Source organism: Schistocerca piceifrons, chromosome X, assembly GCF_021461385.2.
Source record: "Schistocerca piceifrons isolate TAMUIC-IGC-003096 chromosome X, iqSchPice1.1, whole genome shotgun sequence".
Lineage (NCBI taxonomy): Eukaryota > Metazoa > Arthropoda > Insecta > Orthoptera > Acrididae > Schistocerca > Schistocerca piceifrons.
The window spans coordinates 915,338,006-915,626,363 of NC_060149.1; positions in this window are offsets into that span (position 1 = coordinate 915,338,006).

Below are 288,358 nucleotides of genomic sequence, written 5' to 3' on the forward strand. Positions count from 1 at the left end.
GCGGTGGCAGTGTTGACATTAATTGATTCAGAATTCATCACTTTTAATTAAAAAGGGGTGCACATTGATGTTATATTCAGCTATTGAACACCAGATGCAAATGTTGAACATAAAGTTAATTAAGAAAGTGACTTGGGATTTCAACTACTTGATTGAAAACAGATGCAGTCGATTAGCACAAATTTATTTTAACTCCCGACCTTCCATCATCACATTACAAGACTCCCCTATCAGGCAATGGTAATAAATTGCGTTTACGTGGAGTAAAGCGCGATAAATCAAAATTAATTCCTATCGACTGACCCAGGCGTAATGCGAAGTGCGAGGAGAATTCTACAATACACGGCCCATGAGACCCTCATGGCAACTTTGCCGACGTGATCCAACAAATTAATCAGTGGCCGGAGCGGGCGCAATATCACCGAATACGGCATGGCGGAGCGGCGTCGTTGTGCGGACGTCGGCCGACCTCGTGGTGCTGCAAGGCTGCGCTCGTCTATTCACTCCTAGCTATCCTGCTCAGCACATAGCCGAACCAAAACTTCCTATCTCCAAGCTCAATCGTTCCATTTGCTAAGTCCTAAATTGCAGAGATGCTCACTCTTTCTCAGGCAAGCTGAGTAAAGAACGCCACGTCTGCACTCTAGGCAAGCTGGGAACGGAAGACCTCTACAGGGACTTCTCCCAGTCCACTCTTCGCCTCGGTTTCCCCTCAAGCAAAATCACTTACGCCAATTGCAGCGCAATTCGCATTAATTATGCGCCGACCAATGCCTGCTATGGGAAGTGACCAAATTCCCACAAAATTTCCCTTCCTCTCAACTTCTGCTATTTAGCTCCTCCCAGGCCACACATCAAGGTTAGCGCCTGCACAAAACACCAATTTTTCCGGGATTCTGACTCCCAGCAGAGTACTTCAGATTCCTTGGTCCTACGTTTCCATCAGAGGGTGGCGTATTTCATTCTGTCGCCCTTCACCTGATTTACTTCAGACGATGCGGACCGTGTATTCAGCGTGAAGTTGCTATAGTCACGAACACGCATATTTTGGCCTCTGTTGACCGCTCCACCGTAGCTTTGCGCGGCTTTCTCGCATGTTTCACTGAAAACGGGACGACGGACATTTATCAACAGGCGTACAGGTTCTCCGTCTGCTTCCCGGTACACCAGGATGGGGTCAACCACCCACTCACTGTCACTCATCTTAAGGCAGCTGGAGGCCGCGCCCTGTTACCGCTTTCTCAGAGCTTGAGCCGCCCTAAGCTGCCTATTGTCGCTTCCCTTCACTGCTTCCCAGCCATCCACGGTCAACTCGAATACTTCCCTGGGCTAAACTAGCCTCCAGTAAATTGACGCGTTTCCACAAAGATTTCATGTTGTGTGAATTACTTTAAAACCATCACCCGACATTAATTATTCCAATATGTCCATACTATACCCTCTACAAGATGCATTGTGCCTTGTCAGTCATTTTTGTTCAGCCCTACTGTTCGCTCAACGTGAGTTAGGTGATCTTTAATGACTTCATGCAAGGGGCATAGTTCTTGCCATCTTACAATTAAGACCGAGCGGTGAGAAGTCTGGAATGCGCGCTTTCACCTCTCCTCGTCAGAGCTGGTGTGCGAACATCCACAAATAAAAAAGAGCCATCACTGATCGCACGCCCATCATTTGAGGTTTAGATGCAATGTCGTACACTCTGACTTTAAAAGAGCGAGGATCAGTATTATGTGCAAATTACCTTCCGCCGATTGATTTAAGTGCAGGGGACTGGAGTATTGTGCTGATTGGTCTGGAGATGTATGACAGCATTCTAAATATCACAAAGAGCAAGAATAAACTGCATCTGGAAATTGACAGTCAGAAAGAGATTCTACAAATTCAATCTGGTGCCTACGATATTGATGATATAAACGAAGTCTTAAAACAGTCACGAAGAGGTATTGAACTACGCGCAAACATTAATACCCTTAAATCTGAAATACGGTAAACAGAGAGATTCAATAGGTCCAATGCTAGGTTTTGCAAAGGATCATGTTTTGGTGAAGGACGTCAGCAAATTTTACGCATCGGATCAAGCTGTAGATATACTACCAGTCAGCACAATCCACGTTGAGTGCAATATTGCCACAAACTCATACCTCAACGATAAGTTGATTCACTCAATTTACAGATTCTTCGTTACAGTCGGTACTGGGTACAAAATAGTTCAAGCCCCTACAAACGCTATATATCTCCCGGTGACAGTTCAGACATTGGATTACCTAGAACTGCGTATTGTTGACCGGAATAATCAGCTCTTTAACTTTCGAGGAGAAGAGATCATTGTACGCTTGCATCTAAGCCGAGATGGGAATAAGGTATAAAGCTAGCACACCGAGCTCACAACCCATCAGTGCATCGCGGAAGGGCAAGGTGATAAAATGCCTTAATTACGAATTCCTCATTTCAGCAGGTTTAAAACCGCAGAATGACGTCGCTCAGCGTAACTCAGTCAGTAGAGTATGATGATCGAATTATACGTCATGAATACCACTCACACAAACCCTACGCTTCAAGCACATTTAACAAAACACGAATTTAGGATTGTTATCCAGCATCAGGAAGCCATAACATTGCCTTGCAAGAGCATCCTGTATCTGGACTGTACATTTAAGAAAGCTGACGGCACTGTGGCAACGCTATCGAAGCTCACGCGAAATGCTCTTAGCATTCCTGTTTCAAGAGATACGTTATGAACTTAGCGATATTGAAATAGATCGTTCACAATGATCTCTTCTCCTCGAAAGTTAACGAGCTGATTATTCTGGTCAACAACACGCAGTTCTAGGTAATCCAATGTCTGAACTGTCACCGGGAGATATATATGACCTTGTGGATGACATCGGAAGTTCAATGGGGCTTTTTGCAGATGATGCTGTGGTGTATCGAGAGGTTGTAACAATGGAAAATTGTACTGAAATGCAGGAGGATCTGCAGCGAATTGACGCATGGTGCAGGGAATGGCAATTGAATCTCAATGTAGACAAGTGTAATGTGCAGCGAATACATAGAAAGATACACTCCTGGAAATTGAAATAAGAACACCGTGAATTCATTGTCCCAGGAAGGGGAAACTTTATTGACACATTCCTGGGGTCAGATACATCACATGATCACACTGACAGAACCACAGGCACATAGACACAGGCAACAGAGCATGCACAATGTCGGCACTAGTACAGTGTATATCCACCTTTCGCAGCAATGCAGGCTGCTATTCTCCCATGGAGACGATCGTAGAGATGCTGGTGTAGTCCTGTGGAACGGCTTGCCATGCCATTTGCACCTGGAGCCTCAGTTGGACCAGCGTTCGTGCTGGACGTGCAGACCGCGTGAGACGACGCTTCATCCAGTCCCAAACATGCTCAATGGGGGACAGATCCGGAGATCTTGCTGGCCAGGGTAGTTGACTTACACCTTCTAGAGCACGTTGGGTGGCACGGGATACATGCGGACGTGCATTGTCCTGTTGGAACTGCAAGTTCCCTTGCCGGTCTAGGAATGGTAGAACGATGGGTTCGATGACGGTTTGGATGTACCGTGCACTATTCAGTGTTCCCTCGACGATCACCAGTGGTGTACGGCCAGTGTAGGAGATCGCTCCCCACACCATGATGCCGGGTGTTGGCCCTGTGTGCCTCGGTCGTATGCAGTCCTGATTGTGGCGCTCACCTGCACGGCGCCAAACACGCATACGACCATCATTGGCACCAAGGCAGAAGCGACTCTCATCGCTGAAGACGACACGTCTCCATTCGTCCCTCCATTCACGCCTGTCGCGACACCACTGGAGGTGGGCTGCACGATGTTGGGGCGTGAGCGGAAGACGGCCTAACGGTGTGCGGGACCGTAGCCCAGCTTCATGGAGACGGTTGCGAATGGTCCTCGCCGATACCCCAGGAGCAACAGTGTCCCTAATTTGCTGGGAAGTGGCGGTGCGGTCCCCTACGGCACTGCGTAGGATCCTACGGTCTTGGCGTGCATCCGTGCGTCGCTGCGGTCCGGTCCCAGGTCGACGGGCACGTGCACCTTCCGCCGACCACTGGCGACAACATCGATGTACTGTGGAGACCTCACGCCCCACGTGTTGAGCAATTCGGCGGTACGTCCACCCGGCCTCCCGCATGCCCACTATACGCCCTCGCTCAAAGTCCGTCAACTGCACATACGGTTCACGTCCACGCTGTCGCGGCATGCTACCAGTGTTAAATACTGCGATGGAGCTCCGTATGCCACGGCAAACTGGCTGACACTGACGGCGGCGGTGCACAAATGCTGCGCAGCTAGCGCCATTCGACGGCCAACAGCGCGGTTCCTGGTGTGTCCGCTGTGCCGTGCGTGTGATCATTGCTTGTACAGCCCTCTCGCAGTGTCCGGAGCAAGTATGGTGGGTCTGTCACACCGGTGTCAATGTGTTCTTTTTTCCATTTCCAGGAGTGTAGATCCCTTATCGTTTAGCTACAAAATAGCAGGTCAGCAAATGGAAGCAGTTAATTCCATAAATTATCTGGGAGTACGCATTAGGAGTGATTTAAAATGGAATGCGAAAGCGTTACGCAGATGATAGATGAACTCCAGTGGAAGACTCTGCAGGAGGGACGCTCAGTAGCTCGGTACGGGCTTTTGTTAAAGTTTCGAGAACATACCTTCACCAAAGAGTCAAACAGTATATTCCTCCCTCCTACGTATGTCTCGCGAAGAGACCATGAGGATAAAATCAGAGAGATTAGAGCCCAAACAGAAGCATACCGACAATCCTTCTTTCCACGAACAATACGAGACTGGAATAGAAGGGAGAACCGATAGAGGTACTCAAGGTACCCTTCGCCACACACCGTCAGGTGGCTTGTGGAGTATGGATGTAGATGTAGATGTAGTGTCGGCATAACGTCAACCCTTAAGACATATGTTTCAACCTCAGCCTCTGATTCAAACAGCTTGGAAAATGCAGGATGGTTCATAGATGCACCTAATTGTGAGGGGTATACAGCTGATTTACCGCATGCGTGCCACTAAAACTGCTTATGGGTTATTTTGAGGACATGCTTCGAATTATTATGAACGCTAAACAGGAGCAGAGTGCAAGTGACGCGAATTCATTCGTTCAAACAGCTGCAGAGAATGTTCAGATAAAGATTAATACACTCCTGGAAATGGAAAAAGGAACACATTGACACCAGTGTGTCAGACCCACCATACTTGCTCCGGACACAGCGAGAGGGCTGTACAAGCAATGATCACACGCACGGCACAGCGGACACACCAGGAACCGCGGTGTTGGCCGTCGAATGGCGCTAGCTGCGCAGCATCTGTGCACCGCCGCCGTCAGTGTCAGCCAGTTTGCCGTGGCATACGGAGCTCCATCGCAGTCTTTAACACTGGTAGCATGCCGCGACAGCGTGGACGTGAACCGTATGTGCAGTTGACGGACTTCGAGCGAGGGCGTATAGTGGGCATGCGGGAGGCCGGGTGGACGTACCGCCGAATTGCTCAACACGTGGGGCGTGAGGTCTCCACAGTACATCGATGTTGTCGCCAGTGGTCGGCGGAAGGTGCACGTGCCCGTCGACCTGGAACCGGACCGCAGTGACGCACGGATGCACGCCAAGACCGTAGGGGACCGCACCGCCACTTCCCAGCAAATTAGGGACACTGTTGCTCCTGGGGTATCGGCGAGGACCATTCGCAACCGTCTCCATGAAGCTGGGCTACGGTCCCGCACACCGTTAGGCCGTCTTCCGCTCACGCCCCAACATCGTGCAGCCCACCTCCAGTGGTGTCGCGACAGGCGTGAATGGAGGGACGAATGGAGACGTGTCGTCTTCAGCGATGAGAGTCGCTTCTGCCTTGGTGCCAATGATGGTCGTATGCGTGTTTGGCGCCGTGCAGGTGAGCGCCACAATCAGGACTGCATACGACCGAGGCACACGGGGCCAACACCCGGCATCATGGTGTGGGGAGCGATCTCCTACACTGGCCGTACACCACTAGTGATCGTCGAGGGGACACTGAATAGTGCACGGTACATCCAAACCGTCATCGAACCCATCGTTCTACCATTCCTAGACCGGCAAGGGAACTTGCTGTTCCAACAGGACAATGCACGTCCGCATGTATCCCGTGCCACCCAACGTGCTCTAGAAGGTGTAAGTCAACTACCCTGGCCAGCAAGATCTCCGGATCTGTCCCCCATTGAGCATGTTTGGGACTGGATGAAGCGTCGTCTCACGCGGTCTGCACGTGCAGCACGTACGCTGGTCCAACTGAGGCGCCAGGTGGAAATGGCATGGCAAGCCGTTCCACAGGACTACATCCAGCATCTCTACGATCGTCTCCATGGGAGAATAGCAGCCTGCATTGCTGCGAAAGGTGGATATACACTGTACTAGTGCCGACATTGTGCATGCTCTGTTGCCTGTGTCTATGTGCCTGTGGTTCTGTCAGTGTGATCATGTGATGTATCTGACCCCAGGAATGTGTCAATAAAGTTTCCCCTTCCTGGGACAATGAATTCACGGTGTTCTTATTTCAATTTCCAGGAGTGTAGTATAGTATGGAAAATGCCTCACATCACTGTTGCTGACAAGGAACGCCTGAAGCTCTTAAAAGTTCTGAATGCCAGCACCTATCTACCACTAACATTCCGATCATGGGAGCTTTTTGAATACCCAATCCTACCTACAGTATCTACACATACTTGGGCTATTAAAACATCAGTGCAGTTGGAAGCACCTCGATTCATCATAATCGCATTTCAAACTCAAAGGCGTGGGAATGTATCAAAGGACTCGACTGAATTTGACCGCTGCAAGTTAACGAACGCTAGAGTCTACCTGAATTCCGAATACTACCCTTACGAGAATCTACATCTACAGTGGGACAGCAATGTATACAGTCTTGCATTTGACATGTATGCGAGATTCTGAGCATATTATTACGAAGGCGTTGAAAATGAAGGATACCTACTGAGTCCACAGAGTTGCAATAATCGTGATTGACTGTTCAAAACAGAATGAGATAATTAAAACTGGGCCTGTAGATGTAAGCATTGAATCTGAATCTTCAACAAACTTCCCAGATCATACTGCAGCGTATGCTCTAGTTCTGCATGATCGTGTTGTTAACTACTGCCCGCTCACTGGTGTTGTGCAACGAGTTGTATAAATTAATACGTGCTCGGCTAGCTCTAAGGCAGATCACAATGTTACCCCAAGGTGTGAGGATTGTAGCTGACGTACAAGGATTTTACTATGACGAAAGCAGGCGATTCATAATTAAAGACTATGCATTAATAGCATTCACACAAAGTGATGGAATAATAGGAACATTTACATCAAGAGTTGCATCGCCGAAAACATTCAAGGGAGTGAAGTGCATTAAAATATGTAGAAGTGCAATGTGGTTAAGACAATTTTATCATGGAATTCACTGGGATGACCCTGGCATCTCTTCGTATAGATTTGGTGCGAGTGATCCGAGTGTTTGATCACAAGGAGACAGTCATCTACGTTAAAGGTGCAAAGATTACCTGGCTGCGTCGAATATTTAAATTTGCTTCTATTCAAGACCTGGAATTGTACGGATGTCCATCTACCCATCGCCTCAAGAACATTTGCGAAAAAAGTGCTTTTGTATCTGCATATGAGAATGTAAAATTACTTTTAGCTTGGATTACAAATAAATAATGATTTATAAAATTTGTTCTTTTTCTTTCTTTCTATTTCACCCAACGTCTGTAGAATGTAAATTTATTGGCGGATTTGCATATGAAGCGAATTCCAATTGACGCGCTGAGTAACGTTACCTGAGTCAATAACAGACCAGCTTGGCAATGCGTCAGATACCAGCCGCGCGGCTGCTGGCGTCAGGGGCTGAAAGAAAGTGCTGAAGCGCGCTGTGTGTTTGTGACCGGTGGACTAAGTTCAGAATTCATTTGTGTCTTTAAGGCAGTAAAACCTTATAGGTCTCTCTGCAGTGCAATGTGGCTGTATCCACGTTTTGTATACAAAAAGTACATTTCTCATATATTTTTTTAATAAAAAGGAATGATCATATTTGAGGGTGAAATAATAACAAAATTCGACATTCATACAATAAAATAAGTGAATTTATTACTGAATTCAGAATTTTTTAACAGTGTTTGACAAATATCAATTTACAATAACATGATTCAGTTTTTCACATTGATATAATTATGAGTTTACAGATACATGATTTGTTTTTGACGAAAAATATCGACGTAATATATATATATATATATATATATATATATATATATATATATATATATATAAGTTTACAAATAAAGCAGAGGTACTAGAACCTAATTACACACTATCTTACAAGGTAAATACTATCGCTAGTGAAGTTCCATCGGAAACACTTTTAACTAAAGGCAAACAGTTTCCACTACCACGACCATTTGAAAATATATTTCATTCAAGCAAGTGGGTCCAAACACGTGAACGTATATATATTCCTTTCAAGTAAGTTGTTATAAACATTTTTTCCACTACAATGACCAAGTGAACACACACACACATGTAATTGGTGGAACTCATATTTAAAAGTACTTCTGACTGGATGGCTAGTGGCAGGTGGAACTTACAATCTAAAATCTAATCTCTATTAACAACAACTCAGATCGAAGCAGATATGGACTGCGAATTTTTTTTTCTTATTCATTATAAAACGTACAAGTGAACTGGCAAAATTTATCTTTTTTTGCTCATATACGTTAAAGACTTTTTAAATAATTTATTAGAGTTTTTTATTTTTTTTATCATTTTCTTTCGGAGAATAATTAATATATTTTTACACACACGCACACTTAACACAGGCTCGCACACATTTGCACACTCAGACATACACGGAAGCACGCAAACTGATACACACTACAAAACACACTTATCCAAAATTTACACTATGATAAAAGGGTCATACTACTACTCTGCAGACACTCTCTCTCTCTCTCTCTTTCTCCCTCTCCCTCAATCAGAGTCCCCCCTCCCCCTTCTCTCGCTACAGGTGAGTAGTGTGAGTACAGACGAGTTTCAATCCTGTCATCACAGATGACCCTTTTATCGTCATGAGGCGACAGACCGATTTTAAACTGTAGCACAGTATACACCTCATGTGCTATTGATCGAATACTGGTTTGCTTTACCATATGCGGTGGCTGCGGTGCAGCACCGCGAACACCCCCGTGTAGACATTGCAAATAGTCTTCGATAAATAGAGCTCTTCATGCCATGTGACACACACCTTTATTCCGCCTCTGGGTTGCACCTTCCAATGTGCGATATGCATACATTTTTGGCCAAAGACCTATAAACTCCACAATCGACAATCCATTCGACTTGTCCTTCATGAGACCGATAACCTTCTTGATCTGCGGAACAATTCCATAAGGATTATCGGTCGCATAAGAAGACGTGTCGAATTCATTACTGTGGTATCTAATTACTTGAAATGGATCCCAGTTCTTCACCCAATAGGTGAAGCTTTCTGTACCCATATAAAGTAATTTAGCATCTGCGAAATGAGTTTTTGCGAACTCATAATGAAAGTGGTACATGTGGAGTTTGGACAGGTCTAGTATGCACATCCCCTCACAGATAGGTTTAGTAAACTCTACTGCAGTTTTCGCCATCTCCACAGCAACAAAGTTCTTATTGAATATGGTGAACCGCTTAAAATTTGGTCTGGCAATGCATTTTCTTATGCCATAACGCACATACCATTCGGTTCTAATAAAAATTTCACGTCGCCCCCTCAAATTCTCCATAGTTTTACCGAAAATTGAATTATTTTTTAGTTTATAAAAATCTTTCTCAAAGTCACACATCGCGCAAGCTCTGTGTCTTGTATTCCAATCAATATACTGCAGGGGGGACTGCTTGAAGGAGATGGCCCGTGTGATTTTAACCAGCTCCATAACCAAACTGAGACATTGCTGGAGGTTACGATTGTGAATTATATACCTCTGCTTATCTCCCAGCGTTGTCATCAGTTTCGGTGTGGAATCTCCTTGCGGAACTAGATGCTCTGGACACAGCGGCCTATCGGTATGTGCATCATGCAAACTAATAGGGTGTGTGAGTTCTGTCTCCACCACATACTCCACATGAGAATCAGCTGCCATATTCGCCATGATTTTTCCACTTAATCCACCTTCGAACAGCCACTGAAACTCAGAAATCGGCAGTGATTGCCCTATGGCATGTCCGTATAAGTTATTCACGTCGAGGTATATTATATAACTTGAATCAAGGGATGTGTTGAACCTGTCACCCATCCGTGGGCTATTTGCTTTTGCATGTCTATGGACACACTGGCAAAGTCCCCCACGGATCCCTCGCTCAAAGAAAAGAAACATGTCAGGATCTGTCAATAATTCGATGCTGCGCTTCTTTTTCTTGAGCATCGCGTCCCAAGACGACCCAGGTGCCGTGTAATATGTGGTCATACATAGACTCCGGAACTTCTCGAAACGTCCGCAAACAAGCACACGTCTGTGTCCATGTAAAGCCGTGCATACTCTCCTAAAGTGGAAATATTGAATTCCCGCCAGACATTCACGGCATTCTCATACTCTGCATTCGTTATGGCGTCGCCTGTGAGGTTGCTGGAGAAAGCAGTTATGCCGGGTGGCCTGGTTTCATAGAGTTTGGCCATACTAACCACATACTCATATGGGAAAACCCCCTTCCTAGTCGCAAGTTGAAACTTTTCCTCGTCGGGAAATGCAGCTCGAGTGATATGCATATCCCCCAGAGGTAGAGTCTCAACAAGTCTCTGTAGTGGTGCTTGCATAAAACGTAGAGTATCAAGGAAGCGGAGCGTAATTCTTGGCGTAATTCATTTGGAGAATGAAATATACTTCTCGACTCTCTCAGATAGGACACTGACCTGATCTTTCTCCAAACCGAAATCGGCCAAGTGCTCAGCTAGAAAGTTTGCGTCATACCTACTTAAATTGTGGAAGAAAACGGGTATGTGTCTAGGTAACTGGTACTTCAAATTGCATGCGTTGTGAATTGCACCACGGAATTTCCCCGTAAGATGACAGTGGCCCCTACGAGGAGTTTCCGCTTTTCTGCCTAAAGGCAACCCATAAATATGACAATCAGTGGCATTATTATACAAATCATCATTCTCCTTCGATTCTGTCATGGGAACGTTGCCACTGTAAAGCGTGTCAACTTGCTGTGAAAATTGTTCAAGCTCAGAGAGCAACCAAACCGCAGGACTATCCCCGACGTAAGATATGTATCGGTTGGAGTCGTATGATGATACAATTTGGTACCTTGCCGCATATGGTACATGTTTCTCTGTAAAGGTGGTGTGTGTGATTGTAGGGTCGCCTTCACAGCGGGTCACACGAGCGAGGAGGCACTCAAAGTCGGCGTACACAACAAACGGACACCGCTCCTGGTGGTGAGCATTCCTAAACTTTATGAATTTGTTTTCCTCGGTGGGCATGATAACAAGTACCGGATCCTTGGAGGTACAGTCTACTAGATGTGTAGCTAATGACTCTTCAGAGGAGAAATAATTGAGGCACCTTTAACAAATATGCTTTTTACAACGTTTGTCACATAACTGGGAATAAAGAAGTCGGGAAATGTCTTTGATCCAAACGTAATGATAATTATCACCTTCACAAAAGAGAAGCATGTATACGTGCAACTCTCGCTCACCGGCAAATTTTGAGAAATGGAGGGGGCCGACTACGATATGCTTGTCTTACTCATCTGACTTGCTTTTGTTCTCTACCAATAAGCCGGTATTCTGGGCCTCAAACTTAGGTATGTGCTGGCTCCTGACGGGGAACGCTATACCATCAAAGTTCTAACACAAATGAATATTATCACCTACATTGTATGTACTGGGACGCTCGGGATGAGCTCCGTAATTGTACTTTCTTTCCCTAGCCAGGATGGACCATGCAAAACAAGCCTGATCATTTGTATTTTCGACGTTAATGAATGCCTGCTTATTAGCTATATCTTTGTGGAGCTTCATATAGCTAGACCCTCCATTTACCGGATCACAGACATGTATATGGATCTCCAGGTGTAGAATTCTGCCGGGTGCTTTCGCTGAGCCATTGACTTCCATCTCGGAAAACCGACGCAGTATAGCACTCAAAGAGGATTTACGAAACCACTCGGTGATTGATGTGCTCCGCGTTATCATGCCATTATCCCCCCAAAGATAGTGGATACTAGTCTCTCCATCACCAGACGCAACTTTGGGGGGAGGGGGAGCGGTAATTCAATGCATAGCACTGCGCTGCATTTAATGGCGGGACACCGAGGATCATTGACTAAGGCACGCGTTTAGAAATCCAACAGGATCGGGGTAGCCCCCTGCCAGGTTTTCGATCCTAGTGGACGAGATTCGCTCCTCAAAGGCGTCGGCAATCACCGAATACTGCAACTGCGGTACGGTGTCACCGACCTGATCTACTTAACTAAAATGGCGGGTGAGAGAACTGCCACTAGCCACAGGACCATCACCGCTAATACTACAGTTATAACTAGGCGAGGTGTGCTGTGGAGATGACACACGCGGTGGCTGCTGTGAGCGGCCAGCGGTCGAGCATCCGGGGGCTGGCTCGGTGACCTTGGCGGAGGTGGTGGCACCAGCTTCCAGCTGGCCCACGTGGCGGCCGGAGGGGGTCCCAGGCACGGGCTCCGTCACCTCGGCAGCAGCAGTGACCAACAGCGTCTTCACCGGGGAGGCATGTCGCCACGGGCGCTGCTGACCGGACGGTGTAGCCGCCGCCACGGGCACACGCACCACAGCATGCTGAGAGTCGACCGCTGTAGAGATCAAGTAAATCCGTACATTGCCTACCGCAGTGAATTCTAACGATCACAGACACGGTTATAAGGAGAGTGAGTAATTACTTTTTTGGCTCTGACTCCACGCCATGAAAAATTCAGCCGGGTAGTCTATGGCACCCTCAAAAAAATCGTCCAATCCATCGTCCGATAAGTGGTTATAATCACCTAGAACAAACAAGATATTTATAAATGGAATTGTTGGAGAAAAAGAAATGAGTATATTAATATTATTAGAGATGTGTAATTTTTTTAAACTTACAAGTAGGCTGATGTATCTGTTGTTGAATGGCCTCGATCTCTCTATCGACAGCCATGAGGTCCTCAATAGCGTTTCCCGTAACAGAATGAAATGTAATTTTAGTTATTTTGAAAGGTTAGCTAGAGTGAAAGACGATTTATTTTTCGGTATACTCGCGCGAGTGGCGGTGTTCTGGGACATATGGAGCTGGGGGCTGAATGTAATTATGTAGGGGACTACGTGGAACAGCTCCCAGCTCTGCTCCCAACTCGAGCTGGAATTGCCTTAAGTGATCTAGAAACAAAGAAAATAATAATAAGAGAGATGAAATAAGAAAAGAAATTTTTAAATGTTTAATATAAATGAGGGACAGATTAGATAGTAAAATTATACTCACAAGGCAATTCTGGCTGTGTCTCGAGCACAGTAGCCTGTTGGACCCCAGTCCACTCCTTGCAATCGAGGATCAAGTCCGCGAGGTCCACTATAAGAATCAGATATATATAATTAATAAGCGGAATATATAAGGTATACAGGAAAATGGATAATGAAAAATAGAAATTATTCACTTACTGGATAATGGCGTATCCTGGACTCTACGCCAATTGGGTGGTGAGGGCCTGCTGCTGTTTCTGCTGGTGTTAACTCTCTTCATCTTTGCAGAGAACAACGAAAAAGCAACGATAAACAAACAAACGATGCGGTGGACAATGGACGAGTGAGAAAGATGACAGGGGTTGACTCTTTATATAAGTGTGATGACGTAGTATCACGTGATCTTAGGGTGAAAGAATGGGTGTTGAGAATTTTGTGGGGGTGGTAATTGAGTCCAACAGCACCCCTAGTAGCCGAAAGCTGAACCAGTCAGATGCTTCCAGGACGTGGTAGAGAGCTGAGCATTTTATAATTTATAATATTATACACAAATAATTGATATTATTTAGAATAGAGACTTGATGATAGTGAATTCAGGATTCGAGATGATAATGTGTGTATGTGTGTGTGTGTGTATGTGTGTGTGCGTGTGTGTGTGTGTGTTCGTGTATTAGGAGCTATTGTGTTAGGATGAAGGATTTATTAAAAGTATGTGCAGGGAATGTTATATAAAGATGTAATTAGAGGTTGATGGTATTAAGAATAGAGTTAGTAAGCGCTGAAGGAAATGATTTTTAGAAAGTCTGGAGATGAATATTGTTAGCTATTTTTCTTGTTAAAGAGTTTATGGTAGGGGACGAATTTTTGTATGAATAAAGAGAAGGTTAACTATTTGTGGGGCAATATAGAATTTAAGTGAGTTCTTATTTTTTGTAGATAGGGATTTCAGTTGCGGGCTTTGTGTTAGGTTGACTTGCAGAGGTAGGTAGCTTGGCGCGAGCGATGGCTGGCGCATACACGCGTGTGTTTTTGCGACAATCTTAGATTAGGTACTTGGGCCATATGGGTTGAATAATGAGTCTTGCACGATCAGTTAACTTGGCGAGAGGGTTCTTTGTCGAACAAACCACGTGGTGGACCGGCGGTTGTGTGACGTCAGGGCAGATTCCTCTGTCCAGCAAACGACTTTGGTGCCAACCGACCTAAGGCTGTGACATGAGCGGTCGGACGGTCTATAAAGGCACATTTGCATGCCGCGCATGGGTTTCCTCGGAAACGCGAAATCTTAATTAAATAATTAATCTCTGACAAATAAATAAAGTCTATGGCACAGAACGGCAGCGCTATGTTGCTGATAAAACAAAATACAATTACGACACTCTTTTGTTTCATTAAGAAGAAGTAGGTCTTGTACAATAGCTGGTGCGGGAAGTACGTATATTTTATTAACTGGCACACCGCCATATTTGACGTTATATAAGAACGCTGCGAGTTGCAATCTCACTAGGCACTCGACTCTGTAAAGATTCTATATTTATGAAAGTAAGTTGAATTATTTAACTGTAGGCTTATTCGTTGAATATATCTGATTTAACTAACTGCGTAAACTTTTTTATCTTTAGTAGACAGTCACCTCTGTACGACGTATTGACATGGCTGTCAAATTATTCTAATATTGAGATTTTGAGTCCGCACCTACCGCAGCAATCTTTGGAAACGATTTAAATACGAAGTCCGATTATTTGAGTTACATTTCACGGTCAACTACGAATAACATTGCATTTACGAAAAAGCCATTGTCAAGCGTCTGATACCAAATAATTAAACGACCACGTTCAAGATAAGCAAATATTAATTACAACCAATCACTATCATACATATACAATAATTAATATTTTATTTTATTTTTTTATTTATTTATTTTATACTGGCGACTGCGTGTCGGACTTGCTATTTTGTCATTTGTTACATTGTTCTCTTCGTTTCATCTGAAAGATCAACTTTCTGGATCTGGACGTGAATAAATGAGAAATAACAAAAATCTGAAGATATTTTCCAATTCTAAAATTTTGCGAGAAGATGCAACGAAGCTTCCAGCAAAATAAGGTAAGATGCAGCATCTTTGCATTGGCAGGCTTGACCAGACGCATAATTCAGTGCATTAGCTTTTCAGTAGATTCTGTAGTATTTCTTTCGCGCGTAGCAGTTTTCAGTGATAAATTTCATTCTCAGTACTTTTCCTTAAACAATAACTTCTGCAACAATACCAATACAATAGTGTACAATATGGCTGACTTCTGTACGATACGTTGTAACAGGGACAGCAGCCATTAAGAATAATCCGACATTCAGTTTACATTTTAAAATTAACAAACAGCCATTGTTGCTACCAGCGATTCATGTTCAACTGCACTTTATTTTAAAACCAGTGTCAAACTTTATTTTTTTGAAACATATCTTACGCGTGACATGGTCATAACTAGACAACAATACGCAAAAATGGAACAGTAAAGACATACTATTCAGACGCAATCCGACTCGGACGCGAGACAAATGTTAGAAAATGACTTTACGACAGCAACCGGTAGTGACGATTCATCAAATATTGACGCGAGTGTTAACGGAAATTTTGACAATAGGCCGTCCACCACAAAAATTTTGAAGTCTCAGTCAGAGGCCATGTTAATACATGACGTCACGTCTAATGACGCGGCGGGGGCAGAGACCTTGCAAACAGTAAACATTGCCAACATGTTACAAATGTTAATGAAACAAAACGCAGAAAATATGGCAACCTTGAAGATGCAGAACGCGGAAAACCTGACAACCTTAAAGACACAAAATGAACAGTTATAAACACCAAATGACGAAATTAAATCTGATCTCATAGCAATCAAGACATGTAATGACACTTTATGTAAACGTGTGGAACTTAATAGACGCCACACGGACCAAACAGATGACTGAACTCAGTACGAAATTTTCCAAGCTTAACACGATACAAGAAAAGACTACAAATGACGTAGCACTTTTACAGACACAAGTAAAAAACCTTAATGTCACGTGTGAATCTCTTACTGAACAAATTCAAACATATCCTTCAGTACATGACAACCTTGAAAAACGAATTACTGACGTGCAGAATAAATTTGACGATGTTGAACAACACCTGACTGACAGATTACAATCTGATGCCACAGCTCATTTTCAAAATATTAATAAAGAATTTCATGATCGGGTAGAGAACAAAACCGAACATTTTGACAGATGCATACGTGAATATTTACCAACAATTGTGCACGACTCCGTAGCGGAATACATAACTGATTAGTGACGCAGTACAGTCTGTCACTGCACCAATGAAACAATTCACGGATCAACCACAGTCTGAATGTAACGAAAATATCAGTCAAAATGTACAGTTCAGAAACCAATACACATACGAGTATGACGCACACATACCGCACACGACAAACACACAAGAACAAAACACACCACGACAACAACACATACCACGTCGTGCAAACACAAACACAAGCTATTATCATGGTAAACCACAGCAACATTATCGTAATTACTCGCCATCTGAACATTACAGTAATTACAGTGGAACAAATCCATATTATAATGTAAAGGAAGAAGAAATCTTAATAAAACACAGACAGTTTCAGACTTTTATCCCAGAAAAACGAACCATTCATTCAGTGATTTTTCTTAAATCTTTTAGCAACGCATTTCCACGTACTTGGAGTGACCGGAAAAAGATTTCATATATCGTCGGTTACATCCAAGGCGATGCAGCTGTCTGGGCATACAGTCAAGTTGACGTGTGTACCACGTACAGTGAGTCTGAGCGTGCTTTTCTGAACAAATTCTGGTCACAATCCGTTCAGGAGCGATTCAGAAGACAAATTTTAGAACCTAAAACTTTTAATAGTAGGCTAAAAATGGTAACTTACGCAGATATTTTGAAAAATACTTGAACATGGGACATTTTTTGGACGAACCAGTCGCAACACGTGATATACTCCGTGCGTTGAAGGCCAAACTGCCTTTCAACATTAAAGAAAAACTGTTACATATTCCGGATGACGATTCAGAATATTTTTTAACAGCTTTAGATTCGGTTGACATGTTACTAGAAGATCAGCGCTTCGCGCGGCAAAACAGCAGCCACAATGTTTTTATCAGTGGTATGCAAAACATGCAGGCTTGCCAACTCAATTCTGGCGCGCCGACAGTTGGATACGCGGTACAGCAAAAACAGCCAACTCACATGCCGTCTCAATACGGAAATCAAAATCAACACTCGTATTCCAATACAAACAACAGTTACAACAGTAATAACACTTCATGCGGCAATCCATACAAAAGGCACCGCGGTAATAACTACAACAACAACGGTAACAACGGATACAAATACAACAACAAAAACACAAACAGAAACAGAAACAATAATAACTACGAGCCAAAACAGCATCAAGACTGGACTCGTAGCGATCAATACTTTCATTCAAACACCGCTATACCACAGCAGCCACCAGGACAAAATTGGAGCATACCTTACGACTAACAGGTAAGTCATAATGCGCAACAGCAACAACAACCGCAAAAGTTTGGAGATCACAACAGGCAATATTCAAATGTTAATATAATAGAAGTGACACCTGATACACAACTTCAGTCTGTGTCAGTACCTAATACAAATGCGAATCCAACAAACTAGAAACAGTCACTCCTATGCCCCGGGTCGTGGCTGAAGAATTCTTGGGGGGCGACTTCAATGTTAATCAGTTATTTGACACCACCATTGAACAACAAAATATTGATATGCCTAATAATTGTAAACAAAAACTACCCGTTTTATTTATAAGATGCAACCACAATTAGAATATATCAGATGAACTTTTGCAAGACAGTACACAATGTCGTTCAAACACAAATGAAATTGTTTTAGCCTCTACTACTGGTGTAGTAGGTGGGATTCCAACTACTATTATCTTAGATACAGGTGCAGCTGTGAGCGTTTTGGCTTTTAATTTCTATAAAAAGATGTGTGAATTGGAGCCTGTGACTGAGTTTCCTGCCCAAAACTGTAAAATAACTACTGCTCTAGGTAACAAGTCATGTAGGGTTAAGAAGCAAGTTTTTGTAAACATTAAAATAGGTAATAGACCGTACAATGGCCAATCCTGGTTGTACAAAACCTTGTGACAAATTGCCTATTAGGATTAGATATTATGAGCGAGAAGGACTGCATTATAGACTTCTCCAAAGGTAAATGTATTTTAAATGATAAAGGCAGTGTAATTATTATTGATTTGGACAGGAGAACTCTAAAGCATGACAAACACTGTACAGGGTACAAGGTTCAGTTAGTACTTGACAATGACATTCAAGACATGCACACACACTCATTTGACACAGAGCTCTTGGACTTGAAAACATTGATTGATCATAAGATAAATGAAGCTACAGCTCTCAGTGTACATGAACGTATGAAACAACAGGAAGTGTTATCCAAATGTTTACAAGTTTTTACCAAACGATTAGGTGTTATCAACACATATGTCTACAAGATTGAAGTTAAGCCTCACAAGATCTTCTACCACAAGTCATATAACGTACCGTTATCTCAATGATCTGCTGTGTGGCAAGAACTAAAACAAATGTTAGACAGGAAAATCATTGAACCATCCACCTCACCTTACTGTAGTCCTCTACTTGTTGTCAAAAAACCAAATGGTAGCATTAGACTAGTGTTAGACACACGAGCAATTAATGAAATAATTTTACCGGTTCACACAAAAACCGAAAATTTAGAAGAGCAATTACAGAAATTTCTAGATGCAAAATATTTTTCCACAATAGATCTCGCTAACTCATTTTGGCAAGTAGGTATCACTCATGATTCTCGGAAATATACTTCATTTATATTCAGGGGGCGAACCTATCAGTTTTGTGTTCTACATTTCGGATTGAATGTCAGTTCTGGAGTATTCATTACAGCCCTGGATACTATGCTTGGTGATGATTTAGTTAAGACAGTCACACACTATGTAGATGATATACTGATAGCTACACAGTCTTGGAATGAACACATTGACACACTTCAAAGAATTTTAGAAAAATTTGCACAAGCTGGAGTCACAGCCAATCTTAGAAAATCAAAACATGGTTGCAGTGAGATAAAATATTTAGGACATATCATTAATTCACAGGGCATACGTCCTGACCCCAGTAAATTAGATGCTATCAGAAACTTTCCTAGCCCTCAAACAAAAAAGCAGTTAAAATCACTCCTTTGGCTATGTTCATTTTTCAGACTTTTTTACCACAACCACTTTTGAATAGTAAACATCTGTTAAATCTACTCAGAAAGAATCAAGTTTGGATCTGGTCGGAACGGTGCCAGAATGACTTTAATACAGTTAAACATGTTTTAGTGAATGCAAACATATTGAGCCATCCAGATTTCAATTTAGATTTTTGTATGACTTGTGACGCTTCATGTTCTGGCTTGGGCTGTCGCCTATTTCAAGTTGTAAAGAATAAAGAAATGGAACAGATAAGAATTATTGGATTTACAAGTCGTACTCTAAGTGAATGTGAGCGTACACACTCCACTACTCAGTTAGAAACACTTTCCATAGTCTGGACATTCAAGAAATTCAATTATTATTTATTTGGCAAACATACAGTAATTTATACCGATCACCAGGCCCTCACATTTCTGTTAACTTGTAAACTTGTACATCCTAGACTATCACGATGGGTAGTCACTCTTCAGAACTACTCCTTTGAAATTAAGTACGTAAAAGGTAGGGACAACACCATTGCCGACGCTTTGTCTAAATTTCCACAAGGTATGAATGAAACCAACAGTGACTTAGAAAACATAAATGACTACAAAATTCTCTTAATGCAAGACAAGCAGTATCACCAATATTATATTGATATGTGCAGAAACACGGCTAAATTACAAAAATCTGATCCTCACTGGTATAAGATAATAACATTACTTGTAGAAAAACACAATCATCCTTTGACTAAGTATTACAAGTTACACAATGATGTATTATTTTATCGCCGACATCCAAATGCTACTAACTGGTGTGTATGCATTCCTAAAGAATCTGAACATAATTTGATTTGGCACACACACTTGGTTTGGGGTCATTATGGGACGAAAAAGTGTTTGGCAAAGCTCAGCATATACTGTTACTTTAGCAATATGAGAAGAAAAATTTACAGGGAACTGAAAACATGCGTCGTATGTCTAAACTCAAGACCTCAGAATTTATCCACAAAAACAGATTTACATTCTATTTTACCGAGTAAACCCCTAGAAATTCTGTGTACTGACATAAGCGGACCGCATCCAGCAAGCTCTGGAGGCGTCAAATATATCTTAGCTTTTTACGATGTATTTTCTAAACATGTAAAACTTTATGCTTTAAAATCCGCCACTGCAAATTCTATAATACGCCGATTCTCAAATGATTACCTGAGGCACGTGGGAAAACCTAAAGCAATTCTGTCAGATAATGCAGCATACTACTCTGGGGACAAATGGACAAATTTCTTGAAGGACAATAACATTAAAAGTATATTTATTTCAAAATTTAGTCCGCAATGTAACGCGACTGAGAGACTTTTCTGGGAACTAAACCGATTCATGAGGACATATATTTCATCAAAACATACTAATTGGGTGTCCTACCCAAATCTTTTCGAAGACGTACACAATAACTTAAATATTTACAATAAAAATTACACACCTAACGAGATCATCTTCAATTGCAAACAGAACGATCAATGGACAGGACCATTACCTAAGTTGTCAGGCAAGGATATCACACCTGAACAGAAAATAAGAGACTGACTACACTGACACATCACGCACAGATACGATACAAACATCACACAAACATAATGAAAAGAAAACAAAAATTCAAGGCAGGAATGCTTGTACTCCTTCGTACTCATCATAAATCTGTAGCACTCAAGCGACGCAATGCTAAGTGGCGTCTGCTATATGAAGGACCTTATATTATTGTTAACATACCGCATCCTGGTGCGTATCTGTTACAACATCCTAGAACGAACAAAATTATTGGGATATACGCACACCGAGATCTTAGAGTATTTCATGCTAAATAATGTCAAAGTCATATCCATGAAAACATTGCTAAGCAGCTCGCAAAACTCTATTTGCCACAACACAGATAATAAGTAGTATAGAAATTTTCATTTTAGCTGTACCAGTGACGCAGTTGAAGACAGAAGAACTCTTCTTTCAACGCCACGGCACTACCAAGAAGATCGAATATTAAGGTAAAATTTATGATTACGTAGCAGTGACTGATATATTAATTTTTCACGGAACATATGTGACTGTAGGTACCACTGACTTGGTATGACACCTGACGAACCGACAGACGTCATCTGTGAAGTGATCTTTTACTTCGAGAAATAGATTAGACGCACATCTCTCAGCAAGAAAAGCATCTACCAGTAGCCAAGGCCACACAGACACTATACACACACGCAAAAAACGCGAGGAATCTAACAGTTTTCCTTCTCTTATTACTTTGAATATTTATTGGGTAGTGAAAACGCCTGGTCTTGCCTATTGATGTAATGAAATTGTGTCTAACCTATTTTAATTTCAGATGACATCACAAAAAACATCAATAAAAACCCAGTAAAACCGCGAAAGAGAATGTTAGTATCTGCAATTCATGTAATCAAATGTGACATAATGTAATAATTTATAGCTATGTAATGATGATGTAAACATGTTTATGTGTAACTGTATTATGTTTATGCTAAGAAAATATGTTACGTGTATATGTATGATTACTTATGGTTTTTGAAAATTGATGTATAATGCAACCGTTACTATGTGAAAATTTGAACGATAACGAGTGCCAAAATGTGAAAAACTTAAAAAAAATTGCATAGTGAACCACTGTTCACAGACATTAACGTACATTACTAAGTCGGCAAATACACAGAAACCTATGTGAAAGAAACTGTTAATGATATTCGTCATGCATCGTACCTTTGTAAACGCGATGAACGATTTCTTTGATAAGTAACTACAAACATTTAGGTGAGCTATATTTAACAAAAAACTGAAAATGTGAAGTGCATAATTGGTGCATCGTCTAGTGACATTACTACAGTATCTAACTTCAAGATGTTAACTGGATTAAATGGTCACAACGTGCCTGTCCAGAAAACAACACGACGAGTGGAAGAATTTTGGTTGGAACTTCAGGGAATGGAATGTTCTCGAAATGTGACGGACACACTTACCTGGACTATCCAAGGATCGATGCCAGCTATGTGTCGTCCGAAGTTCTGCAACCACGCTTCCACGGAATATTGAAAACGAACTGCATATGGACCAATTACTCGACGGGTCACATCCGATCTGTAATAAACAATGCTTTTTGTCACAACGAACTGCATCACAACGACTATAACGGAAATAGGAAATGGTCATACTTATGTATCAATTACGTTGTTATACAGCGATGTTACTGTGATCAAAAAACTTTACCACGACGACACTAACCTGTGAAACGTTACTGTGCAGCAGATGAATATAAACTGTAATAACGACACGATGTGTATAGGTCAACGCACCTGAAACAAAAAGACATTTTTCTTTGAAGCATTTCAATGCAATAATATGTAACCAAGAACATTCAACAATCTAAAGTTGTATTGCATTATAACAAATATTATAATTTTAAAATTAAGTTACCTGTCATAGAATGTACTCTTCATATGTAATCTTGGTGGAATATTTTCTTTGTGCAACGACTAAGAAACACGCGCGCACAAGAACAATATGAACTGCAATACTGTACCGCGTGATCTAAATTTACGATTAACGGCAGTGCCGGAGTCACATAGACGCTTCTGCGCATGCGAGCACTCTATTTTGCCAACATAAGAACTTTCACAGCGCACGCGCGTCATTCAAATTTTGTATATAATATACTGTATAATGTAGGTCATGTAAATAGCTGTAGATAACTTAGATTTTCTTGTGCCTTTAGGTGAATCGCTCGCCTGCAGGTGTGTCCTTTCGCCTCGCAATTCAGCGGGCAATATAAAGGCACATTTGCATACCGCGCGTGGGTTTCCTCGGAAACGCGAAATCTTAATTAAACAATTAATCTCTGACAAATAAATAAAGCCTATGGCACAGAACGGCAGCGCTATGTTGCTGATAAAACAAAATACAATTACGACACTCTTATGTTTCATTAAGAAGAAGTAGGTCTTGTACAATAGCTGGTGCGGGAAGTACGTATATTTTATTAACTGGCACACCGCCATATTTGACGTTATATAAGAACACTGCGAGTTGCAATCTCACTAGGCACTCGACTCTGTAAAGATTCTATATTTATGAAAGTAAGTTGAATTATTTAACTGTAGGCTTATTCGTTGAATATATCTGATCTAACTAACTGTGTAAACTTTTTTATCTTTAGTAGACAGTCACCTCTGTACGACGTATTGACATGGCTGTCAAATTATTCTAATATTGAGATTTTGAGTCCGCACCTACCGCAGCAGTCTTTGGAAACAATTTAAATACGAAGTCCGATTATTTGAGTTACATTTCACGGTCAACTACGTTTAACATTGCATTTACGAAACAGCCATTGTCAAGCGTCTGATACCAAACAATTAAACGTCCACGTTCAAGATAAGCAAATATTAATTACAACCAGCCATTATCATACATATGCAATAATTAATATTTTATTTTATTTTTTTATTTATTTATTTTATAGGTCGCGGGCTGGTGAGGCAGCGTGAGAGAAAGTGGACATCGCGGTGGCGTCCTCTGGTGCAGGCGGTATGAAGTAGACTCTGGACCTTGTGGTGGTGGACACAGTGGGTGCAGCCATCTTGAATAACGGTACATGTGTCATGTTCTGACGTAAGGGTGGTACCCTCTGCTGATGAGAGTATGAACTAAGCCAGTTGGAGTCCGGACCTCATGGTGAATACACTGGGTGTCGCTATCTTGGATTACGTCACAGACGAGAGCGCCCTCTGGTGGTGGCGATGCGTAGTAAGTCAGTTGGAGTACTGACCTTGTGGTGAACACACCTGGATGGAATTGTTTAAATAAAGTCTTATGTCCAAGTCCTTTTCCCACGAATCCTTAGGAGGTGGTGGCAGTCTGGTGACTGAGGTTAGTACAAGTGTCTATTCTTTAGAGCTATTTTGTTAGCTTAATAGAGATATGGGAATTGAATTTTGTTTAAGGAGAGTAATAAAGGGATTAGTGATGATAATAAAAAGCCTAAAGATGAACTCTCACTTAAGATTGACAACCTGTCTGTGCACATAAGAAAAGTTATGCATGACGATCGTGATCCTGAGACGAGTAATATAAAAACCAGGGTTGAAAATATAGACAGAAATAGAGAAGCATAGCGTGAACAGAAAAACAGAAGAAGCTTTAGCAGGGATTAAGGATACACAGAAAAAAAGGAAGAAGTGATAACAAACATGCATAGCGTGTTACTAGTTGTTTAAAAAACAGGGGAGTCAACATGATTCGCTTACCTATGAACTGGGGCATCAATTAGATTCTCTTAAAATGCAATACGAAGCTCAATCACTTACGACTAAGGAACCATATAGCTCAATTATGTAATTGGTAGAATAAATAGTCACAATTTTACACCATCTGCCACTAATTCTGATGCCATTCAGTTGGTTCATCGTGCTGATACGGAAGAATTTCAGTCGCTGCAGCAGTTCAAAGGAGGACAACAAGATTTGAATGAATTATATGTGCATGTTTCTCAAATTAGAGAAGGGAGACAGTGCTAGCGGACTTCGTGATTGTCAATTGTCAGAATCATGACGAACAAGCGTGCTCATGGAATGTAGATGAGCATACTCATGATTATCACTTGTTTAAGGGACAAAATTGACGTCATTCAACTTGTGGTGCGAAAGAGAATTCGTGTAAAAAAGGGAATTATAGTTTCGACTTCAGGCATTTTCTTACTGGTCGGAAGCTTAAACTATTGGGAGGGAGTGGCTGGAACACTGCCACCAACGTGGCCACTTCGGCCATAAATTAGAATTAATACAAACCAATCGACGTTAAACCATGCCACTGCCTATGTTCGACATCAACATGCAATATGCAGTAACCACTCACAGACGGACGTGACTGCACAGTCAATGGAGAGTGTATATAAAGTGTGTCAGGGGGACGTGCTAAACAGTACAGTTGTTGACTTGATGGTGGAAGCGGAGCGATTTATGTGACGTGCAGAAGGACACGATCATTGGTTTTCGGGCCAAGGGTGGAAGCATTTCCAAAGTCGCTAAGTCAGTAAGATACTCGCATACCGCCGTGGTTATACCGTGCAACAAGAAATGGCGCTCGAAAACCTGCGCCGAAGCAACTGTGGTGTACCACGGGCCATAGATAACAGGGGTGAAAAACGGCTATAGAGGTCTGCGAATAGACGCTCAACGGTTGAGCATCTGACTACCCAGATGAACCAAGGAGCTAGCAACAATATCTCCTCAATGACCGTTCAACCCAAGTTGCTGTGTATGGGCCTCCGCAGCAGGCGCTGAATCGTGCCCCTGCGGCGACGAAGGCAGCTACTGACACTCCAGTACCGTAATTGGATGTCCACTGAGTGGCCACAGGTAGCCTTTTCAGATGAATCACGTTTTATGCCTCATCAGACAGATGGCCTTTGGTGGGTACGGCGTGAAACATCTGAAAGCGAACACCCTGCAACCAGGAGGGGGCGTTATAGTCTGGGGAATATTTTCGCGGTATTCATGGGTCATCTCGCCGTTCTGGAAGACACAATGAATCAACACCAGCATGGATCTATCCTTAGGGACCATGTTTGTGTTTCCTCGGCACGATGACATCTACCAGCAGGACAATGCAACGTGTCACGTAGCTCACAGTGCATGTGCGTGGTTCGCAAAGCATCAGGATGAATTTACCCTTCTCGCCTGACCACCAGATTCCCCAAATTGAAACCCCATCGAGAATTTGTGGACCACCTGGTCGTGCTGTTCGCGACATGGATCCTCAGCCGCTGGCCAGAACACTGGCTCCAAATCGCTGTCGATATCGGAAGACCGTAAGTCACAGAGATTCTGCATCATCGTGTGTTGGCTCTTATGCGACAGCAGTGTGGTACCATTTTGATCAGGACAATGCTCGCGCACACACGGCACGTGTCTCTATGAACTTTCTACTCCCGTGGTCAGCAGGATTCCCAGATGTGTCTCCGACAGACCAACTCTGATGTCAACTTCGTACCAGTGCCAGGTTGCCTCAGGAGGTTCCTTTCCAACAGTATCAGTGCATGCATTCAGGCCAAAGGTGTTGCATCATCGTACTGATAAGTGGGTTGTCACCGAAACAAGCGGTTTTCGGTTATATCTGTTTTTTGCACCCCAGTTTAACCTGACGATTAAAACCGTTCAAAATAACCGGATTCTGAAATAACCAATTTTCAATTTTTTTGTTCTTGTTATTTCCTGTAATAAACGCAGAAATCCAACAAAGATTGAAAAATTTTGACTCCGTTTCAAGACGCATAGAGTGAAAATATTAAATTAAATAGGCAAAAATGAAAATTTTCTTCGTCCACCGTTCGCCGCGTTTCTCGAAAAGTGATAGATAGTTGAATACTACAAAAAATCAGTACAGGTGGCAGGTGGTCACATTAATGTGACTGAACAGTGTACATGCGACATAACCTATTTCATACTGCAAACTAAATTTTCATTAGCCCAGTGTGTGCATTTCCTCTGACAGACAATTTGTATCAGCATACATTAGCAGAAATTTTCAAATGACCATCTCTTCATCGTAGGAAATAAAACAATCATAAATTAAATAAAAGGCAATTCTACGGTCCAGAGAAAAAGTAGATCTCTGACAATGCGTCAATTTAGATCGCCGGTTTGAAACTTGTTGAAAACCCAGGCTCTCCAATTTCACGACGAAAACTTACAACTAACATAAATTGGTGGTCCGAAAGGTAATTTAGAACTATATGTTGTAGCCGAACGAACGTGAACCTGTCTTACATGTGACATACTTTACCAATATAATAAAACCATTTATATTATGTTGTACCTTAACGATTGTGAGGCAGTCTTGCGTATGCACGCTTCGTCAATAAGTTTATTTACTTTAGCGCACAAATATGGCGCCACAGCGTAGAGAACAAGATGAATGTCTACTTACCTGTAGTGAACAATATTGTTAAACAATAACTACTCTTTGATGCTGTGTAACAGTGATTATTTATTTATGGACCGGTTTTCAACCTCTTGGTCATCGTAACGTGATGACTGGCTGTTGCAACCTCGGCTAAAATAGCTATAGAACAGACAGAATAATACAGAAAATGTGAAATTCATCAAAATAAAGTTGATCTTTGGCAGAAACAGGCTGGAGCGAGGTCTGGGTGTCTCGTCTCAGTAACCTTGGGAGTGGTCTTTTCCACGATTACTTATTGGTCGTCGGTGTCGGCGTAAGCGTCGTTGTCGTCGATGGTGTTCTCTCTGAACTGAGACCTACATTTCACGAGAGCTACATTTCACGAGAGCTACATTTCCTTTGTGCCTCTTTTATAGCGGTATCACAACGACACAGTTCCCTGCTTTCTCCGTATCCGACGTAACATATTTCCCTGTGTGGGTATGAAATCGCGATTTCTGCATAGAACAGCAATCTGCTTCATGTACGAAACAAATGAATACTAAGTTTGTAATTGCTCAGAAACTAGAAATCGGTATTTGAAGAGTAAACCGTTGCTAAATTGATCTTTTCTAGAACCACGATACTTGCACCGTAAATTACTGCAATTCCTTTCGAAAAATAAATTTGAAACCGATATCACTGCAATTAATAGAGATATGTGAAGACTATATGTTTCCTTAGTGAACACTGTTTCATAGTTCGTTGTGTTGAAAAGATAATTACGATGTCTCAAATGGTTCCGGAAATATTTGAAGTAAACAGCTTAGCTGAATCACAGAGTGAAAACGATGAGTGACTTCACCGCATATCGTGCTGCATTGAAACGCACCACACTGAAGAATGAGCGAATAATAATAAAAGTGCACCAAATTTGGTGGCTGGAAATAATTAATGGAACGTGAGATAGGCTTGCAAGGGGGTTGGGGGTGGGGGGGCTTGAGAAGGATATAATTTTCAATTATGATTTATTATTTATTTTACATTACAGGTTACTATAATGATCAGTATCATGATGGTTCACATGCCCGATCTGTGCGTGTAATGAGAGTGATGTGAAAATAGCTTCTATAAAGGCTTTATTCTGCCAGCGTTGATCTATGGGACGAGCCTGAGGACCAGAATTAGGTGAGTACACGTGGCAAGACGCTCGTGGTCGGTTCGACTTGGGGGTGGCACCTGGTCACTACAGACGAATCAGCCTTCCAGGCTGTCAGAGGTGTTTATTTTATTTATTTATTTATTTATTTCATTAACAGTACCGCCTTTAAATGTAAGGTTGGTCGGATGCTTCTGAATCCAATAGAAAACACTTCTCCTTATTACAATGTTATTGGTATACAGTTGTTAATGCTTTTTGTATAATATAAAGGACATAGTATATAAAAATTTCTCTAAAGTTATAGCGAATTGAGTGCTAACAGTTATTAAAATGGTTCTGTATCATTTGTTTCTGTCTAGTTGACGAGAATATAGTTTATACAATTCAAATGTCAAAGAAAAAGAAAAGTGTAATACAATGAGTGTAGTGAAAATAATTTGCAATATGTAGAGGGAAGTGATATACTGTATCTGGATGTGTAATATAACCTATGTAGCATGTTGGTTGGTAGTGGCCTATTTCTACCTATTTCAGATGAGAAGGTCTCGATAGAACCTCGAGCTATTCTCATCTGAAATGATTTGTGCTTATGTATGTTTACTATGTCTGTGTGTATTGGTACATTACTGGGCAAGTCAGGACACTACATGTAATCAGCAGCTGTTTGTCCTGTTGTTGGTAGTTGCGGTATATTCTATGTGACACTTTAGATACATACACTTGGTATTATACAGAATAAATACTAATTGAGCATTTGATACAAGGAATACATGAATTTTAGCTTTACATGAGAAATACACTTATGTTTGTAACTTATGTTTGTAGATTCGTTAGTAGAAATAGAGTGTAGTTCATTGCTTAAAATGGCTCTCGGCGCTATGGGACTTAACTTCTGAGGTCATCAGTCCCCTAGAACTTAGAACTACTTAAACTAACTAACGTAAGGACATCACACACATCCATGCCCGAGGTAGGATTCGAACCTGCGACCGTAGCGGTCGCGCGGTTCCAGACTGTAGCTCCTAGTACCGTTTGGCCACCCCGGCCGGCGTAGTTCATTGCTGCCTGAATGCATTGTTCCTTAAATAACTCAATATTTTACATTTTTTAGTTTTATAGTTTTATAAATACTTTATACAGAAAATACATTTGATGTACAAAATTAATTCATTGTAGCTTTAAACAGAGAAGAGAATATATTTCTATCTACACATAATAAGATGAACAATACATGACTGATTGTGTGCAGTGTACTTCAAACACTATGCAATATGTCGATGGGGAGTAGGAGCCTCGGAATAAAACTTCTTCGAGCCTTCTACTCCCAAGCGACGTTACGTTATTACTAGAATCTTACAAGGGAACCTCCCCACCGCACCCCCCTCAGATTCAGTTATAAGTTGCCACTGTGTATAGACCTTGAAAAACTGAACACAGATCAATCGAGATAACCGGAAGAAGTTGTGTGGAACTATGAAAAAATAAGCAAAATATACAAACTGAGTAGTCCATGTGCAAGATAGGCAACATAAAGGACCGAGAGAACACAGGAGCGCCGTGGTCTCGTGGTTAGTGTGAGCAGCTGCGGAGCTAGAGGTCTTTGGTTCAAGTATTCCTTCGAGCAAAAAGTTTTTATTTTTTATTTTCAGACAATTATGAAAGTTCAGGCACTCACACATAATCAACTTCGCTCTCCAAAATTCCAGGACATGTTCAGATTTGCATGGACATATGCAGGATTTGACGGTCTACACACGGAAAAATTTGAAAACGTAAAAAACATATGTTTTGACAGAGCACAGGGAAAAGTGTGCGAGTGTGAGACTTTTGGATTCATTTGTTGCAGTTTATGTGACAAACTCTTATGTTTTCATCATTTTTTTGGGAGTAATTATCACATCCACAAGAAAACCTAAATCGGGCAACGAAGAAGAATTTTTTTACCCATTCACCAAGTGTACAAGTTAGGTGGGTCGACAACATATTCCTGTCATATGACGCACATGCCATCACCAGTGTCGTATAGAATATATCAGACGTGTTTTCCTGTGGAGGATTCGGTTGACCTATGACCTTGCGATCAAAAGTTTTCGGTTCCCATTGGAGAGGCACGTCCTTTCGTCTACTAATCGCACGGTCTTGCGGTGCGGCCGCAAAACACACACACTAAACTTATTACAGTGAACAGAGACGTCAATGAACGAATGGATATGTTTGCTAAAATAAAGAAATATTTTTCGCTTGAGGGGAGACTTGAATCAAGGACCTCTCGTTCCGCAGCTGCTCAAGCTAACCACGGGACCACGGCGCTCCTTATCTCGGAATGTCCATGATGTTGCCTATCTTGCACATGGACTACTCAGTTTGTATATTTTGCTTATTTTCTTATAGTTCCACACAACTTCTTCCTGTTTTCTCGATTGATCTGTGTTCGGTTTTTCAAGGCCTATCCACTGTGCCAACTTACAACTAAATCTGAGGGGGGTGCGATGGGGAGGTTCCCTTGTTAGTATTGGTGTCGGTGTTTGTTTATTTAATGATTGTTACTGACTGTTATGTTGTTTGTGACTGTGTTGTGGCATGCAGTGTCAGAGGTGTCTACGAACTGCTTTCTGCGTCATCTGGCGACTCTTACAAGACAAGTTGCATTTACGAACTTCCGGATAAATACGGGTGCATGCCGAGAAGTAATACCTCCGGATTTTTATGTGAAAACTCTTAAAGCTTTTTAAATAAAACAGTCGTTATTAACTTTCTACATCTATTTCCTCCATGTCTACATATTTTTTTCCTCAACATAAATAGTCAGCTTGGCGACGAACACATTTCCCCCAACAAGAGACCAGTTTGTTAATATCGTCACTGTAGCACGTTTGACTTTGTTGTCTGAGCCACAACCTCACCTCTGCTTGAAGTGCTTCATCACTATCAAAGTGAAGTCGTCGAAAGTGTTGAAGTTTTGGAAAAAAATGAAAATCGGAGGGGGCCAGGTCGGGACTGTACGGAGGGTGATCGATGACAGTGAACCCAAGCCGTCGGATTGACGCAGATGTCGTAGCGCTCGTATGTAGTCTGGCATTGTCGTGCTCGATGGAGAGGGTGTATCATGTGTGCACGAAATATTTGAATTTGAAACTCGATTACAACATGTTGTTTCTCGCACCCTCATAGTTACGTTACACACCGACATGTTACACCCTACAGTTCGGAGCCCTCTAGCGGCAGAAGACTGCAGATATGTAGACACGAACGGTAATAACGTTTGTTTTGTTTAAAAAGCTTTGAGGGTTTTCAAATTCAAAATTCGAAGCCATTACTTTTCAGCTCTCGTTCTTACAATCCCACTAACAAAACTAGGAGTTCAAAACGTCGATACATTCATCAAAATTCTGGCTATACGTGCCTAATTTGTACATTACATGATGAAATAGTTTCTGAGATGAAATACTCGTATGACCTATACCAAAGCTTATTGTGGGTTCCTAGGGGCCATACTTGATATTACACATTGATTGTGCCAAAAGTCGAGAAGCATATGTATATTTTAGATATATCTTTTCTGTATATTATCTTTGGAATAAAGACGTTTTTCGTTGCTGCGAATTTTTTTCACAAAATTTCAGTAACCAGCTTTCTCTTCCGAAGCCAAAAATATTTTGTTCGCTCCATACATAGGGAGACACGGTCATCGTTATAAAATAAGAGAAAACAGAGCTGGCACGGAAATATTGAAATGTTTGTTTTTCCTGTGCGCTTTTTGAGAGTGGAACGGTAAAGAAATAGTCTGAAGGTGAGTGGAGGAACCCTCGGCAAAGCACTCAGGTTTGAACTGCAGCGTAGTCATGTAGATTTAGATCTTCTGGCTCCCAGTCTGAATTTTACTGGCGGAGAATTCAACATTTCTATTCCAATTCAAAAATTGATTACAAATCTGTACGTTCCATCTGCACTGTCCATAGTTGTTGACGTTCTGTCACTCTACCGTATCCGCTTTTCATTGATGATATTTGTCACCAGAATATAAAGCATATTCCACTAGACATAGTAATCCGGTCGTTGGCTAGTGTTCACAGACAAAATGTCTGATATTAGGAGTCGCCAATCTGTTGGGGTCTAGCTCGTGTTGCGGGCAAGCTATTTTCTGTGTGTACCATTGTAGTGTTCTCTTTCGACTAACCCCACATAGTCATCTAGGCGTAGTACGTGTGTCGCTCTCAGAGGGCACGTGTTGCGTACCTCAGTTGCTTTCCTATCGTATTTGGCTGTTGCCAAATTATCACATTTCTGCGCTGTGCCGGGAGTTAACTGGTTTCAGCAGGATTGCTGCGAATGATTTTTCTATTTTACGCAGCCTTACAAGGCTCCGACGACGCTCTTCTAAGCGTGGGTGATTTAACTTTTCAGACGAAAAATCTACACGCACACTCATGCCCGAGGGAGTACTCGAAACTCCGACAGGGGCAGCCGCGTGGACCGTGACAAGAAGCCTCAGACGCTCGACTACCCCGCGCAGCTGACGTGGCTAATTGTCATCCATAAAAACTCCATCGTTGTTCGGCAACATAAAGTCCACGAATGGCTGCAAATAGTCTCGAAGTAGTTCAGCTGGACCTGAGGACCCATTCCATTTCACGTACCACAGCCACACCATTATGGAGCCACCACCAGCTTGCACAGTGCCTTGTTGACAGCTCGGTTCCACGGCTGCATGGGATCCCAGCCGCACTCGAACCCTACCACCAGCGCTTACCAACTGAAATCTGGACTCCTCTGACCAGCTCACGGTTTTCCAGTCGTCTAGCGTCCAATCGATATGGTCACGAGCCCAGGAGAGGTGCTACAGGTGATGACGTGCTGTTAGCAAAGGCACACGCGTCGATCGTCTATTGCCATAGCTCACTAACGCTAAATTTCGCCGCACTGTCCTAACGGATACATTCGCTGTAGGTCCCACATTGAGTTGTGTGGTTTTTTCACGCAGCGTTGCTTGTCTATTAGTAAGGACAAACGCCACTGCTCTCGGCGTCAAGTGGAGGTGGTCGTCCGCGGTGAGAAGTAATGCCTATTCTCGGCACACTCTTCACCCTGTACATATACCAATATTGAATTCCCTAACGATTTCACAAATGGAATGTTCCATGCATCTAGTTCCAACTACCATTCCTTCTTCAAACTCTATTAATTTCCTTCGTGCGGCCACAGTCACGTCGGAAATGGTTCAAATGGCTCTGAGTACTATGGGACTTAACTTCGAAGGTCATCAGTCCCCTAGAACTTAGAACTACTTAAACCTAACTAACCTAAGGACATCACACACGTCCATGCCCGAGGCAGGATTCGAACCTGCGACCGTAGGGGTCACGCGGTTCCAGACTGTAGCGCCTAGAACCACACGGCCACCCCGGCCGGCACGTCGGAAATCTTTTCACGTGATCACCAATGTTCGGGGCTTTTATGTCTTGTGTACGCGACACTATTGCCATCTGTACTGTGCATATCGCTATCCCATGACTTGTCACTTCAGTGTACGCAGATGTTATGGCTCAAGAGCGGTAGGTGCACGGTTCACTATTCGCTTGTGGCTAGGAATGCCCTCACTTTGCTCTTTCCTGGTCTTTGGAAAAAACGTGAAAACGTTATTGGGTGGCCTGCACGTTGACCTGTTTTGACGCTGTTGCTTTTATTTGTGGAGTAAACTCAAAGCTGAAGTCTGTGCACAAGTTCCGACGACCCATGAGGATTTAAAACATCGCGTTGTTACAGTATGTGCAATGATTTCGAAGGACTCTGTACAGTCTGTCCAAAAGTTTTTGCAGCTGCGACTTCTAAGGTGTATTTGCAGTACACTGTGGGTATATCGAACACTTGATGACGCAAATTTAATTTTAAGGAATTATTATGACTTTATTATTTCCTGTTTGTTGCCATGATATAATTATGCAAGGTCTGCCTTGGTTCAAATGGCTCTGAGTACTATGGGACTTAACATCTGAGGTCATCAGTCCCCAAGAACTTAGAACTACTTAAACCTAACTAACCTAAGGACATCACACACATCCATACCCGAGGCAGGATTCGAACCTGCGACCGTAGCGGTCGCGCGGTTCCAGACTGAAGCGCCTAGAAGCGCTCGGCCACACTGCCCGGCTGTCTGCCTTGACTTTAAACTCATGACACGAAGTTATTATTTAATAATATTTTTATACCTCAATTCCCTGTTTTAGAAATCCATTCAATTTTTGACGTACACCTTTCTTTCAGAGATCTGGCGAAAACAAGAGCAGTAAACTGCTGAATCATCCTCAGATCCAGCGTCATTTACTTTGCAGTTGGTGTATGCGTGCATGCGCATGTAACCTAATGCGATTAGTATCAGTTCTCGATTAAACTTTTCTCCACTATTTCACTTCTGTAAGTAGCTTAAAAGGGTGTAAAGTGTAAAGCGGGCTTAATGCATCCTGTTAAAATTAACCTCTGTGTAAAGGTATTTTTCTCCACGCAAGGGGTTCCAAGTGTAAATTATCGCACGAGGGCTACAAAAGCACCGTAGTCAACCACTTCACTCGCACATACACGCACAGAGTACTCATGAGGGAACATCAAGCACAATTCCCAAAAGACACAAATTGTTACCCTCAAATACTACGCAGTGGATTCCTGAATATACCACCATCCACCAAGAAGATGTACCAGAATCAACAAACATGGTGGATTTTAGTAAATAATGTCCGCGTTCATTATCCCTAGCATAACAGGTGGCAACTTGCTTACCTCTCACGTAACTGTCGTCCCAGTTGGTTTCTTCTCTGCTGGCCGCAGGCTCTGACGTACGTGCGGGAAACAGTGCTTAGCGAAGCGTCAAACGAGAAAAATTCATTGCTATTAAAATTGAAATTACGAAGTACTGGGATGTCACTGGATTTTATTTCTATTTAAAAATGTCCAGAATGAGGTTCTGAGGGCCACCCTATCGTTAATATTCCTAACAAGATTCCCGGTCATTAATCATTACTTTCCTAGCACCGGAAAGTCTCAACAATACTTCACACGATCTTAGAGTCAACGTGAGAGCGCACAAATATGTTTTTCGAAGCATGTTTAACAATTATTCCGTCTTTACGCAGAGTTGCAATTCACTAGCTGGTTCGCGTGCTACCACATCGAAAACCGATCTTAGACTGCCTCGGATTAACACAATTTCGCACACATACATCATCCGAGGCAAATTTCTAACTATGTGTTTCATATTAACAGAATCATCCGTCGGTTCTTGGTAGAACAACATTATAATAATAAATGAAAAGCATCAGTTTGCTTTTGTTCTACAACTGTCACTTCTTTTTTAATTGGTTGTGTATCACTCTCCATGTTTCATACCTCTTGATGCAGCCTTGCCTAGCACTAATTTTACCTTATTTCAATAGTTTTGTTTATCAATAGAAATTGTTATGTAGGCATGCTATTCTTATTTTGTGCTAAAGGTTTTCCTGTCAAATCCATTGTTATTTATGTACTGTATGTTTCTACTTCACTCTAGATGTGTTACGTCTCTTCCAATGTGGTCTGCTAACATTTAACTTCTTTGGTGATAATACTCAGTAAATGCCTGAAGATGGCCTTGTAAGCCGAAAACCGGTTATCAATAAAAATAATATTGTAGAACAAAAGCAAACTGGTGCTTTTCATTTATTATTATGTGTTCCATCTTTACATGAGAGCAGATTTTATACATAGCATCATGTGCCACTTCCTCGGGAACCGATTGTAGACTAGTAGTGAGCTATCTTTGCAGTTTGGCACCTGCTCTCTCAGGGTGCACTTGTGATCGATCAATTCTTTCCATCAATAAACACCGACAGTAAGTAAAATTTGTACTTATCATTTCCTGATGAATTGAGTGGTATTGTAATTATTATTAACAAGTTTTCAGTCCAAGTAACGGGTGGAGCAGTATATTAATATTTAAAGAATAATTATAATTGATGTTGTCCAGTGTGGTTAGTGAATCCCCACTGTCTCTCTCTACTCCAGTACGGTACGGCTCTTGCTCTCACGGCAGTTCTCACGCTGTGAGGCCACCTGGCGCGTCGTTCGGTAAGTCTGTCTTGTCATCCTACCTATTCGCTAGCCTCTCGTGACAAAATCTTCCTACACTGTGCATTGAAACATAGCAACAAAATGTAACAAACGGCCGGCCGCGGTGGTCTAGTGGTTCTAGGCGCGCAGTCCGGAACCGCGGGACTGCTACGGTCGCAGGTTCGAATCCTGCCTCGGGCATGGATGTGTGTGATGTCCTTAGGTTAGTTAGGTTTAAGTAGTTCTAAGTTCTAGGGGACTGATGACCACAGAAGTTAAGTCCCATAGTGCTCAGAGCCATTTGAACCATTTTTTGTAACAAACGTGTGCAGTGATGTGCCACAGGGGCGCCGCCCTACTCGTCGTCACCGCTTTCATTCAAATTTCTGGTATGTTAAGGGTTTGGCCAGAATGAGAGTGACAGAAGTGGTAGCTGCAGATGGACAGGCGTTTAAAAAAAATAGCAGTGTTGGGGGCGCATCGGACAAATCATGAGCCTTTTGAGGTAGCGTAGTTACTACGTAGTGCTTGTCGCAGCGGAAAGAGTAGAGTATTCTAATACGACGGTCGTGGGGTCGAGTTCCTCTGGCGGAACTTTTCTTTTTTTCAGTTTTTACATCATTTACACTGCAAATAAACCGAAATAATGCCAATATATTGTATTTATTAGTGTTTTCATAAAAAGCAAAAGAAGGAAAGGCAAAGGTAAATCTGGGACTGCTAATAAATTTCCAGAAAGGGATCGTAAGGCGCACACGGTGAAATGGAATACTTATTTATGTACACTCCTGGAAATTGAAACAAGAACACCGTGAATTCATTGTCCCAGGAAGGGGAAACTTTATTGACACATTCCTGGGGTCAGATACATCACATGATCACACTGACAGAACCACAGGCACATAGACACAGGCAACAGAGCATGCACAATGTCGGCACTAGTACAGTGTATATCCACCTTTCGCAGCAATGCAGGCTGCTATTCTCCCATGGAGACGATCGTAGAGATGCTGGATGTAGTCCTGTGGAACGGCTTGCCATGCCATTTCCACCTGGCGCCTCAGTTGGACCAGCGTTCGTGCTGGACGTGTAGACCGCGTGAGACGACGCTTCATCCAGTCCCAAACATGCTCAATGGGGGACAGATCCGGAGATCTTGCTGACCAGGGTAGTTGACTTACACCTTTTAGAGCACGTTGGGTGGCACGGGATACATGCGGACGTGCATTGTCCTGTTGGAACAGCAAGTTCCCTTGCCGGTCTAGGAATGGTAGAACGATGGGTTCGATGACGGTTTGGATGTACCGTGCACTATTCAGTGTCCCCTCGACGATCACCAGTGGTGTACGGCCAGTGTAGGAGATCGCTCCCTACACCATGCTGCCGGGTGTTGGCCCTGTGTGCCTCGGTCGTATGCAGTCCTGATTGTGGCGCTCACCTGCACGGCGCCAAACACGCATACGACCATCATTGGCACCAAGGCAGAAGCGATTCTCATCGCTGAAGACGACACGTCTCCATTCGTCCCTCCATTCACGCCTGTCGCGACACCACTGGAGGCGGGCTGCACGATGTTGGGGCGTGAGCGGAAGACGGCCTAACGGTGTGCGGGACCGTAGCCCAGCTTCATCGGGACGGTTGCGAATGGTCCTCGCCGATACCCCAGGAGCAACAGTGTCCCTAATTTGCTGGGAAGTGGCGGTGCGGTCCCCTACGGCACTGCGTAGGATCCTACGGTCTTGGCGTGCATTCGTGCGTCGCTGCGGTCCGGTCCCAGGTCGACGGGCACGTGCACCTTCCGCCGACCACTGGCGACAACATCGATGTACTGTGGAGACCTCACGCCCCACGTGTTGAGCAATTCGGCGGTACGTCCACCCGGCCTCCCGCATGCCCACTATACGCCCTCGCTCAAAGTCCGTCAACTGCACATACGGTTCACGTCCACGCTGTCGCGGCATGCTACCTGTGTTAAAGACTGCGATGGAGCTCCGTATGCCACGGCAAACTGGCTGACACTGAGAGCGGCGGTGCACAAATGCTGCGCAGCTAGCGCCATTCGACGGCCAACACCGCGGTTCCTGGTGTGTCCGCTGTGCCGTGCGTGTGATCATTGCTTGTACAGCCCTCTCGCAGTGTCCGGAGCAAGTATGGTGGGTCTGACACACCGGTGTCAATGTGTTCTTTTTTCCATTTCCAGGAGTGTATGTCTTAGCAACCTAGATGGCAGTTCAATGGTTTTATTTCTGGAGGAAGTCGAGCGGTTGCATACATACAAAAAAATATTAATTCAGTTTAGGAAAACTCTTCAATACAGGATACTTAAACTGGATGCAATCCATGTCCACATGAAGACAATATGTATTTTGTATTGCTGAACACAAAGATAACTGTTCATTACTTGAACGGCACTGAATGACTGTCAAATATCACATTCATTAAACTTAACTTTGGTACACCGGTCGTTCTAACTAACGAGACTAGCTCGCTGCTTGAATCTGCGGGCACAGTGGCTTCGATACCGGTGGATTCCGCCAACGACGGAGACGCCGATCTTTTCAGATCAGTACGCCACTATGTGCGCGGTCACATTATAGCCGAGCGTGCCTCCCGAACGTACAGACTTCGGACGACAACCGGTGAAATTCACATCTGTTTTTTTTTCTTCGGTCAAATCGACCGACGTTCTCGCACACGAAATATGGGGCTTGAGAAACTGTTTAGTCCAAGAAAGAGTGAGTTTGTGGCATCTTGAGGATGAAAATATCATAATCGCGTTATAATTCGGAATATATGGACTGAAATGGCAGGTTTACTCGAAACCTTAAATAGGTAAAATTTTTACTGTAAATTTTGGGCGTGGATTACAACCTCAAAAAATAATTTGTTTCAAGTGAAAAGGGTAGCGTATCTTATATGCTTATAGCTAATGTATTGGATATTTCTTGTGGTAGGTTGTTATTAGTCGCCTACAGATTCTTATTACTGCTTACAGTCGTTTTCTACCAGTAAGTAGTAATTCTGGTAATATGAAGTGGTTTGCAAATGTGGTGTGCGGTATGTATTTCCACTTTTAAGTGTTCTAGGTTTTCATAGTATCTTACGCTACACTTTATGCTTGTCTTTCACTCGTGTGCTAAATGAAAGTCATTGAAGGTTAATTGACGTACGTCTCCACAACTTTAAATAAACACAGCGAAACAGAATGATTATAGCTTGCTTGCTTGCTCTTCAAGGTCACCACGAATTATCTCGAGTGTGTAACCGAACGTTTCTCCTGTCATCTTATATATTCGTAAAACTTGTCTGGTTATTCCGATAGCTGAGGACGGAGTGTATAGTAATTCACATTCATTCGGCTTCTCTTTAATAGGAGAAGCCGCTATGCAGCGCTCGTATCCAAGCACAGAAGCGTCGTGGTATCCATCGCTCTCCGAGAAGTTAAAATCTAACCTACTTCATACACAGAATAGATTCTGACCTAACCTAACCTTCTTGAGCCTGCCGAAAACTGAGGAACGAGATGGGACGCACTATGACAACGCTGTCGGCCGATGCTACCGGGCGACCTCTGGCGACGGTGTCTGACAACCGTTGCCGGTACCACTGTGAGCTCGCGCGCTTGTTGAGTGCGCGATGCCGAAGAGTGCGGACAACGGAACGCGCGCGTCCGAGCCAGCCGGCTGGGTCGCGCCGGGGCCGGCCGCTGGCCGGTCGGTGGGGCCTGCCCCGCTCCCCACAGGACGGATACAACGGCGACGACCCCTGCAATGACAACGGATTCTGACAGGCAAGGTAATGAGGACATGACCACGACGAGCGATATGCGAATGCAGAGCGGAGGACACCGTACGTCAAACCCCTGTGACGAGAGAACTCAGCTAACACAGAACGATCGGCAACAACGGGAACTAAGACGTGAAATACAGCACATGATTCTGCAAAGTCAGGAAGTATACGACAACCGGACTAGTACAGTTCCTCCTTCACAGCCTGAAGAACAAGTAGGCGACGTGGAACAATTTTCTCCACCGGAAGACGACGACGAAATGGAGGGAGTCTCCTCTGAAGAAGTTTGGACCATGCAGCCCACCGACGGAGAGGACGATTTTACACTAGTTCGCCAAAGAAAACGACTCAACGCTTCTCCTAAGCAGAACAACTCTCGGAAGCGACAAAGTCCAGAAGAACTGAAAACTTCCAACCGTTATGCGGCTATCGCGACGGAAGATACTACGGATGCTCCAGAACGTATGGACCAGACGAGTGACGTCAATCTCGAAGCAGATAAAGAGGGGTCAGATGGCTCTGGCCGTAACTTACTACGCAAAGTCCCGCCAGTTACTATTTACCATACCAAGAACTACATGGAACTCAACAAGGCGCTGAAAGCGAATATTGACGGCAGTCTTAAGGCCATCTACCAACGAGACAGGATCAAATATCATTTTGACTCCTATGAAGATCAACGGCGGGCCATAAATTTCTTTGTGTCGAATGACATCCACTTTTTTACACATCAGGCCGCAGAGGACAAGGACCTCAAAGTGGTTGTCAAACGTCTACCTGCCGAAGTTACGGAGGAAGAACTGAAAGACGCACTGATAGAGAAGGGTTTTCCTGTCATCAACGTCCACCAGTTTAAAAATCGAGACGACAACACGAAGGAATTACGACCTCAAGATGCTTACTGTGTCACGTTGCCAGCACAAAAGGAAACCTACAAGATTTACGACATCAAATACCTTCTATATACTAAAGTCGTTATTGAAACCTACAACAGACAGGAAGGACCTGTTCATTGTCGCCACTGCCAGCGATTCGAACATACGGCTAATTATTGCAGCTTGCCTGCTCGCTGCGTTCGCTGTGGAGGGCAACACCGATCTTCAGCCTGTACTCATCCCCGAGGGGCTCCGCCAAAATGTGCTAACTGTGATAAGGACCATCCTGCCACATGGCGTGGCTGCCAGAAGTACCAGGAACTTCTCAGGAAATACAGACAACGGTCTTCCCCGCAGCCCTCTCAACGGAGGACTCGTGTAATACGGAACTCCAACCTGACGCCACACCCTCCGCCCCATCGTCAGCAACCGCCACAAGAACAGCCGGAAGCGACACGGCAGCCAGTAACACAGCCTCCTCCTGACGCACTTCCACCTCGACAGCACCGCCAGCATTACTCATACGCCCACGCAGCATCACCACGCCGACCGGAACCGGAAACCTACGTCTCACCAGCTCATTTGATGGAATCTATAGCTCCAGCGCTCTCTGATGTCGCGAAACTTCTCACCGCCGTGCAGCAACAACTAGTGGGGATACTTTCTTTAATCGAAAGTGTATTGACGGCCTTTGGAACACCTTAAGATGGATCGCCCTGGGACCACGAGAAACCTGAAAATCTGTATATGGAACGCCAACGGAATGAAACACAAGAAAACAGAATTCACTGAATTTTTACAACGTCACAAAATCGACATCGCACTTGTATCGGAGACGCACCTTCGTCCAACAACTGAGCTCAGATTTCGTAACATGTACGTCTATAGAACGGACAGACAAGGCCAACGAGGTGGAGGGACCGCAGTTCTGCTTAAAAGGGAACTGCGGCACCATCATGAAACACTACCACACCTCCAACATCTGGAGGCAACAGCAGTAACGGTTCGATCGGCGACAGGCAACATCACTTTCATTGCGGCGTACAACAGCCCCGGTAAAAACCTGGTACCAGACGACCTAAGGAGTATCTTCACCAATTTTGACAAAATATTCCTCGGGGGTGACCTCAACAGCAAGCACGTCGCGTGGAATTCCCGGCGTACGAACCCTCGTGGACGAACTTTGATTGCCATGGAAGAAGAACTGGGCATCACAGTCCATGGCCCACGAGAGCCGACACGGATTCCTTACGTCTATCGGCAAGAAGCAGACGTCCTAGATATTGCTATCATCAAAAATATTGAGACGAACCTCCAGCTCCGCACCGTCGACGATCTTTCGTCTGACCACCGACCTGTTATCAGCATAGTGGAACACGCAACGGCCACCCTTCCGCCCCCAACCTCACAAACTCTGAACTGGGGTCAATTTCGGACTTATCTTGACAACAATATCTGCGCGACGCAGGACGTTTCATCACCGGAAGCCATCGACATCGCGGTACAAACTTTGACGCAGAAGATAAAGGCAGCCAAAGGGAGGGCAACTACTCACACGGTCTACCCTGTAGTAGCTTTCGATGAGTTCCCGCCTCTACTCCAAGAACTGAAGACACAGAGAAACAGGAGTAGGCGACGTTGGCTCCGCTATAGAAACCCGATCGATCGACGAGAAACACACGTCTTAACACGAGAACTGCACAGGAGAGTGGCCGAGTGGCGACAGCAGGTCTGGGGAGATAAGATGGATGAGTTCTTACTTCGAACCAAGAACGAATGGCAGGTAGTCAAGAACATACGACACCAGCGGCCACCTAAACGAGCCATCAGAGGACCAGATGGCCTCCTCTATGACGAACTCGCCCAGGCGGAGCTGTATGCTACGACTTACCAAGAACAGATGTCTACACCAGCGACCCCCGTGAACGACGTCCGCCTGCAAGAACTGGAAGCCGTCGTTACAGCAGAATGGACTGCTTTTCGTGCTGCGCCTGTGCAGAGCCGCCCACAACTCACCACACCAGCAGAGATCCGTAAAATTATCCGGAAGACTCGGAATAATGCGCCGGGCAACGACTCCATAAGCAACACCGATTTGAAACAGTTGCCCAGGAAGCCAACTGTGCTCCTTACCCGAATTCTCAACAGCTGTCTTCTGCAGGGATATTTTCCTACGGCATGGAAGTCGGCTCGAGTAGTACCAGGTAAAGACACAGCAGAACCCAACAGTTACCGGCCAATTAGCCTCTTGCCGACCCTTGGCAAGGTGCTCGAGAGAGTGCTGTTGAAGAGGCTCCATGACACGCGTACAGCGCATGATGTTATACGACCCGAACAATTCGGTTTCAAGGACAAGTTATCTGCCGAACTTCAACTTTTACGGATCACCGAACGGATACAAGAAGGATACAACAAGCAGCACTTCACGATTGGTGTCTTGCTTGACATCGAAAAAGCTTACGATAAGGTGTGGCGGCCCAACCTTATCGTCAAACTGCATCGTACTACCCCTATTGCGGATTGTTACATTAGACTCATAGACAGCTTTCTGCAGGACAGGAAACTGTATGTCCGAGTCGACGACAAAAACTCCGAAATGAAACTGATCTCCGCAGGAATTCCGCAGGGCTCTGTCATTTCGCCTCTGCTTTTCAACTTATATATAAATGACATCCCGACAGTCCCCCTTGTTACGGCGAGTTTTTATGCGGACGATACGGCTTTTCTGACAACTGGACGACACTTGGACCAGCTAATCGCTAGGATGCAACGGCAACTTGCTGTAATGGAACGCTGGGCGCTGCAAAATCAGATAGTTCTGGCGCTGCAGTCCGGAACCGCGGGACTACTACGGTCGCAGGTTCGAATCCTGCCTCGGGCATGGGTGTGTGTGATGTCCTTAGGTTAGTTAGGTTTAAGTAGTTCTAAGTTCTAGGGGACTTATGACCTCAGATGTTGAGTCCCATAGTGCTCAGAGCCATTGAACCATTGCAAAATAAGATAACGATCAACCCGACGAAGACGGCAGCCGTTCTGTTCACACGGAGGAAACCAGTTCTGAACGACAGACTCCAGATAGCTGACCAATTTATCCCATGGTCGCCGGGAGTGAAGTATCTCGGTGTCTACCTTGACAAAAAATTACTCTTTACGCAGCATATTGACGACAAGAAGATGGCAGCCCAGAAGATGGCCAGGTCATTGATTCCGTTCCTGGAGAGTAAGGATCTCAACCCTAAGACTAAACTCCAATTGTATAAGGCAACAGTGGAACCCACAATGTTGTATGGCTCCACCTCGTGGGGAACTACGTGCGTCTCCAACTACAACAAACTCCAAGCGCTGCAAAACATTTGCTATCGATGGATCACAGGAGCTCCATGGTGGACAAGAAACGTCGACATCCGCACCGCACTCCACGAGACCACTATACAAGAGAAGGTCCATGACAAGGCTCTACGAGTTTTTGACAAGATCGATGCCCTTAGGGACGAAGTTCGACAATTAGAATCGGTAGGAACGGTAAACCCTGCAAGATGGCACAAGTATCGAGTACCGAAGTCAATAACGTTTCACCCCCCATAGGCAATCTGTCATAACACGAGGAAGCAGTCACACATAACAGCCTTGACACATTTCACCCTCCACAGGAGATAGACATCACCAAAGACAGCAGGCTAAAGGACCCATTGCGTGCCCAAGCCTAACTGAATGTGTAATAAATAAAGTGTTTTCCTTTTATCCTTACATCCCATCCTAGAAGAATAAGTCATCAAGGATGATCTCTTCAATCCACACCACACACTATTTAAAAAAAAAAAAAAAAAAAAAAAAAAGAGCTCGCGCTTAGCTTCTGATTCCGTCGTGAGGTGCAAACTTTACTGTGGTACCTCACTCTTCGGACGACACCACACCTTTATTATTTTACAGTTGATGATTTACACGTCGTGGTTTGACATTCGTCGTAAAGAAAAGGGAAGTTGTAATTTTCTCGGCCTCTTTAACACGTCGTGAACGAAGCATTTTTACAGTTACTTGGTTGTTTTAAAGGTTCCATAGAAAAATAAACTTGGTTTTAAGTCATAATAGATTCTCTCTCAGCACACATTTTGGCAACAAATCATGTGTAACGGAACATGTCGCTAGATATTAGCGAGGATAGTTGGTAGTGTACAATGGAATGTAGTTTGATGCAGTCTCCTCGGGATGTGATTTATTTTTCTCTATCGATGAGATGAGAGCAGTTTTGAAGTTTCTCGATCAAATTATTTACCTGATCATAAAAACATACCTCGCAGAGTTGCACCAGCGGAATGCATTTGGGGGGAATCACCTAATTGCTGAACGATGGCGATCCTACATCTTGAAAAACCTCGTTGTGCAACTGCGGATTTGTTTGTCCTCCCAACGAGCAAATTAACAGCAGAAATTTATTCTCCCGCACATAGGGCTTCATCACAACAATCAAAAATTTTGCTTTAAAGCTGTTGAAAGTTGCTCAGATTTTGACGAAGTAATGACGACAGTCTTATATCTTGCCGCGTACATGTACACCGTTTTTTTGAAACCTCGGTCCAAAAGAGCCAGTACTTTGTTGTAGGCATATGTAGACTGCTGGCAATAATTTTCCAGCAAGGATTATCGCATATCTGTCTGACCGTCAGATTAAATTACAATCCCTTCTTGTAACGTGATCTACATAGTCCTCGTGAACGCTCAAAGTGCAATCCACTTTTGGAAATTTATTTGCTATTCTAAATTTTCCTTTCCCTTTCCTTTTCATGTCTTTTATGGGAAGTCTTAAATACAATACAATGACTAATATATCTGTTTATATGCTGTGTAAGTAAATAAAAACTGAAAATAAAAGGTTCCCTCAGAAGGTCTCGACTCCACGATTATTGCACTAATATTCTGCACTCTTTACGCAGCGCCAACCACTGCATCGAAAATACGGAACCCAAATGGCTCATGCCTCGGCCGCCAAAAACGCTGTTTCTTTTTCTTAAGAAAAAAGACGCTTGGCAGTCTATACCTTTCAATCCTATCATTTTCATTTCTAGCGTAGCCTTGCATATAATATAAGTTTGGACCAAATATGTGCTGAAGAGTAGGCGCGGTCCCCGTGTTAACTGCACTGCAGCAGAGCGGCGCGGCACGACGCGACCAAATATTGTTTCATGAGTATGGGACAGAACGCACTAAGCGGCAGCGGAACTTCGCGGTGCACCACTGAACAACTGTGACAAGCTGTGCGTCGTCGCGCAATTCTGTTATCGCTAGTGTGGTGTAGCGAATGTCGCGTCATTGCCCGTCATTCGAATCGTACCCTTTGGACGTGCGAAACGATAGTTTCTCCACCAAAATGGCGTTAGATGAGAAAAAGTTAATTGAGTGTGTAAGTGGATATCCAGAATTATATGACCTTCAGAATGAGCATTATATGAATAACACCAGGAGAAGTAACATATTTAAGGAAACTGCCAAGGAAATAGAGTAAACATAATGTTCGAATACCTAGAAATAACATTTTTATTTGGTGTGACGGACGATTAAGTCTTTACTTTTTATGACTAGAGGCTTATTATTACATTTTTTTACTGCTTATTGTCTCTACTACGACATTCCTCGTTTACCACGTCGTTTTGCCAGACGAGCTACTTTGCGGCAATCGAAACGACCTTCGAATCTATTCCGTATCTGGATAACGTTGTCGTGTACGTAGTTCCGCGTAGTCAGCGCGTACACAACTTTCCCACTAGAGCGCGCCCCGCTAAGCACAACAGCGCAGGCGCAGCGCTCGTCCGTCTCCGCACTACGAGATGGCGCTGTCTTAGAGACGCACCAAATTCTGCTTCCGCCGATCCGCGTATTAATATGTAACGCAGCCAATGAGATTGCTGTTAACGTAGAACCTTTTCTCCTCGCAGATCACACTCGCGCAGTGATACCTGAATGCGCGAGGTATTATAACGAGTGTACAGACCTCCGATTAGTCGGTCTGCATTAGTCTGTACGAGTCTGCATTTGTCTGCATTAGTCTGTACCAGTCTGTAGTCAAGTTTCAGTCTGCACCTAATAAGATTACCATATTCCTGTACATAGACATGAAGATAAATGAATAGACACTTTGTCAAGTATCAGAGATATGTGAGAATAAGATTAACGTACCAAGACCAAAGGAACTTCAGATTGTCAATTGTAAACAGCATCCAGAATCAAGTTACGTAAGGTTTATGCTTGTTATTATTTTAATAAATGTGTGTGAAAATTAATCAAGTTCTGTTTAAAGTTCGTCACCATCAATCTGCTACTCTAAGCGTGCAAGTGGCATTACTATCGTTTGACCTAACGGCAGAAGACAAACACGCCACGATAAGACCACGAGACATATTGCTGACACTCGCCTACTTCGTTAGAGTGACAAGTCAAATAATCTGATGGTGTGTGTACCGAAGGTCTTACAGTACGCACACCACAAACGTTATTTACGAAATTGCGTCGTATATGAGGCATATACAAGGTGTTTCTGGAAGAGTGTGCAAAAATGGAACAGGACATCGAGAATGCTCCACTGAACAATTTGAGGTAGAGAAACTGGGGTCCTGGGGTCGACAAGCCAACTTAAGGAGATATGGAAGTAAACTAGTTTACCACTTTATCTAGCATTACTGTTTTCCAGCTTATTTTCCCCCCCGACCCCGGCCGCACCCCAGAAGGTTCACCAGTCTTTGCTGAGTTAGTGCTTGGCTACCACGGGGCCCCATCCTTTATAGCATTTTTTCCCTCCAGTGCTGCACGTCTATCCTCTTGCTGTTCTTTTCCCCTGCCTTGGTGACACAGTCTGGGATATTCTTTGGAATGTCTTCTGCATTTTCAGCAGCCTGACATCAAAACAGTCCCTCATTCTTTGTTTATTTCTTCGTTCCCCTTCTCCTATCCTTCCTCAGCTTCGGCGTATCACGTTCCTCTTTCTCTTCTTTCAGGGTTTTTCTCGCGATGTGCCAAACACCTTCTTCTCAGTCTACGTCTACTAGCCGCAAACAGAATAAAGCTAACAATTCAAAGACTCTCCCAGGTACACCTCATTTCCTCGTGATTTCACATACTGAAAACAGTCAGTCCTTTGCTACAGTTAATCCGTTTATTATTCAGAAAGGTGTTGATGCAGTTGCCAGCCCTGTGAAATCTTGCTCTCGTTTACGCAATGGCACTTTTCTTTTAGGATACTATTTGTAATTCTCAAGCACAACAACTGTTTGCAGCCTCGCTCCTCCACAGCTATCCTGCTCGTGTCGAGGCCCATCGAGTACTGAATTCTTTGCGTGGTGTTATTTGCACTAGGCTGTGCGATGGTCTGGCTGGGGCACAAATCCAAACTTACCTCTCCGATCAGGGTGTCATTACAGTTCATCGATTGATGAAAGAGGTAAATGCGTCCTCAGTTATCACACAAATCTGTCTCTCACATTTGATAGAGTAGTGCTTCTATCAAAGATCAATGCAGGCTATGACTTTATCACAGTCTGACCGTACAATTTGAACACGATGTGCTGCTACCAGTGTCATCGTTACAACCACACTAGAATGTCTTGTCGACACCCAGCCAAATGTGTAACCTGTGATAGAGATTCTCACGAGTATGATTGCCCGCCTCCTTCTCCCAACTGTGTCAATTGCATTGGTGACTGTGCAGCCTCCTCCCGAGACTTTCTCATGATCTCGATAAGCAGGCCATCTAGGAGATATAGGTCAAGGAAAACTTGCCTACCCTGCCGCTCACTAGTTGTTGGCTAGTGGAAATCCTGCGTTTTACCACGTGGCACTTACAGCACCATTCTTGCTACATCTCGCTCCAAGGACATGGCCACGCAGACATGTGACTTCAGATTGAGCGTCGCGGTTGTAAAATCGCCCAATGTCACGGTAGCTTCTTCATCTCCTTCTCCTCACGCTGTGCAACAAGACACCAAATTTTCGTCTCACGCAACGGAATGACCTGCTACACAACCAGCCAGGGTGCCGAAAGGATAGAAGGAATACTCCTGCGAAGTGTTTTTGTGTCCCTCCAGCCTACGAACATCTGAATTGTCCTTTTCCAACCCCAAAGGCTCCAAGAAATCCAACAAAGGCAAACGGTCTGCTCCTTCGCCATCTTGGAGATCTTCTTCAATTGTATCACCACGTGATACTTTCACCCGGTTGACCCTCGTGTCGCCGGTGTGCAACGCCAACCATTTTTCTGCCCTGGACTCTGCAGACTGACGAAGAGAGATTGCCGACGCCTCTGTAGATCTCATGGAGCAGGATCCTCCATCCTCTGCTCCCTGTAGCAGAGAGTCTTCAAAGGCCGGCGCTGGGCAGCAGCCAAGGAGATACCCCTTCACCTTTTCCCTTTGTACCGTTTACATCCCTCCATCATTCGGTGCCACTACGGCAGACTTCGTCCAGCTTATTGAGCAGCTCCCTCGTCCCTTTTTGCTGCTCGGTAACTTTGCACTCCCTGGTCCTGTCAGAGAGGTGCCCTCTTGGCTGATCTTCTCAATCATCTCAACCTCGTCTGCCTTAACACTGGAGCACCCACATTCCCTTCAGACTCCATGTACACGTATTCCCATTTAGACCTCTTGTTGTGCACTGCCCAACTTGCCCATCGACTCGAGTGGTCCATTCTCTCTGTCATGTACTAGAGCGATCATTTCCCATGTGCTATCCTTTTGCTGACTCCTACCCCACTTATGTGCAGACCCAAATGGCAGCATTCTAAGGCCGACTGGAAGCTTTCCTCCTCCCTGGCGACCTTCGACGAAGAACTTTTCCCCAGTTGTGCTGAGCAGGTGAAATACCTTACAAACTTTGTCCTTACCGTCGTAGAACGTTCCATTCCTCGCACTTCTTTACCACGTAGTGTCCCAGTCCCTTGGTGGACTGAGGCACGCTGCAATGCAATTCGCGTGCGGACACGTGCTCTCCACGTTTTTAATCGTCATCCTGCTATAGCGAATTGTATGCGTTATATAAAGTTGCTTGCGCAGTGTCGTAGCGTTTTTCGGGATAGAAATAAAGCTAGCTGTATTTCGTTTACTAGTTCTTTTAATAGTTCCACTCGCTCTTCCCTCATGTGTGTCAGCTTCCGACAGCTCTCTAGGACCAAGGTCCATTCCAAAATTTCGGCCTGAAGGTAGCAGATGATGTCATAGTGGACCCTATTATTATCTCCAACATCTTTAGCCGCTATTTTTGGGAGATTTCTAACGCCAGCCACTATCACCCTGCCTTCCTATATTAAAACCGAGTGGAGGGGCTGAGGCGATACCCTTTTCTTCTCAGAATCGTGAGCACTACAATGCTGCTGTTACTATGAGGGAGCTAGATCATGTTCTCACTTCATCCCGATCCTCCACCCCAGGACCGGACGATGTTCACATTCAGATGTTACAGTACCTCTCTCTTGCGAGCAAGCATTTTCTTCTTCATACATGCAATCGCATCTGGGCAGCGGGCACGTTTCCAAGATGCTGGCGTGAAGCCACTATCATACCCATACCTAAAACCGGTAAGGTCAAACACCTTCCTTCTAGCTTCCGGCCCGTTTCTCTCACCAGCTGCGTTTTCAGTGTGATGGAACGTACGATTCATGCAGCTAGTATGGTGGCTCGAATCTCACAATTTAATAACCACTGCACTATATGGATTTCGAGAGCGGCATTTTGCAGTTGGCCATCTCGGTCACTTTTTCATCCCATGTCATAAATGTTTTCTGCGGAAATCCCAGACTGTGGCCGTGCTTTTTGATTTGGAGAAACCTACAACACACACTGGAGGACGGGTACCCTCCGTACTCTCTGCACATGGGGGTTTCAGAGGCCGCCTGCCCAGTTTCCTTCATGAATTTTTAAAATACAGAATTTTCAAGGTATGTGTGGGTTCTGTGTGGGCTGTAGTCCTCGTACCGCGGCCCGCGAGCTGTTCCATTCCCTCCGATAGTCTCCGTGTTGCCGTCTGTCAGCAAGTGGTGTCCGTTTGGCATCACCACTGGTCTTCCCTTCATGGGAAAAAGCTCGGGAGAATAAATCTCCCCCAGCGCCTTGGCCGATCTCTTCTTGGCCCTCTCCCCGCGAGATCACGTTAGCTAGGCTGCTTATCGGGCACTGTCGTTTTAGCCATCGCTATTTTTTAAGTAGTGATTCCCCACCACTTTGTGCTCATTGTCATCAGCCTTTGACGGTTCGCCATTTCCTGGCGGGATGCCCTTGTTTTACCACTTACGTTCTAATTTATGTTTGCCATCTGAGTTTTCGGCCGTTTTAGCGAACGACGCTTGGGCTGTCGACCGCGTTTTACTTTTTATCCATCGTAACAATATGGCGAAGGAGATTTAATCTTTAGTTCAGGATCTCCGTTGTCTGTACGACATATCTTATGGACCTTTCTCCAAGAGAAAGTCCCTGTTTTTTAGCTCTTTCCTTCCGTCGACTGGGCTTAACATGTGGTCGCTTTTATCTCCTTTTTCGTTTTCGTGTTCTACGGTTTTGACCTGTGCGCTTATGACCTTAGTTGTCTATGCGTCCTGAAAAAAAAAAGATAGATTATTTAAACTAACATGAGTACAGGTTTACAGGTACTGTATGTTTATTTAGATGCACACTCTCCATTTCCTGGAAGGAAACAAGGAGGACGAGGCTGAAGTCATGATTCCGGTTTCGTTTACTTCACTTGTCCGTAAAGTGGCTCTGTTATATCGTGTTTACCTTGTCCGTCGACAGAACGTGCTACGAATGAACGACATACGCATTCAATACCAGTGCTGTTCAGAGACGTTCAGTACAATACGATGGAGCAGTAATGGTATAGTTTCGCAGAACTCACTGACATGCACCTTATGTATGGGAAAGTACGTTTTAATGCTTTCGCTGCTGAAAGGCTGTACAGGGAACGATTTCCTAACAGGCATCATCCGTCACGACGAGTGTTTATTTTTCTTAATCGACGAATGTGGGAGACTGGTTCATTGGACAGAAGAACGAGGGACGTGGCAACATGAGGACCGCCGGCCGCGGTGGTCTCGCGGTTCTAGGCGCGCAGTCCGGAACCGTGCGACTGCTACGGTCGCAGGTTCGAATCCTGCCTCGGGCATGGATGTGTGTAATGTTCTTAGGTTAGTTAGGTTTAAGTAGTTCTAAGTTCTAGGGGACTGATGACCACAGCAGTTGAGTCCCATAGTACTCAGAGCCATTTGAACATGAGGACCACTCGCACACCCGATTTTGAAGAGGAGGTGCTGGAACTTGTTGCAGCGGACCCCACTTCAAGTAATCGTCGTATTGCACGTAAAATGGGCGCTGCACATGCTAGGGCGTGGCGAGTACTCCACGAACAACAATTACACCCATGTCACCCACAACGAGTCCATTCAATGCTTGTGACTGATTTTGCACCAAAGATGGCATTGTGTCAGTGGTTGCTACAATAATGGATTGACGGACCAGATTTCCACCAAATCGTGTTCTTTGATGACGAGGCATCATTTGGTCGTGATGGTATTTCGAACAGCGGGAATAGCCATGTGTGGGATGAGGAAAACCGTCAGGCTGTAGTAGAGTCACACCTTCATGTACGTTTTCCTGTGAATATCTGGGCCGGCATTATAGGCGACAATCTCATTGGGCCATATCTCCTACCTGAACAGCCACCTGTACTTGAGGTTCGTAGAAAGAGTTCTACCTGAGTTGTTGGAGAACGTACCCCTGGCTGTTCGTGAGAGGATGTGGATACAACATGACGGTGCACCGCCTCACTTCAGTGTTGATGTCCACAACCATCTCAATGCTGTATTCCCTGGTCACTAGATTTGAAGGGAAGGTCCTATTCCATGGCCTGCGACGTCACCTGATCTGAATCCTTTTGATTACAATGTGCAACAATGAAAATGTAAATCGAATGAAAATAGACAATTCCTATCAATTCTAATGTGCTGCTCGCCAATGTCACAAATACAGTTAAAAATTAGCTCTAGTTTTCATTTTACGCTCTTTTATTACGGTGAGAATTATATACGGATTTTTATGTTAAGTTTAAAATCAAATATTATAATGGTTTGTCAAAGTCATAATAACTAGTAACAATGGATTATATTACTGTCCCTGGTCTCACTTGTGTGCAATATTTTGGATATAAACATTTTGATACCAATTTTAGTTATCTTTTTGTCTCCCTCCTCTTCAACTTCAGTGACTTTATTAATGCATGTAATAATTTTTGCACATTTGTTTCCGGATTAACTACCAGTTGTTCAAGTTGACTGCTATTGAAGTGAACAAAAATGCCATGAGTATGTGTTAACAGTGCTGACACATTTTGCTATGTGTGTGGAAAGATGACATTTGCGTCACAAAAACAGCAAATAACTCCATTGATTTAAAAGCTTACAGTTGTTATTTTGGGTGCAAAATAGGTGATCAGGATAAACTCTGGGCTCCACATGTGATCTGCAACACTTGTGCCAGATACCTCAGCCGGCCGGGGTGGCCGAGCGGTTCTAGGCTCTACAGTCTGGAAGAGCGCGACCGCTACGGTCGCAGGTTCGAATCCTGCCTCGGGCATGGATGTGTGTGATATCCTTAGGTTAGTTAGGTTTAAGTAGTTCTAAGTTCTAAGGGACTGATGACCACAGATGTTAAGTCCCATAGTGCTCAGAGCCATTTGAACCATTTTTGAACCAGAAACCTCAGGAATTGAATGCATGGGAAAGGACGTTCAATGTCCTTTGCAGTGCCCATGATCTGGCGTGACTGTTATTTTTGTGTGGTTTCTGCAATCAAGAAGGGAATATCTAAGAAGAAGAAGCGGACAGTGATCTATCCTAACATTACATCTGCTATACGTCCAGTTCTACATGGGGAAAGATTGCCAGTACCTGAACCACCGACAGAGTACGATATTACTTCTGATGGGAATTCTGAATCTCCTGAACCATGTACATCACAAGATCCAGAGTGTCTTCCAAATATACCATCAACTGGTGATCCACAAAAATTGTCCCAAAATGAGTTAAGTGATCTCATTAGAGATTTGGAGCTCTCTAAAGCTAAGGCTCAGACTTTAGCATCAAGATTGCACCAGCACAATTTTCTACCTCAGAAGAGAGCAACAATTCACTCCTTTTTTTAACATGCAAGATAGTCTTCTGGCATGTGTAGACATAAATGGTCTAATGAAGGCCCTCAGAATTAATTAGAACCCTGATTATTAGAGACTCTTTATTGATTCGTCGAAGTTGAACTTAAAAGTAGTGTTTTTACACATTGGTAATGAGCTTCCACCTATTCCAGTTGAGCATAGTGTGCATATGAAAGAGAAGTACCAAACCATGAAAATTTTACTAGAAGCCATCAAGTATAATGACTTTCAATGGCAGATTTTTGGTGACTTGAAAGTGGTTGCACTGCTGTTAGGTATGCAGTTAGGGTATACTAAATATTGCTGTTATCTCTGTGAATGGGATAGCAGATCTCGTGCATCTCATTACAGTAAACATGGATGGCCCACCAGAAAATCTCTTCAACCAGGTATAAAGAACATTAAGAGTCAACCTCTAGTAGCTCCTAAGAAGAGTCTGCTCCAGCCCTTGCATATCAAGTTGGGTCCCATGAAATACTTTGTTAAGGGAATGAACAAAGATGGTGACGCGTTTAAGTGCTTAATGCAAAAATTCCCTTACTTAAGTGATGCGAAAGTAAAGGAGGGCATCTTTGTACGCCCATAGATTCGCAAGTTTTTTAGAGACCATACTTTTGATGGAATCATACAACGTTACGAGAAGCATGCATGGGAATGTTTTAAGACAGCCTGTTTACAGTTCTTAGGGAAAGGCAAGCAATAAATTACAAGGAGTTTGTAGATAACAGTTGTTTTCTAATGAAAAACTTGGTTGCAGCATGTCATTGAAAATGCATTTCTTATGTAGTCATCTTGACTCCTTCCCCAAAGATTGTGGTGCAGTAAGTGATGAACATGGGGAGCGACTTCAAGATATTGCCACATTTGAGAAGAGATATGCTGGAAAGTGGAGCCCTACTATTTTAGCAGATTGCAGCTGGACTGTCATAAGGGATGTTCCCCAGCATGTGTATAAACGTCAGTAGGGGGACAACCTAGGTACCAGCGCACATTGCATTGTTGCCAAATTTATTCAAGATGGCGGCGATGATGTCGTCCAAGATGGCGGCATGTAGACTTGGCAACATGGCATGATGTCATCCAAGATGGCGGATTTTGGCAGGAGAATAGTCCAATTGTGCTATGTCCACTAACCTAATATCAAGAAAAAATGGCGGGAAGTTTGAATTTTGGCGGGGAAATAGTCCAATTGTGCTACGTCCACTAACCTAAGCCTCCAGAAGAAAAAAAATGGCGGGAAGTTTGAATTCCAACAGGATAATGCATGCAAAGACCGTACTTGTCTTTATTATTATTATTGATGAACCATGGACCTTGCCGTTGGTGGGGAGGCTTGCGTGCCTCAACGATACAGATGGCCGTACGGTAGGTGCAACCACAACGGAGGGGTATCTGTTGAGAGGGCAGACAAACGTGTGGTTCCTGAAGAGGGGCAGCAGCCTTTTCAGTAGTTGCAGGGGCAACAGTCTGGATGATTGACTGACCTAGCCTTGCAACATTAACCAAAACGGCCTTGCTGTGCTGGTACTGTGAATGGCTGCAAGCAAGGGGAAACTACGGCCGTAATTTTTCCCGAGGGCATGCAGCTTTACTGTATGGATAAATGATGATGGCGTCCTCTTGGGTAAAATATTCTGGAGGTAAAATAGTACTCCATTCAGATCTCCGGGCGGGGACTGCTCAAGAGGACGTCGTTATCAGGAAAAAGAAAACTGGCGTTCTACGGATCGGAGCGTGGAATGTTAGATCCCTTAACCAGGCAGGTAGATTAGAAAATTTAAAAAGGGAAATGGATAGGTTAAAGTTCGATTAGTACGAATTAGTGAAGTTCGGTGGCAGGAGGAGCAAGACTTTTGGTCAGATGAATACAGGGTTATACACACAAAATCAAATAGGGGTAATGCAGGAGTAGGTTTAATAATGAATAAAAAAATAGGAGTGCTGGTAAGCTACTACAAACAGCATAGTTAACGCATTATTGTGGCCAAGATAGACACAAAGCCCACGCCTACTACAGCAGTACAAGTTTATATGCCAACAAGCTCTGCAGTTGATGAAGAAATTGATGAAATGTATGATGAGATAAAAGAAATTACTCACGTAGTGAAGGGAGACGAAAACTTAATAGTCATGGGTGACTGGAATTCGAGAGTAGGAAAAGGGAGACAAGGAAACATAGTAGGTGAATATGGATTGGGGCTAAGAAATGAAAGAGGAAGCCGCCTCGTAGAGTTTTGCACAGAGCATAACTTAATCATAGCTAACACTTGGTTCAAGAATCATGAAAGAAGGTTGTATACATGGAAAAATCCTGGAGATACTAGAAGGTATCAGATAGATTATATAATGGTAAGACAGAGATTTAGGAACCAGGTTTTAAATTGTAAGACATTTCCAGGGGCGGATGTGGACTCTGACCACAATCCATTGGTTATGAACTGTAGATTAAAACTGAAGAAACTACAAAAACGTGGGAATTTAAGGAGATGGGACCTGGATAAACTGAAAGAACCAGAGGTTGTAGAGAGTTTCAGGGGGAGCATAAGGGAACAATTTACAGGAATGGGGGAAAGAAATACAGTAGAAGAAGAATGGGTAGCTTTGAGGGATGAAGTAGTGAAGGCAGCAGAGGATCAAGTAGGTAAAAAGACGAGGGCTAGTAGAACTCCTTGGGTAACAAAAGAAATACTGAACATAATTGACGAAAGGAGAAAATATAAAAATGCAGTAAATGAAGCAGGCAAAAAGGAATACAGACGTCTCAAAAATGAGATCGACAGGAAGTGCAAAATGGCTAAGCAGGGATGGCTAGAGGACAAATGTAAGGATGTAGAGGCTTATCTCACTAGGGGTAAGATAGATACAGCCTACAGGAGAATTAAAGAGACCTTTGGAGAAAAGAGAACCACTTGTATGAATATCAAGAGCTCAGATGGAAACCCAGTTCTAAGCAAAGAAGGGAAAGCAGCAGGGTGGAAGGAGTATATAGAGGGTCTATACAAGGGCGATGTACTTGAGGACAATATTATCGAAATGGAAGAGGATGTAGATGAAGATGAAATGGGAGATATGATATTGCGTGAAGAGTATGACTGAGCACTGAAAGACCTGAGTCGAAACAAGGCCCCGGGAGTAGACAACATTCCATTAGAACTACTGACAGCCTTGGGAGAGCCAGTCCTGACAAAACTCTACCATCTGGTGAGCAAGATGTATGAGACAGGCGAAATACCCTCAGAGTTCAAGAAGAAAATAATAATTCCAATCCCAAAGAAAGCAGGTGTTGACAGATGTGAAAATTACCAAACTATCAGTTTAATAAGTCACAGCTGCAAAATACTAACGCGAATTCTTTACAGACGAATGGAAAAACTAGTAGAAGCCGACCTTGGGAAAGATCAGTTTGGATTCCGTAGAAATATTGGAACACGTGAGGCAATACTGACCCTACGACTTATCTTAGAAGAAAGATTAAGAAAAGACAAACCTACATTTCTAGCATTCGTAGACTTAGAGAAAGCTTTTGACAATGTTGACTGGAATACTCTCTTTCAAATTCTAAAGGTGGCAGGGGTAAAATACAGGGAGCGGAAGGCTATTTACAATTCGTACAGAAACCAGATGTCAGTTATAAGAGTCGAGGGGCATGAAAGGGAAGCAGTGGTTGGGAAGGGAGTGAGACAGGGTTGTAGCCTCTCTCCCCGATGTTATTGAATCTGTATATTGAGCAAGCAGAGAAAGGAAAAAAACAATAATTCGGAGTAGGTATTAAAATCCATGGAGAAGAAATAAAAACTTTGAGGTTCGCCGATGACATTGTAATTCTATCAGAGACAGCAAAGGACTTGGAAGAGCAGTTGAACAGAATGTACAGTGTCCTGAAAGGAGCATATAAGATGAACTTCAACAAAAGCAAAACGAGGATAATGGAATGTAGTCTAATTAAGTCGGGTGATGCTGAGGGAATTAGATTAGGAAATGACGCACTTAAAGTAGTGAAAGAGTTTTGCTATTTGGGGAGCAAAATAACTGATGATGGTTGAAGTAGAGAAGATATAAAATGTAGACTGGCAATGGCAAGGAAAGCTTTTCTGAAGAAGAGATTTAAGTGTCAGGAAGTCGTTTCTGAAAGTATTTGTATGGAGTGTAGCCATGAATGGAAGTGAAACATGGACGATAACTACTTTGGACAAGAAGAGAATAGAAGCTTTCGAAATGTGGTGCTACAGAAGAAAGCTGAAGATTAGATGGGTAGATCACATAACTAATGATGAAGTACTGAATAGAACTGGGGAGAAGAGGAGTATGTGGCACAATTTGACAAAAAGAAGGGACCAGTTAGTAGGACATGTTCTGAGGCATCAAGGGATCACAAATTTAGCATTGGAGGGCAGCGTGGAGGGTAAAAATCGTAGAGGGAGACCAAGAGATGAATACACTAAGCAGATTCAGAAGGCTGTGGGTTGCAGTAAGGAGCACAGGATAGGGTAGCAAGGAGAGCTGCATCAAACCAGTCTCAGGACTGAAGATCACAACTCATCATTCACTAACATTCATTATTATTTTTTATTATTTATTATCATTCATTATCATTTATTATTAATATTTATTATTGACCTGCCTCCAGTAGAAAATTCCCTCCAAATTCAAATTCCAACACGATAATGGCTGCAAAACTTTACTTTTGTTTATTATTATTCATTATTATTTATTAACATTCATTATCATTCATTGTCATTCGTTGTCATTTATTATCATTTATTATTATCGGCCTACCTCCACTAGAAAATTGCGCCAAATTCAAATTCCAACACGATATTCTCTCGAAAACTGTACTTCTGTGTATTATTATCATGTTTTCGCTGGACACGCTGGAACTTGTCGAGTTTGACTTCACAGCGGCCCCTTGTCCGCTCACCACGTGTATTCGTCGCCTCCGCACGTTTCTCGCCAAAATTGTCTGCCTCGGAGCTGAATCACACAACGATCGACCATACTCTGCGCAAGTCCGAACCTGCAGTTACCGACCTGACACAGCCGTTCGCCACGTGTCATTGTGCGATCGAGAACGCAGTGCTACACATTTGGCGGCAAAGTTTGCTCGACAGTGGAATCCGCCATGACTATATAACAGCACGTTTGGACCGCACTAGAACGCCCGCTAATTGACTCACTCTCGCGTAATATCTGCACAATCGCTGTTACCGCTTACGTCACACACCCTCCATACACGCGACGGACATAGCCTTTTGTAAATACCTGGAAAATGACTCTTTATTTGAGACATTACGGTCATGCAGGTGTGTTCCAACTGACCTCTCCATGCTCACACAGCGAAAATCCAGATCGCAGCTGACGTACGCGCGGCTGGCTGAGCCCGCTCCCTGCCCGGCTGACGTCAAGCCGTTTTCGGTTCCCGCACAGCCCCCACGGCCAGCGCGCCAGGTTGGCGACGTCGAGTGGCGCCACAAACGGTCCGGCTACGTAAACATCCTCACCCGCCCGCGAGCACTTAACGCCGGACACGATGGAACCTGTCGACATCGTAGTGTACAAAGGATACATCTGGCACCAGAGTTTGATCGACAGTGGAATCCACCATGACCGTATAACAGCGTGTTTGCGCGTCGCGAGAACGCTCGCTAATTCACTCTCACCACTCCGCTATATTAAATAATTCAATTTACAATTTCATATACGTATGCAAACGTGTTCAACTCCCCAATTTCAACTACTTTTCGAGGACCAGACCGCCACCTCCTCCTCCTCCTAGGAACCAGCGCCAAGTTTGACATCTGCCAGTAAACAAAGCTCACTTGCGCTTCTGCCAACAACCTAAGAAAATTGTTTCAAACTAACCCACCAGCACTCAACCTCTTCCTACACGTTTCTGGTAAACAGACTCACCCTGCACTACGTCCGTGGATGGAGGAACGAATTTACTGTATTTAGGAATGGAGTATATGTATCACACCGACATGCCCCACATCATACAGACCTGAAAAACACTCCTACATAACTCATTTATAATGTTCTACACACACGCTTGCTAATTGTAAACAGTTAAAAATAACTCATAGCACAGCCTACAGACATGCGAACCGCTCATAAATAATGCAAAACATTTACTTTATTTATTTGCAACATATCTTTTTGAAACTTTTACTTCTCATCGGTTTCGATATGTAAGGCTGACTTAAGGCAGTTTCTGAACTCCAGTAGTGCACTACACTTGGCAACACAACCACACCAATCCAGACCTGTAACTCATCTACAGATAAATTTGTCCAGTTATTTCTCTACTCTCTCACATTCTGACCAGATTGCCGTTATTGCGCAAAAACAGATCAGACTGCGCTGTGCTGCTCGGGGAAGTAAGGAAGGGCTGCACGCTATTTATTTGGAGCCCTTTTATTTAGTCGTGGAGTGTATTTGTCACAAAACACCCGCACTGATCCCACTGTGGTCATCTGACACAGCCCACAAACACGTAAACAACTCTTAATTTCTCCACACAATAGCAAACAGCTCTTAAATAATGCAGTACACAATATCAGCAGACGAGCTCTGTACTCTTAAACTCTCCAAATAAAGCACTGCACAGTGCACAGACATGCTCGCAAAATAGTGCAACAGACGCGCCCAAACACCACCAGCTGCCAAACCGACCAAAAGTCTCTGCTCGGCCTCCCCCAAACATGACCTCAACACAGTCGCATTCGCACCTATCACCGCCGGTGCTGGGAGCCTTCCGCAAGGCGTGCATGTACAAAGAGATACAGAAAACAGAGCAAGCGCTCTCCGAATGTGGAGGTGACTGGATACGCCTTGGTTACATTTAGAGACAATTTTAGAACACAGAACCATAACTTATGTCGCGGTCGCATGGATGGATTGACATAAAATCGAAAGAAATGCGAAAACTGATTAGCTCATAGATATAAACTAACCTAATATACACCGAAATGCGGTGAAAATGAGAACGTACTTGCTTATCTTCTGGTACGCAGGGGGAATTTGTACATGGAGTCAGGTATGCGGCAACAAGAGGAATGCAGGAAAACGATGACTTCGAAGCGAGCCGAATAAGGAAGACAGTCAATTTTTTCTCGTTGAGTTCGTATTATAGTGTATGTCTACTGAGGTAGCAGTGATACACGCGAGTTGAATACTGTATTTGATGCTTATCAGGAGGACAGAGAATCATTCACGTCTAAACTTACATCTGTGTTAAATCATAACGGGATGATCTATTGAGACAGAGCTGCAACTAGGTACGATTCAAACGTTGACTCATTTATTCTAGAGAAGGACAAGTTGCTGAAGGTAGATTTTTTTTTCCAGTATTCTATTTGGATGCTTTAGTCCCGTGATATAGCCAGCGTTCTAGTCGTATGCGGCTACGTGTTCGGTATGTGGTTTAAAGCGCTGTCTACTTGCGATCGTTAACAGTGAACCCGTCAGTCATCAGAGGACTTCCATCTCATGTGTGATGAAGGTTGACACATTCCTCTAAATGCACTTTGATTTACGCGATCCCCACCCTGTCGTATGCTTGCTGTAAAATCGAGACTTCAGCGTCATAACTAAGTTAGCTGTGGGTATTTGTGAGGGGTTGTAATCATTGTGTACACACTCACCCGACAGACGGGTGTTTACAGAGTCGGTGGCGGGATGAATTTTAATTTTCACATGTTGGACGCTGCTGTTATACGTATCTGTTTGCTTGTACGATGTACCGGCTGCTAATAACTATCATTTTTTATATACACGTGATGGAGTAATTGTATTATTTCTGACTCGTCATCTGGTGTGATCATTGGGCTCTAGACGTGTCCGCAGGGCTATATTGGGCTCGTATCATAGAAAGGAAAAGTTTTACGATTGGGGTAGAGATAGCTCAGCGTAAGGTGACCGGGGAGAAGGATGTATGTCTGACAGGACGGAAAAGTAAGCGATCTAAGGTTATTGCCTGTTTTTAAGTGCTGAACGTTCTAGTCTTACGAGTGTGTGTGTGTTTATGTTCTCTCTCTCTCTCTCTCTCTCTCTCTCTCTCTCTCTCTCTCTCTTCCTCTCTCTCCTACCGGAACCTTCGATGCACCGATCATGGACTCTAGAACAATACTTTACACATGATAGATTCGATGATTTGCTTAAAAATCTATCGAACTACGTTGTGTATAAATATCGCTCCGTTCTTGTTCTTCTTAACTGTATGCTAATAAATTAAGGCACTTTGAGATCTGTTACTATGGATCGATATGGTGTGCTAAGCCCCAAGACTTGGTTACATTTCGAGAAATGTGGTGCACTTGGATGGATTAGGACTAGGGAAGTTCTATTCAGTCAAGAGAGGTGGAGAGTAGCTGTATTCGTCTGCTTGGTTGAGGAATAATTGGGTAGCGATGTTGCGGGGTAGGTAGGTCAATGCCGAGGTGAGGATGGTCTTTTAACATAAGAGGACTAGATAGCTCTGTGACTGCCATACGCAGAGAGATTGATGGAGTACTATGCGTGAGGTCTTAGAAACATGTATAGTGTTTTCTGGTATAATTTGATCGTCTTAATGTGTTCGAGAATTAAGTGTGAATGGACGTGCTGAGCAGTCATCTATGAATGGTCGCAATGATACTTGCGAAGTAGAGGATGTATGGTTTAGCTATAATACTGAAATTAATAAAACAAGTTGTCACATGATTGGCCAGTGTTGGACTTGCTGTAAAATTTTTCGCGATATTAGCTGTGGTGGATAACATTACAGTAGATCGGTGGTGTCTTATCCATCACATCTGTGCATTGGGTACGACATAATGATTGACTGACAATGCTTGCTTGAGTTGGGGGAGAAATTTTGTTTGATGGACCGCAACTTCCAAGGTTGCTAGCACCGAAAACGGTGATCCTGTACTTGTGTGCAGAAATGACCAATAACTAGAAATTGAATGCCGAGTTATAAACTATTCGGTCACTGCGACATATGAGTTTAAATGTAGAGGTGGTCAATCACTTTCGAGGGAAGTGGCTATGACGCCAGCAGGCTCTTCTATCTTCCTTGTGTTGTGGGTGTCCTTTATTTAAAATCATTCAATGTTATGCTATCGACTGTAAGAATATGATTTATAAGGTGCAAGGTATAGTTTCCTGTGAGAGACTGTGCATCAGTCCGTGTTAATGTCTGTTTAGAATCAGATAATGACTTCGAAGTCGTGGCAGAAAGACGAAATGCTTGGCAGTGTGCAAAAGCGTGTTAGAAAACACTGTTTGAACAAGGGTCAGAGGCAGCTTCTCATTCGCTTAGAGTATGGGTGATCAAACTTTAAAGGGGTCTCTGCAGCGTGTGTGTATATTTAATATGATCTTGTTCATATAGGCATTTGTAGTTTGAGGTGTTGGATTTGGTGAGCTGTTAGGAATTCTTGGATGGTTGCACTCTAAGTTATTCGGGGGGGTGGGGGGGGGGGTATTGTGAATTCCGTTTGTCCACGCTGGAGGTGGATCGCATTGGTGCGTTCGTGACTTTTTCACTGTTTGATGGTAGAGGATAAAGATGGTAGGGTGTTGAGGAGCTGTTGTACCTAGTTTGAGGCGTACAACATTGCGCGCATTTCTGGCGAACGGTCAAAACAAGGTCCTGTTGTAGTAACTGAGATCGTTCCATTTATAGACAGGTTGCAGAAGGTAATAGATATGTCTTTCTCCGACTTAAATTGCAGAGATAAGATGGGTGAAGATAAATGCATACTCATCTATGCTTAGAAAGGGAGAATGCTTTTTTATTATTAAGTAAGTTTTGGCAGGAGTGAATATCGTTTTAGCCGGCCGCGGTGGCCGTGCGGTTCTGGCGCTGCAGTCCGGAACCGCGAGGCTGCTACGGTCGCAGGTTCGAATCCTGCCTCGGGCATGGGTATGTGTGATGTCCTTAGGTTAGTTAGGTTTAAGTAGTTCTAAGTTCTAGGGGACTTATGACCTAAGATGCTGAGTCCCATAGTGCTCAGAGCCATTTGAACCATTTGAATATCGTTTTATATATGCGAGTGGAAACTGTGAGCGAAGGGTGAATGATGTCGGGTTCGCTGGCTGGGGGAGCCACTGTTTACATGTCCTGTTGGTGATGCAGGGGGGGGGGGGGGGGAAGAGATAGATCTGCGCTACTCAGGAATCCATTTGTGCACTGTATGTCGTTAGACAATAGCTGGAGAGCAGGTATAGTGAGAGCTCACTTCAGCATTCTGGTCCTGGGGGCTGAGTGGACAGCTGTTTAGATGGAGAGCTATGTGGCTTTGGCATGCTGCTGGCGGCGCTCAGACACTCGCTTTGTAAGGCGCTATGGGATTAGTTTGAGCATTTAGTACTTGTTTCGGTGGTTATTGGATTAAGATCTGTAATATTGAAGGTCATGTCCTCAGCGAGACCGCTCTGTAATTGAGTAAGTGTGTTTACGTATTTGAAGATATGTTTCGCGAATGGTGATGTTAAGTTGATGGCGCACTTTAGCTACCACTGTAAAAAGAATAGCTGTCTGCTGCTGAAAGAAAGAAAGAAAGAAAGAAAGGGATGACCTTGCCCCCAGACCTGATGGATGAGTTATTAGATAAGAGCAAGTGATAGTTGAATGATGCTATGTGTTCGGATATAGGAGTGTCTAAACGGCGGGGCGAGATTTTTTTTATGTGGAAATTTATGCAATCTATAGATAGTGATATTCGACCGCTAGTGACAACAGTTAAGAGCGGAAAAATAGGTACAAATCGAGCGCTGGCAGAATGTTGCGGCAATGCTAATAATATTTAATTGAAGGTGGAGGTGGTAAATATGGACCAGGCTTTGAATATTGTCGTATGTGCTTCATGCTCTATATAAAAGCTTGACTCTTTAATTGCGTTTGGTATTTCTGGGTGTGTGTATAACTAATTTTACTGTTGAAGGTGCGAGAAAGATGAGTTGATTGGTGTTTAGATAGAGGCTACGTTTGTAATTCGAGAAGAGGGGATGTAAATGGTAAATTGATTGATGGGCATGGTTTGTGGGGTGATATATGAGTGTCAAGATAGGGTTGAGGACGTTTGCGTATGTTGATGGTGGGACGGTGCCGTGGGAGGTGTAAATTAGATCTTATTTTTTAAAAAAAATGTTGTAAAGTAAGAATAATATTGAGGCGGTTTTTAGATGGCTGGTCACGCGACGAGGCAAAAGCAGGGATGTGTAGTTATGTTTAGTTAAAGGGCCGTGTAATGTCGTGTGAGGAGCAATGTGCTGTATGCTACAGTGTCATAGGAGGTAAAGACAGGTGCTGCTATGATGTGTCTAGCGTATGGAGACTGCGCTTTGGAATTACGCTACGTTGATATAGTTGACTTTCACCCGCGTTCGGTGGTCGCGGCTCGGGATCGCGGTCCTGGACGGACGTATGTGTGTGCTTTGACCGCTGACGAGCGCGTTGACCGCGCCAACTCACGCTTGCGGAAGCCGAGCAGCGGCTGTGCGAGGTCTGAAATCAGACGGAAGGGTGACTTCACGATCCTGTGCGCACGTGTGCTGAGTTATTTTGCGAGCGGATCTGCAGGCTCTAATACGCGTTATTAGGATAGTTTACGAGTACTGAGCGTATCTACACATCTGTGTGATGTATTATTTAGTAGCAGTTTGCTATAGTGTGTACAGAAATTATGATTGGGTGAGTGTCTGTGGGCTGTGCAACATGGCCCAGGGCGCATCTGGGATTGGTGTTTTGTGATACCGTGATAGATACACTGTATGGTTAAATAAGTTGTTCGAAAAAAATAAATAGAGTGTTCTCACGCGCCTGCAGTGCAGATCACAGTGATTGGTTTTCCGTCACCATCTCGGTTGCATGCGAGTAGTAAATGTTTTCCCAGCCGCGTTAATCGAGTGTGTCAACGAGCTATGAGCTATTCTGAGAATAGACGTGAGGGCAGGTCCAGACCTGAGACGCCGGCGGTATATGTGAGAAGAACAATGCAGCTTTCACATGTGTCGGCTGTCACGAGCTCTCGGAAGCTGAACTTGGCTGGAGACTCTGGGATCCCCTTCCCCGCCGACCGCACGCGCGCGCGGCCTGCCTTGGAGCGTAATCTAAGGCGCATAGGCGATATCAATTTCTCCGGTGAGTTTGGGGGAGGCCGAGCAGAGACTTTTGGTCGGTTTGGCAGCTGGTGGTGTTTGGGCGCGTCTGTTGCACTATTTTGCGAGCATGTCTGTGCACTGTGCAGTGCTTTATTTGGAGAGTTTAAGAGTACAGAGCTCGTCTGCTGATATTGTGTACTGCATTATTTAAGAGCTGTTTGCTATTGTGTGGAGAAATTAAGAGTTGTTTACGTGTTTGTGGGCTGTGTCAGATGACCACAGTGGGATCAGTGCGGGTGTTTTGTGACAAATACATTCCACGACTAAATAAAAGGGCTCCAAATAAATAGCGTGCAGCCCTTCCTTACTTCCCCGAGCAGCACAGCGCAGTCTGATCTGTTTTTGCGCAATAACGGCAATCTGGTCAGAATGTGAGAGAGTAGAGAAATAACTGGACAAATTTATCTGTAGATGAGTTACAGGTCTGGATTGGAATGAATATCTTGATGGGTGTGGTTGTGTTGCCAAGTGTAGTGCACTACTGGAGTTCAGAAACTGCCTTATGTCAGCCTTAAATATCGAAACCGATGAGAAGTAAAAGTTTCAAAAAGATATGTTGCAAATAAATAAAGTACACTCGTTCCTCCTTCCATCAGCCTATGCACTGAAATTATTTCCGAAAATTAGCAGTTGTTTGGCTATTTGGAGGTAAATGTTTTGCATTATTTATGAGCGGTTCGCATGTCTGTAGGCTGTGCTATGAGTTATTTTTAACTGTTTACAATTAGCAAGCGTGTGTCTAGAACATTATAAATGAGTTATGTAGGAGTGTTTTTCAGGTCTGTATGATGTGGGGCATGTCGGTGTGATACATATACTCCATTCCTAAATAAAGTAAATTCGTTCCTCCATCCACGGACGTAGTGCAGGGTGAGTCTGTTTACCAGAAACGTGTAGGAAGAGGTTGAGTGCTGGTGGGTTAGTTTGAAACAATTTTCTTAGGTTGTTGGCAGAAGCGCAAGTGAGCTTTGTTTACTGGCAGATGTCAAACTTGGCGCTGGTTCCTAGGAGGAGGAGGAGGTGGCGGTCTGGTCCTCGAAAAGTAGTTGAAATTGGGGAGTTGAACACGTTTGCATACGTATATGAAATTGTAAATTGAATTATTTAATATAGCGGGGTGGTGAGAGTGAACTAGCGAGCGTTCTCGCGACGAGCAAACACGCTGTTATACGGTCATGGTGGATTTCACTGTCGGTCAAACTCTGGCGCCAAACGTATCCTTTGTACGGTACGCGGTCGACAGGTTCCATCGTGTCCGGCGTTAAGTGCTCGCGGGCGGGTGAGGATGTTTACGTAGCCGGACCATTTGTGGCGCCACTAGCCGCCGCCAACCTGGCAAGCTGGCTGTGGGGGCTGTGCGGGCACCGTAAACTGCTTGACGTCAGCCGGGCAGGGAGCAGGCTCAGCCGGCCGCACGTACATCAGCTGCGATCTGGAGTTTCGCTGTGTGAGCATGGAGAAGTCAGTTGGAACACACCTGCATGGCCGTAATGGCTGAAATAAAGAGTCATTTTCCAGGTATTTACAGAAGGCTATGTACGTCGCATGTATGGAGGGTGTGTGACGTAAGCGGTGCGGTGGCGTAGCGATTGTACAGTTATTACGCGAGAGCGAGTCAATTAGCGGGCGTTCTAGTGCGGTCCAAACGTGCTGTTATATAGTGAATGGCTGTGTGAGGTCGGTATCTGCAGGTTCGGACTTGCTCAGGGGATGGTAGACCGTTGTGTGATTCAGCTCCGAGGTAGACAATTTTGGCGGGAAACGTCCGGGGCGATGAATACACGTGATGAGCGGACAAGAGGCCGCTGTGAAGTCAAACTCGACAAGTTACAGCGTGTCCAGCGAAATCATGTTTACGATGTGGGAGCGATAGCTGGGCTCGCCCCCCGCGCTAGTGGCCGGCCGCCTCACGTGACAGGCGTAGGCAGTGTCTCCGCGTGCTGGCCAGTGGTTGGCGAGGATTTGAACTAATTCAGTTGGAGCATGGACGTCATGGTCACTGCACTGCGATATCAAAGATGTGTGTGCTGACTGTGTTGGAGAACAAGTGAGGACCGTACTGCTTGAAATAAAGTCTTCAGTCCCCTCCCCCCTGCAAAATCAAAGGACGTGAATTACGTTAATATAAGTGCAGTTTATTATTTGATACGATTATGATAGACTACCAGTGAAAAAAGATAAGTGACGGAGAAAGCTCGTACATGTGATCAATTATAGTGTTGCGATTTGAACTTGTGATAGATTTTTGTTATGGATGTAAGGAGAATGGCTTTCTCACTGAGGAAATCGGACATCTTGAATAAATAATACATGATAATAATACATAGAAGTACAGTTTTCGAGAGAATATCGTGTTGGAATTTGAATTTGGCGCAATTATCTAGTAGAGGTAGGCCTATAATAATAAAGGATAATGTATGATAATAAATGACAATGAATGATGATAAATGACAATGAATGATAATAAATGACAATGAATGATAATAAATGACAATGAATGATGATAAATGACAATGAATGATAATAAATGGCAATAAATAATAATGAATAATAATAATAAACAAAAGTAAGGTTTTGCAGCCATTATTGTGTTGGAATTTGAATTTGGAGGGAATTTTCTAGTGGAGGCAGGTCAATAATAAATAATAATAATAAATGATAATTAATGATAATGACTGATAATAAATAATAATGCATAATAATGAACTTTAATAAATGATAATAGACAATAATAATAAAGACAAGTACAGTCTTTGCATGCATTATCCTGTTGGAATTCAAACTTCCCGCCATATTTCTTCTTCTGGAGGCTTAGGTTAGTGGACGTAGCACAATTGGACTATTCTCCCGCCAAAATCCGCCATCTTGGATGACGTCATGCGATGTTACCAAGTCTACATGCCGCCATCTTGGATGACGTCATCGCCGCCATCTTGAATAAGTTTGGCAACAATGCAACGTGCGCTGGTACATAGGTTGTCCCCCTACTAAAGTCAAGCCAAGTGAAAACGGCCATCTTCTGAATTTATCTCTGAACAAAATATGTTCAAAATAATGGTTCAAATGGCTCTGAGCACTATGGGACTTAACATCTGAGGTCATCAGTCCCCTAGAACTTAGAACTACTTAAACCTAACTAACCTAAGAACATCACACGCATCCATGCCCGAGGCAGGATTCGAACCTGTGACTGTAGCAGTCGCGCGGTTCCAGACTGTAGCGCCTAGAACCTCTCGGCCACCACGTCCGGTTCTTCGTTATCTCTACCACAAAGTACACTGAGGTGACAAAAATCATGAGATATCTCCTAACTTCGTGTCGGACCTCCTTTTGCCCAGCATAGGCACGGACTCATCAATTCGTTGGAAGACCGCTGCAAAAATAATGAGCCATGCTGCCTCTACAGCCGTCCTTAATTTTGTCGGTGCTGTATTTTATGCACGAAATGATCTCTCGATAATGTCCCATAAATGATCGATGGGATTGTTGTTGGGAGATGTGGATGGCCAAACACTCTTTACACTGTAGATCTCGGAACATGGAACTTCCTAACGATTTCAGAAGTGAGATGTCCCATGCGTCTAGCTCTTGCCACTCCGCGTTCAAAGTCTGTCAATTCCCGTCGTACCGCCACAATCACGTCGGAAACCTTTTCATATGAACCACCTGAGTAAAAATGATAGCTCCGCCAGTGCGCTGCCTTTTATGCCTTGTGTACGTGGTACTACCACCATCTGTATATGTACATATCGCTATCCCATGACTTTAGTCACTTCAGTGTAATGTAAATCCCGTTTTTCACTTTAATTACGTGTATGCTAATTTCAGGGAAGCCGATACAAATCGCGTGTGTAGGATCAAATTTCTATTTATAAATGTCATATCGTCTGTAGTTTATGTATGTAGGTTTTTTCGGCGAATTCCACTAATGAATTCTTGTCTGGATATCAGCTGTGTAATGTGGTCAATTTGACTCTTACACATATCGGAAGTTTGACGCTATCGAGCTGAGAAGACTATACCTGCAAGGTGGCCAACGCCTCGCAGGAAGGGCGGTTTTCAGTGCCTACACCTACGGTTGCACTGGACTGAACACCAGTCCCCGAGCGAGACAGTGACGTTGTTTCGCACCTGAGTAAATAAACTTCGATCTCAGTTGCGAAACTACAAAAGCTTTCATCATTATATTAAGTCCTTGGCAGTGATTCAGTTTTCCAAACACATCCTAAGAGTTAAAAACTATATTTTTGTTTCTCGCAAAAGTATGCGTCATATGGAATATTATATGCGGAACAGCAAACCCTAATATTAAATTAATGAGATCCGTCTTAAAACAAACAACAATGGCTCAAAACAGATGAAGGAACGATAAATATATATTAACATGCAAAGTGACTGGGATCGTTTCTATTTACGTATTCCACAATTACGTGGCCTTTTCGTATATTTTAGACATGCTCTAACTTACAACAGAAATTTTTGGCCTTGGAGTTTCATGTTTCGTTTGTGACATATCAGATGCTGCACACTTCACAAGAGTTCCATCACATTTTTCATACAACTTTTTGAGCTACGATTCTTTCTGTAATTTCCTCGTTTTGTGGAAACTACTTGTAATCTGGAAACAGGGATTTTTGAAGGCCATTGTATACTCATCCGTCCTAAGTTGTTCGGGTTCATTTTGACCCACAAGGATTTTTGTAGGTCTATAATTTAGAAAATATATGGTTTTAATAAATTGCCTTCATTTAAGTTTTTTGTCCCTTAGTAAAGTATATTCTGACAGAAAAAATGTTTTAAAGCTTTAGTTTGGTATCCACAGACTGCAGCTTTTGTCTCGCATCCACAGAAATAGTACTTCTCAAGCTGTTCGGGACCATTTGGCCCTGTATATTTTAACCTTCATTATTACAACAAATTCTGACGTGCCAATAAGGGACCTATATGGGTACAGTAAGATGGGTATAAAGAAGTGAAGTCATTGCTGTTTTGAACAATGGAATTTCTATTTCTATTGAAAGGACAGAAGCGGGATTGCGAGTCTGTAAAGTGATTCACTTCTATTCAAGTAATTAGGTTTCTACTTTTACAGTTCATATATTTTGTAAGTTTTTTCTCAAGATAATGGCCCTTTTGCAAGATGGTGAAATAGCAGACATACTGATGAACTTAACTGATAGTGATTAAGTAGTTTCGGAGGATGAAGATGATGTTTCGGAATGCAGCTCTTCGTTGTCACTGGAAAACGCAGATGAGACACCACAACATCAAATGGTAAACAGTGCAATTATGATGTCAATTGATAAATCAACTGAATGGAAGGAAGATCCCCTACCTCAACTGGGATGGCTAGCAACATCATTTGCAGCTCATCTGACTCCAGGACTAACAAGGTAAGCCCCTTCTCACATTAAAAATGAGTACCCAGCTTCCAAACTGTTCCTTCCTCCATTAACTGAAAACAGTATACTCACCCATTCTAATGCCGAAAGAATCCGTTTATGTGGAGATATGTGGAAAAAATAGATGATCTTGACTTAGATGCTTACATAGGTCTGTTGTTATTAGCAGGAGTTTATAAGTCACATAATGAGTCTACCGAACGTTTATAGGGTGAGTACAAAGGTTGCCCAGTTTTCAGAGCTACAATTTCATTAGAAGAGTTCAAAAAGATACCACGAGTTAAACGATTTAATGACCGTGAAACAAGTCTACAAAGACACGAACAAGATAAGTTTGCACCTAAAAGGGACTTATGGGAGAAATGGATAGAGGTATTCCCACTATCTTTGTTACAGTTGACGAACAACTTGTTTCATCATGGCAAACTGCCCTTTCCGCCAGTATATGTCCAGAAAACCGCCAAATTATGGCTTCAAGTTTTGGATATTTTGTGACAATGAAAAACATTATGAATAGAATATTGAGCGGTATACTGGGAAAAGACCAGGTAGTTCCCCTGAAAAGAACCAACTGCGACAACTTTTTCACTTCCTACGATCTAGATCACTTGCTGGTGAAGAGAAATATCACAATGACTGGAATTGTGAGAAAAAATAAACCTTCCATGCCACCAAAACTACTGCAGACTCGGAGGATCCATAATTACACATCTAAATTTGTTTTCATTAAGGACACAACGCATGTATCGTACATCCCAAAGAAAAACAAATGTGTTAATGTACAAAGCACTCTGCACCAGGATGCAAAAGTCAGAGACAGCACCAAGAAAAAACCTGGAATTATTGTTGACTAGAACGGTACGAAATGAGCTGTGGACAGACTAGACAAGATGGCGGTGAATAATACAGTAAAGAGGAAGACAAACAGATGGCCTATTGTTGTGTTTCTCAAATTTCGTCGAAATATCTGCATATAACTCTAATGTGCTCTACAAGGCAACTTATCCCCAAGGGAAAGCAAACGCCCTAGAGCGACGAAAACTATTCCTAAAAACTCTTGGCGAGTAGCTAATTTAGGGCGATATGAAGAGACGATCCCTCCCATGAACCATGGATCTTATCGTTGGTGGGGAGGCTTGGGTGCCTCAGTGATACAGGCAGCCATACCGTAGGTGCAACGACAACGGAGGGGTACCTGTTGAGAGGCCAGACATGCGTGTGGTTGCTGAAGAGGGGCAGTAGCCTTTTCAGTAGTTGCAGGGCAACAGTCTGGACGACTGACTGGACTGGCCTTGTAACACCAACCAAAAGAGCATTGCTGTGCTGGTACTGCGAATGACTGAAAGCAAGGGGAACCTACAGCCGTAATTCTTCCCGAAGGCATACAGCTTTACTGTATGGTTAAATGATGATAGCGTCGTCTTGCGTAAAATATTCTGGAGGTAAAATAGTCCCCCATTCGGATCTCAGGGCGGGGACTACCCAGGAGAAACGAAACTGGCGTTCTACTGATAGGTGCGTGGTATGTCAGATCCCTTACTCGGGAAAGTAGGTTTGAAAATTTAAAAAGGGAAATGGATAGTTTAAAGTTAGATATAGTGGGAATTAGTGAAGTTTGGTGGCAGGAGGAACAGGACTTCTGGTCACGAGAATACACGGTTATAAATACAAAATCAAATAGGGGTAATGCAGGAGTAGGTTTAATAATGAATAAAAAAAATAGGAATGCGGATAAGCTACTATGAATAGCATAGTGAACGCATTATTGTAGCCAAGATAGACACGATGCCCACGTCTACCACAGTAGTGCAAGTTTATATGTCAACTAGCTCCGTAGATGATGAAGAGATTGAAGGAATTTATGATGAGATAAAAGATATTATTCAAATAGTTGAGGGAGACGAAAATTTAATAGTCATGGGGGACTGGAACTAGATAGCAAGAAAAGGAAGAAAGCAAAAGTAGTAGGTGATTATGGACTGGGGGTAAGGAATGAAAGAGGAAGTTGCCTGGTAGAATTTTGTACACAGCATAACATAATCAACCCTAAAACTTGGTTTAAGAATCATGAAAGAAGGCTTATAACACCACCGCCTGCTACTGCTATACCATAACCTTAAAGTTGGAGGCAGGTCGTGAAATAAAACTATCTTGTTACAGCAATTATGATATAAAGCAACAGAGCAGTGTTACCCTCTGAAAGAAATTTTGTGATGTTGACCGTGTGTTACCTAACGGAGGTAGCTTATCTGAAGTGAAAGGCAGAATTACGTAAATATTTAAACAGTAACAAACAATAATTATCCACAGCGTCCAAATGATAACAAAAAAACGGCCGCCAACCTAATTAGGCATGAGAATGATTAACATTCTTGTTCAAGAAAATAGGTATGAGTAACTTTAACGGGCGAACACAACCTATACTTTGCCACACGAGAGTGTAATGAACTCTGTCGCCTGCATATGTTAACGTATGGAGCTGACAGTTAGAGCAGAACAAACTATTTGTATAAATATAACAGATAACAAAACACACTATTACCTTGAGGACTTAGTCAAACTGAATGGTGTCAGTAACGTGACCTCCGGCACACAGTTTTAATCTGCCAGGAAGTTTCAAAGAAATTATTGTTTTCATAGATAGTGGTCTTTCTATTAATCGTTATCTAGCACGAGCACAATAGACAAACTGTGGATCCTGTTACACCGTTAATATGCGCTTTTAATACACAAGAGGAACCCAATATTGTACAGAATTTGACTTGAATAGCAAGAGTAATTTAAACTTTCTATAATCAAGTAACTTTGTGCATTTTAACTACTTTCAATGGAGAGGGGCCCTTAATCTTGACCACTGTAGCAGAGCAAACTGAACACACTTTCAATACACTAAAGAAACAAGCCCTTAACAAGCATGAACATGTATCTTTCAACAGTAATAGTTCTCAACTTTTACTACAGTAGTTGATGTTGTTGTAAGACAATAGTTCACCTTTGGGTGATTTTCAACAGACTGCACTGTAATCATTCAATTTGCAAAACTCTATAAGCCACAGTTTTGACAACATTCACTTTAGAAGTTGGTAACAAAATATTAACAAGCAGTTTTAATAGAAAAATTATTTTCAGCAGGCACTATTTACTATATTCCTCAGTTCTGCTACATCAACTTTAACTTAGTTTCTTCTTACTATCTTCAAGTGGCATTAATTAGTAAAACACTGAGCTTTAATGTTCTTTCAATAAGGACACTCAGTAGTCACTTTAGCATGGGAAGGATCCTAAGTGGAAATGTGACAGAGGATAAATCAAGGTAAGTTTTCATAAATAGTCTATGACTGGGTGTTGTGTGATGTCCTTAGGTTAGCTAGGTTTAAGTAGTTCTAAGTTCTAGGGGACTGATGACCATTGATGTTAAGTCCCATAGTGCACAGAGCTATTCGAACCATAAATAGTCTTTTGGTTACCTTATTATTGAAGACAAATAAATCATCCACAGGAACTGATCCATCACTGTACATTTTTATAATTCCTTGGTTCCTGTTTAGTGATTGCGCAACGTGGTGGCGAGTGCATGTTGGTAGGTGGATTTCCAGGTAGAATTGCTGGACTCTGACATTTATTGGTGGCGATGATAGATACCAATTTCAGAATAGTTCCAGCTCTTTACCCATCCATCCGAGGCATTGAAAAACGTCAGGAAAAGCATCTCTTGGAACCAGCACAATACACAACTTTTACACGAGCAGTTGATAGTTTGCTAGCTCGTCCCCGACTGACTCTTGATTCCACCTTTCTACCCATACCCACCACATTTTGCGCGCTGCATGCTTCCGTTCCCGAGGGAACCACAACACCTTTTACATAAAAAATAACTAAGAACCCTAAGTGAAGGTCAGCAGTTTACATAACAGCAAACAATCACATTAAATAAAATAGACCAGTTACCCATATTGTTATTTCTACAAAAAAAATTATTCACACAGAAATTACAATTATATACAGTAAGTTTTGTTCCCTTCAAATGAGGCAAAGAATTCAAATGATAGATACACTACATTACATAGAATCAAACCATGACATCAAAGTTTTTACAAAGGAAAGAGCCAAATCTTTTGTGCTATTAATGCAGTCAAACAATATTTACAATATCTTAATGACAGAAGGTAGAACAGACAAAACAGAAAATTTTATGTCAGTAGAGCTATGGAGCTCTGCTGTTACAGGCTGTGTACGTGAAAGAGACCTGGAGACACTGGAAGGTTTCAGATAGGGTATATAATGGTAAGACAGAGATTTAGGAACCAGGTTTTAAATTGTAAAACGGTTCCAGGGGATAATGTGGACTCTGACCACCATTTATTGGTTATGAACTGTAAATTAAAACTGAAGAAACTGCAGAAAGATAGCAATTTAAAGACATGGGACCTGGATAAACTGAAACGAACTAGAGGATGTAAAGAGTTTCAGAGGAAGCATTAGGGAACGATTGAAAATTACAGGGGAAAGGAATACATTAGAAGAAGAATGGGTAGCTTTGAGAGATGAAATAGTGAAGGCAGCAAAGTATCCAGTAGGTAAAAAGACGAGGGCTATTAGAAATCCTTGGGTAACAGAAGAAATATTGAATTTAATTGATGAAAGGAGAAAATATAAAAATGCAATAAATGAAGCCGACGAAAAGGATTACAAATGTCTCAAAAATGAGATAGACAGGAAGTACAAAACGGCTAAGGACAAATGTAAGGATGCAGCAGCATATATCACTAGGGGTAAGATAGATGCCGCCTACAGAAAAACAAAAGAGAGCTTTGGAGAAAAGAGAACCACCTGTATGAATGTCAAGAGCTCAGATGGTAAATCAGTCCTAAGCAAAGAAGGTAAAGCAGAAAGGTGGAGGAGTGTATAGGGGGTCTACACAAGGGCGATGTACTTGAGGGAAATATTATGGAAATGGAAGAGGACGTAGATGAAGATGAGATGGGAGATACGATATTGCGTACAGGATTTGACAGAGTACTGAAAGACCTAAGTAGAAACAAGTCCCCGGGAGTAGACAACATTCTGTTACAACTACTGATAGTCTTGGGAGAGCCAACCACGACAGAATACTTCCATCTGGTGGGCAAGATGTATGAGGCAGGCGAAATAGCCTCATACTTCAGGAAGAATATATAATAATTCCAACTCTAAGGAAAGCAGGTTCTGACAGGTGTGAATATTACCGAACTGTCAGTTTAACTGGTAGAAGGCGACCTCGGGGAAGATCAGATTGGATTCCGTGGAAATATACGGAAGCACGAGGCAATACTGACCCTAAGACTTATCTTAGAAGCTAGATTAAGGAAAGGCAAACTACGTTTCTAGCATTTGTAGACTTAGAGAAATCTTTTGACAATGTTGACTGGAATACTCTCTTTGAAATTCTGAAGGTGGCAGGGGTGAAATACAGTGAGCAGAAGGCTGTTTACAATTTGTACAAAAACCAGATGGCAGTTATAAGAGTTGAGGGGCCCGAAAGGGGAGCAATGGATCAGAACGGAGTGAGACAGAGTTGTAGCTTGTTCCCGATGTTATTCTATCTGTATCTTAAAAAACAAGCAGTAAAGGAAACCAAAGAGAAATTTGGAGTAGGAATTAAAATGCAGGGAGAAGAAATATAAACCTTGAGGTTTGTCAATGACATTGTAATTGTGTCAGAGACAGCAAAGGCCTTCGAACAACAGTTGAACCGAATGGACAGTGTCTTGAAAGGAGGATATAAGACGAACATCAACAAAAGCAAAGCGAGGATAATGGAAAGTAGTCGAATTAAGTCAGGTGATGAATGAATTGGATTAGGAAACAAGAAACTTAAAGTAGTATATGACTTTTGTTATTAGGGCTACAAAATAACTGATGATGGTCAAAGTAGAGAGGATATAATATGTAGATTGGCGATAGAAGGGAAAGCTTTCTGAATAAGAGAAATTTGTTTGCATTGGGTATAGATTTAAGCGTCAGGAAGTATTTTCTGAGAGTACTGGCATGGAGTGTAGCCTTATATGGATGTGGAACATGGACGATAAACAATTTAGAGAAGAAGAGAATAGAAGCTTTTGAAATGTGGTGCAACAGAAGAATGTTGAAGATTAGATGGGTAGATGACCTAACTAATGAGGAGGTACTGAGTAGAACTGGCGAGAAGAGGAATTTTTGGCACAACTTGACTAGAAGAAGGGGTCGGTTGGTAGAACACGTTCTGAGGCACCAAGGGATCACCAATTTAGTACTGGAGGGAAGCGTGGAGGGTAAAAATCGTAGAAGGAGACCAAGAGATGAATACACTAAGCAGATTCAGCAGGATGTAGGTTGCAGTAGTTACTCGGGAATGAAGAGGCTTGCACAGGATAGAGTACTATGGAGAGCTACATCAAACCAGTCTTTGGACTGAAGACCCCTACAACAACTACGAGACGGTGACGTATTCCAAGCGGAAATACTGTAGGAGAAGCTGCAGAGAGAAAAAAAAGCGTCTGAATCTGCACCCTAAATATCGGACGAAAATGATCCTAGGAGTAAGAAGAGAGGGAGATGTCATCTATGTGGAAAATGTTACGGCGTAAAGTCAAGCGCCGGCACGCCAGTCGGGAACGAAAGAGAAAGATGGCTGTGAGAAGAAGTCAGCCAATCGCACGCTGGCCGACCCCGCTGCCCCTCTCCAGGACAACGCGACAGCAGCTGCCCCTAGGAGAAGAGAACATTAGCGCCGCGCACGACTGGTCACGTCTCGAACTTGCACCACCGGAGGGTGGTATGGGACTTCAAGTCCCACCGCCACACCTTCAACGTGTACTGCAGTGATGTCTTTGGAATGACATCTTTGTAAAATGGAACAGTTTTTAACATCCACCAAGACAGTAAGACGGTGATACTGAAGAAGCTTGTTTATTTCATAGGTCGCACTTTGCTTGCGACACATGCGTGTAACATAAATTTAAGTATCGTGTTTGTTCATTCTGTAATAAAACTCATTAATACGATTCGTTTGAATGTTGTCTAGCGATCTGAGAAGGCAGATTTCCTAGACACTCCGTATTCGATTACTAGGCAGGATTTAACAGAAAAACTGATAACAAAGCTTCAGAAAAACATCTTACATACACACATAGAAACTGTGAGTAAAAGTTAGGCATAGCGTAGAAAAATCAGCACACACATGATTATAGTATTTGATTATTGTTATGTTGCGCTATTCTGTTATGCAGTTTGAATAGTTAATACATTAAACGATCTAAATTATAAATTTATTTATATTTTCAATACAGAAACGTTTGAAATTATATCTACAGAAAACAGTAAAAAAACATGAACATCTTATGTGTATGTGCAAATAAACACCATAGCAGAGATATGCATCTTCTACCGTGATTTCTTGTATTCGTATCCCCTGTGCGTACTGTAAGACCTTCGGTACACACACCGTCAGATTATTTGACTGTCGCTCTAACGAAGTAGGCGAGTGTCAGCAATATGTCTCGTGGTCTTATCGTGGGGTGTTTATCTTCTGCCGTTAGGTCAGACGATAGAAATGCCACTTGCACGCTTAGAGTAACAGATTAACGGTGACCAACTTTAAACAGAACTTGATTAATTTTCACACACATTTATTAAAATAATAAAAATCATAAACCTTACTTAACTTGATTCTGGATGCTATTTACAATTGGCAATCTGAAGTTCCTTTGGTTCAAAAATGGCTCTGAGCACTATGGGACTTAACATCTATGGTCCTCAGTCCCCTAGAACTTAGAACTACTTAAACCTAACTAACCTAAGGACAGCACACAACACCCAGCCATCACGAGGCAGAGAAAATCCCTGACCCCGCCGGGAATCGAACCCGGGAAGTTTCCTTTGGTCTTGGTACGTTAATCTTATTCTCACATATCTCTGATACTTGACAAAGTGTCTATTCATTTATCTTCATGGCTATGTACAGGAATATGATAATCTTATTAGGCGCAGACTGAAACTTGACTACAGACTGGTACAGACAAATGCAGACTAATGCAGACTGAATAATCGGAGGTCTGTACACTCGATTTAATATCTCGAGCGTTCAGGTATCACTGCGCAAGTGTGATCCGCGAGGAGAAAAGGTTCTATGTAGGCCCGATGTGGGATGAGGTGACTGCGCAAATACAATGAGAACGACCTCTGATACGAACACTATCAATGAAAGGCGCCGAAGCACCGCCGCCCCCCCACAGCTCCAATGAAATGAACGACTTTTGCTGAGGTGCAGCTGTGCAACTTTGAATTGTAGGCCACGCCTCTATTTATGACTCAACTTATTGGCCCATTCCTCAATTGCCAGAGTGCTACAGAACTGTGTGGAGGGTTCCATGAGGTACGCCTCGCAAGAAATGTATCGACAAGTTTTCGATTTTCTCGACACATGCACTATTATTTTACATCCGCAGTTCAGGAACATCAAATAGCTCACAGTTTTAAGATTGTTCTGTGAAGTGCGTGAGGCTCGTATCAAATGCATGTTCATCATCATTTAAATAAGACTCGTAGGCTATTTCGCCGAATATCAGACCAAAACTCTATCCTAAGCCAATGAATATCTGTTCTGTCGTAATATTTCCGTCTGTTATTGTCTCGGTTGTTTTCTCCACCATTTTCAGCAACAAACCATACACTTTCGCAATTTTTTTTCATTACATTTCTCTTCCTGCTACGCAAAGGACTTGCAGTATTTCTGGCTGCTACATTAATCGACGTTCCCCAAGTGGTTTGGGCTGTGCTCCTTCTGATTTAATATCAGGTACCAGGTTCTCTACATTATTCGTAAGACGTCTCAAAATGCCGATTAAGAAGGAAGTGTGATTACAGTTTAACATCCCGACGACAACGAGGATGTTAGAGACGAAGTACAAGGTCTGAATGATTCGAGACAGACTCACGAAAACCTAAATCGGGATGGTCGGACGCATATTTGAATCTTCGTCCACCCAAATGTGAATAAAGCAAAATGCAGGAGTCTCGTCTTTTACTATGACTATAGTCATCGTACTGCAATGCACTGATAGGCAGGAATGAAAAAAGGCTGGTCAGTTATCGAGCATACGAATTTTAGCCGATAAATTGAAGCCCTTAGCGCAATAGCAGATCTACATCTACGTCATTACTCTGCTATTCACAATGAAGTGCCTGGCAGAGAGTTCAATGAACCACCTTCATGCTGTCTCTCTACCATTCCACTCTCGAACGGCACGCGGGGAAAACGAGCACTTTAATTTTTCCGCGCGAGCCCTGATTTATCTTATTTTATCGTGATGATCATTCCTCCCTATGTAGGTTGGTGCCAACAGAATGTTTTCGCAATCGGAGAAGAAAACTGATGACTGATATTTCATGAGAAGATCCCGTCGCAACGAAAAGCGTCTTTGTTTTAATGATAGCCACTTCAATTGACGTATCATGTCTGTGACACTATCTCCCCTATTTTGCGATAATACAAAACGAACGAGCTGCCCTTGTTTGTACTTTTCCGACGTCATCCCTCAGTCCCACCTGATGCGGATCCCACACCGCACAGCTGTACTCCAGAATAGGGCGGACAAGCGTGATGTAAGCAGTCTCTTTAGTAGACCTCTTGCACCTTCTTAGTGTTCTGCTAGTGAATCGCAGTCTTTGGTTTACTCTACCCACAATATTATCTATGTGATCGTTCAAATTTAGGTTATTTGAAATTGTAATCCTTAAGTATTTAGTTGAATTTAAAGCCCTCAGATTTGTGTAACTTATCGCGTAATCGAAATTTAGCTGATTTCTTTTAGCACTCATGTGAATAACTTCACGCTTTTCTTTATTCAGGGTCAATTGCCACTTTTCGCACCATACAGATATCTTATCTAAATCATTTTGCAAGTCGTTTTGATCATCTGATGACTTTACAAGACGGTAAATGACAACATCATCTGCAAACAATCTAAGACGGCTACTCAGATTGTCTCCTATGTCGTTAATACACATCAGGAACAATAGGGCCTATAAAACTTCCTCGGGGAACTCCGGATATTACTTCTGTTTTACTCGATGACTTTGCGTCTATTACTACGAACTGTGACCTTTCTGGCAGGAAATCACGAATCAAGTCGCACAACAGAGGCGATAATCCGTAGGCACGCAGTTTGATTAGAAGACTCTTTTGAGGAACGGTGTCGAAAGCCTTCTGGAAATCTAAAACTATGGAATCAATTTGACATCCCCTGCCGATAGCACTTATTACTTCATGAGTGTAAATACCTAGCTGTGTTTCACAAGAACGATATTTTCTGAATCCGTGCTGACTATATGTCAATAAAACGTTTCCTTCGAAGTACTTCATAATGTTCGAATACAGTATATGTTCTAAAACCCTACTGCAAATCGACGTTAGTGATATAGGCCTGTAATTCAGCGGTTTACTCCTACTTCCCTTTTTGGGTATTGGTGTGACTTGAGCAATTTTCCAGTCTTTAGGTACGCATCTTTCTGTGAGCAAGTGGTTGTATATAATTGCTAAATATGGAGCTATTTTATCAGCGTACTCCGAGAGGAACCTGATTCGTATACAATCTGGACAGCCGGCCGGAGTGGCCGTGCGGTTCTAGGCGCTGCAGTCTGGAGCCGAGCGACCGCTACGGTCGCAGGTTCGAATCCTGCCTCGGGCATGGCTGTGTGTGATGTCCTTAGGTTAGTTAGGTTTAATTAGTTCTAAGTTCTAGCCGACTGATGACAGACGTTAAGTCGCGTAGTGCTCAGAGCCATTTGAACCATTTTTTTGAACAATCTGGACCGGAGGCCTTGCCTTTATTAAGTGATTTAAGCCGCTATGTTACACCGAGGATATCTGCTTCTATGTTTCTCATCTTGGCAGTTGTTCTTGATTGGAATTCAGGAATATTTACTTCGTCTTCTTCGGTGAAGGAGTTTCGGAAAACCATTTTTAATAACTCTGCTTTAGTGGCACTGTCATCAGTGTCTTCACCGTTCTTGTCGCGCAGTGAAGGTATTGATTGCGTCTTGCCGCTGGTGTTCTTTATGAATGACCAGAATCTCTTTGGGTTTTCTGCCAGATTTCGAGACAGAATTTCGTTGTGGAAATTATTAAAAGCGTGTTGTCACCGCCAGACACCACACTTGCTAGGTGGTAGCCTTTAAATCGGTCGCGGTCCGTTAGTATGCGTCGGACCCGCGTGTCGCCACTATCAGTGATTGCAGACCGAGCGCCGCCACGCGGCAGGTCTAGAGAGACTTCCTAGCACTCGGCCCAGTTGTACAACCGACTTTGCTAGCGATGGATCACTGGCAAAATACGCTCTCATTTGCCGAGACGATAGTTAGCATAGCCTTCAGCTACGTCATTTGCTACGACCTAGCAAGGCGCCATTAGCAGTTACTGTTGATACTGTGAATAATGTATCGTCAAGAGCGACGTTCACCATTTATGGATTAAAGTTAAGTATTCCACCAGCTACGTCCGTTTTTCTAAATTCTAATTTCCTTGTCCTGTTCCAGACCTCACGCCAGCCTGCGGGAGCTAAAACGCGTGCCTTGCGGCTTCCTCTTGTAACCCGGTGTTGGCTCTCCTGCCAACCCACAACAAAAAGCATCTCGCATATAAGTACGCGCCACATTTCGAACTTCTGTAAAACTTTGCCAATCTTGGGGATTTTGCGTTCTTTTAAATTTGACATGATTTTTTCGTTGATTCTGCAACAACGATCTGACCCGTTTTGTGTACCATGGGGGATTAGTACCATCACTTACTAATTTATGTGGTATATATCTCTCAATTTCTGTTAATACTATCTCTATGAAAAAATTCCACAACTTTTCTACACTTACATGATGAGATCAGAAGGAGTGAAGACTGTCTCTTAAAAAGGCGTTAAGAGCATTTTTATCAGCTTTTTTAAATAGATTTACTTTGTGTTTCTTTTTGATGGTTGTAGGTGTCACGGTATTCAGCCTAGCAGCAAGTGCCTCGTGGTTGCTAATCCCTGTGTTCGTCACAACACTCAATGTTTGTCCAGGATTATTTGTTGCTAAAAGGTCAAGCATGCTTTCGCAACCATTTACGCTTCGCGTGGACTCAAAATCTAATTGTTTAATATAATTTTCTGAGAAAGCATTCAGTACAATTTCGAACAACGTTTTATGCCTGCCGTCGGCTTTAAACGTATAATTTTTCCAGTATATCGAGGGTAGATTGAAGTCACCACCGGCTATAATTGTATGAACGGGGTACTTACTTGAAATGAGACTCAAATTTTCTTTGAACTGTTCAGCAACTATATCTTCTGAGTCGGGGGGGGGGGGGGGCGGTAAAACGATCCAACTAATAGTTTAGTCCGAGTGTCAGGTATAACCTCTACCCATACTATTTCACATGAACTATCTACTTCTATTTCGCTACAAGGCAAACTACCTCTGACAGCAATAAATACTCCACCACCAACTGTATTTAATCTATCCTTTCTGAACACTGTTACAACGTTTGAAAAAATTTCAGCTGAACTCATTTCCGGCTTTAGCCAACTCTCTGTACCTACAACTATTTGAGCTTCAGTGCTTTCTATAAGGGCTTGGAGCTCTGGTTGTTTCCCAACACAGGTAGACAATTTACAACTACAATACCAATCGTTTCTACAACTACCTTACTGTGTTTGACCTGCCCACTTTCTGACGGACTCCCCTTCTGTGGTTCCCTGAGGCCCTCTAACCTAAAAAATCGCCTGGTCCCTTCCACACAGGCATCCGCAACCCATGTAGCCGCCTCCTGTGTGTAGTGGGCTCCTGACTTATTAAGCGGAACCCGGAAACCCACCACCCGATGGCGCAAGTCAAGGAATCTGCAGCCTACACGGTCACCGAACTGCCTGAGCCTCTGATTCAGACCCTCCACTCGGCTCTGCACCAAAGGACCACAGTCGGTTCTATCGACGATGCTGCAGATGGTGAGCTCCGCCTTAGTCTCGGAAGCAAGACTGGCAGTCTTTACCATTTCCGCTAGCCGCCCGAAACCAGACAGAATCTGCTCCGATCCAAAGCGACACACGTCGTTGGTACCGAGATATGTCGGAAAGAAGCTGCATTGTTTTATCGATATGTTTTCAGAGACGTCTCATACGATACGGAGAGGCTGGGGAAGACCGCAATCCCCCACAAGTCTTGGCTCATTTGGGTTACGGTAGGGTTCAGTTTCAGTATCCGTCCTTTTCACTACTAAATGAGGACACGAACGGAAGCACAGCTCACAATTTGCATGGGCTCACTTACGATCGACTTTGGCTCTTTAGTTTGAAGCAGGGTGGGTTTTTTGACTTGCATAATCATGTGGAACACTGCGGCTCATCTTTGAAATGGTCAATCAGTATGTCAGACAGGGAACAGGTACCCGGGCAGCACAGTATGTTTGGAGCGTGAATGTGATTATACGCTATAAGATGTAGGTCCACTGAACACTGCCACTTAACAGCCTCCAGATAGAAAAATCTGTCTCTCCTATTATCAACAGTAGAAAAGAAAATGCATCTTCGTAAATCGGACATGAAATATATACCTACTATTTTTCAACTATCTCGTGATACATATATTTATTTCACTTTGTGATCTAGGCTTCCACGGGGATTGTAACTAATAATTGATGACCGTTTTAAGTAGGTAAGCAAGTATAAAATACTCCGGATTCCACCTGAGTGAGTTCGATGCAAACGTCAGAATTTTCAGTGACAGTCGCTGTGCCATTTTCTACCTAATTAGGGCAGTATATGTCTCGAAACATCGTGCTTTTCCTATACAATCACAGGACCGGAAGATAGTAAATTATTTACTTATTCTGTTGTTTGGCATATCCAGATTTGGGCCTCAGACACTTTCTGACATCGGACCATGTATACTCCCACAGTTACCTTCTCATTCTTTAACAATGATAATACATAAGTTATTCTGTCGAAGGAAAGCCGACTACAACAGATACACAATTCAGCGAAATATGCAGCTCAGTTCAAAATAAAATCTAAACTGGGTAGATGTACTATTTACGAAGAAAAACAGCGTGTTTATTGCCAATAAAAGACCAGTGAAGTTTAGCGAGACAAGTACAGGGTGGCAACTGTTGAACTACATGAAATAAAATACTCATAACTTCTGTGCAGTGCGGTTTGAGTTAGGACGTTCAAACTGCACGGTTGACCGCGGGGCATGGTGAAAATTAGTACGTGCATGCATGGTTTGGTTTAGCGGCGAAGCCAACTTTCATTTGAATGGGTTCGTCAATAGGCAAGACAGGCGCGTTTGGGTGCTGAGAATCTGCATTTTGCGATCGAGAGGTCTCTTCACCCTCAACTGGTGACCGTGTGTTGTGCAATATGCAGTCACGGAATAATCGATGCGATATACCTTGACGGCACGGGGACTGCCGAAACTATGTAAGGTTTTGGAAGATGATTTCATCCCCATTATCCAAAGTCACCCTGATTTCAACAATATGTGGTCCATGCAAGACGGAGCTCGACCCTATCGAAGTGGGAGAGTGTTTGATGTCCTGGAGGAGCACTTTGGGACCGCATTCTGACTCTGGGGTACCCAGAGGCTACTGGCATGGACCTCGATTGGCCGCCATATTCTCCGGATCTGAACACGTGCGACTCATTTTTGTGGGATTATACCGAAGACAAGATGTCCAGCAATAAGCCCAAAATCATTAATGAGCTGAAAACAGCCATTCAGGAGGGAATCGACAGCATCGGTTTTCCGATACTTCATCAGGCCGTGCAGAATTTCGCTATTTGTCTGCGCCACATCACCGCCAATGATGGCAGGCATATCGAACATGTCATAACCTAAATCCGAATATCTGTAGTGACATTTACATGTTGAATAAAGGGTGTGCACGCCTTAGTTTGTAACTAATTCACATTTTTTTCATATAATTCAATAATTTTCACCCTGTATCTACGCAGAATGTGAAGTAAGGTTGAGTGAGCTAATCATCAATGGTCGTTCAAAAATTGTAGCTCTTCCCATTGGTCACTGGCTATCGTAGTGGCGGAATGCTCTAGTGGAAATTTAAAGAATAGTGTTTGTCGGTTTCCGTGTCATACTATTATAAGAGGAGGTGATTTCAGTTCCACAACTGGAGATTGAGAAATGCATGAAAATATAACTTCTGCGAAAAGCAAAGATTCTGAATTAATTATGTAATTGTAAAAATCGTTGAGTCATCAGTTTGACAAGACATTTTGTTAGGATTATGTCTCACCTAAAGACCCCTTAACTATAAAAAAATGTAAGTGCGTGTAGGATTTGCTCACCGAAGGTTCCGTACATACAGATACTTCATCCAGAATGTCGACGATTATCAATATCCATACAGGCAAGATGTATGTCTGAGAGAAAAAACAGGACAGACACACAGTCGGATAACAAATGACAAAAAAATATTTTTTCGTATGATGTAATTACAGTTTACTGGTTTTCGGATTTTTTTCTTTGCTTGTACTATGAAACGTTGTTTCCTGCGAAATATCTAGTTCAACGGGAAGTAAACTATACGTTTTGATGCGTACGTGTGTGATTGTAAAATATATGAATTAAATGGTTGTTTCTTTTGATTACATTGACTCAGAAGCTTAAAGTTTTTAAGCCGCCAAGAAACTGTAGTCCTTAGTATGAGACATAAATTTGAACATGATATTTCCACCCGTTCCTGAGAGAAACGAGAGTTAACAGACGCACGTAAAGACGGTCGGACAACAAATAGGAAACTTTTTTCCTTGTGTTATAATTACAAACCGAAATTTTTTGGATTTTTCCCTGTATACGTACTGTGAAACCTTGCTTCATGCCAAATATGTAGTTCAACGGGAAGTACACTATGAGTTGTGATGAGTGAGTTTGCGAATATCAAAATATGTGACAGAAAAAGAGGTGTATTTTTACTGCATTGGCTCACAAGGTTAAATTTTTTACACCGCCAAGGGACCACAGACTCTACCGTGTGACATAAATTTGAGCTCGATACGCCTACCTGTTCCTGAGAAAAGCGAAAGTCAACAGGTGGACAGACGAACAGACAGATGGACGGACACCAAAGTGATCCCATAAGGGTCCGGTTTTACCAACTGAGGTGCGGAAGAACAAGATCGAAATATTCGTTCAATTACTTTACAGGAAGAAATAAGCCCCATGTGGCGCGTGTAGTATTACAGGAACTACGGTCGGCAAAAAATGTTAGGAGAAGCAGAGAAATATTTTTGTTCCGAAAATAGAGAAAGAAAGTGACTGTCAGTTACTTGTGTAAGCACTAGCAAATACCCATTATTTTGGACATTCACTCTCAAAAAGCTATAAAACAATTACCGCAATAATACTAGTCATACAGTATACTACCGATCGAAAATATCCACCAAGGATTTTTAGTAACGTTAGAAAATTGGCAAGAAACCAGAGCTTATAAACCGGTATTAAACAGATATATACAGGGTGAGTCACCTAACATTACCGCTGGATATATTTCGTAAACCACATCAAATACTGACGAATCAATTCCACAGACCGAACGTGAGGAGAGGGGCTAGTGTAATTGGTTAATACAAACCATAAAAAAATGCACGGAAGTATGTTTTTTAACACAAACCTACGTTTTTTAAAATGGAACCCCGTTAGTTTTGTTAGCGCATCTGAGCATATAAACAAATACGTAATCAGTGCCGTTTGTTGCATTGTAAAATATTAATTACATCCGGAGATGTTATACCTAAAGTTCACGCTTGAGTACCACTCTTCCGCTGTTCGATTGTGTGTATCGGAGAGCACCGAATTACGTAGGGATTCAAAGGGAACGGTGATGGACCTTAAGTACAGAAGAGACTGGAACAGCACATTACATCCAAATGCTAACACCTTTTTATTGGTCTTTTTCACTGACGCACATGTACGTTACCATGAGGGGTGAGGTACACGTACACACGTGGTTTCAGAATAGAGTGTGTCCCGACATGTCAGGCCAATAGATGTTCAATGTGGTGGCCATCATTTGCTGCACACAATTGCAATCTCTGGCGTAATGAATGTCGTACACGCCGCTGTACATCTGGTGTAATGTCGCCGCAGGCTGCCACAATACGTTGTTTCTTATCCTCTGGGGTTGTAGGCACATCACGGTACACATTCTCCTTTAACGTACCCCACAGTCCAGAGGTGTAAGATCAGGAGAACGGGCTGGCCAATTATTCGTCCTCCACGTCCTATGAAACGCCCGTCGAACATCCTGTCAAGGGTCAGCCTAGTGTTAATTGCGGAATGTGCAGGTGCACCATAATGCTGATACCACATACGTCGACGCGTTTCCAGTGGGACATTTTCGAGCAACGTTGGCGGATCATTCTGTAGAAACGCGATGTATGTTGCAGCTGTTTGGGCCCTTGCAATGAAGTGAGGACCAATGAGGTGGTCGCCAATGATTCCGCAGCATACATTTACAGTCCACGGTCGCTGTCGCTCTACCTGTCTGAGCCAGCGAGGATTGTCCACGGACCAGTAATGCATGTTCCGTAGATTCACTGCCCCGTGGTTTGTGAAACCCGCTTCATCGGTAAACAGGTAGAACTGCAACGCATTCTCTGTTAATGCCCATTGACAGAATTGTACTCGATGATTAAAGTCATCACCATGTAATTGCTGAGGTAGCGACACATGAAACGGGTGAAAGCGGTGACGATGCAGTATGCGCATGACACTACTTTGACTCAGTCCACAGGCTCTCGCAATGTCCCGTGTACTCATGTGTGGGTTCATGGCAACAGCAGCTAACACACCAACTGCACCCGCTTCTCCTGTGACGGGCCTGTTACGGACCCGTTTGCGTACTACGACCATACCTGTTGCATACAGTTGGCGGTAGATGTTTTGCAATGTGCGGCACGTTGGATGCTCTCTGCCCGGGTACCGTTCTGCATACACCCTGCAGGCTTCAGCTGCATTTCGTCGACACTCGCCATAGATGAGTATCATCTCCGCCTTTTCAGAGTTCGAATACACCATGGTCACAGTTCCTACAACACTACACTATCACAGACGTCTGGTAACACGGTGTACTACAGTTGTTCTGCGTGCGGAGACGAATGCAGAATAACAGTAGCAGCAAGCGCTACATGCGGACACTGCGACAGCTAGACCAAACCACAACAGTGCACTACAGCCACACTCGTAAACACGGTCGTCATCGTAAACATGTCCCTGCAGATGCTGCTCGCCGACCGTGGCCCGTGTTTGTTACAACACGCAACTGAACGTCGGAGGTTCCAAGCGTCAACTTTAGGTTACAATATCTCCGGATGTAATTAACATTTTACAATGCAACAAACGGCACTGATTGCGTATTTGTTTATATGTTCAGGTGTGCTAACAAAACTAACGTGGTTCCATTTTAAAAAACGTAGGTTTGTGTTAAAAAACATACTTCCGTTCATTTTTGTATGGTTTGTATTAAACAATTATACTAGCCCCTCTCCTCACGTTCGGTTTGTGGAATCGGTTCGTCAGTATCTGATGTGGTTTACGAAATATATCCAGCGGTAACGTTAGGTGACTCACCCTGTATAAAAAACCATTTCATTTCTTGATCATTAGCGCAGGACTCGTTTCTGTGCTACTCTGGTCAACGATGCATTAAAATTCTAACCTTTCTCTCATTATCCTTATAAAAGATTAAAAAAAACTGCATTCGAACTTATGTGCCTGTTTCCTATTCTAAATGCAGCTAATGCTGATGAGTTCATATAAAACACTCGATAAAGTTTAGAAGAATTCTGTAATTCCTATTGTTAGTTAAGTCAACCGCACTGAAGTCCGCCCCCGGTAGCTGAATGGACAGCGTGACGAATTGTCAATCCTCTGGGCCCGGGTTCGATTCCCGGCTGGGCCGGCCGGAGTGGCCGTGCGGTTCTAGGCGCTGCAGTCTGGAGCCAAGCGACCGCTACGGTCGTAGGTTCGAATCCTGCCTCGGGCATGGGTGTGTGTGATGTCCTTAGGTTAGTTAGGTTTAATGAGTTCTAAGTTCTAGGCGACTGATGACCTCAGAAGTTAAGTCGCATAGTGCTCAGAGCCATTTGAACCATTTGATTCCCGGCTGGGTCGGGGAATTTTCCCCGCCCAGGGACTGGGTGTTGTGCTGTCCTCATCATCACCCTATCATCCTCATCGACTGCAGGTCGCCGAAGTGGCGTCAAATTGAAAGACCGGCACCCGGACGATTAAATAAACAAATACACCACACTGAAGAGCTAATAAAAACTGGTTCACCTCCCTAATGTCGTGTAGGGCCCCTGTGACCACGCAGAAGTGCCGCAACACGACGTGGCATGGACTCGATTAATGTCTGAAGTAGTGGTGGAGGAAACTGAGCCGCGCGGGATTAGCCGAGCGGTCTAATGCGTTGCAGTCATGGACTGTGCGGCTGGTCCCGGCGGAGGTTCGAGTCCTCCCTCGGGCATGTGTGTGTTTGTTTGTCCTTAGGATAATTTAGGTTAAGTAGTGTGTAAGCTTAGGTACTGATGACCTTAGCAGTTAAGTCCCATAAGATTTCACACACATTTGAACATTTTTTTGAGGAAACTGACACCGTGAATCCTGCTGGGCTGTCCATAAATCTGTAAGAGTACGAGCGGGTGGAGATCTCTTCTGAACAGCAGGTTGCAAGACAATAACGATCATTTCTGAGGAGTATGGTGGCCAGCGAAAGTGTTTAAACTCAGAAGAGAGTTGTCCGCAGCTCGTGGTCGTGCGGTAGCGTTCTCGCTTCCCACGCCCGGGTTCCTGGGTTCGATTCCCGGCGGGGTTAGGGGTTTTCTCTGCCTCGTGATGACTGGGTGTTGTGTGATGTCCCTAGGTTAGTTCGGTTTAAGTAGTCCTAAGTTCTAGGGGACTGATGACCATAGATGTTAAGTCCCATAGTGCTCAGAGCCATTTGAACCATTTTTTTCAGAAGAGAGTTCCTAGAGACACCTTGTAGCAGTTCTGGACGTGTGGGGTGTCGCATTGTCCTGCTGGAATTGCCCAAGTCCGTCGGAATGCACAATGGACATGAATGGATTCTGGTGATAGACAGGATGCTTACGTACGTGTCACCTGTTAGAGTCGTTACTAGACGTATCAGCGGTCCCATATTACTCCAACTGCGCACGCCTTACACCATTACAGAGCCTCCACCAGCTTGAACACTACCCTGCTGACATGCAGGGTCAATGGATTTATGAGGCTGTCTCCATACACGTACACGTCCTTCCGCTCGATACAATTTGAGACGATACTCATCCGACCAGGCAACATGTTTCCAGTCATCAACAGCCCAATATCGGTGTTGACGGACCCAGGCGAGGCACAAAGCTTTGTGTCGTGCAGTCATTAAGGGTACACGAGTGGGCCTTCGGCTCCGAAAGCGCATATCGATAGTGTTTCGTTGAATGGTTCGCACGCTGACACTTGCTGATCGCCCAGCACTGAAATCTGCAGCAATTTGTGGAAGGGCTGCGTTTCTGTCACATTGGACGATTCTCTTCAGTCGTCGTTGGTCCCGTTCTTGCAGGACCTTTTTCCGGCCGCAGATATGTCGGAGATTGATGTTTTACCCGATTCCTGGTATTCACGATACACTCGTAAAAAGGTTGTACGGACAAATTCCCGCTTCATCCCTATTTCGGAGATGCTGTATCCCATTGCTCGTGCGCCGACTATAACACCACGTTCAAACTCACTTAAATCTTAATAACTTGCCATTGTAGCAGCAGTAAGCGATGTAACGAAAAAATGGTTCAAATGGCTCTGAGCACTATGGGACTTAACATCCTTGGTCATCAGTCCCCTAGAACTTAAAACTACTTAAACCTAACTAACCTAAAGACATCACACACATCCATGCCCGAGGCAGGATTCGAACCTGCGACCGTAGCGGTCACGCGGTTCCAGACTGAAGCGCCTAGAACCGCACGGCCACACCGGCCGGCGCCGATGTAAGAACTGCGCCAGACACTTGTCATACATTTATGTGGATATGGTTTCTGTTCTTTCGGACATAAGAATGTCTTCCACGAGTAATGAGTCTGTTGGATAGGGACACAACGAATGTAGTGTGTGGACTTATAAGGTGAGAACATGGGTCTCGCGGGAGGCGTGCGCGGGATAGTTCTTGCAGTCGCACTATTGGCTGTGCCCTCGGTGGCTCCGATGTATAGAGCGTCTGCCATGTAAGCTGGAGATCCCAGGTTTGAGTCCTGGTCGGGGCACACATTTTCACCTGTCCCCGTTGATATATTCAACGCCCGTCAGCAGCTGAAGGTATTAATATATAATTCTAACTTGTCATACAGGCGTTTCCGACCGCAGCGCCGTATTCTGCCTGTTTACATATCTCCGTATTTGAATATGCGTACCTACACCAGTTTCTTTGGCGCTTCAGTGTATTAGGAATAACCAGTTCGATTACGCATGCAGTGCTACAATTACATCGCGCAAGCCAATGCATACACAATTTTCATGAATCATTATCGTGTCTTGACGTTAAAAAATTATGATTCAACTCCTTTTATATTTAATTTTCTCGCTTCCATGCACGTTCAGGTAGTAAAGTGCAGTTTGTCCGCCAATCGCCCTTTGACGTTTAAGCTGAAATACAGCATCAACGCACATATAATTTTTAAAAAAAACGTTAATTTGTTACAAAAATTCTAATGGTACTTTTGTGAAAAATGAAGCAAAAAACAAATGTCCATCATATGAGGTGAAGAAAAATGACGCAGTCAACAAATTCAACAGCTTCATTGTTTTCGATATCTAAAACTGGCTTATCTATACGATGCCGTGAGATTAATGTGCACTTTAGCTTAAAAGAATCTGTTATAAAGTAATAAAACAACAAGGCTAATTTCCAGATTAAAGAATAAATCCTTGAACACCCAGCACAATTTAATTATCCTTGCCCACCATCTCACAAAATTTGCCATTCTAGCATCGAACTTTATTCTCTTGTCGTATTCCGGGAACACACGCTCACCAATATTTTTCGCACACCATTAGCATTACCATTGTGTGGAGGCACAAGACGTATATACTAGCATAAAACGTATATACCAGCTCAGGTTAACATATTTATGAACAATTGCGCCTGTTAGGAATCGGAAGAAATTCCAATGTAAGCGGTTTCTCGAATGTATCAATTTGACAGTACTCATTTTTCGTGATTCCGAGTACAGTTTTGTAGGACTTGCATTCTCGTTGTCTGATATTACCATACAAGAGGTCAGATACAGTGCATTGTTTTGCAAAAGTAACCTTGCACATAAATGCACAGTTTCGTTGCAGAGCCTGCCAGAGGCATAAAAAGCTGGCGTCAACCGGGAAAACTGTGTGCAGTATTTCACTGACCTTAAGCTGACTCACGACTCTATTGTTTTTCGCCCATAAGAATAAACTGACGAGCATGACGAAAGGCAGCGTACCCGTTTCACTGAATTAACATCCTCGTCCACAGAGGAAAATATAGTCGGCGTAACTGTTTCAACACGTTTCCCGCAAAAAATTACAGCTATAACTCAGGTTCAAATGTTTATCTGCTGTCTTAGTTTTAAATTTAAACATAGCGTATGATCTTATTTCGCAGTGAAGCTGTAGATTAATCACTTGTTGGGAAACGTTTGAACATTTGTTCATCTTATGGCTAACATATATCAGTGGGTAGTAAATAGCAACGGTAAATTTTACGGATAAGGCTCAAATGGCTCCGAGAACTATGGAACTTAACATCTGTAGTCAGCAGTCCCCTAGACTAAGAACTACTTAAACCTAACTAACCTAAGGACATCACACACATCCATGCCCGAGGTAGGATTCGAACCTGCGACCGTCGAAGCAGCGCGCTTCGAGACTGAAGTGCCTAGAACCGCTCGGTCACAACGGCCGGCTTACGGATAAGGTCTTACGTGAGAATAACAGTAAAGGCCGAGTGCACCAGCCTCTGTCAAAAAGCAAGAGAACCAAGTTCCCGTCATCACGGTTAAAAGTAAACCGGGTTTTAAATGTGTCTGCGGTGCATCGACGTTAATCGTTGGTCAGCAAACCGTCATCAGCCAACCGTGCATTTGACCGCGCTTAACTCCGTGTAGAGTTGTGGAAATATTCGAGGGAAAATTAACATTTTCGGTTGGAATAGATGTGAACAGTGTATATGCAATAGTTTGTAGTCCAGTATACTGACAAACGCAGTCAAACGATACGCATTTGAAGTCACATAAAATGACGTCAACGATTCATGTGGTGTTGGGTGGAACTCGGTGTAAAGGCAGTTGGCTCCTTGCAGTGTTAGTGTGTACTTACTTGCCTTTCCTCCCGATAGGAAACAGACATCACTGTGACACTGCATATTGTGTACGTAAACCACGATTGAGTGGTTGCCACCTGGAAAACAGTTATCGAGTGACGAAAAAGCAAAAATCGGCGCGTAGAAGGAAATGGGACTCTCTAACCGTCAAACAGCCAAGAAGTTAAGCGGTTCAAGTATAGTGATCTACGATTTCCTTAAATTGGGCACACGTTATCGTCAGAGCGGAAAATATGAGCAAAGTAGAAAATTATCTGAAGCATCGAAACGGTTACTTTTGGACAAAGCAAGGGCCACATACCGTCATTCTTCTTAGCTTGTTGTTGATTTATAGTTGCCAGTAACTGCCAGACGTGTATGACAAATTTTGTCAAATTTCTGACATCTTGAATTCAAGAAACGATTGCAAATACCTGGTTTAACACCCAAAAGTAAACGGGCTAGATTGGAGTTTGCTGAAAAAAGTGTTTCATGGACTTGAGAATGGGATAAAGCGATCTTCAGTGACGAGAAGCAGTTTTATTTAAATGGTCCGGATGGCTTTCAATATGATTGAATGATATAAGAACAAAGCAGCAGGGAAGACTTAGCAGAAATTTTGGTGGTGAAAGTGCTATGATTTGGGCAGCATTCTGCAGTAAAGATAAATCAGGCATTGCTTGGGTGAACACCAGAATAAACCCTAATATGTACATTGAGATGCTAGAGACAGAATGGATTAGAATGTATGTGGATTTAGGAGACGAAAGTCTAATGTTTCAGTAAGATAATGCATCTGTGCATGTTTCTTCTACAACAAAAAAGTGGTTTGAAGATAATGTTACCGTTATATTGCCCTGGATTGCACCAATCTTGGATCTGAACTCCATGGAAAACCTGTGGCGAATTCTTCCAGGGCGTGTTTATCGCAATGGAGAGCTGAAAAAAGTGATACGAGAAGATTTGGCGACAATTTCGCTGCAAGAAAACTTTTGAGGTAATCAGGAAGAACGGAGAGTGGACAAAGTACCAACACTGCAATAACACAAAAGACCGGTGAGTGCCTTTACATCAGTTTCCATACAGGAAATGCAAACGCCTTATTTTGTTACTTGTGTTATGAAAGAAACTACGTAATTCCGTTATGATTGTTTATGTCTTATATGTGTTTACTACTTTCTTAATAAATTCGATACATGCATGCTTCAGACATTGTATTACCTCCACGGAAGGCGCCCAGGAGATGCAAATACATTAATAGAGACATGAATTTGCACAAGACCACCTAAATTAATAAGTTTTCTAGACAATCACTGACGTCATTGTCACATGCTCTTACTTTCGTAAACAGGTAAAAGTGTGTTTATGCGTTGCTACTAGCCCGTCCGTTTACGTATGTTGAAATGAAAAAGAAAAGTGCCTCATCGTTACGAAATTATAACATGTTAAACAGTAGATGTATCGGTTACTAGGTTAGGTTTGGTTCATTTATAGTTCAGAGCTTTAGCACAAGCCTCTCATTTGTCTTCATACATAGGATAAGACTTCATGAAGGAGTGTACTTGTTCCAAGAACCCTGTTTTGGTTTGTTTATCTTACCTAAATGTCAACTTTTTCGGCGTCTGCCAGTGTTCTTTACAGATGCATTATTGGCAGATATTTTCAAAGCTCTTACGAAATTCCGCCGGCCGCTGTGGCCGAGCGGTTCTAGGACCTTCAGTCCGGAACCGCGCTGCTGCTACGGTCGCAGCTTCGAACCCTGCCTCGGTCATGGATGTGTGTGATGTCCTTAGGTGAGTTAGGTTTAAGTAGTTCTAAGTCGAGGGGACTGATGACCTCAGATGTTAAGTCCCATAGGGCTTAGAGCCATTTGAACGAAATTCCATGACTATACCGCAACTTCATTTCACATATTTTCAATACGATATTTATAAATGCATAAACTTTAAAAGTCTTGTTCTTTAAGCTATAAAATTATAAACTTCTGTTTCATGTAGTAAATGAGCAAGACATAATTCCAAAACACCACCTTTTGTACAACTGCCTTAAATTCTCTTTTTAATTTATTTTTATCTTCGTGATTGAAAACATGTTTTCTGTTGACGTTTCTTAGTCACAAGTATACTTGACTGCTGGTAAAATGTGTGATATTTGTGGATAGTGCGGTTAAGTGACAACAGGTGTTTATTCCCATTATTTTCAATACAGACTCGCGAAATGAGTTCTCCTTACCAAATTTATATCACTGGCAATTGTTTCTGTAGACAAGAGGGGCCTTTAATTTTAAGTAATCGAAAAGCTGATCATCGGCGCAATAAGGTTCTTCCGATAAGTAGGTAATTCTAACCTATCATTAATTTAGCTCAACAACTATTACACTGTTTCTTTCGACAGACGACACATCTCTTCAAACTTTCCGTCATCATAATCTTCAAAAGGGTTTATCCTTTCTATAAATTACTACAGTCACTCCAGTACGGTATAGGTCACGATTAAATGGTCAAGGTATTACAATTCTTCCATACTGCCATCCATACCATCGAAACGCGCCGTCATCTTAATAACGTACCCTTACAGAACCTTGGTCATCTCGAGAAAACCGAACATGAGCCGCTGTCAAATTTAACTGTGGTCAGCCCCCTCGTTTAACTTTGATCGAGCTCGGTGCACCAGAATTTTGCGTTCAACGGGGTTAAATGCCAACTTAGCCACGATTAACTTTCGGTCGAATACTCGGTCAGCTCACTGACATTGATTAAAACAATCTATGCCCAACTAGCTATAGTTACGATGAGCATAACATTAGGCTGTTTTGTTTCTAGCCCCTGAATGGGTGCGTATGGGAATGTCTTACTTTCATATTAATGATTTTTTTTATCTTTCAGGGCTCTGGTTCATAATCAATCTTACCATTTTATTGTGTTCTTACATGCTTTGCGCGGGTGTACTAAAAAGTAATACCACCGATTTTTTACTCTGTTGTCAATATTAATTGAGTTATTACATGCCATGAATATTAATCGATCGGTTTCCCCGCATCGCTGACGCAAATTGCAAACTTCTGCCACCAGGGGTCCGAATTGTAGCGATGGTTTCTTTGAAAGGGCACGGTCGACTTCCTACCCCGTCCTTCCCTGTTGACCTCGCTGTTTGGTCCCCTCCCCCAAATCAACCAACCAACCAACAATCTATGACAAATGAGTGATAATTATTTCCTGTTTCAGAGCAATTTATATAGGTGAGTAGAGACTGCCATTGCTACTTACTGTGTCGAAAACTTAAAACAGATACATTAAGTACTTTATTTGTCGTTTAAGAGTAAGGTGATTCTACTATAATGTTCTGCTAGGATCACTCGCAATTATCCTCTACTTATTCAAGTGTTTCGTCTTTCTCAAATTAAATAATTGCCTACTAATTAGGCCTGCTCCTTGTTTCCAAGTCATTCATAACGATCCTGGTAATGTGTTGCTTAAGACACTGGACTCGCATTCTCTAGGAGTGGAGTCCAAAACCCCGTCCGACTTTATCTCCCGGTTTCCTTAAATCGCTTATTGACAACGCTGGAATGGTAGCCTTGAAGAGGACATGGCCGATTCCTGTCCCTGTCCTCGTCCAATCGGGACCTGTGTTCGGCCTCGTCATAGATAGGATGATAAATCTTCATCTTTCGTCCTTCTTCCATATCTTTCCAGGTATTTATTCTTAGAATCGATTCTGATCTCTCTTCTTTCTGAGGTATTGTTAGACTACGCGTTTCAATTCTATCATTGATATCGGCAGTCAGTTTTATCATTACTTTGGAGACTTCACTTATTAGATGTTCAATTCGCAGCTTTATATTTTTCTTTCATTACAGCCACACCAAGACTCCCCCATTTTCTGTTATTTCATACAACCTGTACTCACTCCCATGTCTTACAGAAAGTCGTCATCTCAATGTACCGTTCTTTATTCGACCACCCTTTTTAACCACTTATGCAATAGTAAATGTCTTTGTAGAACGTCGTAAATCGAACTGAAGTATGTTAATCTTTAAGGGTATCAAACAAGTCTCATAAAACATTTCGTTTTGGCCTCATCGTATCCCAAAACATATACAGGGTGATTCAAATTAACATTTAACGACGTCCAAAGCGACATAAATGATGCTGAGACAAGTAATTTAATATAAGACACATGGGACCACAAAGTACTGGAACAAGTGCGGCCTCACCCTCCGTTGTTGCCAAATTTATTGTAGATGGCGGATCCAAGATGGCGGTGATAGATATGGTAATGTCACAATGATGTCATGGTGGGAAATTCAAATTTTGGCGGGAAAATAGGTCAGTTGGGCTACCTCCACTAACCTAATTCCCTCCCTTTCGTCCTACCCAGCCCTCCCCAAGAAAATGGTGGGAAGTTCAGATTCCAGCAGGACAATGCAACAAACCAGAGCTGCATCCACTAACCTAAGAAAATGGCGGGAAAATAGGTCAGTTGGGCTACCTCCACTAACCTAAGTCATCCGACCGCCACCTCTTCCTAGGAATTGGAGGGAAAAGATCTCAGCCTGGATAGGATGGACATATGTCTTTATTTTGCAGGCAGTCTTTATTTAAACAATTTGAGACAGTAGCTCCATCCAGTGTGTCCACAATGAGGTCCAGAGTCCAACTGACCCAGTACACAGTACTGCCACCAGAGTGCATTCTCATCCCATGGCGGTTTGGGGGGAAAATAGTGGGAAAAGGACTCAGCCTCTGCTGGGCTGCTGGAGAGTGAAAGGAGTGTATTTTATTTATTTTGGAACAATTTATTTAGGGACGGATTTCAAGTAGTTTATTTATTACACTGATAGAAAAACACTCACCTTGGCATGCTTGAGATTGCAGTAAACAGACCTGCAAACTACTCGTTAATCACCGAAATAATGGAGTACACTGATGTGCAGAGAGGCAAACATCTCGTAAACTGTCAAAATAATGCATGTAAAATGCTCTCCAACACGTTTGTCAAGAGATAAAGCATGCGTAACGCTATGCAAGCACACTCACAGCACTTAAACAGCAGAAAATAATGCAGTGCGCAAACACTCATTGCACCTAAAAAACGTTTTCGAACTATCGTCAACCACGACTTATCATTGAACTGCCCCCCCGACGGAACTCCAAGGCGCCCACGCTGGGCGGCACGCTCTCACTGGTCCCATACGGGTGACGCCTCGGGGACGCTAGTGCGTGTTTACCATTGCTGGCGCGATACCTCTCTACCTGTGGATTCTGACGTCACAGGTTGCACTACAGGAATCTGTTCCAGTGCTTCTCAAAATAGCACAGGGTGCATTGTTCCTAACGATTCTAACAGGACATGTGAGCTGCATCTAGCAGGGCACGCATTTACCAGCCAAGCGTGGCTGATGCATCCCTGGGAAACGTTCATATAGCTACACACTATCGCAAGTGCATCTAAAACGTTCTCAGTGTTATACTGATTTCACATGGCTATGTAAAATAAGAGCCAAGTCGACCTCTCGTAAATTATGTAGTGTCCCATAAATAGTTAACAGTCGCTTTTGTAGGAGCTCTCGTGATGTCTCAGAATGTCTGCATGGAAATTCTTGTCCTAACAGAAGCTGTTTACGAAAATAGCGCAAAATAACGCCGAATGCATTACCTGCTGATGGTCCTAACGTGGCACTCCCTCCATCACATGTTACCATCCTGGAAATTGTTAAGTCCTCCTTTCAACAAACGTCTCTGAAACACAAACGTTCTCACTGCTATGTAGAGGCTCCTACGTCCTGGTACAAAGGATGTCTTGTGAATGAATAGAGCTTTATGATTGGCTCTTGTTGAATTTACCCACCAAATTACTGATGCCGCCATTGTGGAAGCACTGCCCGCATTCTTTTCTCTTTCTTCAGACGAGTCTTTCAGCCGCAAAAACTATTTTGTACAGATCACCATATTGCACCGACAACTAAAACCTGAAAAATGGTCTACATATCGTCAAATATGGAAAGACTCTTACACAATTACGTTGCTCTGCCAATGAGGACGGCAGCTTGAGTATTAGGGCGTGAAACCAGTCTCCAACCCAGCAATATGAAACCGCGTACCGTGTCGATGTAGTAAACATACAATCCGTATCCTGTGCCATACAGAATCACCCCTTTTACATCATTCGTATAGCTATCGACCGTGAGAAACTCGTACAACACCGCGAAGACAGACAGCATAAGCACATTCACCTTAGGTATACTTCTCGCTCCACTAGATATTTCCCGCGAGGTCGGGCGGTCATCCACTGCCAATGCATGACCAGAGCACCTCAGTGGACCGAAGTCACTCTCAGAACTGTTCTACAAATTCGGGGTCCTCTCCCCTCGGCACAAAGGCGTTACTGTTTCTGACCGCTACCTGCTTGCTTGCTTGCTTTTCTACACCCATCTCCAGACTCTGGGACTACAAGAACATATGTAATTTCACATAGTTTGCTAGAATATCATACCATTTTCGCTATACTTCTCGATATCAAGCACATAGCAATATCGCTTGCATAGCAGTATCGCTCACACAACATAAACCCAAAGATATAGACCGGAAATTATTTCTCTAGAAACCCGAAACCTTAGCGAGATGGAGTGTGCTGTAAACCATTGAGTGACTAGAAACTTATGCCGTCTGCGAAGCCCTTATAAAGGCACATTTGCATGCCGAGCGTGAGTTTCCTCGGAAACGCGAAATATTAATTAAATAAATAATCAGTGACAAATAAATAAAGCCTATGGCACACAACTGCAGCGCTGTGTCGCTGATAAAACAAAAGCACAATTACGTTACTCTTATGTTTGATTAAGAAAGAGAGAGCTCTGGTTGAAGTGGTGCGAGAAGCACGTATTTTATTTTATTGTCTGGCACACCGCCATATTTCAAGTTATAGAAGAATACTGCGAGTTGCAACCACACTAGGCACTCGATTCTGTAAAGAATTTATATTTATAAAAGTAAGTAGGATTATGAACTGTAGGCTTATTCATTGAATATATCTGATTTAACTAACTGTGTAACTTTTTTATGTTTAGTAGACAATCACCTCTGTACGACGTATTGGCATGGCTGGCAAATTATTGTAATATTGAGATTTAGATTATGAGTCCGCACCTACCGCAGCAGTCTTTGGAAACGATTTAATTACGAAGTCCGATTATTCAGTTTTATTTCACGGTCAACTACGAGTAACATTGCCTTTACGAAAAAGCCATTGTCAAGCGTCTGATACCGAATAATTAAACGTCCACGTTCCAGATAAGCAAATACAATTGCAATCACAATCACCATCATACAGATAGAATAATTAACATATTTAAAATAACATTTTTCATTTATTTTATTTATTTTATACCCTTTACATGAAAACTCGAAAAAAAATAGAGGAAACTAATATTTCCAGTCGCGAATACCGATGTTGGTGATGTAATAGATTCCAAATCATCCCAATAATTTACAAGTCAGCTAAGGTGTTTCTCATGCCTAGAGAACCAGCAAACATGTCTTCCACCTGTCTTTCACCTGCAAGATGTACACACCACAATCAATGTTTCCTCAACTACATAAAGCTGCGAGATGTGCAGAAGCAGTAAACTGGACTATTTACATGGGAGGGAATAAAGGTCCAGCGCAAACACACGTCGATATTGGATATTCTCTAATTTACACGTTATCACGAAAGCTGTCCAACAACTAGTAAGTATTAGTTCGCTATTTGGCCGTCTAGAGGACGACATGGGTAAGTCAGCTACATGCCTGCACCCCAACAGGCCTTTCCATTCGGACAGGTCCCACCGTTAGCCGGAAACGTGAATCATTCCCGCCACAGGTCACCGGCGCTGCACGCCAAACACCCATAGGCAGAATCATCATCACGGTCTCAATTGGACGACATTCGACAAAGAGCGAAGTATCGGAAATACACCATGCTCATGGCTGTGGCTCTGGAAATAGAAAAATCTGTACCATTCTTATGACCTGACGTACTCTTCCCTACGCTGTCACAGTATTCCACGCCAAATCCATAGTCATTTCCTTTGCACATGTCAGGACAGACACACACACACACACACACACACACACACACACACACACCCACACACACACACACACACACACACGTACAGTTTAAAAGCCTGATGCTCAAGGCGACCCTATCACGCATCCCCTACTACTGATTATAAGATTTGGTCAATAACTGATTGCTGGCGATACGAAATAATACTGACCAAAAATTAGCTCTGGGTGGACATGTCTCTTACGTTTTTCTTGCGAGTAGCACCACTGTGTCTTAGAAAGAGAGACCTAATCGTCTTACAAACGACCAGATGTTAAAAAACACAACCATATGACTATGACAAGCGGTCTTGGTTCTATTGATGCTCACAAGAATTCATGTTAAAAGCTATACTGGCTTTATAAATCTACATATGGCATTACCTTCTATTGAATTGGTTTTTCCAGACAAATATTGCGACACTGAACATATACGGTGATCTCAAGAGAGTACATTATCAAACCAGCAGTGCGATTACACATAGCCCACAATGCAATCTTGTGATAAAATCACTGAATTTTGAAAGTGATTCGGCTAGGGAACGTGGCATGAAACCGGTATTTGCGACTCCCTCACGCCGGCGCTAGATATTTTTCCAGTAATTGTAATACACTCTTCCTCGATGCCATGTCAGAGGTTCTGCGATGTATCCACTGGGTTATAGGCGAAGGTTGATTGAGAAGATTCACCCTTTTCAATTACAGTAAAATTTTAGATAGTCTCTATGCCTCTTGCAACTACTGCCATTTCTGAAGATTTGCACATGTGATCGTTCCAATTTAAGTAGGAACTGAGCTGAAGTAAGAGAGAACTGTACCTACCACCTTCTACAACCCGTGTAGAAACAGAGTGACCTGAGTTAGTGCGACAGGACCGTGTTTTGACCATTCGGTGGAAATGGGAACATGTTGTCATAGCTCCGTCAGCAGCTCCGCCAACAGCTCTGAAGCAGATCCGCGTCCCTCAGTGCCCATTCACGTCTACAATGCTATCTTCGTTATTCTGTACCATCCAACAGAGAAAAATTACGAACTATAGAAGCTCCTCTAACCTCATCTGATAGACAACTCGATAAGATTTTTACCGCACCTCTCTGTTCCCATATATCGAAAACAAAAACCATCTGCGTGCCCGCATCGAGCACATGTGACGATTACATTAAATATACAGCTATTGATCCATTGCACGGACCAGTGTAAAGATGCATCACCTGTTCTGTAGAAGGATGACCATATACCAACAAATATACTATAAGTCGAAGAGATCCTCCCTGTGTCGTTGTTTGAAACATTGTTTTTTTTTCTACTGTAAACCGCTTTGTACATTGCCATACATTTTGTATTTTTCCGCCACGACTTCGAGGTCTGTATCATTGCGGAAATCGGACAACAATTGTGAGGCCCAAAGAAATAATAGCAGTATTCAGTGTTTGGAGTACTCAGTATAGCAACGTGCCTGGTTTGGTATGCCACAAAAAGTGCCATCTGGTGATGACATATAACTGGCAACGGAATTTTAATTCAGTTTGACATCTTCCAGTAAATGTTGGCGTGAACATGTCACAAATACGCAACTCATTTGTCCACGTTCAACAAGGACTCATGCTGCAAATAAATGGAAATGATAAACAACCAGAATAACGCCGAAATGCAACAAATTGAAAATTAAGCTAAGTAACACAATATCAACATTAAATTACGTTAAACCGTTCATCCATGGAGACTATTTACATACTGCACCTTCTCTGATCTATAAATCTGCTATGTACACTTATTCTACGAATGGTATCAATTGCTGGTTGAATTTTCTCTGCGTGACCCCTGCGATGGCTTAGGTGGTGTCAATTCCACATATTCGCTACGTTGGTCAGTCCAATGACCTTGACCGTTGTAGGTCCTGCTATTGATTTATTGTTGGTCCCTAGAATCCTGTTGGCCCTGGTTCGAGTTCTGTTGCTCTCTCCAGTTTCTGTTACACCGGTAGCTATTGTTGTTGTTATGATTATAATTTCCTCGTCTTCTTCTATTTTTCTCATGATGGCTGGTTATTCCAATTGAAGTTTGAATTTTGGTTTCGATTCGATCGATGTTTTCCCCCAATTCGTCCATCGTAATGCCTCTCTGGCAAATCTTGCCTGTTACGGTCATTATTTCTAGTTCTTTCCGGTGAGTTGTGAATTTCATTCACGTACTCGAGTTCGCACAGCGCGTTCTTGAAAGCTTCGATTGAATCGCTGCATCTACCGATGAGCAATTTCTGGTAAGGTAAAGGTAATTTAATGTAGCAGTACCTTATAATTTTCTTGGACTGTACGGTTGATCCAAGAATCGGTTCTTCTTGACCGGGGATTCGAAGAATTTGACAGGACTGCGGGATACTGATGCTTCTAAGTCCTTTCGTAACATGACCTTCCGTTTTATTCTCCTGTGTGTCTTGCCACCAGTATGCCCTAAGGTATGTGTCCTTAAATTCTTTGTAAGAGCGACAACTCTCCGTAACTCCGCGTATATGTTCTGCAATCGACCCTTCTAAGAGACCACAGATAAACTGAAGTTTGTACTTCAGTGGCCAACATTGTGGTAGCACGTGATCGTACAGTGCCACACACGTCTTTGGATGTAATGCGTTGTTTGCGTCCTTGCAGACTTGAAAATTCTGGACGGCCAAGAAAAGTTTGTGGTCGAAAGGTTCGACGTATCCGCCGTACGAATTTTTCCTCTCATTTGCAGCGCGTGGTTCCATATATCCGCGCCAAAACGATCCTCGTGCAGTGAATGGTGTCCCCTCGTGTTGTCAGATTCACGTCATAACGTTTCTGACCTCTGTAGACGTGTACAATTGTTTTCCGGCTCTCTGACATGCTGCGTGTTACCGACGGAGCATTTTCTATTACGCGTTCCATCGCGGTAGGAGCATATTCCCGCTGCATTCGCCCATGTGCAGGGAGTGTGTCCTCATATAGCGGTTCGGAGAGTGGCAGAACATTTTCTTCACTTGAGTGATCCTCTGGATGGCGCTATACCGGACAAGATTGCGTTTCCAATTTCGCGACCCACTCATGTGTCTGCCGGACGTCCTTAGCCCACTCGTTTTGTCGTGCGGCGAATCGGGCCTGCTCATCTTTAACTTCAGAGATTTCGGCCTGTTTGATTTCTATCTGTTCGATTCCCTTTGCCGCCTCATTCATTTTTTTCTGCGTTTCTTGAACAATTTTTTTGCCTTGCTTTTGGAGAGTTGCAAGTGCCTTTTTGTCTTAAACGCCTCAGTTCTTGCCAGTTTCGCTTGTTCTTTGGTCACTGATGCGTCCTTTCGTGCTACTTGCGCTACCAATCGCGCTGTTCTGGCATCGCACTTCGCCTGGTTCGCGACTTCACGCGTTTCTAATGTCGTTATCTTGACTTTCTCTAGCTCTTCTTTGATTCCTGCGATCTCTTTCTTTATCCATCTATTCCGCCTGTGACCGTTCTTATGACTAATTAGTGTCTTTCCTCCTCGTCCTCCCGTCTCTTTTTTTCTGCCTCTTGTCTGTTCCTTTCTGCCTCTTGCATGAATTGCATGAGAGCCTCAAACTGAGGTCCACCGCCAACACGTTCCGGACTAGATGAGCGAGATTCCGTCATTCTGTGACTTTTCGTTCGTGACTCTGGTCTGCCAGTTTCACTGATGGTGCGTCTCGTACCAGGAGCGCCTACATTTCGTTCTGCTGCGGTCTCCTGTTCACTTTCGTCACTTCACTGACACATATCGTCATACTCTGCAGGTTCTACGTTCGATATTTCTGCCCAGTTTGCAACTGCATTTCCCTGAGAATCCCGTGTAATATCTGCTTGGTCATCGTTCATAATCTGACGTGGATCCATGGTTAAGAAAACACAATTACTTCCGCTACTCTGTAGCAAACGTGCCTTGCTTCTTGTAAGCATGCACATTAATTCTCACCCAAACGAATTTAAACACTACACATTCCTATGCCACACAGATTCTGTTGTGACTTGGTAAGACAGCCAAGCCACTAGGAGGTAGCCGAAAGGCACGCGTTTAAGCTCACGCAGGCTGGCGTGAGGTCTGGAACAATTAAAGGAATAGAGACTAGCAAAAAAGGTACGTAGCTACTGGAATACTTAACTTTAATCCATAATTGGTGAACATCGGTCTGACGGTACATGCCTCACAAGATAAATAGCAAATGATAATGGCGCCTTGCTAGGTCGTAGCAAATGACGTAGCTGAAGGCTATGCTAACTATCGTCTCGGCGAATGAGAGCGTATTTTGTCAGTGAACCATCGCTAGCAAAGTCGGCTGTACAACTGGGGTGAGTGCTAGGAAGTCTCTCTAGACCTGCCGTGTGGCGGCGCTCGGTCTGTAATCACTGATAGTTGCGACACGCGGGTCAGACGTATACTAGCGGACCGCGGCCGATTTAAAGGCTACCACCTAGCAAGTGTGGTGTCTGGCGGTGACACCACAGATTCTACTCTAAATCACGCTCCTGTGAGCTACTGATTCCTAGTTCCTGGCAACAAATTCAAATAACAGCACGCTTGTCTATGATAATAAACAAAAATCTCAATCTATCCTAAAAAAATCAGCACAACGCCGTTCGCCCTCATAAACAATCAAGTGACACAGAAGTCACAGCCAACACATGAAAATACAGACATACAATAATTAAACATTAGTACTATGTCTACGCGCCAGCAACGCGAATCTATTCTACCTAGTGCACCACATTAAACATGGGGAACATAAACTTCAGTATGCAACACTATCTACGATCTGGCGGTCACAGAAAGTGCCATCAATTCAAAAACTGAGTGACTATGCTAATCAACACGATCTGACGGTCGCAGAAAGTGCCATCAACCTGAGATCATGGCAGGGGACGCCACAATGAAAGTTATCCTGGCATGGGACGCCACAATGAAAGTTAACACTATGGGTGACTATATAAAAAATAATGATTGATTGAGAATGTATGCAAAATCTAGTTTACTGACAGCATTTATTTTCCCAAGAAACAAAGACTACCATAATTTATGCAAAACACGTTATGATAGAAAACCGTAAACAACTTACAGGTGGTTTAATACCACAATCGACAAGTATCCTCGTGGTAAAAGTGTGTCATGTATGGTTCAAGTGGCTCTGAGTACTATGGGACTTAACTTCTGAGGTCATCAGTCACCAAGAACTTAGAACTACTTAAACCTAACTAACCTAAGGACACCACACACATCCACGCCCGAGGCAGGATTCGAACCTGCGACCGTAGCGGTCGCACGGTTCCAGACTGTAGCGCCTAGAACCGCTCGGCCACCCCGGCCGGCTGTGTCATGTACTCTGTCCCTAAAAAAAGTGGATACCGCAATCTGAAATAATTAATCTGATGCTGAGCAGATTTTGACAGTTTATATTGGTGCAGCTGAGGGCAAGTGGAGACTCGGATGTTTGCGACCTGCCAAGGCCGGAGCAGCAGTACGTTACCCTGTTTGCTTCGTGCAGCGAAGTAACTTGCAGCTGGCGAGGTGTGTGTGGCGGAAGCGAGGCGTAAGGCGGCACTGTGAATCGTTCACAGCCACGAAAGAAATGCAAAATCTGACGGTCTAGCGATCACGCAGACAGGTCGCATTTTACTCTCAACCAGAACCCTGAAATCACGGTAGATTCCAGTGTATGAAACACCCATTCGCTATTTGTACCAAGGACAAATTTGGCTCACACATACGACAGAACGCACAAGTATGCCAAACATCAAGACTGGTAAACCAAAGAATAAGTGTGCCCTCGGCAAACGAGTAGTCCGAGACGATTGAAGTCACATGGTTGGTACAGTAAGAACTTCACCACAGGCTCCCCGGCCTAACTACTCGCAAGTGAAGTCAGTCTTAGGACAGGTCCTAAGCACCAACCACATATGCCACAGCTACGACCAGGAGGTGCTTCCAGACCGGAGTCCAGAGCCCGAGTATCTCGCAACTCTCCAGAAAAAAACAATTCTGTTTCTCCGCAAAGTGGACGAACGACTCTGTCTTCAACCCGTCTTGAGCCAACACAGGGCTTTAGAGGCGCCAAATCTCCCCTGCTACACGACAGCACAAACTCATGTCGAATCAGCGAAAGAGTTAAGAAACCTGCATCTCTGGACAAAAAAGAAACCGCCAATTACTGACTTTTTTAAGTTTTTGCCGTGGGAGAAGATGTTTTTCTCTAAAGTCGCGTCGCTTCCCATGGCAAACAGATACAATCTTAAAGATCTTCATCTAAATTGCCTGTGTCTTGGAGCATGTTAGTCCTAGCTATGAGGTGTCATAAAAATTCTATCTATAAACGTTTCTCAAACGTCAGAGTTTCTTGTATGACCGAGATGGCCAATGGAAGTGGGTCACATGCCTATTTGCAGTATCGGCCAACACGAAAACTTGTGAACTTTTATTGGGCGTGGCACTGCACATAATGCCCGGTTTACATCTCCACTGTGTAGACACATCCCTTCAGTCCGTCACCCCCAGCCCAGCCTTTGGCTGGTGCCAATGCAGGTATAGTCGCATTGTCCTGCTGGAGACCTGTCTCGACTATGGGGTGCTCTCTCTACCCTGTACAGTCCACTGTCCGGCAAGATTTACTGAGGGATGGGATCGCCGCCACTTGCTTTCAACTTCCAACATGCCATTTCTACGATCTGAGAACCATATAAATACCTCATGTTTTTAGTGCCCTACCAGGCTCCATCAACGTCTGCTCAGGCTTGAGTCTCGCTCAAGGTGCATAACATTGTAACGAAACTTTAATGTCTTTCTGTATACCAAAAATAGGTGAGAGAGTAACTTGTTCTCTCTCAATGGAAGTCCTCTGATGACCGAGAGGTTTACAGTTAACGATCGCAAGTAGACACTGCACTAAGACCCACCAAGAACACGCAGTTGTATAGGAGTCAAATGCAGGCAATGTCACAAATGATGAACGCTGAAAGAACATCGGCAACAAATGGTCAAATGACCTGCAGCTACTTCTCACTCTCTCTCTCTCTCTCTCTCTCTGTCTGGAATGCATCATCATTCAACCACTAAATCATACTGCGTTACAACTTCATCTCAACTGACGACTCTGTCCACTCTATGTCATCCTTTAACGCTGATGCAAGAAAGTGTAGAGGCAGAGGGTTCTCTGTTTTTCCAGGAAAATATCAAAGACAACAGTCAACTCATGTATACCATTATTACCTCAATAGACATACAGTAGAATGCTGACTTGACGGCAAAAAAATGAGGGCTTCCCTTGTTCCCGATGCTTCCATATCACGGTTTCTCGTATTCCTCTTGCTGTCACATACTAGTCAGAATTCTTCTGCACCAACCAGAAGACACACAAGTACATCCTCAATTTCACGGCATTGGAAAGAGGCACGGGTCATCCCCGATTTCAAAAAGGGACGACGAACAGATGTGCAGAACTATAGACCTATATTTCTGATGTCGATGAGTTGCAGAATTTTGGAACACGTATTGTGTTCGAGCATAATGACTTTTCTGGAGACTAGAAATCTACTCTGTAGGAATCAGCATGGGTTTCGAAAAAGAGGATCGTGTGAAACCCTGCTTGCGCTATTCGGTGGAGGGCCATAGACACGGGTTCCCAGGTAGTTGCCATGTTTCTTGACTTCCGCAAGGCGTTTGATACAGTTCCCCACAGTCGTTTAATGAACAAAGTAAGAGCATATGGACTATCAGACCAATTTTGTGATTGGATTGAAGAGTTCCTAGATAACAGAACGCAGCATGTCATTCTCAATGGAGAGAAGTCTTCTGTAGTAAGAGTGATTTCAGGTGTGTCGCAGGGGAGTGTCGTAGGATCGTTGCTATTCACAATATATATAAATGACCTTGTGGATAGCATCGGAAGTTGACTGAGGCTTTTTGTGGATGATGCTGTAGTATATCGAGAGGTTGCCACGATGGAAAATTGTACTGAAATGCAGGAGGATCTGCAACGAATTGACGCATGGTGCAGGGAATGGCAACAGAATCTCAATGTAGACAAATGTAATGTGCTGCGAATATGTAGAAAGAAAGATCCTTTATCATTTAGCTACAATATAGCAGGTCAGCAGTTGGAAGCAGTTAATTCCATAAATTATCTGGGTGTAGGCATTAGGAGTGATTTAAAATGGAATGACCATACAAAATTAATCGTCGGTAAAGCATATGCCAGACTGAGATTCATTGGAAGAATCCTAAGGAAATGCAGTCCAAAAACAGAGAAAGTCGGTTACAAAACATTTGTTCGCCCACTGCTTGAATACTACTCACCAGTGTGGGATCCGTACCAGATAGGGTTGATAGAAGAGGTAGAGAAGATCCAACGGAGAGCAGAGCTCTTCGTTACAGGATCATTTAGTAATCGCGAAAGCGTTACGGAGATGATAGATGAACTCCAGTGGAAGACTCTACAGGAGAGACGCTCAGTAGCTCGGTACGGGCTTTTGTTGAAGTTTCGAGAATGTACCTTCACTGAGGAGTCAAGCAGTATATTGCTCCCTCATACGTATATCTCGCGAAGAGACTATGACGACAAAATCAGGGAGTTTAGAGCCCAGACAGAGGCATACTGACAATCTTCCTTTCCACGAACAATACGTGACTGGAATAGAAGGGAGAACCGATAGTGGTACTCAAGTTACCTTCCGCCACACACCGTCGGGTGGCTTGCTGAGCATGGATATAGATGTAGATGTAGATTTTGGTGCATTTTCTCATAATTTATATGTATTTTCCGCAATTCTATCGGTTTTATTGTGTCAGTTCTACCCATGCGATCATGACATGATGTCTCTTCCCATGTTCTAAAATTGCTTGTAAGTGCAGTACAGTTGCCAACACCTAGCCCAAATGTACTGATCGGGAGGTGTAGTGTAGCACTGTACTCGATTGTATCCAGTCGCATCCACCACACATGTTCCACATTTGCAGTGCGTTTGCTCTGTTTTCTGTATGTCTGTGTAAATGTATGTGTTGTGGATAGTTCCCAGGATCCGCTCCTTCCGCTGGTGGACCCAACTTCGAACATAAAACACAACTTCGGATGTAACACATGGTTGGTCCACCTGTGAGCCCTATCTCAGATGTGATGTGTGGTTGATCTGCCTCTGAACATCAGTCTGGATGTATAGTGTGTGGCATATCCACACTCGAATGCTAACTCACAAGTGGTATATTGTGGATGTGCATCCCTATATTGCTCTGGAGATTATGCATGGTGGATCCACCTTCAAACCCTATCCCGGACATGGCATATTGTGGATCCACATCCCAACATTGCTCCGGGTATAGCACGTGGCGGCGCCACACTTGAGCGCTAACTCAGGTCTAGTGTGGGTCCTGGGAGCTATCCACGACACATGCGTATACACAGACATGAAGCAAACAGAGCAAACGCACTGCAAATGTAGAATATGTGGGGTGGATGCGACTGGATGTAATCGAGTACAGTGCTACTACACCTCCCGATCAGTGCATTTGGGCTAGGTGTTGGGAGCTGTACTACATTTACAAACAATTTTAGACCACAGGAAGAGATGTCATGTCATAATCGCATGACATAAGAAAATGAATAGAATTGCGGAAAATACATATAAATTGAGAGAAAATACACCGAAATATGGGGAAATTGAGGATGTACTTGTGTGTCTTCTGGTTGGTGCAGAAGAATTCTTGTAGGTGGGAACGAGTATGCGACAGCAAGAGGAATACGAGGAAACATTGACATGGAAGCATCGGAAACCAGGGAAACCATCATTTATTTTATGTTGAGGTAGCATTCTACTGTAAGTCTATTGAGGTAATAGTGATACACAAGAGTTGACTGCTGCCTTTGATGCTTTCCTGGAAAACCAGAGAACTATCTGCCTCTAAACTTACTTGCATCTGCATTAAAGGATGACATAGAGTGCATGGAGTGGTCAGTTGAGATGGAATTGTAATGAGATATGCTTTAATGGTAGACTGATGATGCATTCTAGAGAGAGAGAGAGAGAGAGAGAGAGAGAGAGAGAGAGAGAGAGGGAGAGGGAGAAGTAGTTGCAGGTCATTTGACCATTTTTTGCTTATGTTCTGTCAGATGCATCAGTTGTGTGACATAGACTGCATTCGAGTCGTATACAACAGCGTGTTCTCTGTGTGTCTCAGAGCAGTTTCTACTTGCGATCGTTAACAGTAAACCTCTCGGTCATCAGAGGACTTCCATCTCATGTGTGATAAAACGTGACATATTCCTCTAAACAAACTATGATTTATGCGATGTACTCCATTCCCCTGTCGCATCTTGGGTATAAAATGAAGACTTCAGTTTCATAAATAAGATGATTCTAAGTTAGCGATAAGCGTTTGTAAGGCATTGCAATTCCAGTGTATACATTTGTTTGACGGATATCCTGTTTACAGCGTTAGTGTCAGAATGACGTGTAATTTCACATGTCAAACGCTGCTGCTATGCGTTTATCTGTTTCCATCTAACAGGTATTCTCCGTTACTAACAGTCATTTTATATAGGACTGATGTGGACACAGTATAATTTCTGAACCGTGATCGGATGTGAACAGTAGACACTATACATCTCTGGAAAGCTATATTGTGCTTGTATTACACAGATTCGGTATTATAAGGAAGCAGTTTTTTCGTTTAACGGTTCGATATCATAGTTTATCGTTGAGAAACCGGAAAGAACGATGTATGTCATGCGCTGGAAATATATTTCTTACATTTGAATATTAATAGTGTTGCATTCCATACGACTAATAGATCGGAAACTGAAGAGCTCCAACATTATAGCCTTTTTTAAGTGCGGAATGTTATAGCCTTAGAAGTGCATGTGTTTATGTTCTCTCTAACCAATATCTTCCAGGTACTGATCCTAGGCTCTAGAACAATAGAGTTGATAGAGTAGTTGATTTATGTAAAAATGCTTTGAACTCGATCCGTCTGGAGCTCCAACAAGCAGAAAAACCAGCCGTTTCTTGTTCTTCTTAACCATCTGCTATTACATCACAACACTTTCAAATATGTTACTATACACCGATAATGGGTGCTAACCTCCTCAACATGGGCACATCTGGAGAAATCCTGTGTACTTGGATGGGCGAGGACTCGGTTAGCTCCATTCATTCATGAGCGGCCTATTTCTGGTCAGCTGCAGAACGAGTTGGTCAAAGACAGTGAGAGGGGGCCTCTCAGTCTCTAATTTTATCCTAAGACTGCGAGAATGCTCTGTGACCCCCATCCGCATAGAGACACATTGTAAATGGTTCAAATGGCCCTGAGCACTATGGGACTTAACTTCTAAGGTCATCAGTCCCCAAGAACTTAGAACTACTTAAACCTAACTAACCTAAGGACATCACTCACATCCATGCCCGAGGCAGGATTCGAACCTGCGATCGTAGCGGTCGCGCGGTTCCAGACTGTAGCGCCTAGAACCGCGCGGCCACCCCGGCCGGCGACACATTGTAAATTATGCACTATGCTCGAGGTGCTAGAAATGAGAGCACTGTCTTGTACACTTTGATGATGTATGTGTTCGAGAATTAACAATGAATGGACGTACTGCACAGTCATCTATCTACATTCGCAATGATACTCGCAAAGTACAGAAGGGGCAGTTCATTTATGATACTGAAATTGGGAAACATGTTGTCGCATCATTGGTCGGTGCTGAAATTACTGTAAAACTGATAAAATTGCTCGCACTATCAACTGTGATGCTTATTATTATAGTACATCGACGGTGTCTTTTCCATCCCATTCGTCCACTGGTATGCTGCTGGTTATCACGTAGTGATTGACTGACATCGCTTGTTTGAGGTGGAGAAAGAGATTTGGTGGAGGGGCAACATTATCTGGGTATGACTAGCACGGAACAGTGACCGAGTACATGACTTCAACATGAGGAATCAATCAAACATGGCGGTGCTATGACAACATGTTGCCATTTCCAGCGAATGGTCAAAACATGGACCTGTCGCACTAACTCAGGTCACTCTGTTTCTACACGGTTTGCAGAAGGTGGTGCTTCAGCACAGTTCCTACTTGAATTTGCAAAGCTGCAGAAATGACAGCAGTAGGAAGAGGCATAGGGACTATCTAAAATTTAGCTGTAGCTGGAAAGGGTGAATCGTTTCAGGATATGGATGTGCCAAAACCATGATTCACTAGTAGCTGTAATCATTAAAGGACTTCTCCATACGATCCAATGGAGGTATGTGGTTGAATGGAAAGACATGGTTCTATTTCTACCGGCGAGCGTAACGCTAGAGATCTGAAAAGCTATTGTAGTTTTCTTACCACCTCAATCAGCATACCATCTACTTTTTGCGATTCTTCTCAATCAACCTTCGCCTATAACCCAGTGGGTATATCGCAGAACATCTTACATGGCATCGAGACAGAAAATGTTACAAATACTGGAGAAATATCTAGCGCCGGCATAAGGGAGTTGCAAACTCCAGTTTCCTACCACGATCCTTAGCCGAATCACTTTCAAAATTCAGTGATTTTATCAAGAGGTTGCATCGTGGGCTACGTGTATCTGCACTGTTGGTCTGATAATATACACTCCTGCGATCACCGTCTATATTCAGTGTCACGCTATTTGTGTGGATAAACCAATTCATTCGGAGGTAATGCCATACATACATGTATAAAGCCTGCATAGCTTTTAACATGGATACTTGTGAGCACCTGTGGAAACAAGACCGCTTGTGATAGTAATATTGTCACGTAGAAGGTGTAATTAGATGAATGACGAACACTAACTTCACTTAACGATGGCTTATTCAGCACTTGCACATGCAAGAGTACGGAGCGAACTGCCTCCGGCCAGAACACATACAGTATATATGCAGTTACAGAACATTCCAGTACAATGATTCTTGATATTTGTGGATATTTCTAGAATGTCCTCGAACGGAATGTAGAACTTAAAATTTTACACTTCAGGTCAGTTTTGAATTGACGACCCTCCGTGCAACGGTCTAGTATCATAACTGGTACATTACAATGACGGTGATACTCAGCTTCTTCTGCGATATTGCTCCCTCCTTCAGAGAAGAGCGTCTCGGTGTTACGTCCTCCTTTCCGGGAACGAGCCATCGGTCCCGCATACTCCGACTTCCGATGACTGATGTTCGCCCTGGCGGTGATCTTCTTAGAACTTCCCTTGCCGCTACGCCCTTCGTCACCTTTCCGCTTGTTGCCTGTCGCTGGAGCTTCGAATTTACCCTGGGTTGCAGGATCCTTGCAGGGCTTCATTCTAAGGACGTGGTCCGTATCTCTGATCTTTCGTCGTCTTGTTTCGGGGTCGAAATCTTCAGCTTTATGAGTAACATCAGACAACTGTCTTACAACCTTATAACGTCCAAGGTAGCGCCTGAGGAGCTTCTCAGAGAGACCAACCTTCCGAACAGAAGTGAAGGTCCGGACGAGGTCACCAGGCTGGTAGACAACAGGGCGGTGGCTCGCGTCGTACCTTCGGCGATCGTTTACTTGAGCCTGCAGCGTGCGGAGTCGAGCTAACTGCCGAGCTTCCTCAGTTCTGGTTAACACCTGGCTGATGTAGTCGTTGTCCACGTCATGAGGATGAAACGGAAACACAGTGTCCATCGTCGTAGTCGCCTCACGCCCATGCACCAGGGAAAATAGCGTAAATCCTGTGGTGCCTTGTTTGGCGGTGTTGTAGGTAAACGTCACGAAAGGTAGCACCTCATCCCAGTTGCTCTGCTCAACATTGACGAACATCGATAGCATGTCGGCCAAAGTCTTATTAAGGCGTTCAGTAAGCCCATTAGTTTGCGGATTGTAGGCAGTCGTCATTTGATGCGTAACGTTGCACCGACGGTTTATCTTTGTCACAAGATTCGGTTGAAAAACTTTTCCTCGATCCGTAATTAACGACCTTGGGGCATGGTGTTTTAATACAATGTCATCGACGATGAATTTGGCAGCCTCGAATGCTTCGGCTGTTTTCACGGCTTTTGTAATGGCGTAGCGTGTCAGATAATAAGTGCAAACAATAATCTATCTACTGCCACTAGCAGACGTTGGAAATCGTCCGAGGAGGTCAAACCCAACATGCTGGAAAGGCGTTTCGGCTGGTGGAATTGGTATGAGTCCGCCAGGTGGTTTCTGAGGAACTGCCTTTCTCCTCTGGCATTCCCTACAGTGCGACACATAGTGACGGACACTCCGAACAAGGGAACCTCCCCATCGCACCCCCCTCAGATTTAGTTTTAAGTTGGCACAGTGGATAGGCCTTCAGAAACTGAACACAGATCAATCGAGAAAACAGGAAGAAGTTGTGTGGAACTATGAAAGAAAATAAGCAAAATATACAAACTGAGCAGTCCATGCGCAAGATAGGCAACATCAAGGAGAGCGAGGGTTCAGGACCGCCGTGGTCCCGTGGCTAGGGTGAGCAGCTGCGGAGCGAGATGTCCTTGGTTCAAGTCTTCCCCCGTGTGAAAAGTTCACTTTTTTTATTTTCGCAAAGTTATGATCTGTCCGTTCGTTCATTGACGTCTCTGTTCACTGTAATAAGTTTAGTGTCTCTGTTTTGCGACCGCACCGCAAAACCGTGCGATTAGTAGACGAAAGGACGTGCCTTTCCAATGGGAACCGAATACATTTGATCGCAAGGTCATAGGTCAACCGATTCCTTCACAGGAAAACACGTCTGATATATTCTATACGACACTGGTGACGGCATCTGCGTCACATGACAGGAATATGTTGTCGACCCACCTAACTTGAACACTTGGCGAATGTGTAAAAAGATTCTTCTACCTTGCCCGATTTAGGTTTTCTTGTCGATGTGATAATCACTCCCAAAAAGCGATGAAAACGTAAGAGTTTTTCAGATAATAATCGTCTGAAAATAAAAAATTAAAAATTTCATTCGAGGGAAGACTTGAATCAAGGACCTCCAGTTCCACAGTTGCTCACGCAAACCACGAGACCACGGCGCTCCTGAGCTCAGACTATCATTGATGTTGCTTATCTGCGCATGGACTACTGAGTTTGTATATTTTCTTACTTTTTTTCATAGTTCCACACAACTTCTTCCTGTTTTTCTCGATTGATCTGTGTTCAGTTTTTCAAGGCCTATCCACTGTGCCAACTTATAACTAAATCTGAGGGGGGTGCGATGGGGAGGTTCCCTTGTAAGCAAACCTGGCCAGAAAAATCTCTTGCAAATCCTATCGTATGTCTTCATAAATCCTAAATGTCCGGCCTCAGGTGCGTCATGGAATTTCTGTAGAACATCTAAGCGCATGTGTTTAGGAATCACTGGTAGCCACCTCTTTCCAAACGGATCAAAGTTTTTCTTGCAAAGTAATCCATTAACTACCTTAAATTGTCCTTTCACACCCTCTGACCGATTTAAGGCAAGCATAATTTGAGATACCTTGGCGTCCTTCTTCCGCTCAGCAGAGAGATCCTGGAGTGCAACGAGACAGTCACTATCTTCATCAAAGTCTTGATGGTCTTGCACAGGGTTTCTTGAGAGACAGTCGGGATCTTGGTGTTTCCTTCCACTTTTGTACACTATGCTATGTCATACTCTTGAAGTCGAAGTGCCCACCTGGCGTGTCGCTCTGTTGGAGCCTTAAGACCTGTCAACCAACAAAGTGAATGATTGTCTGCAACAACTGTGAATGGCCTTCCACAGAGACACTGTCGAAATTTGCACATGGCCCAGATCACAGCAAGACATTCTATTTCTGTAGTTGAGTAGTTTCTCTCGGCTTTTGTCATTGTCCTAGAAGCATGGGCTATAATCTCTTTTCCATCCGAAACTTGCGCCAGAACAGCACCGATCCCATACCCACTGGCATCTGTGTGTAGTTCTGTAGGTGCTCTCTCATCATACAGACCAAGTACAGGGTCAGTCGTCAGTGCTTTTCGCAGCACATCGAAAGAATCTTGTTGAGCACCACCCCAGATAAATTTAGCATCAGCTTTAAACAACTCTTGGAGTGGCCTGGCTTTGATACAAAAGTCTTTGATAAAACGACAGTAATAAGAACATAATCCGAAGAAGCTTCTCACATCTCTAATACTTTTAGGAATAGGAAATTCCGTTATGGATCTCACCTTTTCTGGGTCTGGCAGCACACCTTCGTTTGACACAAGGTATGCAAGTATTTTGATTTATTTTGCTCCAAAGAGACACTTTCTTGGATTAAGTTTCAGTCCACCTTGTTGGAGACACGTAAGAACGGCCCTCAGTCTTCTTACGTGTTCATCAAATGTCTCTGCGAACACTATAATGTCATCTTAATAACAAAGACACGTCGTCCACTTCAGGTGACTTAGAAGATTATCGATCATCCGTTCAGAAGTTGCTGGTGCATTACACAAACCAAACGGCATTACCTTAAACTGATACAGGCCCTCATGGGTGATAAATGCAGTTTTCTCACGATCAGCCTCATCTACTTCGATTTACCAGTATCCTGAGTACATATAAATGGCTGAGAAAAACTTAGCCCCCTTCAGACAATCTAGTGTATCGTCAGTTCGTGGATGAGTGTAAACTTCCTTTTTAGTCATCTTATTAAGCTTCCTTTAATCAACACAAAAGCGCCAACTACCATCCTTCTTCCTGACGAGAACCACTGGGGACGACCATGAGCTCTGCGAAGGCTGAATGATGTCATTCTTCATCATTTTCTCTACCTCGTCGCGAATTATGCCACATTCGGTTGCTGACACTCGGTATGCTCTCTGGCTTATTGGTTGATGGCCTCCAGTGCTAATCCGGTGCTTCACCGTCGATTTGTCTAATTTGCTCTTCACCTGTGGATTGAAGCATTCAGAGAACTCTTGAAGAATGGCAAGTAGCTCCTTCTGTTGTTCCTTAGTGAGATCTGGTGATAGTCGAGCTAGAAGATCTTGTCTCGTAGTGGTAGCGCTAATTTCGCACACTGACTCGTCATGGGAGGTTCCTGTGACGCTCAGTTGTTCTGCAATTAACGGCTCAGCGTTTACTACGCACACGCGTCTTGGAAGGATCTGCGGTTCTCAGCGACAGTTAACTATCCACAATTGACCGAATCCGTTCTTAAAGGAGACGACAGAGGCTGGGATGACCAAGTTATTCTGTAGTGGTATGCTTCTATTACATACCACTACAAGAACCATGGATTGATGGATGGCATGACACATGACAGTTACCTTTATAGCGCTGACTGCAAGAATGATCACTTCATCCAGCACACATAGTCTTCACACACTCGGATGCACATCTTCCTGTCCACGGTATCTCTTTTCATCTAGCATAATCTTCAAGCGACCACAATCTATAATTGCCTGAGAAGCTATCAAAAAGTGCCACTCGAGAATGGCGTCATGACTACACTCTTGTAAAACGATGAATTCTAAGGGCTGTGTATGGCCACTTATACCCACACGAATAACACATCTTCCTGCAGGTTTTACATATTTCCCATTAGCCGCCTTCAGCATAGATGTTTTGCTGTCGACGAATACGGTTTTCTGCAACTGGCGACGCTACTTCTCCGAAACGACTGAGTATGATACTCCAGAGTCCACAAGATCTTGAACTGGTCGGCCTTACATCAGGATATCGACGTAGTTTCCTATCATTCTTGTTGTGATCGACGGCGGAGGACTTTTCTCTTTAACGGCCTCACCTCCAAGGAAGGTCGCACCCTTTAGTTTTCCAGGTTGCGGCGGCTAGGTGATCGGCTGGAGCTTCTAAACAGCGATGGAGACCTTGATCGGCGTGTTGGGGAGCGTCCTCTCCAGCGGCCAGCTTGCGGCGCTGGTGACCTACGGCGTCCTGCAATCACATCTTCTTGTTCATCTTCGTCGTACTGGAGTTGGTGTCGGCTAAGATCGGTCTGCTGTCTTCTGGCGCGGGTGTCATCAAATATCCGCAGCCTTTCTAGACAATAGCGCACCACATGAATCGGTCGTCCGCAGTGGAAACATACTGGTTGGTTATCCTGAGTCCTCCAGATGTCAGTCTTCCTTGGTGCCCAAACAGGTTCCTCATGCGGCATTGTATGAAGGTGACTTCGCCTGGGTCTCGACTTTTTCACGGTTTGAAAGGGAAATGAAGGACGAGAGATTGGGTTCAATATCTGTTCCACTTCCTCCATTATGATCTCTTGAAGCGTCTCGGTTTTTTGCTCGCCGTGCAATCAAAGTGCCTTCTGAACTTCCTCTCTCAGTATCTGGCAAAGAACACTTGTGACATCAGTTTCTTTCTCCATCACAGACTTCGATACGACATTTGGAAGCCGTTCAAACTTCTTGCGTGTAATTATTTTTTGATGCGTTGACTCGATATACTGGCACCATTTTATTAAGTCGTTTGCTGTCGAAACCTCTTTCAGGAGTAGGGATTGATACATATCATTAGCAACACCCTTCGTGAGATGTGCAACCTTATCTTCCTCCTGCATTCTAGGATCCACTATTTTACGCAGCTCCAAGACGTCTTGAATGAACGATGCTGTCGTTTTTCCTGGACGCTGTGCCCTGCACTTTAATTGCGCAGTTCTGCCTGGAATACTTCCCAGCTTGTGAACTTCTCTTCGTTCTCATGCCACTGCTTGGCAGTGTCCCCGAAGTAGAAAAATACGTTAGCCAAACACACGGTGTCATCCCATTTGTTAAATTGGTCTATATGCTCATATACCTTCAGATATTTGTTTGTATCTTGACCCGAGAACCCGGAAGTATGTGTCATGTGGTGGCACACAGTTGCAGTCATCGTAACGTCCTCTTCTTCTTCTGTCTCCGATAGATTGCGATCTTTTGAATATGGCTCGAACTGGGGTTTCTCGCCACGTAAACGTCGGCTCTGTCGTGGCCTGATGGGAGCCACTGTGTCGTCGATAATGTGCGCTATCATAAGTTCCAGTACCCGGCGTCTCCACCAGAATAATGACACGCAGAAGAAGATGTAATTAAATGAATGACGAACACTAACTTCACTTAACGAAGGGTTATTCAGCACTTGCACATATAAGAGTGCGAAGCGAACTGCCTCGGAATAACGCATCCGGTATATATAGTTACAGAACATGCCAGTACAATGATTCTTGGTATTTGTGGATACTTCCAGATGTCCTCGTACCAAATACAGAAATTAAAATTTTACATTTCAGATTAGTTTTGAACACGTGATCAGAGAACCCCCAGCAGACCAAATACACTCTCAGAACTGGTTTACAACAGTCTAGTATCATAACCGGTACACCAAATTGACAGTGCTACGCAGTTTCTTGTGCGACAGTATGGTTGTGATTTTTAACATCTGGTGGTTTGTAAGACGATTATGTCTCTCTTTCTAAGACACAGTGATACCACTCGCATGAACTTATGAGACATGTCCACCCAATGCTGATTTTTAGTTGACTATGTCCAGTCGTAAGGAAGGTCTGGATTTGACGTGGAATACTGTGACAGCAAAGGGAAGACTATGTCAAGTCATAAGAATGGTACAGATATTTCTATTTCCAGAGCCACAGCCGTCAGCAGCGTGTATTTCTGATACTTCGCTCATTGTAGAATGTCGTCCAATTGAGGACGTGATCGAAATATTGAATTGTAAGTACAGCGATAAAATATACATGTGGCCGCCTTCCTAGGATGATGAGTCTGCCTAGGCGTGCTTGGCGTGCACCGCCAGTGACCTGTGGCACAAATGATTCACGTTTCCAGCTAGTGTTAGGAGCTGTCCGAATGGAAAGGCCTGTAGGGGTGCAGGCACATAGCTGACTTACTCGTGTCGTCCTGTAGACGGCCGAATAGCGAACTAATACTTGTTTTGTGCTGTACAACTATTGTGATCACGTGGAAATTATAAAATATTCAATATTGACGTGTGTTTGTGCTGGACCTTTATTCCCTCACATGTAAATAGTCCGGTTTACTATTTCTGCCATTTCACAGCTTTATTTAGTGGAGGGAACATCGATTGTGGTGTGTGCATCTAGCAGGTGAAAGACAGGTGGAAGAATGTTTGCTAGGTCTCTAGTCATGAGAACCACCTTATTTGACATTGTAAATTATAGGGATGATTTGGAATCTGTTACATCATCGACATCAGTATTCGCAATTGGAAATATCAGTTTCCCCTATTTTTTACGAGTTTTCATGTAAAGGTCTTCGCAGACAGCATAAGTTTCTAGTCACTCAGTGGTTTACAGTACACTCCACCTCACTAAAGCTTCGAATTTCAAGAGAAATAATTTCCAGTCTATATCTTTGGGTTTATGTTGTGTGAGTGATACTGCTATGCAAGCAATATTGCTAAGTGCTTGATATCGAGAAGTATAGCGAAAATGGTATGATATTCTGGCAAACTATATGAAATTACATATGTTCTCGTAATCCCAGAATCTGGAGATGGGTGTAGAAAAGCAAGCAAGCAAGCAGGTAGTGGTCAGAAACAGTAACGCCTTTGTTCCAAGGGAAGCTGACCCCGAATTTACAGAACAGTTCTGAGAGTGACTTTGGTCACGCATCGGGAGTGGATGACCTCCCGACCTCGTGGTAAATATCTAGTGCAGAGAGGAGTATACCTACGGTGCATATGCTTATGCTGTCTGTCTTCACAGTATATGTACCAGCGTCTGGTGGTCGATAGCTCTATGCATGATGTAAAAGGGGCGATTTTGTATGGCGTACGATATGAATTGTAGGTTTACTACATCGACATGGTTCACGGTGATATATTGCTCGGTTTCAAGCTCTAATATTCAAGCTCCCATCCACAGTGGGAGAGCAGTCTATTTGAGTCAGAGTCTCTCTCTATTTGACGATCTGTAGGCCACTTTGCAGGGTTTAGATGTCAGTGCAACGTGGGGATCTGCACAAAATAGTTTTTGCCGCCAAAAGTATCGTCTGCAGAAAGAAAAAAGAAAGTGGACAGTGCTTCCACACCGGCGGCATCAGTAACTCAGAGAGTAAATTCAGTAAGAGTCAGTCATAATGTGCCAATCATTCCCATGACAGCCTTTGTCCCAGGACATAGTAGCCTCTACATAGCGGTGAGAACGTTCACGTTTCAGAGATGTTGAAAGCAGGACTTAACGATTTCCAGTAAGGGTAACACGTGATGGAGGGGGTGCCATGTAAGGACCATCAGCAGGTAATGTATTCGGCGTTATTCTGCGCTATTTTCGTAAACAGGTTCTGTTAGGACAAGAATTTCCATGGAGACAAGCTGAGACATCACGAAAGCTCCTACAAATGCGACTGTTAACTATTTCTGGGACACTATAAAATTTCCGAGAGGTGTCTTGTCTCTTTATTTTACATAGCCATGTGACATCAGTATAACATTGAGAACCTTTCAGATGCACTTGCAATGGTGTTAGCTACACAAGCATTTCACAACATGCGTCAGCCACGCTTGGCTGTACTGCTGGATGCAGCTCACGTGTCCCATTAGGATCGCTAGGATAAATGCACCCTGTGCTATTCTGGGGAGCATTGGATCAGATTTCTATAGCGTGACCTGTGACATAAGTATCCACAGGTAGAAAGGTATCGCACCAGCAACAGTAAACACAAGTGCGTTACAGAGGCGTCTCATGTATGGGACCAGCGTGAGCATGCTGCCTAGCGTGGGAGCGCTGTATTTCCGTAGGGAGGCAGTTCAATGATAAGTCATGGTAGACGATAGTTCAAAAGCTTTTTTTATGTGCAATAAGTGTTTGTGCGCCGCATTATTTTCAGCTGTTTAAGCGCTGTGAGTGAGTTTGCATAGCGTTATACATGCATTATCTTTTGACAATTTACGAGTTGTTTTTGTGTCTGTTGCATTATTTGTGAATATGTGTGCAGGTTGTGCAGTGCATGATTTCGACAGTTGACGATTAGCAACCGTGTTTGGAGAGCCTTTTACATGAATTATTTTGACAATTTACGAGATGTTTATGTCTCTGCACATCAGTGTACTGCATTATTTCGGTGATTTACGAGTAGTCTGCACATCTGTAGACTATTTACTGCAACTGCATGCCAGGGTCAGTGTTTTGTATCAGTGTAATAAATAAACTACGTGAAATCCGACCCTAAATAAATTGTTCCAAAATAAATAAAGTACACTCCTTCCTCTCTCCAGCAGCCCAGCAGAGGCTGAGTCATTTTCCCGCCATTTTTCCATCCCAAACCGCCATCTTGGATTATGTCATGGAAGGGATGGCAGCACCCTCTGGTGGCAGTACTGTGTACTAGGTTATTTAGACTCCAGACCACATGGTGGACACACTGAATGGAGCTACTGCCTCAAATTGTTTAAGTAAAGACTGCCTGCAAAATAAGGACTTCCATCCATCCTACCCACAAGAGGCTGAGTCCTTTTCCCACCAATTCCTAGGAGGAGGTTTCAGTTGGATGACATAGGTTAGTGGAGGTTTTCCCACCGTTTTCTTAGGTAGTGGAGGTAGTCCCTGTGTGTTGCATTGTCCTGTTGGAATTTAAACTTCCCGTCAATTTCTGGGGGAAGGGAGGGGTGATGGAAAGGGGTTAGGTTAGTGGAGGTAGCCCAATTGACCTATTTTCCCGCCAAAATTTGATCTTCCCACCATGACATAATAGTGATATTGCCATATATATCGCCGCCATCTTGGATCCGCCATCTTGGATCGGACATCTAGAATAAATTTGGCAACGGAGGAGAGTGGGGCCACTCTGCCCTTGTTCCACTACTCACAGATGTCGGGAAATACACTGTAATTGGATGAAAAATGTTGAACATGTGTCGTCACCAGATGACGTACCAAGCCACATGTGCAGCGGTTGAGCCTGTCAGTCTGTTACACCTGGTCATGCCAAGAGTTGTTAAGTATTGAAGTCAGTGTGGCTCCGGGCCCACATGCGTGACTTCAGCAATTGGGGTGCAGGTTTCGAGTTTTGCGTCAGGGAAGCAGAATTTTTTCATTGCGTTAGACAATTATTTGTTTACACTGAGATAAGATGCATTATTTTATTTACCGCTCTCGCCGTCTCTGCTGGTTTATTGCAAAGTACAGTATGACAAAAACTTGCAGTATTGTGTCACAAGTAAATGGGTATAAACATACAAATAAAAAACGAAGGACAAAAGAAAAAAAACGCAAAATAAGAAAGTCTGTTCCTTGGTTACAGCGAGGGCAACAATGTTGTAACTTATGCGTCACGCCCAAGCTCAATCACTGCTCTAGTGGGGAGGTACGTCATCTGGTGACGTCACATGTTCAACATTTCTCATCCACTTTTGGGTATTTCTTGAGATATGCGGCCGCTGTATCTTAAATTACTTGTCTCAGTGTAATTTACTTTGCTTCGGTGGTTTTTAAACGTTGACAACAATTACTCTGTATATGTACTTCTAGGATCTGCTCCTAACATTCTTTCCCAAGATCTGATGTATTCCCCTCTCCTTTAAAACATTTTCTGGTAGTTTATTGTATAGAATTTTGAAATAAGTAAAAAACGAAATCATGGACAATATCACTGCTAGCAGCTTTCGACAAAAACGCAAAAACCACCATTCTTGTGTTCTCCATGTGTCTATATGCTTTTCTACTTTTTTAAGTGAAAATATGACATTGTTGGTACTGCAGCAGTCACTGAAAGCTCTTTCTCTCTTTTACTGTAGACGTAGCCCTTTCAGACTTCAATTTTTTTTTCTGGAGGAGGGAAAATTTTTCTTTATGCTCTAGTGATCTTAGGTGATATTTTATGAGTTTAGATGCAAGATTTATACAAATATATGTACCCATTTCAAGTATATATTTTTTACACATGGCTTCGTTTTATGAACAAAAAAATTAATTTTTAAATATTCACTGTTGGTATAAAGGCATTGATAACTCAATAATTATATGCCAAAAACCAATAATGGTATTCAGTTATACAGTGGATTATAAGGAACCAAAAACTTCCATGAGTTCTGGCGGTCAGAAGCTCTGCATATTGCTACATTCTCTTATTGATATTTTTACAATGAAGTCCAACAGATGAGAGCACTTGTGCATGATGAAAAAGATTGAACATTCGCAGGTGTTTACATGAGGTTTCCATTGAGGAAAAATATTTCCGTGCAGCTCATACATTCTAAACATTAATGCACACAATTGTAGCCATTGGGCCTAAGAGGGTTAATATCCTCATACTTATCCAAAACTTAATTGCAATTTACGTAACTTCAATTTACAGCATCTGACCACATATTCTCATTATATTAACTCTTTCCAATGATGTACGTGCTATCATTAGGTGTACAATGACGTATTACTAGGTTCAACCAAAACTCGTAGGCACTGAAGCCTCCAATTTCTTCTGCATCCGTCTACTTGCACTCTCTGCATAGCTGCTACTGTCATTCCACGAATTTCCGTGACAAGCCCTTAATACTGAGCCGTCTGAAGCTCCTCAGTTGTTTCTGTTTCTTTTTCTGTATATCTGAATAATCCATGTGTATCACATTCCTGCCTTCAATTACACTCCTGGAAATTGAAATAAGAACACCGTAAATTCATTGTCCCAGGAAGGGGAAACTTTATTGACACATTCCTGGGGTCAGATACATCACATGATCACACTGACAGAACCACAGGCACATAGATACAGGCAACAGAACATGCACAATGTCGGCACTAGTACAGTGTATATCCACCTTTCGCAGCAATGCAGGCTGCTATTCTCCCATGGAGACGATCGTAGAGATGCTGGATGTAGTCCTGTGGAACGGCTTGCCATGCCATTTCCACCTAGCGCCTCAGCTGGACCAGCGTTCGTGCTGGACGTGCAGACCGCGTGAGACGACGCTTCATCCAGTCCCAAACATGCTCAATGGGGGACAGATCCGGAGATCTTGCTGGCCAGGGTAGTTGACTTACACCTTCTAGAGCACGTTGGGTGGCACGGGATACATGCGGACGTGCATTGTCCTGTTGGAACAGCAAGTTCCCTTGCCGGTCTAGGAATGGTAGAACGATGGGTTCGATGACGGTTTGGATGTACCGTGCACTATTCAGTGTCCCCTCGACGATCACCAGTGGTGTACGGCCAGTGTAGGAGATCGCTCCCCACACCATGATGCCGGGTGTTGGCCCTGTGTGCCTCGGTCGTATGCAGTCCTGATTGTGGCGCTCACCTGCACGGCGCCAAACACGCATACGACCATCATTGGCACCAAGGCAGAAGCGACTCTCATCGCTGAAGACGACACGTCTCCATTCGTCCCTCCATTCACGCCTGTCGCGACACCACTGGAGACGGGCTGCACGATGTTGGGGCGTGAGCGGAAGGCGGCCTAACGGTGTGCGGGACCGTAGCCCAGCTTCATGGAGACGGTTGCGAATGGTCCTCGCCGATACCCCAGGAGCAACAGTGTCCCTAATTTGCTGGGAAGTGGCGGTGCGGTCCCCTACGGCACTGCGTAGGATCCTACGGTCTTGGCGTGCATCCGTGCGTCGCTGCGGTCCGGTCCCAGGTCGACGGGCACGTGCACCTTCCGCCGACCACTGGCGACAACATCGATGTACTGTGGAGACCTCACGCCCCACGTGTTGAGCAATTCGGCGGTACGTCCACCCGGCCTCCCGCATGCCCACTATACGCCCTCGCTCAAAGTCCGTCAACTGCACATACGGTTCACGTCCACGCTGTCGCGGCATGCTACCAGTGCTAAAGACTGCGATGGAGCTCCGTATGCCACGGCAAACTGGCTGACACTGACGGCGGCGGTGCACAAATGCTGCGCAGCTAGCGCCATTCGACGGCCAACACCGCGGTTCCTGGTGTGTCCGCTGTGCCGTGCGTGTGATCATTGCTTGTACAGCCCTCTCGCAGTGTCCGGAGCAAGTATGGTGGGTCTGACACATCGGTGTCAATGTGTTCTTTTTTCCATTTCCAGGAGTGTATTAAGCACGTACCGCACAGAGCAAGGTTTTGCCTGGTCTACGGTTTTATTTTCTTCACTAACTGGGTGAAATATATTTTTTTCTGCATCTATTCACTCATTTTGTTTGTAATACGGTGATTTGAGTGCTATTTGGTGAGGATATACTTCCGGCGTTGTGAAGGCAACGGCTCCACGTGAGCGTCTGAGTCCATGGCCTGCTTGTACGAGTGACAGCTTTGGATATCACAGAGGCACTGTTCTCCGATTAAAGCGTTCTTGCACTACGTACAAGATGGGGTATCATTGCCCCGTGTGGCAGCCTGTTCGCCGAGGAATGAGCCGTAGCCGGAAATATGTCTCGTGAAGCGCATTGGTAATGATGCAACGCCATGCCAGTTTTCAAACTTTGAATGAGGTGCCGTTTTCGGGGAATAATAAAAATACATTGAAAAGTCAATACATTACGATCACCTTCTTGATAGAGTGTTGGTCCACTCTTGGAATGCAATCCAGCAGCAATTCAGCGTGCTTGGAATGGATTCGTCAAGTCCTTGGTAGGTTTCCGGAGTTATGTGGCACCAGAGGTGTAAGCACATGTCACGTATTTCCCTAAATCAAGGGCCGGTGGTTTGTGTATGTTGAGCTGGCGGCCAGTAGCGTCCGAGATGTGTTCCATCGGGTTCAGGTCTGGTGATTTTGGTGGCCAAGACATCAGCGTGAGTTGACTATCACGCTGCTCAAACCGCTGTAGTACGATTCTGGTCTTGTGACACAGACAGTTATCTGCTGGCAGACATCATCGCTGTCAGGGAAGACATCTCCATATGTACTCTGCTGTGAAAGGCGTGGCAGAGTGTACGGCCCACTGTGCCGATTATTAGGGCCTTTCCTGATCCAGCACGTATGGAGAGCGGGAAAAATTATTGCTTAAATATCTCTGTGCGTGCTGCAATTAATCTAATCCTATGCTCACGATCGCCATGGGATCGTTATGTAGGGTGTTGTACTCGTAGTATATTCCCAGAACCATCATTTAAAACCGGTTGCTGAAACTTTTTTAGTAGAATTTCTCGGGATAGTTTCCGACTATCATCGAGAGTCTGCCATTTCACTTCTTTCACCATATCAGTGACATTCTCCCGCGGGTCATTAAAACCTGCGACCATTCGTGCTGCCCTTCTCTGTATACGTACAATATTCCCTACCAGTCCCGTTTGGTACGGGCGTCGCTAAAAATGGTTCAAATGGCTCTGAGCACTATGGGACTTACCATCTGAGGTCATCAGTCCCCTAGACTTACAACAACTAAAACCTAACTAACCTAAGGACATCGCACACATCCATGCCCGAGGCAGGATTCGAAACTGCGACCGTAGCGATCGCGCGGTTCGACGGTCGCCGCATTTGAGCATTATTCTAGGATGGGTCACGTGAGTGATGTTCGCAATCTCTCTTTGCAGACTGATTGCATTTCCCTAGTATACTACCAATAAACCGAAATCTGCTACCTGCTTTACCCACGACTGAGATTATGTCAGCGTTCCACTTAATCAGCAACATCAAGCATGAATGGATGAAAATGTCCCGCAATAATGTTCATGTAGTTCACGTCTGTCATGGTCCCCTCGATTACTATTCCAGGTCCCCTGCATCCCAGCTGAATGCCCCATTACAGAATACTGCCGCCACTAGCCTTCGTGCGTGGCGCGGTACGTGTTTCGAGGATCTGTTCGTCTGGATGTCGGCGTATCGACCACCACCCTGCTGTAACAATGTACACTTTCTATTTTTAATCTCGATCATCTCGTGCCCACTAACGTCCTAGTGGATGACGTCGTTGGGTCAACATGGGGACACGTGGGCGCCATCTGCTGAAGAGCTCCATGTTCTTTATTTTTTATTTTTTATTTTTTTTTAAGAAAACAAAACGACCGCTCCGAAACACTTGTGCCTGAACTAGCATTGAACTCTGTCGTCAGATCTGACGCAGGCCGCCGCCTATCGCGAGTTACAGATCTGTAAAAAGTATTTCTTTTAAATCGACAACCTATTTGTGTATGAGGAAGCACATTAGACCTATTACTGCCTAAAGCTTGCAAAATATAAGGAAACAAAGTTTTCATGACATGTTCAGGGAGCCGCGTTTGTGATAAGTCACTATGGAGGTGGAAAATGCCAACTGCTTAGAAAAAGTGATCATTTTTCAGAAGAAAAGGACTGCATGTAAACATTTATTATTCCACTTTACTTTTTCGTGATATCCTAACGGCCTTGCCGCAATGGAAACACCGGCGCCTATCAGATCACCGAAGATAAGTGTTGCTACCGGGCTCGGCCAGCAACGCTGTTGGCAAGTGTGGTGCACTAAGCCCTTGTGAGGCAAACTGAGGAGCTACTTGACTGAGAAGTAGCGGCTCCGATCACGAACGGTGACATCAGCCAGGAGAGTGGTGTGCTGACCACATGCCCCTCCATATCCATATCTAGTGACTCCTATGGGCTGAGGATGACACGGCGGTCCAACGGTACCGTTGGGTTGGTTGGTTGGTTTGTTTGGGGGAGGAGATTAGACAGCGAGGTCATCGGTCCCATCAGATTAGGGAAGGATGGGAAGGAAGCCGGCCGCGCACTTTCGCAGGAACCATCCCGGCATTTGCCTAAAGCGATTTAAGGAAATCACGGATGCGGATTTGAACGGTCGTCCTAAGGAATGCGAGGTACCGTTGGGCCTTCAAGGCCTGTTCGGGTGGAGTTAGTTAGTTACGTGCTGTGCAGTAAACTTTTGAAACGCTGAATTGAGTTGGGTTGGGTTGTTTTGGGGAAGGAGACCAGACAGCGAGGTCATCGGTCTCATCGGATTAGGGAAGGACGGGGAAGGAAGTCGACCGTGCCCTTTGAAAGGAACCATCCCGGCATTTGCCTGGAGCGATTTAGGGAAATCACGGAAAACCTAAATCAGGATGGCCGGACGCGGGATTGAACCGTCGTCCTCCCGAATCGCTGAATTGAAACACGCATACTACGTACCGCACGAGCACACAAATACAGGAAAATATAATCTATTCGTAAATTCCTCTATAGAGAGAATGAATTGTTTATCACAAATTATTTCAATTTATTCTCATATTTCTTGTTATACTCTTATCATGCTAATAAACAGTAACGCAACTCACTAGGTACATAGTGGAATATTTTTATTGTTACATTCTTTTCCAGTTTTTGGGGCAGAGTGAGGTTAAGACATGAATTGTGAAAGTTTGCTTTAATCTCAGTGTCATTTTATGAAATATATTGAACAGTTGTTAGTGATAAATTTACGAAAGAAGTGAATGCATTGTTATGCTGCTGATAGTATTCCTGGTTGTCTAATGGACACCTGAGCATCTACACCAAGTTTAATCTTTACTGCGCGTTTCTGTGCTATAAATATTCAATCCTAGAGTACAAATGCCACTCAGTATGGTGCAATATGACGTTTGCGAATGCAAAACCGCTTAGCTCGAACTTAGAGCTTAGACAATGCTCAATTAGATATATTGACATATATAACACTACTACACAAACAGAGTTCATCAAAACAGCATACGTGAAATGCATATTTGTTCTATAGCTTTACCTCAGACGTCAACAGAATCTTCTACAGTGAACATCTTGCTTAGCCGCTGGTCAAAAGCACGCAGGAATTTTACAAAATACATAACATTGTGCTGTCTGTGGCAATGTTATTTATTCTGTTACCGGTTTCGGTTTAAACCATCCTCAACGGCAGCTGTACAGCATACAAAAATTAACAATGTGATAATGCGAGTCCGCAGCTCGTGGTCGTGCGGTAGCGTTCTCGCTTCCCGCGCCCGGGTTGTCGGGTTCGATTCCCGGCGGGGTCAGGGATTTTCTCTGCCTCGTGATGACTGGGTGTTGTGTGATGTCCTTAGGTTAGTTAGGTTTAAGTAGTTCTAAGTTCTAGGGAACTGATGACCACAGCTGTTAAGTCCCCATAGTGCTCAGAGCCATTTGAACCATTTTTTGATAATGCGAAACGAAATAAGATCCAAACAGGAAAAACCATTAAATCAATCGAAACACAAAAATTATCGCAGATTTATCACATGCCATACATGCTTTGACATACGTTACCACTGAAAACCATAATTGTCAATAAAAATGAAAAATTGTAGCAAGATTGTAATATGATGGCCCACTGACAGAAGGGCAACATGTGGTGTATAGCAAAATAAGTCAAATATCTTCAAAGTCAAAGATGACAGTCATAACCAAATCCAAAGAAGTTGTCTTTAAGCACTTTGTGGTATCACATGAGACCTACACTTGATTGATATTACATAAAAACATTAATAAAATAAATATAAAGCAAAAGAATAACAGGATTGATGAATGTAAGAATATACAATATTTTACAATCAAGTCAAAAAATGTAAACATGTAAAATGTTCATGAAATTACAATCCGTCAAGCCATATCTGACGAAAGTACACGCTAAAGTAAATTAATATTAAGGAAATACTATTTATTTTATGCATATGCCACAATCTAACCATTTTTTGTGAAGAAACATGGTGTACATCAAAGCTGTTACACATTTGTTAGAAGAATATTTCATCCAATGTCTACAAAATTGCAAAATGTAATTGAAATTACATTTATCACCTGAAGTGCACAAAAGACTCTCGCGTTTTCAGGGAAATCGTTGTCATCAAACCGATAGCCTTTCAAAAGAAGAAGAAGAATTCACGCATTCGTGCAGTTGTTGGGTCGGCAGTACGTCGATTCTGTACTGTGCGCCACGGACGGGGGCACTTTCTCCGTGGATAGATAGCACTACAGGGGCGGGAAGAGGGAGGGACCAGCCTCCTATTGTTCCTGGCTCCCTTTGTCAACTTGCTAATTATATTGCAAAATTATACAACCAAGTCCCGCAGCGAATGATCGGCATTAGATAGTAGTGTAATGTTCGGATACAAATCTCGACGGAGCGTTTCAGATGCTTGAAATGATAAAGAATCATTGTTTCAGAGACAACTTGGTAGCTCACAAAAACGGACGGGCGCCGGACTGTCATTTGTTTCGAAATCTAATGCAGGTGTTATTTAAAGTGTGATTCCTTGCCCTACAAGAATTAACGTGATTTTATAAGGCTTGACGTTTAGTGCTTCCTGTACACTGGCACAGAATGGTACAAGCGACCTGAATTTAAGAGTAAATCGGCAATATGACATGTCAGAAACACTGTTCGAAAGACATATTCTTTTTTAGCGCAAACAATTTACGTATCTCGAAAACAGTGCTTCTTTGCTATCATAACTATATTTAGAAAAAATTAATTTCCATAAAAGCAAAGAACCTAAAACTGAAATGGCCTTATGTTTCTATATGTTGTACTAAATCGATACTGTTTCTTCCATCAGTAACAAAAAAAAGTACTCTTCCAACAGTGTTTCCTGATAAGTAAGTAGTACAATTTGCACAAGATTTACATTCATGTACTATGAATAAGTTGCGGATCATTTCGTGATTATGATACTATGCAGCGGCCTTAGTATCATATTGTGATTACAGGTTCTATTACCGGACGAGGTGGTGCACTGGTTAACACACTGGAGTCGCATTCGGGAGGACGACGGTTCAAACCCGCGTCTGGTCATCCTGATTTAAGTTATCCGTGATTTCCCTATTTCGCTTCATGTAAAATCCGGGATGGTTCCTTCGAAAGACCACAGCCGATTTCCTTCCCCATCATTTCCTTATCCGATGGGACCGATGACCTCGTTTTTAAGTTCAAATGGTTCAAATGGCTCTGAGCACTATCGGACTTCTGAGGTCATCAGTCCCCTAGAACTTAGAACTACTTAAACCTAACTAACCTAAGGACATCACACACATCCATGCCCGAGGCAGGATTCGGACCTGCGACCGCAGCGGTCGCGTGGTTCCAGACTATAGCCCCTAGAACCGCTCGGCCACCCCGGCCGGCCCGTTGTTAGGTCCCCTTCCTAAAATCAACCAACCAACCATGTTTCATTGCGGTTTCTAAATGCTCGCGTGCTATGATTATAACGTCTAATAAGGTTATGCCATTCTTAAGCTGGTCAACAAAGATAGATAGTTTATCAAAAAGCTTAGAAATGAATTTTCATTTACTAAAAGTGACAGACAGAGCTACTAAAAAGATGAACTGAGGAGATTAGGTCCAGTCTGACAAACGTGGAACATTTTGTGACATAGCATGGTACTTTCACCCATGTGTTATGTTTTCTAACTCTGCTAATAACTAATTTTTTTCCTTTCTCTAATTTTCTGCTATATTTTCAATATCATTATATAAGAAACAGGTGCCGTATATTTTTATTCCAAAAGTGCAATCAATCTTTCGCCCATTTAAATGTATTGCCTGAATATTCTTCTTGGGTAGGCTGGTTCCACGAGTAACATTCGTTTGGCTGTCAAGAACGTTAATTAAGAGTTACAGTTAATTAAAGTTAACCATACAGTTCAATAAGTGTAAGAGCTAATGAGCATAATTCTACATAATGACCCACGCCAACAGAAATCTAAGCGTTCTAACTTTCCTCTGCAGTCCTTCAAATTATCAGAAACTGATTAACTGAAGTGGTAATTAGCATTCAGTTTCATAAACAACTCCATTTTCCATCGCAGATTTCGTCATAACCACTGTTCGATACAAATCTTGACTGCCTAGTTTTGTTACCGTAATTTTTCTGTACAATATCACATATAGCATTGATCAGTTATCTCACTAATTAATACCTTCCTGTAATTTACAATATGGCGCTCATACATGTAAGCAAAATAAATCACATTGCGTAAGAATAATAGTGTCCACGTATTTTTTAAATTTCTGACCAGCAACATTTTTCATAAGTTAAAATCTCATTAGTTCATGCAGTTCACTAAAACAGTAAAATCCAGTCTAGCCGATTTTCAAACGATAATGTAATTATTTTGGACAGATCAGGAAAACTGCTGGTGAATCCTGTGGATGCCTTGGGCAGATGGAGGGAATATTTTGAAGAGTTGCTCAATGTAGGTGAAAATGCGATCAGTAATGTTTCAGATTTCGAGGTAGAATGGGACAGGAATGATGATGGAAATAGGATCACATTTGAGGAAGTGGAAAAAATGGTCAATAGATTGCAGTGCAATAAAGCGGCTGTGGTGGATGAAATTAAGTCGGAACTCATCAAATACAGTGGAATGTCAGGTCTTAAATGGCTACACAGGATAATTGAAATGGCCTGGGAGTTGGGACAGGTTCCATAAGACTGGACAAAAGCAGTAATCACACCAATCTTTAAACATGGAAATAGAAAAGATTGTAACAACTACAGAGGTATCTCTTTAATCAGCGTTGTGGGTAAAATATTCTCAGGTATTGTTGAAAGGAAAGTTCGAGTATTAGTTGAGGACCAATTGGATGAAAATCAGTGTGGGTTTAGGCCTCTTAGAGGTTGTCAGGACCAGATCTTTAGCTTACGGCAAATAATGGAGAAGTGTTATGAATGGAAAGGGAATTGTATCTATGCTTTATAGATCTAGAAAAGGCATATGACCGGGTTCCTAGGAGGAAGTTATTGTCTGTTCTACAAGATTATGCAATAGGAGGCAAACTTTTGCAAGCAATTAAAGGTCTTTACATGGATAGTCAGGCAGCAGTTAGAGTTGACGGTAAATTGAGTTCATGGTTCAGAGTAGTTTCAGGGGTAAGACAAGGCTGCAACCTGTCTCCACTGTTGTTCATATTATTTATGGATCATATGTTGAAAACAATAGACTGGCTGGGTGAGATTAAGATATGTGAACACAAAATAAGCAGTCTTGCATATGCGGATTATAAAGACTCCTTTCTTACTAGGCTAATTATTGTTTAGCTCTACAGGGCCTTTATACTGAAATGTTTCCCCACACCACCTAGTATTGTCTTTCTATGTGTGTGAGTAACTGTATGTTCACTGTTGTGGGTAAATACATACAGCGTACACAAGGCGGTGTGTGAAACTGATAGCGATTACACTCTTCCGCTGTTGTAGATGCTGCAGATACCGTGTTGAGCTGAAAGTGGTAACCAAAGTACGGAGAAATATTTTTCGGGGCTCTGTTGCATAGCAATCAGATTGCTTTCAGTTCTGAGAAATGTCCAGTTACCATTGTGGATTTGAATGATCCATGAAGTGACTTCTTTTCCGAAGAAAACATCGAACTATTTCACTAGAACTGAACGCTCCCGTCGGAACTGTTCTCAGCTAGTGTTTATTGGTAAATCACTATTGCAGTATATCGCTGGGTGTATAATAAGACGTACCTTCTTGAAATGAACAATATTTTATTGTTCTGTTAACTGATTTCCTTCCATATGCACTTATATTTTACAATGTGAATCAAAAAATCGCAATGGCGTCGATTTTTTACATCACAAGAATGGCTCTCCTCTCCTAAAATTACTCTTAACAAGAACAAACAAAAACTATATCCTAAGAATAATTATGTGAGCGCTGACCGCCACAGAGTAATAAACAATATCTTTGTCTCTCTCTCGCACTGTCACAGCAAGTTACGCTGCATGATACATCATATATGCCCCTCTTGTGGACGAACGTTTTTGGGCAAAAACAAACACGAGCGTTCACACAACACTATATCGGTGATTGTTTATGACGCTGTACTAAAGTCCACTAGAGTATTAATGTCCACTGTATTTCTTATGATATTTTGGTATTAGTGAATGACTATCTAAACGTAAATTATAGACTTGGGTGCATATACTGCTGACAAAGCCTGTGCTGAATTCATGATGCAGCTTATATGCATAGCTTACATGCTTGCTTTTATTCATTTGTCGAGGATGGCATGAGATGTGATCAGAAACCTTTTTCATCATCACTCAAAGCTTCTGTCACTCGCCTTGGGATGTCTCAAACGGATAATCTAGCCATTCGGCCAAGCCCCACAAAGGAAAACCAATGAAAACTTCGGGGTAGATTTACCATCCTCGTATTTCTCATTTGCAAAGATAATTAATAGAATTACAATGGAAAATAAAAAAAAAATATTTGCAATATGGATTTTTTTTGAATGAATTTAAACACTGTTCACAAAAGAAACACAACACTGTTAATCTTCTGTGTCTTGAGGTGAACCGTCGACGTGTTGGTTTACGTCCATCTACGATTCCCTTCTATCTGTCATCTCCGGGTTGTTTGAATTCTATTCCCATTTCACCGTCTCCTCGTGGGTATTATGGTTTTCCGCATATGGTTAACATGAAAATAAGAGTCAGTGTAAGTTCCGTGGAAAAGGTGTTTGATCTATGCTGAGCTGAAATAGAATCTAATCTAAAGTTCTTTCTAATTCTCTGTCCTGAATTCGAAATATTCGGAAGTCGTAAGGTGTTCTTCATTTCTATCAACAACCCTAGAATGCACTATACACAAATCTAACTGGTGCTGCCGTGTCAACTTATGCTCGTCATCTTTCAGATGGACTTTAACACTTGTTGATGTGCTTATAACTGAAAGGCATTCGCTCAGTTGATAACTTCGCGAGCAACAATTGATATAACATAATTTTACATACACAGGTATGTTACAACAATAGTACAATTCTAAAGACAATGTTCATCACAAAAGATTGAAACAAAGTAATAGGCGTCCTTTTAAAACTGAGAACGGGTTACCCCTTCCGAACAGCATGACTTCAGCTCAGCGAGTAAAAAAGCAAATACAAACATACATTGAGATTGTTAAATTGACATAAGAAAAAATATCTTGCCATAGACCAGATTCATTTGAGTCACTAACCCATGGTCGTTATGCATTGTGAAACCTGATTGAAGTTAATATCAACTAAATAAAAAAAATTTTAAAAGAAATCATTCATACTATAGCTAAATTCTCTGCATACTGAAAAGAAAACTTATCTTTACAGTGGAAAACAAATACATCAAATACATAATGTCTGCATATCTCTCGTACATTATGACTGAAAAGAAAAACTAACTACTAAATTGCAAAAAGAAAGAAACTATCCTAAGTATGATTCATAGGTTTAATGAAAATTCTCTAATCAATATTATTTGATAAGAATAGTATTTTCAATCTTCAGAATCTTCAGTCATCATGAAATTTCTTTAACAAGTGATGAGGATACATTCCTTTCACCTTTCCATTCTTCACATCCTTCAAAACATAAGTTCCTGGATGGGGTATTTTGGTAATCACAAATGGTCCTAGATACAATAATTGCCATTTTGTGTTCTTCCTCTGTATAAGTGAAGCCTTAGGATGAGTTTTTACTAAAACTTGGTCTTTCACTTTCTATGTTTTTATTTTTCCAAGTCGATTGTCAAAATATATTTTCCTTTTTCTTGCCTTGTCCATTATATTGAGTAAAGATTGTCGTACTTTATTTTGTAGGTCTATTTTGTTAATAGCTACTTTAAGAATTGGTCGAATCCAGTCATTCTGTTCCTGTTTTCCAAACATCAGTTCGTATGGGGTGTATTCTGTCGTAGTATGTGGCATATTGTTTACAATTTCCTGAAAATCGTGAAGATAATCGATCCATTTGGGTTGCTGGTTGTGGCAATATGTTCTCATGAACCGGTTTAATTCACGAAAAATTCGTTCCACGGGATTCGCCGAAGGGTGGTACACTGATGTTAGAATTTGTTTTATACCACAACTGGCTAATGTTTGCCTCCAACGAAATCCAGTGAACATTGACCCATTGTCAGAAAGAATAGCCTCTGGTTCGCCTACCTTGACTATATAATCCTTGACCAGCTTCTTGGCTATGGATGCAGCAGTAGCTGATTTTAATGGATAAAGTTTGACATACTTAGTGAATATATCAAGAAAAGCTACAATATATTTGCATCCTCCCCTTGATGATGGTGGAGGACCACAGACGTCGACCGAAATGATTGACAGCGGTTTAGTGGGTATAATAGGATGTAGGAAATCTTTCACACAAAAATTTCCTGGTTTGGCTAGCTGACAAATTTTACATTTCCTTAACTGTCTGTGCACTTTCCTGCGAATGTTTGGGAAGTAGCAATATGCTTGAATCCTCCGAGCACACTTTAATACTCCAAAATGTCCCCAAGTGATGTGCGTATGCAAAATTAAGTCATTCTCATTCTTCTCGGGAATACACACCTTCCAATTATCTGAATGAAGATGCCCTTTGAAAAATAAGACGTCGTCCTCAACTTTGTACAGTCTCTTCAGATCATCGTTTCCAGGCTTTGCTAAAGTTTCCTTTATTGAATGCCAACGAGGATCTTCATTCTGAAGTTTTTCCATGTTCTTACACATGTCAAGAAAATGTTTCCTATATATTCTATCAGTCATTATAAGAACGTTAAATTCGGACGGATTGTCCGTGATGTTGACAGTTGACAAATCTCCATCTGGCATTCTAGACAGTGCATCAGCGATAAAATTATCCTGTCCGCTTAGGTATTTAATTTCAAATTGAAACTCTTGGAGTGAGAGCGTCCATCTTGCTAATCTTGGATGTAATAATTTACATGTTTGCAAAAAACTTAAAGCTTTGTGGTCACAGTATACTGTTGTCTTCGCTCCATATAAGTAATAGTAAAATTTCTTAAATGACCAGACTACGGCCAATGCTTCCCTTTCGGTAGTCGTATATGTTCTTTCACAAGCAGTTAAGAGTCGGCTAGCAAAGGCTATTGGACAGAAAGTTGATTTTCTGTCTATCATCTTTACTTGGAAGGGGCATGAATCTATTCCAGTTTCCGAAGCATCTGCCATTAAACCGAATTCTTGGCTCATATCTGGATGATATAATATTTGTGAATTGACTAAGGCATGTTTTATTGCTTCAAATGCATTCTGACATTGTTGCGTCCACACCCACGGAGTATTTTTGCGCAACAAGCTGTACAACGGTTCTGCATTAATAGAGTGGTCGTGAATGAAACGCCTGAAAAAAGAGACAACTCCGAGGAAGCCCTTTAACTGTCTTTTTGTTGTTGGAACTGCAAACTTTTTGATTGCCTTTAGTTTCTCGGAGTCCGGTAAGATGCCTTTTCCATTTATAAGATGACCCAAAAATTTGATTTTATCTCGAGCAAAATGGGACTTTTGCAGATTTGCGGTTATGCCTACTTCTTTGAAACGTTCTAACACTCTTCTCAATAAATCAACGTGCTCCTCCCATGTGGTCGTAGCTATGAGCATGTCGTCCACAAACAAAGTTAAATTGCTTCGAAGTGCAGGTCCCAATGCATAATCTAGAGCATTTATAAAAACTCCTGAGCTCACGTTTAGCCCGAAAGGTAAAACCTTAAATTGATAGCTTCTACCTGCATGTACAAATGCGGTGTACTTTTTTGATGGTTCGTCTAGAGCCACCTGCCAAAATGAACTTCTCAAATCAATATTTGTAAAGTATTTCATCCCCTCGAACTTTTGAATTAGCTTATCGATATTTTCCGGGTGAGTTCGCATGGGCACAATAATCTTATTTATCTGCCGTGCGTCTAGCACGAGACGAACTTTTTCTCCCTTTTTCGAGACAACATGAAGCGGACTACAGTATGGACTCGTCGAAGGTTCGATCAGATCCCATTCAAGCATCTGGTGGATTTCCGCATCAACTGCCTTTCGTTGGTGCCACGGTACTGGATAAAAAATACGGCAGAAAACTTGGTGTGGTATCACATCTAAATGGCATGTGTATCCCTTGATTACACCAGGTCTTTCTTGAAAGACTTCATGATATTCCTGTAGAAGATCATATAATTGCTTTCTTTGGAGTTGTTGCAAATATTCAGGTTCTTGTACATTTTCATCTACCATATCTTCAGGGTTTAAAACTGGTTGCAAGTAATTAATTTGGTAATACCGTACAGGTTTGCTATGTATCCACTTTATTTGCAGCTTTCGTCCCTGACAATACTTTCCATGGGTACTATATTCCCTGAGAAGATTCACTTGATGTTTCTGATCCATTATTGTAAAACTGGCACGGCCTAGAGAAAAATCGATATGCCAATTTCTCTCTCTAAATTCATCTATACCCAGGATACAGTCCTCAACCAATTTTTCTATTACTAGGAACGTGCAATTTATAGCTACATTTCCTATATCTGACTGGAGTTGAGTCTGCACATTAACCTGAGAAGACTTATGACCAGTAGGACCTACAATTCTACAACAATGAACAGGAAAAATCGGTGGATTTGCTTTCTGAAGTATTCTTTGAAATAACTTCTCAGAAACGACATTTACTGCTGCTCCTGTATCTGAAGTAACTTGCACAGTAATGCCTTCAATTGCCGCCTGAATTTTCGCAACAGGTTCAGTGATATGTTCCTCTTGACAAGGCATCATATCCTGCTGAAGTTCTTCTATTAATTAATTTGCCATCATTGTACCGAAAGAAATTGACGCTTGAATTTTCGCCCCTGAAAACTTCCTCGACTGCACCGTCGGGGCTTCTGACAGTCGAGTTTAGTTTGACGATTGTCCATTATTAGTAGATGTCTGCTCCGTTACGTCGGTTATTATTGGTGGTTGATTTCTCCATTCATTTGCATTATCATTTGGTACCCAACCTGAAGTTTGTGGTTGGTTGTGATATTCTTGGGTTGGTTGCTGATATCAGCGTTTTTGCTGATAATTCCCTTCTTGATAGTATCCTTTCCTCTTCTTATTATTCTTCCTCCATTTCCGTTTATATGGTTGTTCACATTGTTGGTCATGATTACACTGGTCGGGATTTTCGTTACCAAATTTCACGTTTTTCCGGAAATAATTCACCTGTGGGTTTGGTGAATTGTGTGCAAAAGGTTTGTTTCCATACTGTTTGTTGTTACTATTGTATTTGTTAGGTTGGTAACTTGGCTGGTTATAGCGCACACGTGATTCTTCGAACAGAATGTCTATTGAATCCAATGTGGCTAGAAAATCTTCCACATGTTGTTCAGGCACATGTAGAAGTTTTTCCTTAACCTCAGGTGGAAGTTTGCCCTTTAATATTCGAATTATATCCTGCGTCGTGATTGGTTCATTCCAGTATTTGCTTTTATTTATATACTTCTCGAAATACTTTCTTAAAGATCCATTTTTGAAAGAAAAAGGTTGTGGGTCAAAAATTTCCTTACGTAGTCTTTCTTGTACTCCCTTATTCCAGTATTTGTGCAAGAAAGCGCGTTCAAATTGGTCATAATCTTGACACCAATCGGATGCTTCTGACGCCCACATCGATCCATCTCCATGTATGAATCCTGCAACGTACATAATTTTTTGTTGCTCAGTCCACATTCGCGGCAATATCCCTTTAAATTACTTGATAAATACCACGGGATTGATCGACTTCCTTTCGGGGAAAAATATCTGGAATTGACGATATTTAAGCATTTTTTTCTTCATTCATAGTCACAGGTGTATTCTGGTGGCTACTTCGCGGCGAATGATAATCTCGATAATGTGTTTCTGGTTGATTACGTAAATATGCACCAATAAATGGATATTGTTGCATGGATTCGGTTTCACTGGTTTCATCAGGAATAATGTCTGCCTTTGATAAACTGCAAGTAGTATGTGCCCCTCTAGTATTAACTAGACCTTGCTGGCATGCTTTTAATGTATTTTCTATCTTTACTTTCCAAGCAGGAAATTCATCTCCTATATTCTCCTTAATCTCTTTAACTTCTGCTTTAAGTTGTTCTTGTGCAGCTTCGTTGTTAACTTGCACGTTAGAAACCGTTTCTTTCAAGGTTTTGTCAACATAATTTCGCACTGTCTCAGTTGCTCTTTCGCCCAATCTTCAATGTCCTTAGAGAATGCCATCTTATGTTCATTGAAAAGTTTCTCTATGTGTTTCTCGCCTTCGAGACTGAGAGTGTCTATCCTCCGAGTAAGCTCAATGACAGCTTGCTCGTTATCGTGCTTAATTGTATTGACGTCTTGCGCAATAGTGTTCTGTACATGAATAACTTCCTGCACTTGATGATTTAGTGTATCTTGACGACATAAGATGTCTTTGTATTTGTTTGTTAATTCCTGATACTGTTGTTCTTGTGTAACTATGAGTTGTGCCTGACTGGTAATCAAGTGACTCTGCTTTGTTTCCAAACTCTGGAATTTTTCAGTAATCTTATCATTTATTTCTTTTAGTTTATTAGATTGCTCTTGAGCCAAATTAAATTGCGCACTCTCCAATACTTGGAATCTACGATTCACGTCATTTGCAAAAGTTGATTGCGTAGTTTCCAATGCCTGGAATCTACGATTCATGTCGTTTGCAAACGTGGATTGTGCCGTTCCAAGATTAGATTGCGATGTTTCCAATGCCTTAATCCCTTGTGTTATGACAGTCAAACTTGACATCAGCTGGGATAACAAATCGGTATTCTCAGCAATTGGCGATTGCACTGGGCTTAATGAGGATTGTACCGACACAATTTTCGGTACAGTCATTTCGTTTTCGCACGCGTCTGTGTCAGAGATGAAATTCATGTGGTTTGTTGGTTGCTGCATATTTCTCTGGACTTCTTTCGACATATGAACGTCGGAACTAGCAACCGTTTCTGTAGACGGCGTGAGCGCATTAATTATTGCTGGTTGCTCAGCCGTAATCGACATATCGCTAACTACGGTGGTATTAAATTCTGTGGCACTAGTTGACGATGCATTCACACTATTTAATTCATTTTGTGCCATTGTGATGCGTGCTTGCTTATTGGCTCTGAACATAGATCTAGTTATCACCATGTAAATGAGCAATTGACAGTTTCCCCTCTAAATAAGTCGTACAAAAGTGACTATTGAACTTTTACACACGCGAAAAACGTTAATGTCCTAATGCTGTTAATGTGCACTTTACAATGTGACACAAACACAGTACACAGATAACACATAAAATATTGTCTTACTATATCTACTGAAATACAGGAATTCTAGTAAAAGTAATATAGCAACACTATTTATACTTAGAAAATTAATAGACGAAAGGTCACTAAATGCATAAATGCTCCAGAAAGCTAGTAACTCAAATGTTCTGGCCTTTTTGAAGTTTCTGCTCGGCTGCTGGGACGGCGTACTCGTTCTCTTCACAAGATACTCCCGCACGTTCAGTTAGCATGAAACATACAAAGGACCATAATGTAGTTACTCTATAAAACTAGACATATATACACACAATGAAACATTAATTACTAAATTACTAACATGGTTATATTTCATGTTCACTATGAGTGTTGTATCAGGATCGTGTCCTGTCTAACGGTAGACATACACTCCTGGAAATTGAAATAAGAACACCGTGAATTCATTGTCCCAGGAAGGGGAAACTTTATTGACACATTCCTGGGGTCAGATACATCACATGATCACACTGACAGAACCACAGGCACATAGACACAGGCAACAGAGCATGCACAATGTCGGCACTAGTACAGTGTATATCCACCTTTCGCAGCAATGCAGGCTGCTATTCTCCCATGGAGACGATCGTAGAGATGCTGGATGTAGTCCTGTGGAACGGCTTGCCATGCCATTTCCACCTGGCGCCTCAGTTGGACCAGCGTTCGTGCTGCACGTGCAGACCGCGTGAGACGACGCTTCATCCAGTCCCAAACATGCTCAATGGGGGACAGATCCGGAGATCTTGCTGGCCAGGGTAGTTGACTTACACCTTCTAGAGCACGTTGGGTGGCACGGGATACATGCGGACGTGCATTGTCCTGTTGGAACAGCAAGTTCCCTTGCCGGTCTAGGAATGGTAGAACGATGGGTTCGATGACGGTTTGGATGTACCGTGCACTATTCAGTGTCCCCTCGACGATCACCAGTGGTGTACGGCCAGTGTAGGAGATCGCTCCCCACACCATGATGCCGGGTGTTGGCCCTGTGTGCCTCGGTCGAATGCAGTCCTGATTGTGGCGCTCACCTGCACGGCGTCAAACACGCATACGACCATCATTGGCACCAAGGCAGAAGCGACTCTCATCGCTGAAGACGACACGTCTCCATTCGTCCCTCCATTCACGCCTGTCGCGACACCACTGGAGGCGGGCTGCACGATGTTGGGGCGTGAGCGGAAGACGGCCTAACGGTGTGCGGGACCGTAGCCCAGCTTCATGGAGACGGTTGCGAATGGTCCTCGCCGATACCCCAGGAGCAACAGTGTCCCTAATTTGCTGGGAAGTGGCGGTGCGGTCCCCTACGGCACTGCGTAGGATCCTACGGTCTTGGCGTGCATCCGTGCGTCGCTGCGGTCCGGTCCCAGGTCGACGGGCACGTGCACCTTCCGCCGACCACTGGCGACAACATCGATGTACGCCCCACGTGTTGAGCAATTCGGCGGTACGTCCACCCGGCCTCCCGCATGCCCACTATACGCCCTCGCTCAAAGTCCGTCAACTGCACATACGGTTCACGTCCACGCTGTCGCGGCATGCTACCAGTGTTAAAGACTGCGATGGAGCTCCGTATGCCACGGCAAACTGGCTCACACTGACGGCGGCGGTGCACAAATGCTGCGCAGCTAGCGCCATTCGACGGCCAACACCGCGGTTCCTGGTGTGTCCGCTGTGCCGTGCGTGTGATCATTGCTTGTACAGCCCTCTCGCAGTGTCCGGAGCAAGTATGGTGGGTCTGACACACCGGTGTCAATGTGTTCTTTTTTCCATTTCCAGGAGTGTATATATATACTCCATTTATTACTACGCTAATTACTGTTTAGCTCTACAGGGCCTTTATACTGAAATGTTTCCCCACACCACCTAGTATTGTCTTTCTATGCGTGTGAGTAACTGTATGTTCACTGTTGTGGGTAAATACATACAGCGTACACAGGGCGGTGTGTGAAACTGATAGCGATTACACTCTTCCGCTGTTGTAGATGCTGCAGATACCGTGTTGAGCTGAAAGTGGTAACCAAAGTACGGAGAAATATTCTTCGGGGCTCTGTTGCATAGCAATCAGATTGCTTTCAGTTCTGAGAAATGTCCAGTTACTATTGTGGATTTGAATGATCCATGAAGTGACTTCTTTTCCGAAGAAAACATCGAACTATTTCACTAGAACTGAACGCTCCCGTCGGAACTGTTCTCAGCTGGTGTTTATTAGTAAATCACTATTGCAGTATATCGCTGGGTGTATAATAATACGTACCTTCTTGAAATGAACAATATTTTATTGTTCTATTAACTGATTTCCTTCCATATGCACTTATATTTTACAATGTGAATCAAAAACTCGCAATGGCGTCGATTTTTTACATCACAAGAATGGCTCTCCTCTCCTAAAATTACTCTTAACAAGAACAAACAAAAACTATATCCTAAGAATAATTATGTGAGCGCTGACCGCCACAGAGTAATAAACAGTATCTTTGTCTCTCTCTCGCACTGTCACAGCAAGTTACGCTGCATGATACATCATAGGATGACTTAGTTGTGATGGCAGATTCGATTGAAAGTTTGCAGAGTAATATTTCAGAGCTAGATCAGAAATGTAAGGACTATCGTATGAAGATTAGCATCTCCAAAACGAAAGTAACGTCAGTGGGAAAGAAATATAAACGGATTGAGTGCCAAATAGAAGGAACAAAGTTAGAACAGGTGGACGGTTTCAAGTACTTAGGATGCACATTCTCACAGGATGGCAACATAGTGAAAGAACTGGAAGCGAGGTGTAGCAAAGCTAATGCAGTGAGCGCTCAGCTACGATCTACTCTTTTCTGCAAGAAGGAAGTCAGTACCAAGACTAAGTTATCTGTGCACCGTTCAATCTTTCGACCAACTTTGTTGTATGGGAGCGAAAGCTGAGTGGATTCAGGTTACCTTATCAACAAGGTTGAGGTTACGGATATGAAAGTAGCTAGGATGATTGCAGGTACTAGTAGATGGGAACAATGGCAGGAGGGTGTCCACAATGAGGAAATCAAAGAAAAACTGGGAATGAACTCTATAGATGTAGCAGTCAGGGCGAACAGGCTTAGATGGTGGGGTCATGTTACACGCATGGGAGAAGCAAGGTTACCCAAGTGACTCGTGGATTCAGCAGTAGAGGGTAGGAGGAGTCGGGGCAGACCGAGGAGGAGGTACCTGGATTCGGTTAAGAATGATTTTGAAGTAATAGGTTTAACATCAGAAGAGGCACCAATGTTAGCACTGAATAGGGGATCATGGAGGAACTGTATAAGGGGGGCTATGTTCCAGACTGAACGCTGAAAGGCATAATCAGTCTTAAATGATGATGATGTAATTAACGAGATAACAGTTCGTTTCTACATTCGCCGATTAGTAGTCGAATGTCACCCAAAACTTGGCAGTTCGCGGTTAGACAGCCCATGAGTATCATCTACGTCGGATGAAATCTCGGTGTTCGTTCACGCCACAATCACGCACGTTTTTAACCGAAAATACACTCACCGACAACCGCGATACTCAAGAACTTTAACGTGTAATAATTTCCGAGTGACTTTTGGAACACAAACTAAGGATAAACTTAAAAGTTCTGTGATTCATGGGAAGGGTGGAATGTCGTTGTCATCAACACTAGTGATGGCTGGAGTAAATTGAACTACCAAAGCGTTTTTTCTCTGAAAAATTACTACAAGACTGTGCAAAGTGTAAACTGTGACTTTTTCGTGTGAGTTTGAATTTACTTTTGTGCCACAGTATAACAGTTAACATCGCCACTGTAATTTTAGGAGCCTGTCTCGTTCGGCGAGAATATAATTTTTCTAGTTGATAGCCTTTTCACTGTTCCTTATAACTGAAAAACTGTCTGTGTTAACATGATCCAAATGGTGGTATCGTGTACAATTTTGAGCAAACACTATCACACAGCCATTTAGACTTCCAGCTTTGCGGCGACCAGCAGTGATGCTACCGAGAAGGGACTACAAGAATCTGATCAGTATCGCAACAGGTTGTTTTAAAAGTTCGAACAGATCGTAAATCGCTCTCTATAAAAATTACTATCGAGTTGTGTGCTGAAAAAAGGTTAAGAGCAACATTACTTTATGGGACAATTCTGAGAATGTAATGAATATAGAGGACTAACTCATGCTGCAAAACTGATACCAAAAAAAAAAAATTCATTGCCTCTCGTGATGCATAAAGCGGCTGCTTTTGCTCAAGCCCACACTAATTTGCAAAGTCAGTTCTTTGCGAAACATTTTTTCTAAAAAGTGCACGGAAATACTAGTCCAACGAAGTGTCAATAAACGTTTCGAAATCTTCACATCTAGTCTGTTGAGAATTAGGCTAGGTTGTAAACTAGTTGTAAACTGAACGCCGAAACGGTAAATTCTACGTTTATAAGTGTACTCACACATGGGGATTCTAGTCTAAAAGCAACATCTGACCACCGCAAAAACTCAGAAAGGCGTGATATTCTAATTAACACTTGCGGGATTGAAAATCAGCTGAAACAACTCAAATTGAACATGAGCCAGTAGGTGATGGAATTTCCATCAGATTTTACATTATACAATCTACGGAATTCGTCCCTTTTCAACTTCATTATTTCAGAGGCTCTCCCGCGCAGAGAACAGACTCCGGAGTTTGGAAAAGATTATACGTCACACACAATTTTAAAAAAAGTAAACGACCAACATCCCTAACGGCATTTGGGATAATCAAGCATATTCTAAGCTCGAACGATGCGGTATTTGTAAAGGAAAAGGAACAGAATGCAGATCAGTACGGATATTTGGAAATTAAATTAAGTAATCGCAAAATATGGTCAGGAACTATTTTCGCACAAGAAAATGACGTTTAGAGATAAAATGATTTGTTAACTCGGCAACGATTTTACAGTAAAATTATTTAATTACTAATGACAAGCTACCAGTATATAGTAATGTACCAAGGGTTCTAAATAAAACAAGAATGTACAAAAATATAAGATAAATAACAGCAATAGAAAAAATTGTTTTGGGCCTAATTTCGTAAGAATAATTATTACGTAAAACATATTTAAGGAGGTTAGGACGTCAAAAGGGCCGACTTGAAGCAGGAGAGGCACCACAGGACATTTTAATTTCCACTGTCTATACTTTTACACGTAAATTCATAAAACCTTGTCAGCATGACCAGGAATTATTCAGGAATCACACTCGTAGCAGCAGAAGTTCAAAAACATAACAAAATAATTTTTTTTGCATGTGAAATTTCATCATTTTTTCACTTACTATTGGCTGCAGTCGTTGCTATACGTACACTTTTCTTCATCAGTAAGAGAGACTGTTCGATGAATTTTGCACAGCATGCAAACCATACTTACAGGTGTCTGAAACTCTAGACTCTATTTAATTTATGAAAAAATGAATGAGCTGTTACGTTTTAAACCTTATGCTTAGAAACAAATCAAATTTTGTAGTTAATTATCTCAATTTTTACCACAGTTTTTAATAGATTTGGAAAATTCTAGAGTTTCATACACCTGTAAGTATGGTTTGTACGCTGTGCAAAATTTATCAAAGAATCTCTCTTACTTGTGAAGAAAAATGTACATATAGCAACAAATGCAGCCAACAGTAAGTGAAAAAATGATGAAATTTCATATCTAAAACAATTATTTTGTTATATTTTTGCACTTCCAATGCTATGAGTGTGAATTCTGAATCCTTCCTGGTTATGCTGACAAAGTTTTATGAATTTATTTGTAAAAGTATAGACAGTAGAATATAAAATGTCCTGTGATGCCTCTCCTGCTCCAAGTCGGCCCGTTTGACGTCCTACGCCCCCTCAAATTTTACAGATCTGGACACAGAATACCTACTGCTGGTGGTACAAATGTGCTGAAACATTTTTGGGTTTATACAGGGTGGTCAGAAACAGTCTGAAAAACTTGTAAGGGTATTGCAAGTTAGGTTGTTCTGAGAAATAATTGTTTAAAAAATATTCGGTACGTTGGGCCGTTTCCGAGCTAATAATCACTGAAGTTAGCCAATCATGTCGTTGAGCGCGCAACTTCAAGTGGCCCGCCAGATACAATTATAGTGTTACAAAATTGTTGAGGCTTTCGTGGCCACTTGTTGACAAACTGCCTATTGGGTTCTGTATCGGGTTCTTCGGCCGACGTTTATCTGATGATTTTACTGACGTTTCGCCAGCACGAGTGGCTGACATTGTCAAAGCTTCACCGTCCATTGTCGGTGGTGAACTGCAGCCGAGCTCGCGGCCGCGGACTTCATGTACTTGGCGCGCCAACGTCCGAGGGCTTCTCCACCGTCGTTTCCGGTGCGGTTCTCCTCTTGCTACCTGCGACGGTCGTTCGCTGCAGTACGGGAAGCCAGGATCCGTTTACCTTAAGGCGTTCCTCTTTCTTGTTGAAACTGTTCACGTGGTTTTGTATTTCTACAGCTTCTCTAAACAAGCGCGTGTGATAGTGCTTCTCTACAGCCAGAACTTCCGTGTCGGCGAATTTTATTACGTGGTCGGTATCACTCAGTGCGTGCTCCGCCAAGGCCGATTTCTCCACCTGCCCCAACCTGCAATGTCGCTTATGTTCTTTGATCCTGCTGTTGACTGACCGTCCAGTAATTCCGACATAAACTTTTCCGCATGTGCGTGGTATACGGTATATTCCCGACATTGCAAGTGGGTCCCTTTTCTTCTTTGCCGACCCAAGACACTTTGATCTTCCTTGTCGGTTTGGTTGAAATGGTTCAAATGGCTCTGAGCTCTGTGGCACTTAACATCTGAGGTCATCAGTCCCCTAGAACTTACAACTACTTCAACCTAACTAACCAAGGACATCACACACATCCATGCCCGAGGCAGGATTCGAACCTGCGACCGTAGCGGCCGCGCGGTTCCAGACTGAAGCGCCTAGAACCGCTCGGCCACCGCAGTCGGCGTTGTCGGTTTGAAAATCGTCTTTACGTCGTGTTTGTTCACACTCGGTGAAGTAAGGAATCAGGGAAATAAATGTCAGATACGGCCTTTCTGCCGGACATTCCCAGACTGACAAACAGAATCGGCCAGGTACAGTCATACTCAAAAGTCTCCGAACGACCTGAATTGCATTTCGCCTGATTCACATGCAACCGGCATAACGCAGCTGTCTAGCAGGTCCTCTAATCGCTCCTTGGTACAGTCGTTTGACTATTGAAAATGATACCAACAAGTCACCACCAGAAAACTCTGCTCTGTATCGCAGTAACTCAAGATGTGAAGTAATACCACGATGCTAAAAATATCAGGGAACACCTTATCACAGATAAGACTGTCCTTAAGCCTTGTAAGCTCACATTTATTACAATAAATGACATACCTGAAATGTTACCACTCTCATTATTACGTCAGGTAGGTAATGCACGTAGTAAGTTCGTCGTATTCATGATTTCCTCTTCAAAGTAACATACAGTACTTATTATTTAACACAAAATGACATTAAAAATTTAAGTTATCCACGAGCAGCTAGTTGAGAATATGTATGACGTTCAAATGACACGACGAACCGTCTCGTTCTGCATATGGATTCAAACCCAGGCAGGCAAACTAAGCAAAGATTTCGAGACTGACGCAAACTAACAGTCATTCCTGATTAGGGATACAGAGAGTGATACACCTCGATTTTAGACAGTATCAGTTAGCAAATATCAACTTTAAATTACATAACGCAAACATTTTTAACGGACGAGAATTCCTCCCCAGCATCTCTAATCCCTGTTAACGATCTACGAGAGATGTTAAATATTGCTTCTTCACAAGTAACTTACTTGAAATGCCGTGAGGTAAAGCTTTGTGTTGGACAGGGATTCGAACCCAGAACCTAATCGGATTGATATCGAAACACAACCAACTGTGACATATCGGATTTCCTTGGCAGTAGCTAGATGTTTTAACTGAAATGACGAGACGAAACATTAATTTTTTCCTTCCCAGGACTCCAACCCAGCACCTATCGCTGTTATATTCTAGAGAAAACGAACGTTAAATATGGGTTTGTTGCACCAGCAGCGACATGTGAGCATGTTTGAACTAGAAATGATATGTCGAAGAGTTCAGTGCTCACTGGGAATAGCGCCCCGCACATATCGTTGTTGACTACACACAAAGAGACGTCAGCTACCGAATTTTTCTTCACCAGCAGCTCGGAATAACATCTTGAACTTACAGTGATCTCGAAAATAGTTCTGTGTCCCACTGGGAGTCAAAAACGTCAGATATCGTTAATGTTGACAACGAATGACAAAACATTAAAAATCAAAATTATTATCCACCAGCAGATAGGTGTTCTCATGCTAGAGCTTGATAATACATAATAAAATCTTTAGTGCCTGGACAGGAGATGTAATATGTGGAGATGTTGAGGAATCTATAGTTTTGAACAAACAACAAACTGTAGCTTAACTCTATTGTCACGAAGGGATCAAATTCCGCGTTAAGGGCGGTCTGAGTTGTATTCTCAGTTCAGAACCAATTTTATCGACTTACAGAAGCTCAGATAAAAGATGGAAGAAGTGTCCTGTGACCCTACATAGCGTTTGTTTCGTCACTAGAAATAAATAACTAGTATAAGAAAGGTTACTGGCGATAGAGTTTCTACATGTCGCCACTCCATACTTTACTGTGGTTCCATCTAACGTCTACTTGGCAGAGAAGGAATATCATCTTTAATGTGAATTTCAGACCACACTGCCATTATATCTTCTTCACTTACATTCTGATTGCGTCTGTGTTTAATTGGTATGCTGTGTCATACTCAAGAGGTATGCAAATGTGACATTTCATAAATATAGTTATGTATTTCTAGAAACACAACATTTGCTTGTCAAGCACATTTGCATACCTCTTGAGTATGACACAGCATACCAATTAAACACGGACGCAATCAAAATGTGAGTGAGTAGTATTTCACTAATTCGTGTCAATAGATGCATGCTTGTGTACCGATACTCAGTTTTATTAAAACAGACTTTGGTCGTAAGGTTATCGTGGGTAGTTTTATTTCATTTCTTATAATACAGTGCACAATTTTCGTAAGGTTTCTTTTAAGTGTTGTTAAAACAATAGTAAACATGAGAGAAAAATTAATGATCAACGATATATGCGAATTCTCTGATGTTGTCTATAACAGTCCGACGATGCACATGCAGTTTATCGATTACATGCATGTAGAAAACTTGTTCTGAGTTAAAGCTGTCAAACAATGTTTGAAGAAGAATAAAATGTCACTACCACACGACAGTTAATGTAGAAAATACTTTTCTGACGTATTTGGGCACGATGCGCTCTCCCCATACATAATACAAAAGCTTCGAGATGCATCTACTGCCTGGTTGTCTATTAAACCTAAAATGAACAAAATGTCACAGAAGTTGTCCCTTTTTCCACATGCGACTATTTTGGGTTGAGAAGTGAAGGGAATTATGTTCAAAGTTCCATTAGATTGGTAACTTCAGCTGACACCAGAATTGCGTTTTAAAAAAATGTAGCAGTAAATGTACTGGAACTCGCGACATCTTATCTATAGTGCACGACACTTACCATTACGCTACTAGCTGACACACAGCTGCAACAGCTCCAGAGCTGAACAACAATTTCTCCAGAACTTCTGCATACCACAGCGCTGCGAGATAAATCAAATGGCCGGGTCTAGACTTCTGAGACAAACAGTTACAGCTTTTCTGTCGCACTTCATGACGTTATTTACAAACAGATAGCGCAATAGAATAGCTCAAGTGGAAAGGAACACTTCCTATTTAAATTTCTGCATCCTACACTGTTGGTAGTTCTGTGTAGGTGGCAGTTACGTGATTTCTTTTCAGTGATCATAACAGAGTCGAATGTATGCACTGGGTAGCCGAGGCAGCTAGTTCATGGTGATTCAGTCAACCAAGCAAATGAATTTACTGAAAATGCTGCAATTTACTACAGGGAGCCTGTGTGTCAGAATTCTCATCCAGAGTGGCGCAACGGCGTTACAATAGAAAAAGGTGTCACGGAAAAAAGGGTTTAGTGCTCTGTTGGACTGACGGTAATTTCTTATACCAATGGTCTGGGTTCGATTCCCACTTCTATCAATGATTTTAGATAGGGAGAGAAAGATTCCATTCTCTTCTGACTACACCAAGTGAAGAAGATATAATGGCAGTGTGGTCTGAAATTCACATTAAAGATGATATTCCTTCTCTGCCAAGTAGACCTTAGCTGGATCCACAATAAAGTCTGGAGTGGCGACATGTAGAAACTCTATCACCAGTAACCTTTCTTATACTAGTTATTTATTTCTAGTGACGAAACTAATGCTATGTAGGGTCACAGGACACTTTTCCATCTTTTATCTGAGCATCAGTATGTCGATAAAATTGGTTCTGAACTGAGAATGCAACTCAGACCGCCCTTAACGCGGAGTTTGATCCCTTCGTGACAATAGAGTTAGGCTACAATTTGTTGTTTGTTCAAAACTGCAGATTCCTCAACATCTCCACATATTACGCGTGAATGGGTTCGAATCCTGGCCCGGCCCTAAAGATTTCATTATAGACATTTTTAACGGACGGAAATTCCTACCCAGCACCTATTGTTCCTGTTAACGATCTACGAGAAATGTTAAATATTCCTTCTTCGCAAGTAACTTAATGAAATGCCGTGAGGTAAAGCTTTGTGTTGGACAGGGATTCGAACCCAGAACCTAATCGGATTTTTATCGAAGCACAATCAACTGTGACATATCGGATTTTCTCGGCAGTAGTTGGATATTTAACTGAAATGACGAGGTAAAACATTAATTTTTTTTCCTTTCCAGGACTCCAACCAGGCAACTATCGCTGTTATATTCTAGAGAAAACGAACGTTAAATATGGGTTTGTTACACCAGCAGCGACATGTGAGCATGCTAGAACTAGAAATAATATGCCAAAGAGTTCATTAATGTCTGGGAATCGAACCCCACACATACCGTTGTTGAGTACACTCAAAGAGACGTCAGTATCATCCTTGAACTTACAGTGATCTCGCAAACAGTTTTGTGTCTCACTGAGAGCCAAAAACGTCAGATATCGTTAGTTTTGACAACGAATGAAAATACATTAAAAACCAAAATCATTATCCACCAGCAGATAGTTGTTCTCATGCTAAAACTTGATAATACGTAATGAAATCTTTAGTGCCGGGCCACGATTCGAACCCATTCACGCGCAATATGTGGAGACGTTGAGGAATCTGCTGTTTTGAACAAACAACAAATTGTAGTAGAGCTGTTTAATCACGAGGGGATCAAATTCCGCGTTAACGGCGGGGAGTTGCATTTCCAGTTCAGAACCAATTTTATCGACATACAGATGCTCAAATAAAAGATGCAATAAGTGTTCAAATGGCTCTGAGTACTATGGGACTTAACATCTGAGGTCAGCAATCCCCTAGAACTTATAACTACTTAAACCCAACTAACCTAAGGACATCACACACATCCATGCCCGAGGCAGGATTCGAAACTGTGACCCTAGCGACGGCGCGGTTGCAGACTGAAGCGCCTAGAACCGCTCGGCCACAACGGCGGGCTGCAATAAGTGTCCTGTGACCCTAAATAGCGTTTGTTTCGTCATTAGATGTAAATAACTAGTATAGGAACGTTACTTGTGACAGAGCTTCTACATGTTGCCACTCCTGTCTTTATTGTGGTTCAACCTAACGTCTACTTGGTAGAGAAGGAATATTATATTTATTGTGAATTTCACACCACAATGCCATTATAGCTTCTTCACTTGGCGTAGCCAGAAGAGAATAGAATCTGTCTCTCGCTATCAAAAATCTTTGGCAGAAGTTGGAATCGAACCGACTCCTTCAGTATACGCACCTATCATCAATCCAACAGACCACCAACTCCTCTTCTTTGTGACTCATTTTTTTATCATAACGCCGTTGTGCCACACTGGATGAGAATTCTGACACACAGGCTCCCTGTAGTGGTTAGCAGCATGTTCAGCACATCCATTTACTTGGTTGACCGAATCGCCATGAACTAGCTGCCTCAGCTACCCATTGCATACATTCGACTCTATTTTGTAATCACCGAAATACAATCACGTAACTGTCACGTACACAGAACTGCCAACAGTGTAGGATGCAGAAATTTAAATAGGAAGTGTTGCTTCCCACTTGACCTACTCTATTGAGCTATCTGTTTGTTGAAAACGTCGTCCAGTGCAAAAGAAAAGCTGTAACTGTTTGTCTCTCAAAAGTCTAGATCCGTCCATATGCATTATCTCACAGCACTGTGGAATGCAGAAGTTCTGGAGCAATTGTTGTTTACTTCTAGAGGTGCTTGGGCTATGAGTCAGCTAGTAGCATATAGGTAAGCGCTTCGAACCCTAGATAAGACGTCATGTCTTTGTGTACATTCACTGCTACATTTTTTAAAACGTATTTCTGCTGTCTGCTGAAGTTACCAATCAATTGGAAATTTGAACATAATTCCTTTCACTTCTCAACCCAAAATAGTCGCATGAGGAAAAAGGGCTAACTTCTGCTACATTTTGTTCTTTTCAGGTTTAATAGACGGCCAGGCAGCAGATGCATCTTGAAACTTTTATATTATGTATAGGGAGAGCGCATCGTGAAAAAATACGTCAGGAAAGTATTTTCTACATTAGCTGCCGTGTGGTAGTGGCATTTTATTCTTCTTCAAACATTGTTTGACAGCTTTAACTCAGAACAAGTTTTCTACATGCATGTAATCGATAAACTGCATGTGCATCGTCAGACTGTTATAGACAACATCAGAGAATTCACATATATCGTTGATCATTAATTTTTCTCTCATGTTTACTATTGTTTTAACAACACTTAAAAGAAACCTTACGAAAATTGTGCACTCTATTATAAGAAATGAAGTAAAACTACCCACGAGAACCTTACAACGAAAGTCTGTTTTAATAAGTCTGAGTATTTGCATACAAGCGTGCCTCTGTCAGCACTAATTTGTAAAATACTACTCACTTAGATTTTGATTGGGTCTGAGTTTAATTGGTATGCTGTGTCATACTCAAGACGTATGCAAATGTGGCATTTCATAAATAAAGTTATGTATTCCTAGAAACCCAAGAATTGCTTGTCAGCAGCGGAAAGAGGCGTTACCTGTTGTGAGATTTTCACCATTGCACTATGAGCCGAAACTATTTTCTTGCGATTTACTTATCGATGTTTGATCTGACTGCTTGTAGCTCTTTCACAGAAGGGAAAAAAACGTTACAGTCAGCGACCATAACAGATGCTTTTTCCCACGTCTGCACGTTACCTCAAAGCTAGCGGAGATGTATGTGCAGTGGCCTCCTCTTAAGAGGTCAATAGTGGTTAGAACTCATAAACCTGCTATTTAAAGGAGACATTAGTAGCGATTTCCACGTGCAATGACTTTCCTGGCCTGAAAACCGTAATTTTTTGATCATTTGTTACACCTCAAGCGATAATAACTCAGATTATTCAATGGAAATGACAGGAAAAACCAAGTGAACTTTGAGGCTTAATTCTGTGCACAACAGGAAGTAACTCGTCGATCACAGAGTTGCCAAACATACCTTCCCTTGTTGCCAAATCTCAGTTACAGTACCAGCAGGAAGAAGACGAACCGATGTGATCCTACAGCGGGCTGGGAAGTGACCATAGCTGGCGTCTCAAAAGACACGGCTGCTACGGCCTCGAATACGCAATGCGTCTGATTCGCATTTCTGCAACTAGGTTTAGGGACTGGAGCGTAGTTTCTAATAATACTCAGAAATGCCTGCAAACGAAGCATCACAAATCAGTAACTCTCGTAGTTGTTTTTATATTTCTTTCGAAAGTGTACGCAAAATTAAGAAACTCTTTCACGGACGTTTTCGTGCCTCGCACGATAGTCGAGCACAACAAACGAGTAAGAAAAAAATAATGTGTTTGTGTGTGTGTGTGTGTGTGTGTGTGTGTGTGTGTGTTTGTGTGTGTGTGTGTGTGAAGAGCGAGAGATAAAATTAAAATAGAATGAGAGAGAGAGAAAAAAATTGTTGCAACGAAATTGAATCATAGTATGTAAAGACGTCTTTCATTAAAGTGACATGTTCCGCATCACTACTAAATGTCGTATTCGTGATCTATGGAACAAGTATTAATCTAATCAATTGTAATCTAATTTGATCAAATCATATTGCTGACTAGCCATGAAGAGTCATGAATTACCGAAATTGTCGCCAGTATCAGTAACCAAATCTAAACTTGAAAATAAACGGTGACAGTTTTTGTAACAAAGTGTGCATGCATTTAAAGATGAAGTGCATGATGTGAAGTTCTGTGATGGAGATACGAATCCCACACATAATCTGATTGTTAACTAAGTGAAATCGAATGTTACATATCGATTTTTCTTACCAGCTGCTAGGTGTTTGAATCTAAAATAAGGACACAAATTTTTGTGCCTGAGCGACAATCGAACCACACTCCTACCATCCTTCTTTATCATCCACAAATAAAGCTTACGTGTCAATTGCTTACTCACAGACAGTAAGCTGTGTGCGTGTTTGAGCAGAAATGACCACACCTACTGCTATTGTTGGCAACACATGAACAGATATATGGGTCCAAATCCTGATTCAGTACAAAAATATTCATAATTTTTATTTCAAGCATTATCACGTGCACACCGGACCACTAGCGAAAATTAACGTGCATTATTAATATCTGTTCATGTGTTGCCAACAATCGCAGTAGGTGTGGTTATTTCTGCTCAAACACGCACACATCTTACTGTCTGTGAGTAAGCAATTGACACTTAAGCTTTATTTGTGGATGATAGAGAAGGATGGTAGGAGTGTGGTTCGATTGTCGCTCAGGCACAAAAATTTGTGTCCTTATTTTAGATTCAAACACCTAGCAGCTTGTAAGAAAAATCGATACGTAACATTCGATTTCACTTAGTTAACGATCAGATTACGTGTGGGATTCGTATCTCCATCACAGAACTTCACATCATGCACTTCATCTTAAAATGCATGCACACTTTGTTACTTCTGAATGGAGGTATATCAGACATCTTTCGTGGTTAGTTAACAGGAACGAAAGGTTCTTGATAGGAGTCCCAGTTTATTACAAAAACTGTCATCTTTTATTTTCAAGTTTTGATTTGGTTACTGATACTGGCGACAATTTCGGTAATTCATGACTCTTCATGGCTAGTCAGCAATATGATTTGAACAGATTAGATTACAGTTGATTAGATTAATACTTGTTCCATAGATCACGAATACGACATTTAGTAGTGATGTGGAACATGTCACTTTAATGAAAGATGTCTTTACATACTATGATTCAATTTCGTTACAACAATTTTTTACTCTTTCCCTCATTCTATTTTAATTTTATCTCTCTCTCTTCACACACACACACACACACACACACACACACACACACAAACACATTTTTTTTTATTTGTTTGTTGTGCTCGACTATCGTGCGAGGCACGAAAACGTCCGTGAATGAGTTTCTTAATTTTGCGTACACTTTCGAAAGAAATATAAAAACAACTATGAGAGTTACTGATTTATGATGCTTAGTTTGCAGGCATTTCTGAGTATTATTAGAAACTACGCTCCAGTCCCTAAACCTAGTTGCAGAAATGCGAATCAGACGCATTGCGTATTCGAGGCCGTAGCAGCCGTGTCTTTTGAGACGCCAGCTATAGTCACTTCCCAGCCCGCTGTAGGATCACATCGGTTCGTCTTCTTCCTGCTGGTACTGTAACTGAGATTTGGCAACAAGGGAAGGTATGTTTGGCAACTCTGTGATCGACGAGTTACTTCCTGGTGTGCACAGAATTAAGCCTCGAAGTTCACTTGGTTTTTCCTGTCATTTCCATTGAATAATCTGAGTTATTATCGCTTGAGGTGTAACAAAAGATCAAAAAATTACGGTTTTCAGGCCAGGAAAGTCATTGCACGTGGAAATCGCTACTAATGTCTCCTTTAAATAGCAGGTTTATGAGTTGTAACCACTATTGACCTCATAAGAGAAGGCCAATACACATATCTCTCCGCTAGCTCTGAGAGTCATGCCGCGTTAGCCGTGCTGTGCGGACGTGTGCTGAGTTTCGTGCGCCGCGGTCTGCTGTGCTTCGGCGTGGTAAGTCACAGTGCTTCTTGCATCGTTGCAGAAATTCTACACATATTGAAATTTGAAATATGAATTCGTGATGGCCCACTTGAACAGACGAGATACTTTGAAATTCTCGTTTGATCGTAATTACGCCCGACCTAAACTACACGAAATCGAAGATTGGTTGGAATATGAGTGAAATTTGATTCAGAGGATGTCATTGGAATGCATCTTTCGATAGTGAGCAGCGTTGTATTTGTGAAATTGAGGAATGCAAACTTATGTGACAAAATAGTTGAATCTTGCGGAGGAATTATGAAGTTTAAACATTGTGATGGAAACGTAGGCGAATTCACCGTAACACATACAGGGTTTGTAATACGAACGATCAGGATATTCGAACTACACTCCTGGAAATGGAAAAAAGAACACATTGACACCGGTGTGACAGACCCACCATACTTGCTCCGGACACTGCGAGAGGGCTGTACAAGCAATGATCACACGCACGGCACAGCGGACACACCAGGAACCGCGGTGTTGGCCGTCGAATGGCGCTAGCTGCGCAGCATTTGTGCACCGCCGCCGTCAGTGTGAGCCAGTTTGCCGTGGCATACGGAGCTCCATCGCAGTCTTTAACACTGGTAGCATGCCGCGACAGCGTGGACGTGAACCGTATGTGCAGTTGACGGACTTTGAGCGAGGGCGTATAGTGGGCATGCGGGAGGCCGGGTGGACGTACCGCCGAATTGCTCAACACGTGGGGCGTGAGGTCTCCACAGTACATCGATGTTGTCGCCAGTGGGCGGCGGAAGGTGCACGTGCCCGTCGACCTGGGACCGGACCGCAGCGACGCACGGATGCACGCCAAGACCGTTGGATCCTACACAGTGCCGTAGGGGACCGCACCGCCACTTCCCAGCAAATTAGGGACGCTGTTGCTCCTGGGGTATCGGCGAGGACCATTCGCAACCGTCTCCATGAAGCTGGGCTACGGTCCCGCACACCGTTAGGCCGTCTTCCGCTCACGCCCCAACATCGTGCAGCCCGCCTCCAGTGGTGTCGCGACAGGCGTGAATGGAGGGACGAATGGAGACGTGTCGTCTTCAGCGATGAGAGTCGCTTCTGCCTTGGTGCCAATGATGGTCGTATGCGTGTTTGGCGCCGTGCAGGTGAGCGCCACAATCAGGACTGCATACGACCGAGGCACACAGGGCCAACACCCGGCATCATGGTGTGGGGAGCGATCTCCTACACTGGCCGTACACCACTGGTGATCGTCGAGGGGACACTGAATAGTGCACGGTACGTCCAAACCGTCATCGAACCCATCGTTCTACCATTCCTAGACCGGCAAGGGAACTTGCTGTTCCAACAGGACAATGCACGTCCGCATGTATCCCGTGCCACCCAACGTGCTCTAGAAGGTGTAAGTCAACTACCCTGGCCAGCAAGATCTCCGGATCTGTCCCCCATTGAGCATGTTTGGGACTGGATGAAGCGTCGTCTCACGCGGTCTGCACGTCCAGCACGAACGCTGGTCCAACTGAGGCGCCAGGTGGAAATGGCATGGCAAGCCGTTCCACAGGACTACATCCAGCATCTCTACGATCGTCTCCATGGGAGAATAGCAGCCTGCATTGCTGCGAAAGGTGGATATACACTGTACTAGTGCCGACATTGTGTATGCTCTGTTGCCTGTGTCTATGTGCCTGTGGTTCTGTCAGTGTGATCATGTGATGTATCTGACCCCAGGAATGTGTCAATAAAGTTTCCCCTTCCTGGGACAATGAATTCACGGTGTTCTTATTTCAATTTCCAGGAGTGTACCATTCGAAGTACCGGCGGAACAAATAAACGCAGTGATAGCGCCGTAGGGTAAAGTTCTCAGCAATGTTGCTGAACAGTGGTCCAACGCACGCATATTCCAAGTTCTCAACGGAGTGAGACAATTAAAGGTCGATTTGCACAAGCATGTACCGTCATACATCAGCGTCTGTGGATACCGAGGTATCGTTATATACGACGGCCAGCCGAGGACGTGCGCGACGTGCAACTCTCCCGACCACGTCCGCGCTGAGTGGCGCACCTGCCGGCTGGAGAGGCGCCGCGACCGCCGGCTATGACTGCCCTGCCAGCGACTTACGCTACGGCTGCCCGCGGCCAAGTCCTGACCCCAAGCCCTGATGTGAACACGGAGAACCATCCACCCCGAGAAGAAGCCCAGATTGCCACTACTGACACAACAGAAGCTGGACCACCCGAACCTAAGGAAATCGTGACAGCTGTAACGGTTTCAACACAACAGACACCGAAAGATATTGGGAGCCGCAGCAAATTCTCCGATTCCTCCGCCGTTGAGAATGACATGCAAGAACCATCCCGGAATGAGCAACTCCATAGTGAACCGATTTCTCTATTGACACCATCATCCACCAAGAGCACGGTCGATAATTTGGCTCGAAACACCACCCACTTAGAAGATATGAAGAATGCTGAGGAAGACAACATCAGACGGCAGCCGGTGAAACCTAAACGGCAAACACGAAAACAGAGCCCTGAAGAGATTCAAGAACTGGAAAAAAAACTCTCCCATACCAAAAGAATCCTTAAAACAGATCGAAGCGGAAAGCAAGGCGTGGCAGATATCGGAAAACCAGACATCCCCAACCCGAATGAGGATGTACAGATGAATCTCGCCCCTCCAATTGAAGAACCAATGGACAGTGTTGACCGCTGTGCACCTGATGCGGGGACAGCATGGTCTGACGACACTAATGCGCTTAGTTGGACAACCGAAAGACGCAGGCGTATAAAGTCGCCACGCTCAATGTAAACAGAATGGTTTCGGAAGTAAAGTTACATTCTGTGAAGGACTACAGGGCTATTACAAATGACTGAAACGATTTCATAAATTCACTGTAGTTCCATTCATTGACATATGGTCACGACACATTACAGATACGTAGAAAAACTCATAAAGTTTTGTTCGGCTGAAGTCGCACTTCAGGTTTCTGCCGCCAGTGCGCTCGAGAGCGCAGTGAGACAAAATGGCGACAGGAGCCGAGAAAGCGTATGTCGTGCTTGAAATGCACTCACATCAGTCAGTCATAACAGTGCAACGACACTTCAGAACAAAGTTCAACAAAGATCCACCAAGTGCTAACTCCATTCGGCGATGGTATGCGCAGTTTAAAGCTTCTGGATGCCTCTGTAAGGGGAAATCAGCGGGTCGGCCTGCAGTGAGCGAAGAAACGGTTGAACGCGTGCGGGCAAGTTTCACGCGTAGCCCGCGGAAGTCGACGAATAAAGCAAGCAGGGAGCTAAACGTACCACAGCCGACGGTTTGGAAAATCTTACGGAAAAGGCTAAAGCAGAAGCCTTACCGTTTACAATTGCTACAAGCCCTGACACCCGATGACAAAGTCAAACGCTTTGAATTTTCGGCGCGGTTGCAACAGCTCATCGAAGAGGACGCGTTCAGTGCGAAACTTGTTTTCAGTGATGAAGCAACATTTTTTCTTAATGGTGAAGTAAATAGACACAATGTGTGAATCTGGGTGGTAGAGAATCCTCACGCATTCGTGCAGCAAATTCGCAATTCACCAAAAGTTAACGTGTTTTGTGCAATCTCACGGTTTAAGGTTTACGGCCCCTTTTTCTTCTGCGAAAAAAAACGTTACAGAACACGTGTATCTGGACATGCTGGAAAAATTGGCTCATGCCACAACTGGAGACCGACAGAGCCGACTTCATGTTTCAACAGGATGGTGCTCCACCGCACTTCCATCATGATGTTCGGCATTTCTTAAACAGGAGATTGGAAAACCGATGGATCGGTCGTGGTGGAGATCATGATCAGCAATTCATGTCATGGCCTCCACGCTCTCCCTACTTAACCCCATGCGATTTCGTTCTGTGGGGTTATGTGAAAAATTCAGTGTTTAAACCTCCTCTACCAATAAACGTGCCAGAACTGCGAGCTCGCATCAACGATGCTTTCGAACTCATTGATGGGGACATGCTGCGCCGAGTGTGGGAGGAACTAGATTATCAGCTTGATGTCTGCCGAATCACTAAAGGGGCACATATCGAACATTTGTGAATGCCTAAAAAAACTTTTTGAGTTTTTGTATGTGTGTGCAAAGCATTGTGAAAATATCTCAAATAATAAAGTTATTGTAGAGGTGTGAAATCGCTTCAATCATTTGTAATAACCCTGTACTTATATGCCGCCGACATTGACATAGCGATGTTACGAGAGGTAGTTACGATCAAAATAGCGGATGTATACGGATATGAGGCGATCTCAAACATAGGCAATGAATGTGGAACGGGAATATTGTTCAAACACGGCATACCATGTACAGCAAAAGCAATACTTGAATCTGGACGAGGCATCACTGCACAAATATATGATCTGCTTCTTGTTAATATATATGCTCCCTCTGGATCCAGCGGAAAAAGAGCAAGGGGCAACCTGTTCCGGGACGAAATTGTCCCATTAATAACGGATCCTCGACTGCACATAATTTTGGGTGGAGATTTTAACTGCGTATTGCGTCCAGAAGATCAAGTCCCAAACTTCAACTTTTGTGAGGAGCTGTTGATGTTAATTAACGGACTAGATATGATAGATGCTTGGTGCCATCTTCGCCCGCACACCAGGGGATACACGTACGTATCCAGTACATCGGCAAGCAGACTAGACAGGCTGTATGTAACGAAAGGTTTTATTCACAATGTAACTGACTGTGAAACTTGGCCTCTTAACTTCTCGGATCACTGCGCATTTCATATAACCGCGCAGCACACTAAACAAAAAACATTCCTGGGAAGGGGCGTATGGCAGCTAAACGTGTCACTTTTGGAGGACACAGTACTGCAACAGGAGATCCATGATACATGGCAGCGTTGTCTTCGGACGCAATCCAGATATCCAACACGCATCATGTGGTGGCTACAGTCTACGAAACCACAGATAACAAAATGCATCACACGATATGGTCGCATGAAAGCGTACTGGCGAAAACGCACCTTGGAGTATCACTTTCTTTGCCTCCGCGAACTATATGATGACCCCATGGGATTAGTAGCAAACAGCTTTAGAAAAAAACCCACTAAAGCAAGAATAACGGCGTTGGTACGACAATCACTAGAGGGGAAAATAGTTCGATCACGTCCTCCGATTGAACTGACGCAGGGGAATACGTCCGTATATCATGTGATACGGGAAGCCAAGAGAGGTAAACAAAAGTTAATCCACACTCTTAGTGATGAACAGGGGAACGAATACGATCAACAAGTAACAGTAAAAAACAACGTGGTGCAACATTATACAGAGTTTTACGCCGCGTCGGCGACTGATGCGACGACAAGTGAGCCGCTTTTATCCAACATTCAATCCACGGTCCATCCGACTGACAACGCCGACCTTGTAGCCCACATAACTGAGGAAGAAGTATGTGCCATAACCAAAGATTCGCCTACAAAGAAATCTGCTGGTTTAGATGGCCTACCCATAGAATTTTATCCTTGTTTTTGGCACATCATAGGACCGAAATTCACCAAAATGTGCAATGAATTATTGGGAGACGTGCAGATGCCATCTCAGTTTACCGAAGGACTGCTTGTCCTGATTCCCAAAAAACCACGTAGCACTACGCTGAAGGATTTTCGACCACTAACACTGCTCAATTCCGACTATAAAATCTTCACCCGCCTCATCAACTGTAGACTGAAGACAGTACTGCCGAAAGTACTTGGCCCTTATCAAATAAGTGCTGTCCCAGGGAGATCAATGTCGACTGCATTATGTGAGTATAGGGACATAATATATTTGTCGTGGCTATGTAAATGCAATGTTGGTCTCATGTTTTTAGACTTCGATAAGGCTTTTGACCGCATCAGCCACCACTTTGTACTAACTGTAATGCAACGGATGGGATTCAGTGCTCATTTTATTCAGATCATAAGCAAATGTATAGTCGGAACTTCCTCTCGAATCGAAATTAATGGTCAGCTAAGTTCACCAGTCCCGATCAAGCAATCAGTGAGACAAGGCTGCCCCCTTTCTATGGCACTATACGCAATCGCCGTAGAACCGTTACTGTTAATCCTACATCACAGGTTACAAGGTCTACAGGCGTTGGGTACAAAAACCGCGTGTCACGCTTATGCTGATGATATCAGTGTAGTAGTTAACACGCACTCAGAAACGGAAGTCGTTCAACAAATAATCCACGCTTACGCCACTTCTTTCGGAGCCAAACTCAGTGAACACAAATGGAAAATTTTACCTGTCGAATCCCATATGGAGACAATTCAAAGAACATGGCTACAAAGGACAGAGAAAACGAACCACTTAGGTATGATTCTAATGGCCAACGCAAGAGAGATGACAGTAGCCAACTGGGACCATAAACTAAATATATTCAGGGCTACTCTCCGTGAACACAAAACCAGAACGCTCAATCGGATACAGAGAGCTCTCTTGATTAACAGCTATGCGCTAAGCAAAATATATCACATCGCAGCAGTGTTACCAGTACCCCAGGATACAGCACGAAAGCTTTTAGCTGCAGCGTATTGGTTCATGTGGAACGGAAACATCTTTAAAGTCACCATGCCAAACATAGTGTTAACCCGCGCCGCTGGTGCTTTGGGCGTCAAAGACATCAAGTACCAATGCACTGCCATATATATGGACCGAATCCGCAAAATACTGCAGACACCCCATCCGACAATTACAAAAACGCTATTCAACAAGTTAGCCCCAACGAGCAAAAAGGCCCCAGTCGATGTTGGTCGAATCAGCGCTCAACTCGATCACGTCCGGACTTACTACCTGGAAATGAGCTATATTCAAGATACTTCACAGCTGCTTAACACCAGAAGGACCTATTACCACCTCACGAGACACCACAGGCAAAACCCAATGGAAGCGAAATATCCAACGGTCAACTGAAGTAACGTCTGGAAAAACATTAACAATCCCATCCTCCACTCCAAAGTAGTGTCCACATGGTATGACACTGTAAACGAGGAGGTTCCCACAGGTGAAAAGCTGCACAATATCAAAATGAAGCAGAGTCCATACTGCGATCATTGCCATACGGTGGATACCTTGGCATACATTCTCATTTGCCGAGACCAATACCATATATGGAACTGGACTAGAAAAAAACTCGCAATAATTACTAGAACTACAGACTCTGCTATAACACTTAAAGATGTACTTCAACCAGAATGGCATTTCTTTCCTGCAACAAAGCACAGTAGCTACACTTGGATTATCGGCCAGTTTGCATATTTTGCAGTTACGAATACGCATGCGAGTATAGACGAGTACATACAGTGTATAATGGAAGAGCACCACAACCTTAAAACGAGTCGAAAATAAAAAGTTTTGTTTCAAAATTTCTTACTTCACTCTTTGCCATAATGAAGCGGCAATTTTTGGTTGATGCACAACACTACAGCGAGTCGATACTAATTTTGCTTCATTATAATTACGTTGGCATTTATTTATTTATTTATTTTTGTAGTACGGCAATCAAAGTGTCTCAGGAAAACTAATTTTGCCAGAAGCTGTAACATAAAACAAATCAGAAGTGCTTGCTTGATTTCGTGTTCTTCTGTTTTACGGGTATTGGACAGTTTGACACGGAAAGACTATTTATTCAGTTTCTTTATATATTATTTTTTTAAAAATTAAAAAAAAAAATAAAAAGAGAGTAGGTTAAGTTAGGGTGAAAGTGGCGGTGGCAACAGATTTTTTTTTATGTTAGATAGGATTTTGGGGGTGATATGGGTGATAGGGGCCAACGCCTGAAGTGGAAGAGGTCTCGGAAAAAAAAAGCTCTGTGGAAACGTGGTAACCTGAGAGAAAGCGTCTGTTACGGTTAAAAAAAAAAAGGCAATGTATGTTTGGCAACTCTGTAATCGACGAGTTACTTCCTGGTGTGCACGGAATTAAGCCTCAAAGTTCACTTGATTAAAAAAATAAAAAAATAGGTAACGTGCAGCGTGGGGAAAATCTTCTGTTATGGTTTGCGGGTCCAGTCTCGCTGACTAATGTTTTTATCCCTTCTGTGAAAGAGCTACAAGCAGTCAGATCAAACATCGATAAGGTAATTGCAAGAAAATACTTGCAGCTCATAGTGCAATGGTAAAAAACTTACAATATTGCACAACAGGTAACGCCTCTTTCCGCTGGTGACAACCAAATTTTAGATTTCTAGGAATACATAACTTTATATATGAAATGCCACGTCCACAGCCGGCCAGTGTGGCTGTGCGGTTCTGGCGCTTCAGTCTGGAACCTCGTGACCGCTACGGTCGCAGGTTCGAGTCCTGCCTAGGGCATGGATGTGTGTGATGTCCTTTGGTTAGTTCGGTTTAAGTAGTTCTAAATTCTAGGGGCCTGATGACCACAGGTGTTAAGTCCCATAGTGCTCAGAGCCATTTTTGAACCACGTTTGCATACCTGTTGAGTGTGACACAGCATACCAATTAAACACAGACCCAATCAAAATCTAAGTGAGTAGTATTTTACTAATTTGTGCTGACAGAGGCACGCTTGTATACAGATACTCAGACTTATTAAAACAGACTTTCGTTGTAAGGTTATCGTGGGTAGTTTTACTTCATTTCTTATAATAGAGTGCACAATTTTCGTAAGGTTTCTTTTAAGTGTTGTTAAAACAAAGTAAACATGAGCGAAAAATTAATGATCAACGATATATGCGAATTCTCTGATGTTGTCTATAACAGTCTGACGATGCACATGCAGTTTATCGATTACATGCATGTAGAAAACTTGTTCTGAGTTAAAGCTGTCAAACAATGTTTGAAGAAGAATAAAATGCCACTACCACACGGCAGCTAATGTAGAAAATACTTTCCTGACGTATTTTGGCACGATGCGCTCTCCCCATACATAATATAAAAGTTTCAAGATGCATCTGCTACCTGGCCGTCTATTAAACCTGAAAAGAACAAAATGTAGCAGAAGTTAGCCCTTTTTCCATATGCGACTAATTTGGGTTGAGAAGTGAAGGTAATTATGTTCAAATTACCATTTGATTGGTAACTTCAGCAGACAGCAGAAATACGTTTTAAAAAATGTAGCAATGAATGTACACAAAGACGTGACGTCTTATCTAGGATGCGCAGCGCTTACCTATATGCTACTAGCTGACACATAGCCCAAGCACCTCTAGAAGTAAACAACAATTGCTCCAGAACTTCTGCATTCCACAGTGCTGTGAGATAATGCATATGGACGGATCTAGACTTTTGAGAGACAAACAGTTACAGCTTTTCTTTTGCACTGGACGACGTTTTCAACAAACAGATAGCTCAATAGAGTAGGTCAAGTGGGAAGCAACACTTCCTATTTAAATTTCTGCATCCTACACTGTTGGCAATTCTGTGTACGTGACAGTTACGTGATTTTATTTCGGTGATTACAAAATAGAGTCGAATGTATGCAATGGGTAGCTGAGGCAGCTAGTTCATGGCGATTCGGTCAACCAAGTAAAGGATGTGCTGAACATGCTGCTAACCACTACAGGGAGCCTGTGTGTCAGAATTCTCATCCAGTGTGGCACAACGGCGTTATGATAAAAAAATGAGTCACAAAGAAGAGGAGTTGGTGGTCTGTTGGATTGATGATAGGTGCGTATACTGAAGGAGTCGGTTCGATTCCAACTTCTGCCAAAGATTTTTGATAGCGAGAGACAGATTCTATTCTCTTCTGGCTACGCCAAGTGAAGAAGCTATAATGGCATTGTGGTGTGAAATTCACAAGTAGACGTTAGGTTGAACCACAATAAAGACAGGAGTGGCAACATGTAGAAGCTCTGTCACAAGTAACGTTCCTATACTAGTTATTTACTTCTAGTGACGAAACTAACGCTATTTAGGGTCACAGGACACTTATTACAGCCCGCCGTTGTGGCCGAGCGGTTCTAGGCGCTTCAGTCTGCAACCGCGCCGTCGCTAGGGTCACAGGTTCGAATCCTGCCTCGGGCATGGATGTGTGTGATGTCCTTAGGTTAGTTAGGTTTAAGTAGTTATAAGTTCTAGGGGATTGCTGACCTCAGATGTTAAGTCCCATAGTACTCAGAGCCATTTGAACACTTATTGCATCTTTTATTTGAGCATCTGTATGTCGATAAAATTGGTTCTGAACTGGAAATGAAACTCCCCGCCGTTAATGCGGAATTTGATCCCTTCGTGACAATACAGCTCGGCTACAATTTGTTGTTTCTTCAAAAGTGCAGATTCCTCAACGTCTCCACATATTGCGCGTGAATGGGTTCGAATCGTGGCCCGGCACTAAAGATTTCATTACGTATTATCAAGTTTTAGCATGAGAACAACTATCTGCTGGTGGATAATAATTTTGGTTTTTAATGTATTTTCATTCCTTGTCAACACTAACGATATCTGACGTTTTTGGCCCCCAGTGAGACACAGAACTGTTTGCGAGATCACTGTAAGTTCAAGGACGATATTGACGTCTCTTTGAGTGTACTCAACAACGATATGTGTGGGGTTCGATTCCTAGTCATTAATGAACTCTTCGGCATATTATTTCTAGTTCTAACATTCTCTCATGTCGCTGCTGGTGAACAAACCTATATTTAACGTTCGTTTTCTCTCGAATATAACACTGATAAGTGCCGGGTTGGAGTCCTGGGAAGGAAAAAATTAATGTTTTGCCTCGTCATTTAAGTTAAAACATCTAACTACTGCCGAGAAAATCCGATATGTCACAGTTGATTGTGCTTCGATAAAAATCCGATTAGGTTCTGGGTTCGAATCCCTGTCCAACACAAAGCTTTACCTCACGGCATTTCATTAAGTTACTTGCGAAGAAGGAATATTTAACATTTCTCGTAGTTCGTTAACAGGGACATTAGGTGCTGGGTAGGAATTCGCGTCCGTTAAAAATGTTTACGTTATGTTATTTAAAGTTGATATTTGCTAACTGGTACTGTCTAAAATCGAAGTACATCACTCTCTGTATGCCTAGTCAGGAATGGCTGTTAGTTTCCGTCAGTCACGAAATCTTTGCATAGTCTGCATGACCTGGGTTTGAATCCATATGCAGAACGAGACGGTTCGTCGTGTCATTTGAACGTCATACATATTCTCAACTAGCTGCTCGTGAATAACTTAAATTTTTAATGTCTTCTTGTGTTAAATAATAAGTACGGAATGTTACTTTGAAGAGGAAATCATGAATACGACGAACTTACTACGTGCATTACCTATCTGACGTAATAATGAGAGTAGTAACATTTCACGTATGTCATTTGTTGTAATAAATGTGAGCTTATAAGCTTTAAGGACAGTCTTATCTGTGATAAGGTGTTCCCTGATATTTGTATTATCGTGGCATTACTTTACGTAGTGAGTTATTTCGATACAGAGTAGTGTTTTTTAGTGGTGACTTGTTGGAATCATTTTCAACAGTCAAACGACTGTACCGAGGAGCGATTAGAGGACCTGCTAGACAGCTGCGTTATGCAGGTTGCATGCGAATCAGGCGCAATGCAATTCAGGTCGTTCGGATACTTTTGAGCACGACTGTACACCACACAGAGATTTACTATCGAAATTTCAGGTCATCACTTTTCAGGAGGAGTCGGACAACATATTACTTCCCCTCAAATACATCTCACGTATTGACCACGAGGAGGAAATTCGTGAAATTAGAGCCAATACAGAGGCTTACCGACAATGATTCTTTCCACGCACTATCCAGGAGTGGAACAGGGTTTGAGAGATCAGATAGTGGTACCGAAAGTACCCTCTGCCACACACCATTAGGTGGGTTGCGGAGTATGATGTAGATATAATTGAGATCTCTCTAGCAGGACTGCAAATATGTAGACTGTTGTGTACATAGTTCCGCGTAGTCAGCGCGTACACAGCTTTCCCACTAGTGCGCGCCCCGCTAAGCACAACAGCGCAGGCGCAGCGCTCGTCCGTCTCCGCACTACGAGATGGCGCTGTGTTAGAGACGGACTAAATTCTGCTTCCGCCGATCCGCGTATTAATATGAAACGCAGCCAATGAGATTGCTGCTAACGTAGAACCTTTTATCCTCGCGGATCACACTCGCGCAGTGATACCTGAACGCTCGAGGTATTATAACGAGTGTACAGACCTCCGATTAGTCAGTCTGCATTAGTCTGCATCAGTCTGTACCAGTCTATAGTCAAGTTACAGTCTGCGCCTAACAAGGTTATCATATTCCTGTACATAGCCATGAAGATAAATGAATAGACACTTTGTCAAGTATCAGAGATATGTGAGAATAACATTAAAGTACGAAGACCAAAGGAACGTCAGATTGTCAATTGTAAACAGCATCCAGAATCAAGTTACGTAAAGTCTATGATTTTTATTATTTTAATAAATGTGTGTGAAAATTAATCAAGTTCTGTTTAAAGTTGGTCACTGTCAATCTGCTACTCTAAGCGTGCAAGTGGCATTTCTATCGTCTGACATAACGGCAGAAGATAAACACGCCACGATAAGACCACGAGACATATTGCTGACACTCGCCTACTTCGTTAGAACGACAACTCAAATAATCTGATGGTGTGTGTACCGAAGGTCTTACAGTACGCACACCACATAGACACACAGAATAATGATATAGAATATTAATGAAATTTGTCTCACATAAAAACCTTTAAGAGTTTTCACATAAAAAATTTCCAGCACGCTTTTGTAGAAAACAATTATCATAAGTGGCGAATGTGAAATTCAGCAATTTAGGAAAAGAAGCTTCTGTCAAAGGATCTACACGCAATCAGAATACATCAGTCCCATAAAACACAGCTAGCTTTCTTCACACCCCACACTTTGCAAATAGTAGACACAGTTGCACAGGTATATTCGTATTTGGAGTTGTCTGGAATGCATTCCACACTATACCGTAAGGTCTACTAATAACCAAATTGTGATCATATGAGGTATGTCCACAAAAAGTGATCGAGTCAAAGGATAGTTGCTTGATAGTAACCAGTATGTTATACTGGACAGTGACTATTAAATAGAATCGAAATTGACATCCACTGTCCCCGAAGTAAGTGTATTAAGACTGTTTATGTTCTCATTTCACACAAACGATTTCTCAGATAGGAACAGCACCACCCCCGGACAGATATTTTGGCTCGTGGGCTGTGCCTGGGCCCGAGTGCCAGAGTGCTCAGGCTCGCTTCACATTTCCCCCATCGCCACGCCACGCTCTCTGAGCATGAGGAAGGGAAAGAGGGGAAAAATGACGTTTAGTCGCACGCGTACGACTTGGTTTTATATTTCACATTTCTCAACAACATAGGTCACAAACAAAACAAATTTTCAATATTATTTAATTACTTACTATTATTTAATTACTAATAGCACGCTGAAGACATAATATAGTTGTTATCTGGTGCAAACTTCTGGCATATAGACAGGTGCACACAACTTCACAGAGTTTTGCACTCAAGTTGCCACGTAATGTGACTTATTTAGTTTCATGATCGAAAAAAATTCTTTCAAATGGTTCAAATGGCTCTGAGCACTATGGGACTCAACTGCTGAGGTCATTAGTCCCCTAGAACTTAGAACTAGTTAAACCTAACTAACCTAAGGACATCACGAACATCCATGCCCGAGGCAGGATTCGAACCTGCGACCGGAGCGGTCTTGCGGCTCCAGACTGCAGCGCCTTTAACCGCACGGCCACTTCGGCCGGCAAAAAATTCTTTAACACAAACGTTGTAGCGCTTTTGCAACCTCATTGTGGAGACTTGGAAACTTTACCTGAGGAAAGCGATGCAGACGTCCTGAACAGTTTTAATGTATAAGAAATTGTCATTAAAACGGGAATTACCTAGTCAATCAGTTACATACGCATGTACACAGGGGTGCTTTGAACTGAAACGGCAAATGGTCTCTAAAACAGCTCGAAAACAGGTGGAAGATTGACAGTGTCATGGAAACGTTTAGGAAATTATCCTTGTAAATCTTTCAAGGCACAATGAATTCCTGAAACTTTGCGTTTCCTTTAATGGCAGTGAGCTTAGGGAACTGGACTCTGTGTCAGAACGTGTCCTTCTACAAAGCGATTTCCTTTTTAAATTCATCCCAATCAAATCAGAAAGAATTTACATTGCTATGTCTTACTGTGGACAGTATGCAGTCAAGTCCGCTTAAAATGAAAAGTCTGCACTCAATTCTGGATTTTCTAATTTTCGTTCCTGCACTCATTTTTCCTTCATAAATTCAACTCTATTGAGATTTAAATTAAAATATCGTTCGACATCTGCCCCTTAACTTAACCTATGTACTCTGCAGTAAAATATGAAGTCCCCATACCCTTCATTTAGTTCCACTGAGAAGTGTTGCAACTAAAAACGGGATAATGCATGCGACTTCAGAAATTTAACTATATGTACCACCAATTCACGTGCTCCAGGTCTGCAGATTTAGGACAATAAATCCCGTCTATCGATTTTTCTAATTATTTGCTCTGTCATTGTCAGCTAAATCTTTAAATTGTTTCTGCGTGGTACTGAAACGTCGTTCCATAGTAACTATACAGTACCTGTCACTTATGCGAACTGAGAATTCTCAACCCCCTGTTCTGTCATTCCAATTCATTTTAAAGGATTGTGACGACAGATAGCTAGATTGCCTCTTTTTGTGTTGAACAGCCATTGGACCTGTGAACGTCCTTCGTACCACGAACAAATAGCGAAAGTTAAACAGCGCTGATAGCACGATTCCGCCGAACTGAAGAGAGTTATGTCGACCGAAAAATGGCGCGCCACAGTCCTGAATGAAATGTTGCGCTGTTCCTGGTACTTCCGAGAAGGACTGAGCAAAGCCAAGTGATATGCCGGACCTCGGCTCGTCCTCGGTCTGCACATGCTGTACGCGTCAAGTTTAGCACACCGTGCCCGGCCCCACTGTAAGTGCTTTCGTTCACGAAAAGTATCGTCACTGGAACGTAGAATGGAAACGCCGGGCGACTTTGTGACATACTTTTAGGAGACGTATGGGCGTTTAACGCCTTATTATCTACAACCGGTTTCAGAGTTATTCGTTCATTTTTGCCTTATACTAGTGATGGGAGTATACGAAAATGTTATGGGCCTCGCCGTTTTCGTCGTACTTGTTTCCAGTTGCCAGGCCTTTACAATTTTTCATTTATCAAAGTCATAAAAATCAATAGTTTTCACTCTTATCTACAAGTGACATCTAAAGTTTTTATGTCGTCTCATTGCCTCTGTAGAGCTGTACCATGGGAGCAAAGAGAGGATGTTGTTTGGTGGCTGGTACCTCTTTCTGTAACACAAACTGCACGCAAATATTAACTGTGTCCTTTATTCATAAGCAAAGAGCTCCACAGCTTTACATATTCGCTGTGGTACAAGCTCTCCTGTTTAGTCCACTTTAGCCTCACTGCTGGTGAAGTGCAAAGTCCGCACTGAACACTATTCCGTTCGCTATGTTCTGCCTGATTCTAAGCTAGAGGCTGTGACTGCGGCTCCGAGTCGGTGACATGCTGGAACTGACTCGGTGCTAGACACGAACTTACTGGCCCCACGATTTGAGCAGCCTTATCATGGTACACAATGAACCCTGTGGTTACTCCACAAGGTCACGTTATTGCTATGGATTGTGTGAGCATTTTGGCAGATCCAGCCTATTTCATGGTACAGTGTGTGGTCTACAGTGGTGATGCTGTGTTCCAATACGACAGGGCCCCTGTTCATACCGGTCGCATCTTCCAGGACTGCTTTCGTAAGCACGAAGGGTGAATTGGCGCATCTTCCCTGGCCAATTTAGTCACTAGTGAATATTATTGAATATTTGTGGTCTGCTTTGGAGAGATGGGCGCGTGATCACTATCCACATCAATCATTGTTACATGAACTTGCCACTATTTTGCAGCAAGAATGGTATATGTTTCTCTTAAAAACCGTACAGGATCTGTATTTATCCATTCCTAGTTGACTGGAGGATATTTTCAATATCAATGGTTTTCTTGCGCCGTATTATAATCCGATGAAGATTACTTTGTGATTGACAGAGTGCAGCGGCAGAGGGCAGTGTTATGGCGAGCAGCCAGCCACACTTCTCGTGACGCTGCATGAACCTACACAGCCAGCACGTGTCGCTCGTCAAATAACTACCTCTGGATGGTGGCTAGCCCATACTATTCGTCAATCACTATGTAATTTTAATTGGAGTGTAAGCATTAAAATCTGTTGCGTTTTTTATGTTTCCATATTTTCGTGCAACTCCTGCAGGCGAACAGCGGAAGGGCAGCACAAATGGTCAGAAGTTTGTTTGATCGGTACGTAGTGTCAAGGAAATTTGAAAAACCAGTACAGGCACATGCTTGAAGATAGGCGCCAAACATGCTGCGGACGTCTGTTTATAACGTTTCAAGAACCATTATTGAGTGACTAATAAAGACATGTACTAATACCCCTTAAATATCGCTGCCGTAAGTATCGGAGCAAGGGGGGTTCTGAGCCACTCTGCATTGTTGCCAGATGTATACAAGATGGCGGCGATGACGTCATCCAAGATGGTGGACATGACATCATTCTAGATGGCGGATTTTGGCGGGAAGTTTGAATTTTGAGGGGAATAAAGTCAATTGGGTTACCTCCACTAACCTAACCCCCCTCCCCTCCCCCAGAAAACAGAGGAAAGTTCAAATCCCAACAGGATAATGCATCTACTCTACTAACCTAAGAAAATTGTTGGTAGATAAGTCACTTGGGTTACCTTCACTAACCTAAATCGTCTGACTGCCACCTCATCCTAGGAACTGCTGCAAAGTTTGAATTTTGGTGGGAAGATAAGTCACTTGGGGTTTCTCTACTAAGCTAAGAAAATGGCGCCAAAGAAAAGTTACCTCCACTAACCTAAGTCACCCAACTGCCACCTCCTTCTAAGGATTCGTGGGAAAAGGACTCAACCAGTGCTGGACATAAGTCTTTATTTCATATGCACCACTCTTTATTTGAACAATTTCATGCAGCACAGCCATACAGTGTGTTCACCACGAGGTCTGGATTCCAACTGATCTAGTACACAGTACTGCCACCAGAGAGCACTGTCATCTGTGATGTTAACCAAGATGGCGATGGAAAATGGCGACAGACAGTGTCTCCACCAAGAGATCTAGAATCCAACTGACCTAGTACACAGTACTGCCACCAGAGAGCAATGTTGTCTGAAACGTTATCCAAGATGGCGGTGGAAAATGGAGATAGACAGTGTCTCCACCAAGAGATCTAGAGTCCAACTGACCTAGTACACAGTACTGCCATCAGAGGGTGCTGTCACCCCTAATGTGATGTAATGCAAGATAGTGGTGTGGAGGGGGAAAATGGCGCAAAAATGGCTCAGCCTGCGCTGGGCTGCTGGAGAGAGTAAGGAAGGAGTGTACTTTATTTATTTTGGAACAATTCATTAAGGGATGGAGTGTATTTATGACTCTAATACAAAACACACACTTGGGGTGTTGTATCCTAGCCAGTAATGCCAACCGAGCCCGCTGCCAAAAGGTTGGCAGCATCAAAGTACGGACGCCGTCCGCATAAGCAGCGCCAGCGAGACAGGAAATCGCCGCAAGTCTGCGCGCGCCACCGCTGGCTTCTGGCTTCTTAAGCGCTGGAGTCGCGAGCGCTAGGACAGTTCTGTATTCGCCGCTCAGTTGTATACTCGCCACCGAATTGTGTACTTGCTAGTCAGTTGTGTGTTCATCGCAGCAGAGTTGTTGTTTGTCGTCAGCCGACGCTGACCTAGCCACTCCGACTCGAACTAGATAGATTTCTGTAGACACCGAGTTCACTACTGTGTTTCTGTATCTTCATGAATAAAGATAAGTACCGACTTTTATTTAATCTGAGTGTTTGGGCTTTCATCTTTCTGTTCACTGTTCCAGCGGTCCGGTCGGCCCGCTATTAAAAGTGTGGCGGTGACTTCGTAAGCCATTTCTACAGCCAAGTGTTTGTCGCTACGAACACCGCCACAAAACGGGGTCACAATACACAGTCTGCAAACCTGGAAACTACTCCTAAATAATGCACTGCAGACACACAAACAACTAATAACATATCAAAATAATTTCAGTACAGACCTGCAAGCAGCTCCTAAATAATGCAGCACAGTGATGTGTAAGACACACTCAGTACTCATAAACTGTCCAAATAGCGCATAGCACAGCCTACAGACCCAATCGCAGAATAATGCAACAGACACGCGCAGACACTGCCCACCACCCCTGTCCATTGAACTGCACATGCTCCCAAAACTCAGGATGCACCGACAGCCCTGCGAAGTTGCACGGCAGTCAGCTGTTAAACCACATACAGGCGACCGATTGGATCTGACACGCATGAGGTAGAAGCATCCCTTTCAAACTCAACACCTGAGAAATTCCTATCGAAATAGATATTCACCTAGGCGTAATTGATGACATGACCAGATGTGAGCGAATACCTATATACAAAGCACAGATGCTCCAAGTTAGGCACTGTGCGTGTATTCACCATTGCTGGCATGAAACCTCCCTCTACCTGCGTCCGGCGAAGAGCTTATTGCCGAGTAATGCTGCAGAAATCCATTCCAGAATAGCACGAGCTGCTTCCTAGTGATTATAACAGACCATGCATGACACGTGGCTACTGTATCGAAGCACGTAGCTACACACCACCTCAAGCACATCTACCAACATTCTAAATGTTATACTGTAGTCACATGGCTATCTAAAATAATAATCAAGTCGAACTCTAGTAAATTGCATAGTGTCCCAGAAATACTTAACGTGTACTTTTGTAGGTGTTTTTGTGATGTCTCAGCTTGTATGCTTGGATATTCTTTATCTAACAGAATCTGTTTATGGCTGGTCACTGTGGCCGAGAGGTTCTAGGTTCCTCAGTTTCGAACTGTGCTGCTGCTATGGTCACAGGTTCGAATCATGCCTCGGGTATGGATGTGTGTGATGTCCTTAGGTTAGTTAGGTTTTAATAGTTCTAAGTCTAGGGGACTGATGACCTCAGATGTTAAGTCCAATAGTGCTCAGAGAAAGTTTAACGAAAATCTGTTTACGAAAACAGTGCAGAATAACATCGAATGCACACTTCCCAGCAGTCCTAGCATGATACCCTTCCTGCTCTCAACATATGCAGACGTTCTCACCACTGTGTAGAGACTCCTATATCCCAGCACAAAGGATGTCTTCTGAATGAATCGAGCATTATGATTGGCTCTTATCGAATTTACCCGCCGAATTACTCATGCCGCCAGTATTGAAGCACCATCCACCTTTTCTTTCTTTCTGCAGATGAGACTTTGAGCAGTAAAATTATTGTGCACAGATCGCTAAATTGCATTGAAAGCTAAGCTCGCACAGTTGTCTACAGATCATCAAATACATACTAGACACAAAAGAATATTAGAAGCTAGGATAATATTTACCACTGTAACTACAATTAAATGTTACGATTGCTGCTATAGGCTGACACTGTTCAATGTACAGGTAAAGTCTCCTCGTGACGGCTGTGCTTGTGGAACGAATCTCAGTATCTATAGCGCACATAATTTTCCACATAAAAAAACTCTCTAATACCCTCACAGTTATCAATGTGCTGACTGTATACGTCCCTCACGATGGCACATGCAGTCATCTTCTCTTGTCAATTCACAACATAAACCACAGTAACTTTACAATGCAATACATACACGTTTTACACAAAATATGCCACAGTAACTTTACAATGCAATATATGCACATTTTACACAAACAGTGCAGTTATCTTTTATATCTGTACAGCACCAAAAAATTATGGTATGCCTACACTCACACGAGCTATATGTCATGACTCTCCTCAGTAGTAGGGAAGCACTGTCTTCCTTTTATTTCTTTCTACAGACTTGCCTTTCAGCAGCAAAAAAGCTATTTTGCCGTGATCGTCATATTGCACAGACAACTAAACCTCGCAAAGTGCCACACATATTGTCAAATACGGAAAGACTCTTACTTTATTACACTGCTCTCTGAGTGAGGACATGGGCTTGAATATTAGAGTGTGAAACTGATCTCCAACCCAGCAATATATCACTGCATACTGTGTGGATGTAGTAAACGTACAATTCATATCCTCCACCATACAAAATCATCCCTTATACATCAGAAAGCCGCCAATGGATCGAAGTCACTCTCAGAACTGTTTGCAAGGACTGCCCCGTTTCCCCCTGGACACAAACGCGTTACTCTTTCTGGTCTGGACCTGCTTCCCTGCTTGCTTTTTTATACAGCCATATCCAGGCTGTGGGATTACAAGAACAAATATATTTTCACATGGTTTGCACGCAGCAGTATCCTACCCATCTCTCACGCAATATATTTCCGAAGATGCGGACTGGGAACTATTTCTCTACAAACCCGAAACTTTAGCTATGTGGAGAGTGCTCTAGACCATTGAGTAGCTAGAAACTTACCCCATCTGCGAAGACCTTCACTTGGCATCTCTAAACAAATAGAGGACACTGATATTTCCACAATCGAATACCGATTTAGGTACAAACCCGCCATCGGCAAATACAAGTTAATGATTCTGCTCCAAACATGTTTCTTTGCTTGCTCGCTCTTCTACACACATCTCCAGACTCGGGGAATACAAGAATACACGAATTTTTGCACCGTTCGCCATAATATTATACAATTATCGCGGTACTTCTCGATATCAAGCACGATGTAGCATCCTATCGATCGCTCACGCAACATAATTCTGAAGATATAGACTGGGATTTATTTCTATACGAACCCGAAATTTTGGCTAGGTAGATCGTGCTCTAGACAGCTGAGTAACTAGAAACAAACAGACGAAAAATGATATTTCCACCCGCGAATATCAATCTCGGTGATGTAACAGATTCTAAATCATCCCTATAATTTACAAGGTCAACTAGAGTGTTTCTCATGTCTAGAGAACTGGCAAATGTGTCTTCCACATGCTAGATGCATAATCCACAATCGATCTTCTCTCATCTAAATAAAGTCGTGAAATGTGCAGAAGCAGTCGACCGAACAGTTTACATGGGAGGGAATAAAGGTCCAGCGCAAACGCACCTCTATACACAACCTTCTCAAATTTCTACTTGATCACTTAAGCCGCCCAACACATACTACGTGTTAGTTCGCTATTCGGTCGTCTAGAGGAAGGCAAAGTTAACTCAGATACATTCCTACACTCCAACAGGCCTCTGCTTTCGGATGGCTGCTGGCGTTAACGGGAAACGTGAATCATTCCCGCACAGGTCACTGGCGCTGCAGGTCGAGCATGCACAGGTAGACTCAATCATCCTAAGAAATCGGTCACACGGTGGTCCATTGGTCGTGACCGGGCCAAATATCTCACGCAATAAGCATCAACCGAAAAATCTACAAAGAGCGAAACTTGTCTATCTTAAAGGGGCAAACCAGATGGCGCTATGGTTGGTCCGCTAGATGGCGCTGCCATAGGTCAAACGGATATCGACTGCGTTTTTTAAAATAGGAACCCCCATTTTTTATTACATATTCGTGTAGTACGTCGAGTAATATGAATGGCCTAGTTGGACCACTTTTTTCGCTTTGTGATTGATGGCGCTGTAATAATCACAAACATATGGCTCACAATTTCAGACGAACAGTTGGTAACAGGTAGGTTTTTAAAATTAAAATACAGAACGTATGTACGTTTGAACATTTTATTTCGGTTGTTCCAATGTGATACATGTACCTTTGTGAACTTATCATTTCTGAGAACACATGCTGTTACAGCGTGATTACCTGTAAATACCACACTAATGCAATAAATGCTCAAAATGATGTCCGTCAACCTCAATGCATTTGGCAATACGTGTAACGACATTCCTCTCAACAGCGAGTAGTTCGCCTTCCGTAATGTTCGCACGTGCATTGACAATGCGCTGACGCATGTTGTCAGGCGTTGTCGGTGGATCACGATAGCAAATATCCTTCAACTTTCCCCACAGAAAGAAATCCGGGGACGTCATATCCGGTGAACGTGCGGGCCATGGTATGGTGCTTCGACTACCAATCCACCTGTCATGAAATATGACATTCAATACAGCTTCAACCGCACGCGAGCTATGTGCCGGACATCCATCATGTTGGAAGTATATCGCCATTCTGTCATGCAGTGAAACATCTTGTAGTGACATAGGTAGAACATTACGTATGAAACTTCCTCGCAGATTAAAACTGTGTGCCGGACTGAGACTCGAACTCGGGACCTTTGCCTTTCGCGGGCAAGTGCTCTACCAACTGAGCTACCCAAGCACGACTGACGACCCGTGCTCACAGCTTCAGTTCTGCCAGTACCTCGTCTCCTACCTTCCAAACTTTACAGAAGCTCTCCTGCGGACCATGGCTAAGCCATGTCTCCGCAATATCCTATCTTTCTTCTGTAAGGTTTGCAAGGTAGGAGACGAGGTACTGGCAGAAGTAAAGCTGTGAGGACGGGTCATGAGTCGTGCTTGGGTAGCTCAGTTGGTAGAGCACTTGCCCGCGAAAGGCAAAGGTCCCGAGTTCGAGTCTCGTTCCGGCACACAGTTTTAATCTGCCAGAAAGTTTCATATCAGCGCACACTCCGCTGCAGAGTGAAAATCTCATTCTGATTACGTAGGAAATCAGCATACATTGCACCATTCAGATTTCCATCGATAAAATGAGGGCCAATTACCCTTCCTCCCATAATGCCGCACCATACATTAAACCGCCAAGGTCGCTGATTTTCCACTTGTCACAGCCATAGAGGATTTTCCGTTGCCCAATAGTGCATATTATGTCGGTTTACGTTACCGCTGTTGGTGAATGACGCTTCGTCGCTAAATAGATCGCGTGCAAAAAATCTGTCATTGTCCCGTAATTTCTCTTGTGTCCAGTGGCATAACTGTACACGACGTTCAAAGTCGTCACCATGCAATTCCTGGTGCATAGAAATATGTTACGGGTGCAATCGATGTTGATGTAGCATTCTCAACACCGACGTTTTTGAGATTCCCGATCCTCACGCAATTTGTCTGCTACTGATGTGCGGATTAGCTGCAACAGCAGCTAAAACACCTACTTGGGCATCATAATTCGTTGTAGGTCGTGGTTGACTTTTCACATGTGGCTGAACACTTGCTGTTTCCTTAAATAACGTACTATCCGGCGAACGGTCCGTCCAGGATACCGAGCAGCATACATAGCACACGCCCGTTGGGCATTTTGATCACAATAGCCATATATCAACACGATATCGACCTTTTCCGCAATTGGTAAACGGTCCCACGAAGCAAATACCGTCTTCACGTGATACCACGTACTTTAAACGTCTGTGAGTATTACAGCGCCATCTATCACAAAGCGAAAAACTTGGTCCCACTAAAACATTCATATTTCTTTACGTACTACACGAATATGTAATAAAAATGGAGGTTCCTATTTTAAAAAACGCAGTTGCTATCCGTTTGACCTATGGCAGCGCCATCTAGAGGGCCAACCATAGCGCCATCCGGTTTGCCCCTTCAAGCTAGACAAGTTTCGTTCTTTGTAATTTTTTCGTTTGATGCTTATTTCGTGAGATATTTGGCCCGGTCACTATCAATGGACCACCCTGTGTATTTCATCCCTGTACTTACAACTAAGTGTTACTATCATGGTCTCAACTGAACGGCATTCGATAATGAGCAAAGTATCGGAAATACACTCTGCTGAAGACTGTGGCTCTGAAAATGGAAATATCTGCACCTTCCTTACGAATGGACATAGTCATTTCCTTTACACATGTCGGAACACATACATTATAAGCCTGACGCTTAAATGCGAACATATCCAACCCCCCCCCCCCCGCCCCGCACTACAACTAAGTATAATACTTGAACAATAAATGTTCCCACACGATGCAGAATAATACTGACCGAAAATCAACATTGGGTGGGCATGTCTCTTAGATTTTTCTTGGGAGTGCTACCACTGTGTCTTAGAAAGAGAGATGTAATCAACCAGATGCTAAAAAAAAAAAAAAAAAAAACAGATGGGAACAACTACTGTATGTTACTGTCACAAGCGGTCTCGGTTGTACAGGTGGACACAAGTATTCATGTTAAACGCTATACCCGCTCTACAAATCTGAATGAGGTGGTTTCTTTCAGGACCAATACCGTGACGGTGATCATAGGAATGTGTATTATCAGACCAACATGTAGCCCACGATGCAAGCTCGTGATGAAATTGCCACATTTTGAAAGTGATTCGGCTGAGGGATGTGATATGTAAGGGGTATTTGCGACTCCCTTACTGCTCCCCAGCTGACTGACTGAGAAGGAACACAAACGGTAGTAGTAGATGATGTGCTGATTGAGGTCATAAGAAAATGTACACTAGCATCTGCGATCTCAAGTTTTACGCTATCCGCTAGAAATGACGTCTGGAATTTGGAATAAGTTCTTTCCATTCAACATTGTACCTGCACGGATTCTATTGCAATTCCTTTAATGATTACAACCACTGCTCAAACATATTTATGGTACTCCCTTATCTAATAACGAGTCACCTTTCCCGAGCCTAGCTGCTACAGTAAAATTCCAAACAGGGTTTTAGTCACCCCCTACGCATCATGCAACCGATCCCATTTCAGCTTTCCACCTGTAATCGTTCCAATTTAAGTCGGAACTGAGCAGAAGTCGGAGAGAGACATATCCACCACCTTCTGCAACTCATGTAGAAAGAGAACGACCTGAGATAGTGCAACAGGACCGTGTTTTGACCATTCGGCGGAAATGCGCGATGTGGTACGTATCCAAACTAGATACAGATACTACAGTCCGAAGCAGATCCACGTCTACATCTACATCTACATTTATACTCGGCAAGCCACCCACCGGTGTTGGCGGAGGGCACTTTACGTGCCACTGTCATTACCTCCCTTTTCTGTTCCAGTCGCGTATGGTTCGCGGGAAGAACGACTGTCTGAAAGCCTCCGTGCGCGCTCGAATCTCTCTAATTTTACATTCGTGATCTCCTCGGGAGGTATAAGTAGGGGGAAGCAATATATTCGATATCTCATCCAGAAACGCACCCTCTCGAAATCTGGCGAGCAAGCTACACCGCGATGCAGAGCGCCTCTCTTGCAGAGTCTGCCATTTGAGTTTGCTAAACATCTCCGTAACGCTATCACGGTTACCAAATAACCCTGTGACGAAACGCGCCGCTCTTCTTTGAATCTTCTCTATCTCCTCCGTCAACCCGATCTGGTACGGATCCCACATTAATGAGCAATACTCAAGTATAGGTCGAACGAGTGTTTCGTAAGACACCTCCTTTGTTGATGGACTACATTTTCTAAGGACTCTCCCAATGAATCTCAACCTGGTACCCGCCTTACCAACAATTAATTTTATATGATCATTCCACTTTAAATCGTTCTGCACGCATACTCCCAGATATTTTACAGAAGTAACTGCTACCAGTGTTTGTTCCGCTATCATATAATCATACAATAAAGGATCCTTCTTTCTATGTATTCGCAATACATTACATTGGTCTATGTTAAGGGCCAGTTGCCACTCCCTACACCAACTACCTATCCGCTGCAGATCTTCCTGCATTTCGCTACAATTTTCTAATGTTGCAACTTCTCTGTATATTACAGCATCATCCGCGAAAAGCCGCATGGAACTTCCGACACTATCTACTAGGTCATTTATATATATTGTGAAAAGCAATGGTCCCATAACACTCCCCTGTGGCACGCCAGAGGTTACTTTAACGTCTGTAGACGTCTCTCCATTGATAACAACATGTTGTGTTCTGTTTGCTAAAAACTCTTCAATCCAGCCACACAGCTGGTCTGATATTCCGTAGGCTCTTACTTTGTTTATCAGGCGACAGTGCGGAACTGTATCGAACGCCTTCCACAAGTCAAGGAAAATAGCATCTACCTGGGAGCGTGTATCTAATATTTTCTGGATCTCATGAACAAATAAAGCGAATTGGGTCTCACACGATCGCTGTTTCCGGAATCCATGTTGATTCCTACAGAGTAGATTCTGGGTTTCCAAAAACGACATGATACGCTAGCAAAAAACATGTTCTAAAATTCTACAACAGATCGACGTCAGAGATATAGGTCTATAGTTTTGCGCATCTGCTCGACGACCCTTCTTGAAGACTGGGACTACCTGTGCTCTTTTCCAATCATTTGGAACCTTCCGTTCCTCTAGAGACTTCCGGTACACGGCTGTTAGAAGGGGGGGAAGTTCTTTCGCGTACTCTGTGTAGAATCAAATTGGTATCCCGTCAGGTCCAGTGGACTTTCCTCTGTTGAGTGATTCCAGTTGCTTTTCTATTCCTTTGTTTGAAACGTCCATTCAAATCAGTCAACGCAACATGCTATCATCGTTATTCTCTACCGTCCCACAGGGAAAAATTACGAACTATAAAAGGGCCACTAACTTCATACGATATAGAAGTCACCTAGGCATCGATGCTGGCGCAATGACGCAAAGCTGCGGTGCGGTCTAGTACTGAGAAAGAGATGTCACAATGCTCCCCAGAATAGCGTAGCGTGCAGCCACCCAAGCATTCCTAACGGTATACCACGTCCTTCACCGAATTTACACCTCAAACTGCTGCTGCTAATGCCGTCTGTGTGGCACGATCCTATTAAATAAACAGGCACTGCAGAGGCCACTTTAAAGTTTGATCGCCGGACGGAGTGGCCGAGCAGTTCTAGGCGCTACAGTCTGGAACCGCGCGACCGGTACGGTCGCAGGTTCGAATCCTGCCTCGGGCATGGATGTCCTTAGGTTAGTTTGGTGTAAGTAGTTCTAAGTTCTAGGGGACTGATGACCTCAGAAGTTAAGTCCCATAGTGCTCAGAGCCGTTTGAATCGTTTTTAAATTTTGATCACCTGGACTCTAGGCGAATGTTCGTATCCCACAGACTATACTAAATCGCATGAGACGCTCCCTCTCGTCCTGTTTAGTTGTTTGAAACACTGTTTTCTAACATGTCTTTGTACAATGAGAAACATTCCGTTTTTCCTGCCACGACTTCGAGGCCTGTGCAAGGTTCTAAAGTGACGTTAAAAAGTTCTGATCCACGACCTTTTGCAGGAAACTAGACGTTGCACAGTGTAAATCATATTCTAACGGCGGATAGCATAACACGCCACACATCGTCTGATTTTAAATAAAAGGCAGTTACAACATAAGCAAACTGGAAGAGTTTTACGTCGTTGGCGTAGGTTTTCAAACTACAGTCTGAAGGGGATTCACGACCTCTACATTTAGACTCGTCTCTCACACTGTCGGAATAGCTGATGGCTCTACATTCCCTTTCGCCGGCCCCCGTCGCCTAGTGGTTCTGGGCGCTTCAGTCCGGAACCACGAGGCTGCTACGGTCGCAGGTTCGAATCCTACCTCGGGCATGGATGTGTGTGATGTCCTTAGGTTAGTTAGGTTTAAGTAGTTTTAAGTCTAGGGGACTGATGACCTCAGATGTTAAGTCCCATAGTGCTTGGAACCATTTTTACGTTCCTTTTCGACTGATTCCTCATATTGCACTCTTGTGCGCCATCAGTCTTTCGGTTCTATCCACCCCAGAAGGTGCTGTCCATCCAGCAAAACTACTTCCCCAACTCAGACAAGCGATATCAGTCAGTCATTGTGTGGTAACCAACAGCATGCCAGAGCACGGATTGGATGAGCAAGACACCAACGATGTTCTCTAATAATAAGCATAATAGCTGATAGCTCGAGCAATTTTCGCAATTTTGCAGTAACTCCAACACTGGCCAATGATGTGACAGCATGTTTGCCCAATTCAGTATCATAGGTAAACCACCCCTTCTCCACTCTGCGAGTAACATTGCGAATATGGATAGATGACTGTGCAGTGCGTCTATTCAGTGTTAATTCTCGAACACATAAATCATCAAGGTATACCAGACAGCACTCCACATATTTCTATCACCCCGAGCATAGTGTTTAATTTACGATCTATCTCTCCGCGTATGGGAGTCACAGAGCATTCTCGCTGTCTTAGGGTAAAATCAGAAAGTGAAAGAGCCTCATCTCACTGTCATTGACCTACCCACCCTGCAGCACCGTTAGCGAATTAATCTGCAACCGACCAGAAGAAGACCGCTACACTCCAAGTCTCGTGAATGATTGGAGGTTTTCGAGCCCTCACCCATCTCGACATGCACCCATGTCGAGGAGCTTAGCACTCCTTATCGATGTATAGTAACAGATTTCAAAGTGTCGTGATGTAATAGCATACAGTTAAGAAGAACAAGAAATGAATTATTTTTATGCGCGATGGATCTCCAGACGGATGGAGTTCGACGCATTTTTACGTAAATACACCAAGCTATCAACTCTAAAGTATTGTTCTAGACTCTAGGATCGGTACTTGGAGGGTATTGCTAAGAGAGAACATAAACACACGCCCTCCTAAGGTTACTACATTCTGCACTTAAAATGGGCTATAATGTTAGATCACCTTCGGTCACGACGTATCAGTCATATGGAATGTAGCGTTGTTAATATTCAATTGTGAGAAATATATTTCAAGCGCATGACATACACCCTTCTTCCCGGTATCTCTACGATAAGCTAGGTTATCGAACCATAAAACGCAAAAACTAGTTCCATAAAACACTTGCTCTGCATGATGCTGGCACAATATAGATTTCCGGAGACGTATAGTGTCTACTGTTCACATCCGATAACGGTTCGGAAATTATACGGTGCCTGCATAAGGCCTATGTAAAATGATGGTAAGTAGTGGCGAATACCTTCTACAAGGAAACAGATAAACGCATAGCAGCAGCGTCTGACATGTGAAAATTACAAGCCATTCCGCCACTAACTCTGTAAACAGCACATCTGTTGGGGAAATGTGTACATGGGGATTGCAGCGCCTCACAAGCTCCTATCGCTAACTTACTTATGACGCTGAAGTCTCTATTTTACACCCAAGATGCGACAGGGGCGGGGGGGGGGGGGGGGGGGAGGTTGTGTACGTCGTATAAATCAGTGTTCGCTTGGAGGAATGTGTCAAGTTTCATTACACTTGAGATGAAAGTTCTCTGATGACCGACAGGTTTACCGTTAACGATCGCAAGTAGAAGTGCTTTAAACCATATACAGAATATGTGGCTGTATACAAGTAGAATACAGGCTATGTCTCGCGACTGATGCGTCCGGACAGGACACTGGAAAAATTTACCTGCAGCAACTTCTCCTCCTCTAGAATGCATCAGTCAACCATTAAATCGTTACAGCTCCATGTCGATCGATCACCCAGTCCACTCTCTGTTATCCTTTAACGCAGATGCAAGTAAGTTTAGAGGTGAACGGTTCTCTATCCTTCTTAAAAGCGTGAAATACAGTAGTCAACTCGCGTGTAATACTGGTACCTCGATAGACATACAGGATAATGCTGCCTCGACGGAAAAAAATTGACTGCCTCCGTGATTCCCTTCGTTTCTATGTCAACTTTTTCTCAGATTCCTCTTGTTGCTGCATACTTGTTCCCATGTACAAATTGATTAGCGTGAACCAGAAGACACGCAAGTACTTCCTCAATTTCCCCGGATTTAGGTATATATTCGGTCAATTTATACCTATTCCCTCATCACTGTTCGCAATTCTATCGATTTTATGTCATATCTATGCATGCGATCATGACATAACCTCTCGTTCTGTGTTCTAAAAATGCCTGTAAATGTAGCACAACTGCCAACACCTAGCCCAAATGCAGAGATCAGGAGGTGTAATATAGCACTGTACTCGACTATATCCGGTCACCTCCACATTCGGAGAGCCTTTGCTCCATTTTCTGTTTTTTAACACCTGGCCGATTACATATCTCTTTCTAAGACACAGTGGTAGCACTCCCAAGAAAAATCTAAGAGAACATCGTTGGTGTCTTGCCCATCCAATCCGTGCTCTGGCATGCTGTTGGTTACCACATAATGATTGACTGATGTCGCTAAGAGACATTTTCGGTCAGCATTATTTTGCATCTTGTGGGAACATTTATTGTTCAAGAATTATACTTAATAATTTCAGGGAGGGGGGGGTGATATGTTCGCATTTGAGCATCAGGCTTATAATGTATGTGTTTGTACTCCGACATGTGTAAAGGAAATGACTATGTCAAAAAATGGTTCAAATGGCTCTGAGCACTATGGGACTCAACTGCTGAGGTCATAAGTCCCCTAGAACTTAGAACTACACTCCTGGAAATTGAAATAAGAACACCGTGAATTCATTGTCCCAGGAAGGGGAAACTTTATTGACACATTCCTGGGGTCAGATACATCACATGATCACACTGACAGAACCACAGGCACATAGACACAGGCAACAGAGCATGCAAAATGTCGGCACTAGTACAGTGTATATCCACCTTTCGCAGCAATGCAGGCTGCTATTCTCCCATGGAGACGATCGTAGAGATGCTGGATGTAGTCCTGTGGAACGGCTTGCCATGCCATTTCCACCTGGCGCCTCAGTTGGACCAGCGTTCGTGCTGGACGTGCAGACCGCGTGAGACGACGCTTCATCCAGTCCCAAACATGCTCAATGGGGGACAGATCCGGAGATCTTGCTGGCCACGGTAGTTGACTTACACCTTCTAGAGCACGTTGGGTGGCACGGGATACATGCGGACGTGCATTGTCCTGTTGGAACAGCAAGTTCCCATGCCGGTCTAGGAATGGTAGAGCGATGGGTTCGATGACGGTTTGGATGTACCGTGCACTATTAGTGTCCCCTCGACGATCACCAGTGGTGTACGGCCAGTGTAGGAGATCGCTCCCCACACCATGATGCCGGGTGTTGGCCCTGTGTGCCTCGGTCGTATGGAGTCCTGATTGTGGCGCTCACCTGCACGGCGCCAAACACGCATACGACCATCATTGGCACCAAGGCAGAAGCGACTCTCATCGCTGAAGACGACACGTCTCCATTCGTCCCTCCATTCACGCCTGTCGCGACACCACTGGAGGCGGGCTGCACGATGTTGGGGCGTGAGCGGAAGACGGCCTAACGGTGTGCGGGACCGTAGCCCAGCTTCATGGAGACGGTTGCGAATGGTCCTCGCCGATACCCCAGGAGCAACAGTGTCCCTAATTTGCTGGGAAGTGGCGGTGCGGTCCCCTACGGCACTGCGTAGGATCCTACGGTCTTGGCGTGCATCCGTGCGTCGCTGCGGTCCGGTCTCAGGTCGACGGGCACGTGCACCTTCCGCCGACCACTGGCGACAACATCGATGTACTGTGGAGACCTCACGCCCCACGTGTTGAGCAATTCGGCGGTACGTCCACCCGGCCTCCCGCATGCCCACTATACGCCCTCGCTCAAAGTCCGTCAACTGCACATACGGTTCACGTCCACGCTGTCGCGGCATGCTACCAGTGTTAAAGACTGCGATGGAGCTCCGTATGCCACGGCAAACTGGCTGACACTGACGGCGGCGGTGCACAAATGCTGCGCAGCTAGCACCATTCGACAGCCAACACCGCGGTTCCTGGTGTGTCCGCTGTGCCGTGCGTGTGATCATTGCTTGTACAGCCCTCTCGCAGTGTCCGGAGCAAGTATGGTGGGTCTGACACACCGGTGTCAATGTGTTCTTTTTTCCATTTCCAGGAGTGTAGTTAAACCTAACTAACCTAAGGACATCACAAACATCCATGCCCGAGGCAGGATTCGAACCTGCGACCGTAGCGGTCTTGCGGTTCCAGACTGCAGCGCCTTTAACCGCACGGCCACTACGGCCGGCAAAATGACTATGTCCAGTCGTAAGGAAGGTGCAGATGTTTCCAGAGCCACAGCCTTCAGCAGAGTGTATTTCCGATACTTTGCTCATTGTCGAATGCTTTTCAATTGAGACCGCGATAGTAACATTTAGTTGTAAGTACATGGATGAAATATCTATGTGACCGATTTATTAGGATGATTGAGTCTACCTGCAGCGCCGGTAACCTGTGCGGGAATGATTCACGTTTCCCGTTAACGTCAGCAGCCGCCCGAATGCAGAGGCCTGTTGGAGTGTAGGAATGTATCTGAGTTAACTTTGCCTTCCTCTAGACGACCGAATAGGAACTAATCGATTGTGGATTATGCATCTAGCATGTGGAAGACACATTTGCCAGTTCTCTAGACATGAGAAACACCCTAGTTGACCTTGTAAATTATAGGGATGATTTAGAATCTGTTACATAACCGAGATTGATATTCGCGGGTGGAAATATCATTTTTCGTCTGTTTGTTTCTAGTTACTCAGCGGTCTAGAGCACGATCTACCTAGCCAAAATTTCGGGTTCGCATAGAAATAATTCCCAGTCTATATCTTCAGAATTATGCTGCGTGAGCGATCGATAGGATGCTACATCGTGCTTGATATCGAGAAGTACCGCGATAATTGTATAATATTATGGCGAACCATGCAAAAATTCGTGTATTCTTGTATTCCCTGAGTCTGGAGATGTGTGTAGAAGAGCGAGCAAGCAAGGAAGTATGTTCGGAGCAGAATCATTAACTTGTTTTCCCCGAGGGCGGGTTTGTACCTAAATCGGTATTCGATTGTCTAATGGGCTTTTAAAAGTGTACAAAGTTTGAAGTAAATCTGTGATCCGAAAGTCGCTGACTTCCCTTGTGAGTTAGAAAACTTGCAGTTGTACTGCTTCCCATCTCTGTCAACTCTTTTTTTTCGTTTTTTACGCCTTTGGTTTTGAAGGAGAATGCTGAAGATTAGATGGATATTTCGAATAATCATTGAACAAGTTAGAACTCGAATCGGAGAGAAAAGATGCTTATGGTACAACCTGACTGAAAGAAGGGATACGTTGATAAAACACACCTCGAGGGATCTAGGAATAGTTAATTTTGTAATGGACGAAAGTACAGGGGTATAAATTGTAGAAGGAGACCGAACTTTGGCTACAGAAACCAGATTCAGAAGGCTGTAGCTTGCTGTAGTTATACAGCGATGAAGAGGTTTGCACAGTATAGACTAGTATGGAGGGCTGCTTCAAACTTCTCGTCTGATTTAACACCACGACGACAAACTTCTGATTTTTGTATGTCGTGACACCACGAATGCTTTGTGATGCTGATGTGTCAAAGAGGTGCTGCTGTCTTCATGGAAAAGTTGTATGTATTTTTATATTGATCTCTGATTTTAATAGTTTCATGTTATGTACACAATAGTATAAATAAAGTTTAACATTCATACCAGACGATGTATTATACGTCTTAAATGACTCCAAGAAATATGAAATGACGCATTACTATGCCATTATTGTTGTTGCGGTCTTCAGTCAGAAAACTGATTTGATGTAGCTTTCCATGCTGCTCTGCTGTATCCTGAGCAGTCTTCATCTTCTCCGAAGAACTATTGAAACGTACATCATTTTGAAGCTGCGTACTGTATTCATCTCTTGGACTTCCTCTACTATTTTTACTCCCCACTCTTCCCTCGAATACTAAATTGGCAATCCCTTGATGTCTCATAATGTATTCTCTCGACCGATCCATTCCTTTAGTCAAGTTGTGCTACAGATTTCTGTTCTCCCCAGTTCTGTACAATACCTCCTTATTAGTTACATGATCTACCCATCCAATCTTCAGCATTCTTCTGAAGCACCACATTTCAAAAGCTTCTGTTCTCTTCGTATCTGAACTGTTTGTTGCCCAAGTTTCACTTCCATTCAAGGCTACACTCCAGACAAACAGATTCAGAAAAGACATCCTATTGCTTAAATATATATTCTATGTTAACAAATTTGTTTTCCTGAGAAACGCTTTTCTTGCCGATGACAGTTTATATTTCATACCCGCTCCCTTCGGGCATCATGAGCTATTTTACTGGCCAAATATCAAAACTCATCTAATACTTACAGTGTCTCGTTTCCTAATCTATTTTCCTCAACATTTTACAGACTAATTCCTTCTCTTCCTTTTTTACTACTGTTGAATTCCAGTCCCCCATCACAGTTAAATTTTCCTCACCCTTAAATTTGTTTTATTTCATCACAAATGATATAAAAACTCTTCATGAGCTAGTTGGCATATACAGTTGTACTACAGTGGCGAGTTTTTGGCTTCGGGTCTATTTTGGCTATAATATGCGTTCACTGTGTTGTTAATAATAGCTTACCAGCATTACTATTTTCTTATTTATTATTAGACCCACTCCTGCATTATCCCGATTTGATTTTTTATCTATAACGTTGTACCTACCTGGACCATAAGTCCTTTTTCTCCTGTCTCAGAACTTTGCTAGTTTCCTCTACATCTAATTTTAACCTATCCATTTCCCTTTTTAAACTTTCTACCTACCTGCCCGAATAAGGGCTGTTTGCAGTGCCAGCACAGCAAGGCCATATTGGCTGATGTTACAAGACCAGATCAATCAGTCACTACTGAAAAGGTTGCTGCCCCTCTTCAGGAACCGCACATTTGTCTGGCCTCTCAAAAGGTACACCTTCGCTGTACGGCTATCTGTATCGCTGAGGCATGCAAGCCACCTCACCAAGGCAAGGTCCACGGAACCACGCTGTGAAAATTGTGCTTAGCGGGAAGCTTTAAATCTTGGATTTGTTACCTTTTAGACTTGCCACTGTTTGATACTAAAGCTGTACCAGTCCGCGAGTCAGAAAAATTGTAAGGGCGCTGATAACCTGGCGCCGTTGAGCGCAATTACACTACAAACATGCACACACACACACACACACACACACACACACACACAGGAGATGAGGCTATGATGAAAATGTGATATCTATTCTCCAGCGGAAGAATGGCCCGTACATAATTTGACCGTCTCGATGAACTGCCCATAAGCTTAATGAAGCAAATCAATTTCTCTGCATGCTGCTGCAGCTGCATGATCGTGACATCGCTGTAATTCTGTTGCTTCTGTCTAAAGGGTCACCGAGCGAGGTGGCGCAGTGGTTAGCACACTGGACTCGCATTCGGGAGGACGACGGTTCAATCCCGTCTCCGGCCATCCTGATTTAGGTTTTCCGTGATTTCCCTAAATCGCTTCAGGCAAATGCCGGGATGGTTCCTTTGAAAGGGCACGGCCGATTTCCTTCCCCATCCTTCACTCACCCGAGCTTGCGCTCCGTCTCTAATGACCTCGTTGTCGACGGGACGTTAAACACTGATATCCTCCTCTGTCTAAAGGGTCAGTAAAAGCAAATCCACAAACTTAGAGTCACTACAACCGGCAGACTATAGACATAAAAAATTGTATTTATGTCACAGACAACGCTTTATTCCTAGGTGTAGTTGGATTTGAGATTTTTTTAAGTAGTTTGTGCAACAACAAATATTGCTGAAAACGTAGCGGGTAACGATTGTAACTCATCCTACATAAACTAATAACTCCTACAATTATATTACAATTAACACACTTCACTGCGTTCATAAAGTGTTGTACATCGCCAAGTTGCATATCAGTAGCTTGTTATTAGAAGCGACCTGCGAAGAAACTTGCGTGCTCTGTTTTAAATTATGCAATGTATAATTGATCAAATGTCCGTCAGTACACTATTTACAAAGTATATGAGTCATTTTATTTTAGCTTTTGATTTTCTTGAATAGTCTATTTGGTCGTTAATCAGATATGTTCTAAACATCGTTGTTTCGTTGTTTATATTACGTGCACTCTGATTCTTATCATTGTAATTTTCAGTACTTTTGGGCTGTGCCGATCACTTCCAAAATTCAGTGAGACGTTTTTCTATCCGGCCAGTGCTAAAGAATACACTGGCTCATTGTGCTACCAATAACCTAGTTGTAACAGTCCGGTAGGTCTCAGAATTAGGAATTTAGGTCGTCCGACAGCGGGGCTCTTAGGCATATGTGTCTGTGGAGCTTGGATTAAAAAAGTTCTGGAGATAACTTGTCTCACTAAATGAGCAGTAGGTGCGATGATATTACTGTGGCCCGTGTGAAATCTCAGAAAATCTGGGTGTGAAATAAGTTTATCAGCGATATAACTTGCATTCTATAACTTCTGAACTGTTGGACTAATCATCTTGTTATAGTAGACTGACAACGACTACAGCAAAGTCATTATTGGTACATGTACTGGTTAGTACGTATTTGCCCCGACGTTGTAGTTATCAAATACACTGATGAGGCAAAACATTATGACCATCTGCTTAATACCTTGTTTGTCCGTCTTTGAAACGAAATACATCACTGATTCTGCGTATCAGGGATCTGACAGTTTGTTGGTAGGTTTGTGGAGGTATGTGGCATTAGAAGTCTACGCAAAGGTTCATGTAATTCGCGTAAATAATGGGACGTTGATTTACGTACGCGGTTATGGTTCCCGACAGCGAGACAGATGGGTTCCATAGGATTTATATCAGGGAATTTGGTCGCCAAGACACCAATGTGAGTTCACTATAGCTCATCAAACCACTGTAGCACGGCTCTGGCTCCGAGACGCGGACATCTATACTCTGAAAGATGACATCACCGTCGGGGAAGACATGAAGTATAATTGCTAGGTTCCTTTTGCAGAGGGTTCTGTAATGAATCACAGAGCAATTAGTTTCCTCATACTGCTACCTAGTGAAGTGGTTCCAGTGCTTAACTCATGTTCAGGGAGAGCAGGACTCAAATCCCGATTCGACTATCCGGATATAAGTCAGCAAATTGCTTTCTATAAAACTTGGTGTTAATGGTTCCGTAAAGAACGGTGGGTCGATTTCCTCTACGAAAATCCTTCATCCAAACTGTTATGCATCTAACGAACACGTTGTCGACGGAATGTAAACTATAATACGTTTTTCCATTATTTAGGCGACACTTGTTGTCCAGAAAGATCAGTTAGCTTTGATGTTTAAGAACAGTTTATTTGTCCTCACTGCTGGATGTCAGTTATAATATGACGGTCTTTGTCTATACGACCATCTGCAGATCTGAAGTCTTCACGAAGCACTCTCCTACACTTGAATTGTTCAACTGTAACGGATCACTTTGAGATGACCACAGATCTGAAGACGCTTGTATAGACCGTAGCTGATTATCTTACAATTGATGTGCAACCGCGACGGCAAATAAACTGTTGTCTCCTTTTCTTGCATTATAATTTAATCAAATTTTGTAGATTGATTTCATTGTGATCACAGCGTATCACATTTCATTTACAGTACTGTGTGCTGCTCAAAGCTTCAGCAAGCACAGTCGATATTTTAGAGAAAGACGAAACTTTGGCATTAACGCAAACAGTTTACGTTAGAAAAGAATTGCGAGTATGTGTCCTATTAAAAAATAGATAACTTATAAATCACCTACCACACTGCAATTAACGAAAAATGGGAATCAACTACGATGAGATTTACCGACGAGAAGGAACATCGGTCATCAGCATTAAATCGAAGCTCTTAGATTTTCAAAGTGTTCCCTGAAAGCCACAGGACGCCTCAAAGGTACTTTTGTTAAAAGAAAACCTCGGTATGAGCATCCTTGGGTCAAACATTAATTATTACTGCACTGTACAGTGGGTATGATTGACCATTAGAGTTCAAGGGCATTTCCTTCTACTGGAAAGAAATGACAGACATGTACCGGTTCGTCTTGCGAGACCTCTAGTTGCGATTCTCATTTTGCAATCCGCTTCTACTGCGGTGCAAAGCGCACCGGATGTACTGCTACGAAGCTGCACGGAATTGTGAAACTTGGAGATCTTCGCGGGATCCTCATTGCTGGCCTTGAGTCTGTGTGATCTAAGACACTTGGGCGCAGAGAATGTACACAGTTAAGGACGCAGCTCTGGCACCTGTATTCAGCGTGGGGCACCAAGACATGAAAGTGCCCTTCAGTCCGAATGTTGTTGTGAAAATCACACCACAGTATTAGGTAGAGTCATGTTGGAGCTGGTGTTTCAATTTTTGTTCTAAACTATAGTCTGTGAGGAGACCTATGTCCAGCCGTTAATCTGTACCCAAGCTGCCAGTCGGTATTTTACGAGGTTTGTAAGAGAGTAAACTGACATAAACTGACATATCCTGTGATCGACTAAAGACAGAACGGATCATGAGTCGTTCATATGGCACCTAAGAAATTGACACATTAAGTCGCAAAACCTTTCTTCCGGTCGCGAATCCAACCTGAAACACTGCATAATAGACTATAGGTCGTACTTCGACACTGTATTTACATAGACGTGATAAGAACAGGTAACAGCCGCTACATCGATGGCAAAATGAGATAAACTGTAAAATTGATCTCTGAAATGCAATTAGCAGTTGACAGTAACTGCAACCACGTTGGGTCTTGAATCGTAGTGCAATGACCGAGAAATCTTTGTTTGTAGTCCACAAGCCACTTTATGGTATGCTGCAGTCACATAGAAGTTTCGCTCTCTATCCCTCCATTTCCAGCTCCGAAGTTTAGAATTTAGCGTCCCGTCCACGATGAGGCCGTTAGAGGCACAGCACAAGCTCACCGTGGACAAGGATGAGGAAGAAAATCGGCATTGCGATTTTGAAGGGAACTATTCGGGTATATGCCTTAAGGGGGGTAGGACGTCAAACGGGCCGACTCGAAGCAGGAGAGGCACCACAGGACACTTTAATTTCCACTGTCTATACTTTTACAAATAAATTCATAAAACTTTAACAGCATGACCAGGAAGGATTTCGGATTCATACTCATAGCAGTGGAAGCTCAAGAACGTAACAGAACACATTTTTTTTACATGTGAAATTTCATCATTTTTTCACTTACTACTGGCTGCATTTGTTGCTATAGGTGCACTTTTCTTCCTAAGTAAGAGAGATTCTTCGATGACTTTTGCACAGCATACAAACCATAGTTACAGGTCTATGAAACTCTAGAAGTTATTTAATTTATGAAAAAATGAATGAGCTATTACGTTTTAAACTTCATGTCTAGAAAAAAATCAAGTTTTATAGCTAATTATCTCAATTTTTCCACAGTTTTTTAATAGATTTGGAAAATTCTAGAGTTTCATACACCTGTAACTACTGTTTGTATGCTATGAAAAATTCATCGAATAATCTCGCTTACTTAGGAAGAAAAGTGTACCTATAGCAACAAATGCAGCCAGTAATAAGTGAAAAAGTGATGAAATTTCACATGTAAAAAAAATGTGTTTTGTTACGTTTTTGAGCTTCCACTGCTATGAGTTTGAATCCTGAATCCTTCCTGGTCATGCTGTTAAAGTTATATGAAATTATTTGTAAAAGTATAGACAGTGGAAATTAAAATGTCCTGTGGTGCCTCTCCTGCTCCAAGTCGGCCCGTTTGACGTCCTACCCCCCTTAAGCGATTTCAGAAACCACGGAAAATTTAAATATGGAGAGCTACACTGCGATTTCAACCCTGCTCTTCCAGAATTCGAGTCCATTGTGTTAACTAATACGCAAACTAGTTCAGTGGAGCCAGAGAACACAGTTGTCAGTTCACTCATTGCTTTGTTTTTACTGAGAAGGTCATCATGCAAATTTCAAAGTCTTATGCTGTTTAGAATTTGATAAATGCGTGATACATCTACATCTACATCTACGTGACTACTCTCCTATTCACAAATAAGTGCCTGGCAGAAGGTTCAATGAATCACCTCCAAGCTGTCTACAGTTCCATTCTCGAACGGCACGCGGGGAAAACGAGCACTTAAATTTTTCTGTGTGAGCCCCGATTTTTCTTATTTTATCGTGGTGATCATTTCTCCCTATGTAGGTGGGTGGCAACAGAATGTTTTCGCAATAGGAGGAGAAAACTGGTGATTGAAATTTCATGAGAGGATCCTGTTGCAACGAAAAACGCCTTTGTTTTAATGATTGCCACTCCAATTCACGTATCATGTCTGTGACACTATCTCCCCTACTTCGCGACAATACAAAACGAACTGCCCTTCTTTGTACTTTTTCGATGTCATCCGTCAGTCCCACCTAATACGGATCCCACACCGAACAGCAATAGTCCAGAATATGGCGGACAAGCCTGATGTAAGCAGTCTCTTTAGTAGACCTATTGCACCTTCTAAGTGTTCTGCCAATGAATCGCAGTCTTTGGTTTGCTCTACCCACAATATTATCTATGTGATCGTTCCAATTTAGGTTATTTGCAGTTGTAATCCCTAAGTATTTAGCTGAATCTACAGCCTTCAGATTTGTGTGACTTACCGCGAAATCGAAATTTAGCTGATTTCTTTAGTACTCATGTGAATAACTTCACACTTTTTTTTTTTATTCGGTGTCAATTGCCACTTTTCGCACCATACAGATATCTTGTATAAATCATTTTGCAAGTCTTTTTGATCATCTGGTGACTTTACAAGACGGTAAATGACAGCATCATCTGCAAACAATCTAAGACGGCTACTCAAACTGTCTCCTATGTCGTTAATACAGATCAGGAACAATAGGGCCTATAAAACGTCCTTGCGGAACGCCGGACATTACTTCTATTTCACATGATGACTTTCCGTCTGTTACTACGAACTGTGACCTTTCTCACAGGAAATCACGAATCCAGTCGCACAACTGAGGCGATACTCCGTAGGCCCGCAGTTTGGTTAGAAGACGCTTGTGGAGAACGGTGTCGAAAGCCTTCTGGAAATCTAAAAATATGGAATCAATTTGACATCCCCTGTCGATAGCACTCATTACTTCATGAGTATAAAGAGCTGGTTGTGGTTCTCAAGAACGATATTTTCTGAATCCGTGCTTACTGTGTATCAATAAATCGTTTTCTTCGAGGAACTTCTTAATGTTCGAATACAGCATATGTTCCAAAACAATATTGCAAATCGACGTTAGTGATATGGGCCTGTAATTCAACTGATTACTCCTACTTCCCTTTTTGGATATTGGTGTGACTTGAGCAATTTTCCAGTCTTTAGGTACGGATCTTCCTGTGAGCGAGTGGTCGTATATAATTGCTAAATATGGAGCTATTTTATAAGCATACTCTCAGAGGAATCTGACTGGTATACAATCTGGACCGGAAGCCTTGCCTTTAATAAGTGATTTAAGCTGCTTTGTTACACCGAGGATATCTGCTTCTATGTCTCTCATCTTGGCAGTTGTTCTTGATTGCCTGGAATACAATCTGGACCGGAAGCCTTGCCTTTAATAAGTGATTTAAGCTGCTTTGTTACACCGAGGATATCTGCTTCTATGTCTCTCATCTTGGCAGTTGTTCTTGATTGCCTGGAATACAATCTGACCGGAAGCCTTGCCTTTATTAAGTGATTTAAGCTGCTTTGTTACTCCGAGGATATCTGCTTCTATGTTTCTCATCTTGGCAGTTGTTCTTGATTGGAATTCAAGAATATTTACTTCGTCTTCTTTGGTGAAGGAGTTTCGGAAAACCGTGTTTAATAACTCTGCATTAGTGGCACTGTCATCAGTGCCTTCACCGTTGTTATCTCGCAGTGAAGGTATTAATTATGCCTGGCCTCTGGTGTGGTTTATGTATGACCAGAATCTCTTTGGGTTTTCTGCCAGATTTCGAGACAGAATTTCGGTGTGGAAATTATAAAAGCATCTCGCATTGAAGTACGCGCCATATTTCAAACTTCTGTAAACCTTTGTCAATCTTGGGGATTTTGCGTTCTTTTAAATTTGGCATGGTTTTTTGTTGCTTCTGCAACAAGTGTACCATGGGGCATTAGTACCATCACTTATTAATTTATGTGTTATATATCTCTCAATTGCTGTCGATACTATCTCTTTGAAAACATTACACAACTTTTCTACTCTTACATGATCAGATCGGAAGGAGAGAACACTATCTCTTAAAATGGCGTTAAGAGCATTTTTATCAGCTTTTTTAAATAGATATACTTCGCGTTTCTTTTTGATGGTTGTAGGAGTTACGGTATTCAGCCTAGCAGCAACTGCCTTGTGGTCGCTAAACCCTGTATTCGTCACAATACTCACTATTTGTCCAGAATTATTTGTTGCTAAAAGGTCAAGTATGCTTTCGCAACCATTTACGCTTCGAGTGGGCTCATCAACTAATTGTTCAAAATAATTTTCTGAGAAAGCATTCAGTACAATTTCGGATGACGTTTTATGCCTGCCGTCGGCTTTAAACGTATAATTTTTCCAGTATATCGAGGGTAGATTGAAGTCACCACCGGCTATAATTGTATGAACGGGGTACTTACTTGAAATGAGACTCAAGTTTTCTTTGAACTGTTCAGCAACTATACCTTCTGAGTCGGGAGGTCGGTAAAACGACCCAATTAATATTTTAGTCCGACTATCAGGTATAACCTCTACCCATACTATTTCACACGAACTATCTACTTCAATTTCGCTACAAGGCGAACTACCTCTGACAGCAATAAATACTCCACCACCAACTGTATTTAATCTATCCTTTCTGAACACTGTTACAACGTTTGAAAAAATTTCAGCTGAATTTATTTCCGGCTTTAACCAGCTCTCTGTACCTACAACTGTTTTAGCTTCAGTGCTTTCTATTAGGGCTTGAAGCTCTGGTTCTTTCCCAACACAGCTAAGACAATTTACAACTACAATACCAATCGTTTCTACAACTACCTTACTGTGTTTTACCTGCCCACTTTTAGACGGACGCCCCTTCTTTGGTTCCCTGAGACCCTCTAACCTAAAAAACCACCCAGTCCCTTCCACACAGCCCCCGCTACCAGGGTAGCCGCCTCCTGTGTGTAGTGGATTCCTGACCTATTAATCGGAACCCGGAAACCCACCGCCTGATGGCGCAATACAAGGAATCTGCAGCCTACACAGTCAAAGAACAGCCTGAGCCTCTGATTCAGACCCTCCACTCGGGTCTGCACCAAAGGACCACAGTCGGTTCTATCGACGATGCTCCAGATGGTGAGCTCCGCCCTAATCTCGGAAGCAAGAATGTCAGTCTTTACCATTTCCGCTTGCCACCCAAAACCAGACAGAATCTGCTCCGATCCAAAGCGACACACGTCATTGGCACTGACATGAGCCACCAACTGCAGTGGCTGCACCTTGTACTCTTCATGGCATCCGGAAGCAGCCTTTCCACTTCCGGAATGACTCCCCCGGAATGCACACGGAGTGCACACTGGCTTCCTTCCCCTCCTTTTCAGCCATGTTCCTAAGGGGCCCCATTACGCGCCTAGCGTTGGAGCTCCAAACTACCAGCAAACCCACCCTCTGTGAATGCCCAGAGCTTGCGGGTCGAGAAGCTTCCTCTGGAAGAACGGGGTGGACGACTGCATCCGGCCCAGAGACATCGTCAGCCACAAATAACGCCAGAAACCTGTTCGCCAAACGAACTGGGGAGGCCCTACGGTCGGCCCTACGGAAAGTTTTTCGCTGCCTGCCAGACTTTGGGATGATCTCCCACTCGACCACAAAAAGAAGGTATGACAAAAGAAAAACTTACTGTACCATCTAATTATTGTCAGTATTTTCAAAAAGATTAAAGAAGAACATATACAAAAAAATTTATATAAGAACTTTTACGAAACGAAATTCTCAGTAGCAAACAGTATGTACTTCAAAACGGACAGCCAGGTGAACAAGTTGTATTTAATACGATTTGGAATGTTCCAGAATTAATAAATAAGAGGTTATTACTCTTGGAAAAGAAGGAAGATTAGGCTTGAATGTCTCGTCGACAGCGAGGTCATTAGAGATTACCCACAAGCTCAGATTGTTACAACGATGGGGAAAGAAATCGGCCGTGCCCTTTCAAAGGAACCGTCCCAGCGTTTGCCTTGAGCGATTTAGGCACGGAAAACCTAAATCAAGAATGCTGGACGCGGATTTGAATGTTGTTCTACCGAATGCGAGTGCATTGTGCTAAGCACTGTTATATCTCCATCGGTGTATTGCTATTAGGGAGACTCTGAAATTTAACTCGGGCCTGAGATCGTGTAAAGTAAAATATTATGAGGTAGGAGACACAACATGTTCAGGGATTTTATTTTATCAGAAAGAAAGAACGCAGAATGTACTACCATAGCAAGACACGTTCAGAACTTGAAGCAATCAGACATTGTGTGCCACATGGTTATATTTTGGGTCTTCTGTTGTTTCTTATATACATAAATGTTCCAATGGCATTACCAGAAGATACAAGCTTTGTCCTTTTACTTATGATACAACTGCAGGCATAAGTATTAGCAGTCCTCTTACTTAAGTTAGCTAACGAGCTCAACATAAACAAATTGTATAAGACAAATGGATTATTACTGAATTTTGACGAGACACTTTACATACTTTGCAGTGCTTCTAATAAAACTCCACATTCTACAAAAGTAGTCTTCTTAAACAATGAAGCAATATAAGTAGATATCATTAAGGGTTTAGGACTACAAATACACTCCTGGAAATGGAAAAAAGAACACATTGACACCGGTGTGTCAGACCCACCATACTTGCTCCGGACACTGCGAGAGGGCTGTACAAGCAATGATCACACGCACGGCACAGCGGACACACCAGGAACCGCGGTGTTGGCCGTCGAATGGCGCTAGCTGCGCAGCATTTGTGCACCGCCGCCGTCAGTGTCAGCCAGTTTGCCGTGGCATACGGAGCTCCATCGCAGTCTTTAACACTGGTAGCATGCCGCGACAGCGTGGACGTGAACCGTATGTGCAGTTGACGGACTTCGAGCGAGGGCGTATAGTGGGCATGCGGGAGGCCGGGTGGACGTACCGCCGAATTGCTCAACACGTGGGGCGTGAGGTCTCCACAGTACATCGATGTTGTCGCCAGTGGTCGGCGGAAGGTGCACGTGCCCGTCGACCTGGGACCGGACCGCAGCGACGCACGGATGCACGCCAAGACCGTAGGATCCTACGCAGTGCCGTAGGGGACCGCACCGCCACTTCCCAGCAAATTAGGGACACTGTTGCTCCTGGGGTATCGGCGAGGACCATTCGCAACCGTCTCCATGAAGCTGGGCTACGGTCCCGCACACCGTTAGGCCGTCTTCCGCTCACGCCCCAACATCGTGCAAACCCGCCTCCAGTGGTGTCGCGACAGGCGTGAATCGAGGGACGAATGGAGACGTGTCGTCTTCAGCGATGAGAGTCGCTTCTGCCTTGGTGCCAATGATGGTCGTATGCGTGTTTGGCGCCGTGCAGGTGAGCGCCACAATCAGGACTGCATACGACCGAGGCACACAGGGCCAACATCCGGCATCATGGTGTGGGGAGCGATCTCCTACACTGGCCGTACACCACTGGTGATCGTCGAGGGGACACTGAATAGTGCACGGTACATCCAAACCGTCATCGAACCCATCGGTCTACCATTCCTAGACCGGCAAGGGAACTTGCTGTTCCAACAGGACAATGCACGTCCGCATGTATCCCGTGCCACCCAACGTGCTCTAGAAGGTGTAAGTCAACTACCCTGGCCAGCAAGATCTCCGGATCTGTCCCCCATTGAGCATGTTTGGGACTGGATGAAGCGTCGTCTCACGCGGTCTGCACGTCCAGCACGAACGCTGGTCCAACTGAGGCGCCAGGTGGAAATGGCATGGCAAGCCGTTCCACAGGACTACATCCAGCATCCCTACGATCGTCTCCATGGGAGAATAGCAGCCTGCATTGCTGCGAAAGGTGGATATACACTGTACTAGTGCCGACATTGTGCATGCTCTGTTGCCTGTGTCTATGTGCCTGTGGTTCTGTCAGTGTGATCATGTGATGTATCTGACCCCAGGAATGTGTCAATAAAGTTTCCCCTTCCTGGGACAATGAATTCACGGTGTTCTTATTTCAATTTCCAGGAGTGTAGATCACAACCTTCATTGGGAAACCCACGTCCTAGTTAATGAGCGCCTTAATTCAGCTGCATTTGTAGTAATTATGTCTACTTCTCTACGTATTCAAAATTAATTAACTGGTTTATTCTGCTTATTCTCATTCATTACCGACTTATGCGATCGTTTTTTTGGAACACTAAAATTAAAGGGGTAGTATTTTCGAAAATACAAAAGTCTTATGAAAACTGCATCTGTTATTTCTTATAGAATATCCTTATGAGAGCTTAACAAAACTTTTGGTATACCTTAAAATGTAATGACAAAAATTTCTATTGAGCAACTCATTGCATTTCGTCGAAGGATATTTTCAAAGAATTTTTTAAGATTAACGTTTTCAGCTATACTACTGTTAATAATATCAGTGTAATACAATAATATTTTCTACCATAAAGTCGTTTCATGTTATTGTACTCCAGTAAAATGTAACATTCACGAATTCCTTTCCGAGACCCTTCACGGTGAAATCCATGAAATACGCATAGTGCGGTGTAGTGTAACACAATGTTAAATGATATTTGACAGCACAAAACTGAGTCAGTACAATAATTAACGCACTTGTATAGAATTCAAATGCAGTGTCTTTATAACAGAATACACGGTAACGAGAAGCAAAGTAGGTGGAGCACGATTAGCATAGTTTGTTCCCGGTGGCCGGAAGACGTGCGCGGCGGATGTTGTTAGCTTTATGAACCTCCGCCGGCTCCCCCCTCCCTTTCCGTCTTTTTGCCGGAGGGCAGAGGAAAAGCGTCCCTATTCCGCCTAGAAACGATGGCAGCAGCCTTCTGCATCCTGTTTTACTGAATGGTGTTTCTCAAAAGTGTGCTTTAAAAATATATCACTAAACACACTTCTGAAACTTCGAAATTATTACATCAACCGCATCTAATTATCCAACGTAACGTTTGACGTCAAGGTAACCCTCATTCATAAACATGACCACCTAACACGAGGATGAATCGGTATCCTTGCAATACAGATATACCTCGATAAAATACCGTAGATACGGCTCACTTTAATAAGACTAGTAGTAGTGGAGTAATCGTGTGCTGCTATTTCCAGCCATGAACTTCGTTCTTATGTTGCGACATGGTTCACAAAATTTTATCATTTCAGAGACACTGGACAAGCAGTTTACTACAGACATTTTCTTGTGTTCTGTCGGAAGGCAGAAACGGCAGAGATCTTACGCAGCATCACGAAGAAGAACAAGCGGAATCGTTTTCAGCCGTGCAAAGAATGAATGCGTATGTGCATGGACTCAAATCGGTCCTGCTTTGAACATGATAATCACTAATTAAATGTACGTACCGAAGTGCGCAGCATTTGTCCCTTTGCGTTTGGAGCGAGTCCGTACACGACATATACAGCGGAGCTGAGTTGATAGATGTTCATGAAACTTGTCATAGCCTGACACGGTTCAATATTGAAATACAGTCGTACGACGTACAGTAATATGCCATGATAAACTGGCCCTAGCTAATTCGAGCATCCTTGTTCCCTGTATACTAAGGTAGTACAAAAGACTCATTTCTTGTGTAGCGTGACTCCGACAACCTAGATTACATATTGTACATTACTGAAGAAATTCCATAAATCAGAAATACTTATCTAACCTTGAATATCACACAAGATCTTACAGATCGCGGCCCGTTGCACAGAGACCACCGAATAAATATATTACAAACCTCCATGCACATATTAAATTTAATTTACAGTGCCCACGTGTCTTTTTTCTTCTTTATTGTTATTTAATACGAGGGCGGGCTCACAGCGGACAAAACCGCTCTACAGCCAAAGGCTGCGGATGTAAGGAAGGGTAATCTCAAGTCAGAATGGGCTTTGACAATGATGTGTAGCTTCTTTAGCAAAAGTTGTGAGCCGCAGTTCGAGCGGATAAAAATGGAACACTGACGGAAGTGGAAAGTGTTACACCAGTTCGATATTTATCAAATTCTGTGAATCTGTGCACCACATAACGGATGTTATATTACTAAACATTCGTCCCATGCTCACCTGGTGTCCATCGGCAACATCAGTATGCGGTTTAACTCTCAAGGGGGCGAATACGCACTTGTATTTATAGTGGTATGGCTGACAATAGCCTGAGAACGTTACCTCGATGAATTTCTTTCCATGCCTGAAACACGTCCCGAGTCAGTTCATAGATATTCCTGGTTGGAGGATGGTGTGAAAGCTCATGTCTGCCCATCGCATCCCAGACATGTTATGTGTATGACAAATCAGATGATCAGGCAGCTCACTAAAGGATATACACAATCTTCAATTCGCATGTGATATGTACTTCAGTGTGGAGTCGTGCATTATCCTGCTGGAATATGCCATTTGGTATTCTGGTCATAGTGCCTATGACAACACGGTTTATCATTTATACCACATAATGGTGAGCATTCAGCCTTCCTTCAACAATTACCAAAGCAGTCCTGTAGTCAAATTCAGCAGCTCTCCACATCATAATTTCAGGGGTTAGAGAATGGCTGCTTCCTGTGACCTTTCGCCAGGTCGTGTACAGAGACGATGGCTTCAATGTGATGGCCACAAACAAAGGCAGAACGCACCCCTGGACACCACACATTGCCATTCAATAACCCAAATGAACCTGCCCCCACAGCATGCAAGTCTCTATTGTCTGTGGTGCGGTGTCCGCGAAAATCGGTACATGGCAACTCGAGATCTCAATCTAGCTTCCAGTTATCTGGTCCCGACATCTCGTGGTAACACTGCCTGGGTTATAGCTGATATAGGCTGTCTGTTCGTGGAACAATCCCACAATCTTCTCGTTGTGTAGCTCTTCTGTAAGGACCTGTACTATACGCGCAAACTAAGTTGATACTCGACGCAGTGTGTCGTGGGAGCGACCGTATAGGTATTTCTCATTTACAGTCGCTTCCATCAGCCACGGTGCCGAGTGTCAGCTTAGTTTGCGCTTATAGTACCTGTTCTTCTTGCTACAGTCCACCTCGTCACCACTCGTTCTGCAGTCATCGCACCACAGCCGTCTGGGCGATCTGTCGGTATGATGCTCATATGTCCCTCGTGCCAGTCATTCGACCTTTCTGAAAGTCTGAAAGAACGTGCACGTTCCCTGGCTACGCTGTGTTGCGATCTCCTGCTCAAAACTTCTGGTAACGTTAGAGACGCCGTATAGCTCTATTATGTACTCACATCACTCTTCATCTGTAGGAGTGTCTCCTTCCTGTACTGAAAATAAGCACGTGTAAAGATGCAGTTTTAATCCGTACACCGTCCGTCCAAAATGTTCCATCGTCCTTCCAAAATGCATGGTGACTGGTTTTATTACTGATATATAAGCGACGTTATCGCTGTAACCGCGGTGGCAGCTTGAACTAACAACTTTAAACAACATATGTCTGTCATACGAGTTAGTTGTGAGCAAGCAATGTTAAATAGTGGACGTGCAACCGTAGTGTGTCAACGTTTTTATGTCACAACATCTCTAAATCAAGTGTTTCAGACATTCTCCAGAATGTTTTGAAGAAGAGAAAACTGTGTGTAAAGTTGCAATTGCGCCCATACCCGAGCGAAAGGGGGGCCGGGGGGCAACCCGCCCTTCCCACTCTGGCTCTCAGGGAAGATGTTTCTCTTTCAAGAAAATGATTTAAATGTCAGCATTACGCATGTTTTTAACAGATTCCGAATTGTATGTTTTGTATGGCTACTTACAAGTCTCCATTCGTCCTACAAAGCATTAGAAATCCTCTATATACCGAGGTCTAGAGCCCTCTATCGCCCCAAACAAACTATCGTATGGGTAACATTGCAATGTTGTCCGAGACACCTTGACTCCCGAACGAAACCAATGACGCGTGGACGCTTGCTGCGAGTTGTTTGAAACGCAAAACGCGGTTAATTCTTTTCCGGAAAGATCAGCAAAGGGGACGATATTTGGTGGTATCATTACGAATCTACCATAAAACGACAAAGTGCAGAAATTCACATGAAGGGCCACGCTCTGACGACATAACCGACTTTCAAGCCAGTGTGATGCAACGATATGAACAATATCGCAAATAAGCACTTTTCTGACTATTTCACATGGTTGATGAACGTTCTGTGCGTTGTACTCAAGTTGGGAGAGCCTTTGTAGAACATCTAAAGCATTAAAACCACCATATCAACGTTTCTCTGCTTTCTGTTATTCCAGTGTCGAAAGTTTTTGAACTTACAGGAATATATCCCAGAGGCGTGAAAATACTGGCGTACATTGAGGTTGCGTTCTGTCAAAACGTTCATTGTGTAACACATTACATTCCCGCTGGCTATTAAAATTGCAGTACCACGAACCGTGGAGAATAATGAAGTTTCACTTCTTGTTCTTAGGCAGTATAGTGGGAAGAGTACATTATTAAATTTGTTGGTGGTTTGGGGATGTACAAAGTAGGAAATGTAGTGCATTGAACTATCATCACTGGCAGCGGCAGAGGTTCTAATCCGGCTGGGGACAGAGCCGAACTGAACTTATGTGAGAGATATGGGTGCGTCATTTCATGTTGCTTCAACCTTACGACAGAGTTCATCGGTTTGTAGTGACTGGCTAGACGTAGCGTGCCACTCTCACGGAAACCCACAACCGTATGGTCTGACAGGGAGATAAATCTGCATAGCATGCTAGCGAGCGCAACAGGCGAACATCCTCTGTATCGAGGTAGGTTAGCACAACACGAGTAACATTGGATCTTGCGCTGTTTCGATTGAAGATAACGTGACACAGACCTCGAATGTAGGCCACAGCCATCGGCCTCAAAACTGCTATGCAAACCAGAGGCGATCGTGTTATATACCCTAATAGCATCCCATACCATCATCCCACGTGCTGGGCCAACCTGACAAAGCTGTCTGGCAACGCTCCATGTCCTCAGATTCTCCATGTCGAGTATGAACCTCCAGAACCCGCAGATTGTACACTCCTGGAAATGGAAAAAAGAACACATTGACACCGGTATGTCAGACCCACCATACTTGCTCCGGACACTGCGAGAGGGCTGTACAAGCAATGATCACACGCACGGCACAGCGGACACACCAGGAACCGCGGTGTTGGCCGTCGAATGGCGCTAGCTGCGCAGCATTTGTGCACCGCCGCCGTCAGTGTCAGCCAGTTTGCCGTGGCATACGGAGCTCCATCGCAGTCTTTAACACTGGTAGCATGTCGCGACAGCGTGGACGTGAACCGTATGTGCAGTTGACGGACTTTGAGCGAGGGCGTATAGTGGGCATGCGGGAGGCCGGGTGGACGTACCGCCGAATTGCTCAACACGTGGGGCGTGAGGTCTCCACAGTACATCGATGTTGTCGCCAGTGGTCGGCGGAAGGTGCACGTGCCCGTCGACCTGGGACCGGACCGCAGCGACGCACGGATGCACGCCAAGACCGTAGGATCCTACGCAGTGCCGTAGGGGACCGCACCGCCACTTCCCAGCAAATTAGGGACACTGTTGCTCCTGGGGTATCGGCGAGGACCATTCGCCACCGTCTCCATGAAGCTGGGCTACGGTCCCGCACACCGTTAGGCCGTCTTCCGCTCACGCCCCAACATCGTGCAGCTCGCCTCCAGTGGTGTCGCGACAGGCGTGAATCGAGGGACGAATGGAGACGTGTCGTCTTCAGCGATGAGAGTCGCTTCTGCCTTGGTGCCAATGATGGTCGTATGCGTGTTTGGCGCCGTGCAGGTGAGCGCCACAATCAGGACTGCATACGACCGAGGCACACAGGGCCAACACCCGGCATCATGGTGTGGGGAGCGATCTCCTACACTGGCCGTACACCACTGGTGATCGTCGAGGGGACACTGAATAGTGCACGGTACATCCAAACCGTCATCGAACCCATCGTTCTACCATTCCTAGACCGGCAAGGGAACTTGCTGTTCCAACAGGACAATGCACGTCCGCATGTATCCCGTGCACCCAACGTGCTCTAGAAGGTGTAAGTCAACTACCCTGGCCAGCAAGATCTCCGGATCTGTCCCCCATTGAGCATGTTTGGGACTGGACGAAGCGTCGTCTCACGCGGTCTGCACGTCCAGCACGAACGCTGGTCCAACTGAGGCGCCAGGTGGAAATTGCATGGCAAGCCGTTCCACAGGACTACATCCAGCATCTCTACGATCGTCTCCATGGGAGAATAGCAGCCTGCATTGCTGCGAAAGGTGGATATACACTGTACTAGTGCCGACATTGTGCATGCTCTGTTGCCTGTGTCTATGTGCCTGTGGTTCTGTCAGTGTGATCATGTGATGTATCTGACCCCAGGAATGTGTCAATAAAGTTTCCCCTTCCTGGGACAATGAATTCACGGTGTTCTTATTTCAATTTCCAGGAGTGTATATTCGCATTTCAGTCGTAGGCTCCCGGCCAACTGAGCATCATTATCGCGAAACGAAAAACTGCCGTGTCGAAAAACCCCGATGTTGCCACTTCGAATTCCGACACAAGCTGATAAACGTTTCTCATTCTCACACAAAGCTTAACACGCTCTTCTCACGAACAAACAACATTCAAATGAGATTTCTGAATGAGAAACAGGTACGTGCAGGGTGGTCAGAAACAGTCTAGAAAGCTTGTGAGGGTGTTGCAGGGGAAGTTCTGCTGAGAAATAATTGTTAAGAGAAAAATTCGATACGACTCGAAGTTAGCCAATCATGTCGTCGTGCCTACCAAAGATATTTCCCTAAGATTCTTCCTATGATTTCAATCTAGCATCTGCTTTTCTTACTATTTGTTCTACGTAGGGTCCATTCCACTGAAGATGACTCTGAATAGTTACTCCGAGATATTTTACGGTAGATACTGCTTCCAGTACTTTCTTATCAATAGCGTAGTTGTACAGCAGTGACTTTTTTTCCTAAGTATGTGCAGTATGTTACATTAGTTTACGTTCATGCTCAACTGCCAGATCCTGCGCTATTCATCAATCCTCTGTAGGTCATTCCTGCACATCATTACTGTCGTCCGGAGTTGCCAATTTGTTATAGACAACCGCATCATCTGCGAGCAGTCTCAAAAGAGCATCCGGCGCTTTCTATTAGATCATTTATATACATTGTAAATAGTAACCGTCCAGTCACCGCTACCTTGGAGTAGTCCGAAAATTACCTTTACATCTGCCGATTTTGTTCCGGTAGGAGAGACGTGTTGAGTTGCATCTACAAGCAAGTCTTGAATCCAGTCGCAAATCTGGTCCAATATTCGGTAAGTTCGCATTTTTTTTTTCACCAAACGGTAGCGCGGAACGGAGTCGAATATCTTCCTGAAGTCGAGGAACACGGAGTCAACCTGAGCGCCGTCGTGTAGAGCGCTATGAATGGAAGAACAGAGCGAACTGAGTTTCCCAAGACCCCTAATAACACCAAGCATGGTGGTTTTCGCTGAGCAGATTTTCTTTCTCCAAAACATCATAATTTTTAAGCATGAGACATGATCCATATTTCTATAACAGATTGAGATCAACGATATTGGTCTGTAACTGTGTCCATCTATCTTACGTCCCTTCCTGAAAACGGCAACGAAGTGCACTTTTTCCAGTCACTGTGTACCATTCGTTGCTCCAGCGATCTACGACAATCTGCTGCTCGAAGGGGAGTAAGACCTTTCGCATAACCTTTGTAGAATCACGTGGATATCTCATTTGGTCCTGATACCTGTCCACTACTAAGTGACTGTACACACATAAAAAAACAAGTTTTGCATCACCTCGGTTCCGAGAGTTCCGATACTTGTACGGAAAATTGGAATAGAGATCAACAGGAACATCATTTCCGCCCTTTTTATTGCTCATGAAAACCACACATTGCATATTGTACCACCATACAACGAGACCTTCAGAGGTGGTGGTTCAGATTGCTGTACACACCGGTACCTCTAACACCCAGTAGCACGTCCTCTTGCATTGATGCATGCCTGCATTCGTCGTGGCATACTATCCACAAGTTCATCAAGGCACTGGTGATCCAGGTTGTCCCATTCCTCAACGGCGATTCAGCGTAGATCCCTCAGAGTGGTTGGTGGGTCACGTCGTCCATAAACAGCCCTTTTAAATCTATGCCAGGCATGTTCGATAGGGTTCATGTCTGGAGAACATGCTGGCCAGCCTAGTCGAGCGATGTCGTTATCCTGAAGGAAGTCATTCACAAGATGTGCACGATGGGAGCGCGAACTGATGTCCATAAAGACGAATGCTGCGCCAATATGCTGCCGATATGGTTGCACTATCGGTCGGAGGATGGCATTCACATATCGTACAGCCGTTACGGCGCCTTCCATGACCACCAGCGGCGTGCGTCGGCCTCACATAATGCCACCCCAAAACAGCAGGGAACCTCCACCATGCTGCACTCTATGGACAGTGTGTCTAAGGCGTTCATCCAGATCAGGTTTAATCCAAACACGTCTCCGACTATAGCCTGGTTGAAGCCATATGCGACACTCATCGGCGAAGAGAACGTGATCCCAATCCTGAGCGGTCCATTCGGAATGTTGTTGGGACCATCTGCACCGCGTTTCATGGTGTCGAGATTGCAAAGATGGATCTCGCCATGGACATCGGGAGTGAAGTTGCGCATCATGCAGCCTATTACTCACAGTTTGAGTCGTAACACGACGTCCTGTGGCTGCACGAAAAGCATTATTCAAAATGATGGTGTTGCTGTCAGGGTTCCTCCGAACCGTAATCCGTAGGTAGCGGTCATCTACTGCAGCAGTAGCCCTTGGGCGGCCTGATCGAGGCATGTCATCAACAGTTGCTGTCTCTCTGTATCTCCTCCATGTCCGAAGAACATCGCTTTGGTTCACTCCGAGACACCTGGACACTTCACTTGCTGAGAGCCCTTCCCGGCCCAAAGTAACAATGTGGACGAGATCGAACCGCGGTATTGCCCGTCTAGGCATGGTTGAACTACAGACAACACGAGCCGTGTATCTCCTTCCTGGTGGAAAGACTGGAACTGATCGGCTGTCGGACCCCCTTCATCTAATAGGTGCTGCTCATGCATGGTTGTTTTCATCTTTGGGCAGGTTTAGTAAAATCTCAGAACAGTCAAAGGGACTGTGTTGTGATACAATATCCACAGTCAACGTCTATCTTCAGAAGTTCTGGGAAATTGGGTGATGCAAAACGTTTTTTGATGTGTGTAGTTGCTTTTCTGATCTATGATCGTTATCTCAATAACTGCCATTTCCACGTTCGTACTGTGATTGAAAAGAGGTGCTGTGTTACAATCTTCCGCGATAAAAAAAATTCGGAAACCCGAATTCAACATTTCGGCCTCCTCTCTTTTATCTTCCGTTTCAGTGTCAGTATAGTCTCTGATCGTGTAGATGATTTTACATACGAATTTAATTTCTTAGGGTTTTCACTCAGATCGGTTGACAAAATTTTGCTTTCAAAGTCGTTAAACGTGTGTCTCATTGCTCTCCTTACGTCCATTTTCGCTTCGTTGAGTGTTGTCTTCACCGTGTTGCAGTTCCGATGACCAGAAATTTATTTTCGAACTCCTGTAACCCTAACAGTTAAAAAGGTTTGTTCATACTGTAAATAAACAAAACCCCACAAATGCTTAGTGAGTTGCAATTTAAACCTCTAGAATGCTCTAAATTATTTCGTTCTTTGGACGAACCCACCGTCGACAGGAGGTCAAACGCATCCAGTAAATTGTTCCCCAGTCATTTTCGTAGTAACAGCTGCGTTGGACGCACAGCACGCGTACTCGGTATACTCGACAGAGCAGCTGATTAATCTGGACGGGCAGCTATTCCGTTTGCAGGTGAAGCGAGATTGTCGGGGCTCCTGAAATGCCAGGCGCTAACTGCGAGGCCTCTGACCGCGACCATTAGAGGCAGTTGCACAAGTGAACTGGTCGACCCCTGTTCCGTGAGCTAAGGTTACGCACCGCGGACCATCCTCGGTCGCTCCGTTTTTAAGGTCATTCTGCGAGTCTGAGAGCTTTCTCTCTCCGCCACGAGAGGAGATGCCGGCCCAGCAGCCGGCTGCGGTCTGCTGTACAGCGCGGCTGGCGCTGCTTACACTGAAACCGTCAGTGTAACTCGCACGTTGAAAGTCAACGAGAATGCTTCATCGGTGTATGAAGTGCCTTCTTGTGTACTCTTGCATCCTGACAGCTTTCGTTCAACGCATTAGTTGCAAGTTTTTACCTAAATGATAATGGTAAGATAAGCATCTAGTCTACACCACTCATGGAGCACGTACTCTATTGGAGTTTACATAGAAAAGAACTAGAATACAAGAAGCTTTATCAGTTACTAAACTGACGTGAAAAGCGCACATTCTTAGAAGAAGAACAAGCAATAAATCTGTTCCCTTCCCACGAACACAGATAGCTAAACAGAGAAAATGTTTTCCAGCCTGGAAAATTAGAGTGCGTACTGTTGCACGCTGATGTGAAATAGACCATGTTGTTATCTCTTCCACGATGGAAACCTGTGACCCGAACTACAGTCATAATGTGCGGGTACTCTAAAAAAGATTTACTGCAGTTATTCATACCGATCTTATCAATGTTATTTTCTGAGCGTGAGATGAATGAGAACACGTGTAACTACCCCGTGATCCAATGGTAGCAAAACTATGCCTGCGTATAGTAAAATGTTGTGTCACCGCCAGACACCACACTTGCTAGGTGGTAGCCTTTAAATCGGCCGCGGTCCGGTAGTATACGTCGGACCCGCGTGTCGCCACTGTCAGTGATTGCAGACCGAGCGCCGCCACACGGCAGGTCTAGAGAGACGTCCTAGCACTCGCCCCAGTTGTACAGCCGACTTTGCTAGCGATGCTACATTGACAAATACGCTCTCATTTGCCGAGACGATAGTTAGCATAGCCTTCAGCTACGTCATTTGCTACGACCTAGCAAGGCGCCATTACCAGTTTATATTGAGATTATTAATTATGTATCAACAAGAGCGATGTTCTCCAATTATGGATTAAAGTTAAGTATTACATCAACTACGTACTTTATTTGGTACTATTAATTCCCTTAACTGTTCCAGACCTCACGCCAGTCTGCGTGCCTTTCGGCATCCTCGCATAGTGACTTGGCTGTCTTGCCAAGTCACAGCATAAAAGATCTTTCATATTTTGAATGCTGGGAGTGGGTAGGATATAAAGAATGTCTCAGATTTTAGAAAGAGGCATCCGATTTGAAAAGACTTTATCTCCTACAAGAATGACTTGGGGCTGAATTTTAGCTTATGTATTGCAGTACAGTCTAATTAAGTCGGGTGATGCTGAGGGAATTAGATTAGGAAATGAGGCACTTAAAGTAGTAAAGGAGTTTTGCTATTTGGGGAGCAAAATGACTGATGATGGTCGAAGTAGAGAGGATATAAAATGTAGGCTGGCAATGGCAAGGAAAGCGTTTCTGAAGAAGAGAAATTTGTTAACATCCAGTATTGATTTAAGTGTCAGGAAGTCATTTCTGAAAGTATTCGTATGGAGTGTAGCCATGTATGGAAGTGAAACATGGACGATAAATAGTTTGGACAAGAAGAGAATAGAAGCTTTCGAAATGTGGTGCTACAGAAGAATGTTGAAGATTAGATGGGTAGATCACATAACTAATGAGGAAGTATTGAATAGGATTGGGGAGAAGAGAAGATTGTGGCACAACTTGACCAGAAGAAGGGATCGGTTGGTAGGACATGTTCTGAGGCATCAAGGGATCACCAATTTAGTATTGGAGGGCAGCGTGGAGGGTAAAAATCGTAGAGGGAGACCAAGAGATGAATACACTAAACAGATTCAGAAGGATGTAGGTTGCAGTAGGTACTGGGAGATGAAAAAGCTTGCACAGGGTAGAGTAGCTTGGAGAGCTGCATCAAACCAGTCTCAGGACTGAAGACCACAACAACACATTGCAGTACAAAGGTTTTTTTCCCAACAGAACTGTGCATTGTTCTAGAAAGGTAATCTTTTACATGCATGCATATGTAGGGTGGGCAACATAAAACTTGCCTCGAAAATATTTTATGAACCTTAAGACAGATAACCCATCTTACATCTTCGACACTTGGTGACAATTATGTAAGTTGTGTTGCCTGTATTGAGGAGCACGAAAATTTTCGGGGCACGTTTTATTTTGCCTACCCTGTGTAACCTGGGGGTACTTTTTAGAATTACGTTTAGGTTCGAAGTTTTCATTTATCTTTCACAAATGTTCGATGCGCCCTTCATCGGACGACGACAAACATGTTGTCGATAGTCAGACGTGTCCCAACTTCTTCCGAGTACGTCTGGAGTTCCTGCGTTCACTGCAGTCGCTATGTGGGCTCGCAGTTCATCCACAGTTGTAGGAAGGGATGCACGGAGACAAAGCCTTTTACAAACATGTGCAAAAAGAAATCAGTACCATGTCATCAAGCGACCTTGGATGCTAATGGTGCAGTAGGACATGCGTATACCCTTTACGATCGATCGCCCGTTGAGGCGACTCATTACTAAGAAACGCTCTTTATGCAGGTGCCAGAGCAGTGGTGCACCGTCTTGTTGAAAAGTAAATTTTACACATTCTCTTGCCTCACAAATATTGGGTAATTGACGTGCGTCCAAGCTGGTGCAGTGAGTCTGCTGCTGGCAAACAAACTAGCAACGTACAACTGCGCCAAGGTAAACTTTTAGTTTCGATGCGTAAGTTGAAATGTACCTCACTTTTCATCTTCATTCGTGTGAAATATAAAGGACGATTTTGTTACATGAGGGAGACTGCAGATCACTGGAAGGATAAAGAACAAAAAAGGTCATATGAACGTAACGAAACATCTTTCACAGTGACCCCAGTATCAGTAACAGGCAGGTGGCCCACCAACATATGGTAAGCCACAGGACCGTGTGAAATATTCTCCGCGAGAACTGCCACTGACCGTATCACATACGACGCATGCAAACCTTATTACCTACAGACTTATCTCCGTGGCGACAGTTGGTCGCTAGTTCATTAGTTCGTTGCATAGGTCACCACAGTGCTGGGATTTCTGTTAGTCATTCTACTCGCTGACGAGGCTACCTTTACAAGGAGCAGTATAGTCAACCTTTACAAAACCCTCAGTGGGCTACGTAGAATCCCCATGGTGTAGTGGCAATGACTATAAGCAACGGTTCGGCCTCAACGAGTGGGCGGGTATCATTGGCGACCCGTCTCGTGGGGCCAGTCATCCTTCCACAGCGCCTCACAGGCGAGTCATTAATTCACTTCCTATGGGTGACACTGTCTCTGCTGCTACAACGTGCCTTTGGTGGTAGAAAGATAATATGACTATTACGTGATGGCGCTACAGCTCATTGCCACTTTGAGTGTGGAGCTCAAGTACTAATAGAGACATAAAATTCCCACTTGCCTGGTGTTTCCTCATGCGTGTTTAAAATCATTGAAACCTACACTGTCGAAGATCTTCACCTTCAAGTGGGTGTATACCACCACCGCGGCGCCCACGGTGTGACGTCACCAGGGCGGGCCAGGACTGGCGAGACGCTGCACTGACACAATCGGGGCACATGCTCTACAATCTTTCTGAAACGATTGTACAGAATCAATTAAGTAAAAAAAACTTGATTTATATTTTACTTGTAGCTTTATATGTCAGCTTCATGATGAGATGTCCGTCATTTCGTTAATGGTTATAGTTATTGTGATATTTTCTATACAAATAACAAATTCGGAAGCGTTGCAATGAAAAATAGGGGTATCTATAATTTTAGGTTTCGTGCATACTACACCATGTTTTGTTGTGAATGAAATTTAGCTGACATACTTAAGTTTTATTTAGACTTAAGAGGAAGTCTCAGTCGGTACATATCTCGATAAAATGGGTTTTAAGTGGCGTGTTCACTTCCGATCGCACGAGCGCGGGAATGAAATATTCATAACATTCCTCATATCTCCTAAGCCGTTCGAGATATCGAAAGGAGATAATAGCAAGCAAAGAGGAGAGTGTTTTGCGATATGGTTAATATACGAAACTTTATCTGTGGCGATATAGCGAAAACTAGTATATATATACTCCTGGAAATGGAAAAAAGAACACATTGACACCGGTGTGTCAGACCCACCATATTTGCTCCGGACACTACGAGAGGGCTGTACAAGCAATGATCACACGCACGGCACAACGGACACGCCAGGAACCGCGGTGTAGGCCGTCGAATGGCGCTAGCTGCGCAGCATTTGTGCACCGCCGCCGTCAGTGTCAGCCAGTTTGCCGTGGCATACGGAGCTCCATCGCAGTCTTTAACACTGGTAGCATGCCGCGACAGCGTGGACGTGAACCGTATGTGCAGTTGACGGACTTCGAGCGAGGGCGTATAGTGGGCATGCGGGAGGCCGGGTGGACGTACCGCCGAATTGCTCAACACGTGGGGCGTGAGGTCTCCACAGTACATCGATGTTGTCGCCAGTGGTCGGCGGAAGGTGCACGTGCCCGTCGACCTGGGACCGGACCGCAGCGACGCACGGATGCACGCTAAGACCGTAGGATCCCACGCAGTGCCGTAGGGGACCGCACCGCCACTTCCCAGCAAATTAGGGACACTGTTGCTCCTGGGGTATCGGCGAGGACCATTCGCAACCGTCTCCATGAAGCTGGGCTACGGTCCCGCACACCGTTAGGCCGTCTTACGCTCACGCCCCAACATCGTGCAGCCCGTCTCCAGTGGTGTCGCGACAGGCGTGAATGGAGGGACGAATGGAGACGTGTCGTCTTCAGCGATGAGAGTCGCTTCTGCCTTGGTGCCAATGATGGTCGTATGCGTGTTTGGCGCCGTGGCAGGTGAGCGCCACAATCAGGACTGCATACGACCGAGGCACACAGGGCCAACACCCGGCATCATGGTGTGGGGAGCGATCTCCTACACTGGCCGTACACCACTGGTGATCGTCGAGGGGACACTGAATAGTGCACGGTACATCCAAACCGTCATCGAACCCATCGTTCAACCATTCCTAGACCGGCAAGGGAACTTGCTGTTCCAACAGGACAATGCACGTCCGCATGTATCCCGTGCCACCCAACGTGCTCTAGAAGGTGTAAGTCAACTACCCTGGCCAGCAAGATCTCCGGATCTGTCCCCCATTGAGCATGTTTGGGACTGGATGAAGCGTCGTCTCACGCGGTCTGCACGTCCAGCACGAACGCTGGTCCAACTGAGGCACCAGGTGGGAATGGCATGGCAAGCCATTCCACAGGACTACATCCAGCATCTCTACGATCGTCTCCATGGGAGAATAGCAGCCTGCATTGCTGCGACAGGTGGATATACACTGTACTAGTGCCGACATTGTGCATGCTCTGTTGCCTGTGTCTATGTGCCTGTGGTTCTGTCTGTGTGATCATGTGATGTATCTGACCCCAGGAATGTGTCAATAAAGTTTCCCCTTCCTGGGACAATGAATTCACGGTGTTCTTATTTCAATTTCCAGGAGTGTATATATATATATATATATATATATATATATATATATATATATATATATTCAAATTGATACTGTAATTTTTCAAGAGTCACCAACAGCTAGTAAAGAGAGAATTTGCCAGATGAGAAGCAAGGGATTTATTTTCTTATGTTACTGCACACCGACACAGGAGATTTTCCGTAAACTATTGACCTTTCTAGTCGCCAACTGCTTGTTTAATAAGACATTCTGTTTCAGGATTCTGTCGCAACAGCTACCGCAAGGTGCTGTTATGCAAATTATGCTGTTTTTGGAAAAGGAGCAAAATTAAACCGGCCAGCTAAAGAAATGTGCATTATTCTTGAAGAATCAAGTTATCTAAGATTGCTAGCAGTTCTTTTTATTACTATGACCGTTTCGACACATCTACACTGTTGCATCAGATCTTGACATCAATAGTTGCACATGTTCAAAATGTTCAAATGTGTGTGAAATCCTGAGGGACCAAACTGCTTAGGTCATCAATCCCTAGACTTACACACTACTTAAACTAACTTATGCTAAGAACAACACAAACACCCATGTCCGAGGGAGGACTCGAACCTACGGCGGGAGGGGCCGCGCAGTCCGTACAGGACACCTCAAACCGCGCGGCTAGTTGCACATGCTTTTTACCATAGTGAAATGTGATGTAGCGTCAAATAAAACATGGCAGGCAACATCAGCAGGCCAAAAATACACTGAAGAGCCAAAGAAACTGGTACACGTGCCAAATATCTTGTAGGGCCCCCGAGAGCACGCACAAGTGCTCCAACATGACGTTGCATGGACACGACTAGTGTCAGAAGTAGTGCTGGAGGGAATCGACACCATGAATGCTGCAGGGCTGACCATAAATTGGTAAGAGTACTAGTGGGTTGAGATCTCTTCTGAACAGCACGTTGCAAGGCGTCCCAGATATGCTCAATAATGTTCATGCCCGAGGAGTTTGGTGGCCGGCGGAAGTGTTTAAGCTCAGATGAGTGTTCCTGGAACCACTCTGTAGCAATTCTGGACGTGTGGGGTGTCGCCAGGTGATCAGACAGGATTCTTACGTACGTGTCACCCGTCAGAGTCGTATCTAGACGTATCAGGGGTTCCATACCACTCCAACTGCACACGCCCCACGCCATTATAGAACCTCTAACAGCTTGAACAGTACCCTGCTGATATGCACGCTCCATGGATTCATGAGGTTGTCTCCATACCTGTACACGTCCATCCGCTCGATACAGTTTGAAACGAGATTCGTCCGACCAGGCAACACGTTTCCAGTCATCAACAGTCGAACGTCGGCGTTGACGGGCACAGGCGAGGCTCAAAAAAATGGCTCTGAGCACTATGGGACTTAACTTCTGAGGTCATCAGTCCCCTAGAACTTAGAACGACTTAAACCTAACTAACCTAAGGGCATCACACACATCCATGCCCGAGGCAGGATTCGAACCTGCGACCGTAGCGGTCGCGCGGTTCCAGACTGAAGCGCCTAGAACTGCTCGGCCGCTCCGGCCGGCCCTAGGCGAGGTGTAAGGCTTTATCTCGCGCAGTCATCAAGGGTACACAAGTGGGCCTTCGGCTCCGAAAGCGCATATCGATGATGTTTCGTTGAATAATTCGCACGCTGACACTCGTTGATGTCTCAGTACTGAAATCTGCAGCAATTTGCGGAAGGTTTTCACTTCTGTCACGTTGAACGATTCTCTTCAGTCGCCTTTGTCCCGTTCTCGCGCGACTTTTTTCCGACCGCAGCAATGTCGGAGATTTGATGTTTTACCGCATTCGTGATATTCAAGGTACCCTCGTGAAATGGTCGTATGGGAAAATCTCCTCTTCATCGATGCCTCGTAGATGGTGTGTCCCATCGCTCGTCACCGACTATAACACCACGTTCAAACTCACGTAAATCTTGATAACCTGCCATTGTAGCAGCAGTAACCGATCTAAAAATTGACCAGACACTTGTTGTCTTATACAGGCATAGCCGACTGCAGCGCCGTATTCTGCCTCTTTACATATCTCTGTATTTGAATACGCATGCCTATACCGGTTTCCTTGGCGCTTCAGTGTAAAATAACCCACAATTAATAGTACAATATGTTTTGTTGATGTTCCAGTATAGACCGGAGTGACCCTAGTACAGAAAATCAAAAGAGGATAGGCCTCACCACCTCCCGATACCAATACGATTCTACATAGAGTATGCGATACTGCTTGTTCCTCCTCTCGCAGCAGTGTACTTTAGCTGCTAATGGTTGAAAGAAGGACAGGTCATTTCCGTTTTCAGGAAGGGTCGTCGAACAGATGCAACAAACTATAGGCCTATAGTACCGACATCGGTCTGTTGTAGAATTTTTGAACACGTTTTATGCTCGCGTATTATTACAGTTTTGGAGACTGAAAATCTCCTATTTAGGCATTAGTACGGGTTTCGACAACGACGATCGTGCGAAACGCAGATCGTGCTGTCCGTCCACGAGACGCAGAAAGCAATAGATACTGGCGACCGTGTTGATGGCGTTTTTCTTGATTTCTGGGAGGCGTTCGATACATTTCCGCACTGCCGCATAATGAACGAAATACCAGCTTACGGAATATCAGACCGTGTGACTGGACTGAAGAATTTCTAGCAAGCAGAACACTATTGTCACTTTGACCATTGAGAAATCTTCTGACATAAAGGCGGCGTCGGGCGTACTCAAGCAAGTGTTATAGGAGCATTATAGATAAATGACCTAACGGATAACGCCAGAAGTTCCGTGGGGCTTTCCACGAATGACGCTGGTCTTTTCACAGGAGTTGCAGCATTAGGAAATTGTAGCGAACTGCAGGAAAATCTGCAGAGGATCGACGCTTAGTTCAAATGGTTCAAATGGCTCTGAGCACTATGGGACTTAACATCTGAGGTCATCAGTCCCCTAGAACTTAGAACTACTTAATCCTAACTAATCTAAGGGCGTCACACACATCCATGCCGGAGGCAGGATTCGAACCTGCGACCGTAGCGGTCGCGCGGTTCCAGACTGTAGCGCCTAGAACCGTCGACGCTTAGTAATTGACCCTCAACATAAATACATATGAGGTACTGTGCATAAACAGGCAAAATGCCCATTATTTTGCGATTTCACGTTTGCAGAACAGGTTCATTTAGTAACCACTAAGGCGTCCAGTGGCGGACGCTGCCAGAGAGGCGTTCTGCATCGCGAGGTACTCGTAGTTTGCTGTTAAAGATTCGAGAGCGTGATTTCCTAGAAAAATCAAATAACCCATCACTTTCTCCTTCGTAGATCTCGCGAAAAAAATACATACGTACAATTAGGGGGATTCGATGTGACACGGCGGTTTCCCGGCAACCGTTCTTCCCGCTGCGACATCGTGAGCGGCTAGTCCGCTAAGAGTGATGTCTGTTTATTTGTATTTGGTTTAGCGATTTCTGGCCGGCAAGTGCCGTGGTGTGGCTGGGCTAGTCCGTGAGCAGAATGGTCGGACAATTGTTGCGAGCAGGGGCTGGCTGGTAGGTTACAGGAGGCGGTCAGCACGGAAATCCCAAGTGGTACGGCACAAAAGGTGCAGTGGCGTGCTTGCCGAGACAAGCCAAGACGGCCAGGTGACTGAGTGTATACTTGTCAACAAATCACTTACAAAATCTTTAATACATGAAATTATTATTGTTCCTAAAAATCTATAAGTAATGAATCATATGCGATATATGTGTGAATATATATACTGAAGCGCCAAATAAACTGGTATAGGCATGCGTATTCAAATACAGAGATATGTAAACAGGCAAAATACGGCACTGCGGTCGGCAACGAATAGATGAGACAAAAAGTGTCTGGCGCAATTGTTGGATAGGCTACTGCTGCTACAATGGCAAGTTATCATCATTTAACTGAGTTTGGACGTGTTGTTATAATCGGCGCACGAGCGATAGGACACAGCATCTCCGAGGTAGTGATGAAGGTGGATTTTCCCGTACGACCATTTCACGAGTGCACCGTGAATATCAGGAGTCTGGAAAACGTCAAATCTCTGACCACGCCGCGGCCGGAAAATGATTCTGGAAGAACGGGACCTACGACGACTGAAGAGAATCGTTTAACGTAACAGAAGTGCAACCTTTCCGCAAATTGCAGCAGATTTCAATGTTGAGCCATCAACGAGTGTCAGTGTACGAACCGTTCAACGAAACATCATCGATATGCGCTTTCGGAGCCGGAGACTTACTCGTGTACCCTTGATGACTGCCCGACACAAAGCTTTATACCTCGCCTCGGCCCGTCAACACCGACATTGGACTGTTAATGACTGGAAACATGTTGCCTGGTCGGAAGAGTCTTGTTCCAAATTGTATCGAGCGGTTGGACATGCATAGGTATGGAGACAACCTCACCAATCCATGGACCCTATATGTCAGCATGTGACTGTTCAAGCTGGTGGAGGGTTTGTAACGGTGTGGTATGTGTGCAGTTGGAGTGATATGGGATCCCTGATACGTCTAGATACGACTCTGACAGGTGACACATACGTAATCATCCTGTCTGATCACCTGTATCCATTCATATCGATTATGCATTCCGACTGACTTGTATAATTTCAGCAGGCTAATACGACACCCCACACGTCCAGAATTGCCACTAGTGTCTCCAGCAACACTCTTCTGAGTTTAAACACTTCCGCTGGCCACCAAACTCCCCAGACATGAGCATTATTGAGCATATCTGGGATGTCTTGCAACATGCTGTTCAGAAAAGATCTCCACCCCCTTTTACTCTTACGGATTTATGTACAGCCCCGCCAGATTCATGGTGTCAATTTGCTGCAGTACTACTTCAGACATTAGTCGAGCCCATGTGACGTCGTGTTGTGGCACTTGCGCGTGCTCTCGGGGCCCTACATGATATTAGGCAGGTTTACAAGTTTCTTTGGCTCTTCAGTGTATATACACGGTGTTTCTGTAAGGGTGTGCAAAAAAGGACGGAGCAAGTGATGGAACATCAGTCACCTCGACTCACTCTGAAGACGGCTGGACGGTATACAGCTGAAATATTAGAAGAAGAAATGAAATTAACGCGGCTACACGAGCGGAATGTTATGGAACAACCACTGCGCCGCGAAAATGTGAAGTTGCACATCAAGTAACTCTTTGGTGAGGACATGGTTTTAAGTGTTCGCCGATTAGATAAGTTAAGACACTTGAGAGCTAGGTTACTGGGCTCTTTAAGTTTTTTACTAAGTACAGGGACCGTGGCATAGTTCCGAAGTTTAACAGGTTAGTACATTTTATAAAGTCGACTGCCATGGATAAGATTTTGTGGATGCTGGTGCTGCTATTGTTAAGGAGAGGATCCGCTTTACTCGTCGAAAATTGGACCTGGTTTCGGAATATATTTCTCGTCTGTATCTGAAGATATCTGTGGAGTTACCCTACAATTCGTGGAACTGGACTGATGGTATAAGGCGGGACACGTCAGACAGGGTTCGTGACGTAGCCACATCGAGACAGACGGTGGAGTTTAGACGGCTTGGCCGAGCGGTTCTAGGCGCTTCAGTCCGGAACCGCGCGACTGCTACGGTCGCAGGTTCGAATCCTGCCTCGGGCATGGATGTGTGTGATGTCCTTAGGTTAGTTAGGTTTAAGTAGTTCTAAGTTCTAGGGGACTGATGACCTCAGATGTAAAGTCCCATAGTGCTCAGAGCCATTTGAACCATTTAGACGGCTTGAAACGTCTTCACAGCAAGAAACTGTTACTCGATGCTCCATCACTAACATGACGCATACAGTTTTGGACGACGTTACGATGGTGGTTTTAAATAGAGGATTGAACTTTGCACCCACGCCAAAGGTTTTACCAGTACCTGCTTTGATCAGTGCCGTTGAAGAAGCTGTTCGACCTTTTTCTAGGGAATCAGCAGAAGAAATAAGACGCTGAACTTTTCGAGCATTTATGAATCTGTGACAGAGAGGGCTGCACTACGTAAGCTTCGCCAGGATACCGAGACGGTATCCTTCCAGGTGATGAAGGTAATGCCACTGTTTCAATGTGTCGTGATGACTATCACGATAAAATGAACAGTTTACTGAGTGACAGAGCATACCGGAAGATCAGTAAAGACCCCACCAACCAGGTGGTAAGGAAGATTGCTTCGCCTCTGAACGCCTCCCTCTTTCCAGCAGAAGATGTAAGAAGATCGAAAACAAGTGGTGCGGTTCCTCCGAGGCTTCATTGGCTTCCAGAGGTCCATAAGAATGATGTTGCTCTGAGTCCAACAGTGAGTAACATTGGCTCTCCAACCTATGACTGTGCCAAACACTTAGCGTCGTTATTAAGGCCTCTGGTGGGAAAATGCGTACATGACATCCGCAACTTGTGGACTTCATTGGCAAACTAAAATCATTCAAACTGAACAGGTCTGATGTGTTAGTAAGTTTCGATGTAGTGTCGTTGTTCACAAAGGTTCCTCTTTCATAATCATTATTTCTCATTGGCAAAACTTTTGATAAAGAGATTTCAGCTTTGATTGAACATGTTTTGACGTCGACATATTTTTTATTCAATAACGAATTTTATAAACAGACTGACGGTGTCGCCATGGGTAGCCCTTTGTCGCCCTCGGACGCCAACGTTTTATGGAGGACTTTCAGGAGAAGGTGTTGGAATCTGCTAGTTTGAACCTACAGTATTTTGGAGGTATGTTGATGCCACGTTTGTAATTTGGCCCCATAGTGAAGATAAATTAAAAGAATTATTACATCATTTAAATTCCATCCATAGACACAGTCAGTTTACGATGGAGTCGAAAAAGATGGTTGCCTTCCATTTTTGGATGTTTTGATACGACGCAAAGATTATGGCGCTGTCCTCAGCTGATAACGTTGCACTTGGTTGCTCTCAACAGCAGTTGTAATATCCATCATGTACAGTTGCACAGCAAACCATCTGCGACTGGGACAGGAAAAGGAGGAAGTGACGCACACCTTAAGGTGGCTTTCAAGAATGTAGATGTATCTGATCACTCATTTTCATTTACTTTGTATTCTGATTATTTTTGTGGACTAGCAATCACTGTCAATCTCCCTCTAATAAGCTACATTTCAGACGCAGCGAGGATAACAATAAGGAAACAGACATTCAGGTGAGGAGGCTGAAACACTGGCAGACGTTACAGAGCGACTGCCTGCGGACTCACAACAAGGCCTTGCATGCAGACAGAGGATGCCCAAGCCTCCATACAGTAGGTTCAGTGGCTGGTAAGCTGGGTTTGTGACATAGATACAGCAATGAGTGTTCAGTGTCGTTTCCAGGCTGATAATTGCTGGGTACCCCTTTACTTTGTGCTTTCGGGTGTACAGCCGAGATGTTGATTTCATTTTTGTGCACAATACACTGAGGTGACGAAATGTCATGGGATAGCGATATGCACATCCACAGACGGCGGTAGTATTCCGTACATAAGAAATAAAAGGTTATTCACGTGGAAAGGTTTTCGAAGTGATTCTGTTCGCACGATGGAAATTAATAGACTTTGAACGCGGAGTGATAGTTGAAGCTAGACGCATGGGACATTCCCTTTCGGAAATCGTTAAGGATCAATATTTCGAGATCCATAGTGTCAAGAGCGTGCCAGTTTTGGGCATTACCTATCACCACGTACAACGCAGTCGCCGTCGGCCGTCACTTAATGACCGAGAGCAGCGTCGTTTGCATAGAGTTGACAGTGCTAACAGACAAGCAACCCTGCTTGAAATAACAGCAGAAATCAATGTCGGATGTACGACGAGCGTGCGGCGACATTTACTGTTAATAGGCTATGGCAGCAAGCGAGTGACGCGAGAGCCTTTGCTAACAGCACATCGCCTGCAGCGCCGTTCCTGGGCTCGTGAACATATCGGTTGGACCACTGACTATTGGAAAACAGTAGCCTGGTCAGATGAGTCCCAATCTCAGTTGGTAAGCGTTGATGGTAGAGTTCGAGTGCAGACCCCAGGAAGCCATAGAGGCAAGTCGTCAACAAGGCACTCTGCAAACTGATGGTGGCTCCACAATGGTATGGGCTGTGATTACATGGAATGTACCGGGTCCTCTGGGCCAAATGAACCGGTCATTGACTGGACATTGTTATGTTCGGCTACTTGGAGATTATTTGCAGCCGTTCATGGACTTATATTAAAAAACTAGAAACCCGCCTCGATTGCGAAAAATGCACCTAGTGATAACCTAGGTTTCGGAGTAAATAACCGCACCTTCTTCAGAACAATAAAACCCACAAGTGCCTAAGAAGGCCTTTGTCAATGATTAAAAGAACACAATAGCTATACATTTATAAACGAAAAAAAGGAAAACACAAACAGTACATATTACAAAGTCAAAATCACAACTTAACTTAATGGTGTACGCTCCACCTCACACCGGCCTATGTTCGATGGGCCATGACCCGCCATAAACTGCAGTCCGGACTAGCACTCGGTCTGCAACAACATCAACTTCAGTCCTTCCTTCCGATAACTAATAACGGTTCTAGGAAATGAGTGTTGATCTGATGAGAAAAATTTGAAACCGAATGTGTCTTAAATCGTAAACAGCAAAATTCATTCCAGTGGTCTGCGCATATACAGTGAGTCAGATGGGTACAGTGTGAAATTATAACATGATACTGAATGTTTTTGTACCAATGTGTCAAAAACTAATTTCTCTCTATCCAAAATTCTTCTGTGGATGTACAGATAGTGTACCCTTCAGTACACACTCCGAAGTCCGACAAAAAACAATTGCAACGCGAAGAATTTAATGAAATCGTTTCAAATTTGGTACCTAAGTTCAATATCTGAAGTAATTTAAACGGCTCTGTCCCCATGGCTATACTTTTATCGCAAACTGGCCAAGTTTTGACAGCTCGAAAACTATGATCCGTGATGCAGATCAGTAACTCTATGCATCCACCATGACAGCAGCTTTTGAAATGGAATGCCTTGGCGGAAGATTCACACGCAACTTTAGCAGCTAAATATTTCAATGAGAGTGGCCGCTTCGTATTCAAGCAGGAAGATGAATGGTCGTTTCGGCACATGACGGAACAAGTCGATCGTGCACATACGACCACGGCACGATGTCGGAGAGAGTGGAGAGGAAGATGCTTGCCGTCGACGGAAAGGGCACAGAAGAGCCCTAAAGACTGGCAAATATTCCGAAAGGATATGACTCAGTGAACGCCTTCGGTTTCATGGATCTAGAGTTCAATAAAAGTCACACCATTACCAGACTTCGTCACGACGCAGAATTACTTTCGTGCTGTAGTTTAAGACGACAATGTTTAATCCTCAACTACTGTCAGAAGATTTTAGTATAGAGTTACTGCAAAAAGAACGGGCAGACGCCAATTGACCGCATCTATTTTTTAATGATGAATCTCTCGATTGCCTTTTTGGGTATGACCAGCGAATCCACAGGAGTCTCTGTCTGTTACACACAGAGATATTTGTTTGATAGGATTTTTATTTAAAGGTCAAATTATGATGCCAAGCAGAATTTCTCGACAGCGGCCTCTAATATCTTGGTGTTTGTGTAATGGCCGGATATTTTCGACTTATGCTAGGCCACTGTTTTAAGTACTTGGCAACTGCCTTAATGCTGAAACTGCCACTGTGCAGTGAAAATTTCATATTACGATCACCGCCAGATAGATGATCTGCTTTAAAAACGAGATGACAGTTGTTCAGTGTAGGATACTCTCGTGTCTATAAAGAACCTAATGTTGAGGATACATTGAAACATAGCCGAAAAAAGCACTCCTTCGGTAAACATAGAAGATGAAAGTGAAGTGAATATTATTGGCTAAACAAGGAAGCGTCGAAAGAATTACGGTACCATCCGGGGCAGATGTCGATAAAGTCAGATAGAGTATCACACTGAGAGTGCCTCCAGTCATGGTATGTTAATATATCGCTGAGTCATGTCGATTTGCTGAACTCGGGGCCAGAGGTCGGTGTTACACTGATGAATCATAAAACCTTAGTCCGAGGGCTAAAATGAAATGAGGAAAGGGGAGCTGCTAGTTTACTGGGCGCTTACGAGCTCGAGATGATACACTGAGGACCGGATGACACGTCAGCCCGCCAACGGGCACTGTAAGCGAATGGAGGAAGTGACTCGTGGGAGCGTCTGCTACCGTGTCTGCGTGCGGGTCTGGAGGTCTAATGGACAAGGCCAATTGAGGCACGAGAGAAAAAGTAATATTCGATCAGACCTGCTGACCGGAAGCAGTTTCTCTACGGGTGTTACAGCTGTGACTGACAAACGAGCCGTTTCGACAAGAAATAAGGCCTTGAAACAACCTTTCCACGAAAAATTCAAACTGCATTAATTGCTCTATTTGATTGAAAATATGACATTGTCAAGTTTTTACCGATATTATACGTCTGCTAATGTCAGTGCCACACAGATTAAGTTACCCTAAAACTAGTTAATAAATCATGTGGAAAAAGTCGATGCAATGAAAGTCATAGAACATAAAATTTCACGTAAAATGCTGACCTGTTGGCTCGTAAGACCTATCACTATATGCATAACGGAGGAAAATCACTGAGCAACGATGAATCTCGTTTTAGGTTTAGATTGTAACTTCGGACTGGAATCTCATTGAACGGAGTAGAATTCTCTTCAGTGATGAGTCCCGCTTCGAGACGAGCCCCTGTGACCAGCGAAAATGCGTCTGGAGACGCCCTGGACAGCCAACTTGATTGTCGTCCGCCCCAAGGCATGACAACGGGGAGTAATAGTCTGGGGTGTTGTTTCTTTTCGTAGCACCCCTTTGGTTGAGGTCCACGACATCCTTACAGCACAGCGGTATGTCGATGACATTCTCTGTCCCAATTTGGCAAGCCATCGCGGACTTACATTCCAGCAAGGTAACGCCCGCCCGCGCACGTCGATAGTTTCTACTGCTTGTCTTCATTTATGCCAAACCCTACCTTGACCAGCAACTTAGTCGGATCTCTCCCCAGTTGAAAACGTTTGGAGCCTTATGGGTGGAGCTCTCCCACCAGCTCGAGTTAGATAGAATTTGCCACGATATTCCTCAGGAGGACATCCAACAACTCTGTCACTGAATGCCAAGCCGAATAACTGCCTGCATAAGGGCTAGAGGTGGACCAACACGTTACTGACTTGCTCAGTTTGTGAAGCTCTTTCTGTTGATTAAATCATACATTTTTCTGGAATTGTAGTCATTTGATTTTGGTACATGTACCAGTTTCCGTCCCATTCGGATAATTCCTTTGTGGTGCGCTGTCCCTCTCTCTAGCTCTCTCTCTTTCTTTAGAGTGTTATTACTAAGCATGCATGGCTAAGCCACGGGGGCCTATTTTTATTTGTTTATTCAGTTATTTGGCCTCCATCATCTTCGCTCACTTACCCACATGCGCAGTACATTGTATAACGTGTGGAGCACACAAGTGAAGTACAATTGATACGAACCAAAACATTGCTCTACAATCAAGCCTTCAGTTATAAAGCATACGTCCTACTATTAAGAGCGTATACAAAATTTGATAAGTTGTAAAACAGTGTCAATTGCTATAAGCACAGTGATGACGGTTTCGAAAATGGTTCAAATTGCTCTGAGCACTATGGGACTTAACATCTGAGGTCATCAGTCCCCTAGAACTTAGAACTACTTAAACCTAACTAACCTAAGGACATCACACACATCCATGCCCGAGGCAGGATTCGAACCTGCGACCGTAGCGGTCGCGCGGTTCCAGATTGAAACGCCTAGAACCGCTCGGCCACTGCGGCCGGCCTGACGGTTTCGGAGAGGGCATAAATTAATTTCACAACTTTTGATAATAAGTCTAAAATAGTCTAATATAGCAGGGAGCAAGGAAGAAGTAAATAAAAACTTCATGAAAAAGAATGCTATCCACATTCCTCTGTACACGTATACGCGAAGTCACATTAAGAACTCTCTTTCAGACTGATCAGTGAATCGTATATTCACAGATATTAGAACCGTGTATACAAAACTACTCGTTACTGATGATCAGTCGGAAATTTGACGGAACGACGCTATAATTACGTATTGCGAATAAATGAAAATAGCCAATCACGATATTACGAACTGTATCACACAGAAATAGACGGAATTCTTGAGATTAATTAGACAATCATTAAGGCTGTACTATACAAGGTACCGGGCGGGCGCTGGTACCATTACAGTTCAGTTTTTATTACAATGGAACATGTTCAATAGCGTAAGTCAGCAGTCAGACTATTTTTATGACAGTTTTGTTTACACAACGTTTTAAAGTAATCGTCTTGTGTGAATGGATAAAGCGAAATACAGTGTTATCACAATATTCTTGTTTTGAAAGATTTATCTTCAGTCACAACTGTTTTATAATGGGTAAGGTTTATAAGGAGTCTGCTCCTTCATTTTTAACAGCTAGTAAACTGGCAACTGAATTAGACTTCATATGAAGCTGGCCCATGTGAAGGCTTTGTTTTACCCGCAGAGTTAATTATGAGAAAGCTTTGTGCGAAATGGGATGGGTACTTGCCGAGTTCTGGCAAAAACGAAATGCGAAAACTGCTTTCTCCAGAATATCTGAACCGTTTCAAAAAGTAACTGATTTTGTGTGCGATTTGTAACTTGAGCTGAGACTTGACATTATAAACGAAAATTATCTACCAATTCAGTGGATGACAGATGGTGGCCCATCAGCTAAAAGGTCAAAACCGGCTTCATCTGTCGGAAACGTGATTGATGTGTTTCCTGAAAAGCAAAAGAGATTGACATTATGGTGTGAAACAGTAATTCACGAACGTTTTGCAAGTCTTGTGGAAATTTGTGGTAAGGTCTTATGGCACCAAACTGCTGAGGTCATCGGTCCCTAAGCTTACACACTACTTAATCTAACTTAAACTAACTTACGTTAAGAACAACACACACACCCATACACCCATGCCCGAGGGAGGACTCGAACCTCGGGCATGGGTGTGTGTGTACATATTCCATATATGTATATATCCATTCATTTGGCATTCTCTGAATTCAAACCATATCTGCAATCTAATGAAATGTCTAGCATTAGACAGTTGTTTCAAAGGGGTAGATAACTACAATGCAGGGATCAGATTTGCTCATTAAAAAAAGATGAGATAAATGAATTGACATAAAAGAGGACTGCGTTGATGTTTATTCCTTTTTTATATAGATGCCACATTCTTTCGCTGCATGAAAGAGAAACTTTCTAAAGGTTGTTTCGTCCCATGTCCAGCTTCACTCAGCGAAACATTCATATCAGATACACGAGCAAGAACCCTAGCATAGCACCCAACGACGTCTCTATAATAACTTCGTACTCACAGCCCTTCAGTTGTGCAATCATTCCACTCACTCGCCTACACTGGGTGCTAACTAGCAGACTTCACGGACAGTCACGTCAAGCTTCCCGAGTGATATGGCGCTATGGTTATACGATGGACTCGCGTTCCATTGGACGGTAGTTCAAATCCCCATCATGCCATCCATATTAAGTTTTCTGTTGTTTTGTTAAGTCACTTGAGGCAAACGGCGGGATGGTTCCTTTGAAAAGGACGGGGCCGATATCGTTCTGCATCCTTTTCCTGTCCGAGCGTGTGCTCCGTCTCTAAAGACCTTACCATCGACTGCATATTAATCCTTAATCTTCCTTACGCCGAGCTACACCACATCACCGACGTGAAACCAGCAAGTTTATGGCCAAATATGGATTGTGTACGACGCACGTGCCTATCTGGCTCTATCTCCTAGAGCTTTGTACTCCGTTGACACGCGTTGAAAGTGGGGGGGGGGGGGGGTGAGGTGCAAAGAGAAGCTAAGATTTGTCCCTTGCCAATTTGAGTGTCATTCCTGGCGTATGCTGTTAACTGATGCGAGTGCGGTGGCTGCTGGTTGGCACCCTGCCAGGCAGTGAGAAGGATCGGTGCCATAGGCTGCTCACTAAGTACCAACGTTTTGTAGCACATCTCAAACCTTCCCAACTCTCACATCATTTCGATGAAAGAATCGTTGAAATGATTTATACAACATGTAACTGACTAACTAACGAGTTAGTTTACAGGATATGTGAACATAATAGGTGTTAACATTAATGAACACATTGTTTTTTTTAGTCCTGCTCATGCAACAACATGAAAAATAAAGTTTTCTTAACAGGCTACCAGGTTTTAAATATAAATTCGTCCATGAAATAGAAGGAGTCATCTAGGAGAAGTGGTTTTAGGTGAAATTTAAGACTTTTTTTGCTGCCTGTTACTCGTGTTACGTTATTGGGCAAATGATCAAAATTATTGTCTGCTGCATATTGAACTCCTTTCTGAGCCACTCGCAGTATTAAAAATGGATAGTGAAGGTAATTTTTTCCTGTAGTGTTATAGATATGGACATTCTCGGTCTTCTCAAACTTCATTAGCGAGTGCATCAATACTTTCATTCTGAGTGTTCAGTTAGCGCAAGAAAATCATCTCATAAGACATTATTGAGCGAAAATATCCGAAACATGTCAGAAGGTTGATTCGTTTATTTCCAAGACTAGCAATTATAAGAAGAGCAAAAGCAACTGAACTTCAGTGTTTGAGTAGCTCACTAATATGCTTCTTCTAGTTCAAGTGTTCATCATTATGTACACCCAGAAACATGCAACATTTTGCATTGTTTAGAGTCTCCTGTTCAAGTGCTACACCAATTGTAAAAGAAAAAAGGCCCGTAGGAGGGAGTAACATAAACATTCTTTACTTAAACCGTGCGATTAGTCAATTTCGAACATAATTTTTTCAGGTACTTGGAAAAACCAGCATGAAAGAGCACCGCATAGGCTGCATACATCACCATTCATCGCCATGTAAAAATAACTCATTACACAATTCACATTAATATACCACATTAGCAGGTAATAATTCTACTTACATGCATGATTTAAAGCATTATAGTTTGTAATTATAGATTCTTTTACTTTACACATACATAACCCAACGTCATATTCCATAACTGCACGAGGAATGAATCCACATCGAAAACGTTACAACATCATACGTCACATATTAGTAACTGTCTCTAATTACTAACGCTTGACAACTAACAACAGCTGTTATAATGTCAAAGATACGCATACATCCAAACATTGCAGATCTATCGATAACAAATGTAAAACGCACATTACACATATTCCCGGATTTAGCAGAAGTCAACTATTGACATCAGCGACTGAAGACCACTTAAGGGCGTACAAACTGACGTAATAAAATTTTCTGTACAGTACATTGAAAGTAACATATGAAATAAGTACAAAATATTGAAAGATGAATATTATATTAATTGCCGGTGTGTCAGATTTGACGAACGCATTATATGGCAGGTCGTCAGTGCCTAAAGACGACGTATAGACCCATAGAGACCAAACATTTTATACAGAAGAGTAATCCATAAGAGTACAGATATAACACATTTTAAAATTATCACTAACGAACCAGCAGAATCTTCTTACAGAGGACAATTTATACACCCAAGCATGCGTCTGTATGTCCACTTTGTGTCATGCCAAAATGTGTAAGTGGTAATAGTAGGAGCAAAAAAAGAGAAATACTACAAATATAATTAACATTTATTTCTGAGAACACCTTACTGGAAGCAAGCGGCAAAGTTAGGAAAACCTCATATATAAATTATTCCGTGAAATGTATAGGGTAAAAAAACATGAGCTAATACAGACTACTAAATAAAATAAATAAGGTGTTAATCAATATATTATCAATAACAATTTTAAATAAATACATAGAAGGTACCAAAAGATAGAAGTCTTTTAACATGTATCAACCGATTAAAATGCAAGGTAGGGCCGCAGACAAAGGCTACCTATGAACACGAAATGTAGGCGCCAGTACTGGGTTCATCATTTGACTCATTACTAAAAGTATATTATGTTATCCCAATACAAAATAAAGTAAGAAACCTCAAGTGTCCGTTCAATGTAAATCTAAATTAGCAAGGAAAGATGACGCTGAAAAATGAAAATGAGCATCTATGAAACACAAAGGTCGGAAACAAGAGTATGAGGCCATAAACGTATGAATAACATGGAAATATAAACTATGCACGTATTACCATCACACTGTTTAGAAGGGGAGGTCTGAGGAAATACTTACCCAACGTTCACAGCAGCATACACTACTGGACACAATAGCGCCAAAGAACTCTCTTCATAATCACGTATATGCATTTGATATCAAGCAAAGTACATGGAAATACACATTTTAATTTTTTAAACAAGTTACTGATACGAAAGATTTCAAAAGTTACTGAATCTCACTTCAAGTGGCGACTTGTTTACTCTTAATAAGTAGTTTGTATTAGCTCATAGTTTTACTCGATGTTCATTATGGAATTATATTTGTTCCTGGTCACCATACATCTTTCTTTAAATAATTTCATTTGTTACCATGTACATTGACGGAAAAAAGTCGCAACACGAAAAAATAATTAATGTATTTGTCTAGGTAACATGTTTCAGTTATTAACATTGCAAGATGACAGGTTAATGTAAGCGCGAGATAAACAACTGCAAATGTGAAATGCTGCTACATTAATAACCCGTGTAATCGAGAGAATGTTGAATGCAAGCACGCAAACGAGCATGCACTGTGTTGTGCAGGTGCCGGGTGTCAGTTTGTGAGATGATTTCCGTGCCTGTTGCATTTGATCGGTCAATACAGGGACGGTTAGTGTGTTTGTTGATGACGCTGGAGTTATCGCCTGATGATGTCCCATATGTGCTAGAGTGGAAACAGATCTGGTGATCGAGCAGGCCAAGACAACACGTAGAGCATGTTGGGTTACAACAGCGGTATGTGAGAGAGCGTTGTGCTGTTGGAAAACGCCCCCTGGAATGCTGTTCATGAATGGCAGCTCAGTAGGTCGAACTACCCGACTGTCACACCCCAGAACATAACTCCAGGCATAGGACCAGTGTGTTTAGAATGCAGATAGGCTGGTTGCAGGAGCTCACCTAGCCTCCTTCTAAACAACACACGGCCATCACTGGCACCGAGGCAGAAGCGGCTTTCACCGGAAAACACAACAGATCTCCAATCTGTCCTCCAATGAGCTCTCGCTTCACACCACTGAAGTCGCAAATGGACACGATTTGGAGTCAGTGGAATGCGCGTTACAGGACGTCTGACTCGGAGCTATCTTTGAAGTAAAAGACTTTTAACAGTTCGTTGTGTCACTGTGGTACCAACTGCTGCTCAAGTTACTGTTGCAGATTCAGTGCGATGCCCCAGAGCCATATGTCGCACACGATGGTCGTCCCTCTCTGTTGTGTCACGTGGCAGTGCGAAGCACGGTCTTCTTGTGACAGTACATTCTCGTGAACACCGCTGCCAGAAATCATGTACAGTGGCTAAATTCCCTCCAATTGTTTCTGCAGTATCGCAGAATGAACATCCAGCGTCTCGTAGCCCTACTACAGGACCTCGTTCAAACTCAGAGAGGTGTTGATAAGGCGTCTTTGTCACCTTAAAGACATTCTTGACTAACATTAGCTCACCACGTCCAATCTCAAGGTAACTAACGCTCACGGACGTTACAGCTTGTATTTAAAGCAAACTTGATTTGCATCCTCATCGTGGCGCTACTGGCTTGAAATCTGAATAGATATCACCTTTCAGAAGTAGAAACACGTCTACTGACTTTCGTTTATGTCGCACAACTCTTTCTTGGTGCTGCGATTCTTTTATACTTCAGTGTATTTTGCTTAATACTGAATGCATATAGATGATTCTGAGGAGAATATTTCGGCATATCTACGCATCCAATAAGAATGCTGCAGAGAATGTTGCGCATATATTTTCGAAGACTTTCTCTTTTAAAAAGTACGATGGTAATATTTGCATAATTTATATTTCGATCTTATTCTCACTTTTATGAGGCCCGATACTCTTTTGTTTCTGACCCTTCTGCTTCATAGATAGTCGTTTTCCTTTCTTCAACGTCATCTTTCCTCGGTAATTTGGATGTACAGTCAACGTACCCCTGAGGTATTTTAGGTTATTTTATATTAGGATACCGTAATGTGCTGTAGTCGTGAAACAGATGATGTACCTAGTACTGGCTCCTATATTTCTTATAACAAGTAGCGTTTGTTTGCTGCCCTGCCTTGCGTGTTATATCGGTTGATAGACGTTAAAATTTTTTATCTTTTGGTCCTTCTATATATATTTAAAAAATTATTGAATGCTACTTTAGTTGACACCTTGTGTTTTTTATTAATTAGGCATATATTTTTCACTCAATGTAATTTATGGAATAATTTCTACCAAGTGTTTTCCATCTTTGCTGGTTGGTTCGATATATTTTTAAAATATTGTGATGAGTTACTACGTACTTGTGTAATGTGAGATGCATACACACGTTTCTTAGGGGCTTGTTGTGTCATCCTTACGTATCCAGTAAAGTGAATCCAGAAATGAATGTTAATTATATTTGCAGTTTTTCTCTTTTTGGTTCCTATAATCACTATTTACCGATTTTGGCATGATACTGTTTGCTGTATTTCTCTTTTTGGTTCCTATTACCACTACTTACCCATTAAGCGTGGTATAAGGTGAACATATTGACACATGTTTATCTATAAATTGTCCTCTTACAGAGGTTCTTCCGCGATAATTGTAAAATATCTATATGGATTACTCTTCTGTATAAAATGTCATTATGTTGGTCTCTGTGGATCTACACGTAACCTTCAGGCGCTGATGACCTATGATATAATTTTTTGTTAAGTCTGGCACTCCAACAATTAATAAAATATTCATATCTCAATATTTTTAATTTACTTCAAATATTACTTTCAATGTACTGCACAAAACATTTTATTACGTCTGTTTGAATGCCCTTAAGCGATTTTCATTCGCTAACGTCAGTAGCTGACATCAGCTAAGTCCGGCAATATGTGTAATGTGCCTTTTACATTTGGATGTCTGTGTATCTTTGACATCATAACCGCTGTTGTTAGTTGTCAAGCCGCAGTACTTAGGGCACAGTTTGTAATAAGTGTCATGTGATGCTGTAAGGTTTTCTATGTGGAAACATTCCTAACGCATGTTGGCTGTGTATGTGTAAAGTAAAAGAATCTGATAATTGCAGTACGTAATACTTTACATCAGACATATAAGTAAAATTATTACCTAGTAATGTGGTATGTCAATGTGAGTTGTGTAATGATTTATTTGTACATGGCAATGAATTGTGATGTAAGCAGACTGTGCGATGCACTTTCACACTGACTTTTTTCAGGTGACTGAAAATGATATTTGGTCGAAGCTAACTAATCGAAGTACACTCCTGGAAATGGAAAAAAGAACACATTGAAACCGGTGTGTCAGACCCACCATACTTGCTCCGGACACTGCGAGAGGGCTGTACAAGCAATGATCACACGCACGGCACAGCGGACACACCAGGAACCGCGGTGTTGGCCGTCGAATGGCGCTAGCTGCGCAGCATTTGTGCACCGCCGCCGTCAGTGTCAGCCAGTTTGCCGTGGCATACGGAGCTCCATCGCAGTCTTTAACACTGGTAGCATGCCGCGACAGCGTGGACATGAACCGTATGTGCAGTTGACGGACTTTGAGCGAGGGCGTATAGTGGGCATGCGGGAGGCCGGGTGGACGTACCGCCGAATTGCTCAACACGTGGGGCGTGAGGTCTCCACAGTACATCGAAGTTGTCGCCAGTGGTCGGCGGTAGGTGCACGTGCCCGTCGACCTGGGACCGGACCGCAGCGACGCACGGATGCACGCCAAGACCGTAGGATCCTACGCAGTGCCGTAGGGGACCGCACCGCCACTTCCCAGCAAATTAGGGACACTGTTGCTCCTGGGGTATCGGCGAGGACCATTCGCAACCGTCTCCATGAAGCTGGGCTACGGTCTCGCACACCGTTAGGCCGTCTTCCGCTCACGCCCCAACATCGTGCAGCCCGCCTCCAGTGGTGTCGCGACAGGCGTGAATGGAGGGACGAATGGAGACGTGTCGTCTTCAGCGATGAGAGTCGCTTCTGCCTTGGTGCCAATGATGGTCGTATGCGTGTTTGGCGCCGTGCAGGTGAGCGCCACAATCAGGACTGCATACGACCGAGGCACACAGGGCCAACACCCGGCATCATGGTGTGGGGAGCGATCTCCTACACTGGCCGTACACCACTGGTGATCGTCGAGGGGACACTGAGTAGTGCACGGTACATCCAAACCGTCATCGAACCCATCGTTCTACCATTCCTAGACCGGCAAGGGAACTTGCTGTTCCAACAGGACAATGCACGTCCGCATGTATCCCGTGCCACCCAACGTGCTCTAGAAGGTGTAAGTCAACTACCCTGGCCAGCAAGATCTCCGGATCTGTCCCCCATTGAGCATGTTTGGGACTGGATGAAGCGTCGTCTCATGCGGTCTGCACGTCCAGCACGAACGCTGGTCCAACTGAGGCGCCAGGTGGAAATGGCATGGCAAGCCGTTCCACAGGACTACATCCAGCATCTCTACGATCGTCTCCATGGGAGAATAGCAGCCTGCATTGCTGCGAAAGGTGGATATACACTGTACTAGTGACGACATTGTGCATGCTCTGTTGCCTGTGTCTATGTGCCTGTGGTTCTGTCAGTGTGATCATGTGATGTATCTGACCCCAGGAATGTGTCAATAAAGTTTCCCCTTCCTGGGACAATGAATTCACGGTGTTCTTATTTCAATTTCCAGGAGTGTATTTAAATAAACAACGTTTACATTACGATCTCCTACGGACCATGTTTTCTTTTATAAAGTATTTTGAGGCTGTCGATCCTTACAGAAATAAAATTTTAGTTAGTTCAGTTTTGTGGTATGACTGTCTTTATTGTACAGAATTGAATATAATACGTTTTCTTACAATTTTTAGGGGGAGTCCATTTTCAGAGAAATACTTAACAATCAATTATTTATTATTATTAATTACAATAATAATTTAAATATAAAATCTATAAAACCACCTGAGGTACAGGACTTCCCCATCACGTCCAACGCTGGGGTGCTATTCCAATGTCGGAGAGACCCGGCAATAGAGACAATTTAGAGGGAAAATAAGCTGAAGTTATGAACTGAAGTTATAGTTGGAGAGGGCAATCGACTTGGGTAACCCGTGCAGCACTGTTGAACGTAGTGTTGCGGTGGTGTAATGGTGAGTATTTCTGCCTCATAAACCAGCAGGTCTGGGGGCGAATCCCACCGCATGCGTAAATTTTAGTTCATTTTTTCAGCTTCCATCATTATCGTACATAAAGATTAGACTTAAATGTCTGGCGGTAAATTTAATCATCAGATACTTCATAATTATTTGGAAAACAACATTGACAACCAGTCTGTTGCTTTCTCTCTAATGGGATTTATTATAACACTAGTACCATTTGCAAAAAAGTGCAAATTCTGCATGTTGAATGTGAAATGGAAGGTCATTCACATATAAAAAGAATACTAGTGGTCCCAAAATTGAACCCTGTGAGACTCCCTTTGTTATTTCTCCCCAATCATTAAATTTTAGACCTTTGCAACTTTATCTGACTTATTCAACACAGCTTTTTATTACGTACGTATCAAATGCCAAACGTTGGAGATCAAAAGACACCAAATATTCAGGTCATAAAATCTTGAAGAAATGGTGTCTAGTAAGGAGCTAATAAAGGGTCTCCTACTCTACACGGGTACTGGTTGGCTTTACGAAAATCACAGAGTGTGAAGCGGCACACTAAGGTCAGTTTCGGTATAGACAATACTGGGCTAAAACACCGTTATTTTTGTCTCCCTGTGCAAATCAAATCAAATCAAATGACTCAGAGCCATCAGTCCCACAAAACTTCAGCTTTTCTAAGACTGTAACGTGATCTACAGAAACAAACGCATTGGTAAGATCACAAAAAATACCAGCTGAATACAGGCATGTAGTATTTTTTTACGGTGATGCTCACTTTGGGTTGGGACATCACGCGACACCGACCCTTTGGTGGTACTGAAAATGAGTAAGCGTTCTGACGGTATGGAATTATACCCTTTCCTTTTTCTGCATTTAGATAACCATTCGAAAAGATACACATGTTTCACCATAGCAGACAAGCAATCATGTACAACCTCCCACACGTCACAGATTCACAATTAACACGCCACGTTGGGAAATAAGAGAAACCCTCTTTCAGTATTTCCTTGGTCAATCATTAAGATAAGTCACAATTTTTGGAGCTAAACTATTCATTACGTAACCTTGATCCTGTTTTTTGTATCGCTATCTATGAAGTTGGCAAGCAGAATGAAATGGAACACTTGATCTGCTGGATTAGATGAGGCGGTAGGAAATCCACGACAGTTATTATAATAATAAATGTACAAAACCATCCTAACGTTAGTCTCACAGTGCATTGTGTATCATTTCTGGATGTCTTCCTATCCCAGGTTTTCATAATGTGATATTCTTAGTCTCACTGTGTTTGCAAATCCTTCGTTGAATATTCGCGACTAGTTACTTTCGAGACTGCATTCCGCAGCGACATCGTATTCCGTTTGTGATGTATGCACAGCCCCTCACGATTCTCGTGTCGGCGAAGGAGGTTGCTCCTTATGTTTCATTCATAAAGCGGCTATTACAGTCAGAAAACATTTTGCTCGTGGTCGGATGAGGAAAAGCTTTGCATTGTGGTGGATTTTGTTGAAATGACAGATGGCAGGCTTATTGAGATGTATTTACTTCAATTTTTATCTGTCGGCGCCCTCTACGAAGCACTTTCACCACGCCATATTGTGAGCCACAATCTTATTCTTTTATTTCATTCTTCTAGGACTTTTATTCGACTTATTTTGTTCTTCATTTAGTACTAATGCTGTTATGACTTGTGAAATAAACCAATAATCGCCTCAGAGGGAAAACCAAAATTAAATCTATCGATTTGTAGTATTTGTTCGTCATACTACTCCGGATATTGCATAGTCACCCTGCAAATAATTAATATTGTAAAATATTGTAACGATAAATACCAATAAGGATTCCGAAAACACTATACCACATCAGCTGCTATATCAAAGTGACTGACGACTTCAGACACGCCATGGACAGACGTGAAGCAACCATTTTAACAGTTCTTGATTTGAGCAAGTAGTTTGATACAGTTGATTTCGATATACTACTTATTAAAATGAAAGAGCTGAATTTCTACAACAGTGCAATAGTGTGGCGCGACACCTATCTCAAAAACAGATGTTTGCGAATGATCTGTGGGTCTGGGATGTCATCACGGAAAATCGTACTCTATGGACTCCTCAAGGGTTTCGTCCTTAGTCCATTCGCTCTACCTCAATGATATTACGTCTGTGACTCACTCGTGTAAGTACCATTTATATGTTTTACCTCAGTGCCAGCCCTACGAACACCGCTGCTGCCTTGTCAGGTACGAATGACGATCTTTGTTGACAATCATAAGAAGTCGCAGGTCATCCTCATATCACACTGAAAGCTGATCAGTGGAAAAACAATTCCTCCAATAATTGTTAATGGTATCTAATTACGGTTCCAAAAACAGTTAACGACTTTGGCACATCTCGAATGAGCATCCAAACTGTGAAGACCAAACTGTTGTAACATGCAGCAAGTCTCTCCCCTCACTACATGCAATCCAAACATTTAGAGAAATATTTTCACCTCAAATTAAACAAAAATGAGTCTAGAGTTTAGTCTTCCAAACTCTCTACTGCGATGCAGTTCAACACTGCACAAATAGAGAAAAGTCAAGACAACTCGAGCTAGCTATGAATGCTTGAGTGAGATACGTGTTTAAGATCCGGTTGTTTATTCATACCAGTCCTCCGTAAACTCAACTGAGATATGTGGCATGATTTTCATAAGCTCTGTTTACTTCTTAGTCACTGTTGCCTTCATTACATCTCCTCGCATATCAGATACCTATCATCCTTGCACATCTGCAATACCTGATCAGCGTCTTCACTATATCTTTGCTTAACACTAAATCCTTCTGCATACCCTTCTCCGTTTCACCATACAACTGTGGAACAAGGTATCCTATAACCTGCGTCTTAGCCTAACGCACTCTGCATTCAAGATGAGATTAAAGATTTATCTGTTATCATCGGCGTAGCTTCCCTCTCGGTATAAGCTAGTCGTTTTCTGTCTTTTACAGAACTAGTATCTCAGTCATGCTGTAAACTATCTATGCTTTTCTCGACCCTTTTTGTTTCTATTTTCTCCTTCCATCTCCCCTGATAATCTTACCCTATTATTTCTCGCCCTTCTCTGACCAGAAAACCTCTTCACCACATTAATTCCTTCCGTACTGTTGTCACACGTTTCTGTTAGATGTCACTACCCACATTCGACTAAAACGTAATGAGGTAGTTGCCTATTATAATAAGATTGACATTTCTTAAATTTTGGATCTGCGTCTGCAAACAACTATGAAGTGCATGGCAGAGGACACATCCCGTCATAGCAATTATTAGGGCGTTCCCCCATTCTATTCCTGGGTGAAGCTGCGGGAACAATGGTTGCTTATATGATCACTTTGTTGTGCGCCTGTCTGTATGTCCCCTGATAATCTTACCCTATTATTTCTCGCCCTTCTCTGACCAGAAAACCTCTTCACCACATTAATTCCTTCCGTACTGTTGTCACACGTTTCTGTTAGATGTCACTACCCACATTCGACTAAAACGTAATGAGGTAGTTGCCTATTATAATAAGATTGACATTTCTTAAATTTTGGATCTGCGTCTGCAAACAACTATGAAGTGCATGGCAGAGGACACATCCCGTCATAGCAATTATTAGGGCGTTCCCCCATTCTATTCCTGGGTGAAGCTGCGGGAACAATGGTTGCTTATATGATCACTTTGTTGTGCGCCTGTCTGTATGTCCGACTGTTAAGACCCCTTTTTCTCAGGAACGGGAGGAAGCATAAAACTGAAATGTATATCACATACTAAGGTCTAAGGATCCTTGGCGGCGTGAAAAATTTAAATTTCTAAGTAACTGCAGTCAAAAGATACGACTCTCTGTGTCACATATTTCGATACTCGTAAACTCACTCTTAACACCTGAGGGTACTTCCGGTTGGCCGATATTCATAAAATTTGGCAAGAAGCAAGGTATCAAAGCACAAGTAAAGCACAAAGTCTGAAAATTGTTAATCTGTAATTATAACGCTTTTTTATGCTCGTCTGCCTTTCTGTCCCTCTTTTAAGAACACTTTTTATTAATAATGGATAGAGGTATAAAGTTGAAATTGAAGTCGAATGCTAAGGTCAACGGTCCCTTGGTGGTGTAAAAAATTTAAGCCTCTGTCTCAGGGCAGTCAAAAGATACGAATGTTTGTAAAAACCCATTTTTCTCAGGAACGGGTAGAGGTATCAAATTGAAATTTGTCAAATACTGTGATCCGTTATAGACAGCAAAGAACTTGGAATAGCAGATGAAGTGAATGGACGGTGTCTTCAAAGTAGGATATCAGATCAACATCACATGAAAGCAAACAGTTTTAGTGAATAAAATCAGGCGATGCTGAGGAAATTAGATTGGGAAACGATACACGAAATGTAGCAGATGAGTTTTGCTAATTGGGCAATAAAATAATTGATGATGGCCGAAATAGAGAGGGTATAAAATATAAACTTGCGATGGTATGAAAAGCGTTTCTGAAAAAGAGAAATTTGTTAACATGGTGTAAAAAATTTAAGCCTCTGTCTCAGGGCAGTCAAAAGATACGAATGTTTGTAAAAACCCATTTTTCTCAGGAACGGGTAGAGGTATCAAATTGAAATTTGTCAAATACTGTGATCCGTTATAGACAGCAAAGAACTTGGAATAGCAGATGAAGTGAATGGACGGTGTCTTCAAAGTAGGATATCAGATCAACATCACATGAAAGCAAACAGTTTTAGTGAATAAAATCAGGCGATGCTGAGGAAATTAGATTGGGAAACGATACACGAAATGTAGCAGATGAGTTTTGCTAATTGGGCAATAAAATAATTGATGATGGCCGAAATAGAGAGGGTATAAAATATAAACTTGCGATGGTATGAAAAGCGTTTCTGAAAAAGAGAAATTTGTTAACATGGAATATACACTCATGGAAATTGAAATAAGAACACCGTGAATTCATTGTCCCAGGAAGGGGAAACTTAATTGACACATTCCTGGGGTCAGATACATCACATGATCACACTGACAGAACCACAGGCACATAGACACAGGCAACAGAGCATGCACAATGTCGTCACTAGTACAGTGTATATCCACCTTTCGCAGCAATGCAGGCTGCTATTCTCCCATGGAGACGACCGTAGAGATGCTGGATGTAGTCCTGTGGAACGGCTTGCCATGCCATATCCACCTGGCGCCCCAGTTGGACCAGCGTTCGTGCTGGACGTGCAGACCGCGTGAGACGACGCTTCATCCAGTCCCAAACATGCTCAATGGGGGACAGATCCGGAGATCTTGCTGGCCAGGGTAGTTGACTTACACCTTCTAGAGCACGTTGGGTGGCACGGGATACATGCGGACGTGCATTGTCCTGTTGGAACAGCAAGTTCCCTTGCCGGTCTAGGAATGGTAGAACGATGGGTTCGATGACGGTTTGGATGTACCGTGCACTATTCAGTGTCCCCTCGACGATCACCAGTGGTGTACGGCCAGTGTAGGAGATCGCTCCCCACACCATGATGCCGGGTGTTGGCCCTGTGTGCCTCGGTCGTATGCAGTCCTGATTGTGGCGCTCACCTGCACGGCGCCAAACACGCATACGACCATCATTGGCACCAAGGCAAAAGCGACTCTCATCGCTGAAGGCGACACGTCTCCATTCGTCCCTCCATTCACGCCTGTCGCGACACCACTGGAGGCGGGCTGCACGATGTTGGGGCGTGAGCGGAAGACGGCCTAACGGTGTGCGGGACCGTAGCCTAGCTTCATGGAGACGGTTGCGAATGGTCCTCGCCGATACCCCAGGAGCAACAGTGTCCCTAATTTGCTGGGAAGTGGCGGTGCGGTCCCCTACGGCACTGCGTAGGATCCTACGGTTTTGGCGTGCATCCGTGCATCTCTGCGGTCCTGTCCCAGGTCGACGGGCACGTGCACCTTCCGCCGACCACTGGCGACAACATCGATGTACTGTGGAGACCTCACGCCCCACGTGTTGAGCAATTCGGCGGTACGCCCACCCGGCCTCCCGCATGCCCACTATACGCCCTCGCTCAAAGTCCGTCAACTGCACATACGGTTCACGTCCACGCTGTCGCGGTATGCTACCAGTGTTAAAGACTGCGATGGAGCTCCGTATGCCACGGCAAACTGGCTGACACTGACGGCGGCGGTGCACAAATGCTGCGCAGCTAGCGCCATTCGACGGCCAACACCGCGGTTCCTGGTGTGTCCGCTGTGCCGTGCGTGTGATCATTGCTTGTACAGCCCTCTCGCAGTGTCCGGAGCAAGTATGGTGGGTCTGACACACCGGTGTCAATGTGTTCTTTTTTCCATTTCCAGGAGTGTAGATCTAGATGTTAAGCACTCTCTTCTGACGTTATTTGTGTTGCATGGAAGGGAAACGTGGACTATAAACTGTTCAGACAAGAAGAGAATAGAAGCTTTTGAAATGTGGTGCAACAGAAGAATGCTGAAGTTGAGACGGGTAGATCACGTAACCAATGAGGAGGTACTGAACCGAATTGAGGAGAAAAGACATTCGTGGCATCTCCCCTAAAAGAAGGGATCAGTTGATAGGATACATTCTGAGACATTAAGGGAAGTGCGGGGGTTAAAAGCTGTAGCAGGAAACCAAGACATGAACATAGTAAGCAGGTTCAGAAAAAGGATGTAGGTTGCAGAAGTTATTCGGAGATGAGGAATGCACAGAATAGGGTAACGTGGAGATCAGCCTCAAACAAGTTTTAGGATTGAAGACCGCAACAACACTAAGGTCAAAATTTTTGTTTCAGGCGACTGTCAACAGCATCAATATACTTGGAGAAGTGCATGGTAAACACTGTGCAGCCGCGCGGGGTGGCTGCGCGGTTTGGGGCGTGGTGTCACGGACTGCGCGGCCCCTGGCGCCGTAGCTTCGAGCCCTCACTCCGGCATGGGTGTATGTGTCGTCCTTAGCATAAATTAGTTTAAGTAGTGTGTAAGTCTAGGGACCGATGACCTCAGCAGTTTGGTCCCTTAGGAATTCACACACATTTGAACAAACACTGTGCTGCCTGTGTGAAATCTTATGTGTGTGAAATCTTGTGGGACTTAGCTGCTAAGGTCATCAGTCCCTAAGCTTACACACTACTTAACCTAAATTATCCTAAGTACAAACACACACACCCATGCCCGAGGGAGGACTCGAACCTCCGCCGGGACCAGCCGCACAGTCCATGACTGCAGCGCTTCAGACCGCTCGGCTAATCCCGCGCGGCACTGTGCTCTCTCACAAAATATTTATTCACAACCGGTTTCGATCATTGATCTTCACAGTGGAAAAATATTGTGACAACTTCACATATCACACATGCTTTTTAACCAGAAAAGATGCCCTAGCTGACTTGCAAACATCAGTAAAAGATACGTTTACTGCTGTCACACCGAGCGAGGTGGCGCAGTGGTTAGCACACTGGACTCGCATTCGGAAGGACGACGGTTCAATCCCACGTCCGGCCATCCTGATTTAGGTTTTCCGTGATTTCCCTATATCACTTCAGGCAAATGCCGGGATGGTTCCTTTGAAAGGGCACGGCCGATTTCCTTCTTCATCCTTCCCTAACCCGAGCTTGTGCTCCATCTCTAATGGCCTCGTTGTCGATGGGACGTTAAACACTAATCTCCTCCTCCTCCTCCTGCTGTCACATGGTTTCAAAAGGCTCTAAGCACTATGGGACTTCACATCTGAGGTCATCAGTCCCCTAGACTTAGAACTGCTTAAACCTTTTCTGGTTAAATAGCATATATGCTATGTGAAGTTGTCACAGTATTTTTCCACTGTGAAGATGATCAATGATCGAAACCGGATGTGTATAAATATATTGTGAGACAGCACGATGTTTACCATGCATTTCTCCAACGACAGTTCTGAAGTCTGTGGGCCCTTGGCGCTGCAAATAATTTAAGCTTCCAAGTCTATGCAATCACGAGATACGGCCAAATACATGTCACCATTTTGAACATAACAATTTCAGTCATCAAAACCTATAGATAAACTATCTATGTACAAATCGGGCACGGTGAAAAGAAAAAAGTTGTCTAGCGGTAAAGATCGCGCGTGTAAGCCGAGAGGTCGTGGAATCGAACCTCGGTCAGACTACGGATTTTTCAGTCTTTGCTTTAACCGCTAAAATTTTGATTAATAATCAGCACTGGCGGCCGAAGACTTCCGGCATAAGAAGTCACCCTCATTCTGTCAATGGTCTTGTCAAAGAGGACGGAGGAGCGGACAGAGGTTCAGGGCACCCTCTTGTTCTTGGGGGGGAAACTACCCCTAAAGGCGGAAGAACCAGCAACGATCAACGGCATGGCGATGCAGAATGCAATGGAAATCACTGCATTAAAGACACATAATTTGTATCCACAGGACACGTGTCCTGTAACTGAAAAAGTCTCATGATGATCTCACCATTAGCAAAAGATTCCGGAATAGTAACCCATTCGGATTTCAGGGAGGGGGCTGCCAAGGGGGAGGTGACCATGAGAGAAAGACTGAATAACCAACGAAAGGATAACATTCTACAAGTCGAGGAGTGGAATGTCAGAAGTTTTAACGTGGTAGGAAAGCTAGAAAGTCTGAAAAGGGAAGTGCAAAGGCTCAGTCTAGATATAGTGGGGGCCAGTGAAGTGAAATGGAAAGACGACAAGGCCTTCTGGTCAAATGAATATAGGGTAATATCAACAGCAGCAGAAAATGGTGTAACGGGAGTAGGATTCGTAATGAACAGAAAGGTAGCACCGAGAGTGTGTTACTGTGAACAATTCAATGACAGGTTTGTTCTTATCAGAATCGACAGCAAACCAACACTAACATCGACAACGATAGTTCAAGTACACATGCCGACGTCGCAAGCTGAAGATGAAGGGATAGAGAAAGTATATGAGGATACTGAAATGGTGATACAGTACGTAAAGGGGGATGAAAATCTAATAGTCGTGGGAGACTGGAATGCAGTTGTAGGGGAATGAGCAGAAGAAAAGGTTATCGGAGGATATGGGCTTGGGACAAGGAATGATAGAGGAGAAAGAGTAATTGAGTTCTGTAATAAATTTAAGCTTGTAATAGCGAATACTCCGTTCAAGAATCACAAGAGGAGGAGGTATACTTGGAAAAGGCCGGGTGATACGGGATTTCAGTTAGATTACATCATGGTCAGACAGAGATTCCGAAATCAGATGCTGGATGTAAGACTTACCCAGGAGCAGATATAGACAAAGATCACAATGTAGCAGAGTAGGCTGAAGTTTAGGAGATTAATCACGAAGAATCAATACACAAAGAAGTGGAACACGGAAGTACTACAGAATGACGAGATGCGGTTGAAGCTCTCAAGGCTACAGATGCAGCAATAAGGAATAGCTCAGTGGGCAGCACAACTGAACAGGAATGGACATGTCTAAAAATGGTAATCATAGAAGGTTGAGAGAAAAATTAGGTACGAAGAAGGTAACTGCGAAAAAACCATGGGTAACAGAAGAGATACTTCAGTTGATCGATTAAAGAAGGAAGTAGAAAATTGTTCAGGAAAATTCAGGAATTCAGAATAGAAGTTGCTGACGAATGAAATAAATAGGTTGTGCAGGGAAGCTAAGACGAAATCGCTGCGTGAAAAATGTGAAGAAATCTAAAGAGATACGATTGTCGGAAAGACTGACTCAGCATATAGGAAAGTTAAAACAAACTTCGGTGGAACTAAAAGCAAGGGTGGTGACATTAAGAGCGCAACGGGAATTCCACTGTTTAAGGCAGAGGAGAGAGCGGATCGGTGGAAAGAGTACATTGAAGGCCTCTATGAGGGGAAGATTTGTCTGATGTGATAGAAGAAGAAACTAGAGTCGATTTAGAAGAGATACGAGATCCAGTACTAGAAGAGCCTTGGAGGACATAAGATCAAATAAGGCAGAAGGGATTGATAACATTTCATCAGAATTTCTAATATCATTGGTGAAGTGGCAACAAAACGGCTATTCACGTTGGTGTGTTGAATGTATGAGTCTGGTTACATACCATCTCACTTTAGATCATCCACACAATTCCGAAGACGGCAGGAGCTGACAGGTGCGAGAATTATCGCACAATCAGCTTAACAGCTCATACATCCAAGTTGCTGACAAGACTAATATACAGAAGAATGAAAAAGAAATCTGAGGATGTGTTAGGTGACGATCATTGGTGAAGTGGCAACAAAACGGCTATTCACGTTGGTGTGTTGAATGTATGAGTCTGGTTGCATACCATCTCACTTTCGATCATCCACACAATTCCGAAGATATCAATGATCCGATTCGCTGATGACATTGCTATCCTGAGTGAAAGTGAAGAAGAATTACATAATCTACTGAATGGAATAAATAGTCTAATGAGTACGGAATATGGATTGAGAGTAAATCGAAGAAAGACGAAAATAATGAGAAGTAGCAGAAATGAGAACAGCGGGAAACTGAACATCAGGATTGATGAAATAACCAATGACGGACGGCGCAAGGAGGACATCAAAAGCAGACTATCACTGGCCGAAAGGACATTCCTGGCCAAGAGAAGTCTACTAGTATCAAACATAGGCCTTAATTTGAGGAAGAAGTTTCTGAGAATGTACGTTTGAAGCACAGCATTGTATGGTAGTGAGACATGGACTCTGGGGAACCCGAAACAGAATCAAAGCATTTGAGATGTTGTGCTACAGACGAATGTTGAACATTACGTGGACTGATAAGGTAAGGAATGAGGAATTCAGCGCAGAATCGGAGAGGAAAGGAATATGTGGAAAACACTGACAAGGAGAATGGACAGGATAATAGGACATCTGTTAAGACATCAGGGAATGACTTCCATGGTTCTAGAGGGAGCTGTAAAGGACAAAAACTGTAGGGGAAGACAGAGATTGATTCACATACAGCAAATAACTGAGGACGTACGTTTCGAGTGCTACTCTGAGAAGAAGAGGTTGGCACAGGAGGGGAATTCGTGGCTGACAGCATCAAACCAGTCAGACGTCTGATGACTCAAAAAGAAGGAAAAAATGAAGTCTTCACCTCTCAACGATGTTAGGAGCCCCAGAAACAACACGTGGTTGGGGTTCCATATTAAACTGTGGGTCCCCCTCCTCGGTTGGATAACTGGGGTCGGTTATGGACACGCAAGCAGCCAAAGTGACGTTCAGTAAGAAGACTTATATCTGGCTGTTGAGCTACACCAAATTATTATTATCGTAATTGTTATTACTTTTATGCAGAATTAAGTTTGTACGGAACCCGCAGAGCGCCAATCCTACTCATCCTTTATTTTTCTTTTTAGGAAAGGTGTGTATCCTTGAGAGAGCCTGAGAAGAGGAGTCCAGCGATGCACTACTTTCTTATCTTTACAACGAAATTTTTACTGCAGGAACTGAGCTATATTTGAGATCTAACGATAACACAGTTTTATCCTTATCACCACGCACACATCACATTACAGTGCACTAACTGCAATGTGACGACAACCTTGGCCTGAAGTCTAGCACACTTTCCGGTTGTCTTTGCTGAAACGTTCATTTCAGAAATAAAAGAGTGTTATACAACTGCTATTCTCAACAAATGTGGAACGTGGTTAAAGAAAAATACATTGTTCCATTAATGATGGGTAAAATATTTGCAAGTATTAGGTAAATTATTTTACCAATGAGTGTATCACGTGTTTTTGATTGCCATAGTTCACTATCTTAAAGGGTTTATGAAACATTTTGAGTTTTCGCGTTACGTAGGTCACGTTGTATAACAAAGTGGCGAAAGTAGTATACGCCCACCAAAATCACAAGGAACGCAACACTCGACTTCTTCACTAGACAATACAACCACTTTGCCAGCCTGCCGAGCAAGATGGTACGACGAATATGATACTGCACCCGTAGAAGGAGGACATGGATCTCTTTCCCATGCCAGTTGCCCTTATTTTAGTTTCACATTTTTTCCTAAATCACTTCAGCTTGTGAAAGTTCTTTCAAGGCCGACAAACATGATTTCTTCACCCATATTAGTTCAACTAAGCTAGAGCTCCGTCTGTAATGATGAAGGGCATCAGGCTGATTCCATATTTTCAGAGTTCCAGAAAGCATTTGACACGATGCCCCACTGCATGATGTTAACGAAGGCACAAGCATATGGAATTAAGGTCACTGATAAGTGAGTGGCTCGAAGACTTCTTAAGTAATGGAACTCACTATGTTGTCCTCGACGGCGAATGTTCGTCAGAGACAAGGGTATCGTGAGGACTGTCCCAGGGAAATGTGATACGAACGCTGTTCTCTGTACACATAAATTATCTGGCGGACAGGGTGGGCAGCAGTCTGCAGTTGTTTGTTGGTGATATCTAATGTTGATGATATCTAAATCGTACGGTAAGATGCCGAAGTGGAGTGACTGTAGGAAGATACAAGACGACTTAGACAACATTTCTAGTTGGTGGGAGGAATGGCTGGTAGTTCTAAACGTGGAAAAATGTAAGTTAATGCAGATGAATAGGAATAAAAAACCTGTAATTTTTGGTTACAGTATTACTAGTGTCCTGCTTGATACAGTCAAATCGTTCAAATATCTGGGCGTAACGTTGCAGAGCGATATGAAATGGAACGAGCATGTGAGAACTGTGGTAGGGAAGGCAAATGGTTGACTTTGGCTTATTGGGCGGATTTTAAGAAAGAGTGGTTCACCTGTAAAGGAGACAGCGTATAGCAAGCTGGTGCGACCTATTCTTGAGTACTGCACGAGTTTTTGAGATTCGTATCATGTCGGACTGAAGGAAGACATCGAAGCAATACATAGACGGGCTACTAGATTTGTTACCGGTAGGTTCGAACAACACGTAAGTGTTACGGAGATGCTTTGGGAACTCAAATGGGAATCCCTGGAGCGAAGACGGCGTTCTTTTCGAGAAACGCTATTGAGAAAACTTAGAGAACCTGCATTTGAACTTACACTGAGCATAAGGACCGCGAAGGTAAGATCTGAGAAACTGGGACTTATACGGAGTACGTAGATAGTCGTTTTTCCCTCGCTCTATTTGTGAGTGGAGCAGGAATGGAAATGACTAGCAGTGGTATATGGTACCCACCGCCATGCACCATACGGTGGCTTGCGGAGTATCTATGTGTATGTAGATGTAGATGATCTTAACGTCTAACAACTTTCTTCCTTCATTCCTTTTACAGCAACATTGTTATAACCCTGCTATTCGCTTTCCTGCATGTCTGTCAGTATCGTAATATTTGCTGAAATAGGTGTGGTTGTAGTTTAGAAGTCAGCTGTCAATCTTTACGTTAGTAACGCATCTCATGACAAGAAAAATATATGCACTTGAGTTCAGATATTATATGCACTCATACGAGAGCAAGGTGAATTTATCGTCGAGGCACAGAGATGGGGTGCACGTCAAATTTTATTTCTATTATGTTAGTATCTATTGCGCATATAACGTAACTCAAGTGTCAACTTGAATTGTGAAATTGTTCCGTTTATATAGCAACTAGTGTATCTTTCACTCAAATGGAAAACAGGCATGAAACATATTATTTCAGAGGGTTTGCGGCCCACGCAAAATCATAAAAGTTGATCAAAGTTTCGAAGGAGCTGGATGCTTCATTTTCAGTAAGTAAGAAAAAGGAGGTTGAATTCAAACTTAAAGGTGTTTCACTTCAAAATGATTCACGTGGAGGAAATCCTAAAGCTTCAATAATAGTTGAAAATCATAAGAATGCGCGATTATGAAGTTGTTCGCACCATGGGCATGTCAGACTAGAGAATACAGTATATTTTTCATGAAGAAACAACTATGAGAAAGTGTGGAAGGTAGGAGACGAGGTACTGGCAGAATTGAAGCTGTGAGGAGGTGCCGCGAGTCGTGCTTGGGTAGCTCAGTTGGTAGAGCACCTGCCCGCGAGGGGCAAAAGTCCAGACTTCGAGTCTCGGTCCGGCACACAGTTTTAATCTGCCAGCAAGTTGCAACTATGAGAATTTTGACATCTGGGTGTTGCTTTACTCAATGCTAACTGAAAACAAATGTAAGAATGAATTTCCCAGCAGTGTTTAGACCATTTAGAAAAATCCAGTGTTCTGGTTGTTACTGTAGATGAGACTTCGGTCCAACACTTCACGCCTGAAATACAACAGCAATCTGCGTTGTGGTTAGAAGCCATGGACCCAACAACAAAAGCGACGAAGTGGTTTTCATCCACCCAATGTTTTCTGGGAAGAGAAAGATATTCTTATTGCTTACTTTGCAAAGTATAAAACAATAACTCGCGCACATTACGCGAATCTTCTAGACCAAATGGATGAAGAAGTATATGAGAAAAAGACGGAACAACACAAGAAAAAATTCTTTCATTAAAATGCATCAACCAAAAAAAACTGCTTTGTGACAAAAACTGATGGATCTGAAGCACAAATTGTTGGGACACCTACATTATTCCTCAGATTTTTGACGCTCTGTGTACCCCATGTCTAAACAAACGACTGGCTGGAAAATGTTTTGAATCCTAACAAAAGGTTACGGCAACCGTGAATACGCATGTAGAAGCCGTCCTGAAAGCGCACGTAAGCGATGGAATAACTCACTGAAATAACGTTGTACAAACTGCAGTGATCCGGCTGTGAATTAGAAAAGAAAATGCATTTAGTACGTGAAAAACACAGTGTCACACTCCGAGGGTAAAACTTTCTACCTTGACGCCTTACGTTTTGTGTTTTAGTTTGAAAAAACTACCGTCATTTATTTGAAGAACTGAAACAATGTTATTGTGATACGTTTTAGATAGAGATGTTGTTGTTGCGGTATAACATAACTCAATTTGTTTCGTGTAACATAAATTGGTAGTCGTAATATCGCAAATCCTAATGTATTTAAAATATTCATTGTAGCAGAGTTTCTTTTGTCGTACGTCACTGTTGTGTGTATTGACATTAGCGCTAACGTGCTAATGTAAATAAGCTGCTGAGAGCATATGTTTCTTACTTCGAATATGTTCTTCGTACGTCAGTGGCACTAGAACGTCGATCACAGATATCTTAATAAGGACACTGCAATGAAAGGGAGGGTCCTGAGCCTTAGCACACAGTTTCTGTTTGCATAGGAAGTGATTGATTACTCTGTTATTAGCAAGAGATCATGGCCCTGCTGCTTAAAGTTCAGTACATGTCCACAGACGCGCACCTGCACCTCACAGCCGGAAAGTGACGCCAAAGTTTCACCGCAGACACTTTAGTCTACAGTAGGTATACTCACCTCAGACAGCTCACAGGAATCGCATTATCGAATGTATTGCTTAACAATTCTGTTCTGATTCTGAAAATGCCTAAGAGTTCGCTTGATTTCTACCAATAGACACTCTAGAAATGCAACTGAATCAAAGTAACAGGTTGTAGAAACGATTCGCAAAAGTAATTTTCATCCTTTGGTGTTTTACTGTGGCAGCATGTACGTTCTGATTAGTCCCTGGATTAATAATCTATCTGTCAGTGAGAGGGTCCATAAGCAATTTCTTGTGATAGAGGTCCACGAATAAACATTTTGATAACGGTTTCTTTCCGTATTTTTGAAGGACATCGTGACCGTCATCCAAGATGGCTGCCATGGCGTCAGCTGATGACACGAGTACCGTTATCCAAGATGGCGGCTTTTGCCAGAAAGTGCCACGCCCCCCTAGCGGGAATTACGAACTTTGGAGGGAAGATAGGTCCATTGGGTTACCTCTACTAACCTAAGAAAATGGCAATAAAAAAGAGCTTTTGGGATACCTCCACTAACCTAAGTCACCCGACAGCGACCTCTTCCAAGGACCTGGTCTGTGCTGAACATAAGTCTTTATTTTCAGTCTTTATTTAAGCAGTTAGAGGCAGTACCACCATCAAGTGTGATTGCCATGGGGTCCTGGCGCGTCATCCTCTTGGAAAATGGGCGAGAATTCCGAATTTTGAAGGAAATTTTGCTCTAAGCGCTTACTCCTGCAGCTGAGGGGAGTTAGTATGGTGTCGCACCCACTAAAAACAGCTCATGATGTCATTCAATTTGAATATAATTTGTTTAATTTTGTTTAAGTTTGTATAAATTTGTTTACATTTGTATAAATTTGTTTACATTTGTATAAAGTTGTTTACATTTGTATAAATTTATTATATACCTACAGCAGTAGCGGCTTGGTTTGATGTAACCACAACAAGAGGCTGAGATATTAGGGCTTGTTGAGCTGTCAGTGTGCAATTAGCGAGATGTTGGTTCCACACGGGAGGGGGACGGGTAGCTTTAATAGCTGTATTACATGCACTCATTCAGCCAAGGAGTGCATCTACAGCTCACTGCATGAAGAATGGAAGCAAGCATTAAAGCTTGTACATATGAAGAGGGGGAATACAGTCCTGTAAATAAATGGTTTGCAAAGATGCATTACACAATGCATGGAAACATCTGTCTCAGCTCCCACCACAAAAGAGAAAACTGCCTCTGATCCACCAGACCAAAGAACTGACCTAGTTCTCGAGTTCACCGCTAGAGGGCGTCGCAATAGGTCACGTGGTCATGCAGTTCAGTCCATAGGAGAACAAAAAAATCGAGGACGTCACATGTTTTTCTCAGCTGCACGTGTGCCCCAGCCTCCTCAACACCCCCTCCCCCCCTCCTCGTCAGCCTGGAGGGGGAAATTGGCTGGAAAAGCCTGTTCTGGGCCGCTGAAGAAAGGAAGGAGTGTACTTTACTTATTTGTTTAACAATTTATTTGGGGACAGTTTTCACGTAGTTTATTTATTACGCTGATACAAAACACTCACCCTAACGTGCTTGGGGTCACAATGTACAGTTTACAGACCCGGAAACTACTCGTAAATAATGCATTACACTGATGTGCAGGGACGCAAACAACTAGTAAATTACCGAAAATAATCCAGTACACAGCATACAGACGTGCAGACTACTCGTAGATCACCGAAATAATGCATGCAAACAAGCTCACAACGCTTAAACACCAGAAACTAATTCAGTGCACAAACACTCAGTGCTCATAAAAAACGCAAATTATCAGCGACTATACCCCTGGTTCTACTGGATGGAAGCCTAAGTGCATCCCCTCTAACACATTGAGACCAACCAGCTGCGGGAGACGAAGGTTAGGTTAGTGTACTTTATTTAGTTTTCTCAGGAAACTGATCCAAATATCTATCATAATTACATAATTAATCGCAAAAGTCGGTCCTAATTACACAGGTATATGCATAGCGCTGCACAAGGACGGCCTAAAATCGCAATATAGATCAAAAATTGACGACTCCGTTCGACTGGTGTTATCCTGCCACGGGAAACATCTTACAGAACCACTCGAAACTTATCCAAACATCCATCCTAATTACAAAATTAATCTCAAAGATCGTTCCTAATTACACAACTATATGCTGAGCGCTACACAAGGATGGCAATACTTTGCAAAAACTGACGATACCATCCTTCTGAGAAGAAATTTCACAATACCACTCGAAACCAGCAACACAAACTTTACCCTACACCTGTAAGCTGGAGGGGGGGGGGGGAGGGGAGGACGGCTGGGGTGTAAGGTACAACCTTCATTGTTTTTGGTGGGAAATACGTTCAACTGACTAGATGCTGGTGTTGGCCAGATAAGGGTTTTAAGAAAACTGTATTACCTGCAAGCATATACCATCTATCGCTGTATAACATCGGAGTTCACTACACACGCCTACTAAAAATCACCCTACAGCCCAGCTAAATAAAGCCAATACACACTATCACAGCTGAAAGAAAAAATGCATCACAGTTCTAATAACACCCCGAAACTGTCATGAAAAAAAAACACCAACACTTGTAACGAATGGGGCATAATGCAGCACATGTACTGGAGGATATCGTCATATTGTCGTCCTAGAAGACTGCAGTTGAACTTGCATTCTCCTCCATGTACTATCACAAACTGCCAAAAATCCATCTCAGCAGCCTCGCGACATGTGCTGGCCACCACCCACCTTATTACCACCGCCCTTTGAGATCACAAAAATGTCCGCAGCTCATGGTCGTGCGGTAGCGTTCTCACTTCCCCCGCCCGGGTTCCCGGGTTCGATTCCCGGCGGGGTCAGGGATTTTCTCTGCCTCGTGATGACTGGGTGTTGTGTGATGTCCTTAGGTTAGTTAGGTTTAAGTAGTTCCAAGTTCTAGGGGACTGATGACCATAGATGTTAAGTCCCATGGTGCTCAGAGCAATTTGAACCATTTGAACCAGATCACAAAAGCAAGTAGGAGATAAAGGGTGGCATTCCCAAATGCATCTTGGTCATCTAAGGTACAGTGGCGCAGCCTCCCCTGATGGCTAGGAGGCACCACTGTCACAGATTAGACAGGTCCCCAACGATTCTCGATCTTGGATGGAAAACACCTTTGTTTAACGCTCCAGCAGGGGCAGGGAATTCACCTGCCGTTATGACCTGAACATCAACTCCACTCCTGTAAGAAACCAAGTATTAAAAGAACACTCCTGACGATAATAAACCTCCTCTTTCCACGAAAATAGACAAAGTCCATTTTCATTTAGTTTTATGAGTAAAAGCGGTATAGATTTTTACCTTCAACTGCACTCACATCTCGTTATTTTCTGGCGTCCAGCAAAATGTACCATCACCGATCACAAATGATCAGCAGAGAGAATCTTATCCCATCTTATGTGGAAACTCAAAAAAAGAAAATAGAGCAAACTGATATTTCCACTCACGAATACCGATGTCGGTGATATAACAGATTCCAAATGACCCCTATAATTTACAAACTCAAATAAGGTGTTTGTCATGTCTAGAGAACCAGCAAAAGTGTATCACACCTGCTAGATGCCCACACCACAATCTATGTTTTCCTAAACTAAATAAAGACGAGAAATGAGAAGAAGTAGCCGGCCGGTGTGGCCGTGCGGTTCTAAGCGCGTCAGTTCGGAACCGCGTGACCGCTACGGTCGCAGGTTCGAATCCTGCTTCGGGCATGGATGTGTGTGATGTCCTTAGGTTAGTTAGGTTTAAGTAGTTCTAAGTTCTAGGGGACTGATGACCTCAGTAGTTAAGTCCCATAGTGCTCAGAGCCATTTGAACCATTTTTTGAGGAGAAGCAGAAACCGAACTATTTACATGAGAGAGAATAATGGCCCAGTGCAAACACACGTCCATGTTGAATCTTCTCAAATTTCCACTTGATCACGAAAGCTGGCCAACATATACTAAGTATTAGTTCGCTATTCGGCCATCTAGAGAACTACACGGTTAAGTCAACTACATTCCTGCATTGCAACAGGCATCTCCATTCAGACAGCTCAGTATTCCACGCCAAATCTATACCTTCCTTACTGCTGGATATAGTCATTTCCTTTGCCCATGTCGGAACAGAATCACATACTTTGTAAGCCTGATGCCCAAGGCGAGCCTATCACATATCTCCTACTACTAAGTATAATACTTCATCCATAACTGATTGCTGATGATACGAAATAATACTGACCAAAAGTCAGCGATGGGTGGACATGTATCATACGTTTTCTTGTGAGTGGCACCACTGTGTCATAGAAAGAGAGGTGTAATCGTCTTACAAACAGCGAGATGTAAAAAAACACAGCGATATTACCATCACAAGTAGTCTTGGTTCTACAGGTGGCCACAAGGAAGTACCGCACTTTAAAAGCTATACCCACTTTATAAACCGAGGTATGGCATTACCTCTGAATGAAATGTTTTTTTCACGTCACCGATGGTGCAACCTCATAATAATATTACCGAATTTTGAAAGTGATTTGGCAAAGGATCGTGGTATGAAACCGGTATTTCCAACTCCCTCACGCCACTGTCGCTAGATATTTATCCAGCATTTGTAATGCATTCTGTCTTGATGCCATGTCAGAGGTTTGGTGGTACATCGACTAGGTTATAGGCGATGGTTGATTGAGAAGGATCACAAACAGGGTTGTGTTTTGACCATTCGATGGAAATGGGAACTTGGGGAAGAACGAGGATCTTCGCTAGTGTACTGTGGTGCGTCCCCAAACTTCATACAAGTACTACAGATCCGTGTCCCTCAGGGCCCATACACATCTATCACCCCAACATGCTATCTTCGTTATTCTGTAACATCCAACAAAGAAAATTTACGAACTATAAAAGCTCCACTAACTACAACCGATTGAGAACTCAATAATATTTTTACCGCATTTCTCTCCTCCCATAGATTGAAAACAAATACCAGGTGCATGCCGGCATCTAGCACGTGTTACGATCCTATTAAATATAGAGGTATTGATCAAGTGCACAGACTAGTTTAAAGTTTTATCACTTGTATTATAGGAAGACGATTGTATCCCACAGAGTATACTGTAAGTCGCAAGAGACGCTCCCTGTGACCCTGTCTCGTTGTTTGAAACATGTTTTTTTTTCTATTCTAACACGCTTTGTACACTGCCATACATTTTGTTTTCCCGCCAGGGCTTTGAGGTCTGTGTCAGGTTCTAAACTGACATTAACACATTCTGATCCATGACCTCTTGCAGAAAACTAGACGTCGCACACTGTAAATCATGTTGTTACTGCATTTACCATAACACAACACACACACTGGATGATTACAAATAAAAGTCAATTACAACATAAGCTAACTCGAACAGTTATGCGGCATTGTGGAGAGTTTCCAAACTACAGTCCGAAGGTGACTGACGACCTATACATTTAAACTCATCTGTCACAGTGACGGAATATCTGATGGCTCTGCATTCCATTTCGACTGATTCTCATATTGCAGTCATGTACACAATCACTGTTTTGGTGCTAGCCATCCCTTGAAGGTGTTACCCCTTCACAAAACTATTTCTCCAACTCAAAAAAGCGTTGTTAGTCAGTCATTATGTGGTAACCAACAGTGTGCCAGTGGGCTGATGGGATGGAAAAGACACCGTCGATGTAATGAAATAATAAGCATCACAGTTCATGGTGCGAACAATTTTAGCAATTTTACAGTAATATCAATACCGATCAATGATGCGACAGCATGCTTCCCAATTTCAGTATCATAGCTAAACCACCCCTTTTCCACTTTGCGAGTGTCATTGCTAATGTAGGTAGATGACTATGGGTACATCCATTCATTGTCAATTTTCTAACACATAATCATCAAAGTATACCAGACAGCGCCATACATATTTCTAACAAATCGAGGATAGTGCTTAATTTACGATCTAACTCTATGCAGATGGAAGTTACAGAGCATTCTCGCAGTCTTGGGATAAAATTAGAGACTGAAAGACCCCTCACAACGCCATTGGCCACCCTGCAGCACCGTTACCGATTTAATCTGGAACCGACCAGAAATAGATCGCTACATTCCGCGTCTCGTGAATGCATGGATATTGCCGAGTCCTCACCCACCCAATTGCACAAGATTTCTTTAGATGCGCCCATGTCGAGGAGGTTAGCACTCCTTATCGTTGTGAAGTGACAGATATGAAAGTGTTCTGACGTAATAGCAAACGGTTAAGAAGAACAAGAAATGGGTAATTTTTATGCGTGACGGAGCTCCAGGCGAATGGTGTTCGAAGCATTTTTACATAAGTCAACTACGCCATCAATTTTAAAGTATTGATCTAGAGTCTGGGATCAGTACCTGGAAGGTATTGGTAAGAGAGAATATAAACACATGCACTCCTAAGGCTACAAGATTCCGCACTTGAAACAGGATATAATGTTAGATCGCTTGAGCTTCCGATCTATCAGTTGTATGGAATGCAGTATTGTCAATATTCCAATGTGAGAAAATATACTTCAAGTGCATGGCATACATCCTTCTTCCCGGTTTCTGTATGTAAACTATGTTATCGAACCGTAAAACGAAAACCTACTTTCTTAAAACATCGACTCTGTGCGATATGAGCACAATATAGCCTTCGAGAGATGTATAGCGTCTACTGTTCACATCCGATCACCGTTCAGAAATTATACTATAGCCGCATCAGTCCTGTATAAAAAGATCGTTAGTAACGGAGAATACCCCTTACAAGGAAACAGATAAACGCATAACAGCAGCGTCCGAAATGTGAAATTACAAGTCATTCCGCCACTAACACTGTAAACAGCACATTTATCAGGTTAATGTATACACGGGGATTGCAGTGCCTCTCAAACACTTATCGCTAACTTAGAATCATCTTAGTTATGAAGCTGAAGTCTCGATATTACACCCAAGATTGGACAGGGGGATGGAGTCCATCGCATAAATCATAGTTCGTTTATAGGAATGCGTCACATTTCATCACACATGAGATGGAAGTCCTCTGATGACCGACAGGTTTGCCGTTAACGATCGCAAGTAGACAGTGCCCTAAGACCCACACAGAACACGCTGTTGTATACGGGTCGAACGCAGTCTATGTCACACAAGTGATGCATTCTGACAGAACATAGGCAAAAAATTGTCTCCCTCTCTCTCTCTCTCTCTCTCTCTCTAGAATCCATCATCAGTCTACCATTAAATCGTACCTCGTTACAGCTCTATCTCAATCCATCACCCCGTCCACTCTCTGTTATCCTTTAACGCAGATGCATGTAAATTTAGAGGCGGATGGTTGTCTGTCTTCCTCAAAAGCGTCAAATAAAGTAGTCGACTCGCGTGTATCACTGGTACCTCAAGAGACATACAGTATAATGCTCCCTCGACGGCAAAAATGGTGACAGCTCCCCTGGTTCCAAACGGTTCAAATGGCTATGAGCAGTATGGGCTTAACTGCTGAGGTCATCAGTCCCCTAGAACTTAGAACTACTTAAACCTAACTAACCTAAGTACATCACACACATCCATGCCCGAGGCAGGATTCGAACCTGCGACCGTAGCGGTCGCTTGGTTCCAGACTGTAGCGCCTAGAACCGCTCGGCTACACCGGCCGACTCCCCTGGTTCCCTTTACTTACATGTCAACGTTTTCACGGATTCCTCTTGCTGTCGCATACTCGTGCCTATTTACAAATTCCTCTGCGCCAACCAGAAAATACCCAAGTACTTCCTCAATTCCCCTCATTTCGGTGTGTATTCGCTCAATTTATATTTATTCTCCTGTCATTTTTCGCAGTTCTATCGATTTTATGTGTATCCATGCGATCATAACATAACCTCTCGTTCTATGTTCTTTAATTGCTTGTAAATGTAGTACAGCTGCCAGCACCTAGCCCAAATGCAGTGGTCGGGATGCATAGTATTCCACTGTACTCGATTCTATCCTGTCGCCTCCACCCCACATGCCCCACATTTGGAGAGCGTTTGCTCTGCTTTCTGTGTGTCTGTGTATATGCATACCTCGCAGACCGCTCCCAGGACCCAGTCCCCCCCGTTGGGGGACCAAACTTCGAACATGAAGACGTGTTCGGACATAATGCGTGATTTGTCAACCTCCTAGCCCTATCCCTGATGTGACGTGTGGTGGACCTACATCCCAACATCGCTGCGGATATAACACGCGGTGGATCCATACTCGAACGCTAAATCAAGTCTACTGCAGGTCCTGGGAGCCATCCGCGACACAGACATACAGAAAACAGAGCGAACGCTCTCCAAATGTGGGGTGGAGGCGAATGGATGCATTTGAGTACAGTGTAATACTACGCATCCCGATCAGTGCATTTCGGCTAGGTGTTGGCAGCTGTACTATATTTACAAGCAATTGTAGAACACAGAACGAAAGATTATGTTATGATCGCATGGATAGAACTGACTTAATATCGATAGAATGGCGCAAAAATGACGGGAGAATACGTATAAATTGAACGAATAAACACCGAAATGCGGGGTAATCGAGCAAGTACTTTTGTATCTTATGGTTAGAGCAAAACAATGTGTACATGGGCGCGAGTATGCGACAGCAAAAGGAATCCGAGAAAACGTCGATATGGAAGTGAAGGGTAAAAGGAAAGCTGTCCCTTTTTTTTCCTTCGAGGTAGCATTATCCTGTACGTCTATTGGGGTACAACTGTACCACGCAAGTTGACTACGGTATTTGACGCTTTTCAGGAAGGCAGACAATCATCCGCCTCTAAACTTAAAGAATAACAGAGAGTGGACGGGGTGATGGATTGAGATAGAGCTGTAATGAGGTACGATTTAATGGTAGAACGATGATGCATTCTAGAAAGGGAGAAGTTGCCGCAGGTCAGTTTTTCGCTGTTCTGTCAGGATACATCAGTCGCATGACATAGCCTGCGTTCAACTCGTATACAACCACGTGTTATGTATGTGATTTAGAGCAGTGTCTACTTGCGATCGTTAACGGCAACCTGTTGGTCATCAGATGACTTCCATCTCATGTGTGATGAAATGTGACACATTCCTATAAACGAACTATGATTATGCGATGGACTCCATCCCCCTGTCCAATCTTGGGTGTAATATCGGGACTTCAGCTACATAACTAAGATGATTCTAAGTTAACGATAAGTGTTTGTGAGGCACTGCAATCCCCGTGTATACATTAGCCTGACAAATGTGCTGTTTACAGTGTTAGTGACGGAATGACTTGTAATTTCACATGTCGGACGCTACTGTTATGCGTATATCTGTTTCCTTGCAAGAGGTATTCACCGTTACTAACGATCATTTTATTCAGGACTGATGCGGCTATAGTATAATTTCTGAACGGTGATCGGATGTGAACAGTGGACGCTATACATCTCTCGAAAGATATATTGTGCTCGTATCAAACAGAGTCGATGTCTTAAGGAAGTAGTTTTTTCTCTTTACGGCTCGATAACATACTTTATCGTAAAGAAACTGGGAAGAAGGATGTATGTCATGCGCTTGAAGTATATTTTGCTACATTGGAATGTTAACAGTGGTGCGTTCCATATGACTGATAGGTCGGAAACTCAAGCGATCTAACATTATATCCTGTTTCAAATGCGGAACCTTGTAGCCTTAGGAGTGCATGTATTTATATTCTCTCTTACCAATACCTTCCAGGTATTGATTCTAGACTCTATATCAATACTTTAAAATTGATAGCGTGGTTGATGTACTTAAAAATGCTTCGAACTCCATTCGTCTGGAGCTCCATCACGCATAAAAATCACCCATTTCTTGTTCTTATTTACTGTTTGCTATTACATCAGAACACTTTCAAATCTGTTACCACAAATCGATAATTAGTGCTAACCTACCCGACATGGGGGCATCTCAAGAAATCTTGTGCACTTGGATGGGCGAGCACACGGCAAGCCCCATTCATTCACGAGAAGCGCAATGTAACGGTCTACTTCTGGTCGGTTCCAGATTAAATCGGTAACGCTGCTGCAGAGTGGTCAATGACAGTCTCTAATTTTATCGTAAGACTCCGAGTATGCTCTGTGACTTGCATCTGCATAGAGGTAGATCGTAAATTAAGCACTACGTGCTTAAGCACGAGGTGTTAGAAATATGTAGAGCACTATGTGGTATACTTTAATGATGAATGTGTTCGAAAATTAATAATGAATTGTGTACTGCATTGTCATCTACCTACATTTTCTATGACACTCGCAAAGTGGAAAAGGGTGGTTTAGCTATGATACTGAAATTGGGAAGCATGCTGTCGCATCATTGGTAGGTGCTGAAATTACTGTAAAATTGCTAAAATTGTTCGCACTATGAACTGTGATGCTTATTATTTCATTACATCCCCCTGCTGGAGCGTTAAACAAAGGTGTTTTCCATCCAAGATCGAGAATCGTTGGGGACCTGTCTAATCTGTGACAGTGGTGCCTCCTAGCCATCAGGGGCGGCTGCGCCACTGTACCTTAGATGACCAAGATGCATTTGGGAATGCCACCCCTTATCTCCTACTTGCTTTTGTGATCTCAAAGGGCGGTGGTAATAAGGTGGGTGGTGGCCAGCACATGTCGCGAGGCTGCTGAGATGGGTTTTTGGCAGTTTGTGATAGTACATGGAGGAGAATGCAAGTTCAACTGCAGTCTTCTAGGACGACAATATGACGATATTCTCCAGTACATGTGCTGCATTATGCCCCATTCGTTACAAGTGCTGGTGTTTTTTTTTTTTTTCATGACAGTTTCGGGGTGTTATTAGAACTGTGATGCATTTTTTCTTTCAGCTGTGATAGTGTGTATTGGCTTCATTTAGCTGGGCTGTAGGGTGATTTTTAGCAGGCGTGTGTAGTGAACTCCGACGTCATACAGGGAAAGTTGCTATATGCTTGCAGGTAATAGGGCTTTTTTAAAACCCCTCTCTGTCGAACAGCTGCATCTAGTGAGTTGAACGCATTTTCCACCAAAAACAATAAAGAATGTACCTTACACCCTATGCATATAGTTGTGTATTTAGGACCGTTCTTTGTGATCATAATAAGTACAGATATTTGGATAAGTTTCGAGTGGTATTGCGGCAGGATAACACCAGTTTTATGGAATCGTCAGTTTTTGCGCTATATTGCGATTTTAGGCCGTCCTTGTGCAGCGCTATGCACAGCGCTATGCCTGTGTAATTAGGACCGACCTTTGCGATTAATTATGTAATTAGGATAGATATTGGGGGTCAGTTCCCTGAGCAAAGTAAATAAAGTACACTAACCTAACGTTCCTCTTCCGCATCTGGACAGTTTCCATGTGTTAGGGGTGGTGGGGGGGGGGGGGTGTTGCACTTAGGCTTTCCATCCAGTAGTATCAGGTTTCGTGTCGCTCATAAGTTCAGTTTTTTATGTGCACTGAGTGTTTGTGCACTGAATTATTTTCGTGAGTTTAAGCGTTGTAAGCTTGTTTGCATGCATTATTTCGGTGATCTGCGAGTAGTCTGCACGTCTGTATTGTGTGTCCTGAATTATTTTCAGTAATTTGTAAGTTGCGATCGAAGGCTTTCCCTGTGTATGTGTGATTCCAGGGCTCTCAGGTGTCCAGCCGGATGCGTTCGTTGAAGTCCCACGATATTTCGGCGAAAAACATTTCCTCCATCATCAGGTGGTTCTGATGGAATGGTGTGTCTGCTCATTGTCTGTGTTATTTATGTCCGTCAGTCAGGCTTCGGTTCCATGCGCCGACGGTCCGATTGCGGCCGTCGACATTCCGATTGCGAGCACCGACGCTCCGACTCCGGCCGCTGACAATCGGTTTGCGGGCGCCGAACCAGTCCCGCGTCTTCCCCGCCGTCGCGCCGGGTGGTTGAAGATGCAAAATCCTGTGAAGTGTCCTTGGCGGCCGTCGTGGAAAGATCTTGTGTTCGCTTGAGGCGTGACTCCTTGATGGAGCTAAGTAAGGGTTTCCATGACTCGCTCAGTTGAAAAACTGTGTCTCGGTTTATGAGATTGTCCGTTACGTTAGTTTCAATGGACTCCTTGAAGATGCTGTCCCAGTAGAAGCTTGTAGGGACAAGAATCTTGGTCTCTTCGTATTTCGCTTTGTGTCCAGTTTCCAAGCAGTGTTCTGCCAGTGCCGATTTGTTGAGCTGGCCTAGGCGTGTGTGGCGTTGGTGTTCTTTGGAGCGGTCTTCGACTGTTCGAATCGTTTAACCAATGTAGGATTTGCCGCAACCACATGGAATATCATATATTTCCACTTTCTTGAGGCCAAATCCATCTTTCACCGTCCCCAGTAAGGCGCATATCTTCGATGGTGGTTGGTAGACTATGTCAATTTTGTGTTGTTTTAGCAGTCTCCCAATTTTCGACGTTACACTGCCTGCATACGGTAGAAAGTCAAGGCCTGGTTCATCATCTTTAGTCTGTTCTTCATCTGGGTTTCTGCTGGGTTTCCGTTCAGAAAGCTGTCTTGATCTGTCGGCTGCTGTACCCGTTCTTATGGAACACATTTTCTAGATGTTTAAGTTCTTTGTGTAGATTTTGTTCATCCGATATCGAGTATGCCCTGTGAATCAGTGTGTTGAGCATCCCGTTGAGTTGTGCAGGATGGTGGGAGCTCGAGGCATGCCAAGATCCCATGGCGAACACACTTGATGGTGGTACTGCCTTTAATTGTTTAAATAAAGGCCAAAAATAAAGACTTATGTCCAGCACAGACCGAGTCCATTTCCCGCCAGTTCCTAGGAAGAGGTAGCAGTCGGGTGAGAGGTTAGTGGAGGTAGACCAAGTGTCCTTTTTTCCCATCATTTTCTTAGGTTAGCAGAGGTAGCCCAATGGACCTATCTCCCCTCCAAAATTCGAAATTCCCGCCAGGGGGGCGTGGCACTTTCTGGCAAAAGCCGCCATCTTGGATAACGGTACTCGCGTCATCAGCTTGCATCACAGCAGCCATCTTGAATGACGTCAATCGCGTCATGAGATGACGTCACGGCCGCCATCTCGAATGACATCAATCGCGTCATCAGCTGATGTCAGGGTAGCCATCTTGGATGACGTCAGTGGGGTGACGCTGGCCTAGCTCCCCTATTGTAGTTATAATTGCTGATTATGACCAATGTTAATTTTATTTCCGCCATTCGAGTGTTCAGGAGATCTGAGCTTTACTAAAATATCATTCTCTACTGTTTTCATATTTTTCAAGACGTTTGTTTCATGCAACCAGGAACATATTTCTCGTTCTCTTACCATTTCGCTCTGTTCTAAATCACTGCTATGTCTCGTGGTAAGCAGAACCCTTAGTGAAATGTGACAGAATAACTTTCACGCCGGCCGCGGTGGTCTAGCGGTTCTAGGCGCTCAGTCCGGAACCGCGTGACTGCTACGGTCGCAGGTTCGAATCCTGCGTCGGGCATGGATGTGTGTGATGTCCTTAGGTTAGTTAGGTTTAAGTATTTCTAAGTTCTAGGGGACTGATGACCACAGATGTTAAGTCCCATAGTGCTCAGAGCCATTTGAACCATTTTTGAATAACTTTCACATTCCTCAGCTACCTATATTACATTCAGAAAAATAGAATAAATTATTTAAAAATCTCCTCCTTCCCCAACATTTTCTTACTTTGTCTATCTCCTTCAGTCTCCCATTTTATATTTCCCTCTCTTCTTCCCTGTCCTTCTAGCATGTACGTTATTAGGAGATTGTAGACTGTTCACGTTTTTGGTGCAGCGCAAAGGCTGAATCTCGTAAGATAGCGCTGCCCTCCTTACGTCATAGGTGCAGGGTATATTCTGTTGAAACTTTCCTGAATAACTGAAGAGTTCTATGGAGATGTAACAGATGCGAGTGGACGTATTTTTCCCTGATAGTTTCAGGTGTGTGCGTTTTAAGTTCATCTACTGTCGCATGAAAAGGATTATAGCTAATATCACTTAATAGCGGTGCCCAGATGTGACAAATAAACGCAATATCTATCATTCTTGATAAATTTTCTCCCACTTTTGGGCTGGTGTCAAAGTTTCACTCAACCTGTCTATTCATAACCGCGTAAAAGTACTATTTGCATATCGAAACAGCCAGTAGGCTAAAAGAAAATTTTCTAAGCTGTTGCTAATTTCATTAAAGTTTCTCTGCGATTATATTTTTAGGAAATAAGTACTTTCGCCTCGAATGTTCCTGAAGGTGGTAAATTTCCTTTGTATGCAATATGATCACCGGTTTTTACGGAAAATTAATAGTTGATGTGAAATATTATCAACTTATTTACTGAAGTTCGCTCGTGTGAAGAATAAATTTTCTGTAGAAGCAAGAGGAATGCCTCTTGTGGCAGCTGCTCTTGACGAATTGATGCAAGTTGTTCTACGGTCTGAAGCACCATGATCACGAACGTGGCCACGTTAAAGATTCACTCACGTCTGAGTTCTCCTGGTGATTTGTTTTTTTCGCACGTCGCAGTCTGTGTGTCTGCTGTAGTAGGCCCGCCAAAAGTAAATACAGTCCTGTAAGTTGTAACTTGACCTGTTTTTGTCCCTTCCAATTTTGGTTTAATTGAGATAATATTGATTTTAGGTGTCAAAGAATTCCATACAATAATAGCAACTTCCACATAACATAAACGTTTCATAATAAGATCCTTTGAATTAAAGTTTGAAACACAAGAAATCGTGATAAAGCGAATCAAAACATATTCGTTTGAACTTTTCTCTATTAATGAAGTACTTTTTCACATAGGTCATTAGTTGCAGGTGTATTATATATCACATGCACTAACCAAAAAATACGTTTACCTAATTTGTATAATAACAAGACACTCGTAGATGAACATTATCCAGCCTTGGAGTACCACATTAAGGCGGAAAGTTAAAATCTCTGCCTTTTCTAACACAAAAACGTAAATAATACGTCTCCTTGGTGATTGTAATCATTTCCCAAGTTTACAATCAGATATCCAAAAACACACAGAACAAAAATGAAAATAAAATAATAATTAACTGAATGCTGTAGTTAACTAGAGAAGTTTTCAATGTATATTTCAGCTAATATGGTTGTTTCATCAGCGAACAGTAAATTCATCGACCTTCTGGATGCACTATGGGGCGTGGTCAATACAGAAACATAATTCAGGTTTCCTTCACTAATAGCACACGTGTTTTCCAATACTTCAGACGCAAATTCAGAGTTCACATATCTGTTACCCGCAAAGTTGCGTTTCTTGGATATACTTTTACGCTTAGTCATTGTATTTGCGTACGAAATAGCATTATAAGCAAGCGCACTACAGAAATCACTGGTTATCACCCTGCTCTCAAGTAAAACTAGTGCCAGAAACAAAGAACTGACTTGTTTATTCGTAATGTCAACTTCTGAGACATAACAGTAGGCACAAAGCAAGGCAAATAAGAGATATTTATTATAACATTTTTTTTTACAAAATTACTTACAGAAATGGTTATTCCTAATCTTCAGTCACTCTGCTTTGCAATACACTAGTTCCAGCCACCCACTGCTTTGTGAATCTCTTCCAGAAAAAATAACCATATAGGCTGCTTTCTAACCATTTCCGTACCACCTCCACGTCCTTGTTTCCATCCTCGAACTTCTGACCGCACAAATGTTTTTTCAGAGGTCCGAAGGAAAGGAGTTCTGCATGTATGGGGAAAATTTTAACAAATTAGCTTTCCGATCAGTTAGTGTATTCTTAATACGGGCACACGTGTGTGTCCTTGTGTTATTATTGATCAGCAGTACTCCCTGTGAAGAAGTCTCCAGAGTCTTGATCCTATGATGGGTTTCAACTACCAGCATATCACTGTTGCCAAGGCTAGCCCTTGCTTGAAATATCTCTAGGAAATGCAGCAATCAATTCCCTTGAGCAGCGTATCTATGGGCAGTCTGGCATACTTTGCACTTAAATGAGGTATTGAAGTATGCGATACCACTAACGTCACACTCCAAGATAGTAGCCATTTGACCTTGAAAAGTGCAAAGCCTTACTGCAGGGTTTCAACATGCCAGGGACAACGACGTCATCAGTGACCTTGAATGCATTACGGCATGAAGATGGCAGAGGCAGAAATTTTTAAAAATGCGAGATGTCACACTGGCGGGAAAATTTAGAAAATACAAGATAGTGGTAGAAGGAAATTTAAAACTCCAAGACGGCGATGGCACAAAATTTTAAAAAAATGCGAGATGCCGGTGGCAGCAAATTGCTTTAGCACCCGTTAAAACCGAAACAGCCACTTAAACCAGCACTTAAAAATACAAGACTGTGGTTGTGAGAGAAATTTAAAAACTTTTCAGCCTTCATTAAAACAACCATTCACAGCACAGTATTTTCTTAAGTAAAACGAAATAACCAGTCGGTATGTATATTATACGGTGTTGGTTGCGCTGCTTAGCTATATGATGCTATAACCCGATCTTTGGTGACCTTCAGAGAAGGGAAACGCCCTATATGATCTCACAAATTAATTTTAAGAAAATGATAATGTCGTGCAACAGAGACATCTTACTTAAATGGTAATTAATGGGGGTAGCCCAATCAAGGACGAAAATGTATCACACCACTCATAAAAATGTAGTAGCTGCGCCATGCGGTGTTACCCACCGTTAAGCAGTAATTTATATAAAAAAGTTAATGTTTAAACTCACTATCCACTCACATCCGCCATCACAAAAGTTATTCCTTGGAAGTCTTGTGACATGAGCCACTTACGGTCCAGCAAACCACACGATATCGAAAAAACTACCAAATTTGGAGGCAATGGGAAAAACTGGCAGTACTTATGTCTGCCGCGACTCACTCGTTTACTTCACAGAAAACTTTTTATGCGATTGAGAAGCGAGTTTCAAAATGTGCCAGAAAAGGGAGTAAATCATTTCACTACTGTTGGCGACATGCTTAACATGAGGAAGATCATAATTGTTTCGGTGTGTATGGGGAGCCATAAATCTACTGCAATACGTCTCTGTAAGCTATGTTCAAGATTTGTTCTCTATGTACCTATGTAGAGATAGCTGAGTACCTGGTGCTGCAAGGGTATGTGTTTCTTGCAGTCTTCTTTTAGTCCATCTCCTCCTTTCCCTCCTCTCTGATCATCTCCCACTTCCCCTCTCCCTGTCTGCCCATCTCTCTGACCGCCACCTCCGCCCACCCAGTCTCTGTCGATTTCCTCGTTCTCCACTCCCTGCCCACCTCCTGCTCCCCCATCCCTCTGCCAAACTCCTCCTCTCTCTCTCTTTACTAACCACCTTCTCTTCCCCTTCTCCCCACCTACGTCTTCCTTCCTGATCTCCATGTCCACCTCCTCCCCCACTACCCCTCCCCCACTCTCTGTCAGACCTCCCCCTCTTCTATCTCTGTCCATCTCCTTCCCACGCTAACTGTGTCCATCTCATCCTTCCCCCTCTCTGTCTGGCCTCTTCCCTCTCCATGTTATCACCCCTCCCGAACAGAAGCCTGGAGGTCCTTACCCCCACAGTATTTCTTTACAGATCGTGGCTATAAGGGGCCATCAAAATGTTTCCGTTCGATGGCTGTACAGTCCAGAATCAGTATGACAATCAGGCAAAATGAACGGGATCACTGAGACAATCATCCCATCGACGCGCCAGGTTGGAGATCCCATTTGGTACACAGTTAACAAGGCGATTTCGCTAACGACAGATACTCATTCCACGTACACTCGAGCGATGATGACTGATATTTCTGGCGCTTTCGATAATCTATGGTGACCGCCTTTCTCTGGTCGCCTCAGGGATTTGGAATGTCCAGAAGCGCTGTATAATTGCCACAGAGATTATTGCCGCGGGTGACATTCTTCTTTAACATGCACAGGAAAGAAAATAACGAAGACAATAACAAAAGACTGTCCACAGGGATCAGTGTGTGGTCGAAGATTTTGGGATGTAGCACTGGAGTCCATACTACTGAAGTTGCATGACAGCGGTATCATAAGCGGTCTGGTGGTATTTGCGGATGACGTGCTGTTCGTTGTAAGTGCTGACTCCAGAAGAATTATAGAAGACAAGTGTAATGCGGACCTCCAAGAAATTGAGGGCTGGTGTCGAAGTGTTAAATTGTCACTAGCACCTCACAAAACAACATACCTGTTGCTTAAAGGGAACCTAATAAGAAACCCAAAAATAAAATTAAATGATATAACGATTAGAAGAAGCGCAGTAACGAGATTTCTAGGGGTATTTCTGGACGAACGTCGTAACTTTGCACATTGCCAACGTAATGAATAAAATTATAACCTTTGCAAATAGACGATTACGGCTTCCCTTGAAGACAAGTAGAGTATACCATCAAAGTATATTATCATCATTCGTTGGATACGATGCGAGCGCCAGGGCTCATAGACTGCAGATAGTGTAGCCAGCCTCAGTAGTGAGAAGAGTTCAACGAGGCGTGCTACCAAGATTAACGGGGGCCTACAACACCACCCCAAATGATGCTTTGTCAGTAATTCTAGGAAGATCCCCACTGGACGTGGAAATTAGGAAAAGGGGAATCTTTTACTGGTTAAAGAAAGGTAGTCAAATGCAAATACGAAGTGTGCTTGGACGTGAAGCCAGTTCGAAAAGGGCAATAAAAGATCACATATTACAACTGTGGCGAAATAGATGGGACACACCAGGCACTGGCAGGAGAACATACAAATTTCGCCCTAACATTAGGGAGAGATTAAAAATGAGATTTCTTAACCCATCGAGTGGACTGATACATTACCTGACTGGCCATAGCCCTTATGCCACGTATCTATACAAAATCAGAAGACAGATGAATGATAGCTGCGCCTGCGCTATTGTGGGCACACCACAACACACACTGTGGAGCTGCGCGCTCTACGAATATGCAGCGGGTAATGGACGTCAGGTATTAAGGATATGGGATTTCAAAGCAGCACTAAGGAGAGAGTCGACCTGGCGCATCTTGGGCGATATTGCAGCTGCAGTATCCAGGAAGGGCAAGGAAGACTTCACGAGATATTTAACCATAAATCATCATGCTTCCGTCCAGGCTAGACAACATACTGAGCAGATGGAGAGAAGATTACTGAGGTTGGTGACCACCGAGTGAAATACTGTCCCAAGAATCTATATTGCGTTGGTGCAAGTGATGACGGAAGTGTGGACCTCAAGAAATAACAGTGATGGGTGGCGTTACTCGCTACATTGGGAACGCTGCTGACGTGCTGCCCAACGCCCAAGGGTACTGACCGGGGTACTTTGAGGGCGGATCCAGTAGTGGAAACAGCCATGTACAAGTTAAATGCACCAAAATAAATGAACAAACAGAGAACAAATTCTAGTGTTTTTAGTAGATTAGTAGCTGGGTAATTGGTTAAAGTTTTAATGTAGTTTCGTAGAAGCAGAAGTAGTTGAAGTTTCTTTTTCTTTTTTAATCTCTATGATTTTTTTAAAAAAATGAGGTATCAGACAGAAATAATTACTTCATAACTTATAACTATCAAAGTAAATGTGATTTGTTTGGCCTAGTTTAGCTTTTTAGATTATAGGCTGTAATTATGAAGAAAAAATAAATAAATAATTACCAGTTTGGTAACATACCGTGTCCTGCTGCATGAAGAACTCCGTAACTGCCTGCAGCACATCGTTGTCTGAGGGGAATCGTCGGCCTTTCAAGACCTTTTTAAAGGGGCCGAAGGCGTGATAATCGCATGAGGAGACATGAGGACTGTGGGAGAGTGTCTCCCACGTGAGTTGGTGTAACTTGTGTGTTACGATGTATGCGATACGGGGACATGTGTTATCACGATGCAGCACCAAACTAGGCGCACCATTCCACAATGGTGGTTTTGGACAGACATGCCGCCCCATGCACCTTCTTTATTCTCTGATGATATCTACCAGTGTTTGTCGTTCGGCAGACAAGAGAAGAATAACAGCATGCCGGTCCTGTTTGGTTACATTTGGTAATAACGTCGCCAAAGTTCACGAATCCGCATTTACTGCAAGCACGTCGGAAAGATGGGAATGTCACACTAATCACTTACCTAAATTTCAGTGCTTATAAACTCGCATTGGAGTCGCGCTACATCGTATATACACTGCAGGAACGCCATAAAAGGGAAACTTTTTGATCGCCCCTTGTAGCATGTCTACCAGATTTAACTGAAATCGTTCTAGGGGCTTAGGATGAGGTTATACCCATGGCTTTGTCAGTGTGCGCACATTTGAAATCTGTTTTACATATATTTTACGCTTATTAGTACACATATTTGACCTGTATCTCTAGAGAACATAGCTACGTAACTTACCACTTGACACAATTCAGAATGATACTAATGTCTCAATAACTATAACTTTAACATACGCTGAGGTGACAAGCGTCATGGAATGTGGTGTCACCGCCAGACACCACACTTGCTAGGTGGTAGCCTTTAAATTGGCCGCGGTCCATTAGTATACGTCGGACCCGCGTGTCGCTACTATCAGTGAATGCAGACCGAGCGCCGCCACACGGCAGGTCTAGTCTAGAGAGACTCCCTAGCACTCGCCCCAGTTGTACAGCCGACTTTGCTAGCGATGGTTCACTGACTACATACGCTCTCATTTGCAGAGATGATAGTTTAGCATAGCCTTCAGCTACATCATTTGCTACGACCTAGCAAGACGCCATATTCAGTTACTATGAATGTATTCTGAACAGATAATATTGTGAATCATGTACCGTCAAGAGTGACGTTCATCATTAATGGATTAAAGTCAAGTATCAAACTAATTCCGTCCGCTTTCTGCATTCTAATTCCTTGTCATGTTCCAGACCTCACGTCAGTATAGTCTTTCCCTCCTCACGCGAGCCTGCGTGAGCTAAAACACGTGCATCTCGGCCTCCTCTAATAACACGGTGTTGGCTCTTCGGCCAACACAACATGGAATACCTCCTAACATCGTGTCGGACCTCCTTTTGCCCGCCATAGTGCAGCAGCTCTACGTGGCATACACTCAACAACTCGTTGGAAGTCCCCTGCAGAAATACTGAGTCATTCTGACTCTGTAGCGGTCGATAATTGCGAAAGTGTTGCTGGTGTAGAATTTTGAGCTTGACCTGACCTCTCGATTACGTCCCATAAATGTTCGATGGTATTAATGTTGGGCGATCTGGGTGGCCAAACTATTCGCCCGAATTTTCTAGAATCTTCTTCAAACCAATCGCGAACACTTATGGTCCGGTGACATGGCGCATTATCATCCATAAAAAGGACACTGCTGTTTGGGAACAAGTAGGCGTACATTACCATTTTCAGTCAATGATGCGTTAAGTAGGACCGGACGACCCAGTCCATTCCACGTAAACACAACCCACACCATTATGGAGCCACCATCTGTCTTTCTTTCCCCCGATTGGACTTAACTTGTAGTCGTGTTTAACTCCTTTTGCGTCTTCATGTTCTGCGGTTCTCACATGGGCGCGTATGAACCTAGTTGTTTTTGTACCCTAAAACAAAACAAACCAGCTTGCACAGAGCCTTTTTGACAACCTGGAACAATGGCTTCATGGGGTCTTCACTCGAACCCTACCATCAGCTCTTACCAACTGAAATCGGGACTCATCTGACCAGGCCACGAGTTTCCAGTGGTCCGGGGCCCATCCGATATGGTCATAAACCCAGGAGAGGCGCTGCTGTCGGCGTCATGTTGACAGCAAAGACACTCGCGGCGGTCGTCTGCTGTCTACATCTACATCTACATCTACATTTAAACTCCGCAAGCCACCCAACGGTGTGTGGCGGGGGGCACTTTACGTGCCACTGTCATTACCTCCCTTTTCTGTTCCAGTCGCGTATGGTTCGCGGGAAGAACGACTGTCTGAAAGCCTCCGTGCGCGCTCGAATCTCTCTAATTTTACATTCGTGATCCCCTCGGGAGGTATAAGTAGGGGGAAGCAATATATTCGATACCTCATCCAGAAACGCACCCTCTCGAAACCTGGCGAGCAAGCTACATCGCGATGCAGACCGCCTCTCTTGCAGAGTCTGCCACTTGAGTTTGCTAAACATCTCCGTAACGCTATCACGGTTACCAAATAACCCTGTGACGAAACGCACCGCTCTTCTTTGGATCTTCTCTATCTCCTCCGTCAACCCGATCTGGTACGGATCCCACACTGATGAGCAATACTCAAGTATAGGTCGAACGAGTGTTTTGTAAGCCACCTCCTTTGTTGATGGACTACATTTTCCAAGGACTCCCCCAATGAATCTCAACCTGGTACCCGCCTTACCAACAATTAATTTTATATGATCATTCCACTTCAAATTGTTCCGTACGCATACTCCCAGATATTTTATAGAAGTAACTGCTACCAATGTTTGTTCCGCTATCATATAATCATACAATAAAGGATCCTTCTTTCGATGTATTCGTAATACATTACATTTGTCTATGTTAAGGGCCAGTTGCCACTCCCTGCACCAAGTGCCTATCCGCTGCAGATCTTCCTGCATTTCACTACAATTTTCTAATGCTGCAACTTCTCTGTATACTACAGCATCATCCGTGAAAAGACGCATGGAACTTCCGACACTATCTACTAGGTCATTTATATATATTGTGAAAAGCAATGGTCCCATAACACTCCCCTGTGGCACGCCAGAGGTTACTTTAACGTCTGTAGACGTCTCTCCATTGATAACAACATGCTGTGTTCTGTTTGCTAAAAACTCTTCAATCTAGCCACACAGCTGGTCTGACATTCCGTAGGTTCTTACTTTGTTTATCAGGCGACAGTGCGGAACTGTATCGAACGCCTTCCGCAAGTCAAGGAAAATAGCATCTACCAGGGAGCGTGTATCTAATATTTTCTGGGTCTCATGAACAAATAAAGCGAGTTGGGTCTCACACGATCGCTGTTTCCGGAATCCATGTTGATTCCTACAGAGTAGATTCTGGGTTTCCAGAAACGACATGATACGCGAGCAAAAAATATGTTCTAAAATTCTACAACAGATCGACGTCAGAGATATAGGTCTATAGTTTTGCGCATCTGCTCGACGACCCTTCTTGAAGACTGGGACTACCTGTGCTCTTTTCCAATCATTTGGAACCTTCCGTTCCTCTAGAGACTTGCGGTACACGGCTGTTAGAAGGGAGGAAAGTTCTTTCGCGTACTCTGTGTAGAATCGAATTGGTATCCCGTCAGGTCCAGTGGACTTTCCTCTGTTGAGTGATTCCAGTTGCTTTTCTATTCCTTGGACACTTATTTCGATGTCAGCCATTTTTTCGTTTGTGCGAGGATTTAGAGAAGGAACTGCAGTGCGGTCTTCCTCTGTGAAACAGCTTTGGAGAAAGGTGTTTAGTATTTCAGCTTTACGCGTGTCATCCTCTGTTTCAATGCCATCATCATCCCGGAATGTCTGGATATGCTGTTTCGAGCCACTTACTGATTTAACGTAAGACCAGAACTTCCTAGGATTTTCTGTCAAGTCGGTACATAGAATGTTACTTTCGAATTCACTGAACGCTTCACGCATAGTCCTCCTTACGCTAACTTTGACATCGTTTAGCTTCTGTTTGTCTGAGAGGTTTTGGCTACGTTTAAACTTTGAGTGAAGCTCTCTTTGCTTTCGCAGTAGTTTCCTAACTTTGTTGTTGAACCACGGTGGGTTTTTCCATGTCCCTCACAGTTTTACTCGCCACGTACCTGTCTAAAACGCATTTTACGATTGCCTTGAACTTTTTCCATAAACACTCAACATTGTCAGTGTCGGAACAGAAATTTTCGTTTTGATCTGTTAGGTAGTCTGAAATCTGCCTTCTATTACTCTTGCTAAACAGATAAACCTTCCTCCCTTTTTCTATATTCCTATTAACTTCCATATTCAGGTGTGCTCCAACGGCCTTATGATCACTGATTCCCTGTTCTGCACTTACAGAGTCGAAAAGTTCGGGTCTGTTTGTTATCAGTAGGTCCAAGATGTTATCTCCACGAGTCGGTTCTCTGTTTAATTGCTCGAGGTAATTTTCGGATAGTGCACTCAGTATAATGTCACTCGATGCTCTGTCCCTACCACCCGTCCTAAACATCTGATTGTTCCAGTCTATATCTGGTAAATTGAAATCTCCACCTAAGACTAGAACATGCAGAGAAAATTTATGTGAAATGTATTCCAAATTTTCTCTCAGTTGTTCTGCCACTAATGCTGCTGAGTCGGGAGGTCGGTAAAAGGAGCCAACTATTAACCTAGCTCGGTTGTTGAGTGTAACCTCCACCCATAATAATTCACAGGAACTATCCACTTCTATTTCACTGCAGGATAAACTACTACTAACAGCGACAAACACGCCACCACCGGTTGCATGCAATCTATCCTTTCTAAACACCGTCTGTGCCTTTGTAAAAATTTCGGCAGAATTTATCTCTGGCTTCAGCCAGCTTTCTGTACCTATAACGATTTCAGCTTCGGTGCTTTCTATCAGCGCTTGAAGTTCCGGTACTTTAACAATGCAGCTTCGACAGTTTACAGTTACAATACCGATTGCTGCTTGGTCCCCACATGTCCTGACTTTGCCCCGCACCCTTTGGGGCTGTTGCCCTTTCTGTACTTGCCCGAAGCCATCTAACCTAAAAAACCGCCCAGTCTACACCACACAACCCCTGCTACCCGTGTAGTCGCTTGCTGCGTGTAGTGGACTCCTGACCTATCCAGCGGAACCCGAAACCCCACCACCCTATGGCGCAAGTCGAGGAATCTGCAGCCCACACGGTCGCAGAACCGTATCAGCCTCTGATTCAGACCCTCCACTCGGCTCTGTACCAAAGGTCTGCAGTCAGTCCTGTCGACGATGCTGCAGATGGTGAGCTCTGCTTTCATCCCGCTAGCGAGACTGGCAGTCTTCACCAAATCAGATAGCCGCCGGAAGCCAGAGAGGATTTCCTCCGATCCATAGCGACACACATCATTGGTGCCGACATGAGCGACCACCTGCAGATGGGTGCACCCTGTACCCTTCGTGGCATCCGGAAGGACCCTTTCCACATCTGGAATGACTCCCCCCGGTATGCTCACGGAGTGCACATTGGTTTTCTTCCCCTCTCTTGCTGCCATATCCCTAAGGGGCCCCATTACGCGCCTGACGTTGGAGCTCCCAACTACCAGTAAGCCCACCCTCTGCGACTGCCTGGATCTTGCAGACTGAGGGGCAACCTCTGGAACAGGACAAGCAGCCACATGCGGCCGAAGATCAGTATCAGCCTGAGACAGAGCCTGAAACCGGTTCGTCAGACAAACTGGAGAGGCCTTCCGTTCAGCCCTCCGGAATGTCTTTCGCCCCCTGCCACACCTCGAGACGACCTCCCACTCTACCACAGGTGAGGGATCAGCCTCAATGTGGGCAGTATCTCGGGCAGTCACAGTCGTAGTCCGATCGGGGGATGCGTGGGACGAGCTGGCCGTCCCCGACCAGCCCCCATCCGGACCCCCACAGTGATGCCCATTGGCAACAGCCTCAAGCTGTGTGACCGAAGGCAACACTGCCTGAAGCTGGGAGCGAAGGGATGCCAACTCAGCCTGCATCCGAACACCGCAGTTGCAGTCCCTATCCATGCTAAAAACTGTTGCGAAAAGAACGTCTGAACTAATCTACAGAGAGCACAAACAACTCGACACAAAATTTAAACGGTTATTAAAATACAAGATTGCCTAGTAAATGCAGTAATGCTGCTACTTGCGCATTGCTGACACACTGCTCGGTGGCGGAAGGAGACTACGTGATTTTACACTATTCAGGTACTAAAACGCGATGCTACAACCCTCAAATACTATAATACGCCCGAAATTTATGAATGAAACAATGCAAGTACCAAAAACACGCAAAGAAATTAAGAATTAAACTATGTAACAAATAAGTGAGCTAAGAGTATACGACTTGCTGCTGGCGGCTGCTTATCCAACGGCGGCAGGGAGCCCATTAACGCCAAATTACGCCGCACTATCCTAACTGATACGTTCTTCATACGTCCCACATTGATTTCTGCGGTTATTTCACGCAATGTAGCTGGTCCGTTAGCACTGACAACTCTATGGAAAGCCGCTGCTCTGGGTCGTTATATGAAATCTGTCTGCCGTTGCGATGTCTGTGGTGAGAGGTAATGCCTGAAATTTGGTATTCTCGGCACATTCATCACGCAATAGAACTCACGCTACTGGGTGTGAAGTAAGACGATGTTGTCATCTTCGGTGATGATTAGAGAGTCGGCTGTGCGGAAATTAGCTCTGACGTAAGCATCCTTCCGGCTGCGACGACGTATGAAACTTCTTGAGGGCGTGTCTGCGCCGGCCTCTTTCATTCGTTGCTTTGTCAAGTAGCGACTGTCCTTACTTGTGGTTCTGTCGTGAGGTACCAATTTTGACATGGGACATCGTTCTTCAGACGACACCATATAATTACTGCAACCTCTATCAACTTGACCATACTGACTGTAGCGAAGCCACCCCCTATATCCCTGCGTCATCAGACTGACAATACCCACCCATTCTTTATTTTAGTCAAGTTGTGCCACCAGTTTCTTTCCTCCCAGTTAAATTCACTAACTCTTCGTTAGTCATCCGAACAACCATCTAATCATCAGCACTTTTCAAATGGTTCAAATGGCTCTGAGCACTATGGGACTTAACTTCTGAGGTCATCAGTCCCCTAGAACTTAGAACTACTTAAACCTAAGGACAGCACACACATCCATGCCCGAGGCAGGATTCGAACCTGCGACCGTAGTGGTCGTGCGGTTCCAGACTGTAGCGCCTAGAAGCGCTCGGCCACCGCGGCCGGCTCAGCACTTTTCTGTAGCACCACATTTCAAAAGCTTCCATTGAACTGTTTATCATCTACATTTCACCTCCGTGTAGGGCTGCGTTCCAGATAAATACTTTCAGTTAAGAACTCCTTGACACTTAAATTTATTTTGTGTATATTGATACATGTATAAACATTTCTCTTTCTCAGACACTTTTTTCGTTGTTATTGACAGTCTGCATTTTATATCCTTTCTATTTTGGCCGAGGTCAGTTATTTTAATACCCAGACAGACAAATTCATTTACTAATTTTAATATATCTCTTCTTCCATGAGTGCTAGTCCTGCAAGATGAAATTCTGTGAAGTCTGGGGGTTAGGAGAAGAGTATTGCCCCAATTGTAGCTTTGAGTCATGCTAGGAAAACACAGTCGGTAGAACACTTGACTGCGAAAATAAGGTCCTTGGTGCGAGTTGCGATTCGACACTCACATTTAATCTGCCACGAACTATCGGAACAGCGCACACTCCACTGTAGAGTGAAAATCCATTCTCAAAGTTTTCATGTCTTCTCCCTTAATTTTTATTCAGTTTCCAATTTTCCTTCGGTTTGCTTTATAGCTTGTCCAATATCTAGAACACAAATGTTTACACCCATGTATTCGTATGATTTGACTGATTTCAATTGTGACTCAAAAAATGGTTCAAATGGCTCTGAGCACCATGGGACTCAACTGCTGTGGTCATCAGTCCCCTAGAACTTAGAACTACTTAAGCCTAACTAACCCAAAGACATCACATACACCCATGCCCGAGGCAGGATTCGAACCTGCGACCGTAGCAACAGCGCGGCTCCGGACTGGAGCGCCTAGAACCGCACGGCCACCGCGGCCGCCAATCGTGACTCATTCATATTTTAATCACAAGACATAACATTTCAACAAGTTGCCATTCTTTGCACCATTTTGAAGTATTATCAAGGTCTGACTGGATATTTGTACAGTGGTTTAAATAATAATTCGTTATAGATAGACGACTGACTTGTAAAAAGTCAGATGTAACTGTTAATATTGCCTACGCGTCAGGTGGCAGCCCTGACGCCGGCTACGAACGCTTTTCGCTTTCTGTGTAACGAGATAAGCAATTCAGCTAGTAATTTGTTTTTTCTGTATATTCTATAGTATTTACGTGCATTAGTGTCAGACAGACTTGATAAATTGAAGGTTTCAGTTTTTATTTGCGTCTCAATAGGAAAAGCGAAGTTTCTGTGTAGGACAGTTTCGCGTGTACGCAAACGTTTGTTTACATTCTTAACTGAAGTCAAATACGCGGGATTATCAATTACGTCAGTGTACAATACTCAATGTTTACGTTTATTAGTGTCATTTAGATTCGATATATTGAAGATAACAGTCTTTATACGTTTTCTTAGGTCATTTCTCGCGTGTACGTAAACGTTTGTTTACATTATAATTACGAGGATTAATCAGTTTAAATTAGTGTACAATACTCAGTATTTACGTTTATTAGTGCCATTTAGACTCGATACATTGAAGGTAGCAGTTTTTATACTTTCTATAGGGAAACGTGATACTGACAGTGAATTCTAACCTCACTTATATATGTTGAATAGTGCAACCTGCGAGCGTTAACAGTTAAGCAAACGTAAAATACGTGGTAAATTAGTGTTACACTACAATATCTGAGTAAATCAGTGTTATAATACAACTTCTGAGC